This window comes from Typopeltis vanoorti, chromosome 4 (assembly GCF_054136105.1).
Source record: "Typopeltis vanoorti isolate ZY-2024b chromosome 4, IOZ_Tvanoo_1.0, whole genome shotgun sequence".
In the NCBI taxonomy this organism is placed as follows: Eukaryota; Metazoa; Arthropoda; class Arachnida; order Uropygi; family Thelyphonidae; genus Typopeltis; species Typopeltis vanoorti.
In genome coordinates this window covers 1,300,325-1,588,682 of record NC_143552.1, presented here as the reverse complement: position 1 = coordinate 1,588,682, position 288,358 = coordinate 1,300,325, and positions in this window count along the sequence as shown.

Genomic DNA, 288,358 nt, shown 5'->3' with positions numbered 1-288,358 from the left:
CCTAGGAGCTCAGTTCACATTATGGGTAAATACCAAGAATAGTGATCGGCGCTTGCTCCACCCTTACTATGAGTTGCCTCAGTTTGCACTACCAAATGGGTCAGGTGTTGCATTATCCAGGTATTTGCTTACGCTTGAACTTTATATATTTTCTATTCGGCTGAGAAACAATATGGGATGTAATATCCCTTAACTTAAATAAGTTGATGTCGCCGAATTGAAGCCTTTGGCTCTTCATATAATTAGTAATCTAAATATATAGTTTTAAATGGTCAGTACAGGTAATCCTCGTATAACGCGGTACTTATACAACGTGGTCTACAAATTGTAGTAACCTTTGTTCAACGCGGTACTTATACAACGCAGTTTTGACAAAAACACAGTATAGAAATTGTAGTAATCCTTTATCTTTTCATATATTTTTCACCGCACGACTTAAAAATCAAATTTTATCTTCGGTAAATTTGCGTCTGCCCGTATCGCGCAGGTAATAAGTAGCGAATTTATAATAGGAGAAACACCCTTTAGCACGCATGTACGTCAATTGTATACCGTATAAAGTGTTTATTGTTGAAAATTGTCTTCGTTTTTTTTTCTGTCAGGAAAGCGCATTAAAAATCATAAATGTGTTATCTCAAGCTGAGCACTTTATTTTCTGGTGAGTTACATACATAATTAATATGTAATCCTTTTTTATGTAAAAAAATTATTTTTATAGTAATGGCCACAAATTGCATTGAAAGGGAAGAAATAAATATTCAAAAGAAAATTCGTCTCAAAGAATAAAAATTAAAATCATGGATCGGTTGAAAAATGGAGAAAAACCAGGATTTGTTGTAAGGACTTTGAATTAAAAAGAATCAACAATCAAACACAATGAACATAAAATCCGAGAAAGTGTTTATTGCTGGGTCAACGGTAAGTGCAAATCTCGTTGCTCGTGTGCGCAATTTTCTAAGAGAAAAATGAAGAAATCTCTAATGACTTGGAAAGAAGATGCACTCAAAAGAAAATTCATTTGGATGGAAATCTTATTAAACAAAAAAAAAAAAAACTCTCAAAGTTTATAAACATTTATTATGTAGACCAGGTGTTTAATGCTGATGAATCCGAGTTATATTGGAAAAATATGCCAAAACGCACCTACATTTCGAAAAATGAAAGATCAGCTCCTGGATTCAAAGTTTCCAAAGACAGAATTACTCTCCTGTTTTGAGTAATGTATCAGGTGATTACATGACAAAACTAATGTTTATTAACCGATTCTGAAATCCTCGTGCTATGAAAGATTAAAACATGCTCTTATTTTTATTTTGCCTAAAACATTTATGCATTACGTGCAATGAAGCTTAATTACAATGTGTAATTTTTATAATTTTATACTATGTATTTGTGTCATAGTTTATGTTTTCATGTTTTCTTAACCTACATGAATTACCTGAATTAAATAACAATTTTTTTTGTTGGATATATCATTGTTGTTTATATAATTAAAAAAAAACGATTTCAGAACATAACCCTACTTTTTGTATGTGATCTGAGTCTCGCATAATGCGATTTATATAACCGGCATTTCTATGGAAATGCCGGTTATATAAATTCATCCGCGTTATACGAGGGTTACCTGTAATTCACTATTCTGATAATCAGATTTCAATCATACCCCTCACTTCCTGAATGATAACAAAAGCAATCGTGAATTTCAAGACCAGCATTCACCCCTGATTTCACGTAAACTGAATGAGAAAGCGGCTCAACTTTTGATGATAATTACAAGTCGCAAATGTTTCATAAGCGGAGGAATTTATTGAGTCATTACAACAGGCAGCCCACAAAGAAAATGGAAAAAGTGGTCCTTGTTGGACATCTTAACGACAGAGTAGGAAATGTATCCCACCAGGCATATAGGAGCATTTTGGGAAAATTTGGAGAAAAGGGCAAAGCTAATAATAATGGTAAGTATTTACAGAACTTCTGCTCAGGACAGATTTGTCGTTACTAACACCATGTTTCAGCATCAAGATGTGCACAAGTTCACATGGAGAGAAGACAAGAAATAGAAAAAGTATCGCTATGATGTCACTATCATTGACTAAGTCAATGTCATCATCATGCTGGTTCAGTATACAAGTCTACAGAGGATGTGAAATTAGAAGTGACCATTACCTAGTACAGTACTAAGCAGGATAAAAAGAGATATCACATTGAAAACAAAAGTATGTAAGAAAGTTTTAAAAAACAATTAAAGTAGAGCAGCTTTTACAGGTAAATTGTAGACCCGATAATACTTATAGACTGACAGGAAAAGAAAAAAAAAGGTAAATACAGGTTTTATTAATTAAGTTAAGGGATATTATATCCCATATTGTTTCTTAGCCGAATAAGAAACTCAAAGAGTTTCATGCCGAATATAGTAGAAACTAGATAAAGTTCGGCGATTCCAAGCGTACGCAAATACCTGGATAGAGCATCAACTGACCCTTGAAGGTAGTGAAAGCTGAGGCAACTCATATAAAGGGTGGAGCAAGCTCCGATCACTAATCTTGACCCTTTATTCTCCACCCTTCATATGAGTTGCTTCACTACCTTCAAGGGTCAGTTTCTGCTCTATCCAGGTATTTGCTTACGCTTGGAATCGCCGAACTTTATATAGTTTCTATATTCGGCATGAAACTCTTCGAGTTTCTTATTCGGCTAAGAAACAATATGGGATGTAATATCCCTTAACTTAAATAAGTTCATTTCGCCGAATAACGAAGAGCCTTTGGCTCTTCATTATAATTAGTACAGGTTTTATTAAATTCACCTAAATATTCACATGGTGTGAGGAAAACTGGTCGGTTAATTAACATTCCGTGTAAATCTTTCCTTTAAGTATTCCAAATTAAATTGTCCATACTTTGTTTTATTCTAATAACATTGTGGTTTTTATGTGTACACATTTTAATAAATGTGTTCTGTTTCACAGGAGAAAAATGAAAATTTTTAAATTTAAAAGAACCAAAATGATGGCCAACACTTAGCACGAAATAAAGAATGAAACGTTCCTTTTATTTTAGTGTTACACGGTGATCAGCATTCATTTTAGAAATTATGGACTTTACAACCGGGTTATAAATAACTATTTTAATATACCGACGTTTCGATCTTCATATAAGATCATCATCTGGAGCATATACAAATATACAGGACAAGCTGAGTTACATTACATACAGTAAGCTAGAGAAACAATGAATTGATCACAAATTATTCTACTGGCATGATCCCTAATTGAAAAAAAAATTATATATATATAACTACATCAAGCTAAAAATTCCATTTATGATAACAAGAATAAACATTCTTTCTTACAGATAGTTTTCGTTTCAGTAACAGTGATGTCCTATTTTTAGCATTACAAGTGTTATTTTGGATTTAGGATCCTGGATTCTCTACAGTCCTGTTTAGAGTTGCTCTTAGAGAATTCAGGTTCCGTTGGTCGAATATATTCCTTTCATACGTTTCGGATTTTTCGACCATCATTATTGTTCAGATTGGGATGGTTGGTAATAATCTCACGGGCTTCCTTAAATATGCGTTCATACCATGTTTTGGTGTGATGTAGACAACTAGTGCTTTTCCAGTCAATTCTATGTAAGGTGTTCAAGGGCATTATCAGAAAGGCGATCTTAACCATAATTTTTATACTTAATGTGTCATTTATGTTCTTTTTGTCTGATAGGAATTGTGCGTCCTGTTTCTCCTATATATGGTATGTTACAGGTGCAGTAAATACGATATACTCCGGCGGAGGGGGTGGGTCTTTGGATGAGTTGAGTAAGCTTTTTAATTTTGCAGGAGGTTTAAAGGTGGCTTTGAAGTTGTATTTTTGTAGTATTCTGTTTATTTTATCTGATGTCCCTTTAATGTAAGGAATGGTTATAGTTTTATTGCAGTCTGGTTTGTCTTTGTTTCTTATTGAGGTCTTGTAGAGAATTTTGTTAATAGTGTTTTGGTTGTATCCATTTTTTTGAAAAGTATTGCTGATAACCATGAATTCGTCTTTCAGTGCCTGTTCACTGGAGCAGATATTCAGAGTTTTTGTGTTGGGTGGTGGTAGGAGTCTATGTGTATACGTTGGCCAGTATGTGTCGGTTTCTGCTGAACCGCGAAGGAGAGATTGCCAGAAGGAAGACGTGTGACAAGTGTATCTAGAGAAATGGAAGTGTGTTCTGTTTTTCAATCTCAATTGTGAATTGTATGCGTTTGTGTTGCTTGTTTAGGTGGCTAAGGAATGTGTCTAGTGTCTGGCGGCCTTGGGACCAAATCGCGAAAACATCGTCAACGTATCTAAGGCAGACTTTGGTTTTAAAGGAGAGGAACCTAAAGCAAGTTGCTCAAAATGTTCCACATTAAAGTTAGCAAATGGGGGGGGGGATAATGGCGAACCCATGGCTGTGCCTTCTTTTTGTAGTTAGAAAGCGTTTTACCATACAAAATAACCAGAACACAATATATGTGCAAAGAGCGCCTTGATATCTGGAGGGAATTTGTTCTGTAAATTTGTTCTGTAAATATTTCAGGCTAGCCGAATATTCAGATGGATATTTTGCCTTGATGAAAGGTAAGATGACTTTCGTTACAATGACCAAGAGTTCCACTTCTAATCTATTTCTTGAGTTGGATTTGGCTAAATTCATGAGAGTAAAACCGCTTTCACAATTGACACTTGAACGCTTCAATGTTTCCAAATATCCATCAAAATTGCTATTTTGACATTGATGTACCTTTAAGACAAATTCAAGTAACTCTTCGAATTTCTTAATTGCACCAGCCTTACCGTTCTTCGACAACAAATTTAGAATCACAATCTTACATCCTTTTTAAAGAATTTATACGTTGTTGTTGTCAAGTTACACAAAACAGTATTCAAAATTGTCCATCCGTCGCACGAGTTTGTGGATTTTTGAGAATATTCAGACAATATTTGTTTGCTGTCTGAATATCGTTAGAAGTTGATAACTTATTCCCCGTGCAGAAGTCAATCAACATATTATTTCGCATTAGTTCATTTACTGCAAAGTGTATCGATAAATATTTCACTTCGTTTAGAATTTAAAATGCCGCTGCACCACACTCTACAACTTTGTGTATTTCTTCAAACCTTCCTTTATTTATAGATGGCTTGTGGAAAATCGTGTGTGCTGAGAGGAGGGCATCAATACTGAGCATTATTGCAACCTCTTTGAAAGCATCGGTTGCCATATTTTATCTGTAAATAAAAAAGGCAGCAGTAATGTCCGAAGGGTGGCTTGAAAACCATTTGAGATCCAGGTCAAAATTATATATATATATATATATATATTAAGAGTTACAAAGATATGTAACTTCAATGTTTAAGATTTACTCTATAACAGCAAGAAAGTATGAAAATAACTTGGAACAAATTAAACCATTGATTATAGGAATGTCTCAATGGTAGGTGACAGTTTTTGCCTTCAAAACCACTGGATCACGCAGATATTACATCTTATTATGGCGGATTTATTCCTTTTCATCGAGTAATTAGTTATAAATTTTAATATTCAAAATTCTATAATTTAAACTATTACAAATAATAATAATAATTTGTTTATTGTGTTATCTGTTAGCTTTTATCAATATAAGATGAAAATGTAAAAAGGACAAAAAGAATACGAAAAATGAAAATTTAAAAAAAATATAAGTTAAATTCCGCGAAAAGTAAGATAATGAAGAATAACGGATATTTAAAATATTTTCGTACCAAGTAATATTTAATGGCTAACTAAAACCATTTAATATCTCACCGGATAAGAAAAGAAATTAATTATTCACTTTAAATGAAAGTGAAATTAGCCCACGTGGATTAATGGCTAATACTCTTCTCTTACTGCAAGACAGCATTACCCGCAAGCAAGAAAAAACAGAGAAGGTAATTCTCTGAAAGGTGTTCGCATTTCAACCCCGAGACTGTTCATATAAATAAGACCTGATCAACTTTGCTTTTAAAATATGATAGCACAGAGTATCAGGTCTTATTTCCCAAGTTCAAAGAAGCAGCAAATTTAAATTAAAAAAGGCCACTGCCGGTCTGCTTCAAATTAATATATGTGTATTTACGTAACATATATATGTAGAAAGTATTTACCTTGGGTATAATAAATGTTAAAGATACCAAGCTATTTTAAACTTGGTTTTACTCCATTTCCCAAGTAAGCAAACAGACAAATAAGTCAAGTTTGCCCCTGCACATAATGCAAGTCTAGCTGACCCTGCAGGTAGTGCAAGACCAGGGTAACTCATGGTAAAAGTAGAATAAGCTCTGATCACTAATCTTAATATTTACCCATAATGCAAAGCACATCTCCTGGAGGAGATGTATGATGCTTTGTATTAAAGGCAAGGGGCCACTACCCAGACCGGTTTCGACCTTTATTGAGGTCTCATCAGTGGGAGCTAGGCTAGAAATACCGAGATTTTAGTAATACAGAGCTCATAAGTATTTTACCAGAACAAGTTACCATAAGGTGTTTTAACCTTATTATATATATATATATATATATATATATATATATATATATATATATATATATATATATATATATTTTTTTTTTTTTTTTTTTTTTTTTTTTTTTTTTTATTGAGACAAAGCAGATATCAAGTTTGAAGCCTTTCTTTGCAACTGTGTTCGTATGATGCAACAGCTGTTTAGTTTTAAATTAACACGCAGCACTCTGCTAGTAAATTCCCTTTGCTATTAGAATGTCTCATGAATTGCGTTTAAAATACTGAAAACTTTTCGGAGGAACATATCTTCAAATGCTTCTATGAAAAGTTCAATATTTTTTCAGGCTGTAGTTTTTTTTCCCCGCTTAAATTTGGAAAGAGATGTGATTAATAACATTTGTCTAATTTGTCTAATTGCAAGGCACCAGTAGTTCGAAAGAAAAGGAGGATAAATGGATTAACAGGACCTTTGTTAAGACTGACAAATAAAGTTCATGCTCTAGACTATATATAAACCTCAGTGTGGTTACTGATGAACATTTATAATTAGAGTACAATTTTGACACAGATGATGGAGTGTGGAATTCAACTGCAGTATGCTGATGTGGTGTGTGTATCGGTTGAGGTGTAGCCATTCAAAGAAGCGGACAGCACATTGCTTGCTCAAATTATGGATATTCAAATGATAGCAAATATGCTCACTTCTGATTTTCTAGGAGTGGAGAGTGACTCCATTACCGTCTGAGTATCTTATTAAGCTTCCGCCCTTCCTGTCACAAGAGATTGGCAATTTAAAAATAAAATTCGTCGCATTTCTTATAATATCTTTAATTCATTATTTTTCATTATTTAACCTGTCTGAACTGAAAAATTAATGGAATTTTTTTTCCCTTTTGATACAGAAACAGACTCCGTTTAATAAATACATTAAATCCAACGAGATTTTTAAACCCACAAACACAGATTGATCACATATTTGAACTGCTATTGGATAAAATATTTCAGAAACTTAATGTGTGTAGAGAGTTGCTTAATTTTAAATCGAACCCGAGAACGTATCAATGGTGTTTTATATGACGTTTTATAAAATTTGATTTTCCATATCAGCTTTGCTCAATTGTTTTATCGGAGGAACCTTTGAAATAATTTTCACAATTCAGAGGACTCCTACATAAAAATTATATCTCTATTTATATTATTATTATTATTTATACGATGTTTGCATAGGTTTTTTTATCTCGATCTCTTGCGGAATCCCAGATAAGTTATACTGAATGAGTCGTAATAATCATCCTCCTTTCCAAACAAAAGAAAATAATCATTTTCTTTCTTCAGAGAAAGTGCATTTTCTTTCTGGTATATCAATCTATCGTTATGGTCGTTCAGGGTGACCAAGGGAAGAGAATTCTGTCTGGTAAATAAAAGGGCTTGTATTTTTATTACGCTACACAATTTCTCTCGACTTGAAACTTTAGTCATGTTAACATCATATCGTTTTTCAAACAGCGTTTACTCAATGGAAAACTAATAGGCAAAAAATATAATTTTCTGAGGTTGGACCAGCCTTTTTTTTGTTTATGAATGTGCAATTTTTCACATCAAAAAAAAAAAAAAAAAAAACCGAGACAATTTAGATTTTTTTCGACTTTAAATCCATGGTTGTGTAATTTAATTAGGCTTAGTAATAATGGATTGAATTCATCTCGATTTTCTTTATATTCTAACTTTTGACAAAGAATACAAAAGAACTTTTCACTGAATTTTGAATTCTGTTTAAGAGTTTTTAATTTCCGTATTTTCCCCATTTTATTGTTCACTCTTATTCACACTATCATTCTTTTAATGGTGACTATTTAAAGGCCATATGTGCTTATCAGCTGTGTCTGACGTGTTTCTTTCACAAAATCTCTTGTGGTTTATTTATTCACTTCTAACTTTATTTCATTTTCAACAAAACCTGAGGAGAATTTTATTTTTTATCCTAATTACAATTCATTTTCAGCATTTATTTGTTCGCTAATTCTGCACTTTGCCATTCATATTTGCCGATCTCTTGTGTTGGATATTGCTGGTTGTAATTGTAGCTATACTTATTCTAATCTCCTAGCGTCAGTAAGCAAGTATTCATTTACTCATTCTTTCTGTAATCGGATTACGTGTATCAATCACTTCTGATATTTTTTTAAAAAAATAATTGGCAAAGATCCGCTTTAAGTGCATTTTGTTTGGAGTATTTTTGGATTCCTTATTCGTATAATAACTCCGTTTGTTGGACATATTTTCCTGAAATTTAGTTTAATTTAAATGTTTTGCTTTAGTTTTGCTACATAGTAATGTCTCTTCCTATTATCTTCAAGATAAAGCTTCCTTGATTATTTGCAATATGACGTCACTTCCTGCCTGCATCACTTATGAAACTCCTTTTGGAATTTTCAGAGACAAATAAATATTTCAAAGCAACCATCTAATTCTTGAAGGTGAAAAATAAACCTCGAAGTAAATCGTATCGAAGACGAAGAGCATTATGGGAGATTTTTCCCCACCTTTGGAGGAAGTTCTTAGAAACAGCGCCGTGATAAGCAACTCATTTAATACTCCCTTTTTCAAAACAACTATTTATTGTTGCTATCAATGGAAATCTAGCAGATGACTGCTTTTGGAGCTACAGCAGGCTGCAGTGGGAGGAGGAAAGTGGAGTGGAATTGAGATGTAGCAATCAAAAGCTCTGCCCAAGTAAGCGTAGAGCACATGGTACTACCAATATTCGTTGAAGAAAATACTGTTCGTCTTAGAGGTTCAAATTCTTGAAAGAACTTGAGCAAGTTTATATTTCATTTCGTGTGTGTATTCTTGGGAGAGATTTAGAGACGGGCTTACATACAGATGACCAGACCACCTGTGTCAGCAAATACATTTTTTCTGCCAATAAGTTGATGAGAAAAGATGCCAAAAGTGTCGAGAGTAAAGGATGTTGTCTATTCTAGAGTTCTTTTCCTTAGTGAATTACGGGGATCGGATTAAGTATTTCAATCTCTTCTGGCCTTTTTTTAATAATTGACAACGATCCGCTTTAAGCGAATTTGTAAGAGTTGTGTATTTCTTACTCGTATAATAACTCCGTTGGTTGCACACATTTTCACGAAATTTGGTTTAATTGAAATGTTTTGCTTTAATTTCAATTTAAATGATTTTTGCCAAAACAAACGAATCCCAATTAATGAACTTCATTTGTGGTGCACAATCGAAAGATGGGTCTGCTTTTGTTATATGAATCATTGCCAAAGAAATATGCCACTGCAATTCCGATTGGCCTAACTGATCAGTTCCACTACCAACAGTGCAATAGGATTTCAAGATTCTCTTGGATCAAACACTGCCATATTTGTTCAATATTTTGGCACATGTGTTCCTGTGAGTACTCCGAATAAGTCCTACTTCAACCTCTCTTTTCTTCCCCCCTAATTTTGTATTTAGTATATATACTCAAGGAAGCTTCAAAGGGGCAGGCCTTCATTTGACTCCCATAAATTGTCCAAATCGGAACAAAAAAAAAAAAAAAAGAAGTTTTCGAATTATCCTTTTCGAAACGGGAATTCCACAAAATGCCAATGATTTTTAGTTGTGGAGCCACTGAAAGTGGAAATTTTACACATCCCCTCCTCAAAACAATTCCGTTCCAAAGACTGGCCGAAGATTTTTTCTTGATGAATCTCCACTAAACATTTTGTAATGGATGCTCGATTTCAGTAGACTGTCGACGTGCGTTATGGCAATGTGACTGCGCATACTGCGTGTGTGTGTGTGTGTGTGTGTGTGTGTTGGGGGCGGTGTATATCATGAAAACACGGTTAAATAAAAGGCAGTATGTATATTGGAGTATTATCTGTGCTTATGCTTTAATTGATTCAACGTAAAAGTTGCAAAAATTATGCGCGCAGTGTAATTAAAATGTATATTATTTTAATAATATACAGAAACAGCTGATTTTCCTTAATTATTTTAAAATAAATTTTATTTTTTATTTAGAGTGCTTTATTTATAAAATATTTCCCAAATGGCCGATTTTAATTGTGCATAGCTTGAAATTCGATATAAAACTGGTCGTCTGACCTCCAATGGTAGTAATGAAAAGGTTAATTAGCACATTACAGAACTTACAAAGTTCTGTAATGTGTGCGCAGCAACCTGTAATGAATAATTTAAATTAATGAAGTTCTTTAATCGCTCAGTTTACTTTTTTTTTTTGCGATTATTGTCCACTAAACGGATAGTAAAAAATAATGAGAAAAGATATCACGTAATGCTTGCATAGCAATCATCTTCAAGAAGTATGCGTACCGACGTGCGTTTCAGTTTTCTGTGTATGACATTTTAGAAAAGATTCCAACCGTTCTATTCTTTCATTTTAGAAATTATGGACTTTACAACCGGGTTATAAATATCTATTTTAATATCCCGACATTTCAATCTTCATATTACGATCATCATTTGGAGCATGCACAAATATACAGGACAAGCTGAGTTACATTACATACAGTACGCTAGAGAAACAATGAATTGATCAAAAATTATTCTACTGGCAAGTGAAAAAAAAATTATATATATATATATATATATATATATATATATATATATATATATGTATACCTACATCAAGCTAAAAAATCCATTTATGATAACAAGAATAAACATTCTTTCTTAGAGATAGTTTTCTTTCAGTAACAATGATGTCCTATTTTTAGCATTAAAAGTGTTATTTTGGATTTAGGATCCTGGATTTTCTACAGTCCTGTTTAGAGTTGCGCTTAGAGAGGAAGGTTCCGTGGGTCGAATATATGCCTTAACATATGTTTGGGATTTTTAAACCATCATTATTATTCAGATTGGGGTGGTTGATAATGATCTCACAGGCTTCCTTAAATTTTCGTTCATACCATGTTTTCGTGTGATGTAGACAACTAGTGATTTTCCAGTCAATTCTATGTAAGGGCATGATCAGAAAGGCCATCTTCACCATAATTTATATATTTAAAGTGTCGTCGTATGTTCTTTTTATCTTATAGGAATTGTGCGGTATGTTACAGGTGCAGTAAATACGGTATACTCCAGTGTTGGCCAGCGGAGGGTGTGGGCCTTTGGATGAGTTGAGTAAGCTTTTTAATTTTGCAAGAGGTTTAGAGGTGACTTTGAGGTTGCATTTTTGTAGTATTCTGTTTATTTTATCTGATGTCCCTTTAATGTAAGGAAAGGTTATAGTTTTATTGCAGTCTGGGTTTTTTTTTGTTATTTTTTGATGTCTTGTAGAGGATTTTGTTAATAGTGTTTTGGTTGTATCCGTTTTCTTGAAACGTATTGCTAATAACCTTAAATTCGTCTTTCAGTGCCTGTTCACTGGAGCAGATCTTCAGAGCCCTGTTTTTTTAGAGTATTAATGACACCTAGTTTTTGTGTTGGGTGGTGGTAGGAGTCTATGTGTATACGTTGGCCAGTATGTGTCGGTTTTGGGTAAACCGTGAAGGAGAGACTGCCAGAAGGAAGACGTGTGACAAGTGTATCTAGAGAAATGGAAGTGTGTTCTGTTTTTCAATCTCAATTGTGAACTGTATGTGTTCGTGTTGTTTGTTTAGGTGGCTAGTGTCTGGCGGCCATAGGACCAAATCACGAAAACATCGTCAACGTATCTAAGCCAGACTTTGGTTTTAAAGGAGAGGAACCACACGCTAACCACTAGGCCAACCGGGCAGGCTAGTCTTATAAAGACTAGCCTGCCCGGTTGGCCGAGTGGTTAGCGTGTCCGTTTTCCAGACAAATGGTTGCGGGTTCGAATACCCCCGTGAGCATGGATGTTTGTGATTGTCCAAAAACTTTGTGTGGAATGGGAATCTGCGACACTTATTCTAGCAGATGTCATCATTGCCAAAACCACGTGAGGAACGGCCGTGACAATAAGGCGTCTACAGACGTCAAATGTGATTTTTTTTTTTAAACTAAACATCAGCAAAATAATAAAGAAAACTTTCTCAGTCCTAATATGTATTACATACACTGATTTGTTTGTATTTTTAAATTTATAAATAGTGTGCATTTTGCAAAATATTTGTGACTTTGTTGTTTATGTATATATGATAATTTATAATATTGTATAACATAGTAAAAAATGTTTTGATTTGAAATTGTGTTGTTTGCTTAAATTATAAATAACTAAAATACTAAAACCGGAAATTAAAGCGACTCGTTGATGTGTTGTCGTAGGGCTGAAAAATTCATGATATCCCTGCTCTTCATGCGATGATCACGTGTAAATCTTCCCAAGAGATTCTTACAAATTATGATGCGAAGGACGTCAAATGAAGCGAATTAAAAAAAAAAACAACTACGCGCTCTTTTGTAATCATTGTTGCTTAGAAAACTTCCTGCAAGTTATCAGCAACGTTTATCTTTTCTACATAAACACTTAAAAGATTCATTGTTTTAACAATTTAAATGTAGGTCGTGGTGACACGATTTGTTCTCTTATCTTCATTTTTTTCCCGGATAGTAGTACATTATAGTCCGCTTCAGATTCAGGTTATTTGTAGCTTCTAATAATTCGGGAGTATTATCAGAAGAGAAAATATGAAAAAAAGATACTTTGGTTTTATAGATAACCTCCTCCCTGCATTGGCATAAAACAGACTGCTAAATCGCAAACCATTTTATACGACATCGAAAAATAAAATTTATCAGAGTTCAAAGAAGCCAATAACAGGAAATTGAAGCCTACATATTAGGAAAAAAACGTAAATTGAATAAAATAACGTTTTTGTGAATTAAAGATTTTTCGTTAAAAATTGGGAATCGAGAAAATATTGGTCGAGGTGGTAATTTTAGAAACACTTTCTTCCTTGCTAAGATGACTTTTGTAAATCTCTTTTGGATGTTTGAGTTATTTAACAGAAGTGACGGTTAAATATTTTGGAACTACCAAATATATCGACCTGCACTGGACGGTTTCTTTCTTCTCGTTCTGTGGAATGAATAACCGCGATAACCAAGTATGGATGCTCTCCGCTAAAGCGTTTTTGTAGCATTGCGGGTGGCCCCGCTGAAGTGAGTGGCCGAGCTTACATAACTATAATATGCCTTTACCAGCAAGCTGATGTAATGATTGTGTGAAATAAATTTGTGAGCGCGTTCGTTTTATAACACACACACACACACACACACACACACACACACACACACACACACACACACTTCAACTCTCTAAGAAGGAAATTCTACTTAAAACTATTGCCTGCTCAGAAGGAATGTCTTAACAAGAAAAATCAAAGTTTACTCAATTATCAACAGTCATTACGGATTTCTTAACTAGTTGAAATATTATAGGCTTCGCGTTGGTATTTGCAACAATCGATCAAGAACGGCTCTGTTAGGGAATTAGGAGTATTCATTTACCGCAAATCAAACTATTTTGCAATTTTTTAGTTTCTGTATTCGGCTTTGAAATGATGTTGGATTTAATATCCACTTGATTCATATAATTTTGCATCGCCAAAGTGAAGCCTTTTGGCTTTTTATTTTAGTAAAATATTTTACGCACCTACCGAGAATTCGCTTACGGAAAATACATCTCTACACTCTCGTCTCTACACTTCGAGCTGCTTAATACTATTAGGGAGCCGAGAGAGTGAGTGAGTGATTGAGTGGCCGAGTGACGGATAGTGATTTTCTGAGTAGTAACTGGAGAGACAGTGATTAGATCGTTGAGTGAACAACGATTTGGATTAACTACTGTGTAATGAAACAGTGAGTCGTGGAACTGTGATGAAAACATCGAAGGTAAGTTACAACCAATTTTGTACTAGTAAAAACTACATTCAAGACAATGGAAAAACCCTTTAACTTCGATGAGATATACAGGGAATTCCTAAGGCTAGGAAAACTTCTTAATGACAACTGGCCAGGGAAGGTCAAACTACAGGAGTCATACCCCCCCCACACACACACGCCGTTTAACCTTTACTCTAAAGTAGAAGAACCCGAAGGCACTGATGACGAAGACGAGGAAGACATAACCGAGGGGAGGAACGCGTCCCTCCCCCCAGCCGAAGTTCCCAAGTAGGCGAATCCCTCGGAAGAACACACCAGTAAAAGGCGTAGGACTGCGGACACCCAAATGGAAGAAGACACATCTGCACAAGAATTCCAAGGGAAAAGATCCCCCAAATAATCCTCCGCGATAAATATAAATGAACCATTGTAGCACAGACCCCTCAGACAACACAACATAGATTACTCCTGCGCCAAAAACACGGACGAAGGGGTTAAGATCCAACCGACAACGGTCACAGATTACAGGCAAATCACCAAAATAATGCACAACACCAAGACTCAATATCACACCTTCGCCCTAAGCAGCGAAAGAAACCTCAAGGTGGTACTCCGAGGGCGTAGCTGACGGCATAACCATCGAGGAGATCACAACAAGGCCTAACCCCAATCAAAGTCAGTCGGATGTTCAGATTCGACAAACGACCGATGCCACTGGTGTTAGTTGAGGTTCACAACACTCAAAGAGAAATCTACGACATAACCGCGGTCTGCGGCCTTAATATAACAACGAAACAACCCAGGAAAAGGGCATCAGCAGGGCAATGCCACCGGTGCCAAAAGTTTGCTTGCCCAAAAACTATGCAAAGCTGAGCTCAGATGCCTGAAATGTTGAGAGAAACATCAAACCACAGCATACACAAAACCAAGAACCACACTAGCCAAATGTGCCAACTGTGGAGGGCCCCACCCAGCCAACTACAAAGGATGCAACCACAACCCCAGAAATCGCGGGGCTATAAGACCCACCCAACCTTCCCCACTGAGGACCTCTCAAAGCAACCTGGTTGACCATCCATCAAGCCAAAAAAACCCTAACCAAAAAAGTCAGGAAAGGGCTCAACACCCCACCAAGACCTATGCAGAAGCAGCTCACCCAAAGGACACAACACATAGCGACCAAACAGGCTCCAACATCACAGCAATACTGACTACCTCACTAGCCCCTATGCTACAGGAATTCAGCAGAACAAACCCAACGCCATCCTACACAAAGAGATTCTTGCTAGGAACCATTCCATACTGACAGCACTCAACAATGAAGAAAACCAAAGTAAAACCTAACTCTCTCCTGATTGCCGCCTGGAGTGCCAACGGCCTCACCAGCATGAGACTAGAACTTAAAGAATTTGCACTCAGACACAATTATGACATAATGCGGATCAACGAGACCCACTAACAACCCAAAAGTGAGAGGATGCACAATGTACCTAACGGACAGACTCAGCATCAGAGGGGGAGGCGCTGCCATCTATATCCAACCGTACCTCCACCACAATGCCATATCCAACACACAAACCACCAACCTGGAGATTACAGAATACAAGTCCACACAAACAACGTAGAAAGCCTCAAGATATATGCAGCCTACAACTCACCAAGCAACCCCTCTACTGACAGCAGACCTGGATGCTGTCCTTGGAACCACAGACCCCACCATCATAGCAGGAGACTTAAATGCCAAGCATACAGCCTGGTTCAGCACTACCAACAACAGAAGTGGCCGCATATTGCACAACTACACAACACTCAACTCAGTTGTGGTAGCAGGACCCACCGAGCACGCACACATTAAAGCCCTCACGGCAGATCAGATGTACTTGACACATCGCTATCCTTAGAAACATCAGTTACCAGTACCAGCTAGAGACGATCAATGAATTATCATCTGACCACAACTCAATCCTGCTCAAGCTTAGCACGCAAGACCAACTGGCCCCCCTACACTCCTTCATAGCATGGGAAAAGCCAGTCAAAATCCTACCAGAATACATTGGCTCCGCACCGATCATCCACAAAAAATAAGAAATAGACAAAGCAGTTAGCGGTCTAACAAACCAAATCAAAAATGCACTAGAAGCAGTCACCAAAACCACAGCCAATCACCCAAGCAGATGGCTCCCAGAAAGCATCATGGACCTAATCAGAACAAAGAACAAAGCCAGGAAAAGATACCACAACACAAGAGCCCCACAGGACAAGTAACCTCTGACAACTTGACTAACCAAGTCAGAAAAGCACTACAAACCCGCAGGAATCAGGACTGGGAAAACAAACTATCATCGCTCAACCCAGAAGATCACACAAATTTCTGAAGAGCTTGCGCACCGAACGCAATCCACTTCTCCCCCATCCAAGCGGCGCACGGAACTGCACACACTGATACAAAAAAAGCGGAAGCAATAGCAGACAACATAGAACAACAATGCAGTCCATCATATGACAACAAACATCGGCTGCATTTATAAAATCCACCAGCAGGTCAAGCGTACCCTACGGCTGACCACGGACAGGTCAGAATGCATCACCCCCACTACTCCAATGGAAATAACGAACATCATAAAACATCCAAACAACGAAAAAGCTCCAGGTCCAGATGGCATTACCAACAGAATCATCAAACTGCTTCCCCGAAAGGCTATTGTGCACCTGATTAACATAACTAATTCAATACTAAGAATACAGTACTTCCCCACTGCATGGAAAACAGCAGACATCATTCCAATAAAAAAGCCAGGAAACAACCCCCAACTCCCGTAAAGCTACCGTCGCATCAGCCTGTTATCCAACTTAGGAAAGATTGCTGAAAAAATCAATCATCCTCTCAAGACTACAAGAAAAAAGAGACAAACTAGGAATCAATATCACATGAACAATTCGGCTTCAGACGTGAACACAGCACAGCGCAACAAATACACCGACTAGTGGAGCACATGACACAGGGATACAACTGGAACCTACACACAGCTGCGGTATTCTTGGATGTGGCCAAGGCCTTTGACAAGGTATGGCATCATGGCCTTCTCTACAAACTCATACCAACAAACCTCATCTGACTAATAAAATCATACCTCACCGACAGAACCATGCAGATAAAAATAAATGGCACCATCTCAACTAGGCGCAAAATCCTGGCAGGGGTACCGCAGGAATCCCTGCTGGCTCCCCTACTTTTCACAATCTACGTAGCCGACATCCCACAGAACTCGAGGACTACCATCACAGCCCTACATGCAGATGACACAGCCATAATGAGAAGATCTCTCTGGCCACACCTGGCAATCAGTCATCTCCAGGACACCATCACAACGCTAGAAAAATGGTTCTCTGACTGGAGGATACAAGTAAACCCCCACAAAAGCTCAGCTGTACTATTCACCAGACGCAAAGCCTCCATCCAACCCACTTCTGGCTACTGAGCCAGAAGTGGATTGGAAAATACTGAATAATCAAGTGCCGTCACAAACGTAATGATTTAAAAGTACCTTCGACTTACTGAGACCACCCATCGTACCTCTAAAGTTAGCTACAGGAATTCACTTCAGTGTGCAGCCCATCCAGTTCACACGAATGTACCTTTGGTTCTTACAATGGACGAAACCGATTCATTTCTTCTCCACAAGGGTGAGCAATATGTGGCCGTAACAAACAGTTACTGTCCAGGAACGGCGTGATGACACCAGTCCAAAGGTTGAGGAGAGGGGTGCTGTGTGGTTTGTTTGCAGCAGCTCTGCCTTTGTAAATTAAGGCATGCAACTCTCTACACGGACGGTTCTAGGATTGACAAATGACCCTGCAGCATTTTACTGGTTGACTGTAAGCTCTGCTGCTGATGACGTTCAGGATGCCCGAACATTCCGAGATCTCGGTCAGTGAGTGTCGGCAGACCTTCTAGGGCGCTTCCCTGATGTGGTAGCACCATCAACGCGTTCTATCTACGAATGACATAGCAACGATGGATTTCGATATAACGAGACGGATAGAAATATCACGGACAGAAAGACCACCGATATGACACCCGACTACCATCCCACGTTGGAAGTCTCTCAATTGAACTGAATGTGGTATCTTGTCATCGAGTACAGTGCAAAGCATGCAGCACGTGCCACCTTTTATTACCAGACATATGCAGACACTCCCTGAATATTTGACTACGGTAGCTTCTGAAATTTGCATGGCACGTAAGGTGACGAAATACTTTTGTCAGCATAGTATATGCTGTACAAGTGCTATATACATATTTTTTTTTTATTTCCGAAGGTATAAAATCCCAACCGAACCATACTTTTTTTTTTTTTTTTTTGGCAATATTAGGTTAGCGTAATCAAATGTAAAATATATCAATTAAATTTTCTAGAAAATTTAATTGAAAAAGGAATTAAAATCGCTTGAAATATTGTTACTGAATATATAGTATTATAGAAATAATTATATGAATCCGTTATTCCAAAATCAAATTATTTTCACTAATAATTATTTCATAATTGTGATTAGTATGAATTTTTACGCCCATTGCTAATTTCTATCACATGCTAGAGGATGGTTTTTTCTTTGAAAGTTGTCAATGATAGTACATGGATATTGCGTACTCTAAGAAAATAGTTTGTCGGAGGGTATAATGCACTTTGTCTAGATTGCTATAAAACGAAATAGCGTGTAATTTTAACACTTATTTGATTCGACTAACAAAGTGAATTAAATTAATTTTTAAATCGTGCAAGTCGTTTCCATAAATGACAGACACGTATTTTGTTCCATACTGAACACGAAATATAAGAATTTGGATATAAGATTCCAATTTCATTAAAATGGTGTACAATATTTAAATCCCAAATATAATTAGAAAGAAATTTCTTACAAAATCCGTAATAAATTTATTATTAAGTACTAATTATTTCCAAAATTACATTTATTGAACCAAATTTTAAATTTTATAAAAGGGTTTAAGAACAACACTTTTATAAAATAAAAATCGAAATGCGTGATATATATATATATATATATATATATATATATATATTTCCAATAAACCTAAAAGCTATTGCGCCTTTTAGTCTAGCGGCTTCTTAACTTGTTTCTTACTGGCTATGTGTACATTGTATATACCAGGGGTGGGCAAACTGCGACTCCCAAAGCTACTCTGTGCGGCTCCTGAGATGATATTGGTTTTCATTGCCATTTTACTAAACTCTTATATTAATAATCTGTAGTATGTACCAATATTAGAATATTTTATTTCGTAAATGCTGTAAAGATAAGTAAAAAACAGATTTTTTGAAACCTTGACATTTTTAGCTTTTAAATGGTACCGGCCAAATGGGTTGTTAATTACTGGCTAATGTGGATTTTATTATCGTATATGGTTGGTAAAACGTGTTTGACATTTTATGGCCTGTGTCGCTCCCGCCAAAATTAGTTCCAAAAGTGACTACTATGATCGCTGCATTACTCACCGCCTCCGTTGCCTGGACTCTGCATCATCACTCTTCATGCAGTACACACAAGTTATCGCTTGTAGTAGTAGCGGAACATAACTAGGGAATTTTAGTGTAGATAAGTACTTTTCTGATTAATAAATAAGACTGATTTTAGTGAAAGTTATAAAACCCTTGTTTAAAATGGCTGAGCAACAGAAGAGTATAAAACGAAAATACGACCAACTGAAACAATACGAAAGATTGTTTCGGTAAACTTAGAAACACTTTATAATGATTCCGAGAATAGGTTTGATGAACTAAAAACGTTATAAAGTTTAAGGCATGTTTTGAATTTCTTGTGACTCCTTTTGTGATTGATGTCATCAACGATGGATGTCCTGTTGTTGCGCCTTTTACCACGGTGTTGCTTCAATAGAGACAGAGCTTATTGAGTTGCAGGAAGATGTGGGTTTGAAGCTAGTACATAAAAGCTCATCTGTAACTGACTTTTGGAAATAAACCCCAGAAGCAGTATCCCAATCTTCAAAAAACTAGCTTCTGGTTACTCTCTGTTTTTGGGACTTACTGCTGTGAATCCCTCTTCTCTGTAATAAAATTTGTCAAGTCAAAACATCGCTATCCTCACTAAAAACCACCTCAAACCTGTTCTAATGAGCTTCTTAGAAGAACTTCGACACCCTACCAGCGAGATTTTAAATTATTAACTGCAAAAATGAAGAATCAATCAAAGTCTTCAACGAGTAGAGATTAAACATATTATCCTTTGGTAAGTAGGACTACTATATAGTTGTATTTTTTATTATTTATAAATACAATTTTAAAATCATATTTTCTGTGGCTCTTGAACATTCAAAAATGTATTATATGCGGCTCTTATTACCGAAGAACTTGCCCTTCCCTGGTATATACAGTATATTTCTTTAATCTGTAATATATATAATTGCAATATAATAAAATCTTGTGTACAAAAATTTCATGCGAGATCCATTTGCTCATCCGAAGGGAATAAACACACTCAAAATGGACCTTACCTAATACTGAAGGAGTCTGATCCATGCTGGCGTTCCAGCGTGCTTTAAAGAACACTAAATAGCGCTAATGAACGAGACCATTTGACCTTTCTCTCTCTCTACTGATAACTTAATTACCCCCTCACATAATTACAGGTCGAGTGGAACCGTTAAAATGAAAAGTCCATCGCTCTTATAAGAGAATGTCAGCCGCAGATATCGAGATGACAAAGGACACTTCTGTTGAGAGCAGATGTTATTGAGAAGGACAGTTATGAAGAGTCAAGCAAGCCAGTAGAGGTAATAAAATAAAAACATCCTGCACGAAAGACATTTCTCTAAATGATGGAATAGAAATGCAACCACATCGCTACGATCAGTCATCGTACACTCAGGGAATCAGAATATAAGAAAGAAATCTGCAGAACATAATGTTTATATTTCCTATGCGATCCCAGTTATTTTCGCAACTGTAAGGATGAATAGTAACAAGCGTAAAATTACTGATACAACAGAATTGCTAACACGGAAAATCTGTTTTAAGAAACCGCTACCGGAATGAAAATATGATGTTTGTATTAGGAATGTAATTGACAATAAGTTAATGTTCTGTTCAATCGAATACTTTCATAAGCGATTGGCAGATTAAAAGAGTAACTCTCATATGTAAATTACTGTTTTAATCTGCTAATATTAGTTTTTTTTTTTTTTTAAATATCATACCGAAAATGTTTTCAACACACATTTTTAAGGCAGAAAGTTCTTTAGACTATGATAAACCATAGACTAGGCAAGAATTTTAAAAAAATCTCTAAGGCAACAACATAATATTTTTCTGTCTCTCAGCGGTTCAGGTTGCAGATTTTTTATACGACATCCACTTAGGAAAGTTTGTTAACCTACAGTACAAGAGTATCGTCGATGAAATAAATTTTGTGCATTATTGGATTTTTTTCTGGATTTATAATTACATTTTTTATGTTTTTAAATAGTCCCGAAACACTGCTTCAGGGAACAAACATTGAAATTTTCCAAGCCACTTCAGGCATCCATTAGCGGGGAAGCCACAAATTAGGCGATAAAAATTTTCTCCAGCCTAAATATGACAAACCACGTCGAGAACGAGATTCAAATCCATTCTAGTCACTCGGCCAACCACCAAGCAGCCAGCGAATGATTTCAAGTCTTCTGTAATCTAAAGTAGCACCCAAGTTTGTTGGCATTAATTCTACTATTTTTTCCCCTTTCGAGTCTGCTGTGTTGGTCATTTACTTTGAACAATAAAACTAAACATCAATCCAATTAAATGACCAGAAATTAAAAAGGAAATTGAGTATCCAGTTTACAAAAGGTATCCTAAACATATTTTTATTGCCATGACGAAGACCAAACTTCTGTACAACACGAAATCAAATATGTGACCCAGAGCGTCATCAAAAGGGAAATAACAGGAGAGTGCCTTTACTTTTCCTGGTACTGAGAGCGACGTTTATTGCAGTCGTATTTATATGGATCACTTTAACTAGTTAAAGTGTCATAAACATTAGGTTATCCGCAATTATGAAAGAAAAATAAAGTATTTATTTCTTTCTAAATCACACTCTGTAGTTTAATTAAAAGAAAGTGCACATCATAATCTAATAACAGCTTTCGTTTTGAAGACAAACGTGTTGGCGTTTTGTTTTGATGAAAAGATTTGCTAATAATAAAGTGAAAATGAACATTTCAATTGGAGGAAAAACATTTTTCTCTTAAATTTCACTTAAGGCTGATAGCTTTTTTGTTATTTGTTTTCATTCTTCAAAAACTTTCCTTAATTATTCTTGGAGAAAATTTCCATAATCTGTTTAAATTAAAGAGGAACAGAGTTTAATGAAAGCGAAATATCAAATGAAATTGTCTGATAATTCCCCCTCCCCCCATAATGATCACTCGTGATAATTTCCAAAAGATAATTTTTCACAGTTACGGTTAAACATTGGTCCAGGATGCCATAGAATAAAAAATAAATAAATCATAATATTACAAGTCGACAACAACTGTTTAGCTGTGTAAAACATTTCATGAAGAATGAAATTAAAGGACCACAGCCTCTTACAAATCCCTGATCTCAACCATGGAGGGTAAATCGTACATCAAAGACGAAAATAATGCAAATCTGTTTTTTTTTTTTTTTTTAGACTATATAGCGCCTATTGCATTTCTTGAAAGAAGAAAACGGTGTCGAAATAATAAATTATTCAAATTGTAAACTTAGTGCAATAATTCTGAAATTTCTTCCTGCATTTTGGATGCATTCGTTTTGTATAAGTTGAAAACACAAACTTAATATGAAGAGGCTTCAGGGTAAAACTTCTATTTGCCTTTCCTTGTATTCCGGTGTGCAGTGCCGCTGACTAACTAAATATTAAACCTCGATATCAAGATACTTTATTGCATTGCTGCTCAGCGACAATAAGATTCCTTAATTGGGACACACTGTCATGTTTAAAAATCAACATCATTTCAAGATGGAAAATTTAAATGTTTACTACTAAATATTCTCTGGAAATAGAAATATGTCAAAAACAAATTAGGAACTAAAATTCATTCCAGGTAACTGGCAAACAATCAGGGAGGAAAAATCAAAAGAAAAGCAGAGGAAAATATAAAAATGAACTGCTAATTTTTATAGAATGTCATTATATGCTATTTATGCACATGAAATTTATTTTAATTTTAGTACTGCATTCTGCCTCCCCGATTTTCCAAACAGTCTACTCAGAGGTGGAGCATTTCCGCTGGGTTTTTATGCATAGCTATTTAAAATAATTAAACACTATTTGATTATTTTAAATTAATAATAATTCGTACGTAAAATGTTATTATTTAAATCTGAACAAAACACAAAAGCGCGACTCATTTAAATTCGCGATTGCTCGGTAATAGATGAAATTTAGCGATCAATGTGATACCATCTTACTGCTTATTGGTGATTTAAAGTGGTTTAGACATGTTGCATATTTCGTTTGTAGAGTATATTATAAAAATGAAAAACAAAATAGACCAAAAATAGAAAAATCACTTGTTGTTGATGTTTAGTTTTATAAGAAACCTTTCTTAAGATGGGGCAATATAAAAATAATAAAAATTAAGAATTAATTTTAAGTTTCGTTCATTAAGCATTTTGGTTTCTAAAATACGACAGCCAAGAGGGAAAATTTCCAAAAAACGTTTTTGTTTATTGAAATTTTAATCCCACTCTAATATCGTTTTCAGGTTTCGCCATCTGTATTCTTCGGATTTGGTAACTGGCAGCAACTAGTATAAAAGGCACCGGAATGTTTGAAATTTTCCATAGCCCATTGTCTTTGAACAAAAGACTAAGGACACTTGAAACAACGAAGCAAAATACTGCATAATTTATTGCTTTTATAGCATTCGGTAAAACAAACAGGAGAAAAACAACAAACCAATGCAATTTTATTTTATATTTCAAGAATGGCACGTGAAATTGACAATGTCTTATTCCACAACCAACTGCTATAAGAAAAGCTAAATATCCAGAGAGGCTGTATAATTGGAAGCTATTTCTATCCCAGTTATAAACAACTGCCTGAACGAAAGGCCATTCGAGTAATACATTCTATTGTTCAAACAATAAATTATCCAATTACCACTATCGGTACAACTTGATGAGAAGTTCTCATCAAGTACTGTATATATATATAATAATAATAAAAGTGTCAAAGCAGAGTGTGTGTGTTGTATTACGTGTCGAGATGAACGAAAGATGAGTTGCAGATTGTATCGCAATGACGTACCGGTGACGCTACTCAGATCATACAAAAGAAGTGAAATTCAGAAATGCATTTGTCTCGATGAAGACAGTTCGCATTTCCACGAGGAGGAAGCATCAATGAAGTTAAAAGTTAAGTATATAATTGGGAAATTTAAAAACTACAAGTAAAGGTTATACTATATAAAAATGATAAAATACTTACTGTTTTTTCCATTTTATTCTTTAAAGGTTGAAACTGCTGTTCGGCTACTTCAGTATATTAAGGAAGGAACAGCATTTTAGGAACGTATTTCAAGACCGCTTCAATATCCAACGCAAAGGACAAATCTTCTGTAACAAAGGCACGGCTGCAGTGAAATAGGCCGAAGAACTCTCATATTTATATAAATGCATCCAGCAGCTGGGCATTATAGGCTATTAATTTCCTATAGCTCTGATGCATCGACATTCACATTCCGTCATCAGAAACCTGTAATATAGCACATCATCTCTCGAGTACTTCTAATATCCTCTATTTAAAACTATAGAAATGTTTATACATAATTTTTTAAAAAGTAAGTCCCACTCTTTTGAACTCGGCCACGAATAGAAAATACTTAAATCGTTAGCTTAATCGTTGGAGAACATACAAAGAATCAATATAAACATCTTTATTGCATATTGTAAAGCAAAATCCCTAAAGGTTATTAAATCAGTTAACTAGGATAGAAGCACGTAATGACACAACCTTGATACGTTGTGAATTAAAATTACTGTATTTCCATTTGAGATATTCGAGGCGAGAAGTCTTGTTGCCTTTCTGGAAAATGATGACCTTGCATGGTAAAATACCTTCCGACTTGTAGCGAAGAATTTGCAAAATTCAGAATGACTTTCATCAATTTTAAAACGGCAAAATACAGGTATATTGGAATGTTAGGATGCCTCCGCTTTCTGATTCGCCTGTTCATTACGTAAAATTGACCTTTCCGACGGCTACTGCCAACTCGCAATGAGAATATCAACATCGATGTTTAAATAAAACTACTCGTCTTTATTTGAAAAGTAAAAAATCCATCAATTTTTTCATTCTTTTAGGCTAAAATGGGTGAACAAAATCTAGTATTTGTCACTAAGACCAAATTAAAATCTTAATCGTTCTGATATTGTTTTATCAACGTTTCTTACATTTTACCATATTAGGCCGCTAGGAGAAATCCATTATAAGATCATTCCTAGATGCCGACGAGAGAAACTTTTCGAGTCTTTCTTTCTGCCAATTCTCTTCGAGTCAGTCGTCTTGCGGAGACATTGTCTACCCCCCCCCCCTCCCAGAAACCTCGGTTTTCAACCGTTCATTTCAGAACCACATCATAAAACTCCATGTTCAGATAACAATACGAATGTTACGGTTTGTGGTCACGAGACAACAGCAGCTGTGTGCTGTACTCTCCTTTGATATTCGTTTGATTTTGAATGTTGAAAATCATCAACATTCATGACCTTAGCTAATGGCAAAGGAAGAGCAGAGACAGCTCTCCATTTCTAAAAACAGTTAGGGCTCAAAGGCCTTTCTGCCTAATTCCTTTGCGAAGTAAAAAGCCGTTGGTTGATTTGTACAATAAATACAGAAAACATTTCACGCACTTTGGTGGTCGTTGTCATTGGAACATTGTTTGTGCAAAAGATTTTAGTTTATGTGCTTTTTTTTTTTTTTTTTTTTTTTTTAATTTCAGGCCTCGCTACATTTCACAATTTGTACCTGTTTCACTTGCACCATTCCTGATCAATACGATAGTTCAAGTAATGCAAAGAAAACTGGACAGGCGAAACCCATATTTCTTCAAAATTCCGCAAATATATTTGTCTTGGTGAATGATTTCAGTTTGATATCGAATGTGATTCTTGAAGACAAGAAATCCGTTATGAAATATACAATTTAAAATGAAATTATGAATACTGCAAAGATTATTATGCAATGTTCCCAACAGAAGTTCGATTTTGAGACAGAGTTTAGGAACTAATGCTTGATATGCTTCACAGAATGAATTCTTTTGGTTCTGAAAAACATGTCAGCCACCCACCTTAAACTAAATGGTTACACAAGAGCTCCTTAGTAGATATTGCCCGGAATATTTCTGTAAGTATAAAGTGGTACAAAAGTTTAAATTTTTTGTTATTTTCACATATATTTCGATTAATACAAGTAAATATTCCTAGAACAAACAAATATCCATTAGAATGGAATGGAATTCATAATTTACATACAAGTAGTATGCCATGCACTAGTGACAAGATCAAGATGAGATAAGGAATCATGACGTGATTGAAATGATGACATCATTGTGTGACGTCATGAGTTTGGAATTTCTCTATGGGATGTACTAGTGACAAGATCAAGATAAAGAATCGTGTCGTGGATGTTTGTTATCAGATAAGTGACGTCATTTGTTAGTTGTAAATAAGTGACGTCATTTGTTAGTTGTAAATAAGTGACGTTATTGTTTTGAATGGGATAGGAAGCTATATTAGTGGATAAGGATTCGTGGGACACTTTGAACAAGATAAAGATCAAGATAAGATAAGGAATCGTGACGTGAAATGTTTGTTATTATCAGATGTAGATAAGTGACGTCATTTGTTAGTTGTAAATAAGTGACGTTATTGTTTTGAATGGGATAGGAAGCTATATTAGTGGATAAGGATTCGTGGCGTGATTCGTGGGACACTTTGAACAAGATAAAGATCAAGATAAGATAAGCAGTCGTGACATGAAATGTTTGTTATTATCAGATGTAGATAAGTGACGTCATTTGCTAGTTGTAAATAAGTGACGTATTGTTAGTTGTAAATAAGTGACATTATTGTTTTAAATCGAAAGGAAAGATGTTAGTGGATAAGGATTCGTGGAGTGATTGGTGGAATATTATGAACAAATTGGGGGTAGGGTGATTGGGAAAGCGACCTTTGTGTCGTGGATGTGTGTTATGAGTTGTAGATAAGTAAATAGTTTGCATACATTATGGGTGATGGATAGTGATAAGATAAAGTTTGGAATTTCGCTGCGGGCCCCCCTTGTGTCAGGGACATCATGTGGTGTGTTGGGGTTCGCCCATAGCACTGTGGTGATTTTAGAGATAACGAATCGTAACGTTATGTTTGGAAATTTCTGGGGAACATATGTCTCTTTGATATCACATGGTGTTTTGGTTTGCCTATGGAATTGTGGGCGATGTTTTTGAGATATCTTGGAATTTCCCCAAGGTGACACACATCCGTCATTGTTGTCATGTTTTGTCTTTGGTTGTATATAGATGGCTGTACTAATTTTCCAACACAGTTAGGGTTATTTCTTTCCTGTTAAAAGACTGTAGGAATTCTTAGAGTATAGTAGAGTCTAATGGCGGCAGCGTTAAGGCTTTTCTGCATAATTTAATTATATGCTGGTGTCCGTCAAACATACACCTTTTTTATCCATAGCTCAGACATATTTTATTCTATATTCATATTTTATTCATAATTCATCCGAATATTTTGATTTGTCTAAAATTAAGATCTTAAAGTTCAATAAATAAATAAACAAATCGTGTGTGATTTCAAAAGTGATCTTACTTAAATATGCATAATACATCAACGACACTGTTTGTTCTTTTAAGTTGACACATTTATTTCACAGATATTACTTACATTTCTTTCCAGAATGGGACATCTTGGAAATATCGTGGTTTTCTGAATATTCCAAATTGCTGATTTTAAACATATATTCACAGCACAAAACACACAAACACAAGATCTGAAGTGCAGCTGACTCTTTATTCATTATAGGTTACTGGGGCATTTCGTTTTTCCTTCACTCATGGCTATGTTTGTTTTTTGAGGGAAAATAAAACTTTTTTTTCTCCAAAGTTATCAGTATCCATAGGAAGTGACATCACTAAAAGATATCCGCAAATTAGGAGCTCGTTCATCTCCATTAGGCTGAGCAGACATTTTCTGGAGGGCAGAGGGATGAGGGGGTTAGAATATGGGGTGGGGAAGCATTGCAGGGAAGCGTTTTTTCTTTTTTTTTTTTTTCGCTCTGTAATTATTAGTATCAGTTGGAGGTGGCATCACTAAAAGATATCCACAAATGAGGAGCTTGCTCATCTCCACTAGGCTGAGCAGACATCTTCTGGAGGAGAGAGGGATGAGGGGGGTTAAAGCATGGGGTGGGGGAGCATTGCAGGGAAGACCACTGGCACTCTCTCACTACCCTTTCACTTCCACCACCTAATGCTATTTTTTCCCATTCAATTGAACTTTAAGATCTTAATTTTAGACAAATCAAAATATTCGGATGAATTATGAATAAAATATGAATATAGAATTAAATATGTCTGAGCTATGGAAAAAAAATATGTGTTTGATGGACACCAGCATATAATCAAATTATGCAGAAAAGCCTAAACCCTGCTGCCACTAGAATACTCTAAGAATTCCCATAGTCTTCAGAATATGAATATGGAATAAAATATGTATGAGCTATGGGAAAAAAAGTGTGTTTGAGGGACACCAGCATATAATTAAATTATTCAGAAAATCCTAAACGCTGCAGCCACTAGCCTCTACTATACCCATAGTCTTTTAACAGGAAAGAAATACCCAAACTGTATTGAAAAATTAGTACAGCCATCTATAGACAACCAAAGACAAAACATGACAATGACGGATGTGTGTCACCCTGGGAAAATTCCAAGATATCTTATCTCAAAAACTCGCCCACAATTCTATAGGCAAACCAAAACACCATGTGATATCACAGAGAGACATATGTACCACAGAAATTTCCAAACATAACGTCACGATTCCTTATCTCCAAAAACATCCACAATGATTTAAGCGAACGCAACACACCACATGATGTTACGGACAGAAGGGGGGGGGCAGCGAACATCCAAACATTCTAAACTTTATCTTATCACTATCCATCACCCATAATGCCATATGCAAACCATTTACTTATCTACACCTCATAACAACACACATCCACGACATGGATGTCGCTTCCCCATTCACCCTATCCCTATTTTGTTCATAGTATCCCAGCAATCACGCCACGAATCCTTATACACTAATATCTTTCTTTTCCATTCAAAGTAATGTCACTTATTTACAACTAACAAATGACGTCACTTATCTACATCTGATAATAACAAACATTCATGTCACGATTCCTTATCTTAACTTGATCTTGTTCAAAATGTCCCACTAATCACACCACGAATCCTTATCCACTGATATATCTTTCTATTCCATTCAAAACAATAACGTGACTTATTTACAACTAACAAATGACATCACTTACCTGATAACAACAAACATGCATGACAAAATTCCTTATCTTATCTTGATCTTGTGCATCTCATAGAAAAATTCCGAACATTCCAAACTCATGACATCACACAATGACGTCATCTCAATCACATCACGATTCCTTATCTTATCTTGACCTTGTCACTAGTGCATCCCATACTACTCAAACAGTTATTCACATATGACATCAATGATCACTTCCATACCTCGTAGGGTTTTGTGAGTATCCCTTTCTACACAGATTTAGTAGGACAATCACAAGACATCCATGCTGATGACCTGATTCAAATCCTCAGCCTTTGGGATGGAGAGCCGATACGCTAACCAACCAGGTCGAGTGGTTAGCATATTTTTATATAGCAAAGTTAAAATAGATGAATGCATCTTTTCCAAAATTGTTCTACCCTCCCTATTAATGTGAACTACAGCTAGACAGAAACCTACAACACAATCACAGGAGTGTCCAAGGCAACGAAACATGGAGAGTGCAAGCGATTTATTTACATTTTTGATTGATACAAAAGCATAACTTGTTATGAGAACTGACAAGTGGTTAATTTTTGTTTAGCAAAGTAACCAATACTTTGCTAAACATAAATCCTTTTCCAAGAAACAATTAACTCAAGTTTGTAGCTCCCACCGCTGCATGGACGCGATGTTCAGAGACTTTGTTATCGGCACAGTCATAATGCTATTGATCATCCCATCTGCCACAGTGATATATATACACACACATCCGAGTCCTAAATCGTTTACAGTGGATATTGGGGGGAGGTAAGAGAAAGGATATATTTTGAAGAAGTGTTTGGGATGCTACGGAGCGATAAAAAAAAAGACACATTTCCAGGTGCTGTAGTTCATAAATTAGTGGTTACTTCACGAGAAGTTTACCCGGAGTTAGATTTTTTCTTAATCCTGCTTTTCATTATTCCGAATTCTAAAAGAAATTATATCCAAAATTTCATCTTAAATTTAGGAAAGTGAAATAAAAAAATTTACCATGATGAATTATTAGATGAAATCCATTTCAGCAATTTACATGTTTTATGTCGGTTATCGTTTTCGCGTGTTATTACGAACTCTAAAATTGGTGGGTATATTTTTCTCTATTAAAAAGCAAAAGAAAATGCATGAGAAAACTAACAGTGAAGAGAACGAATTATAAAAGAAATTAGAAAATAATATTTAGGGAAAAAATTACTGTGGGAACGAATTGCGAAAATAACGCTTTGAAGTAAAGAAAAGAAGGAAAAATAACTACAAAAAAATACAAAATACGGAACAAGTAAGTTGTGACAACATTAGAAATTCGATCTGATCTAATGAAACTGTTTGGTCGACAATCAAATGGAAATAATTTTGGAGAAATTCCCGAGGTGTTGAACATAGTTTGGGAGCAGTTTCCTCATTTCACCAAATATTTTAATTTTCTGAAATCTGGGCTTGAGAAGGCACGCGCAGATTGGTTGCGTCGTTCGTTGTCAATTGCATTCATATCTGGCATTCAAGGCAGATATCAGGAGAGCAGTGGAAAACAGTTGAAAAACCGCAAGATCCTCCTCCTCTCCCCTGTAGTTAATGCAATTATTAGCAAAACTAAAACCTGCTTTAGTTAAGTAACTGGCCAGGATCTTCACTTTTAAACTTACGCCCTGATTCGAATTTAACTTTGTATGTGAGACTGAAAATGTTTTAAGTGGAAGATGAATTTAATATCACGCCTAATGGGTTCCCGCTTTATTTATGAGAATCTGTAAAAAGGTTTCGTGTTTTATCACTAATATGGGGATACTGAATCATCCATCTTTTAGCTGACTCCTGATACTCCTGTAATCTACGTTTATTATCGCTTGCTAGAGGATTCTTTAATACTGTAATGACGACCTCATTTAAAAAATGATTAAAAATCATTTTTTAAATGATTTCGCTGTAATCATTTTGCAATGATTACAGCGAAACATTCTGCTGACCTTCTGTCACTGCTTTCAATTAGTACTAATTTTGTTTAGCTGTCTGAACGGAGTTCTCCTCCTTTCACCAGTCGCCAGCAACAATAGAGCCGAGTAGCATCTAATATAAGAAGACCAAGACAAATATTCAACAATACACCCTTAAAAGCCATTTAGAATCAATTAGATTTTTCGATGGTAATCAGTGATATATCATTTGCTAAATCATGTAATGAAGGTTTGACATAGTTTAGATTATCCCAGTCATTCTTTCCTCCTAGCCGCCTAATTGGAAATCAGTTGCCTAATCACGGGATTGATGTTGAAATCTGGAATCTCACTGATTCCATGCACACTCATGAATATTTAAATGATTGCATACGGTGTTAAATAAATGGATAATATTCAAATATTTTTTATTGGATTTTATGACTGAAGAATATTATGAACAGGCAGAGTTTGTGTAAGCTGGTATTCCTATGCAAACCCAAATTCTACCGGATTCGCACTAATTTTAAATTAGGTTTTATTTTTTAAATACATTTAAAAAATCTAAAGAAATAATTAACATTGTTTGTTAATTACTTTGTCATTTCTCCCTAAATATAAAATAATGTTTTTGTAAGTTCCCACAAAGACCCGAGCAGAGCAGATAGGATGTTCACTGACTTGGGTACTCTACTCCCAGAATGTAATCTGTTTTGTTTTTCGTACCAATAAACACAAAAGTAGAGAGAATATTATTTTTTGACCGTCGTTTATCGGGCATTTCTTAGCTGCATCTTTAAGTTGATTCTGAAGACTCTATGGAAACATTATCAATAAAACAATCAGTTTGAGATAGACAAAATCTTTAGTTTGTATTAAGAAAAATAAATAGAAATCTCGAATAAATATATCCAATCATTGATTTGATGTTGAAGCTTGGTTGTATTTATCTAAATACAATCACCTATCGGATTCGATTTGCCTTACTTATAATTACAAAGGCCCTTCTCTGCAAGAGTCCTGATATAATATGGTAGTTGAAATTGGTATAAATGCTTGTTCGTGTCATCTCGGTTTTGGTGTAAATCACATTCGCATATGAAAGAGAAATACATATCAAAATGTTGTTTCAGAACATTAAAAATTGTTTACCAACAACAATAATAAACTATCCGCATGTGCATAGGTCTGAAACGGCTGATGCCACTCTCAAAATGCATTTCATGACTGTATGGGATGATATCCGTACAATTCAAATTAACCCACATTTGTCTTTCTTTTTCATGTTACGGTCAAGGAACTTGACCTCTTTTAAATCTAATTGTAATAATGATGGATCGGTGCAATGTCTGTCAATGTATAACCTCCCCCGAATTTTCTTTTTCTGTTTTGTAGAACGAAAAGCGACAATTCTGTGAGCGAATTTCTGTTTTCCTAAGAGACCAATAACTCAGCATAAATCGAGAAAAAAAAAACAAAAAAAAACTTTACGTATTTGTCATCTGAGGTGGTATTCAAATCCAGTTCTTTCAAATGGAAGAGTGTTGCTGCTATAGAATATCTTTCAATAAACAAAACAAACTTCTAGTTCGGAACAAGATTTCATTCCGTTTGAATATTGTAAATTCAAATAGGCTATTAGTAATGTAGAAATTGCAGAGTTAATAAATCGACAGATCATTATTTTAATTAGACAGAATCTTACTGAAGATAAGTGCCATCATATGGAATGTGTGGAACGACAACGGCAGTGCCGCGGAAGCGAATTAATTCATGCGTTTTGAGATCAGATATCAAATGATATTTGTTCAAGCTATTTACTTAAAATTGTCAAGTGCTTTCAATGGTGTTACTTTTTCGAGTAACAAAAAATACGACTCAAAGCATAAAAATGGAATTTAAGAGTCATTATCATCCCTAGTTTATCCTGTTCATAGTTGAGCGAGTTAACATACGTGCAACTAAGGGTAAAAAAAGAGTTTAATTTAGGAGTGGGGCATATGCAGATATAAAATCCGGGGTTTCCAGAGTAGAACATGCCAGCATTTCTCGAAAAAGTCTAACGCATACAGTCGAAAACCGTAGTCCCGGTTTGAAACTTTATTGACGAAGTGAAACCGAGGTTGTTTGTCCAGTTAAGACTATAACACCCTTTATGACCTCGGAGGAGCTAGAGTCTGTCTCTGTAATTAGCCTTTTCTTGCAATTATTACAAAATTCCGGACTATCCAATACAGAAGAATCTTTTCTAGTTTTATTTGAACACACACGTATGCTTTATCTCCTTAGCGATGAGATTAATACCATGGCTTCATTTAAATTAAGCAACACAAGAAAATTTCATTTCGTGTTAATAATGAGTCTGTAGCTGAATTTTAATTATTTCTTATTTTGGCAAATCTCAAGATTATATTATGAAAGAATAGACCATTTATTCTTCTTCTTTAAAAGAAACCCTTTATAATCATTACAATGAAATGAGTAATAATAATCTGGTTTCTAGTTCTTACTTGCTGATTCTCATTGAGTTTTTTAAAAATACCGAATGTGTTGCTAAAATTGTTAAAGTAGGTCACACGACCAAACTTTCCTTGGGTATGCCGTGGCGGGATATGCCTTTGGTGTTCATTGAAAGTTGAAATTCACATGCAGTCAAAGAATCGTCCAACTTCGAGCAGCTATTTGGAAAATATATCGAATACATTATCGAAGTATATTAAATTGGAACGATTTAAATTTATCAAATTTATCGAATACATTATCGAAGTATATTAAATTGGAACGATTTAAATTTATCAAATTGCAATTTTCACAAATGGAATAAAGAGCATTAGCTTTTCTAGGACAGGCAGATCATCCTTTGAGATTCTCAAATCAAGTAGTACTCGAAAGTGTTCTTCACACCCTCGTTCTAAATGAAAATGACTTAATTTCTCCGCTGGCCTATACTGTATAGAACAGCACGCGTATTCATCGTCTGAATCATGAGATGGCAATGAACATGAAAACTATTTCAACAACGGGAAACATTTGTGACCATAAGTACGGCAACGAAACAAACGGCGAAGTTAAAAGGATTCGATAAGATTAAAAGGACAACCACTAATAGAGGCAAAGAGAACATGATGCAGTTAAATCAAAAACTACAGCAGCAGTTTGTGAGCAACACAATCAAACCTTCACATCGTGGAATCTAAAAATGGGAAGGATGGAAGCAGGCGAGAATAATGGCACCACTTGTAGTTATGTTGAACGTGCCTGTACTTAGGAAAGCTCTTGCTTTCCTACATCATACGAATGCGATGCACATCGGTAACTACAAGTGTCTGTGTACAGCGATGATGGAGTGACGATGGAATGATTATTGGTGGGAGTTTAATTGCAAACTCAACAGAAAGATGAAATAGTAGGGAAGATAGATATGCTTAAGTACGGGTCTTGTTTGCTTCTCTGAAATTTTTTAAATAAATATTCACAACATTTACTGAAATATGGACACGCTGCATGTATTATTTATGCTTACAGTAATGAGAGACGAAGTATATGAAGGGCGCCTGCAATATTAACTTCGGCAAACTTTGCTGAAGTTAATATTGTTTAATAACTAAATGATATAAAGTAAGTGATACTTTATATCCCTTACTGAATGAGTGAAATAGAACAGTGAATAACGTAACATCAAAAGGGTACTGTCATCTAACATAGTCAATATAGACAATATCCAATGAGGCATAGAAGCCTCCTTAAACATAAACGTAGAATAAAGCGAGTCATTTATCATTCGAAATCCTTCATCGAATCATTGCGAATCAAAGGGCGTTTCCCATTGTTATTTCCATTCAAATATTTTCATTTTTTATGTACGTTACCTGTTGTAACGTGTTTTATATTATTTACGTATTTCTCCTGATGACGCGAAATAAAAATTCTATTAGTAGAATAAACAGGAAGTTATCCCATTTGGTTCTTTCAAGTGAAGTAATATCGGCAGAAGAAAACACATTTCTAGTTTCTCTCTCTCTCTCTCTCCAAAGAAGCCTACGCAACGATAATGCGTGATAATTTTCATTAGAGTGTGTGCTTGTCATAAGTCAATTAAATAGTGTAATGAGTTAGGTGTGTACGGAGTAATTTCCGAAAGATATTTGCCAGTACACGCAACAATAAACGCATGTTCGGATAATGAAGAGTAACAGCTGATGGTGATAACAGGATGCACTGCACAGTGTGGATAACAGTTCGACACACCAATTTTGGATTGTAAAATTCTCAAAGGAACAAAATAATTTGAGAATTTGACAAGTTTGGAAGACAAATATAATATTGCTTTTATTCTATTTAAGTCCCTACGAATGAAGGAAGCTGCTTTATAATGGCAGTTATCTTGCTTTATTTCATTTAAACGGTAGAACAAAAAAAAAAAAAATGCAACTAATAAAAGTGTTCCAGTTCTCATTTTAGCTCTTTCGTAGGCTGTCCAAATAGCCAACAAGACTAGGGTGCAGTTTTGATCCTACTATGCAGGTTAAACATCCTTCCGCTCACGGCGAATACCGGAGATTGAATCTCACCAACAAAGCAGTCCAAATCAGCTGACAAAAGCAATCGTTTCTAGTCTCCATTTTTCTTCCGCTTAATCCCGTCTACATTTTTTTACTTTCTGGCATTCTAATTATATTAAGCTAAACTCTAAATCTCATTAATAAATGGGATATCGATGAATATCCCATTAATATCCCTGTTTAGTCATTTCTCGTATAAAAATTAACTTCAAGGGGAAAGAGTGAATTAAAACTAGATGAAGCAACGATATGTATTTAACACGTGACCACCGAAATATTTGAATTGGAAAGTTCGTTGGGTTGCTACCCCCTTAAATACTGCTGATGAGAGCTTAAGGTGCAGAAAATAAACAGCTGGCGAATATTTGATGTTACGCGGGTCTTGGAAAACGATGGGCCAAGTGCATAACTCCCCCACAATTCCCTCTAAATGAACGTGAACTGAAAACTGGAGGCTTACATTTTCCTCACTAGCAATTTCGTAGTTGGAAGCTGCTTTGATCCCTCGACTTCGAGAAGCAAGAACAAATTCACTGCAAGAAGTGTGATTCTAGCATAGGGCCGTGTCTTCAATCATCATCATAATAAGAAGAAGAAATAATAATGTAATTTCCTTTTTTTTTTCGAATTTTCCTTTTCCGACTTTAAGTATACGATTGCTTACTAATTTGTTTCCTACCTTGCGTTTATTCTGCAAACATTAACGTCTTTAAAATCAGACCCTTGGACACACCCTTAAACAGTGTTTCAGATTTGCTTTTTACTTTTGTTTAAACGTCTCAACCAATTTTCTTTTCATATTCTCTTACTCTCTCTTTCCAGCGTGCACTGAAATCGGCTTATCAATCAAAATCACTATCACTCGTAATTATAGTGTTCGGCTAATAAATACAGGTCACTACACACTTGGCAACATGCACGTCGCATTGTCATTTAGTAATTTGCTTTTTTTTGCTCGCGGCCATCGAGATTTTTAACTGCTTGAATTACATGCTGTCGTTTCAGCGAAATAGACAAAAACTCGAGTAAGATGAACGCTTCTGCTGATGCAATAAACGATAAAAACAAAATACATGGAATCACGTGAGCTATCATTTCAACAATTAAAACAAGCAGAGAATGTGCACGCTGTATTCGAAGGAATGCATTAGGATTAAAAATAATCACTTTAAAAGACCACAGTAGAAGCTTAAATCAGCAAACTGTGGATGAATATTAAAAAAAAAATAATAATAAATCACTTAAGTTAATTTACTGTGTCACTTTGATCACTTTTCTAATCCAAGAAAGCGATTGGTAAAAACAAAGATTTGCAAAATTAGGATTTAAAAATGCAGCGAGAGTTTGAAAATCCCTTATTACTTAATCTACTTAGGAATGCAACCATATCACGGCTTTCGGTAATGCGTTAGTTCCTAAATTGCATCTAGCGTTAAATAAGTTACTAACGTTTAGTGGGAACGTCCAAATAGTGATTAATTACCTGGTGTAGAGAGAGAGTTCACCAAGCCGCTAACCTCCTGGACTTTCACTTAGGAAAATATCATCCTCTCCCTACACTGGTTGAGAACTTCGCATTTATTGTAGGCAGAATCGACTAAGAAGCTAATTATTGGTTCAGATGCGTAACGAAGAAACTACACGCTAGGATTTCGTGAACAGTGTAACATGCATTTTCTCCAGCCCGTCCTTAAATTTGTAATATATATTCCAATTACGTTAGTGTTATGTAAATACGAGATAAGTAGAGCTGAAATCAGTTACGTGTTTATTCGAATAAGCGCGTAAAAACGATACAAAACTTGTATCGTTTGTATCAGCCCGCAAAGTAGATAATTTCGAAACCCAGTCCTCCTGGGTTTGAATACAATTGGGGAAATGGCGCAGAAGTTGGGAGAATGGGTGCTGCTAAAGGAAGCCACTCACACTTTCTTTGATTTCACGATGCTTCAAAGCATACTTGAAGCACCCACCAATCAGCCCGCAAAAATCAAATCACAGCAGGCTGTTGGTTTTGATAAATGCAATCAACATGCTCAAATGGAATTTTAAGCAAGACAACAATTCAAAGTTTATTTGAGTATATACTTTGTGAGTATATACCTATGTGCACTACTTTGTGAGTATATACTTATGTGCACTACTTTGTGAGTATATACTTATGTGCGCTGCTTGCGCGTTCAGCAATAAACATAGTCAAAGCAAAAACGATATTCGTACTCGTTATTATACCTGGGGACACCAACTTTCAACCAACCAAGTTTCAAAAAGCGAATTTAATATTTCATCGACACAGAAGAATTAAAAGAAAGAGGATCTCTTAAGTTAATTTTTCTCACTCTGGCAGAAAACTCGGTGGAATTCAAATTACTTTTAAAAAAAGATCTTGCGATGCCGTACCCACGGAAATCAAATGGTTTTTTCTTTGGGAATTAAGGGAAAGTAAAACATTAATCCTACTCTCATCGAAAGATCGCTTTAGATATTTGTAAATATTGTCTGGGTGAATAGCGAACTCAGAGCAGAAAAATAAAATCGCAAACCTCGAATTCATAATCAAATCAACGCGATAAACAAAAAAAAAAACCGCTTATAGAAGAATCAAATCCGAAGGTTACATTTGTACAGGCATGCAAATTAAAGTTGAAATTACAGTATTTATTCCTTCCTTTTAAGGGAGGGAAAAAAACTCGATGCAGTAGAACTGTGACTGTGAAGGATAAAACGGGAAACGATGAAAAGAACACACGAGCGCTGCGACAGCACCCACACTTTAAGACTATTTTACCTCCAAAGCTGTAAAATAATGTGGAGATTAATTTTCCCCGATATATTTTCACGTATGTTTGTAAGAACCTTGAAGATGGCGTCAACCTTTATCACAAGTGGCCATTCGATGGCGCATAAACCTTCGAATGGCCAAAAGTAAAATTTTCAGCAAAATGTGCTTCCGAGATCGGAAGCACATTTTGCTAACACTGGGCCTTAACGCGCTTTTCGCTGAACGATCAAAAATACGTTATTAAAAAATACAAAGCATGTTAAAGATTTCTTTTGTTTTACATTGGCCATCTCAAAAGTTTTTCGAAGCAGCAAATGCGTTTTCCACGATTTTCTCTTGCAGGTGGAGAAAATGTATTGGCTTGTTAAGGCATTCAACTGTATGTGACCTCCCCCAAAGGACCAGCGATGTATGAGAAATTCGTAGTCCCAAGAAACTAGGATGCTCTGCAAGTACGAACAATATTTGTGGAAGGACCTCCCGCTGCAAGCGATCCTTGACATTCATTCATCCACGTCTGCATTTCTCAATTTTCTCAAATTCATCCACGTCTGCATCACAAAAATTTGTGACAGAAATATTTGACGATAAATGCCGTTTGGGCATGATGTTCTACGACCACACAAATCTAGCGCACTCATTGCTCCTACATTGTGGATACGGACAGGCGACGGACTGTTTGAAATGCCGCAGCAGTCGATGCAATGCCGATGCCTGCAGAAAACTTATGAAAAACAAATCAACGATTCATTTCGTCAATACCGCTTAAAACTCACATCATTCAGAATATTACTTCATCAGTCAGAATAAAGAAATGCCAACAGTGCTCTGAATGTTTATTTACAAATTATTCGAACCTTCAATTTTTCTGTCAGATCTTTCCCCACATTAAACAGATAGTGAATGCGTTTCTTTTTTTTTTCCTTCAAAATATTCATATTATTTCGCATGCATCTGTTTTTATTTTTAGAATCAAGTCCTTTTTCAGAGTAAATTATTTATTATTTATTGAAGATGAGATTGCTTTTGACAAAATTACGTGTTTGTGCATAGCAACTGTACAACAGAACACAAGATGCTGTCGAATTACTAAAAACCTTTTTCTTTCCTTTTCTCAGATATCCTTTAAGTATCCCAAAACTAACGTACATGAAGTGATTGCATTATGATTAATAAAAGAACTGGAAACACTGAATATGCACTGAAAATAAAAACTTGAAAAAGAAATGCGTCGATGCTCATTAATATCTTTCTTCCAATGAAATATTCTTCGCAACTTAATTTTCGTATCCCCTTTTAAGCGTGAGTGCCTTACTAAGGGTAAAATAAATGCATCTGAACACATAAGTCAGCCAACGTTTCACAAGGAGATCTCGCTGGCAAAGGAAACGCATCCAGAAAGAAGTTCTAAAGCAAAGGAAAGAGTTTTGACAAACGGCAGACATATTTTATTCCTGGTTCATTTGCTTTAGAAGAGAAACCGTCACGGTGTCCTCTGGCCCTAGCGGTACACGTGAAGGTTAGGGCTAAATAAAGGGCACAGCACATGTCGCTCTAGGTATTCAACATCGTGCCTGAATTGGGTTACCCATGAACTATTGCCGTAAAGAATTAAGCATTAGTTTCAGAGTCTGAGGAAGCTGTGGATCAGCGAGTTCATTTTTACGCTATACAAGTCCGAATCTTCGTCTTAAAGGAAGTTTCACGTATATCTAGATCAACTTCATTTTTGGAGCAGTTTTGGAATAATGCTAGACCTATATTTGTTCTTTCCTCCTCTCCCCTCTGTTCCATTTCGTCTGGAGGACAAAATGACTTGGTATTCAGTTGGAATCGAGATTGTTAGCACTTCATCGAAGCCAGAATGTAACCTTTGATAAGAAAAAACATATTTCGTACGTTTTTCATAAGTTGACTAAAAATCCAGTATATTTTAACTGCATCGTACATGTGAACGCTACAATAACTCGCAACGAATAAGAGTCCTTAAGGTCTGTTTAAAATATTTTTCAATTTAACTAACAGTCTAGAAAAAATGAAACATACGGACATAGAATGAAACATACAGAACTTGATTCAATTGGCATCATATCTGCAATATATCGACACTCGTGTGACAAGTAAAAAGCAAGTTGCTTAAATCAACTTGCTTCACATTTGAGGATGGAATACGTTGCCTACCAACAGGCAGTCGGTATGCATTATTGAATGGATGACAAGAAATTCGGATATCAAAGTGTCAGTGTGTGGAAATTGCAGTTAGCTTTAGGCGAGATTATTTTCTCCTACTCTATAGAACTACTGCTGATATTTATAATATATATATATATATATATATATTTATAGGTAGAAGACTGGAATAGACCCTGAAACTCTACAACGGTTGAAACTCTACAAAGTTTTCTCAAACTTCAGATACCCGAGTACCCCTTCTAAAATTTTCATTATTACCAAGTACCCCTTTATCAAAATAATAAATAAATAAATAAAGTATTTTATTGCAGATGTCTATTTTATTTGAATTTATATGTTCATGTAAACAAAATATGATTTATTTTAATAGAACAAAATTTGGAATGGCTTCCTCATTTCCTGTCCATGAAAATCCACATTTCAAGTAATTCATATCATACTTACGAAGATTTTTAATCTTCTTCCTAGTTGGTTCTCTAGAGATATCAGACGACACACCCTTATCAATTTCATTTGATCCAGATACAACATCAACGTTTTCTTGTTGCTTACAGCTACTTGTACTGTATTTGCTATTTTGCTCTCTTTTGTGCCTTTTATAAATCCCGTCTTTAATCAATGATCCATATTTAAGAATTTGAAAGCTAAAAAAATTACTATATTTACTCGAATATAACTTGCGCTTTTTTTCCTAAAATTAAAGCTAAACATCGTGGTGCGGGATATATGCGGAGATGTTTGCAAACAAAAGTTTTCAGAGAAACACTGAAAATGGTGTGGCTTACCAAGAAACTCCTATTCGCCATCACTACTTTTGGCATCGAGAGCGGTTTCCTTGTGTGCATCGTCAAAGTCATCCACCCAAATAGCTTCTTTCCCATTGTTTCAAGCAAAAATTACCAGTAATTTACAAGACTTGAGATATGTAATGAACAATCCTTCACAAATGACTAATGAGAAATAAATGCAGAGCGCGAAACAGACAGCAATGATAGACCAGTAGAGACAGAGCAGCTATGAAGTAGTGCATATGATTGGTGCGGTAAACAAAAGATCGCGCAAACCAAAGACAAAGGCAAGCCAACAGTTGAAATGCTAATTTTCTTCAACCGAATTCCATAATATCTAAACACATTCACTATATATTTCTTAATTTTGAAACGTTCACGATGTGATGCATTAGTTAGTGCCGTTTTTATCCCAGTTGTCTCTAATTGCACTATTTGTTGAGAAATATATTACACAGACTGCAGTTGTCTTTACCTTATTCAGAGACAGAGACACAATAAAACTACTTGTTTTTCTTGCGTATTCAGGATAGTGACGCTGTTGGGGAGGGCGTGTTGTTTACCGCAGGGAGCGAGATAGAATCGCCAGGACTTGAACGTCGTGGCGATAGAAACTCGCGCAATTTGAGTAGGAGAGTTCATACATAATATATAATTTATTGAGAAATATATACGATTAAAGTAATTATTTTTTTCTTAATAATGATTCCATGCGTTAATGATGCATAGCCGAAAATTGCCACGTACCCCCTGAAGACCTTTCGTGTACCCCCGGGGGTTCGCGTACCACACTTTGAGAAACACTGCTCTACAAAATATGTAGAACATAATCTTCATTTAAAAGTTCAGGAACACACACACAAACTGTAAAAGCTGTACAGTTAATTGCTTAAATTCATTCACAGAACTCCATTCATTAATTCAGCGTGTTTTTTTTTTTAAATAAAATTGTCTAAACGAACAACTCTTATTAAATATGTTCAGTTTCCTTGTGTGCTTCGTTTATCGATGCACACGATTATGAAAATATTTGCAATTCTTTAATATTAACAAGAGTTAACATTCAACTAGAAAACACAATAACCGCTCCAGAATTTGACCTCAGCAGACGGAAATGTTGCTCACGCATGGCTATGAAATATCCTCATTTTGCTTCACGAAATGGTTTTTCTAAGTCGCTTTTCGTCAAGCTTTATGTGTAGTTTATTTAATCATCAAATTTAATTTTCGTTATATAATAGTTTAGTCGTAACTATATTTATGAAGTTTAACAAGTATAATAACAGCAGAAAGTTACTTCGCTTGGCTACGAAATGAATTCTACTTCGACAGAAAATTATATCCTTGTTGCATCCTGTAATACCACAAACATAAAAAAAAAAAAAAAAGTAGTAAATTAAAGATTGAATACTGTGCATGCTGAGTCAAATAACATCAAACGTAATCTTAAAATGCAGGTCTTTCCTTGTTATATTCCCATGATTAGTGGAGTATTTGACTAAATAAAATCATTACTGGACCTGAACCCAGCGCAAGCCAATTTAAATGACGTCGCTGTCAAAGGATGTGTTTATATGAAGCAGATCGGTATCTTTCCTACTCTGCCAAGTGAGGGACCTCTCAAAGGATGAAATTTGTTTCATCTTGTTAATCGACTATCGCCTTATTCCTTCGTTGCAATAAAAGGAAGAACGACGAACAACACTTCTCAGTTAGGAAAAAAAAAGAGAGAAAAATGCTCTGGTCAGTTGAGGAAAATGAAACTTTTCAGCATCTGCCAAAGGCAAAACAGTTCGTGATAGTTTTTATTCGCAAGATGCCCAATGTTTGCCTTCCATGTACCACAAGGTATTTCTTCTTTAGATATTGCACAGTTAGCCGTACCTAAATTACCTACTTTAGACGTTTATTATTAGCGGGTGCGGTGAGACCCATATTGACAGAAACCGGTCCAAGCATTGCTGTCAGGACCGACCTATTCGGAATTGCATTTTATATATTAAGTGTTTCATATAATGCAGATACTCATTTTATATACTGAATTCGTTAGCAGAACTCCTTCATTATCATATTGTAACAATTATGCAAATATTTCATATTTGCATAACTGTTACAACATGATATTGAAGGAGTTTGCTAAGAACTAAATCAATTTCGTTAAGATGTAAATGTTCTTTTTATATCTATTAGATGTTAATATTGAGTTTTGCTTTAAACGACTAATTATCTACTCCTTAAAGAAATATTTATAAACTTGTGAAGTATTTGAATGTCCTTACTCACCCCATTTCATTCTCATTTTATGTCTTGCATTTACAGTTTTACAAAAACTGAACAACTCTGTTGATATTAATGACTACAGGACTGCGAAAATTGACTGCAATGCGATGAAGGGCTATGGGGTTGTTCTGCATCATGTTATCACATCTTTCACATCTAGCTCTTCGCTCCGTTCTGCTGCGGAGTGATTTACACGGCACTCGTGTACATTTTTGACAGCAGTTCTTGCTGTCAAAGCAAGTTGTGAAGTTGTTTCTGTCTCCATCTCCATCATATTTCATACGAGTGCGAGCGTACGTATTGGGGGAGAGAAGACAACTTTTCTTCTCACACTTTGTCGTCCTTCCTTTGTAAATTTCAAGTTGGTTTATCCATTAGTCTCGGGTAGTTTAGAAAAAGCCAGAAAACGCAAGAAGTAACTTAGGGCATGCGTGTCAAGGAGCAAAATTTAAATATCTTCAGTCAGTTTGGAAAGTAATAACCAGAACAAATAAGAAGTAATTTCTTTAATTTTTAGGCAGGATAGCGATCATCTGATCACAAAAGCTACAGACGTTTGTGCTCAGAATATCATTTTAAGTCATTCTTATTTCATCCGTTCAACAGGGTTCGCTGTGAGAAGCATTCTTGAGCACTGCCCAGTGTTTGCGCATATAAGCTGCTGAGTTTTAAAATACGTTCACAAGCCTTTCTAGCACTCACCGGGGTGTGAGGGAGAGGGGGGAATTGCATGCGTATATTTAGAATGCATGCACAAATCTCTTTTCTCCACCAACTAAGATGAGATTTCTAAATCACTCCAGTCGGTCTCTACATTCCGCACACTTTACGGACTCCCTTTCTGAAATCAACAAATAACTCTACCGAGGACACGCAATGAGATGAAGCAAGAGCAGTTTTCATCTGCAAGAAAGGGACCTGCTGTACATCAGCCAACTTTAGCCTATTTTTCACTGGGATACATAAGAATCCCTGTGAAACAGAACAAAAAGTATAACTGAAGTGCATGGTTTAGAAAAGAGTAAGATATCATTAGGAAATGTAATGAATTGAAAAATAAATTATTCCGATAGGATAGGGAGTGCATGTACTCGACATTCTCAGATCAATGGGCTCTCTGAACCCGCTGATCTGGAAAGTAGGACATTGAATCCGTTCGTAACGAAGAAAAACAGGAATTACTTAAAAAGCAATTCTTATCTGAAAAGCTTGCGATAAGAGAGATTCCGAAAAACTGTCCCGAAATGAAAGAGTAACATGAATAACAAAAAAAAAAAATTTTAGATTTCTGAATAAAACGCGCAGGAGACAATGTCATCAAGCGGTGATGCCTCAAACTAGTTTTGCAGGTCAGTCACTGTAATTAAGTTGATTACAGGAGTTAATATTCTGTACACGCTAAGAAACTTCCAAGTCATCGAACTAACGTGACTTTCGGGTGAGTCCACCACTAACAATATCGACCCGGATAGCATACTTTGTGCAGCTTTTGTTCGAAGGATCCGTCTGATTTGAGAGATCACATCTTCTACTTTCCCCTGAGGGAAAAAACAAACCTCGTACAAGAGCGCTGAACTCGCCTTCTGTTGAGAACTTGATTTTTTTATCCTCTAGACATGATTTATGACTTTAAAGTATGATTTTCTAATAAGTATTGATGAAAATGGACATTTTCGTTTAATACTTTTTCGTTTCGATTATAATCACAGCACTTGAAAAACGTTTTCCACGTTTATATTCCGGCGTTCCTAATACGAATACAATTCCTTAACTCTGGTACAAGTTTTTTTTTTTTTTTTAATTATTGTTATCTAAATGCACTAATGTCGCATGCAAGTATTGTCCTACTTGCTTGCGATTATAAACTGCAGTTTCAAAGTTGTTTTCGGAATGTTTTTAAGGTGGCAAATGAATGAAGTTTAGTCGAGTGCAAGCCCATACCCACCCTACTTATTGGACAGGGGAGGTCCATTTAAAACGTTCCATGTTTCATTTCTAAAGTAGCATTCCGGATTGTTTAAGTAATTAATAGCAATATACTATTATTATGATTTCCATGTGGGAGAATGAAAAGAATACTCGGAAAAAAGGTGTTTTTAGGGCGCTAATCTCTTTAATGTCAACGACTACCTGAGCACGAATAGCGGGTATTCAATAGTTCCAAATAGTTTAAAATCTGAAATAAGCGAGAAAAAAAAAGGAGTTCTTAATGAAATTAAAATGTTACAATGAAAGTACATTCGTTTCCTGTTAAAGTGAATAAGGAAGGAGATCACGTGAGATCGAAATTTTATTAACATAAGGCGAAATTGAATCTCGTAACAGATATATTGGTGATTCAAATTAAAACGTGAATTCTTAGTTGTATTTGAGTTGTGTCTCAAGTGCAGCAGATAGCACTGACATGCAGTGCAGAGATAGACGGTCAACCCAAGTTCCCCTGAATTGAGGAGCATCTTCCACGATGCCTACACCACAAATCATGATGCAGCTTTTTTTTTTTTTTTTTTACAACATCAAACATTTTTATTTCTTGCTAGGCAGTCTAACAGGACAAACTTCTTTTTTTAAACCGAAGGTGATTCCCGCTCGTGTGATATTGATGTAGCTGTTGCAAAGGAAAACAACTGTTAAGTAACAGTGTGCTGGCGATTTTCTACTCTTTCAAGTGTCTGTAGTATATACACAAAATTCCTTAAATAAAAACATTCACCAAACATTAAAAATACACCCACGTGTAAAAATGACGATGGGAAGACTTCGTTGTTTAGATGACGTCGAAATACCTAAGTTTATGATGCCAATGAATCGTGTCTATAAATTTGCATGTTCTCTATGGTCAGCAGTTTATTTTGGGAAGATAACCTTTCCACCTCTTATGAGAAAGAAACTAAGACTGTTGAAGTTTTTTCCCCTCCCGTGTTCATGCTGGCAATAGCTGGGGACAGAAAAGAAAGAAATGCTGATGGTGAAAACTGATGGTGTGCTAGGCAAGTTGAAAAACAGTAGGCAGGCATTGATCGGATCGAGACTGATTTAAGGTATGCGTTTGCTTTGGAACATGTCTGGCGATAACGACACCTGAGGACATGACAAATATTTCGACAATACAATCAATGTCCTTTGCAGAATAAAAGTGCCTGCTACGTAAAACACTAGATAGTGAATCAACTATAATTTCTAATAATTAAATGGAAATTACTTTCAATCTAAAAATACGAAATTGTCAAGCCACAAAATCATGATTTTGAATACTTTAAATATTTTGCATAGCTGAAAAAATGAATTTTTGGTCTCGCTTAATATTAAAATACTAATCTGAAAACCTGTTGATACAAACATAGCTGCAAAGAGCACAAATCAACATATATACACACACACTATAGAATAAGGGTCCCCTTCCCCTAACAAATATTCAAACTAAGTCAGACAATTCAGGACAATAAAAACAGAATTAAACTTAAAACCATCATAAATTGGCGTGTGTGGCTGTAAAAAGCATTGAAATAATGGACTCCCCCCCCTCTAGAAACAACTGAAGTCGAATTTTATTTAGCAAAGACTCAGTGATGACTACGTACAGGTTGCTAAACACCCAAGAATAAAACCATCCAAATCCTACAAATTTTACTCTAGTCATTGCAGATTCCTCGACTAGTGAATCACCTCTTTGTGAGTTCCCCCTTTGCATGAAAGCAAATCCCTACAAGCAAGACTGACATCAAGTTGCGCAACACAGATAAAAAGCGCGAACATCACGAAAGGCACAAAAGAGCATTGCCAAAGGTTGGAGAAATACGAACAGCTTTTAACAAAGACCAGTGTTTGGAGACCCATTTTTTTATTAACAGCTGTGACAGTCGGAACGTAGCTAAACTTCCAGCTCAGGATAAATAATTCCACTTCTTTTTGCAGCATTATACGGGTTAAGAATGCTACGAACATCCCACAGTGCTATCGGGAATTGTAGTTATAATGCTCTGCTAATGTTCTCTTCTGAACACTCGCAGTTAATGGACATGAAAATTATTTTTCATGAAATTCGCCTGTGCTGCAAACGACTTGTTGCGATCAGCATACGAACTGAATTTGTAAAAGCGGTTAATGGATTCATTCTCTAATCCTTCTTTCTTTCTTTCTGCCGATGCTTTCGAATATCCAGAGTGAATAAGAACAAAATTGATAGAAATAACATGTTGCTGGCAGGGAATCTGATTTCGGTTCAAGAAAAATCAGACAGTTTCACACACATTTCAATTAATGTTTTAATGAAAAAAAAAGTAAAAGAAAAAACGTATTTGCAGTTGAGAGTTCGAAACTGGCACAGTTCCATATTTTGCCAGTTCGGCTTCATTGAACGTGGAACCGCGTGCATATTTTCATCTGCTTAAAATACTGCATTGTGGATTCGAAAAGGACTGCTGTTTGTTAGGTTTGCGATTGGATTTTAACGGAATTTTAACGTGCAATCGGTTTTATTAAAAGAATGAAAATAATAACATCCATAAAATGTTAAACCGTAGTCAATCTTCTGGCAAAAAATAAGTAAAATAAGATACAGTATTTGAAAATTCTCCGAAAAACTTACATTAGCGAAGTAATTCCAACTAATAATAATAAAATCAAGAAATATCTCATTTAATTGCTCAAGTAACACTCAAGTTTTTGGACATTAATAGAAATAAGTCAATCTTAGTTTGATTCTGCTGTTACTGTCAGGTTGGAGAGTAAAGCGCATTAGATTCAGCAGTAATTAAAAGCTCGATAAAAAAAGTGCCACATCTTTCTTTGCAATGCATTAGAAGATGGGCTGAGAAAACGGACGTCGTTTATCCTCGGTTTATCAAGACACCTGGATCGTCTTCCTTTGGATATTTCCCGTTCCCTTTAATCCAAAAAAAAAAGCATGCTTTTGTATCCTTCCCTATTCGCTTACGTGATCATGCATTCATGAATGCCAACAGCTGTTAAGTTTCTTCCTAATATATGCACTGTTGATATCATTCTGTCACTGATGTCATCAGTCCTTTCTCGTGATTTCCTGATTCTTCTCGGATATTCATCTCATATCTGCGATGTCCAGTCCTGATCAACTATTTCATTTTCAACTAGGCTATTAAATACATTTAGTTAAAACGAGTTTAAAACTGTTGTATACAACTAGTTCAATGATTTGGCTTTATGATGTACTTATCCCACGTAAATAATTTCTTATCACTCCCCACCATCTACTTTGCTATAATTTCCATATTTAATTTAATTTGCTCTCTTCACTGAGTTGCTGCTTAAATAGCTGAAATGTTTTATTTGTTCCATAAGTTTCAGGATGCAGCTGATGTTTTCAATATTACAGCGGCTAGAGGTCGCCAAAGTGGTCGATATAACATTGTTAGGGGTCAATTCGGGCTCAGGGGTCGATAGAAAAATATAAGACATCATTGTATGGGTAATATTTAATTCGGTTAACTTGGATTACCTCCATCCTGAATGACAACGAAATTAAGAGTGAATCGTGGGAACAGTGACATGAATAGGACCTGTAAGATGGAGCAAGGTCATGAAAATAGTTACGGAGGCCAATCAAGTAGGCCAAAATGACGTATTTACCAATAAACCAATGTCGGTGGTTCTCGCCCGGCAGGCGCGGCGGGAGCGAGATTGCAACACGTGCGCGGTTGCTTATTTACTTATACTTACACGTATTCGATCCCATTCCCATTTTTGCGCATCGACATACAAGTGAGCGTTATTGTTCTAAAATTCATGCATATTATAATTCAATCGTTATTCATTCACGAACTAAACTTCCCTATGTTGAAGAGTTGAGCAGGGCTAGTTTTGTACATCCTATAGAAATATGTCAGTAGGTATATTATTTAGATTTATTACTTTTGCTTACTGACTTCAATTTTAATTATTTTGTTACAACCCCAGTAACCACAATGGCAGCTTCAGATTCTAAAAAGAAATGCAGACAATATTCGTTAGAATATTTGAAACTTGGGCTTATTGCTTCATTAAGAAACGAAACGAGGCCTATGTGTCTTCTTTGTGAAAAACCTTTTATTAACGATGCAATGAAACCACCAAAAATGAAAGATCATCTTCAAAGACTCCATCTCGATAAGAAAGATAACGATCTTGACTTTTTTAAAGGACTGAAAGAGAAATACACACATCGACCAACTATTATTATTATTATTATTATTATTACGGGAAGCTCCAAGGAGTCCTTAGACTCATAGAGGGAGATCCAACATCATGTCAAGAACAATTATTCAACATTCACACAGAATCTATCATACTTCATCTTGAACTCATTCACGGTCATAGCACCCACAACAGATTCTGGCAGCTTATTCCACTCATATGCCACTCTCCAAGTAAAAAACCTAGCTCTAACAGCCTTGCTAACCACATCTTACCAAGCTTCCATGGATGGCCCCTAGTCATCCCACTATCAGTCCTATTCTCAAAAATATCTTCTGAATTAATTTTAAAGAAATCCTTCAGTAATTTGAATGTCTCAATCATATCACCCCTTTTCTGCCTATCAACCACTTTCTGCGGCCCACAAATCTTCAACCTGCTCTCATAAGGTTCATTCCATAGTCTCCTGCTATTATCTTGGTCACTCGTCTCTGGATCCTCTCCATCAAGAAGAAACCTAGGTGACCAAATCTGGGCACAGTAGTCGAGATGAGGTCTTATCAAGGCTCGGTACAGAGGAACAATAACCTGTTTGTCTCTGCTCGTTAAAGTGGTTTTCAGCAACCAAGTGATTTGATGAGCTGATTTTGCCACTTTTGCAATGTGTGTCCCCTAAACTTCAACTCCCTATCCACCAGCCCTCCCAAATCCCTGGCCTCGTCAATCTCCTGGAGTACAGTTCCACCAATGTGATATATTGCTGCTAATCTTTTCACCCCAAAATACAAAACCTTACATTTTTCCACATTAAATTGACATCCATTCACCTTAGCCCAGAACTCCAATCTACCCAAGTCATCCTGCAAGATTTTGACATCTTCTGCACTCACTATTGCTCTACCCAATTTTGCACCATCCGCAAACAGATGCACAGTTCCTCTCAGATCCTTTCTTATATCGTTAATGAACAAATTAAACAGTAGTGGTCCAAGAACAGAACCCTGCAGCACACTACTAGTCACAGGCAGTCTTTTGGACTCTAGTCCTGAATAAACCACTCTCTGATATCTCTCCATCAACCACCCTTCTATCCATCTCACCAACCCTATATCCATTCTCATATGCTGCAGTTTACTGATTAGAATTCCATGTGGTATCCTTTCAAACGCTTTAGCAAGGTCCAGTAGAATCACTATAAATCCATTACCCTTATCCAGTTCAGCCGTAATGTTATAGAACGTGAGCAAGTTACTGAGGCATGATCTACTCTTCACAAAACCATGCTGTCCCTCATACAGTATCCCATTTTCATCTATCTAATCTTGTATTTTCCTCTTGACTATTTTCTCCAAGACCTTGGCAACAATTCCTGATATGCTGATCGGCCGGTAATTTTCAGCAGCAGTCTTGGAACCTCCTTTATGCAGCGGAACTATTTTCCCCTCTTTCCACCTCCTTGGGACTAACCCAGACTCGAGATTGAAATTAAACAAAATTGTCAAAGGCACTGACAATTCTTTAGCCACTTCTCGTATGACACGAGCTGGTATATCATCCAATCCCGCAGATGAATTGACATTGAGGTTTTGTAATAGACTATTCACCACAATTCCCGTATAAGCTGTTGGTTCTTCAATTTCTGCAATGTTACCACCTGGATGATATACTCTTGCAAAGTGTTCACTCAGTAATTCTACTATATCAGCTGATTCGGTTACCTCTCTACCATCGGCATTCTTTAAAATCAATCTGCCGTATACATTTTTTCTTTTAATTGCAACATATCAAAAAAACTGTTTGTGTCTTTAGCCTGCATGGCTAATGTTCTCTCATAATCCGCTTTTGCTTTTCTTATCATACTTGTTACCCTTCTGGCCTGGGCTTTATACCGTTCATGTGCCTGCAGGTCACCTTTCTCCTTAAATTCCCTCCACAGTTGTTTCTTTTTTTGCAGCTCAAGCTTAATGGTGTTATTCATCCATTTAATCCCTGCTTGATTTATTAATAGGACTCTAGGTATAGAGTCAGCCATTGCCTCCTGCAAACACTTCTTAACCGCCTCCCGTGCACAATCAACATCCAGCCCTTGCAGTTTTACATGCCATGGCACTGAACCAATCAAACTCCTAAGCTTGTCATACTTACCAGCCCGATAATTCCACATGTACCCTGTCTTAATTGAAAATTCTACACCTTTAGCCACTTCCCAAGTCAAGACCCTATGATCACCCTCACCGATTGGTGGCAATGTGGTCATATTTGTTACAGCTAAATCTTCAGATGCAATTACTAGGTCAAGCACTCTCTGACCTTTAGTATTTTCCATTTACATGCTGTCGCAGATAGTTTTCCCTTAATAACCGCATAAAATCCAATTCCTTCCTTCCATGTGTCCTCTCCTTCTTCCAGTCAATGTTACCATAGTTGATATCTCCCATAATAATTACCCTCCTTCCACTCATTTCTCCTATTTGCTTATGCATACTATCTCCACCATCTATTCACCAACTATAAAATCATTTATGAAAGCACCTGCCGACGCTGACAATAAACAAGGATTACCAGCCTCCTACAATATTTCTTTTAATATAGCAAAAAAAAAAAGGAAAACCATATACAATTGCAGAGGACATTCTTATACCCACAATCAAAGAAGTAATTGTAACCATAATGAAAAAGATTCTGACCCCGTTATAAAATGCTTACCACTGAGTGCGAATACCGTGTAAAGACGTATTGGTGAAATGGCTGAAGATGTAGAAAAACCTGTAGCATCAGAACTCAAAAATAGTAAGTTCTCCATTCAACTTGATGAATCTACATTCGACAGTTCTATTCTTATGGCTTATGTAAGATATTATAGCAAAACCAAACATCAAATTATTGACGAATTTCTATTTGTAAAATATCTTGAAAGTGATGGAAAGGTGGCGACAATTTTTCAGCGATTGGAGGAATATTTAAATAAGTATGATATTTCATTTACTAATATAATAGCAGTAGCCACAAATGAATATCTGTGGCTACTGCTCGAACGGCTCAACATTATGCCGTTATCGAGGTTTCGCTGCCTTTCTGAAAGAAAGTTCAAAGTGTACGTACTATTCACTGTGTGTTGCACCGAAACCATTTGGTGGCAAAAACTCTCAGTGACGAACTGCGTGATACTCTAAGAGTGTGTATTAAATCTATTAATCAAATTAGAGCTCATCCTCTTAAATAGCGATTGTTTGCCAAACTTTGTGAAAAAAAATGAAGAAGTATCAAACCAATTACTCTTGCATACTGAAGTAAGATGGTTGTCTAGAGATGCAAGTCTACAAAGATTTGTAGAGTTGTTCGATTCAACCCTAGAGTTTCTTACAGATGTTAATTTGTTATTATTGAGTGATGAACTGAAGAGAAATAAGAATCATATTGTCTACTTGGCGGACTTATTTTCAAAATTTAATGACGTACAGACTCGTCTACAAGGTAAAGATGTCACAATTATTCAAGCTCGGACGATTCTTTTAGGCTTCCAAGCTAAATTAGCCTTATTTAAATCATCATTGTTACGAGAAGATTTTCAGTACTTTTCGAATCTATGGCAATTGGAAGTAAAAGATAAAGACTTAGAAATATACACAAAACATCTTCAAAATTTGAGCGATGATTTTAAATTGCGCTTTGCAGATTTTGAAAACATGCACATTCCAGATTGGGTTATCACGCCATTTTCTGCAGATATTGAAAATATCGAATGTAACTTACAAGATGAACATTGTTGAATTGTCAGTTGATCTCGAAGCTAAGACTCTTTTTAAAAATAGGACTTTAAGTTACTTTTGGACGAATATAAATGTTGTAGAAAAATATACAAAACTTTCTGAAGTAGTACTCCCCTTTTTGCTTGCATTTCCAAGCTCGTAGTTGGTTGAAGCTGGTTTCAGCCATGTTAATTCCATTTTAACAAAGCAAAGAAATAAGCTAGATATAGAATTCCGTGGTGATTTAGGGCTGAAACTTATTAATTGTGACCCACCACTTGTTCTTAACAAGTTTATTGCTAAACTTGTTAAGAGTCACGAAGCACACCCTTCACGTTGACAACTTTAGTAAATTGTATACTAAGTTAATAAAAGTCTCATTTTCATATATATAAGGAAGATTGTATTATTGTTATTTTGTTATCTAAATTAAATTTTATATATTATTTATCCTTCCTATCAAATATGCAATGTTAAGAAGGACGTCAAAAACAAAAACGTATCCCTTTGACGTTAAGCCAATATAATAATATATACTATATTATACATACAATAAACACTGTAACTAGAAAATAAACAATCTAAAAACTCACATTAGCGTCTTTTTGGCTTGTCCTATTATAATTACGTAATAGTAAAATAGAGGGGGTCGATAAAAAATCAGGAAACTCTTGAAGGGGTCGACGGTCAAAGAAGTTTGGCGACCCCTTGTTCTTAGCCGTATTCACAGTTAATCTTTCTGTTCGCTTAATTTTCGTGCGGCTGTTGCTGCTGTTATTCATTTCAGTTAAAGAATTGCAGCCTGGCACCGGACGGATTTGCTCTTGTATTATTTTCGCATAAATTTCGATATTCTTCGTAACGTGATCCACGCGAAAGAATAACATTGCAAGTGGTGTGCACCTTTGTCTTCCAAAACAAATAAGGAATCCGCATTGCTGCGTATATAATCTCATTTACACTAAATGAATCCAGCGTTTTTAACAGCTTTTTTTCTTGGCGCCTTGTCATATTCCTTTTTCGAGATCTACAACGCTTGTGAAAAAGCCTCGTTATACACCTCTGTCCAAAAAGAAACCGAACTTTTGATAGAAAATAAAACAAATGCCAATTATAATTATTCAAATAATTTATTTCAATCGATATACTCTTTCTCAGCTTCGATACAACGTTTGGGATGGCCAATCAATTCGTTAAATGAGTTTTTTTTTATATCGGTTTTTGGGATACTGTTGAAGGTCTTGGTTATTGCCGCTTGAAGGTTTTCAGTGGTGTCGTATCGCTTTCCTTTCATCGGCAAATGAAATCGAGGAAAAAGAAAGAAGTCAAAGGGTGCTAAATCAGGTGAATACGGCGTCCAACACCCAAGCTTAATTTTTGCTCTAAAACTGTCTCCCAATGTTCAAACGATGAGATGGTGCATTATCGTGCAAACGTGACCAGCTGCCTGCATCACGATGTTCATGCCGTACACGACTGATTCTCGCTAACAGTCGCTTCAAAACTTCGAGATAAAACTCACCATTGACCGTTTGGCCAGGCGGAAGGAATTCTTTGTGGATAATGCCCTTGAAATCGTAGAAACAAATCAGCATTGTCTTTACTTTTGACTTCTTCAAGCGACTTCTTTTCGGATGTCCCTCTTCTGCAGAATGCTCAGTGGTAGTCTCCACTAGGCATTCTGGCGCTTTGTTTCGGGCTCATACTCAAAACACCACGTTTCGTCATCAGTAACAATTGTTTCAAGGAAGTTTGAGTCCTTAGGAGCGGTTTTAATAAGGTCCTTGCAGTGTTCAATTCGATACATTTTTTGGTCGTCAGTCAACTTATGGGGAACAAATCGCGAATTCAATTAACGAAGGTCCAAACTCTTGGTCACAATGACCTCGGTCAGAAAAAGTTCGAAAAGAAGCTTTGAAGGAAAGAGAAAAAGACACCACAACGAAATATAAAGTATGTACTTAAAGATTAATCTTCAATTATTTTAATTAAAATTTTTTTCCAATACTTTTATTCCAAAAATATTTACGGAAAAACTTTAAATGCCATTATTTTACTAAATATAATGCGTTTTAAAGCTATTTTACTGTAATATTGAGATCCATTTTGTGAATAATCCTTACGTGATAGAGAAAAATGGAAGAGGTATTTGAAATCAGCGGTCAAAAATAAATCAGAAACAGTTAATAGTTTGCAGACAACGTTTCATGACTCGAATGTTGCAGGCCTGTGTTATTAGATTATGGTTTTAATAGATATGAAAAGTGCAGTTTATGAATATAGAATGATTTAGGCTCTTAAGAATATATTTTATGAAAATTATTCATGAAATGTAATTCACAACCTGCGTAAAGTTTATTTTCGGAACACCATTTTATAGAGAATGTCATTTAGAAAATAGTTGCAAAAAATGTAAGTCATTGAACATATTATGAGAATGATCTACACTAGCTCTGTTACAAGCAAGCCTAATATTATTCACAGTAGAACATGAGGATATGGGTGCCGAGGATATGATTCTTCATTCTTCCATTTACAGATTTTTTTTTTATTCCTTCCCTTGGATAAGCACACTTCGTTTCGGCCTAGTGTAAACTAGTGGAGATGGCTTATTAGTATAAACCGGAGTTTTTTCATCCTCATTACAGAAATTAATGTCTCTGAATGTTAATTTATATTTGCGTATATTGAGTTATCTTGCTTTTGTATTATGCATACTTTGAAGCCAGATTTGTGAATTCATTGGATATGATTAGGAATGTTTCTCGATGTCCGTATAAAATCTTCAATGCTAAAACGCACTAAATATTTAAATTAAATGCATTATGATGGATTATTAATATCACTCAAATTAAGCCTCAATCCATCTCTTTTGTGGGTAGGATTCGCACAAATAACATTCTTCCTTCTTTATAGTGCGAACTAATCCCATATTTTCAGAGTTTTGTTATGTTTTGAAAAAATTGCGTTTGCTAACACTAAGATCATATAAAACAAATGAAGAACTCACAATATGTAACGTGTAATGGTGCTTTTTGAAGGATGTAGATAATAGATAGTCATCAATAAGAGTCACGAGCCTGAAGTTATATTTTGTGAACGTCATTTTGTTCCTTCAATAGCATTCGTCTACTCAGAAGGGAAAAAAAAAAAAACACTCTCCGTCTACATTGGTAAATGAGAGGGATTTTACTTTAGTAGAAAGTATGACGAAAAAATCATTCAAATAATGTATTCTTACCTCAAAATGCCTAAGGATGCGTACGGTACTCTGCTAGATCTTATTAGTTATTGCCATCACTCCACCATAAAGACCAGAGTTCTGCAAAAAAATATATTAGCTGAATTGTTTATAGATGCAGAAATTACAGCATTGAATTTTCATGAAGTTTCAAATGAAGATAGCTAAAAAGTTTCAAAGCGTTCAAAAAGAGTTGCATAAATCAAAGAAACAAATAATTTTATTGTATCACCACCATACCAGTTACTTAGAGCGCACACGGAAACTCTTATTGTGATTTTCTCGAGTTCGTAGTTCTATTGATCCTTTCTGTCTTGTGTCACAACCACAAGCTTCACACGGACAGGTAAGATTTTCCAAGCACTGAAGTTGTGAAGAATACAGGGGAAAATTGGAACTGGAAAATGTTTGCTTAGAGATGCGCTTCAAGAAAGAAAAGAAAAAAAATGGAAATACTCCTACGCACTGAGAATTTCTTAGGTTCGATATATTTCGATCTAGGGCTAAATCCGAAATTGAGTCCAGTGATGAAAGAGTGATCTAAAGGCATGATGAAAATCAATCTGATTTACTGTGGCTACTAAATCACCATACCTGGCATTCATACCGAATAGGAAATTTGCGGTTTGTATAGTTAATAATTACTCAGAGGTGAAATAACCCTTTGCACAAAACAGAAAAACCAATTTCAGACATCCTGGACGCGATGCGTGTTTAGATTTTTGCCAGGAAAGACCTTAAATTTTATGGAGAGAGTAAAATAATATATTTTCTAAAGATTTTTAGTCTTGAAAACAGTTAAGTTGGAGAAAGGGAGTTTTGTTTACATTAAATGAGACAGGACTGCGATTTACAAGACTGGAAATCAGTTCATTACCGAAAAAGGAGTTTCCAAATCACTACAGACCCAAGCAGAATATCTGCGCGGTTTGAGCCTCAGTTGATTACTGACAAACCAATTAATTAAAGGCACAAGACAGCTGTGTAGAGCTATAAATGTCTGATATAGGTGGATTTTCTGAGTTGATAACCAGTTATAGAGTAGAAAGAAAAAAAATACCTCCATGTTAGTATGGCTAATCTATATATTGCAGAAAATCCTTCTTATAGCCCTTTACCCAAAGAAAAATGCGAACTTACATTACGTGGTGAAATTCAGAGTGGAATGTCAAATGATCATCCTTGATACAAACTTTAAAAAAAATCGAGTTCCTTTCTTACTGAAACTGTGATGAAATGATTATATATATTTATTTTTCTGAAGAATCGAATGACTAGAACTGAGATTTAAGTAAAAAGGTTTTAATATAAAAACACGACTAGTTTCGGCTTATAAAAGCCTTCATTAGACGACATTATGAAAGAAAAGATAAAACACTAAACACTGAAGGTTAAAAAAAAACTATGAACAACATAAAGAGTCTCTATACATAATTAACATGAAAACGTTGTAGTTGCATTTAAGGCTGTTCTTTCGTTTGTTGCATTGTTGGGAGAGTGCGTGCTTGCAGCATCACGTGAACGCCAGTACAGCTGAATGACTATCTGGGAGGATGTAGCTCAAGTTGTTATTCAGATGAACAGGATTGAAGATGATTTCTCTAGATTCCAGGAATTTTCTCTCTAGTTCATCATTGCAATGGAAGATGTTAGTAGATTTTTCCCAGCAGACTTTGTGACTTTGGTTATCATCATTAGGATTAGCCGAGAAAAGGATATGACTTGATAATGCACTGGCTCACTGTCTCTCGTAAGTAATGTCACTCATGTGTTCTTCCATACGCAATTCGACAGATTTGTCTGTCTACCCAAAATAAGAAATATCACACAATATTTTATATACACCAGGGTATTTGAGTTGATGATGACAAGGTTTTGGGTGGCTTATTAAGAAACGGATCTTTGGAAGTGGAGTGAACAAGGTTCTGATATTTGTATTTTCTTAGAACGTTTGCTAATTATGTGAAACTATATATGTGTGCGTGTGTATGTGTGTGTGTTAAAGATACCAAGCTATTTTAAACCTGGTTTTACTCCATTTCCCAAGTAAGCAAACAGACAAGTCAAATTTGCGCCTGCAAGTGTTGCAAGTCTAGCTGACCCTGCACGTAGTGCAAGACATATATATATATATATATATATATATATATGGTTTTGTCTATTTTTTTGGAATGAAAATGTGGAGTTTTCAAACGAAAAACCCATGTCCCTTCTGTATAAGGCTCCTTAGTGAAGGAAGGAAGAAAGAAAAACATCCTTGATATACGGCATTCAGATAGAACTTAACTCAGTTCTGACCAGTCTATCTATATCTATAGTCAGCTTTCATTTATCCCGCAGACTGTGAAGGGCACATTTTTGCTGAGCAATTCCTACTCACTTTCTTTGGTTGAAACAATGCGGTTTGTGCAACACCTAATCGTGAATGGTTTAGATTAAGCACAAACTTATGCTGGACATGAATAAAAATAATCGCTACTTTACTTTATTTATTATCAGCTCATGGCAAGTTTCTGCCCTCGTACGTAAACAGCATCGTTGATCACTACGTAATTGCACAACCGCCAGTTAAGCAGGGAGAGAAATGTCAGTCGATTTTGGCACTAACTGTTCAACAAAGTTGAACAGTTAGTGCCAAAATCGACCGCGTGGCAATTTCTTTTAGCTGACAGAAAAAGCATAAAGCAAAAGCAAACAGAATAGCATTTTGGGGGTTTTATTGATCTTCTCATTTTACATCGTTAAAGTAAATTAACTTGTGTCACTGTAAATAAGGTGATTTACTTTACTACAGTTTCAGCATCTTTGTGGTGACTAACTTTAATTTGCTACACAACAAAAATGGAGGCTTTCTTCGATCGAAAGCGACTTGTAAATATCTCCTTGCTTTTTATTATCTCGGAAATGAGATAAAGAACTGGATTTCAAAGCATCCAGTTTTTACGATAAGCAACACATTTATTCTGCATACGAATAGTATTGCGTCTTAGATATAAGAAACAGCGGCTGAAAATTACTTAGATGAAATGCTAAAAATCGACAGATTTCTTTCGGAATAAGTTGTGATTTCGCATTTAATTTTTATATCTTTTAATGGAACTTTAAATTGTCTGATCAATATATTTCAATGTTCTCTCTTTGAAAAATAATTAAAAGGGAATTCGGAATAAGAATACTGCATCATTTTATGTGGGAAAGTATTTATTCTCAAGGGCCGCTAGTGTACAAAATACTGTACTATAATAATTATTTTTGCTTACCAGCAATGTTGGAATACAAACTCTATATTGTGCATTTGTTTTCTCACAGTAGTCAGTAGCAGATATCTTTCTCAACACCCAAATAAAGCAATGCCTCTTTTTTTTTTTTTTTTTTGGTTAAGTTGCAGAATGTAGTGTTTGTGAAAAACGGTATGAGGTAGATTTTCAGAGGAAAGAACAGACAAGGTTTGAAGGTCAATAGCAGAGGGAAATTAACCGCAGTGGACTGGAAATTTAAGAAGAGGAAAGTGGAGAAGTGATGTAGCCAATTATACGGGAACATTGCTCATTAAAATAATAAAAAACGCATAAGCAACAGAAAATGTAGGAGAAAGCAAAGTCTGTGAGGTCATCATTTAACTGAATTACTCCATTCTGCTAGCATAAAGCATTTGATATTTTTGAGTCAGTTTGCTTACTCATCTGGAATGTTAACTGTGGCAGGGAAATACATGAATGGTGTGTTTAAATGTTTTAATCAAAATGGGAAAATATTAGAGATCTAAACCAGTGCTTCCAAAACTTCTGGATGTCAGGGCCTCCTTTGCAAAATTAAAATATTTCATGCCCCCCCCCCCTCGACAAAAAATCGTAATAGAGAGATATATTATTATATTATATATTATTATAATAGTTATTGTATTTATATTCAATACAAAACATACACAGCGAATATTGCAAAAATCAAATGCATATTTACATTGTTTGCCTCTTACCGTTTGGTTCTGAAGACGATGCAGGCTGTTCTGGTAAAATATGAAATACTGTCTTTTTTTTTTTTTTTTTTTGAGTCTGTTTCTGCTTCTTCTGATTGTTCGCGGGACTTTTTTAAATTTTTTATCAGTCACTTATACATCTTATACACAAATAATATCACCACTTACCGATACTGGCACACCACAGACTGATAACATGAAATTAGTGAATATTACCTGAATAAGGGAATCCCCGGACCAGGAACATTTTTCTCTTTTGTGACTTTTCTCCCTTTAAGGTAATTAAGCCTAACGCGAAACAGACAGCAAAGGCAGGTTATTAAAATGTGCATATGATTGGTGCGGTATTAACAAAAGATCGCGCAACCGAAAGATAAAAGCATAGCTGACAATTGAGTTGAAATGCTAACTCTCTTCAACCGAATTCCATATGTGAAACTGCCATAACATTCATTATATATATATTACTTAGTTTTAGCACTTTAACGAATTTTAACACGTTCGGTTGAATTTTATTGCTGCCTTGGGAAATCGAACTCACACACATCTAATTAATAACAATAGTTTTTAGTTAGATACTGTGTTTGCCCATGCAACATATGGTTTTCTTTCTGTCTATATATACAGCATAGTTTCTGTATGAAGGGACATGTGATTCATTAATTAGTGTGTTTTTATCCCAGTTGTCTCTAATTGCACTATTTGTTGAGAAATATATTACACAGACTGCTCATACCTTATTCACTAGCATAATAAAAGTACTTGTTTTTATTGCCTCTGCAGTATAGTGGCTGTTAGAGTGGGGTGTTGTTTATCACTGCAAGGGAGTTACTATCTCCCGACATGGATTTGTTTAAGCTTTTTTTCATGTGTGAAGTATATGCGAAACTTTTATTGGTGACAGAAAACTAGCTCGGATGACAGCGAAAATATAAAACGAGTTTTGATATGTATATAAAGTCAATATCAACAGTCCCTGATTACGAACGTGTGATGAAAGGGACAGGAAGATTTGGAGCTTCCCTGGAGGGCATTCGAAGTAAATACAATTAACCACTGCTTTGAAATGAAACATATGAATAAGCAATATTTACTGATATTCATTAAGCGCCGAAATACGAAGGAAGCAAAGTTTATGAACCAACACCAATGCGTGAATTTTTCCATTAAAATATAAAAAATAACAAAAAATAAATAATAAATAATAAAAGTTAAATACGTTTCTTTTAAAATAAAAAAAATCTACTTAGTCTTAAAACATTTTAAATTTGTTTTCATTATTTCACGGCCCCCTCAACAAAACCTATGGCCCCCAAGGGGGCCGCGGCCCAGTTTGGGAAGCGCTGATCTAAACAACTGCGAAGGAAATGAACCCCATCAAGCATTACACAACTTTTTGGGAAAATGTGGAAAAAAGAGCAAAGCTAATAATAATGGTAAGTATTTACTGAACTTTGCTCAGGACACGGACCAGCATTACTAACAACATGTTTCAACATATAGATGTGCAGAAGTTCACTTGGAGTGAAGACGCATGAAACGCCTCGTTGACTATGTAATTGCCAGTGAAATCTTCACGTTGGTTCAAGATACAACAATATAGAGGATTTCAAATTGTAATTGACGAGGTGTGATGTAGAATAAAAATGAATATGTCGTTGAAAAGAACAGTGGGTAAGAAAGTTAAAAAAACTAATTACATTGAGCCCTTTTAAAGGCAAACTGTGGAATCATCTGTACAAACATTGCGGAATTAAAAATCAAACGGATTCCAAAACAAGAACCAATCCTTGGAGTCTGAGTGGTTGAAGTTTGATTGATTTAACGAGGGAGGCATGTGGATAATTTTTCTGCAAGGATAAAGCTAGAAATGCACATGTTAAGGACGTAAAAAGTTTTGAAGTGACTAAAGTGCATACATAGTTCAGATGGCCTCATCAGAAGGTCGTATTACAGATGATTGAATTAGAGCTCTCTTATAGTTCCCATCTATAAAATGGGGAAGCTGAATGTAAGAATTACATGGAAATTTCTCTAAGTATTTCAGATAAGATTGATGCAAACATATCAAGCTAAATAACGGCTGTGAAGATCAAATTTTCACTTTACCAAAAATAGGTGAAAAAACCTGGGAATATCACATGAATATCTATTTACATTTTGTATATTTATAAAAGGTGACCATTAAAATCTTTTCAAAATACTGTGGAGTAAATCGAACATTGTACAGGGCAATACATAGTCTATATTTAAACTGCAAGTCAACAGTCAGAATTGAAGGAAATACAGGAAAAACGTTTGATGTAAAATCAAATGTAAGACAAAGATGCATATTACCTCCATTCCTATTCATCATCTGTATGGATCAAATTATGAAAGAAAGTAGCAGAAGGCCTGATATTAGAATTGGAGATATGAAACTTAGCTCTCTGCTTTACGCAGATGACGATGTAGTCTAAAAACACATCCAGAGCAAGTCCAACTTACTATCTAAATAATCAAAGTTATCTAACTACATTGAATAGCAGCTGCAACAAATGCTGCCAGAAAATCAGCAATAACCAGAAGACAGCTATGAAATAGGAAGAAACATTGAACACATCAACTGCATTCTGAACGGAGATCCTATAGAAGAAGTGGGCTAATTTTATGGATTATGAAAAAGAAATTGAAACTGCATCGAATGTATTATGTCTCTTAAGCCTGTGTTCCAATTTTTCGCTCGAGGAGGAAGAAAGCTCTCCAACTCTGTATAAAACTGGGCAATTTACTGTCAGTTTTGAAAAGAGGATTTCTCCGTTGTTATATAGTGGAAGCTCCGATCGACAATATGTTTTCATCTGCACATCATAAATTGCCGTTACAGTGACACTTTTAATATTAAATTTTCATTCGAATAAAAATAAATCTAAGCCACAACATTTTAGGACAAACAAAACTTTTTCTCAGCCTGTTTCCTAATCAAGTTAATTCTTCAAACAGGAAACTGAGGTCCTGTTTTTGGGAAACGCCATCACCGTCTACCAGCTAGCATATAAATGGATAATCCTATTTGATTTCCGAGCAGAAAGAGTTTAGATTTTTTTTAATAATCATTCAATGATGGATGTTATTCAAATTATTTCTTAACATATCACTCGGGTTATATAAGAAAGTCTTCTTTTATACTCTAAAGAAGGTAACCATTATTTTTATTTTTCTAGCTCTCTCCTCTCTACAAAGTGGACGAAACATTTCGATAGGCTTTTGAATTTCCTTTCATATGCAATATAAAGGTCTGTTAGGAAGAAGGGTCCCCATTAAAAGATATATTAATAAAGTAAAAACATTCAGTGCCATCTTGGAGAGAAATATATCGTCTCAGATAACTGAAGAAATGCGCACTTCTTTTAAAAACCAAATATCGTAAATATTTCCATTAACGTGAATTTACATAACCCTTGTCTATGTTGGCTAATTTTCTCTTCGTTGAAGCCGAGCGAACACACAACGCAGTATCCATCTGAATGCAACAGAGTACGTTCATAACTTTTAAAACATGCTCACTAGTCGAACCATTTTGTTGTTCAACGTATGATATCCTAAATAAAAAAAAAATAGTCGTCCGAGTCCTTACCGATAACATACCGTCATTAGAAATCTTTTCGTTGATAAACTCTAGACATTCGTTTCAATTTTGAAAGGTAAAATGTTTGATTTCGTAGCGCACACCGAAATAATATAAAAGAAAATCATATTTGTTAGGTGGAGTTTCTGGGAAAATTCCCATGCTACTCCTCTTAAACACTTATTATAATAACGGCTATTATAGCTGTTTTGGTTTAGGAGTGTCTCTTATTTTAAATACATTGGCTATTATTACTCAAAAAAGGGATATATATATATATATATATTTTAGGGAATTTTCGGTGAGTGTAGAAAGCAATTAAGGTAGAATAAAAGAGGTAGAAAAATTTTTGTGCATACCTTGTTTTGATTCCAGGATGTCTTCCAATTTCATGATCCTGCTTAAGACTGTTTATAAAAGGGGGGGAGGAAGGGAGCGGAACGTGGGGGTGTGTTTTGACGTGGGAAAATAAATTTGGAAACCAGGGTTATGTATTAATAATATATATATATATATATATATATTATTGTGTTTAGGGGCGCATTTTGTGGGGGGAAGGAGAGAAGGGAAAGGGTTTACTTATGTGGAAACTAGGGCAGGGGAGAGGGTTAACGAGGTGCGGACCGTTTCGGTCGACTGACCATCATCGGAACTTTTTCGGAATGAGCTATGTCAAGACTGTAAGTTGCAACTGCCAAATAAGGGCATTTGTTATCGCTAAATGGCCGGAGGCGTGGCTTAATTTGAAAGTTCTGGATCGTCCATCATTCGGAAATTAGATAGGGGCGGTGGACGTTGATTGAATTTTCATCGCATTTTATGGCGATAGTTTCAGATATTCTAAGCACTGTTTCGTTGTCTTGTTTGTCTATGGTTATGGCCTTGTCGATTTGGGGGATATGTTTCAGCTCAAGGGCGTGAGCTGCAATCTCAGTCTTCCCTGTACTCTGTGTTTTATATTTCTTTTCGATGTTGAGATGTTTTTTGTGTTCAGATATTCGGGAATGGGAATATTGCAATCCCTGAAGTGCTCTTGTAGTCTAGTCCACAAGGATCTAATGGTAGAGCCAGTGTAGGTGACGCCACAGTCTTTTTGACAAGGAAATTTGTAGACTTAATTTGTTGTGGTGTTCGAATATTTCTTTGTGTGAGGGAGATTTAGTGGGTTTTAGGAGAGTTGTTAATTTTCGGTTCGTGGTGAATACTATCTTATAGTCCGTGTTTTTGAAAATGCATTTGTAGGCTTTGTACGTGTTTTGGATGTACGGCAATTTGATGATCATACGTGTCGGGAAGACTGTTTTGGTTGTATTATTGATATGACGGGATTTTGCCGTACTTATTAGATGCGTGGGATAGTTGCGATTTTTGAAAACTTGTTAAATACTTTAATTCCGTCTTAAGATAATTGCTGTTGGTAGAGAATTTGTAGGCACTGATAAATTGTGATAGGATGAGTGATTTTTTAACGGAATATGGGTGGTAAGAATTGAAATGGAGGTAGTTTCTGATATGTGTGGGTTTGTAGAATATCTTAGTAGCTATCTTGTTATTGCTTCTGATTAATGTCAGGTTTAAAAAATTGATGGATTTCTTCTATTCAGTTTCCATGGTGAATTGTAGTCTGTTGCAGTAATCGTTGAGGAATGTTTTTAAGGCGGAGATGTGTGAGCGTTTACCAATGCATAGAATATCGTCTACGTATCTGCCATAAAAGGTGATGCCGGGGGGGGGGAAGGGTGGAGTTGAAGTGATTCAATGTGTGCCAGGAATAATTCAGCGCTATCTGTCCACGGCCCGTTGGGAGACCGAAAATTTGAACATATAAGGAGTTGTTGAACTTAAAGAAGGTGGCGGATATTGTGAGTTTGATCAAGCTAATGATGTCATTTGGTTAATTTTTGTGCGTGTGTGTAGGGTGTGGTCCTGTGTAAGCAGCGTGTGTACGATGTCTAATGTTCTGGGGACATCCACGTTGGTGTATAATGAAGTTGCATCTAGTGAGGTGAGGATGTCATCATGGGATGGAGTAGTGTTATTTATTTTCCAGAATAGGTCGTCCGTATTTTTGATCATACAGATAGGGGGTGCGTGTAGTGCGGGGGTTGTGTGTCTCATTGTGGTTTTATCTATTTTATTTTGACTTTTTAAGGTGTGTAGAGTGCTGTTGATTTGTTTTATGAGGTCGGGGGTAGGATCATTGTGGATTTTTTTGTATGTGTGTTGGTCGTTTAAGACGGCTGTTATTTTGTTGTGGTAATCGGTTTTGATGATAATGATTACAGTATCTCCTTTGTCAGCTTTTGTGATCATGATATCTGGGTTCTTTCTTAATATTGAAATTTCTGTCTCCCAATGGGCCAAAACATCAGTGGACAGCTAGCACTGAATTATTCCTGGCACACATTGAATCATTTCAACTCCCCCCCGCATCACCTTTTATGGCAGATACGTAGACGATATTCTATGTATTGGTAAACCCTCACATCTCCGCCTTACAAACATTCCTCAACGATTACTGCAACAGACTACAATTCACCATGGAAACTGAACAGAAGAAGTCCATCAATTTCTTAAACCTGACATTAATCAGAAGCAATAACAAGATAGCTACTAAGATATTCCACAAACCCACACATATCGGAAACTACCTCCATTTCGATTCATACCACCCATATTCCGTTAAAAAATCACTCATCCTATCACAATTTATCAGTGCTTACAAATTCTCAACCAACAGCAATTATCTTAACACGGAATTAAAGTATTTAACAAGGTTTTCAAAAATCGCAACTATCCCACACATCTAACAAGTTACGCGAACAGTACGGCAAAATCCCGTCATAACAATAATACAACCAAAACCCTACACGTATGATCATCAAATTGCCATACATCCAAAACATATACAAAGCCTACAAATACATTTTCAAAAACACGGACTATAAGATAGTATTCACCACGAACCGAAAATTAACAACTCTCCTAAAACCCACTAAATCTCTCACACAAAGAAATATTCGAACAACGTAGTCTACAAATTTCCTTGTCAAAAAGACTGTGGCGTCACCTACATTGGCTCTACAATTAAGTCCTTGTGGACTAGACTACAAGAGCACTTCAGGGATTGCAATATTCCCATTCCGGAATATCTGAACACAAAAAAACACAGAGTACAGGGAAGACAGAGATTGCAGCTCACGTCCTTGAACTGAAACATAACTCCCAAATGGACAAGGCCATAATCATAGACAAAGAAGACAACGAAACAATGCTAAGAATATCCGAAACTATTGCCATAAAATGCGATGAAAATTCAATCAACGTCCACCTCCCCTATCTAATTTCCGAATGTTGGACGATCCAGAACTTTCAAATTAAGCCACGCCTCCGGCCATTTAGCGATAACAAATGCCCTTATTTGGCAGATTCAACTTACAGTCTTGACATAGCTCATTCCGAAAAAGTTCCGATGATGGTCAGTCGACCGAAACGGTCCGCACCCCGTTAACCCTCTCCCCTGCCCTAGTTTCCACATAAGTAAACCCTTTCCCTTCTCTCCTTCCCCCCACAAAATGTGCCCTTAAACACAATAATATATATATATTTTTATGTATATATTATTAATACGTAACCCTGGTTTCCAAATTTATTTTCCCACGTCAAAACACACCCCCACGTTCCGCTCCCTTCCTCCCCCCCTTTTATAAACAGTCTTAAGCAGGATCATGAAATTGGAAGACATCCTGGAATCAAAACAAGGGATGTACAAAAATTTTTCCACCTCTTTTATTCTGCTATAATTGTCTTCTACACCCACCCATAATGCCCGAATATATATATATATACACCCCTTTTTTGAGTAATAATAGCCAATGTATTAAAATAAGGGACATTCCTAAACCAAAACAGGCTATAAAGCCGTTATTATAATAATCATATTTGTTCTTTTAATGGCTATTTGAGAGATGGTCTGTCATACTAGATTTTGGATTTACTAAGAATTACACCGCTAGAATTGTTTTTTCTTTGCATTTTGAGTTTGAGGGGAGATTAAGGATCCAAAAATGACAGAATTAACTGCCAGGCTGAATTAAGTTATCTATCAGAGGCAACTGATATGTCGCATCACGTGGCCAACCGAGCCACTTCACTGAGTGTTGTCCGAATTCAGACATTTCTCCCTCAAAGAACAGTGTGAAATAATTAGGGTTGCAAAACAGCATCACAGGATTTCTTTTGACATTTCAGCGCGAAAACAATTTGAATAATTCTCATTAACAAGTATGTAAATGCTCCAAAAGAATTATAAAAATAGTTGCAGTTTGCGATACTTTGTTGTAACGTGAATGTCATGAATCTGGATTTCATACGGCAGCTGATAGATTTGTAAGGAAGTAGAGCTACGCTCGTTTCCCAAATTTCAAAAACAATTCAGGCTAATAAAATTTGGAATAGCACAAAAATTTATTCATTCAAAATTGAAGTCCTTTCAATTGTATTGGCAAAATGTAACGCCCTGTTCAAATGATACCGTTTCACCCTCTTGAACTGAGAATTTGTGATGTAGTACGTAACGTCTTTACTAAAATTTACAAACTCTTTGGTTTTCTATGGACCCATTTTGGAAATATAGCGCAAAGTAAACAATATTTATGTTACAAATGACAGTCCACGATTTATCTCACAGAGATTTACGTTTAAAAGTTTAACAATGCAAAATTTCTGTTTCACAAATGGTTTCGCGATTATCCTCGATTGGTCATGTTTATTGGCCAATCAAGTTATCTTTGGGTGCCTAATGTATTAGACATAAAAATGCAATTAAAATCGACTCGTCACTGCATAGTTATATAATATAAAAGATAAGTAATAGGTGTATGAATTTTAAAAGCCATTCAATAATTTTTAGAAATATAATATTTGTCATTAGGAATATTATAAATGTACATTCTTTGTTTATTAATTGAGAATAATATTTCTGGGTTATTATAAAGATTGTTACATTAATCTAGAAAAATGCATTCATACAACTTTTAAGATGACAAATAAAAGGAATTCTAATATCATTATCATCAGTGCTTCCTAGTCCTTTGTAATATAAATTTCATAGTTCACTTAATGCCTTTCTGAGTACGCAACTGGATTCAAATCCTCTTCCTGATTTCATATTTGCTCAGAATGAAAGATTAGTATTTTCATCGGAGCCACCTTCACAGTTCCACTTGTGGCCGAAAACACCTTCCTGAGCAGTGCAACATCTCCTCGCTTTTACCTTCATTCTTATGAAGATAAAATCAGCTTTCTTTCTATTGCATCAGATGTGCCAAGCTAAGAGAAGGAATGTTCGGAAAGGAAAGAGAACGTTAAACATTAGATGAAATGGGGAACGGAATGTCAAATGCCTGCAGAGAGAGAGTGAGAGAAATCTCTTAGAACGCAACCTTTTTCTGTCTATTTTTCGCTGAAATCTTTATCTTTTTTATTTCTAATTTATCTAGAGTGAAATATTGGTGCAAACAATATTCAACTAGTGTAAAAACGTTTATGAAATGCAGTAGAAGGCTAAGTGCGTACCATATTGCATTTTTAAGATAGAAGGGAGGCGCTAAATTTATGAAAAAAACATTTGGGTTTTAATTGTTGTTCGGGAATTATACCGAAGGAACTGAAGGCAAACAGGCGAGTATGTGTATTGGGCTGCTAATTTCGTGTTTTCTGGTCGATTACACCTGTTCTGCAGGATAGACAACAGGAGTTCATAATGAAAACCCAGACAGCCCGCCACATCCGTATGAGACGGAGATTTTTTCCACCGTGTGGGACCCTTCTTTCGCTCAGTGTATAATTATGGTGTCTGTTTCTCTAGGCATTAAGGTGAATTTTTGAGTGTTGACTCAACTTAAGGAAGAAATGATAATTGGGGTCTTGACCTATTGGCTAAAAATGAAATAAAATTAATTATGATTGCAGACAAGCGATTAATCCTTTATTCATTGAAACGGTGCGTAGGCAAAAGACGAGAAGAACTGTTTCATTTTTGGCCAACACATTCAAATTAGAAAGAATGTAGCCAAGAATGCATTCTGCTGAGAAGTGTTTACAAATATAGCATCAGCTAATATCGGGTATTTCTTATTTCCGATGCAAATTGCACCCCTGACAATCGTAAAGTTGTTTGAGGGGAGATTATACCTTGTAATGACCTCATCACCTGCGGCTCGGGAAGAGTAAATGGTTGCTATTCACCATCGATTTGTCTACTGAGCACCCTGTATCCAATGATGTTAGCTCCGATGTTATTCGGGAACATTACTTGTATACAATTACGGGGACACAAGCTTTGTTGAGTCCATATCTCGTAAACACAGTAAGCAATTACAGTGCAAAATACCTGTTTATGGACACAAGTACAGGTCTAACTTTTTTTTTTTTTTTTCGTACCAGGTCTAATCAGTTCAAATAACATTCAACTCACTCCAGAAAATCAAAGGCGAAATAGATAAACGAGGCTTATAGTCAAAGCAGGCGGTGTAAATTATACTACAGAAAGATATTTTTAGTATGAACCATAGCAAAAACTGGAAGGAGAAAAATCCAATGTCCTGTTCATTATTCTAAAAGGGAAAAAAAAGACTCGCAACATCAAATATATACAGGTAACCCTCGTACTTATACAACGCGGTTTAGATATAACGCGGTCTACAAATTGTAGTAACCCTTGTTCAACGCGGTACTTATACAACGCGGTTTAGATATAAGACGGTCTACAAACTGTAGTAAGCCTTTATCTTTTCATACATTCTTCAACGCACGACTTTAAAAATCAAACTTTATCTTCGTCTGCCCGTATCGCGCATATAGTTATAAATAGCGAATTTATATTATGAGAAATATCCTTTAGCATTACTTACCGTATAAAGTGTTTATTGTTGAAAATTGTCTTCGTTTTCTGCCAGGAAAGCTTAAAAATCATAAATGTGTTAATCTCAAGCTGAGCACTTTATTTTTTGGTGATTTACATATAATATGTAATGCTTTATTATGTAAAAAAATTATTTTTATAGTAATGGCCACTTTATAGTATTTTTATAGTAATGGCACACGAAATTAGTGAATTAATTGATGGGGAAATAGATTTGAATGAGGAGGAACTGGTACAATTAATAGATGACGTCGAACCAAATGGAGGGAAAAGTTCTGCCGAATATTCTGATTGCGATGAATTCGTTAAAGAATTCAGTTTAAAGAAATTAGCAGAAGGATTGAACTTGGTAAGAAAGTTATTTTATGGATTTATTTATGCTTATGGCTACATGAAACTGGCAAGGATAGAGTACAATCACAATTTCCAGCAACGAATGATGCAAATCTTAACATACAAAAGTTCATTACATAAAAAGAACAACCAGCTTTCTAAGGATTTCCTTTTTTTTTTTTTTTTTTTAAATAAAGCAAAAGTAAATCAAGCCAGGGGCAATTATCGTCCTACTGTAACAGGTATGACAAGGCTGCATGTTCTCACAACACAAATGTAGCTGTATCCTAGGTTTAATTAGAGAGCAGTTGTGTCTTGTGTGAGAAAACTTCATCCATTAGAGGGGGCTCATTTCACATTACATCATCATCTTCTAACATGAGGAGGAGTTCTGTTGATACCATGACGAGGACTATGCGAGTGACTACGAGAATAACGTATTCGTGGTGAGAGGAGACCATGATCTTCTGTTTCCTCCATAACCACCGCCACACCAACTACAGGTCAAGGTCCAGGCTGGAAAGCCAATTCAAGCTGTCATCCGTCACTTTGTGGTTGTCCTGTAGGCCACCACCGTGAAATTGGCGCCTTGGGCAGTCGAACACAATATGAGTAATCGACTGAGCTACGGGAGAACAATCACAATAAAGGTGACCTGATAGCCCCCATTTATGTAGAAGGTAGCCACATCTGCCCTGACTAGTTCTGATCCTGTTTATTGATGACCAAATCTTCCTAGGAAGATCAAAACCAGGCCGCGGAGCACAGGAACTTCTACCAGGAAGCCGTTTGTTGGTAGATTGTTGGGTCAGTTTTCTCTCCATATGTCAGATATTGATGGCAGCGCAGCTGAAGAGAGAGAGTTCGTTCATGGACCAGAGAGGCTTTCAAAATTTGAGGCGTAGACTAAGTGGGTTTATGAGAGTCTGATGTAGGGGCAGGAGTGGTTTGCTCACTGCTTTATTAAATTCCTTAATCGAGACTTCTACGTATGTGTGGTGGAGCAATGTTAGATCAGGCACCCGGGAGAGAGGTGTGCGTCTCACTGTCCCACTAATTGTGCGCATGGTAGAGTTTAGCTGGGTGTCTAAAATATTACTGTGTTTACTTCTTTCCCAGACAGGGGCACAATATTCTGTCTGTACTAGCCCTCGCATTCTGCAGAGAATGCGAGGGCTAGTACAGACTACCTTAGGACTTCTGCACCACAACCCCAGGTTGTTCCACCAAGTCTTGAAATGATATTATTTCTGGTTTTAATTTTATTGGAGAGGATGGTGATGTGCCTTTTATAGGTTAGGCTTCTGTCCAGGCCCACTCCAAGGTATTTTGGGCGAGGCTCCTGTTCTACCATTTTTCCACAGAAAGAAAGATTGGGTTGTCGATTTGCCTCTTCATTCTACAGGTGGAATACTGAGGACACGGTTTTCGTTGGATTTGGCTTCAAGTACCACTGCTTAAAGTACTCTTCCAGGGTGTTCAGGTCTGTATTCAAGGTTGATTCTAGATTGGTAAAGGAGGTGGATTGATGTAAGATCGCTAGGTCATCGGCATACATATATTTGCTTGATCTGGTATGAGGCAGATCATACACGCAGATGTTAAAAAGTATAGGGGATAACACAGAGCCCTGAGGAAGAGCGTTGTGAAGGAATCTGGGCCTGCTCTTTTTTCCGCCAATATGGACCCGAATCTTTCTGTTGGAGAGAATAGAATCAAAAAGTTGGAAAGTTTTTTTACACTTTACAGTGTCACAAGCAGATGTTAGGTCAATGAAAGTGGCTACAGATTTAAGTTTCTTCTGGAAGCCTACTTCAATTTGAGTTGTCAGGGCCAGGACCTGGTCGAAGCCACTTCTTCCTGGCCTGAAGCCAGCTTGTTCAGTCGGGAGTGCTCTTTCGACGAGTAGTGAAATTCCTTTAAGGAGAATTCTTTCAAAGAGCTTAAAGGTGGTGCAAAGCAAGGAGATAAGTAGCAGCTTTTTCACATCATTTGAATCTTTCCCTGGTTTGGGCACGGCAATTAATTTGGCTTACCGCCACAGCTTTGGTAGTTTACCAGTCATGATTATTTCTGAGAAAAGGGCAGCCAGCCATGTTTGGCCATGTTGACCAAGATGTTTTAGGAACTCAGGGAGTATACCATCCACTCCTGCAGCTTTGCCATTCTTGGTAAGTTTTAAGACTTGTACCTCTTCCCGAGATACTGGGTGTACGAGTTCAGGAAACTCAGGTTCCATCCTCGGGATTTGTCTAGTGGAAGCTTGCACAGCAATTTTCCTGTTAGAGCTGGGATGAATCTTTCAGGTTTTCAATAAATGGTTAGCCATTTGATCAGGAGTTATCTCTGTTGTTTTGTGTGTTGTTGGCTCTGTTCCACCTAATTTTCTCAGTAGTGAACAGCTTCTCCGACTAGATGTGACGAAATCGAGTTCATTGATGGTTGAGATCAATCTTTCCTCTCTGTTTTTATCCAGGGTTAATATTAGCACCTTAGCAATAGTTGGATCTTCAGATTCCTCATATTTAGCTAGGAGTTCCTCACTTTCTCTACTCCAACATGGGATATATTGTTTTCTGTAGCCTCTAGGAATAGAGGCTTTTGATGCAGATTTGAGTAGTTTAACAAATCTAGGACAGCAATTAGGAGCGGGTAGAATTGCTCTAATGGTTTGCTCGATTTGTTTCTGAAATGCATTCCAGTTGGACCGGCGGATATTCCATCTAACGATTTGTGTTCCGCTGATGACTTGGATTGATGTTCCTATCTCTATTAATGTAGGACGATGTTGACTATTAGGGAATCTGTTAAGTATGGTTCTGGCTGATGGTAGAGGGTGGTCGTCAGAGTCTTTAGTGACTATGGACAGATCTGGGGTGTAGGTTCTGTTCTATCTGGCTGAGTAAAGAGTGCCGTCTTGCTTGACATCATAATTCAAATACAAGTTATGTGTATCCATCTAGTTAGCTAGATTATTACCATCCCGGTTGTTAGAGGAATAGCCCCACATGGTGTGATGGGAATTGAAGTCACCAACATAGATAGCAAGGTGAGGAGGAGGTCGGTCCATCTGATCAGGCCAGGATTGCGATAATATGGATATGGATTTTATGGATAATGAACTCTCAATGGAGCGCTCCGAAAAATTTACGAGACAATTGGATATTTGTTTAGCTGCGTATTATGAACTTAAAAAATTGCAGCATAGTGGTAAACAAGGTTTTATTACTGATTTCTTGATAACTAAATCAGCTTAAGTATGCAATGAGAATTATACAAATGATGTCCAAGAGATTTCAAGTGATGACGACGTCCGGCCACTCTTAAATAAAGACCATCTACGAAATGTTAGTCTTCAAGGGAATGATGACGATTAAAATATATACTTCATTTTAATTTGCCATTTACGCATTACATGCAATGAAGCTTAATTACAATGTGTAATTTTTATAATTTTATACTATGTATTTGTTTCATAGTTTATGTGTTTTCTTAACTTACATGAATTACCTGAATTAAATGAAAATATATTTTGTTGGATATGTCATTGTTTATATAATCTTAAAAAAAAAAAAAGAAAAACGATTCAGGAACCTAGCCCTACTTTTTCTATGTGATCTGAGTCTCCATAACGCGATTTACATTTCTGTGTACCTAACATCCGCGTTATACGAGGGTTACCAGTATTGCCATCGTCCTCAATGCATTGCAAAAGTTAAATAGTTTATATTTTACTCTTCCAACAAATAGCACTGCGAGAATAATTGCGTTATTGGACTGCTGCCAGTCCAATAACGCAGTATAAAAGTATTCCTAACAGGGAATAAAGCCTGTCCTGCAAATTATCACAAAATTTGTTTAATTCCACAAATCACGTAAGTTAGCTCGAGAAAAGTGAGTTTTTTAACTGTGTACTTAAAAAATTTGAATAAAATTATTTCAATGGCGGATTTTCCTAGCGCAAAACGAAAATTGCTGAGCGACTAAATTAAATGAAGTCTGCGAACCTTTAACATCGTCTACACGCTCACAATTCCACATCAACTAACACGATCGATTTAAGACGGCCGAATAGAATTTTCCTATAAACTTTCGTTTGAGCCGTGACTAACGGATAATTGCCTAACATCTTAGGCACGATGTTACGATCGCGATTCCAAAATAGACTGAAAGTTTACGAAGAAATTTTAGAGAAAAAAAGAAGTCAAAAATAACATATGCGGTGTCCACATACTTTGGCAGACTGGTGTATGTGTTTTTATACATCCAAAGTTTCTGCTAAATATTATGATACTCCGATGCTCGGCGTGAACTTTTATGACCTCTAATTTACCATCAAAGAATGCAATAAACTTCGAAAAAATATTATTGCATGGAGAAACGTTGCTCAGAGGCTTGGGGAAAATTAAGCTGATGTCTAGAAAAGAAAAGGAATGGAATAAATTGAGGCTGTTATTTTCCTGAAAGAGAAACTGAAGAAAATGAGCTAAAAGAATAATCTTTTCAGTTCTAAGTGGCGTCACTTCATGTTGAGTTGGTCGGTCGATGACGAGGTCATTTCGATCGCTGCCGACATCGACGCTCATGTAAATAAAATGTTGATGTAACAACATTTGGTGTCTAAAAATAGACGCAAGAAAAGAAAAAAAAAGACACAAAAATTAAACAACGAATTGTTTTTCTTTGGGAGTGCGACTCCATTTAAAGTGAAGACGGAATGATTTCGTGGTGGAGTCTGAATGAAGGCAATGAATACTTCGGAAAGCTTTTTTTTTTTTTTTTTTTTTTTTTTTTTGAGTGGGGGTGGGGGTTATGTACCACTTTGCTGAATTAGAGATTTTATTCCTAAAAAGACAAAACCCGTATTACTAATACTTTTTGTTCCTTTTGTAATTCTTAAAGTTCTGGAAAATAAATCTGGATATTTGGAAGACAGTCGATTAAAATACACATTGGTAAGTTAAGAGAAAACTTTCTTATCTTTGAGAGGGGCCTAAACAACAGTCAAGGAGGGCTAATTTAAGATTTTAGCCAATGAGTGCTATTGAAGAATTACTTGAATTCAGTAGAAAAGCTGCGCATAATAATAGAGAAAGACGAAATGTAATGAAAAGTAAATCAAACGAAAGTAAATGCTACGATTGAAAAATCGGAGAAAGGGAACGATCAGAGACATCCAACAAAGTTTTCCAAGATATCCACAGGACAAGAAATGAGTTTCACTTTCATTGGGGCAACTATAAGTGTGATTGTATTTAAGTGTGAGACCACCGAGCCGCATACTGGAGGTCTGAATTCACAAGCTTGAAAGTTCCATGTTTGGTCTCCACAGCGGGATTCCTAAACAATCCATGACCCACCCCATGGTACTAAAATATACCATATCCTATCCCAATGGCTTTAACAGGCCTTTAAGGCCCACAACCTTCCAAGCATGCTTGGATTTCGGTTACGAAATCCGAGGGTAAGATGGTCAGCCCTGTGCCTCTAAATATTCCTTACTGTAATCCGTGTGTGTTCACGGGGCCGGTTTGCCTGCTTGCGAGGGGAAAACCCCCAGATAAACTGGAGGAAAAAACTCTTCCGTCCAAGACGTCTAACTTGGCTATAGCTGAGGAAGATCCTTAACCTCCTCACGTCGTCGACGGGAATCGAACCTAGGACACTTCCTCCCCAGGCATATGGTTGAGAAGCCAAAGCCACTAGGCTAACCACGCAGACAAAATATACCATAGGTTTATTTACACACAAATATACCATTGGTTTATACCAAAGATCCAGATCCTCAATGAGGAGCAGTCCCTAGAGGTACTGAAACTCATAATAGGAAAGCTTGAATCTGACTGGCCGGGTTTTAAAAAACAGTACATTCACTCTAATGATCAGGATGGAGAGGAGAATTAGATATCTCAAGATGAACTCATTGCTGCTCTGTCACCAAAATCCCCCTGTCGAAACAACTCTGAGGGAGAGCATTCTAACAAAAGAAAAACTACAGAGGATCAGATGGATGAAGACACACCAACACTAGATGTCCCGATGAATTACCGAAAAGGTTCCACCTGTTATACTAAGGGACAAGGACAAATGGACCACCGTCATCAGCCCTTAGGGAACATGAAATCTCATATTCCTGGGCTAAAAATCAAGATGGAGTCAAAATCCAACCAGACTCAGTCACTGACTACAGACAATTGACAAAACTAATGGATGACAAAAGTTTTCCATATCACACTTTTGCTTTACCCAGTGAAAAGAATCTCAAAGTAGTACTTCGCATGGTAACCGAAGGTGTCACATCTGAAGAAATCACTACTGACCTTATGAGTCGGGGCCTAACTCCAGTAAAAGTGAGCAGGATGCTCAGGTCAGAAAAACGGCCAATGCCACTGGTGCTCGTAGAAATTGACAAGGCACAGAAAGAGATATATGAACTGACTGCGATCTGTGGCCTCAGAATTTCTACTGAGCCACTAAGCAAAAAGTCGTCAGGCTCCGAAGGCTTCAACCAGAATCTCCACACAGCTGCGGTCTTTATAGATGCTGCGAAGGCTTTGGATAAGGTGTGGCATCAGGGTCTTCTCTACAAGCTGATCACATTCAATATGCCTACTAATCTAGTTCAAATAACTCATTCATACCTCAAAGACAGATTCATGCAAGTCAAAATAAATGAAACTGTGTTAACCAGACGCAAGGTCTTGGGCGGGTGTGCCACAGGGCTCACTCCTGGCCCCTTTGCTGTTTTCTATCTATATAGCTGATATCCCTCAAAACCCAAGCTCAACAATCACTGCGTTATATGCAGACGATACTGCATTATTAGCAAGATCTCGCAGTCCCAAACTAGTCATCAAAAGACTCCAAAACAGTATCCACACACTAGAGAAATGGTTGATGGACTGGAGGATCCAAGCAAACCCACAGAAGAGTTCAGCTATACTGTTCACTAGAAAGAAGTCTCAGATAAAGGAAGATATACATTTACCAAGAGTTAAGATCCCATGGCAGAATAGTCAAATATCTCGGCGTAATTCTCGACAAAAAACTACAATTTACCAGTCATATAAAACACATAAGTTCAAAGACATCCAAAGTAATTGCGCAGCTCTACCCCATGATCAACAGAAAAAGTAAACTGGACACTTAGAACAAACTACTCATATACAAGATGGTAATACGCCCAGTCATAACTTATGCATCTCCTGCGTGGAGTCACACTTCGAAAACAAATATTCAGAATCTGCAAAGAATACAGAACAAATGTCTGAGAATGAGTTTAGATGCCCCATGGTTTATCAGAAACTCCCAGATTCACAGAGAAGTCAACATTCCCTATATCACATCCCTCCTTCATGACCTAGCAGAAAAGTTCTTCATCAAGACAATTAATTATCTGAACCCACTGATCAAGCAAGCTTCAGACTACAGTGAAGCAGATTTCTGCAAATACAAAAGACCCAAGTCAATTCTATGCTCAGCTAAACACAACTAATCTCACTGTCCTTTCAGGGCGAGCTTAAAGCTCAATAATTCTCCACTCAAAGAACTTTCCTTCTCAGACAAAGGGGAATATGAAAAGCATTTATGCTTCACCCATCAAGTCAGTATCGTTATGCGTTTTGCGGCGCTTTCGCAATATTATTTGCCACTTAGTAAATAAAGGAAGCTGAAGAAATCGTGTGGGATTACATATACTGGGAGCAAATAAAATCAAGGTGGCTGTTCGAGTGCCTTTCATTCCGAAAATGAAATTTCCGGAAAAATCGAGATTTCTCGAATAATTAAATTTCATTAAAATCCATTCCACGGTCGTTTCGCACTGACAAAAGGTGAGACATACAAATGACTGAACTACAATATTCTCTAGCGAATGTGCCAGAAACATCACGTTAAGGCCCGTAAAAGTTGGATTCTTTTCGAATTATTTATTTCGCTGCAAAAGCGGCTTTCGATGTATTCATCTGCACTAATGTATCATAATTCATATTATCGGGAGCCGAAGCACAACATAATTACTTACAGAATGGTATATGCACGAAAACACAAGAAAGATATTTAATTAACCAAATATTTCTTTAGATGAAGTCATCAGTTTAGATAAAGACACAATTGAAAGACTTAAAACTCATTTTGCAAGACCTCCTAGATTTTATGGCCTTCCAAAAATCCATAAGATTGACTATCCTCTTCGTCCAATACTAGATTGTATTGATTCTCCTACTTACCGTATAGCCAAATATCTAGCTAAATTATTGAAATCTTACATTTGGCAACTCTAATTCTTTTTTAAAAAAACTCCTCAGATTTCTTAGAAAAATTAAAAAATGTCTCATTACAACCTACAGATCTTATGGTTAGCTTTGATATAGAATCTTTATATACCAATGTACCTCTCAAGGTAACTTTAAAATTACTTGCTGAAATCTTTCCTCAAGACATTATAAAACTATTCGATTTCGTATGTCAAAACAAATTTTACAGCCAAGTAGAAGGAACGGCCATGGGAAGTCCTCTTTCTCCTGCTTTAGCCAACTTTTATTTAGAACATTTAGAAAAAGTCCTCTTCTCATCTATTTTTCTTCAACCATCTTTTGGGGTAAGATATATAGATGACATCTTTACTATTTGGCCTCATAGCAAAAACTCTTTACCTTCTTTTTTAAACAGTATTAATTCCTTGCATCATCGTATAAAGTTTACTATGGAAATAGAATAGAAGAAAACAATCAGTTATATATTTTAGACGTTCTCCTCATCCGGTCACCTTCAAATATTCTTACAACTACAGTATACAGGAAACCAACGTTCACAGGTCGTTATATTCTTAAAGAATCAACCCATCATCCATGTCAAAAAACAGGAATTATAAAATGCCTCATCAGAAGAGTTCTACTTTTGATTATCTACAGAAAGAACTTTCTACTATCCAACAACACATGAAACTCAAATGGGTTTTCTAAAAAAAGTACTCAACATCTTCTCAATTCTTATAATCCTCCACAAAACAACAAAGTTTCAATATGTCGAGTGCCTATTCCTTATATCTCCGGTATTTCAGAACCTATCGCAAGAATTTTAAAGAAATATGATTTAACAGCTACGTATTCACCTATTAACAAATTGTCTTCTCATTTTCCTTCTCCTAAAGACAAACGCTCAACTTTATCTCTCCCTGGAGTTTATCAAATTCCTTGCAACTGTGATCTTTCCTATTTTGGACAGACTGGACGTTCTCTTGAAAAAAGAATCAAAGAACATCAATCCTCCATTCTTCACAACAAACCTTGAAAAGTCTGGATTGGCTCAACATGGGGTTGAAACTGACCACAGCATCTTTTGGTCCAGGACTCGCCTCTTACATAGATCCCGTTATAGGTTCGAACGTTTGTTCAAGGAAAGCGTGGAGGCCTTGCTCCGTCCTAACCTGAATCGTAATGACTGTATATCTATATCAAAAATCTGGGAAAGTCTAATCAAGATTACTCATTAATTCCCCTCCCCAATCATGTCTCTACTTCAAAATATTCCGTTTTATACTTAATACTTAGTGATATAACATCACGCGGCGTGTTCCATTTTTAACGATCTATTGTTAATATTCTAGCTTGTATTTTTTAAAACTGTTCTTGTAATACCACTGAGGATGGTCTGCTATTTCCAGACCGAAATATTTGGTTAATTAAATATCTTTCTTGTGTTTACGTGAATATATGATTCAGTCTTATGTGACAAGTATCCTTAAAACAGCAAACATAATTACTTACAGATAAGACGTATCAATTAAAAAACGAATGGCTGTGGAAAAATACCCCACTGCTAATGTCATTCAGTGTAAATTGATGACGCTAACGAGTACATGCCCTGAGGACCAAAAACACTAAGACGATCAACTGTTCATCTTCTTGTAAATCTCAACTACGCGCTTGAATTTCAACAACTATCAACTTCCTTCCGCTTTATTCATCTCTTTAAAAATGGCAATTAGTAAATAGAGATCTCAATAAATAGAGGTCAATGGAACGGAATAATAATACTCTTAAACTTCACTGTACTTCACCCAGCACAATCAGACCTGTTAAATTGTAACTTTGGGTGTTTCAAGAAGCACATCTTCTGGAGTCGAACGACAACCACTAAGAATAGCTTAAGGATGTGCAGCGCTTAATTCCTTAAAGCTAAGGAATGCCTTCCAAGCGCTATTAGAGAAACTGAATTCCGCCGTTTTCAGTGTAACGATCTTATAGCTCCACCAATAGACGACGTTGTTATGACGTATTAGGAGTTATCACATAAGCCATTGAGTTAAACTAAATAAACTACGAATGAATCAAGTAAATATCACTGAGACAGCTTGAAGATGCATTACGTTTCAAAATGGAACAATTCAGTCCATCGATGACTTTTGTGTATAACTCAAACACTAAAAACACGCCGATGATTTCACAAATTCAATCTTTTATTGAACTGTCACAGAGCGCATGCGCAGGAAGTGATGAGGATGAGCGACTATTTTAATGAGAACAAATTAAAAAAATATTGAAACGAAAATTCCTTATTACTTCCCAAGAAGAGTCGATCGAGTGTGGAATGAATAAAAGATGGGCCTTCGTTCACAAAACTTGAAGGTATTATTGAGAAATACTAGCAGCTGTCGAACATCATTGAAATATTTTTTTAAAAAACTGGAAAACTCCGATCCAGATCACTCTTGATGATTAACTTCAGAAGAAAATGTATTAAAATCCTTGATGTATGCATAACCGCTGCAGCACCATACGTAGCAAAAATGCATTTTCATACATTACTTAAATTTTAATTTTAGATCATTACTTTTTTTTATGTTTAGTTGAAGACTAGTGACATTTTTCTGAATATGCTTTTAATTATTATTATATTATATAAATAATTCATCTCAGAAGTTTTCTTTATCAATTTATTTCCGATGTGTTAGAAGCCTCTCGAAATAACACTGTTGGTCTGCCTGTGAACGTCTTCATAGACGCTCACTCTCATCGCTTAAAACATACGAATGACGTGGGTATGACGACTGTCACATCACTCTCCACGATAAATTAATCTTTTTAATCCCACGTCTCTCTCTAAAAACAAACGAGATTTAGAAAATAATTCAATTAAATGGACTTTGTTGCGTGTGAAAATAAGTGTAATGTTTGCCGGATATTATTCGATGATTTATGAATGGAAAGAATGTTTAAATTAAATCCGCAACTTTCTATTAAATACAACCACACGTTGGGCTGAGATTAAGAAGGAAATGCGCTCGCAAAACGAAATGAGATTGGTTTCAGACCATTGCAAAGGGAGTGGGGTATGAATCTGTTATGCTCATCAGATAAACATCTGATGAGCATAACATTTTTGTCAATTAACTTGAATGCCGATTTTAGTTATCTGCATTGATGATATTTTCTTTCCCTTTTACATCCGTGAACAACATTGGCGAGCACATTAATTCATCTGAGTTTCGAAATCATCCTTTCAGTAAGAAAACTCATTCCAAATTAGATTACAAATGGCAAGTGATTTATAGTGCATTACATCAAACCCGCTCTAAGTTCAATTGTTGGGATAACAAATGACATCACAACACAATGCTAGCAGAAAAGCGCCTTTTTGTTTGCAATCATATTTTTTTTTTTTTTGTGTGTAGCTCAGTGGATGTGGCGTTTGACCACACGAAGGAAGACGTCTTGGTTTCGAATCTAGTCGGCGACCAGAAGAAATCGACTAACCTGGTTCCCGAGTTAGTCGATCTCTGCCACGGGAAAGCGGGTTTTTCCTCCCGGAATGTCGGGTTTTTCGTCCCGTAAACTCAAGAAAATCGACCGTAGAACCCACATTATTTCAGACATTAAATACGAGTGTTAGGGTTAGTGACCACGAGATGGCGGCACTTGTTGAGCAGTCTCTCTTCATTGTGTGCTGCTTAATTAGTGATAGCCTTGGGCCAGCTATCTCTGATTGGGTACCAGCGGAGATTGAACTGCCCACTCAGTCTCCAAAAGTTAGATAGCGCTAAACGGCCTCGCCTACTCCCTACATACGAGAATAAACAGGCGTTGGCTGATTTTTATTATTTTTTATTTTTTCATATTTTTTTGAACAGAGGATATCATCCTTATTAGGACAGGTTGTTTATAAATACATCATTTATTTAGATTTAAAATAGGATAAATTGTTTCTTTTTGATAGGTTATGTAAATATTTGTCAATATTTATATAACCTATCTTAAACTGCTGTTGTTAAACTGACTTCTTGGAAAGAAGTCAGTTTAACGATAATTCAATTTGTGCTTAATAAAATCACAGGGCGATGAAATTGTTTCTTCAACTATCTCGGCGGTTTGGGTTGAATTATTCATCCTGCATGCTAACAATCATTTGCAAAGTTAACTTATTATTATGAATTATGTTAGTTCATTACGTATCTGATCATTCTCCAAAGGCAATTCGATTTATGCCAATATTTCGCCTTGGGCGTTCTCATGCACGCCAACGTCAATCCACTGATACACAACGTGACGGTTCTTATGAACGATCACGTCGTGTTCTTGTCAAATAATGACTGCGCCCCCAGCACAGTCATTATTTGTCAGTTTAATGGATTGGTTGAACGTCTATTAGATCATCTTGGAAGCGGAAATAATGAATGCAGCAGCAAATAAAACTGCAATGAAATCACAGCTGCACAATCATAATGCGTCAAGCGAAATAAGGATAAAAAAAAAACTTCTAGAGAAATGTCCTCCAATGCCTTGTGATAACTTCTATGCCTTCTTATGCAAGACATCCACTGCGATAAGCAGAGATAAAATGGAAGAGTGGATATACTAAAAAACGTTGATGTAAATGAAACAAAAATTAATGCAATGGAGATCCGTTGTAAAAAACTAAACCTTACCGGGTAAAAACAAATAAAAGAAATTCTAATTCTGTTATTTCTCGGGTATCTACAGCGAAAGAACTGTCAGAGAGTGTTCGGAAAGTAATGTCCCCGTTATGATTGCACCACACATAAAAGAGATGCAAGTAAAATAATAAAAAAAAAGAAATAATTTAAGTTCTCCACTTTATTTCATCCACTATTTCTTTACATTTTCTCTCCCATTCTTTCTCTCTTTAGGTAAAGTGTTTCTCAAAGCAATCACAGTGAACATCTTAAGGTTGTTTTGAGATGATTTTCTTGCTTGTAATTTGAGTCTTTCGTTATAAATGTATAATCTCCAGATAAGTCTTCAATTTAGGAAATGTCCAATGAAACACCACAGCCGCACACTGTATAGAAGATGCCACACTTATCCCACTGATATTTTTCTCTTTCGGGTGGGGAACTATCGTTGGACAAAATGCAGTATTTAAATCTTAACTTAACCTTTACAAATCCATGCACAGATAAATAAGAAAGGGCATAAATCAGCAAAGTATTAGCGATTCACAGCAATTAAGTGTTGCGGAAGAATAATTAGAAAGTCAGCATAGAACACTGATAACTGGATCAGCTTCCTAAAGTCTAGGGTTTAATCTGAACTGTTTCGACCGATTCTATTGCAAATGCATCGGGTTTCATGTCGCTCATGTGGCACAAAACACTAATAACCTAGGCGTTGTTGAAAAAGTGCGGTATGTGGTCTTCACTTACGGTGTGAGACTGCGCTTTTTAAAGATATAAAACGGCAAAACAAAGTATGCTTACTCACGATGCTAAAATACGAGGGGGTCTGAAAAGTTCTCGGCCTAACAATGAAAAAACGAATTCATAATTTCAAAATTATTTTTATTTTTAAACATAATCTCCCTTATGTTGAAGATCTCCAGCGCCATTATCCCTTCCCTGTACTGGTTCTCAGTAAGGTCTGCAAAATACCCCTCTACAGCTGCATTCACATCTTGATTCAAAGAAAAACGCTGATCAGCGAAGAAGAGTTTTAGCTTTGGGAAGAGATAGAAGTCAGAGGGAGCCAAATCTGGGGAATAGGGCGGATGTTCCAACAATTCATAGTGCAAATCCCTTAATTTTCCCACTGCCAAAACACCTTTGTGGGCAGGTGCATTGTCCTGATGAAAGATGGTTTTTTTTTTCTTCTGCAAAGCGGATCTTTTCTCACGAATTTTTTCGTCTAGTCTGGTTAAAAGATCAGAATAATATTACCCAGTTATTGGTTTACCCTTTTCAAGATAATTAATAAACCAAATACCTTTAGCATCCCAAAACACCGATGCCATGACCTTGTCTTCTTTGGCTCTGAACAACCGGCTTGTGTTCACTATTTTGACTGATGTTTGGATTCTGGTGTGCAATGGTGAATCCAAGTCTCATCCATAGTAATAAATCGACGCACAAAATGAGTTTTATTCTTGTTAAGGCATTCAAAGCCCTGTTCAGAGATTTTCTGATCTGCTGTGAGCAAGAGCGGCACCCATCTTGCGCAAAGCTTTTTCATTTGCAATTCTTCATGCAAAATATATCCTACACATTCTTTTGAAATGCCAATAGTCTCAGCAATTTCATGCACTTTGCGTCGGTAGTCATCCAATACCATATCGTGCACTTGATCAATAATTTCGGTTGTTACACTTTTTGGATCCCTCTCGCGGATCAACTCGGCAGCCTATTTCTTAATTGTCGAAAACGAAGGAGAAGAGTGCCCATGAAGGTTTATGAACTTCGAATGAATTTCTTTTGGTGTTAAACCTTCTTTTACAAAGAATTTTATAACCGAACGATACTCAATTTTATCCATTTCAAGGGATACAGGACTTGCAATTTCACATGAATGCTTATGACAGATGTACCAACTTAGAAAAAAAATCGTGCTGGTAGTGTTGCCATCTATGGTCGAAGTCGAGAACCTTTCAGACCACTTCCGTACTATGGGCTAGCACACATTCATGCGATGTAATTAAAAATGTATTTAATCGGTATAATAAACAAAGTAACCTGGATGAAGAGGAGGATTGATTGACTTGCTACCGCAACTTACCAAAATCTATTTGTGAATTTTACGTCCATTTCTTGTTGATGCCCTGTTATATTCAGTAAACGTTTGTCTTGTGGGTGTAAGATTCCTGCACTGTCTTGCAATTTGATGTTTATATCAAACATTACATCCTGCAGCATGTTTTAGTATAAAAAGGTAAGGCTTTCCTATTAAGAAAAACTGCAAACGTAAACCTTACATTACTCTTTAATAAAATTTAATGTTAGTTTCTTTTTTCTGTTCATTTTATATAATACAATAGAAATTATACAATTTTACTCACAAAGGTAGGTTTCTCTTTTTACCACTTGTCATTGGAATTAACTATATGCCAGTGACTCCCATCATCGACGTAATTATTATTATTATTATTATTATTTGACACCTCCAAGGAGTCCAAAGACTCATCGAGGGAGGGCACCTGCTGTACTCAATCCACTCACTACGCCATCTACCGCCGACCATCACCACCACTAGTATTTCCACAGACAATCACAAACATGCCACAGCAGGATTCGAACCCGCAGCATTTTGGCTGGCGAGGGAATAAGGTAATCACTCAGGCAGCCAGACTGCGAAACAGGAGGTTTATTATAAGACAAATATCGGCAATAGACTTGATTCGGTTCTATCGATCAATTAAATACCGATATTTTGGGTAATTTTCACTTCGTAAAAGCGAAGCATACGAAAAGGTAAACTTCAAGTCATAAGGGCGTACCATCTGGAAAACAGGAGAAAGGCGGAAGGTTATTTAGCCGTCTGATATTACATCGTCATCGTAGTAAAATATTGCTAAAGGGGTCGTTTATCCTCGAAACCTTTTTTCCCTCCATTCTTTTCAAAGAAAGGAAAATTAAGTTTCACGGCTGTGATGCATCCCTGTTCAGAACATCACTGATGAATAGGATATTATACTCGTAGAATGCTAAGCGAATGAAATTTCAAACTAAGTAAAGGTTAATCCTAAAAATGTGAAATAAGTAAAATGTTTAACTGAGAAGTAATTGGAGAATTTGATTTAACTCAGCTTTCTTAATTGATGAAATGTTGAAATTATACGTTCTTTGTTTGTAGGGATATTTTTTCATTTACGTTCTTCTGGCACTCGATAATCATGCAATGGATCGTCGATGAGAAGATTTACACATTTGACACCGTAAAATAAAGCTCCCTTTTTTTGAAAACAAAGATTACTCGTGTATCTGATTTCAAGCTTTTTTTCGTTGTAGGGAAAGCATAGAAACACGAAAGGGTTGACTTTCGTATCCACCTTAAGCAAGTATGTTATTACAGACAAGTAGAAGCTAACACTAGACTGCCTTCTGTTGGATAAGAACATCCCGGTTTTAAATAGAAATGTTTAAACAAGAATAGACCTTTGTAACATTTTATGTTTAGATGGGTCTAAATGCCCTCGCTACTCCCTACAGGGCCAAAAAGGCATCGACGGATGTATAAGTTATGAACTGTCTTCCGAGTTCACCATCGGTTTCGATTATTAATCCATTCTCGTACTTCTGCAATGCGGCAGCGAATTCGTGAGTTCCGTTAGTGAGTGCTCGAAAATAATCACTGGGCAAAAGAAACTTTCCATTATCGGCAAAATATTGTAAGTAATCACCTTTACGAGATTGCTGCTGGAGATGTGTGCGGTCGCAAGTTGTCAGAAAGGTCAACGAATATCGCGTTCTTATTATTGCGGATAAAGAAATGTACATTCCGATATTGTAGTGCAACCAGATGCTCAACTACTTCCGCAATTATCTGGCATTTGTTCTACAGAAGGAAAACTAATAGCATATCAGCGATGATGCAGAAAAATCAAGGCAGAAAGTGTTATTGAAATAGTTATAACTATGCATTTCCCATTATTTCATAGGAAAAAAGTTAAGTAGTTCCCCCTTCTGGGTCTCATAGTTATGAGACACAGAATAAATAATTGTCGAGTTACTGATTATTTAGCAGGATAGAATAAATCTCTCTCTCGTCTCTTTAGGGAGATATTTTCTTTGTTATACGAATATAAAACTGAGGAATATAAAAACTAAATCCTCCATCTTAATCCCCACATGCTTCGCAACTGAAAAAAATGTGAACTTAGGGGGTCAGGAAGGATAGAATTAATCGTAAAGGATTAATTTTTAATTCTTTACATAATTTAGTAAAGCAGAAATGAGCCCATTAACTGAATCAATACCTCGACTTCTTTCCGACCGCAACACAAACATGAATAATTTTAAACTGACGAACGGAACAAAATTGCTTCAAACAGTAGCGAAGGATGAGCGGGGAGAGTCACAGTTGAACAAAAATAAATAATCGACTGATCGCTGATGAAGCCTATCGAACTTAAGTCCTGTACAAGACATTAGCCTATCGTCTAAATAACTGCGTGAGTTTTTTCCCGTAGATATGCATTTTTAAATATAGATTTGATACTTTTCAGATCAACTATTCCTGTGTTTTATCTTTCGGGTTTTTTCCTTTCTTGAAAATGTGATCAGAGATATAAATACCCCTGATCGATTTTAATTCATTTTTCTTAATGATCGGATTAACTTGAGTGTCATTTAATTGCAATACCTTAAAGTATCGTTCTTTATCGGGAGCCACTCACTCTACTTTGAATTCTCATCGTTTTCTAATAATCTTTGCGTAACTTTTCACAAGTAATGTTTTCCAACTTCTTCTTGCCACCAGAGCAGTTTCGATTGCATTAATTTTTTGATGGCATCTGAAGAAAACGAATCGAGCAGAAATGCGAAGGATCTTTGACTTCTGCTGGTAATATAAACATCTTCTTTATGGATCGATTGGTCGATTCTTCGTATTTCTTCCCTCGTGTTGGAGTTTTCCAGGGATCTGTGATTTCTCTCACACTCTTCGTGCTAAACTTTAATGACCTTTCCTCGGTAACCTCAAACCTATTCACAGCTTTTTTTTATTATTATTACGGTATACTTCTTTTTTATTTCATTGCAATAGTAAAAATGATTCAAGCTTCAAGATCGGCAGACTCTCATCTTCTCATCCAATAGGGGGGGGGGGGGAGGATAAGCCAGGATTTTCGACATGTCATAGGTTACTGTCTTATGTTTAAGAAAAAGCTGTGTCAGAATACGCTTCCTATAAACAATAGCTATGTTGAATTAAGATTCCGATCACTGTGTTCAACTCGTGTGTTGCGTTACAAAGAAGTGTTCAACTGGCGGACGAGTTAAGATTAACTCGTAGTGGAAAACAAACGATTTGCTGTAAAATGTCAAAAGCGAGAAAGAGAGGCGATATTTTTGGAGCAGTGAAATTCTGATGTGCCATTATCAAAATTGGTATCAAATTGAACACGAATTAAGGAGTGTCGGCCTCTGAAAACTTCAAAGGAAAACTAACATTTACATTTTCTTTCAATATTAGCATGCGAAGATGTTAAAAGGTCTCTAAAAAGTTAAAGGCATTTAAAGAAAACGGTTCCATTTAAAATCATCGAACTCTAATGAATCAGAATTATGCGGCGAATTTCATCCTGTAATAATTTGAGAATAACTATGAGACGCACTGATCCACATCTAAAATAACAACCCAATAGTCATCTGCATTCGCAAATAAATTAAATTCTCGAATTTCACTTGTGTTTCATCCGGACTGCTGATGAAACACAGTGAGGGAGGGGGGGGGATGAAAACGAACCGTTTAATCCTCCCAAGAAGATATGTATATGGTATGCATTTCTGGCCGTCCTGTAGTTGCCATCAAAATAACATTCTAGTGTATAGTGACATAAGTGTTTTGCTGTCAATATTTTGTGTTCCGACATTTGCGGTGTATATAAAGCCGGAATTGTCTCTTTGTTCCCAAAAGATCAGTTTTATCATTTTGTACTCTAATGATATTAATCTATTTAGTTCGTAGTGTGCACAACACGTGTACTTTGTTATAGCGTAAAAACATGGTTTTAGTGGGAAAACAGATGAAAACAACTGCAAGGCTTGTGTCGGCACGCATTCCTAGTGGATGCATTCAATCACTGAATTCAGCACATCAGTGCATTGATTTTTTAATCGCGATTTTTATTCTGTTAGAACAATTCCGAAAAATTCAACTAACAGTAATTTAGAGTGCATTAAAAATTAACCAGGGTGTTTAATGACGCTGCTTATTATACCCCGGTTGGATTGATCCGGAAAGCGAGAAGATACTTCACCTCTTCTGTGCTAGAACTTTATTCCACCTGCACTCAATTTTCAGAGGCCGACACTCCTTGTTTCTAGGAATTCAACTTTCAATTCTTTGGATATGAGTGCTTCCCTGTGTGCGTGAGAGAGAGAGAGAGAGAGAGAGAGAGAGAGAGAGAGAGAGAGAGAGAGAGAGAGAGGGGTTACCATGTTATTATTGGAGTTATGAGTGGAAAGGTTAATATAAATTCTACACAAAGCAGACATCCAGGTAATGTTTATTCATTCTCTCTCTCTCTCTCTCTCGACCCAACTGTTAGTATGAATTGGACACGAAACCAATCCCCACAGATATCGAGATAAAAGAAACAATACTTTTTATTTAAATGTTTAATATTTCCCCCTTTTAATTGCTTTCTCTGACTTCTGCACGACGACTTTCCATGCGAGTGGGAAAAGCAATTGGCTTACAAGAATCTTCCATCATACCGCAATGCATCGCAAGATCGCGACTGATGTGTACCTGTCAAAAATATCAACATCTTCCTCGTCGGTACTCACTGCATCCCGTACGTGAAAAACAAATCTAAACATTTTAGTTTGTTTGTTCTTCAGATTAAACATCAATCATTACAGTTAAGGGGCGGATCTACACTGCAACAAACAGTCTAGTAAACAATTCAAGAAGTTAATAACTTTTTTGAGGGAGTAGAAGTAATTTCATTTTGATACACTCACTGGAAAAACGCTGTTTGAGAAAAACTGTAAAAAATTAAAACAATTTTTAATTTTAAACAAGCGTGGAGGCCAGTTTAACAAATCACCGTAAAAAATTTGAAAACAATACTAAAACATTTACAATACATTTTATCCCTGAATGTTTAATAAAAAGGAAATTAATTGGCATTTATTTTTGATTGACCCTCGTAAAATGCCGAGTCAAACTTAAGCAGGCTCAGACTAATATCAGTGAAATTTAAATTTCCGAAATAAGCAATCCACGTTCAATCTGACAATTCTTTCGCCTGTGCGAATGCCTCGCGTGTTATCGAACTCGTTGCTCTCTTTCATAACAAAAACTATAAAACTGCACTACGATAGGCGCGCTACAGTGACAAATACTGTTCGTTAGTGCGTGTGTGAAAAGAATGACTGGCAACTTGTTGGTTATCTGCTGGGTAGAACCGCACCTCACTCAAAGCTGAGGGCAGAGTTTTTTTTTAAAGTGTGATTCAAATTCAAGATGACTGAAGGAGGAGACACTTCAGCAGAATATCATTCCGGAAAGATGCGACGCTCTCATCGCTAGCGAAGAGATTTGCGGCCTTATAACCGTTAAACCCTCGCTCTGACAAGACACGTGATATTAAATTTACAAAGTTTGTTGCTTAAAATCGCTCCTTCGGCGTATCCCACTGACGAAGCGAACTCCGCTCCCGCTTAACTAAACACAGTAGAAGCGCAGGTGTCAGAGGTCGCTGTTGTTGAAGTGAAGAGGAGGCAAATGAGGGCTTGGAGGAAGCAACAAAAGGATTTTAGAGGACGCGCTAAGAAAGTGAGATTGCTTTCTGACAAGATGAACACTAGTTTGGATGTCTTTTTCGGCAAACACATCATTTTGGTTCCTCTTGGCAGACTTTGGAGAAAGCAAATGTTTAAAGGAAAGTTGTAAGGGGGCGTTGAAAGCGAATGAATAGAAAGGGCTGGAAAGAAACGAACGAATCGAGAAAAAGGGGAAGCGAAGTGAAAGAGAAGAGTCCTCATTCCATTCAAGTGCTCTTATATTACTTCAAGAAGTTGTTAGTTCTTACCTAATATGATTCTGGAAGTAAAGACTACTCTCTAAGAACAAATCGCATCGCAGACGGAACCGGCGCTGGTGAACTTCTTATAGAGGATGACAGTTGAGTTTGTTAGGTGGTTACATTAGCCAAAGCAACGAAGACAATAATAGTTTTGTTCTGGGATCGGTTTGCTCCTTTTGAGGGATGAACACCGCCTCCTCTTCGCAAATGTGTTAAGAATGTTCGTATTGTCCTACAACTGGATTCTAACTCGGTGCGATACCAAAGGGTATTTTCCCTGCTAATGGCACAAAGGAGTGCCAACATCGGCCATCATAACCCATCTAACGAAACGACTCAAACCTTTAGATCAAGCAATTCTCTTGTGTTACATTCACGTGTGTTCCCTTGCCAAGTCGGGCGTGCGATATTTCGTTAGCTAATGTTAACCGAACTAGAAGAGACCAATAAGCTACACCCAAGTGTCATGCAATTACATTCATCTGGGTTGAAATCAAATACGGGAGATTAAGGATTAACATAAGTCTGCGCCGTTGATTACAAAACAGACACTAACTTCATATACACTGTTGCAAAAATTATGATTACCTCCAGTCTTTCACAAACATCAGTATACCGCGCATTTTCCTAAATACTACTCTTCCTGCTAGGGATTCCATTCAATGTTGATTAAAAAAAACCTCTCTATCCCTATACTCTCAAAGGGGGGAGGGGAGACATTTCCTATGAACCTGGATGTGTAGGCTTAGTCCACTGATATCTCAATCTTTCTTTCTAAAATGATTTTACGGAGTTTAGATCAAGATCTTGCTGATGAGTGTAATCTTTGCACTCTCTCATTTCCTCAAGCCCACGCGCTGATAAACCTCTTGCGGTATGACACGATGTGTCGTCGTGCTGATACCCAAATGAGTTGATTTCACAGAATCGCCACGGCAGAAGCAACAGAAAATTTAAACGAAAAGTTCGGTTTATTTCTCTCTGAACTAAGACAAGGATTTCTCCTGGAATTGCTGAAACTCCAGTGCTTTCGTAGCTTGGTCCGTATCGATGTTGTACATTGGTTAAAAGTCCTGGGTTCGACTCCGGTTTAGGACGAGAAGAACTTACCGGATCTTTTAACTGAAGGCATGTTAGCAGGTCTCATAAGGGGTAAGCTTTTTCATCCTGGAAAAACCATTCATGTTACAGACACTAATACACTCGCGTTATTGCCCAACTCTGAGTGATATTGTCGGCTTATAAGGACACCTCGCTGGAAGTTGAGAATTGTACACGACTGCAATCATTTACGGAGATCTTTCCCCACCTCTGTACTTTGTGTTATACGATTTATAGCATACCAACGGTTATAGAAATGCTGATTTATTCCCCTCCCCTTCCCATGAAACGGACAACCAATTCAAAACAGTGCAGTGAATTAAATTCTTGTAATCGTATTAAAGATTTGATAAGTTTTATTTTATCTCATTTGAGGAATGGATAACAGGCTGGAAAACTTTTAGCGCTTTTAATTATGCCAATAAATCTTCATTGAAGCCAACAAAAATGGCCACTGTCATTAAATACCAATAATTGAAACGATTACATGAATTATGCGATTATTTTGAAACTCATCTGCAGCACAGTAATCAAAGGAAAGGGACAGCATATTTTTGTCGCTAATCAAATAAGTTTTTAACCGTAAATATTCCTGGATTAAGAGATTACATAATTAAAACAAATGAAATTGAACTGTAATCTGTCAGAATTATCATACAGCTTTGCTTCTAAATTAAATAGGTAATCTTTTATGGAAAAGGATTAAATCAGTTTAATATTACTAATATGATGAGCTAAAGAACTAAAAGTTCAATAGCAGCCGTTAATTTTCCATTTAAAACTGAATATTTTCAATACTTCATTATGAACTATATCGAGGAAATCATTGTTACGTCATAATCATAAATATAATCGCATTTTTTTTTTTATTTCTTTTCTAAAATCACATTTCATTCCCATTTTTAATTTCCTTCCCATTCATCAGATGGCACCACACGTTTTATGCGTAGCTATAGAATTCTATTAATGAAATTAAGCATTTTGAAATTTTATAATTGAAAATTTCTTGCATTCGCCTTAGAATCTCTAAAAGAGGGAACTGTCGAGAAAACTTCAAAACATGTATTTAATATAATGGAAAAAATAATCACCGAGAAATAGTTTTTTCTGTAATGTCAGTTGACACTTTTTTAAAGAAGTAGTTCTTTCTAATGCAAGACACCGCAAACATTGTTAAAGAAAATGAACGCAACCTTCAAATCACTTATTGAAAAAAAGTAAATTTAAAATCACCGCGATACAACCGAAAGAGAAGTGGGTCGCGACAGAATTCTCAGACAGTAGGATTTAAAAAAAAAAAAAACATACAAACCCAAAAGAACGAAAGTAAAACATGAGAACGATGGAAGTCAGAACTTGCATTCAAGAAGTTTTTTTTTTTCCTGATCTCTTCTTTAATTAAAGAGCGCAATACTCGCTAGAAGAACACACACCGACGTAAGCCATGCAAAAACTGAATTGAAGTTAAAGCAAGAAGGGTTGTCCGTCGTATGCAAAGTGATCGAAGGGACTTAAGCACCCAAGTGCACAGATGGGGGTGTGTGTGCTGGGTTCGGACCATATTGTTCGAGGGATGTCCCCCCCCGCATTTGATTTAGAGAAGAAAATAATCCATCCGGCCATAATGGAAATGAATTAGAGATAAATAATAGAAGAAGCACGAATTGCGTTTTATTGTTCATTTCCTTTATTCTGAATAAAAGCATTTTTCCTTCGTACTTTTTTATACCTTTAATATCTCACCCAAGGGTGAGATATTAAAAGTATAAAAATATCTCACCCTTGGGTGAGATATTTTTATACTTTTAATATACCACCCTTGGGTGGTATATTAAAGTACATTTTTATACCTTTAATATATCACCCTTGGGTGAGAACTACATTGACGACCCTTGGGTCGTCAATGTAGTTCTCTTCTCATTCTCAGGATCACTCCATTTTTTACTTGTATGTAAAGAATGTTCATGGGTTCGGTTCCTGAAGCGAGCTTTTGGCGAATATGGCGATATTGTAAAGGTAATGAATAAATAGATTCCATAAACAATTCCTGCAGTCCGAATGGGTTAATGCAGGGTTTCTCAAAGCGGGCTTCGCCAAGTCCTAAAGCACCAACAACTGAAATTCTTGGGCTCCGCGAACCTTGTTTACAAAAATTCGCTTATTTATTTTAGGTTTTTAATTAGCGAATCAAATTCTCACTAGTGATAGGGTAAGGTGACATTTTTCACCTATGAAGCATCTAAAACTAAATATATAAACGGTCTAAAATGCAGAAAACGATGCGATGCTACACGTGACCTCCATCGTACCAGACTTTGGAAAACTTCTTTTTCATGTTCAATTGAAAAATTGAGTTGTGAGAACTCCGCAAAAAATTTTGTTTGCTTTAGGACTCCACTTTAGCAAGAAGTTTGGGAAAACTTGGGTTAAGATATTTTCTAACTACGCCACTTTAAATAATTATTTAATCCACCCCCAGTTTATTTTCCCTTAAACTAGAGGTTGGTAAAGAAAGACATAAAAATAGATCAACTACGTGTCTGTACAGGCAAAATGCTCAATTGAGGGGGGGGGGAAGAGTTGCTTATTATCTAGAAGAATTATTGATTAGGGTATCTGTAGCCCGAAGATAATCCCTTTACACTAAAGCAAACTGCGAAAAGGTTTTCAGAAGCTATCCAAGAAAGGTTTTCTTTTTAATCATGCAAGATCATGGTAGTATCATGGATTAAGGAGGATTTCATACGTCAGTTACATTTAAAGAAGATGAAGAACTCAACGGAATATAAATACCGAAAAAACTGGTGGCTCTGAAATGATGTGCTCAGAACAATGAAAATCGCATTTGCTATTTTTGTTCAAATTGATTTTTAATCTGATAACGGATGGTTATATTTGTTATCCAAAACAGCGCAATCTTTATTTATTGAAAAAAAAAAAAAAAAACTTAGCTGCATAAGTTTGCTACGTCGGCAGGTAGCTCTGATGCATCAAGATAAGGCAAAAATAAAAAAAGGAACAATTCTAATACTAAACAACTTTAGAATCTCACGAAATACATAGTTACTTAATGCATTCATTTGTTCCGTATGTTTTGGAACATTTACTCCCCCCCCCCCCCCCTCCTCTTTTCCTTCACTGACTCGTTTCTCATGAAGGGCAGGATCGCCATTAGGTTGCAGGCCAAAACGAATTCGCTCTTTTAACAATTAGGTCCCAAAACTCATATTTTCAAAGACAACGTTCGGTTGTCAAGCGACGTCGCAATATCTTATCTGCATATAGTAATTTGCTCTGGCAATAATAATAATAATAATATTAATTTTTATAACATTTTTATTATTTCTGAGATAAATTACATACATTATAGGAACACAATTATGCATAACAAATACTTTCTCGTACATTGTTTTTTTTAAATAATAATAACAATAACTGTTTACAACATATATTATTATAATATTCATAATGATGATTATTACTGATTTTCTTTGCAATTTTACACTCTATATATATACAATATCAATGGATATAATCACTCTATATTGCATACTTTTGTTACAGTTATTACATACATTACTTACATTTGTTTACGTGATACTTACATTACATACATTTGATTACATGTGATACATCTTGGATGAGAACTAATTTCTCCGCTTTCATCCTCGAAGCTTATATGTAAGCTTATTATTTTTTATAATAATAATAATCAAGAATTTCATCATAGGAAAGATAAGACACGGTTTTCAAAGTTTCCTAACACACGCATTGTATAAACAAACGCAAGAAAGAAAAAAGAAACGGCATTGAAGTTCATTTACAGTTTAAGTCGAAAATCATTAAATGGGTATTTGGCAACGTCGGCGACAAATTATTTACCGTAGCTAAGAACAAGCTCATCTTAAGGCTCACGCGCAGGATATTCGATCCAATGATGGTGGTTTTTATTAAGGAATGTATTTTGTCGACACCTTGCTCACTGCTCGTAATTTTTTCCTAGCAGTCATTTCTATTTGTTCTGCAATTACTGCTCCAATTCATAATTCCTTGAACGGAATGTTTTATAGGAGATCCTTCCACCTTTAGAAAACTTAAAGCAGAAAATAAGTAAACGAGGTTTGCTGAATAAAATTATTGCGTAGACAGCGTTTCTTTCAGAAAAAATTTGCACTTTGAGAAGCGAAGAAACAGTAATGGCGGCACTGATGAAGCCATCAGATTGATAATTGCAGTGTTGTTTGTTTTCTAACTTGATGCGATTAAATCGCCCAAAGATGGCAGATTATGAACGGAAGCCGGTCAATATATTGAATATCCGCTCTCCACTCCACAGGTCGTGGGTTCGATCCCACCGTGGGCGTGGATGTTTGTAAACTCCTGCTCTGAACGAGCCTGTATAGCTCCTTGACTTTATAAAGCTTGTTCTAAAATAAAGTTTAAGCAATCAGAAACAAGCTCACAACCATCTACAATTCCGAGGTGTGTACAAAATCACATGCGACTGCGGAAAACCATGCTATGGCCAAACGGAAAAGTCCATCCTCCTACGTCTCGAGGAACACCAAAGAGACATCGCTTACAAAAGAACTAGAGCAAGTGCACTCTCAAGCCATGTCCTGTTTTCGGTTAACACAAATAATGATGGCCACCAACATGAGATAAACTGGACAACACCTTCAAACCTGCACATATGCCACGACGAGGTAGAACGCCGCATAATCGAGTCTAAAGAGATTGCCATGGACCCTCTTCATATAAACAGTAACCTCAGCTATAATTTTCCTGACTCTTTTAGTTCTGCTGTCAGATATTGGCGCACTCGTGAAATCACACGCGCACAGGTTTCTAGCAATAGAACTTTAACACGGACTGTAGCTCCAGTTCAAAATAGCGGTAGTTTGTAGTCGATTTCATAATGTATGGTTTTATGTTTCTTTACAGTGTTTTTTATTGGCTTCCTATGTTCTATCACGCCTGAAGAAGTCGGCCACCCCGATGAAACATGTTGCGTATTTTAATAAATTGCATTATTTATTCTAATTCCCCCCGGGGCAGAGCTGACTACTAACGGGTGCGTCCCCAGGTGGCGGATCGGGGAACAGCCTTCAGATATGGAGGCTAGCTGCGATATAAGCAGAGCAATCTGGCGAATAAGCAGCTGTGGACCAACAGCGACTGAGCTATCAGGGCGTGGAGGAGCAGAAGTGGCAACTCTGTCTCACTTAAAACCTCACAAAGCCCAATGACAACTCGTTGACATGGCGAGTAGTGCCGCCATTAAATAAGCACCTGCTGGGGTCACTGCACCTGACATTGGGAAGCAGCATTGTCAGTACTGACACAAGGTTGAAGCCAAATGATGACGGAAAAGCTTGTGATCAGAGATTTGCAGATGGCAATATGATTATATTGTGTACGTCTGTAATACTGCGGAGCAGAAAGCAAATGGAGAAACTACTGCTCTACCTTATCTCCAGAACAACCACCATGGCGAGCAAACCCTTACAATTGGCCCCAAGTTCCCGGCGTCACTTAAATGGGACAGGGGTGCGAAGAATCTCCGGGCTCAAAATGGTGTCCACTTTTAAAATTGCAACTTGGAATGTCAGAACTCTGTATGAAGCTGGCAAATTAAGAAATGCCACAAGAGAAATGAAGAGGCTGGGCATCCGGATTTTGGGAATTTGCGAGACAAGATGGCCAGGATCTGGAAAGTGTCAACAAGATAATACGACAATGTATTACTCTGGGAATGATGAGAACAAACATCGACATGGTGTAGCTGTAATAGTAGATGAATAAATCAATAAATCAGTAATAAATTGGATTCCATTTTCTGAAAGGATAATGCTGTTACAACATAAGGGAAACCCCGTTAACATAAATATCATCCAAGTTTATGCACCCACATCTGACAAAAGTGAAGAAGATGTTGAAGAGTTTTATGAACACCTAAAAGAGTTAAAAACCTAACAAAGAAACATGATATAAACATAGTGATGGGTGACTTCAATGCAAAAGTGGGAAGAGGGGGTGATGGAGAAATTGTTGGCGAACATGGCTTAGGCACCAGAAACGACAGAGGAGATCGCCTAGTCCAGTTCTGTCAGGAAGAAGATCTAACAATAGCAAATACCTGGTTTAAACTTCCACCCAGAAGACTGTACACTTGGAAATCGCCTCAAGATAACCAACATAACATTGTCAGAAATCAACTTGATTATATACTGATAAATAAAAGATTCCACAGTAGTATAAAGAGTGCAAAGACTTATCCTGGAGCAGATATCTCATCAGACCACAATCCCATAGTTGCAGAAGTACGTCTTAGATTAAAATCAGCTAAAAAATCACAAAAGAAGAAAAAGAAAATTGATGTAGAAAAACTGAAAGACCCGAACATAAATAAAAGTGCCAAGACACAGCTTAACCTGCGATTACAACAGATTAACATAGAAGAAAATAAAAGTGTGGAATCTCTTTGGAATAGCTTAAAGAATGCCATCGTAACAACAAGTATTGAAGAAGTAGGTTATGTGAATAATATAAAACAACAGGAATGGATGACAGATGAGATTCTTTCTCTTATTGATACAAGAAGAATGTACAAAAACAAAGACATTGCCAGGTATACAGAAACATATAACATCATCAAGAAAAAAATAAAAGAAGCCAAGGAAAATTGGATGAAAAATTTATGTACTGAAATTGAACTGCTTCAGAAGAAACATGATAATTTCAATCTGTATAAGAAAATCAACGAAATTTCCGGAAAACTGAGGAAAAAGCAAATAGTGTCTCTAAGAGACGAAAATGGAAAAATAGTTCTAGAAGAAGAGAATAAAGCACAGATTTGGATAAAATATGTAACAGAACTTTTCAATGATACTAGACAGAAGCCTATAAATATAAAAGATAACATTCAAGGACCAGCAATCATGAAATGCGAAATAGAGAATGCTATACGAACAAGTAAAACAGGAAAAGCCAGTGGACCAGATGGTGTGCAAACAGAATTTTTAAACTTAATAGAACCAGATAACATCAAACTTCTTGAAAAACTATTTAATAAAATATATAGGGCTAGACGACAGCTACCGTTCAATTGGACAACATTACCACCAGTGATATTAACATCAAAAGAGGAGTGAGACAAGGATGTGTGCTCTCACCACTCCTGTTCAACATACATGCAGAGGTAATCTTTAAAAAAGCATTGGAAGAATGTTCAGAGGGAATCACAATGAATGGAAAGATTGTTAACAACCTTCGATACGCAGATGACACCGTGCTAATTGCAGATAATATTATGGATCTCCGAAAACCCATTGACAGAGTATACATAGAAAGCCAAAGAATGGGAATAAATATAAACATCAACAAGACAAAATACATGATCATCAGCAAACATCCAGCCTCAATGAAACTGACACTCAATGGGAAAAATATTGATCAAGTGTCAAGATATAAATATCTTGGTTGCTGGCTTAATGAACGGTGGGATCTTGAAATAGATATAAAGACAAGGAGTGAAGTTGCACGGCAGTCCTTCATGAAAATGAGAACACTATTCTTCAATAAAGACCTAAACATGGAAGTCAGATGCCGAATGCTGAAATGCCACGTGTGGTCTATTCTGCTCTATGGAGTTGAAACATGGACATTGAAGGCGACAACCATCAAGAAAATCGAAGCCTTTGAGATGTGGCTATACAGAAGAATGCTAAAGATATCATGGACAGAAAAAATTACCAATGAAGATGTCTTAAAATCCATTGGCAAAGCTAAACATCTTGTACAAATAATCAAGAAACGAAAAACATCATATCTTGGCCACATCATGAGAAACAGCAAATACCAACTTCTACAAACTATTTTGATAGGAAGAATTGGTGGCAAAGGAACTAGAGGAAGAAAAAGAATATCATGGTTTGACAACATCAAGACGTGGACAGGAAAGAGCAGTGCACAACTGCTCAGATTAGCACAAGAGCGCAGTTTGTTCGCCAAGATGGTCGCTGACCGTCGATAGAAGATAGCACAATAAGAAGAAGATTCTAATTCCCGGATCTCAGTCAGTATATGATAAACATGAATATATATATATATGTAGAAAGTATATATATATATATATATATATATATATATATATATATATATATATATATATATATATATATATGGATTAAAAAAAATCAGTGTCATTTAATACTTTTGAAAAAACTATCAAAATATCATTAAACAATAAGAATTTGAGAATATCCCGAGGTGCTAATTGTTACGTATCAGACCAACCTATTAATTAATATTTTTCTGAACTCAATCGTGATTGGTTGCGAGTCTTGTTACCAATGGGTATTTCAATAAGGCGCAAGTGCTAACGAGTGTCTACGGTTGATATTTATGGCCTCACCTTCTATTATCGATCTTGAAGATTAATCCCAGTAGGCTTTTAAGTTCATTTATGAAGGAACATCATAAATGAAAATTACCATCATTATTTTTCTATTAAAAATGATAGTGACGATGTAACGACTAAGTGGAATTAAATCTTTAAAATTAAATATCCCAGCGGAATTACGCGGCATTCAAACTCAGAAATATTGCGACAATTGTTTATTGGAAATATTCTTCAGCTTTGATGTCTAATCTTAAACCATGAACCGTTACAGGTGGTGTGCCGAGTTTAAATGGACTTACATAAGTCCATTGGAACTCGTCTCAGCGTTTGCCTACAGAGTAAATTTAGATTCTTCACAAATTATTTTACTCCGGTGGAATAGTCCTTTATTTTTTCCCTGAAATTACCGAGCTGAGGTCATAACAGGAAACAAACTAACGGAAACCGAAAGGCATAATGCTGCGTTCTTCTCGGATCTCCTCGTCTCAGCATCACCAATCTCGTTTTGTAGCGCTTCTCGAGCAACATTGCTCCTCAGTGAGCTTCCATGTTTTAAAGGCAGGGAAGGACTAGCCGTCAAAGCATAGTAGTACACTAAAATATCGTCTAAGAAAATGTTTGTTGCTATTTTTATGCAAGGTCAGATTTTATTACCCAAAGTATGCATTTTATTACCCAAAGTATGCATTTTATATGCACGTGTCATTAATGGATATACAGTTTCACTGAAAATAAAGGAGAAAGGGCTACTATAGCAAGCGTGGGAAAGAACTCTCTCAGTTCATAGATTCCAAGTGTTTAAGATTGCGTGTGTGAAATGTACAAATTTCAAAAAATAACTTATGACAATACAGCCGAATGATGAAATAGTAAAAAAAATATTCTAAAAGGAAATGCTATTCATTCTACAAGACTTCATTGGGTTCATTACACATACATGCACACTTCCTTGTGTTGTTATTTATTCCTGCACCTAAAAAACATTCAGCTGGGACCACGAGTATTATTTAAATGTATTTAAATCCCTTTAAAAGAACTCTCACTTTCTAAACTTTTAAAATCCCATATTACAATCACGTATCTTAGTCTTATAATTGAGACAAGAGATGTAATACAAATTAAGCTTTCTTTAATTAAAATAACTATACAGAGTTAATTATTTGCATACAATTCATAAAAAAGGAAATTTCCTCTGGGATTTGGCTTTCCATTGCAATAAGTTCACTCAGTTTCCATTTGAGAGCCATCTCACTACCTCCAAGTCAACATTCTTTCCCATAAAGCATTTCTTGTTGTTTCAGGACTTCCATGCCGGAAGAATTACCCTCATCCAGAGAGCTATCCGTCAAGAGAAAACACTTCGAGTGAAATGTTGGCTTTACAGTTCTCTAAACAAATCTTCTTACATGAATTCAGTTCCTTTGCTTTTCTAAATAATAGTTTTCTTTTTGTCTTCAGTATTCCGTAATAGGGAGAACCCCGCTTAGGAGAAAAGCACCCCTTGAAATAAAATATTCTGTCTTCACTTTCATCTGCTCACAGGAACAAACACTGAATCAAAACTAGCACGGTGGATTTGCTCTTTCCAAACTTTATTTTTTTAAATAAGCAATATTAGATGCTTTCTCCATTCATTTTTTTGGTGGGCGTACACTTATTGAAGGAATAAATGCAATCATATAAATCTTTAGGTTGCCTATAACTCTTTCTCCTCTTAAAAAAACGTAATCCTTCCCGTCTCCTCAGCAGCCGCATAAACAACTCGCTATTACTTTGCTGCCTCAAATGTCTGCGCATGCGTGCTCCAGCTTCAAACTGACGGAACTCAATTGACGCCCTCCTTCAACGGTAGGATAACACGTGTATAATAAACATTCTCCGGGCAAGAAAAGACTGTTATTATATATTATTATACAGTTTCACGCTATTACAGTAAAAATAATGATAGTTTTTTCGACGCGTGCTGATCGAAGTTCTTGAACTACAAAAAGTGCGAACTCCATGCGGTGTCGCCGCAGCCATTGGGAAACGTTGCCAAAGTTAGCAATATTTTATAACGAGCTGGGGTTATAAAACTGTTTTAATACGACTGCACTTCACAAATGATTTATTAACACCCTTTTTATATCCTTTGTGGAGACAAGTGAATTTAATTATATCGCTGAACGAAATAACTCGACAGTATTAATGGGGGGGGGGGAGTAATGAAGTGGGGAGTATCGTACATTTATAATCCCAAGTTCTTTACATTTTTTTAAAAATTAAGATTGCTTAAAACAAAATTCACCTAATTTATAAAAATAAAATAAAATGTGGGTATCTGAATTAAAATCATCAGATATTCCACACAAGACTGTGTGGATTATCTCTGACGGGCTATAATTGTAACTCGTTACTTAATCTATTTGCTTAACTACCCCCCACCCACCCCCCCACCCACCCACCAACACACACACCGTCCTGTAATAAACCATAAAATATTCTGTTTTACTGGGGTATTCTGGTCTCTGCTCTTCTTTTGGTTCACCAACCAGTGGCAGCTCTAATTTTTTCAGCTAGAAAAAAATGAAAAAAATAAAATAAAATAATAATCTTCTAATTTTTGTCTCAAATATAACAAACATTTAAAATGCAATTTAAGCATCTCCCATTTTGCTGCCTCGTTCTGACACCTTTTCTAGACATAAATTAGCTCAGTTTGCATAATTTCAAAGTTTTACAATACGTCGAAGTGTCCGATATTATCTAAATATCATTACCTTAAAAATTGGAGTACTTTTTATATATTTTAGATTTTGCGTAAACGTTTTATAAGGGTTTGTGCGTAATTTATTGCAGTACAAAAACTGATGCAATTAGAACAGTAACTAAGAAAATATTACTTCAGTGAAATGACGTGATCCACAGTACATTAATAAAACACCCACCCTCCTATGCAAAACATGAGCATTTATTAAGAGAATTTTTTTTTTAAAAGCCCTAAACCGAAACCAACTGTTTAATATCAGTTGCTATCAAACTAACGTTGGTAATAAATCCAACTTAATCACCGTCACAACCAAATACTCATAATGTCAAGCCATCACGCTGAAGACTCTACATTAGCTCTACATGAGGAAGATACCGTTTTTTGAACGGAGTCTTCTTTATGTAGCGCTAATGTAGAGCCTTCAGCATTAGTTCTACAAGAGGAAGGCATCGCTGCTGCAGCAATATTTATACAGCAACAGAAATGCAGGTTAAAATCCCTTTAAAATGTATTTCAGGACAGTATATGTTTGAGTTTCGACTGCACCAATCCCTACGACGCCAACTTCTTTCCATCTTTTCCACTTCTGAAATGCCACTTGAAAGCGTTGAAATCAATCCCCCAAATTCTATATAACCGGATTAATTTTTCATTCGCTCCTGTCCCGCCAGTATTTCGTGTCTGTACCCACGATAATCCCGGAACAGTTTGTAACTCTAAAATGTTCCCCGAGCTTTGGAATATTAATAAAAGCAAATATAGAGTGGTCACCAACGTTGAAAGGTCATATGCTTAGTTTGACCTTATTGCGCGAGATTGTCATCGACCAGTTAGATTGGACACAACTGTACTTCTGCTCAATCAACATTTTATACTCTTAAATATTCCTCTCGTCTTCAGTTAGCGGCAAATGAATTACTGCTGATTTTGCGACCCACTTTATTATTCGTTTTCTGCGATATTTTGAGGCCGGCTTTTCATCCAAATTATGTTCTTTAAGAATTGGGTATTCTGGAAATGATGAGTACTTTCGAGATCAGATCACGAAAATGAAATGTCATTATGGTTTCTGACTATGCAAAGATAAGCTTTCTCGTCGATTTCTAGCTGGATTAATGTAGATGATTTCTCTGAATAGCAACAAGCAATGAAATATTACTGGACGGCTATTAGCTGAGTTCGAGTAGAGCGCTGAAATTTTCTGTTTTTTTTTTCCCAGTTCAAAAGTGATTAATTTCCAACGAAATCGTGTACGTTCGTAACATATATTCTCTTACTTACGGTTTAATTGCACCTTCCGATGGAAAGCGACATTATATATAGTGAAAAGTGGACTCCGGACCCTTGGAAGTAATTGTGGAGGAATTGTGAGCATTGCGGGATTATTTTAGGATCGGGAGTTTCGTTCATTATTATTATTCAGGGAAGTTACATGACGAGGAAGAAAATTATTTTACAATAGACAAAGCGGAAGTTCATTGTCAGCAGGCGATTTTAGTTTGCATTGAGACAAATCGGAATAAAACATGGTGCCGTATTCTGTTACCTACTTTGAGGAAAACATAAAATACCCTTCTGAAAGCGCTTAAGAAAGCACTTTCAGAAGGATAAGCAAATGAATAACTGTTGAGTGGGAGCTGGAAACAGGAGAAATAGACTCGCGCAACACGGTGTTAATCTTTGGGCCGAAACATGCAAGTTTTATTCTTGATCCGAGTCATTAAGATCGTGCATCGCAACACTCGTCTTGGATGCGAGTGAAGTTAGAAATCAATCGTGTGTCGACTACACACACACACACACACTGAAACCGCAGTCCAAACGCCTGGGGATGATAAAAAAATCAGTATGTATAGCGGTTTAGTTATTTTAGATGATGGTATTTATTGTAAGCATAAAAGTAATTAGAGACAGTCCTACTTTATTTAGCAGTAGCATCCTCATATAGCGATATTTATTCACCCAGCTGTTGAACTCGGTGCCCTTTCGCGTTTGTGCATTGGCGATCGTCTTCGTTTTTGTTTAAAGTAAACAGTTTTAAATCTCTTCGGAACTTTGCCTCATTTTCTCTCTCTCCTAAGAATGTTTCGACGTAAACGAAGATCTCAAACACCAAATTTCAGTAAAATCCGTCCATTCAGAGTGATTGCTTTATGATCATGCGTACATAGGTACGGATGGTCATAAAGGCGATAGATATTTACGACACTTACTTAAAACTGACATTTTGTGAACTGGTTAGTTTCTTTTTCTTAGGTGCAGGAAATGTCAGCTATTACAATCTAAAACTAAACTCGGAAAGAAACGAACTCATGGTGCTCAATAGACTATTAAGATTCGAATATATAAGTAGTTGAATGAGTTTCACTTGCTGTCTACCTGCGCATCACCACCGAGAGCTCCAAATTACGTTCGAATGGAGATTTGGGATACTTTTGTCTTCTCTTATGTTCAAGGTAGGAGTTAACGTGGCAGGGATAGGATAATCCCTTTTAGCAATAGAAATATAAGGGTTCTGATATTTTCCAAGATTTAAAGTGGACTACTTTTTTGTGTCACAGCTTCAAGTAATTAAGATAAGGAAATTATATTATAAACCGAGGTGGCCAATTTAATTATGCGTGCAAAGTGCACTCATTACTTGCAGAATGATTTGAGTAGGCCGAAATTATGGGCATGGGAATGTGGGTATCAGTTCAATGTCAGAAAATATAAAGTCACCCACTTCGGAGTGATTAGATATCCAATGTCGCATTATATTGGTGGGATTATGCTAGAATAAACTGATGAGGCTGGGGATCATGCAGTGTTAGTAGATAGGAAGGTGAAGTTCAGGGTCCATGTGGCAAAAATAATAGCAATGCTGAAACGAACGTTCACATGTAAAGATAAAGCCTTGATAAAACCTCACTTGGACTATTGTGTGCAGGTGTGATCTCCGGTGTAATGCTCATATATTACAGAGAGAGCAAAGGAGAGTGTTAAAAATGATATTAGGATTCTGGAATACTGATTATGAAGACATTGAGAATTTGTAGACTGCAGACACTAGCAAAGGGGAGAAAGAGAAGTGATATGATTGAGACTTACAAACTTCTGTGAAGGGTCATACAGAATTTTAATTGATGGAATTTTTCAGTTTATGGAGGGTGGGAAAATAGCAAAAGGGCATCCTTGGAAGCTGAGAATGAAGGCCGCTAAAAAGGGAGTGAGTGCTAGATTTTTCTCTCAGAGGGTGGTGCGTGATTGGAATGGATTACCATTGGATGCTGTGAGTGCAAGCAGTGTGAATGAATTCAAGAATAAGTATGATAGCTGGTATGTGTACTAGGTGGCTTCCCTCGATGAGTCTGACTCCTTCGAGGTCTCTCTTAATAATAAGAATATACCGCCCCCCCGAAACAATTATTTAATCACTTCAGCATCCTTCCCGCATTAATCCTACTATCATGACTTCTGCGGCTCTATTGAAGCCAAGTCCCAGCCAAAAATTACTGTATTGCCCTTCTAGAACCGTAGACATAATGGAATCAAGCAACAGTTCAAGTCTTAATCCCTCTTAGTTTACTTACTCTACAGACCTTCCCGTCTCTGCTGGAATCTGTTCATTTTCAGATTTTCTTTCATGTTTATATGGATATTTATCTGTAACCAATAAATTTACCTCTTTGCAACCATTCTTATAAAAATCGTCGAAGTCTTAATCTTGCTTAAAAGCACCAAAACTTTACACCACGTAAGTTTCACCGGTTTGTTAAAATCTCCTCATTTCGGCCTGCGATGAGAGTAAACAGTTGATTTTAAAGACCACAATTTATCCTTCAAAAAACACCAGGAGTGTCTGGCTCTCGGAGATCTGTCTGCTAACCCTTCCGGTATATTTTTTATAACTCAACCACGGCACAGTGAGACAAATAACTTCCTGGTTATGTGCACGCGCTCCTTACATTACGAATTCAGATGGCCGTTTCTTTACAGGATTTTCTAGTCACCAAACACACCTACATTGCGAAGCACTTCCTTTTATTTTTGTCGAAAACATTCCACCAGATTTTCATTTATATTTCTAAGATTTAAAGGCGAATGCATCTTGTAGTCGCTGGCTATAAGACCGCACTATGCTTTTCAGCTGATTTTAGGTCACCCCTGGCTTGGAAAATCAAAACCTTGTGGACAAAAATTTCTTTCGGAAATGTTTCCAACTAAAGAAGTTCAAACATTCTTAAAACGCGACAAGGGTTTCAGATAATGATGTTAATGCTATTCAATTGAAGTTATTTAAAATGCGCAACTTTACGATGCCTACTTTGATTCATGGAAGAACTCAGTAGCCACCCGCCTCACCTTACGAAAATATTCATTAAATTACTTGAAAAAATCTGAATGACTGCATGAATACATCATCCCCCCCCCCCCTGAATTACTAAATATAAAATAATCATTCAACTGTCGAAGCTTCTAGCAATCAAGATGGTTTCTTTCGATAAGAGGAGGAAGAGATTACTATCACACGACGGGCATCTTCAATCGATTAGAACACGAGCTAATCGCTCATTGGAGTTTGTGCGATGAATTTATTTTTAGAGAACTATTCCTCTTATGAAAATATTTTACAGGCCATCCAGTTAACTGAGATTAATTTGGATTAGTTGGTCTATTAAATATTCTTTATGGTATAATAACAAAGTAGACAAAATTTCTGATTTGAAATGTTTCCCTTAAGATTATTTCAGAAGGTATCTTCCTAATGGTTTCTTTTTATTCTTCATATACGTATGCCTATTTAATTAGCTTATTTTTCCTACGACAATTTCAATTTTCTTTTCCTTCTATACCAACATGTCAAGTTCTCGACATTATGTTATCGCCCAACGAAGTCTCCTCATTCTGACTGTAAAGTGGGTTTTTTTCCCCTCCGACTTCAAAGCAAAATGAATGGTGGTGGTCTTATTTGTCCTTCCATGTTGTATACATTAGAATATTGACAGCAGTTTTTACCAGGGAGAAAAAACCCTAATGGTAATATAGAATTTTAAAGACACCAAGTACGTATGGACTGGCATTGCATACTATGGTGCTCCAGAAACGACCATAGCCATAAAAATGCGAATGTTGTAAAGTGAAATTCAGTGGTCATGATAAAAATTGAACGGAGATTCACTGTTGTCTTACGTAGTAGTTATTCACAGGTGACGTGATTTGACTCCGCGTTCCCCCCTCCGCACTCCCGTAATTCATTGGGTTTGGGGAGTGAAGTCATTTGCTAGAAGAAATGTTAAGATCGCAGATGCCCTTTCCACACACGTTAGCAGAACAATCACAGACATCTATGGAGGGTTCCGAATCCGCAGCCTTTAGGCTGTAACCACTCGGCCAACAAAGCAAAGCAGGCCTTACGTATTATACAAACTTTCTTATTATCGTTCGTTTATAACATTTCGATTTATTTCCTTTCTATTCTTCTGCTTTTTCCAAGAAACAGATGCACTGAAATCAACAACTAGATGATGCGACAAATTTTAATTAAAGATGGAAGATTATTCAGAAGTAAACCCATTTCACAAAATCCATTCTTTTATTGCTAAATTTTCTCAGCGAAGCTAAAAACGTCAAATATAGCTAAAGAAAGAAAGAAGAGAGAATGAGCTAAATCACAGAAAATGTCTCATATCCCAGCTGGTTTTGGCTGACTTGAAGGGTGCTTGACAGTTATGTGGCAGGGATCCCCACCAGCTCGTGCATCACTGTAGCAGACAGTAATCCTATTATAGAAACTTCCCGTCACGAACAAAATATCTCCGGAAAGAAGGGAGCGGCGATCTTCCCCAGCTGTGATTCAGACGGACGCACTTCACCGACTGTGCTTGAACAAGGTGAGTGATGCGGGAAGCTTAAACTGCTCTTGCTAGTCTTCACTTTTACTCTCAACCACTCACGACCCTGGAAGTTTGTAAATAAAGTTCCTGAAAGTTTCTTCATGCAACACGCATTTTCCAAACATCGCCACAGAAGCTATCAAAGGCATTAAACTGCCGTCTTATGAACTTAAACTTCTTAAGGATCTGGACGTCAAAATGATATCATCCTCCTAAGCATAAAAACTCGGCGCAATTTACCGTAGATCACGAAACATAGTTTCTACGTAAATTAGTAAATCTTCTAATAATATTAAAATGTTATGGTGCGCTTATTCACTCCCCACGTTGTCACCCAGATTTACTCACTCGAGTTCTTCCATTCGCTACACATTTATTAGACTGGCTGGTGATGTTCGTTCCAGTATGTTTGCATTGCGCATGCGCATTACAGATCTAAACTGTAAATCATTGGTGTGTATTTCCAAGTGACGCGTTTTAAACTAAAGCTATTGTTGCACAAAAGGAAACTGCTTCCAGAGACAATAAATAAATAAATAAATAACCCAGAAGATCCATTTCCATTTACTTCTTCCCAGCAGTTTCAAAATGCAAATTTACTTAAATATTACGAAAGCAACAGTGACCTCACAAGCACACCGCGAAAGAATATTCAAATATCGATTCGTTACTTTCTTGCTAATTATCGTCTCGCTCGATGTGATAAGTGGTGATTGAATTGAAGCTGTGGAACCTTCCCACGTGGGTTTGCTGTTTAGCATATCAGCGAGAAATGCTGATGTGCTCATTGATGAGAGTACGTCGACCAGAAGTGGCAAGAAAACAGCGGTCGACGCTGTATAGTGACTAATCAACCCTAGACACAGCAGCACCTCGGAGATGCGTGCCTGCGCTGTTCGTATGTCAGGGTAATTATTAGGAACGTTTGTGTGCACGTGCGTTCGTTCTCCGAAAGCAGTACGGGTATATATTTTCCGAGAAAACTCGAAGGCTTGCGTTGGACAAAGAGATGCAAACGAGGGTTAAAGTACAAGAAATAAATTTTAGAAAACGATCCGTTTTGGTTCCAGAAAGATGTCTTAAGTGATTATCACAAGGGTCTCTTATAAAACTTGGGATTTGTTATTTTGTTGCACCATTGCAGTTCTCACTAAGCATGCCCTCCTTCAATGATCCCCTTCGGCAGGAAAGAACTCTTGTAGTTCGTTATCAGCAAAATATATTTAAGTCCTTACTTTAGGCTTCTAGCATAGCTTAAGGGAATTAGCGAGAGAAGGGTAATTGATATTAGGTAATTATTACTAATTGATAGTTTAGTTAAACTGCAAGTATACTCACTACAACTAAAAAACCACCTAACTTTGACGACCATCAAAGAATGCCGACATTCAATCAACTTATAATTACCAAAATAACCACATGGTGTCAATTTTAAGAGGCTGTTTGATTACCAGAAAGTTAGGTTGATTAATATTATATTATTGCAAAAAAGTCATCTAACTGGATTTTAAGCCTGATACTTTGGTAGCACAGTGATGCTGTTCACATTGTATCTGCGAGTTCTTTTCCATAAGATAAATTATCGAAAATTTATCAAAGACGTCTCATCCCATAACACCCACCCACCCACACACACACAGAGAGAGAGAGAGAAATATACTTGCTACTTAGGTGCTGTTAGACAACACTGATGGATTACAGTCAAAGAAACTTACGGATATCTATTACTTCTTTTTCTATTAAACAAATTGCTTTTACATGTAAATATTTATGGCTATTTTGCCTATTTTCTTAAAGATATCCCTTGTATTACGTCACTGGCTTTTTTACTCCAATTTATTTAATACATTAATGGTATTTTTAAAGACGAATAATATGGAAGGAATACTTTTTTTACATATCTTTGTAGGATGCTCGAGATTATCTTTTTTTTTTTTGGAGCAGCATCAGAGCATAAAAATAATATAACTGAAGTTTAGATCTAAAGTTTAAACTATGGATGATGGACTATAACCATTTAGGGCTGCCACTTGGATAAATACATGAGGACTTTTTTTTTTCCAAAAGAAGGGGGCGAAAAAATATAGAGATGAAGATATGTGGGAACTAAAAATGCGGAAATTAAAGTATGCGAATTAGATACCGAAATATGCATATAGTAATTTAATAATAGCCTTGTATCAAGGTTGAACTAAAAAAATATTTTTCAGAAAAAGGAGAAAGATAAAATATAATAAAGATTAAAAGTGGGAGATACGGGGTGTGAGCCGTTTCGACTATGTGTCGTCTTCAAAGCTCGTGTCTACAGTGGAGGCTACGTCATGTCGACTTAGTGTTTTTGCGTAGCGTTTTACTTTACGAGTTTTGCTTCGGGTTTTATAGCTTTTATCTGTTTTTCAGAAATGAAAACAGTTTTTCCCATAGAAAAAAGATATACTACGTTCAAATAAGTATTGGGACTTCTCTATTTCAAACAAATCTTAATTGCCCCCAATCAATAGCATGGGGATCCTCTTTTGTTACTAAAAACTTCTTTCTACCTTTCGATGCATGCTCTCCAAGAGTGCGATATTTCAAACAAATATTTCACTATTGGTGACAGTGATCATGCGGTACTCATTTGTGAAGTAGCAAAGTTTATGACAGTTCTATTCAGAAAAGGTCACTTGTGAACTAAAAAGCAGGAAAAATTATATGACCAACTGGAGAGTATCCTGAGTTCAGTGGATGGATTGAATCTCGACAGCGCATAGAAAGAATTTAAAAATTCTTAAATCATGCAATATCAGAAGGTTCAAATAATAAAGAGGGCAGGATTCAAATGGATGTGTAATCTTAACAAACAAGAGATTCTTAAACGGATGATGTGGAAAGAATACCTTGTGCATAAGGATGATGTCCGTTATGAACATTATAAGCAACAGGCCAAAAGAGTCATAACTATTATGACTCTTTTGGTCATAAATATTTTACGAAAAGCAAGTCCGATTCTGAAAAGAAACTAGTCCTGCAAGCTAAAGAAAACCCAAAAGAATTCTATCCTTATACTGGAAGTAAAAAAAAACAAAGAATGAATATTAAAGACTAGCTGCTGAATTCACATGGTATGAGGGTGACAGATCCAGAAAAGGTTGTTCAACTAATGAGTACCCAGTTTGCTAAAAGCAATCATCCTGGTGTACGCAACATTCAGTACCTTGCTACGTCTTCACTGGATGAAGAAACTTAGGTGTACGAGGAAGAGGTATTAGAACTATTGCACAAACTGAATAAGAATTCATCAATAGGAACTGATGGGATATCAGCCCGGGTGCTAAACGAGTGTTCAGCTGAACTTGCTATTCCCTTGACCAGGCTATATAATTTGAGGGAAGATTACGTAGGAGTGGATAGAATGTAATCCGTTGCACAAGGGTGGTTCAAAGACCGATGTATCCAACTACCGACCAATCAGTATCTCAGGAGTGGCGGTGACGATTGTGGAAAAGTTGGTTACGGCTTACAATCGGAAATGGGTTGAGAGAGAATCTTTACTTTGCAATGAGCAACATAGATTTACTAACGGAAGTTCATGTTTCAGCAAATTGCTCACATTCTATAACAACGTTACTGTTGAACTAGACAAGGGGAAAGAAGGATCCACCAAGGCACTTTTGGATTTTGCAAAGACTTTTGACAGAATACAGCATGACAGACTGCTGCATAAATTGGAGAATGTGGGTTTGAATTATAGAATATTAGCGTGGATAAGAGGACGGCAGACTGACAGATATCAAAAGGTCGTGTGTTGGGGGGGGGAGGTGAATCTGCAGGATTCAATGTGACCTGTGGTGTACAAAAGGATCAGTACATTCAGTTCAATCTCTACATTAATGGCATTGGGGAGGATTTGACAGGCGACATACAGCTGTTTGTGGATGATGCAAAGATGGGTAGGATAATCAGGAATGCAGATGATATGCAGTACTTGCAGAATGATATGTATAGGCTGGAATGCACTTTGGTGATTATTCCAGAAGAAACTGATCAGAGTAGGGTTCTTGGAGTGTTGATATATAGGAAGCTGGAGTTCAAGGACCATGTAGCAAAGATCGCAAATACAATTCAAAAGATAATTGCAATGCTGGAACGAAGTTTGACATGTAAAGATAAGGATGCCATTTTACCCCTTTATAAGGCCTTGGGAAGATCTTGTTTGGACTATTGTTCACGTCTGGTTTCCATTGTGATTCTGATACAGTGGAGAGAGTGCCAAGGTGAGTATTGAAACTGATATCCGTTTGTGGAATACTGATTATGAAGATAGACTGAGAATTTGTAGACTGCAGACATTAGCAAACAGGCGAAAGAGGGGTGATATGATTGAGCTTACAAATTTATGGAAGGGTCATACAGGATTTCAACTGACGGAATTTTTTAATTTATTGATAGTGGTGAAATGACAAGAATACATCCTTGTAAGCTGAGAATGAATACCTCCAAGAAAGGGGGGTGGTGAGGGCTAGATTTTTCTCTTATAGAATAGTGCTTGATTGGAATAGATTGCCATTGGATGTTTTGTGTGCAAGTATCGCGAATAAATTCAAGAACAAGCTGATCCATATAGAATGTTGCCTCGATGAGTCCCTGACTTCCTGCAGGTCTCTATTAATTATAATAACAGCCTCGGCACTGTGATATGGGGCGTTGTCAGTTTTGAATGAGAGGGTGCCCAGAAAATTCACCGAAAAACATTTATGAAGAAAGATTACGAATATGTCGACTGATACAGACAATTTACTGAACGACAACTTATAGAATTAAACGAATAAACCATAAATCGAAAGGTAGTTCATCGAGCATCAGTTAAATTTTTTCTCAGTAATTGTGACGATTCTTCAAATTCAAAAGAAACTAAATTCAGAGTTAGATGAGCCCGTTTCACAACACTGTCGAATAATCAATTGCAAATTTTATTTGCACATTCTCTATCCTTAAAAGATCGAGGGGAGGGGGGGGGAGTTCTCTCTCGTTCATTCTGCTTTAAAGATGGTATAAAAGCTACGTAAAAGCACTTTGGATTACAATCAAGAATTTTATTCAAACAACTTTCATTCTTCCCAAAACCTCCTCCAAATTATCTCCATGGGTGTTCATAACCTCTGAAAATTTCATTTGCCCATCCCCGAGCCAGCAATAGTTATTAGTAATTCGAATATAAAGAAAACGCATCCTCAACCTGCCACGAGGAGTTCCAAGTCTCGTGGGTGGCAACTCGTAGAGCTTAAGCCAAGCATCGGTTATGAAGTCGTTCCAGATTTGATACAATTCATTAGCCTGTTTGTAGCATTTGACACGCATGACTGAATAATGTAAAAGCATTCTTATATAGCTTTCATGATATGAATATAAGCAGAACAGCATTACGACATTGCAAAAACATTTTATATTCTTAAGATGAATTAAATCAGGTGGGAAGAAAATATGAAAAACAGAACTTTACCCATGTTCTCTATAAAAAAATGTAGAACGCTGTAAGTTCTAGATTACAATAACTCAAGTTGTCAATCTCTTTTTTTTTTCTTTCAATTACTTGAAATCAGCAACGTCATTTTCTTCGGTTTTCCATGAGGTTTTCAGAATGCTGAACTCCTGAAATTAAATTGTAATCTACAGATAAATTCTACAAATAAATAAAACTATACAAAAATTCTGCTTTCCTGCAAGGAAGGGCTTACTAGTACCTCTTGTAATTTTTAAGGGGTCCGAGAAGAAGTGATAATTAAGATTAGATTATACATTTATAAAGTTACTCAAATGTTGAGCCAATTTTGATAATTAAAAATAGTGTTAACTCTTTTGGAGGCCCGCATTAAATGATGTTCTACTATAATGGAGGATGCAATTATGAAATAATTGCATCCGTTTCTAGCAATAAACAGGAAGCTTTCTCTTCCTTCATTATTTCCGAAACAGGTTTACGTACGCTCTGGTTTGGCAATCAGCTGTCTGACCTATTCTAACGTACAAGACTGGCATGCAGCGCTAAGATTCTTTCCAAAATAGGAAACACGTATATTAACTGAACAGTATCGCATTTAATTCCGAGAGTTTCGCTTCGTCTCATTAATAGCACAAATTATTACTGGTGAGGCTTCCTAAATCAAATTACTGCACGGAATTTTTCTGTTCGTACAGCGAATTATTTCGAGATAGAGACTGCAACTAATTTGAATCATTCGTTTGCTACATGAAGGAGTGGAATTGAGACGTGGAATCGCAAACACTGAGATATTTTACCCTAAAATTATCTCACTATCACATCTGATCAAGCGATCTTTGGAAGCCTTAAGAAAAGCGTTGTAATCCGTGTAGCGAATTCAAATTAATTTTTATTACACTTAACAGCTGATTAGATTCTTGTTAAGAGGACGGATCCCATCGTTGTAATCGTAACAGGATTCTATTATGTTAATGACCCAAATGGGGGGACAGGACCGTCTTAACACGCCTAAGACGAAAGTGGATCGTTCATATTTTAAGATTACGAAGGAACGAACTTTGTAATTTTTTTCCTACTTTGCTTCTTTCCAGTACTGATTTCCACGGAATAATTTATTTCTAAGCAACAATGCAACGGATAATAAATTATAAGAAAAAGAATTCATTTTAGGGGAAAATGTAATCCTATTATGACATCTCGAAATAAAGAAAGTTTTGATTCTCATTTTTTTTCTGGAATTTCGTTTTATTCCATGCAATGAATGACCTCCTACATCACAGATGGCGAACCTATGGCACGCGTGCCAAAGGTGGCACTCCCGAGAATTTTGCTGGCACGTCAACGATTTACAGGTGATATCCTTTCATACGCTTATAAATTATTCAACTTTTTTAATTATTACAATACGTATTAGAAGTTAAATTTTGTTTTACACCAGAGAGCAACTATGATGATTGATGAGGTATTAACAAAAGGTCGCGCGACCCAAAGGCAGCCTACAATTGTTGATTTGAAATACTAATTCTCTTCAACCGAATTCCATAACATGCGAAACTGTCGTCACAACATTCACTATATATTTCTTGGTTTTAACACATTCACGACGGCGTGACGTTTATCGTTCTGACGGAACTTCTCATTACAGCAGGGCTCAACTCACAAAATGTTTCAAGCCTTGGTTGAATTTTATTGCTGCTTGTTTGCGTTTGAGCTGGCACAGGAACTCACACATGCATTATGTGGTGTATATCAATTCGTGGTAGAATTTTATTCAAGTTAGCCTTTGTGATCAGTCATAATGACTTCGAGAATTTCAAATGCAATAAAACAAAGACTGATTCATGTAATTGAAAAATTGGACAAGAGTTTTTAGTTAGATACTGTGTTTCCGGTGCAACATATGGTTTTGCTTGAGTTTATACAGTGTAGTTTATGTGAGAGGGGACATGTGATTCATTAGGTTGCGCTGTTTTTATTCCAGCTGTCTGTAATTGCACCGTTTGTTCAGAAATATATTACACAGACTGCGAAATCCTCTGTAGCTTAAGCAGGGATACAATAAACTACTTGTTTTTCTTGCATCTCCAGTATAATGGCTGTTGGGGTGGGCGTGTTGTTTAATTATCTCCTCGGCGTGAACATGTTTAAATATTTTTCGTGTGCGAGGCATATGCAACACGTTTTAATGACTTTTTCGTAAAGTAAAATCAGGGGTACCCGTTATACGCGATGGCGAGTTATTTTCGAGTAAATATGGTAAGCGTAATGTGTGTTTTATGTAATAAATTACTAGTAAACAGTTCTTCGGCTCCAGCTAAACTTGGTAGGCACTCCGAAACGAAACACACTAATTACAAAGGAAAAGATATACATTTTTTTAAGAGGCGACGTGACTCGCTATAAAAATCTAAACTTCAAATGGCTACAATTGCTACAACTGAAAATGCAACAGAGGCGTCTTGTCGCGTGAGTTACCACATTACACATCATGGTGAAGCTCATAGAATTGGTGAGACGCTCATTAAGCCTTGTGTGAAAGATATTGTATCATGCATGCATGTTAAACGAGCAGGTTGCTAAAAAAAATATATGCAGTACAATTATCAAATGATAGTTTCACACCGCATCAAAGATCTTTCTGCTGACATAGAAAAAGAGCTAATTCTTCGACTTAGACTTTGTAGTGAATATTCCTTGCAAACAGATGAATCTACAGATGTGGCAGGACTCGCTGTATTACTAGTGTTTGTTCGTTACATATTTGATAAAAGTATTGAAGAAGATTTACTCATGTGCTAACATCTACAAGAAAACACTACCGGAGAAATATATTCAGCTGTATTAATAATTATATTACATAACAGGAAATCGGTTGGGAGAAGTGTATTGATATTTGTACAGATGGTGTTCAAGCAATGGTAGGAAAGATGAAGGGAATTGTAAAACGTATCCTGCAAGTAGCTACAAGAGCCACCAAAAGTCATTGTGTTTTGCATAGACAAGTGCTACCTACATATTAAAAAACTATTTTGGATGAAGCCGTTAAAATGATCAACTATGTAAAATCTCGACCACTTCAATCCAGATTATTTAAAATTTTGTTCGATGAAATGGGTAGTGCACATAACGCACTTTTATTACATACTGAAGTGAGATGGCTATCCAGAGGAAAAGCATTATTGAGGCTTTTTGAACTTCGTAGTGAGTTAATGGTCTTCTTGATGTCACATAATTTAGGACAGTATTTTATTGAATTATTAAGAAATTCTTCATGGTGTAAGTCTTGCGTATCTGGCAGATATTTTTACAAAGTGCAATGAAATTAACTTATCATTACAAGAAAAGAATACTACAATTTTTAATACAAGAGATAATATTGCATCTTTTGATAGGAAGTTGCAATTCTGGATTTCTACAGTTGAACAGAATAATTTTGATTGTTTTCCTGCCTTGCATTCTAAAGTAAATGAAGAAGTATCTAACGTAATTTTAGAACACTTGCATGATTTGCAATCAACCCTTTTGCAATATTTTCCAAAATCCAGTGAGGATAATTCCTGGGTTCTGAATCCATTTACAGTGACAGCTAAGCCAGCAGGCTTCAGCGCAAGTGACTATGAAAATCTAATTGACTTAATTAGTGACTCTGATTTAAAACAAAAATACAAGGAACTGTCAACAAATGATTTCTGGAAAAATTTAACAGAAGAGTACCCCAGCATGTCAAAACGAGCTATTCTTGTTTTACTTTCTTTTACAACGACATATTTATGCGAGGCAGGATTTTCATATTATACTGCAACCAAATCAAAGTCCAGGAACAGATTCGATGCTACACCAAATATGAGAATTCAACTTTCTAATATTGTGCCTGATATCAAACTAATTTGTAATTCAAAGACCCAAAAACATCAGAGTCATTAAGAACTTAATTTGCAATATATATTTGTATTACTATTTTTGTGTTTTGTTTTTACTAATTAATATTTGAAAATAAATGATTGTTTTTTCTTAACGCTTAGATTTAACCTACAAAATTTAACCTACAAAACCAGCACACAGGAGAAAAAGTCTGCATTCGCTCGTAAGTACTTATAATAATATTATAAATTTTCGGTGATCAGAATGGGATATGTCAATGAAAATCAGCACAAATTAATTTAATGATGGGTTAATTGATGTTTAATTAATTAGCAGTCATTAATAATTAATCAGCAATCATTAATTAACACTAAAATAAGCTAAATTACCAATTATTTATTAATTAATAAATTACAAAATAACCAAGGTGTTCCGTGAACATTTCAGGATTTGTGAAGTGTTCCTTCGTAGAAAAAGTTTGAGAAACCCTGGTTTAGGGTGTTATAAATATTATAAATAAAATAAAATATTATTTATAAAATTATAAATAAATAAATTTATAATATATAAATTTAATTTTATATTAAAATTATCTATTAATTTAACCCTATTAAAAACTGCCCGGCAGTTTTTAATAGGGGAAAAATCGATCGGTAAATTTTTGGCACCCGCACATAAAAAGGTTCGCCACCACTGTCCTACATGATGCGTCACAGCTTTTTTTTTTTTTTTCGCACTAACACCTTTAAACTACTATTTCAAGTTTCATTTTTAACAGGAGTAAGCTAAAGTGATATTATATGACGAGGATTATCTCAGATTCCTACGCGCATGCGTTTTATCCCTGTAATATTTATGATAAATCCGCGCTAGATTGTTCGGTAGAACGTACAGCATGACGGTTCGCCTACGAGTTACACTCCCTCATCATCTTAGAAGACGGTGAGCTTAATCGTGGTCGTATTGTCTTAATTAAGTCTTAACAACACTTAATCGTGGTCAAGTGACAATACGACCACCTTAACAACACTTGCGACAGTCGACGTTTCACTACTACTTACGCACCCTTGATGGGTTTCTGTTCTTTCGCCCTTCATGAATTCTATGCTAACCAGGCTGTCGAATGGATCTACATTATACGCAATGAGTAGTGGTGTCTTTATGAACGCACTAAGACTGAAGAGCAAAATTTAAAACTTTATAAGGTTCAAAACAGCCCCAAGGATTGGAATTACAATACATTCGCCAAGAGAGTTTCATGCCGAATGTATTGTATAAAAAACTATAAAAGTATCGGCGAATACTAGTGAGCTAATGCACTTAGTCCTAGGACGTAGTACAAACACGCGCAACTGGTTGCAAAGGTGGATAAAGTTCTGATCGCTATTCTTGGTATTTTCCATAATGTAAAAACACATTTCCTAGGAAATGTATGCTGTTATTACATTATGGTGGGAGGTCACAACCCAGACCGGTTTCAGCCTTTTTTGAGGCTTCATCAGTGAGTAGCTTTGCAATGAGTTGCCCGTGTTTGTACTACGTTCTAGGACTACTTGCATTAGCTCACGCTAGTATTCGCCGATACTTTTATATTTTTTTATACTATGCATTCGGCATGAAACTCTCTGATTCCAATCCTTGAGTTTCTTATTCGGTTTTAAAACAATGTGGGATCTAATATCCCCCTTAATTTAATTAATGTTTATATCGCCGAAATGAAGACTGTTGGCTCTTTATCTTTATATATTAAAAAGAGCATTCAAATTCAAAGATAACGAATAGAAGAGACCATAGATAAGTTTACAAGAAATGCTCAGAAACAAACTCGTTCTTTAGATAGTGTAAATTGTTTCCGAAAACTCATTAAAGTTGAAATGAGAAAAGTCAGTCTGCTTGGGCTTCTCTTTCACTAACCTCATTTTTCAAAGGAATATAAAAGTGTCTCGTTAACACTAAAATAAATAAAATTAAATAAGGTAAGCTTGAGATACCAAGATGAAATAAAGCACACTGTCCCCTAACACAAAAATATCTACAAAGATAACTGTACAACAAAACACCTTCGCCTGAAGGCATCTTTATAAAATCATCGGCTATTTATGGCTTCTTACCTCAAATATTGGCGGCAACCAACGAATTCTCGCCACCTTCATAAAGGCATGTCTTTCTACAAACACCGCAGTTCAGTTCCTAAGAGGTCTACGTATACCTAGGACAACGAAAGCTCTAAACGGCTGTCTAGTGAGGATAGTCAAAACACCACGAGCGCTGATGAATGAAAAACAAAAGATGTTATGAAATTGTATACTTTAATGTAAGGGCAAATCACTTTGCGTTTTAACAGTACAAAAGAACAAACACACTATTATCTGAAACTATGTAAACGTCAACAACCAATTGCCACAATCATAACAGTTAGTATAAATAGTTGGCTAATCTTTATGATGAAGTTGTTCAAACTGATAAAAGGATTACGTTCAGTTCACTATTTTCATAACTCTCGAAGGGGCGAATAGGTTTTGCTTTATAGAAAAGAAAATGATCAAGAACCGAGTTATAAGGACTTGCAATGACCTACCAAAACTCGCAGTGAACTGCCAGAAGAACTCTCTTCTGGAACTTCGTTGCAAAAGCAGAAGAAAGATTACGGGAATGGCAGCTTAGGTAGAAAATTGAATGCAGATAAATGTTCTAATAGTTCAGAAAGGCCAGCAGTTGCTTATGTCTATGGAGATTATCATCACATTAAAAGCTGCTTTCACAGTGACAATCTTTTCTCTAAACCGAAAATACGATTAATTTAGTCATTCACCCCTGCACGTACTCCATCGCCTGGGCGTTTGGCAAAACAGATGATAGCAACGCTCTCTTCACGTACTCTTTTGTCCGCAATTGTTTTATACGCTATTCCCTGTCACCTTCTTTTAAAACACACTATGTATATCTAATAAGAAATTTAAAAAAAAATCTTGAAATAAACGCATTTCCAACTTGTAAAAAAAAAAAAAAATTATGAACAGAGAATTACGTATATACTGTACTTTTTTTTCTCTAAGAATTGTATTACATTTTAGAGCAATTTATCAATGCTTTATGAACCAACACCCGGACACGTTTCAGAGTTGTCTGCATTTAAACACGGAAATGCTTAGCTACCACTAGCTAAGCATTTCCGTGGCAATTACTTACCACAGCAATTACTGAATCACATTTTCGACGATGCTCTCTGATTGAAATAATCTGCGTTCGCATCCCATCCCATCCAGATTACGAAGGACTATTGTAAGTGTTTCATCTGAAGGTGTTACCAGTTTCCCCATGGAGGAAGGGGGGGAGAGGTTTCTTGAAGGGGAAATCAACTTCTTTTGAGACATGTGTTCCTGTTTGCAGAAATGAAATCTCCGAATTTCTTTTAAGAAAGTCGAAGTTTACATCCATCAAAAGTTGCAAACCCGATATAAGATTGTCCTCTGAGAAGAAATCAATTACACAAGTGAATCCAGGATCGTAACACACCGTCTTTCGTAAGCCTACTTACAGCCGATCAGGTATCGAAATCTTTTTTTCTTTATTTTGATAGACTGCTTGGTTAGAATATGGTCCCCTGGATTGCTGACATCCAAATGAAATATTGTCAGCAGGCCCAGAACAGAGCTGTGAAGCAGAGTTTGGTAAAATAATCTGACATCATCGCAGGAAAACAGATAGCCTGCATTTCAGTTTTTCAACGATAAAGATGAGTTTTCCCTTCATGCATTCATCTTCATACCTCCAAGCCTTTATACTCATAAAGTGAATTTAAACAGTCAAAAAATATTTCTGAAGTTGTTCTTTATGTTGGTTGAGCTTTTTTTCCCCCTACGTCAGTGTGTTATGTTTGCTAAGAGCAGCCACCACCAAAATGCATTTCAGAAAGAAAACTGAAACCAAACTTTGCCTGCTTTGTTCATTCGAACATTCCAAATGCTCGCTATCGTGTGGTGACAAAAGGCACGGAGTTTTTTTTTTAATTCGAAGTGATGTAATGTTTTACTTCTCTACTGGAGTAGAAATAATCAATGATTAAGTGACGGGAAAACAAAGTTTCTTTTTCAGTAACTGCAGAATAGGATCTGGCTGTGGAACTTGATTTATTAATTGGAAATGTTTTTCTCTTAAAAGTAGGACACGCAGAAAATCCAACAAAAATAAGGAACTAATAATTTCCTAATGAATATGGTTTTAGTTTATAAAAATAAGGTGGTTTAGATATTTTTCTAGCAATGTAAAAATACTCCATTACTAAAATATCATTTATTTACTTATTTTATTTATTTATTTATTTACTTGTTGCGGTTGAAATTCTCTTGAGGGGTATTGCGGTTCCCTTACTCAGATTACTGCTGAAAACAGCAACTCATTCGCTTACTTTTTAAAACATTTTCAAAAATTTTCTGTTATTGTATGTATACAAAAAATTTATGAAAATGTTTTAAAAGCTAAGCGAATGAGTTCCTGTTAAAAGGAAATAAACGACAAAATAAGCAATAGTTTTTTTTTTCTTTCCAAATTTCCAATCTTGGTCTAAAAAAATCGTTTCTTTCCTTCCCTGATAAGAGTGGGCGTTTCCCTATCTGGAAATGGTGAATCTTTCACGTTCACCTTTCCTCGGAGGTGAGTGCGTTCCTCTGGTGTCGAGTAGTTAAGAAGAAATCTCTAACGAGTAATTATTTGGGGGAAACGATCTGTGTATTGTAGAAGTTAGAAACCGAATCTCTTCTGGAGTAAAAGCTTTATTTTCCTGCCAACGTCATGATGGGGGAAAATACCAAGAAAGTCTTCCTCTAGTCGATGACTGGAATCGAACCCAAAATGTTCTTCGTCTAAGTCTAGAGCCACGAGTGGTAACGCTCGAGGATATTCGAGCACATACCTTTTTATGATCATCCTAGATGATAAAATATCTTTGGGATCCGAATATAGCCTCCAGTCATCCCCTCCCATTACACAGGAATGGGGATGAGCATAGCTGCAGAGGGGAATATCTGATAAACAAATTCTTTTTATGTACGAGTAGGGAGGTCACGCATGTGCAGTCTGTTCTCTTCAGATATAAACTCCCCTAAGCAATTATGTATAGCCAAGGTTTCATTTACAAAACAAATTAAATGTTATTTATCTTTGGTGGTTTCTTAATCGCTAACTTAATCCTGTTACAAATATATTACTTTTATTGCGTTTCAACGAACCCCCTGAGGAAGCAAATTTCTTTGTCTCTACGATGTTTTTCTCATCACCGAAAGATGTTTCCTGATTAGTAAGCCGCTATTTTTTTTCTTTCCATTGCCGGTAAGAATCGAAATGAGACAAAGGATTTAAAATGGGATGGACTCCAATTAACATCACGATAAAACGGAATTATTCACTTAGTGAAGAACGTAACTCAGTCGAAGAAAGGCGATATCCATTTAAACTAATTCGCTCAATTAGGATAATTAAACGAAGCGGTTTCATGCCTTCAATCTCAACAATGAAGAATTCTTCCAGCAAATTAAAGGATGAAAGGAACAACTTCAATACTACCCGTTCATCTGATTAAATTTAATTCTACTTTGTTTCGTCGGAATATTTAATGCTGATTTCTGTGGTAATTGCAAGCAACTCGTTCTTGGTAATTCTCTTACTGAAAAGGACGAACTTTTTTTTTTTCATTTCAAAAATAATTGAAGTTGCACTTTTCTCTGTACTTTCTTCTTTCAAATAAACATATTACAAAAAAAAAAAAAGAAATAAACATGTTACAAAGAATTTGCGCAAATCCTCCATTTAAATGCAAAATCTGAACAATAAAGAAATTATTACAGACACAAGGGCAGCATTCAATTCCTGTATTTTCTTCGCTTTCTGTTGTTAAAAAAATAATTTCATTTATAAATAAATCAATTCTAATCTCAGAATTCGAAAACAAATGTAATTTTTTTTTTTCAGGAAATCTTATTACAATACATACTCAGAAGATTGTGTTCTGTAATATATTAAGAGCCTCCGTTGCTCAGTCGGTATAGACCAAGGGTGTTCAACCCGTCGATCGACCGGGGAGAGATTTTTGGTAGATTTCTTGTGTATTCCTCCTTACTTACAAATTTAATTAAAAGTGAAAACATAATATTTTATTTATCATTATTTTGTATTATTTTTAATTCGCTTTAAGTGTATTGCTGTTGTTTATTTATTTTTCGTTAAAATTGTCACGGCAGTAATTTTCTGATAAGTCCGGGTAAATGAATTAATTTGGATCAGTGGAAGTCAAACAGCGAATCGAGTGAATACGATTATAAGCAAAGTGTAAAAACTCGATTGTAGCTTAAATATTCCAAAGCACTTTACATCGATTTTTTTACTTTGGTTAAGTCCCATGTGAATATTGTGAAAAAATAAGCTTTGTTTGTCTCGGTATAGTTTGTATTAGATGTTTTTGTGAAAAACTCTTTTGAAGCTAACTGTATATACTGCTTTAATAAGAATATGTTAGAGTGTTAAAAACAAAGGCAATGTTTATATCGCCGAAGCTGTACATGGCGGCATTAGAAAGATTGTTATTGAAGTCAGTCAGAAAGAGTTCAAACAACTTTCCGATGGCCGGCAACTTACAATCAAAAGAAAGTGGAGGAGAATAAAAGGCGTGCCGAACTTGAAACTTAAGATGAAAGACTCATACCGATTCTTTGAGGGTTGCCAAACTTCATGCGAGGTCTCAGAGGAGGCCTAATAAAAAGGGACTGAAGCAAGTAGAAGGGGTCCTGGTTCCAGAATTGCTGTCAGAGAGGAGGCCTCCCGGTCCAAAGTCACCGTCGGAGAGAGACCGCCCGGATCCACGCTGCTTGAGAGAGGAGTTTCCCGCTTCCAGAAAGAAGCTTCTCGGTTCGGGACGTCGCCAGAGAGAGACCATCTCTAGGCCGCAGACAAGGTTTCAAATTGCTGAAACGAAGAGTTCCAATTGCCGGAGAAAAGTTTCCAGGCCAGGTTAATGTCAGACATTCACTATTACGTTGGGTTTTCATTACAATTTGATGAATCAAACGACTTCATTGATATTAATCAGTTAATGGTATTTATTCGCATGGTATTTCAAGATTATTCAAGTAAAGAACTTTTGAAAATTATACCATTATTGGGAAGGACTAGGGGAGAAGACATTTTTTCGGAATTTGATGAGTTTGTGAAACAAAACAAACTTCCGCTTTTTAAACTTGTGTCTATTGCTACTGATGGCGCTCCTGCAATGATGGGTAATAATCAAGCTTCATTTTATTATGTAAAAACGATGACAAATATCCAGTTTTTTTTAACGTATCACTGTATTATATACCAACAAGTACTGTGTAGTAAAAAGATTAAACACAAAAGATGTTTTGGATATTACATTTAAAATTGTAAATTCTGTTCGAGGAAAAGCCCTGCAACGGCGGTTATTTAAATTACAGGCAGATGATGATGATAGGGAACTTCTGTTGTACAACAATGTTCGCTGGCTCAGCAGAAGTCACTTTTTAGAAAGATTTCTTGTGTTAATTAACGATATAAAATTTTTCTTGACGAAAACGGAGATATTTATCCACAATTGAGTGATAAAAGATGGTTGTTATACTTATCATTTTTAGCAGATTTCTGTACGAAATTAAGCAATTTAAATTTAGAGTTACAAGGTAGAGATAAAAATTTAATTGAGATGTTAAGTTCAATAAAAACTTTCCAACAATACTTTCTTTTATTAAACAAAAATATAAATGACCACGAATTTAGGCATCTCCCATGTTTATTAAACTTTTTTTTTTTTAACAAAATCAAGAAATGCTTGGATATTATTTAAAAGAATTTATTCGTGAAATAGAATTAGTTGAGGAAAAATTAATTCAAGATTTAAAGATTTTAATATAAAACTGAAATGATTGTATTTTTTATCAATAATCCATTTCAAGAAAACTTGAACATCACAGAAATTTAAAATAAAATTAGTGGGCTGATTATAAACCAAGCTGAAGTAGAACTTGAGATAATCAACATTCAGAATAGTTTACATTTAAAATCAATAAACAATGAAGTCATTTGGAAGTCTGCACATGAAAAATTCCCAATATTAACTGATATTGCACGAAAAATTCTGTCGTGTTTCGGATCGACGTACTTGTCAGAATCCGCTTTTTCAAATATGACCTCATAAAAGATCAATAATCATCTGGATGATTGTCTGTGATTGGCTACCTCTTCATATCAATTTGATATGAAGTTGATAGGTCCAAACAATACCGAATTTCGCATTAACTTTTTTTTTTTAATCAACCGGCATTTCCTGTAACTTGTGAGTTTGTAATCAATCTGTTGTTTTTTTCTAACTTTGGTTTTTTAAAATAGAGAAATAAATATTTTATTTCAATATATTTGGGTTTTTTTGTTGTATTAAAATAATTAAAGTGATAAATAAATTTTTAAATACACAAAAAAGTTTTTAGTTGTGTATTTTTTTTTTTTTTTTTAGTTGTTTATTTGTGCGTAATGAGATATCAGGTTGGGGGAACGTGATCTATATAAGAGAGTAGATCGACGAATAACTTTTTATAGAAAAGTAGCTCGCGTAGTAAAAAAGGTTGAACTGGTATAGACGAAGTCCTTTGGTCAGAAAGACCTCGGTTCGATTCCAGTCCGTACGTGAGGAACCTTTATCTGGTCTCTTTCGACGAAAGGTGAGTCAGCCGGTCTCATACGGAGGAAGTGGTTTTCTTCACTGCACACTCGGGTTTTTCGTCCCATAGAACAGGAAAATCGGCAACACGGTCAGGAATACCTAAGACCAAGCCATAGGCCTGATTCGTCAGCTCTTCCGGTCCCGATCCCGGATAAAAATTAGGGGAAATTGAGATGGTGCCGTAATTCCCTATAAAAAGGGCCTCACGGCCGTTGTATCATCATCGTACGCTAATAAATAATCCGTAGGATATCGATTTCGAATGCCTACACAGTAAACATTCTAAGCGTAAATTAAGATAGGATAAGAATATATTAAATAAAAAAAAGTTTGCCAACTCCAACTGAGAGGTTAACTTATCCTCACCGTGAGAACAAAAAACCTTAAGAATTGTTTCTTCTGCACTAAAAAATAAAGGGCATAGCACTTTGTTGAAAAAAGTTTTTAACTTGGTTTTTCGAAAAAGCTTTTCACCAGGTGAAAAGCTTCAACAATTATCTCCCTCTAATCCAGAGTATTTTAATAATAAGGTGTGACACCTTTTGACAACCCGATATAGGAAAATATGACTTTTGCATTACTTCAACCTTGGTATCTGACCTCCGAGTCTAGCTCCCACTGATGAGACCTCAATGAAGATCGAAACCGGTCAGGGTAGTGACCTTTCCCATAATGCATAGCATTATACATGTCTGTCCACAAGGAGATGTGGCTTTGCATTATGGGATACTAAGGCAAGTGATGTGAAGTCATACCGCCTTTACCACCAGTTGCCTAAGTCCTGAAAGATATTTCAGGCGCAAACTTGTTTGCTTACACTTGGACAAAGGATTAAACGAAATTTATAATTGCTTGGTATCTTTAATTTGGGATACAACGTTTTTAAGAAATGTTCCCCCCCCCCTAACCGGTCAAATAATATCTTTACAATCGAAAGGTGCGTAAATCTTAAAATCTTATTCCATTTGAATGGCTCGAAGGTAATGTTGACAAAGATTATGATTGATCTTTACACCGAGCAGGATAATGCATGCATGCTAGCAGGACCGTCGCCAGATCAGATCGCGCCCTCAGGCAAAAAATTAAATATCGCCCCTGATGGATTATGAGACAAAAATATAAGAAAATCTCCAATTTCTATTTTGTTGTTATTACAAGAGAAACATTAATGCGAAACGATTACATAATAATATTAATTAAATGTTTGCTCTACGGGAATATCGCACAATAAAACTGTTCATAAGCTCTTCTAAATTTCAATTATAAGCTATGTCCGCCTCTATCGATATAGTTGCTACATCAAGCAATCTTTTTTGGGTCATTGCTGTTCGCAATTTTTAATCAGTTTAAGCTTGGAAAAACTTTTTTCCGCACTTGCTACGCTAACAGGAATTTTTACAGTAGCGACGGCGCCTACCGCAATATAGCTGAACGAGTGCCCATATTAAGCCGCACCGTGAGGCAGGCTGCCTCTATGCTAGATAGCAACATCATAAGAAGTAAGTCATTAAACGTGTTATTTTACTATTTATCTTTCGCACGATTTGCGCAACTGCGGCAGAAATATTCTCAATCTAACTGTTTTTATTCATATAAAAGAATCTTCTTCTTCGCGTTATTCCTGCTTCCTATGCAGGGTCCGCGTGTTACTTAGATGCGACTACTTGTTAGTACTACTCCCAACCGACCCGTCGCCTGGTCTGCCTCTGGGGAGGGGGGTATATTTTTGACTGTAGAGGCGTATGTTCACGGGGCTGGTTTGACTGTTTGCGGGATGAAAAACGCCAGATAAACTGGCGGAAAAAACCTACTGACCGCGCCCAAGACCGGCTAACTTGGCTATGCCTGAGGAAGATCCTCAAATTCTTCACGTCTACAACGGGAATCGAACCTGGGACACTCCTTCCCCAGATATATGGTTGCGAAGCGCAAAGCCACTAGGCTAACCGCGCGGTATTCATATAAAAGAATAAAGAATTTAAATGATTATCTCTAGAACAGGATTTCCGCTGTATATTATACTTGGGGCGATGTTAGGTGTACCGGGGATTACGTAACTAATGTTCAATGGATTTTCGGGGATGCAGTTATATATATGAAAGCGATATCAAAACGATATCAGAGAAACCTCTGTGGCATCAAATCAGCTTTAAACATCTAGTTTGAGTTTTTACGACACACTCCCAAGGACACTGCAAACTCCGTAATGCTAAATGAAATATCCGACTACGTTAGAATCCTCAAAAATTTTGGGATTCCCTGTGATCTCCATTACAAACACGAATCCTGGAGGCTGCTTCAGCTGACGGGTACTCAAATGCTGTTGACCAGCTTAGAATGATAAGCATTTAATGGCCTCTACATTCAGATGGCTGGAAAAAAAAAAAAAAAAAAAAGATGCCATCCTGATACGAGTTTAACTTTGAAGGATTTCCCATTTCGTACTTAAATGTACAATTCGGCAATCTGTTCAATATGTGCCAAGAGTTATTTCATTATATTTTGCTTCAAATTAAAAACCAATAATGAAATCAAATGAAAAGAGGGAAGCTTTCCGATTTCTTTATAAGCTTTATAAGTAGTTTTTGCAATTTTTTTATAGTTTAAAATAGATGAAGGGAACAGTAAACGAACCATTTGTTAACAACCTGGTCAAACCTAGAATGCAAATAAGCGTTTTGTTACTCTCCGCTATAATTTATTTACTGATAATTTTCTTCCACTCCTAATCATCTGTTTACCCAGTAGAAACACTACGAAAGTATTCAACACGTAGTTCCCTTCAAAAAGGAGCCCCTGCTGTAATTCAATTACAGCAGGCCATTCACACTTTTACAGATTTCGATCTGAAATATTGTTTATTGGAGCCAAAAATGAAAGTGGACCGGAGAGATATTTCCTAGTGTCGGAAGAGGGTAAGAATACCGAACACAAAAGATATCAACTCCGACTATAACACTGAGAGCTCTTTCCAAAGGATGTAAACCAACACAACACGCTACTAACGTGTACATTAAAGCTGTAAGGCCACCCACTGATAATTATTAACGTATTCTGTTCCCTTTTATGACTTCCGGAAGAAACGTAATAACTTCAGTCGACTGATGAAGGTATACAGAAGCAACCAATTATCGTCTCTCTTTTATTACTGGGGAGGGATCGCTGTTTTGTGTCATTTCCAGCGTTGTAATACTGACGTATTAAAATAAATGAGTGGCGCCGCAAGTTATCGATCTGCTCCTAATTTGCACAATCGATCCAAATTAGGGTCATTAAAAATAAAAATAGCAAAATCTTAAAAAGTTTCTGTATAAAGGGAAAACTACAAGTTAATATAAAAAATATAAAAAAATAATAATAAAAAAAAAACACGAACCCTAATGCGTAATTGGTCGAGTTGAGCAATCATTCGTTTATATGATAAAACAAGTAAATTTCTTACGTTGGGAAAAGAAAACGAAAAAAGGAAACCGCCATTTATGAATCGCAAAGCACAGTTCTATAAAAGAGAGAGAGTTGTCGCTATTGAATTCAGTCTCATAAAACGCACAGATCGGGAGGGGGGGGGTTAATATTGTCTTAGCTACCTAAGTTTTTTGTTAATTATTGCAAGCAGTCCTACGCAGCACACAAAAATAAATAAATATAAAACTAATTCTGAAAATATATTAAAAATAAACTAACTGTGAAAATAACATTAATAACAATCAACAATATTAAAAAATGGTTTCACTTCCACCATTAAATGTTACATCTAAAACGATTTAATTAACAGATCCCCAATACTAGATTTCATCAAGCCAGACGAACGAATTATCTTGCTAAAAGAATATTAAATGTAACCAAAAAATCGTTTTCACTCATCAGCTTCGTAATGGCTTTGCAACGAACACTATGCTTATTCATCTATGCTTATCACGCTGAAGCTTATTCATCCTACAAAGTAGTCACCGCAACAAGCTCTCGGTTGATTACACACGATGAGGGCCGAAAATATTTAAAAGTGAAGTTCTGATTATCGAAATGTGAATTTGGTTTAGCACTTCTATCATCTATGTAATATCCTTAATTAGTGAATTCTATCGCTTGGGTAAAAATTCGATCAGGGTGTCACACGTTACGTGTTTTTATTACTTCTCGACTCGCTGTTAAGTTTATGTACTCTGCACAATTTTGTTATTGCCATTTTTTCTGCAAATGGCCGATGTAAACAAACCTGGGATGATTTCACTAAAATCCTTCCCTCCTTCAAGGTTACCGGGATAAGTATCAAACATTAATGGCGTGATTAGGTATCCAATATCGTATTATATTGGTGGGATTATGCTAGAAGAAACTAATGAGGCTAAAGATATTGGAGTGTTAGTAGATAGAAAGTGGAAGTTCAGGGGGCCATGTGGCAAACATTGCAAATACAACTCAAAATATAATTACAATGCTGAAAAGAACGTTCACATGTAAAGATAAGATGTTATTTTGCCTCTTTACAAGGCCTTGATAAGACCTCACTTGGACTATTGTGCGCAGGTCTGGTCTCCTGGTTTCCGTTGTGATTCTGATATATTGGAGAGAGTACAAGGGAGAGTGTTAAAAATAATATCAGGATTGTGGAATTACGATCATGAAGACAGATTGAGAATTTCTAGACTGCAGACACTAGCAAACAGGAGAAAGAGGGGTGACATGATCGAGACTTACACACTTCTGAAAGGGTCATATAGGATTTCAATTGATGGAATTTTTCAATTTATGGAGGATGGGGAAAGGACATCCTTGTGAGATAAGAATGAATGCCGCTAAGAAAGGAGGGGGTGAGTGAGTGGTTGATTTTTTCTAATAGGGTGGTGCGTGATCGAAATGGATTGCAATTGGATGTTGTGAGTACAGTGAATGAATTCAAAAATAAGTATGATAACTGGTGTGTGTGTGTGTGTGTGTGTGTGTGTGTGTGTGTGTGTGTGTGTGTGTAGTATGTGACCTCTCTCAATGTGTCTCCCTGACAGCCTGGAGGTCTTTCTTAATAATAATAATAATAATAATAAAGACGCTTAACGACTTTTGCGAAATGAAACTAAAAAAATGTTTTGTTCGATTTCTGCTTGTCATTTAGATTAATTATCTTTCACTTGATCTGCATGACGCATGTTATGACAAGCGTCATGCAGATCAAGTGTTTGTGTAAAATGCCATTTTAAGTAAAATACTGGGGAATATTTAATGACTAGATTACAATTAAAGTAAAAACATGAGGTTCATCTGCATTCATTTAAACACAAAACACGCTTTTCGTTTACTAAATAATTCCATTTTCATTACCTATCTGATTCCCGTGTAGCAATTTTAAACGCAATTTACTGTCTTAACCGTTGCCTACCACTTTAACTTTAAATTGAAATATCCTTCAGAAGCCATTTGTTTAAGCAGTTTCGTTAATCTGCATTTTCTTCCTGCCATAACTGTGCTTAAAAAAATGGGAGATTGTTGACCTAAAAGAAGATTCATGCGCAGTTCTCAGTCTCTGGCCATACAGCTAAATAAGTATTAGTAGCATGTCAGATTAATAAGTGGAGCATAGTATATAATTTGTCCACATGTTCATCGCATGAATCGTAAATACCATTTCTGTTCATCACAGACTGATACTTACTAAAAGCAACTTGCTTACTGCTGCTTATTACTAAATCGGTCGTGTCACAGCCTTTCTAAATCACAGATGGGGTTGACTCTTTCCCAGTGGAACTTCCATTCTCTCGAATTAACAATCACAAGACACACCCCTTTTTGCAAGAAGTGAAACCCTTCCACATTTATCATTTGAAATCTTTATGAAAATTTGCTGAGCGATTCTAATAGTTGTTGCATTCTACTTGCGATTTCTTCACGCGAGTTTAAAAAGGCATCGAAAGGTATAAGTTGCAAAAACTGCACTTTCACTGAATGGAATTAAATAAAATTTTAGTTTAAAATTTTTTAAATCTCATTAAAGTCAAATTTTAATTTGACTTTAATGAGAATGTATTTTCCGATTGAAACGAAACACCAGATGGATTGCCAAATTTCCTTAAGGATCTCAGATAACGACTTGTAAATTTCATCAAGGGAATCTAAGAAAAACATGCTTATGGAAAGACAAAAAATCTAATAGGTCCACCAAAATTTTCAAAGCACATAAAAATTGAAATACAACAATAGAACATTTTTTCCAAAGAGAAAACATTGGGGGAAGGTAATGACTATAACTACATTATTTGACTATTAACATACGAGCTTTTAACTGAAAATGAAGGAGTCCGTCTAACAACTTTCAACGCTTCTTTTTGAATAAAGCATAAGACACATCGGTAATTTCGTGCAAGTAAATATTTCATGTTTCGTCAGTTCTTATTCTATAGACAGAATTCCCGATTAAAGAAGGTGTTGAATCAGTTGAGTTTTCTTAACCTATAATCCTAGGGAAAACTTTTACAAAAAAGAGAGATTACATCTGGTCATCCCTGTTCTTTTATCCGCCGGTTGGTTTCCAGTTTAAATGGAGTGCAAATACTGATCTTTCAAACAAAGCTGTTCTACCAAATGCCACTCTTCCACCTGGAAACAATGGGATTCCGAACAGATTTCTGATGGTTCCGTTAAACTCGAACACCAAATTTTCTTCTTTTAGACGGAATTTAATCTGCAGAGTATTACCACAGGATCACATCTTCATTGTTATGCAAAAGTCGTTCAAGAAGTTAATCAGACGCGAATTTATTCAGTAGAAAACAATATTGAATTGGGGACTTGCCGCACTAGTAATTAGCACTGGTACCGAAGGTCACGAGGCCTACTTCGATAAGGTTTACGAAAGAGATTACTGTAGCAAAGTTAAATATGAGTTAATTACTTCTTATTTATACACTTATAAAAATTATAAAAACAAGGGCAACAAAAATGTCGATGAGTAACCGTTAAATTTTACTGCTGTAAATCATTATTCTATCTGTCTGTCTGTCTTAGGTTTTATTTTTCTTAAAAAATATGGAAGCGATCTAGAGAATTGCAAAAAGGTTTCTCTGCTTATTTGACATCTCCCATGAAGTTTCAACGATATCAGGTTTCTATTGCGCTGTAATTGTTACTTCATAATAGTCATAGTCTCAGAAGACGAGTCTCATTAGATCGCAGCTGCTCTTCTAACACTCAGACCAGTACCAATACCTGAATGGTTCGGCGTGGGAAGCAGCGGACGCATAGTGTCAATGGCTGCCTTGATGCTTCCGTTCTAATGGCCTCATCGCCAGAGCGATCGCGCCGTAACAGTATACGAAAGCAATTCCAGCTAGGGAGTCCTTTCAAAGGGCGAGGCACGAACGGTGCAGTGGCTAGTCGAGATTCTGACTTTCAGTTCAGTCATCATCCCGCATTAAGAACCTAAAGCTGTTCAGGTCTTAATGTGTTGTGGTACATGAACCTAGAGGCGTTCAGTACATGCATTAGCCACACTCGCTATTACTTATTTTTAATTCTACAGACCTGAATTATTAAGATTATTGCTAGATTTTTGTAGCCTTGCTAACGCCACAGGGCCAGCCATGGATTCCACAGTCGAACTTTGCACGTTCATCTGATATTCGCGAGTTTAGCCTGAATCCTACTAATCTACCTACACTAAACCTACCTGAAAATCTCCCCCAGTTTTACCCCCACTTCTGTGCCTACACGAGAGTTTCCGCACAAACACGTCCCACGAGGCTATTTACGTAACTAGTCATCGATAGAGTCGCTGGGGAGTCCCGTCAAGGTTACCACCACCTTTGTTCAAAAGAACACATCACCCTCAGAGAGTCAGACAAGAAGATTCCCAGAAATTTATTTTCTGGAACACGGTGTTAGGGTTTAAATGGAGTACACCACCTCCTCGCGACTCGAATGATGTCATCGCTAGAGAGCCATTTCCCTGGCTCTCTAAGCGATGCGTAGGTGCGCCGGTGGGTTGGCATCTTCCCACGTTTCTAAGAGTAGCACTCTGCATTCTTTTTACGGGTTCCTCAGTGAGACAAGCCGGACCTGAAAAGGTGGGGCTTGTCTCATTAGTAGTCTCATCGTGGAATGCATCAGCTGCGCGGCGTGCTGGATGGCCCGTCTGGCGCGACCATTTCGGCTGTCAGCTAACAGCAGACTCAGAACTGGCACGGACCAGGGAAATCCGACTGTCTGATTATAACAAAGTAATCTGACGGACTTGGAGGGTGTTGTCGCCAGTGTTCTGAATGTTTAAGTGAAAGAATATCAGTCAAGGTCGCTCCAGACGGCCATCTGGCACGCAGCACAGCTGAGGCATTCCAGGAGGAGGCTCTGTCACTGTCCCTGCTCAACCGGTCCATCACTGGAGAGTTTCGCCCAGTCCTGGTGCAGTGCCATATCCGCTGCGGACCGCCAGTTCGATAGGTCTGGTCCTCAGAGCCAATCCTTGTCCAGAGGTTACGGATCCGTCTTGCAGACTTCCCTTACCTACATTTCTCTGTCGACTAAAAATCAATCAATCAATTCATTTGATTGTTCACCTTGGAGACCTGATGCGGATAATGGTACGGTCCGGCCCGGCACGAACATCACACCCTCCCCACTCGGATTTCCAAGGCAGACAGGAGCACTCTGGTTACCGCAGGAGGTGCCGTGCTTTACTCGATCTCCAAACGAACCGATTCCAGGAAGCCAAACCCTTACGAAGAAACGACAACCATCGCTTTGGGACTCCCATTGAATTCTCCGAGTTCGGTTCCGTTACCGCACTTGGTCCCAGAGGGACTGATTTCCGTGTCCGAGAATATTAACCTGATTTCCGTTCGGTCTAACGGCAGGACCAGCTCATTTTTCTCGTAACGTCCCGCTTCGGAACGGATTTGATCTATTCCTTAGGACCGATGACCCATGTACAACTGCTGTTCACATAGAACCCTTCTCCACCTCAGTCCTCAAGGTTCTCACTTGAGTAATTGCTACCACCACCACCAATATTTGAACAAACGGCGGCTCCAGGCAGGCTTACGCCAGGCAACTTCCAGGCACGCCGCTGCGACACTCCTACTCACTGCCGCAGTCAGGCTTACCTGGGGAAGCGGTCGGGTATGGGCTCGACGCTGGAGCGCCATCCATTTTTAGAGCTAATTGCTTCAGCAGGTGAGTTGTTACACACTCCTTAGGGGATTTCGACTTCCACAGCCACTGTCCTGCTGTCAATAGCAACTAACACATTTCATGAGGTCTCATGAGCGTCTCGCATCGGGCGCCGTGACTCGGGTTTGGTTCATCCCACAGCACCAGTTTTGCTTACAGAAGTGCCCATTGGGCACCCTCATCCTTTAATCCAAGCTTCGAGTCAGGCAAGCCGAACTTCTCATTCATTTAAAGTTTGAGAATAGGTTGAGGTCGTTTTGGCCTGAAGGCCTCTAATCATTCGCTTTACATAAAATACGTGATCAGGGGATTCACTCACAAGGTCAGAATATTGCTCAGGAGAAGGTACATGAGGCAGATAATGAGGTCAGTCTGAGATCTACTGAATATGCTACGCTACCGAAGAAGCATTTTATGAAACTGCATGAAAACATCAGATAAAAATCTTCATGTGGCCATATATCGGATCCGATCTAGACATGCAAGTTGAACTGACGAAGATTATTTTGTGTCGAACCTTCTTCCAGTTGGGGAGAGCGCACATGAGGTGAGATTACCTGAATGTTGCCCATATGAGGACTTCAATGAGAAAGGTATAAGGCTCAAAATAATGAGCTCAGGAGATCGCCAGCAGCAATGTGGTATGAGGAACTAGATAGACAGGATATGAATGCTGCTTGGCTCTACTCAACAACTATCTGGTGGAGGCAAATTGGAAAGCATTCAATACGCCAAGAAATTAAATAGAGCAAGTGTGAAATGGATTGATGAAGATTTACGGTATGCAATCTGGAAGAAGCACAAGACGAGGGGTAGCAACCATTTGCATGAGTACAAAGAGCAGGTAAGGAAGGCGACTCTCTTAAGGGTAGGTAAAGTGCAATACGAGCAACGGTTAATGAGGTTAAAAATCAGGGAGATTTTTGATACCGGCCACAGTAGAAGAAAGAATGACTATGGAAGGATGACTGACTGGTAAAATGGAGGAATGATAATCCCTGCAGAGGATATAGTTGAGGTATTTAATGATTATGATCTTGTGATTATATCACGCAGAACTTTAATACAGTGGGAAGGGAGAGCAGTTAGCAAGTGAGCAGGAGACATACGAGGAATTGAATAGAACTGGATGTCAATAAATAATTGATAATTTCACCCCGTGTTTTGAAGGAAGGTTCTGAAGTTTACAACAGATTTTACATACCTTTTTAACTTTGCACTGAGTCACACTAGTGGAAAGAAGGCAAAATTGTTCAGCTTCATAAGGGAAGTGATAAAACTAAGGCTTTGATTATAGGTCAGACTCTGTCTGCAGTTGTGATGAAAGTGCTGAGAGGTAAGTTAGGACCAAGATTTATAATTTTGCTTAATTCATTGATAATAGCAAAATATACTTTGGGATGATTCAGATTTTAAAGGCTTTTAATAAATTGTAACATGATAAAATGGTAATTAAATCGGAACGAATGGGAATAGAGACTGGTTGTCTCATAGGTATCAGCAAGTTGTCTATGGAGGAGCGATATCCCAGAGGAGGAAAGTCACTAGTGGCGTGCCCCAAAAGTCTGTTTTAGGACCATTACTGTTCAAATTGTATGAGAGAGGTCTGGAGGGTGAAATGCAGCTGTTTGCAGATGATGCAAAGATGGGGAGAACTATTAGGAGTAGAGCGGATTCTGAGGGTTTGCAAGAGGACTTGAATGCATTGGCTGATGGGGAAAGTGGGGGATGTCAGTTCAATGTTGCGAAGTATAAGCTTTTGAAATTTGGAAAGAAAAAATGGGACGCAGAGTACACAATTGCTGGAAATGCATTGCAGACCGCAGATTAGTGCATTGGAATAGAGACTGGTTGTCTCATAGGTATCAGCAAGTGGTTGTGGATAATGACCAAAATTCGGGGACACATTGCTAACATTATGAGAGCAGCACCACGGATTATGAGAATGATGCGGAGGGCACTGACCTGTAGAAGTGAGGATTTTATGGTTCCATTGTATAAGGCATTGATCAAGCCACACATGGATTAATGTGGACAGATTTTGTCACCTAGTTTTCAAAAGATGAAAATGTATTGAAAAGGATACACATACACACAGAGATTGTCTAAGATGATTTCTAGTCTCTAAAATGTTGCGTATGAAGACAGAATGAGAAAAAGGCAATTTTCAGAAAGTCGTGGTTAGGAGGCGGAGGGGTGATACGATTGAGACAAGTAAGTTGTTAAAGTACTATTACTAGATTAACGTGGAGGATGTAGGTTTTGCGTAGAATGGATAGAACACCAGAGGTCATTCCTGGAAGCTGGGTAAGGAGGGTGTGAACAAGGAGCAGTTTTTTGCGTGAGACTGCCTGATAGTCACTTTGTCTGGATTATTATTTCATTTTAAACATTTTAATTAGTCTAACAAAATGAGCTGCGTTCCTTCCGCAGAATTAAGTAATTTTCATAAAGGAAACCTATTTTGCATTTATATGCATATTGGCCACCAAACATACTGGATATTTAATTCCGTTTTACTTAAAATGGTGAATATTGATTAACTAGTAATAATCAAATATTGTAAGAAATATTACAATAAATGTTGTACATTTCATATTAAACATTACATAAATTGATTATTAAATATTTTTTAAATTGCTAGATTTAGTAATAAAATTCTAAATTGGCTAACGAGTTTTAGAGGTACACTTTTTAATTAAATATATATAATAAGCATTTAATAAAAGTTATTCTATAATTTGAAAAATTCCGTGGTTTGAGCTTCGAGGCTTGTTCTACTCTATCGCTTCTTCATTATACATATATTATATAAACCCAAAAATTTCGTATCGTATAGAGAGTAATAAATTTTTAATTTCATATGAAGAATCAAAAGTCCTATTTATAAACTCGCTCATACGTAATGCGACAAAAGCTGTTCTCTATTTTTTGTCAGATTTTTGTAAAACAAATTGCAACCAAGAAACTATTTCATCTTTCCTCTCACGTGATTGTTGCAAGTGAGTGGGAAGCTTTAGAGGACACTTCTGTTGAGGGCAAGAATGGTTTGGATAATGACATGCCATTCGATGTTATTGATCAAACAATGCAGTGGAACAAATTTATAATTCACTTCGTACTGAACAGACATCAGTCTCAACAGGAGAAGAGGAACACAACCACATCGCTACCGTCAATTAGCAGATACTCAGGGAATCATCCGCATATCATAAAGAAATCCCCAACATCGATACGTTTATATTTCCTATGCGATCAATCAGTTATTTTCACGATAACAGCAATGAATAAACTGCGATAAAATTTACTTCGTAGACTTTATTCGTGTTAAAAAATCAGTTTAGTCAATAGAATTTGCAGACTGAAAGAAAAAATTACCCAACAAAAGAACTGAGGTGTACAATTAAATGTTTATTTATTTTCGTTATATAAATAATGGACGGAATAATTAATCGATCTATGCGATTGATATTTTCATTATTTAAGCAACGGATTGATCTCGTGTTGGTAATCAAATAATTAGTTTGTTGGCTTCAATTCTTTGAACTTTGAACTTAATTGGTTGATGGACTGAGTCCTTGACTCTTTATCCCTTCATCTGGATTTTAGATTGTGGGTGATGAGATTATTGTGGGTAATTTGCCCACTCATTGTGAGCATTGAGGCTGTATCAGCTTTCTCTTGCGATGGAGGATTTCGGTTTTTTATGTTTAAACGATCTGAGGGCTTGTAGTCCGCTGCCTGTCGAACTAGCTGCTTTGGGTGATTATCCGTGATTGTGAAGAATTTCTCCCCAATGCCTCTCATGTAGGTCTTAATAACAGAAGCCAATCTGAAAGATTGGCTTCTTAACTAGATGTTTCTAATGAACCATGGGGAATTTATTCTGTATTATCTGAAGTCTGTTGATGTTGCTTTTAGTCGTGTGACCCCACGTTGGAGAGGCGTAAGTTAGTTGCGGTCTGATTACCGATTTGTAAAGGAGGATTTTGTTGCTTATGCTTAGGAAGCTGTTCCTATTCAAAAGTGGATATAACTGTGCATGGTCTGACTTGACTTAGTGGCGACATTATCCCTATATGACTTGAAGTTTAGACGTCTATCAAGATGAACTCCCAGACATTTGGTAGAATTATGCCAAGGGATGATTTTACCAAACATTTGTATGCATGTATTCGGTTCTGCTTTACGTCTGGTGGAAAATACTGCAGAGCTTTTGTTTGAGTTAATTGCGATACGCCATTTGGTATACCAATCCTCCAATTCATTGACTGCTCTCTGCAGCTTGATTGTGGCCAGGTGTGGACGGAGGGATCTGGCTATAATGATTGTGTCATCGGCATATAGAGAGGTGATAGCTGTGGAGAGTTGGGGGAGATCTGCCATGTATATGGAGAAAAGTAGGGGAGATAGCAGAGAGCCTTGAGGGACTCCCTCCGTGATTTTCCTCTCTGTGGATCTGATACCGTTGAGTTTTATTTTAAATTTTCTGTTATTTAGATATGATTTGATAATTAGAACTAGTGGTAATGGAATACCAACTTCGTGTAGTTTAAAAATTAGTCCGTGATGCCCCATTCTATCAAATGCCTGAGTGATGTCCAGGAAAACTGCGCTAGAGTGTTGGTGGTTTTCATACCTTGGATTATATGTTCGATAGCTCTGTAAATTTGTAGCGTTGTGGAGTGATATTTCCTAAAGCAGAATTGTTCATCTTGAATGACATGGTTGATATCTGTTGCCTCTTGAACCCATGTGAGAATAGCACGTTCGACTATCTTACCTATTCATGAAAGAAGGCTGCCTGGTCTGTAATTTTCAGGAAACTGTGTTTTTTCCAGGTTTCCAATTTATAAATGTGGCGGTGTTTTCCGTTAAATCTTGTATGGTGCCCACTTGTAATATGATGGGGTTATGATCAGAACTTAAGTCGTTGATTGCTTGTATCTGATAGCTGTGCGCTATGTTTTTTAATACAGCTATATCTAGTACATCAGGACGTCCGGTTGCTCCATAATGTGTGGGTTCAGTGGGTTCTATTACTGTTATATTTCTTGAAGTGGTGTAAGAGTTGAGTATTCTTCAGTTAATATTTGAGTTTCTGCTGTTCCAGACTTTGCTGCCAAACATTCATCAAACTGAATGTTTGGCAATAAAATCTCCGGCTATAATCACTGCTCTGCCTGTATTTAGTATCACATCTAAATCAGATTCAAGGAGTTTTTTTTATTTGGGTGGGTTGTAGGCTGCATATATCGTAATGCTGCTTGTGTTTTCCATATGTATTTCTATTCCTGTAGTTTCCATGTGTTCTGTTTGGGATGCGGCTATTGAATTATATTTTATGTTTCTTTTCACAAAGATGGCAATGCCTACACCTCTTGCAAAGCATCTGTCTGTACGGTAAGTGCTATAACCGTTGATTCTGATTTTGTCACTTGGACGAAGATGCGATTCATTTATGAGGATGATATCTGCTTGGGTTTCTGCTGAAAACTCCAGAAGCTCCTGTAATTTGTTAGATAAACCATTTGTAACGATTCGGTTTTTCTTTTAGACTTATCCATTAAGAATTTCCATAAGGGGTGATTGTGTGTGCCTTGATGATATCCTTGGCTTCTTGAGTTGGGTTGGTTTGTCGGAGTTCAGCAAGCATTTCACCTAAGTGGCTTGTTATGTTCAGTAGGATAGGTTTGTTGGTTTGCTGTGATTGATTTGGTTTTGGGTCTTTTTGTAAGGTTGATCTTGTAACTTCAGGCATTCATTTGATGGATGTTTGCAGCCACATTTCACGCAACGAAATTCGGCCTTGCAGCACCGTTGTGCGTACCCAATCTTCTGACATCTATGACACTTTTGTAGTTGATTTATGTTTCAATGCCTCAACTTTTGGCTTCAATTCAGTTTTTTTTTCCTTTCGAGGTTGCGCTAATAGAAATTCACTTCGAACACTAAAAGTAGATGCAATTAAATGGATTCGCTAATTAAAAAATAGTTCGGCATCCAGTTTACAAAATAAATCCTGAAGAAATAAAAAAAGCGCTTTTTCTATCTCAATAATGAACATCGAAACTCATATAGAATCTGCAAAATGAAACAACACACTGCTTTATACGTCAGTGCTTGTACGCAGCTTATTATTTGTATCTTAATTAAATAGTTACCTTCTCATAAATTTAAGGATATCTGCAATTATGAACAAAAGTAAAACAGTGGATTAATTTAATCCAAAGAAAGCACCGTCTTAGATTCGAATGACAGACTTCATTTTGTAAACATGCAGACCACTTTTATTTTAATGATAAAACTTGCTAATAACGAAGTGGAAATGCACATCAGAGTTGCAGAAAAATACGCTTAAAACGTTTTTTCTTAGCCAATCGTAAATTTCACTTAAGCTGTGACATGATCTCTGTTTCTCTCAATCTATTTTCATTCTTAAAACTTTCCTTTATTCTTGCAGAAAATTCAATTATTTTAAATCAGAGGAGAAAAAAGAATCAGAAGCTTTCGTGAAATTTCTATTTTTTGTTATATATACAGTGTGAGGTCCGCGCGGTTAGCCGAGTGGCTTTGCGCTTCGCAACCATATACCTGGGGAAGGAGTGTCCTAGGTTCGATTCCCGTCGACGACGTGAGGATTTCAAGGATCTTCCTCAGCCATAGCCAAGTTAGCCGGTCTTGGGCGTGGACAGCAGGGTTTTTCATCCCGCAAACCGGCCCTGTGAACACACCGGCTACAGTCATAGGATATAATACAGCAATGGAGGCAACGGGAAACCACCTTGCTCATAATCACTTCCCTAGTATGATAGCATATAGCTACCCCCACCAGCCGTATGGCTGAAGGAATAGAATACACAGTGAGAATTCGCGTTAAATATCAACAAAGAAAGTTAATTTTAGCGGCTATGCATCACAATTCACGAAAAACGACACAATATGGATTACAACCCTGTAACGCGCAATACTCTCATGCACAAGCAAATTTAAAATACACCACAATCTTATCTTAACCCTGAAGAGCAAGCAAATTGCATCTTGATAACAAACAAATCAATGCAAATAACATCAGTTATTTCTAGATTTATATAAAAATCAGGATTCATTTTCGTGAATTCGATTATCGTTGTGGAAAGTATATATCCAATGAATGATTAAAATCTTAGGCTTCTTGTAATCTTGTAATAATTCCTAGCAACAGTTGCGGATGTTTTTGGATGCATTCGTTTTTTATAAGAAAAAATATGCAAGAAGTTTAAAGGATTCAGAGTAAAATTTATGTTAATGGAGAATTAAAATAAAAAAAAAAGGGAAAGTTTTCGAAATAATTTAAAATACTAAATATTCCATTGAAGTACAGCGAGATAAAATTAGCGAGCGATGCTCGTCGAACGAAAGTTTTCTACTTAAAGACGGACACGCGTCAACCGCAATATTTAAATCAACGTATTTTATCGAGATGGCAAACTAATACATTACCTATTCCTTGGAAATATATCAGAAAATAAAAGTCAGTCCCAATAACTCCCAAAAGATTAAGAAAAAAATCAAATAAACTCATCCGATATTATATTTTTTATAATATCGGCACATTCATGTGATTTGAATTCATTTTAATTTTACTACTGCAGTTTGCCTTCTCCGATTGCCCCAACGCCACTCAAGATTGCAACAGTTTCACGTGAATGTTTATGCACAAAGCCACACTATTTCAGTTTATTTAAGGGTTTGTTTTTTTGAAATAAAGTAGAAGGAAAACTGGAAAGTTGAAACATGTTTTAAAAAGAGAAATTCTACTTTTATTTTAATATAATTTTGTTGCGTTTTAATAACTCTTCTTCCAATTTGGTAATCCTCGTCGCTTTTAACTAAGAAGGTATGAAAGTGAAACAAGTGACGTTTATAGAACGTCTATAAACTGACTCAATCCTTTTGCGTTTTTAAATTATTTCTTTTCTTAGTAACACTTCATGGTCGCTTACTTTCCTCCGATCCTCATAATGATGTATTTTTCCTCCTCCGCCACTCGTCGTAACTGCACTGCGAGAATGTTATTTAGTTACTGACATTATTACTCTCAACAGTATTATTAGAAAGAGAGAAAAAGGTAAAATGCTTAGAACAGCAAACACCGAGTTATTCGAAGTTTTCTACTGTATCGTTTTTGATGAAAAGATTAAGGCTGCTTGTGACAGCGAAACAAAACCCTCAATATTTGAAACCTTTTGCTTCACTCTGTTAAAAAAGAAATTAAACATACTGAAGGGAAAAGAAACAGAAGAAGAAAGCAATTCTAGTTCATCTTTCTAGAATACCAAGAGAAATCACGGCAGTTGCTGCAGATGGAGTTCGTTACGAACAGGTATGTCCCATTCCACGACCAATTGCTAGCGGATGAAATAAATATGAAGAGTTCACATTTTGAAGCTATTTCTATCCCGTTATAAACGAAGGTTGGAGGGAGGCCACTAGAACAAGACGAGAAAATATCCGATTACTAGCGTCGGTAGAATTTGCTGATGGGGCTTTTATATCAAGCGAAAAAAAAATGAAAGTGTTCAAAACAACACGTTCCTATTGTTCTATGACATGGCGAGACGAACAAAGACGAGCTGCAATATCTTGGCTGCAGGAAGCCACTCAGAATAAAAGAAATGGAATCCCAAATTTCATACAATCGACGACAATAGTTCACATTTTTACAAGCTTGAATCAATGAAGCTGTGGGAAAGTAGTATTTCTTTTAAAAAAGAAATACTACTTTAAAAAAAAGTGGAATATTGAGGAAGCCTTGAAAATATTTCAAGGTCTCTTCAATATTCCGCTGTGCGAGTAGACTTCGTTTCGCTATGATCTGTAACGAAAGAAAAAAAATGCAGTGAAACAATTGAAGAAGCCTCTTACATTTATCTAAATGAATCCGGGTGCTGGACATTATCGGGTATTCATTTTGGAAAGACCCACGCTGTTTCCTCATGAGGTCCTTAAAAGAGATGTTCTGTACGTATTCCTGTGATATTCATAAACTGATTACTGTAACACGAACTAATCGCATAGCTGCGAAACATCTCCGTTAGCACAGTTTCAATCAGAAAGCAACACAGACATACTCCATCTGCGAAGCGCTAATAATACCCTCTGTTTTAAATTAAGGAAATAGATGTTAATATATATTTTTGTATAAGCCAAACTTTTTTGAACTTCACCCTGAATACAAACATATTTCTAAAGAACTTAAATCATCATCTTAGCAGTAGAATACGTGTTTCTAAACGAAACACTATAAACGTCTTTCTTGCATGTTGTAACACGAATCGTAAATTGGCCAATTTTAAAGCGTTGAAACCTGTGAGGATGAGAGTTAATGATGCAAACGCATGACAGTAACCTTGACACATTGGGAATTAAAGTTATATTCAACAATTATAAACGATAGACTTTGCTTAGTTACTGTTTAGTTATGTGAAATGTTTATCCATAACTGATATTTTTGTTTGAATATTAGGAAAAAATGTGAAAAAAATTGTATAAAATTATCTCAATTTCTTTTACGTCTTGATCAAACTCGAAAGTGGTATTGCTAAAGGATATTTGATTCTCTGCTCGATTGCTTCACTCGTAACGGATGATGGAAAACTCTTCACACCCTCAGTTTGTGTCATGTTGGTGCAGCTATTACGAAGGTTTGTAAAAGGGGAGTTACCAAACTAATGACAGAAAAATTCCTTTCATCAATTGTATGGCATTGCACTAATCAAAGATCAGAACTATCATTCTATACTCTGCAATATCTAAATCTTTACTTATCGATGAGGGCATCGATATATTTAAAGCATTTTTTGACAAACCTTCTCGCATGTGCAGCTTGCTAGAAAATGTCAACGTATTGAAAGTGTATGCTAACTTGCTTCATACTGAACTGTTAAAAACAAAGAATTGTAAGCACCAAATCACAACTACAAGCTTTATATTGCAAATAGATCTAAATGTGGAATATTTTCAGTTATTAGAATTGAGTTTGGACTAGCAGGAATGCGATGTACATCTGAACAGTAACACATAAAAACTGAAGTTGCTGTACAACTTTTCCCAGCCAGAAAAACTGTTCTCGGACAATATTACAAAAATCCATCCGGTTGAAACTTTACGATTAAGGAGTTTTACTTGATGGGAAATCATTCCCACGAAGTAAAACAGAAATTATTCTCCAGTCGATTCTAAAACTTTCTACAAAACTTAGAAGCGTTCAACAGAGAACAGGCTGTTCCATAGTAAAAATGCCTCAAGATATTAACTCTAAATGGCATTTGGTCAGAAATAAATGCGACAATTAGGCTTCAGTTAAATGTTAGTTCTTGGATTTCGGAAATACCTAATTGATAAGTCTGTTTCAAAATAAATTAAAATAAAATAATAAAAAACGCTGCAATGAGTATGATACCAATCCTTCACAAGACCCTGTTATCTCGCAGAGTATTATATTCTTATCCACCCATTCTTGAATTATCCTTTTGACAAAATTTTCCATTCCAGTTCTTTTACTGGCTCCTGAAATACCGATTGCTCTCTAATTTGCTACTGCAGTCTTAGAACCTTCCTTGTGCAAATGAATTATTCTTCCCCTCTTTCACTCCCTTGGAACTCTACAAGAAACCGAGATATAAATTGAAGATCCCAGTCAGAGGCATTGCCAGTTCCCTTGCATATTCTCACAAAACCCTAGCTAATATCCCATCTAATCCTACAGCTGTATTTACATTTAGATTTTGCAATATCCTAAGAACCTCCAATTCACCCACTTCTGTTTCCACAAGTCACAGCATTAATCGCATTCGGATGATATACACTTGAAAAAGTCACCCCGTAACTCAACTATTATGAAATTATCTGCTTCGGTCACCTCTTCACCATAAGAACTCATTAGGGTTAAAGGAAATCCCAAAAAGCTGTTTAGGATTTCCTTTGGCCTGCTCGGCGTTTCTTTTCCTAATTTTATTTTGCCTTCCTTGCTAATCAACTTTCTTCGCTGACTTGTACTCTTCTTGAGCTTGCTGGTCGCCTTTCTCTTTATATATCCTCCACAACAATTTCTTTTGTTGCAGCTCATGCTTAATAACTCATTCAGCTAACTCCTACGTGATTTACCTTAGGTATGCAATTTAATATTGCTTCCTTTAGATTTCCCTTAACTATGCCCCATGCACTAACATTCTTCGCTTGCAGGATTGTATGATTTGAAACAGCGTCAAAATTCCTCCTTGTAATAATTACCTGCCTTATAGTTCACATTACCACTTCTTGAGATAATATTCCTCATGTTTTACAATCTCCCAAGTCAAGACCGCATGGTCACTTTCCCCAATCGGAGGCAATGCGTCCACCTTAGTTACGGATAGCTCTTCTCATCCTATGACAAGGTTCAATACTCACGCACCCAAAGACCTCTCCGTCATACGCTGCCTAAAGTTACTATCTCTCAGTAAGTATATAAATTCCACTTTCTCCTGCCATGTGATCTTTCTTCCTTCCGGTCTATATCTCCATAGTCGAAGTCTCCCATAATAATCACTCGACCTGTACTCATTCTACTAATTTGCTAATGCATGTGTTCCAGATCATCCCTAAACCCTCTAATTTTTGTATTATTGACATTGATCTCACATCTGACTGCTTCAAATGAACAGCCACCCTCCCGATAATCTCCTTTTTTTTTTGCTGTAGTTCATCCGCAGGACCCCCTCCCCCATCCTATCTTCAATACTAAACCCTTCACATCGAATTCCTGTAACTCTATCATCTGCTTTTAGCCAAGTCTTACTAATTCTTATAAATCTTGGCAAGGTTGCGCTAACCAATGCGAAAAACTCCTCCCTCTTCCTCTTGATAATTCTGACAATATATAGAAACTGAATCATCTCTTTGGGCCCCATCCACCTTACTTCCTGAAATGTAAATGCCCTATTCAATATGTCTGCATGAGGGACGAGATTCTGCACTTGTTGGTCCTTCTCAAACTCACTCGCCTGCATCCACCCTAATTGCTTAAGTTTTCCTTAAATCGCGCTTCAACCTGCTCGCTGAACAAATTTAGTAATTTAGAAAATAGTAAATTAAAATTAAAACAAAACCTGAGACTATGATTAAATGATAAAACACACTTACTGCTTTTTTCCATTTTATCCTTAATGGTTAAAACTAGTGTTCTGCTACAGTAAAGGAGGAATGTCATATTATAGGAACATATTTCTAGCCGCTCGATATCCCAATGATAGAAGTCTTCGTCTAATTATGATCTGTAACGAAAGAAAGATTGCAATGAAACAACTGAAGAAGCTCTTATATTCATTTAAATGCATCCACCAGATGGACATTATTGGATGCTTCTCCATAAATATTCTTATAACAGATGTCTTGACCGTATTCCTCAGATATCATAAAAAAAAATCAGCTAACACCTTTTTTATTCCCGTATACGGGAGTAGGCGAGGCCATTTAGCCCTATCTAACTTTTGGAGACTGAGTGGGCAGTTCAATCTCCACCGGTACCAATCAGAGACAGATGGCCCAAGGCTATCACTAATTAAGCAGTACACAGTGAAGAGAGACGGCTCAAATGTGCCGCCATATCGTGATCCCTAACCCTAACACAATATATTTAATGTCTGAAATAATGTGGGTTCTACGGTCGATTTTCTTGAGTTTACGGGACGAAAAACCCGCTTGGCCATGCCAGAGATCGACTAACTCGGGAACCGGTCGAAAAAAGGCTTAGAAAAATTTCCTCTAGTCGCCGACAGACTCGAAACTAAGTCTTCCTTCGTGCGGCTAAGCGCCGTGGTATGCAAACGCCACGTCCACTGAGCTACACAGGCTCAGAGATTAAGGTGATTAATATAATATACAGTATATCGTATATCTTCTAAACATGTACGTTAAGATAATTTATGTCAGAAATTGAACTATATTACATAAATATCTGATCTGGCAAGCACTTTAATATCTTCTATTTAAAACAATAAAAATAAATATTTATATATTTTGAAACAAGTCCCAAACTTGAGCACTTGGCCATGACTAGAAAATATACTTCGAAAATATTAGTCATCTTATCATTTGGAGGAGTGTTTCTAGACATACTAAAGGAACGCTACAAACGTTTTCCTTTCATGTTTGAAACGCTAAACCGTAAATGCCACTAAAGCAGTGAAACACGTGAGGATGAATCTTATGCTACAAGAGCGTAATGTCTAACCTTGATACACCAGGAATTAAAGTTGAACGCGGTCAATTGTTAATCGAACGATATGTACTCTGCTTGTTTTTTTTTCTTTACAGTTATTACGATTTTATACATTATTGTTAAGTTTGTTGGAGAATTTTGAGTAAATTAACAATATTTACACATGATGGTTAATTTTGTTTGGAGATTCAGGGGAAAAAATGTTGCTCTGCAGAAATATTTCTAAACTTCGAGTGGTCAAAATGCATTCCAAACTTTATCGAACACATTTGCACAGTGATAATTGCCATCAACTTTGAAGACTGAAATGCGAGAATATTTGCACGGTACGATGCCGCCACTTTCGAATTCACCTGTTCAAGACCCTTTCCGACTGCTTTTCTCAACTCTCAATGCATGTGAAAATATAAAAGTTGAAGTTTTGATTGTCTGGACTAATTGTCGAAAAATGTTTATTATTTTGCCAAATTGCTACACATATTCCCACACATTTATATTCTGATTTCACGAATATTTCACGATCTTCGTTAATGTTTAGATTCAAAAATATCCCACTTTATAGAATATAAAAAGGAAAAAAGTACTGTTGGATAGAAGATCAAAGGAAAACTGCGAATTGAGTTACAAAAATAAATTTTTCATTGGTTATCTTATTTGTGGAGTGTTGATTTTTGGTTTTGTCTAAGATGTCGAAATAAGGGCAAACCAACTGGAAATACTCGGGAATAATTTTTCTTCGTAGGATAACATACGGATTAAAGTGAAAGGAATTCAGGTATCGAACTTTTTAGCTGGATTTGTATTAGCCAACACTGTGGTGAGCTCTTCGTTTACTCGCTGCAAACGAAGTTGAATTGGAAGGCCAAGCGATGTCGGCATTAATTTTATAATACTGATGTTCTAGATGGAAGAAAAACCTGACTTAGTACCAATCAGATGCTAAAATTAAAAACACCTTTGACTAACGTAGATTTTAAAAAAATCGAAATTACAAATGATTCTTTGACTTTTAGGCAATCCGTTTAATATTTCATTCTTCAATGGACTAAAAAGTAGTGTCTTTGCCAAAATTTTTAACCTTCCTAAGTTAAAAATCTTCAATAATTCTGGATGTTTTTTTAATTTTTTTAAATTTCTGCACTTTATCATTGTTCTAAAGGAAAGAAGAAAATGTAAAAAATATTTCTTCCCTCTTTCTTAATATATTATTATGTATGGGTTTATTAATGTCTTTATACCTTGACTGCATAATAATAATAAAGACTATTATAGGTTCATTGGTGGTCGTTGACTAGAGCTTCGTTAATTTTTCCCCATTTATATTACAAAATTACGAAAAATAGTCATAAATGCATTACATCTCATTAATTTAATTTTTTTTTTTCCCGAAATGGTAAATTTCTAAAACAATAACATCCTATGTATAACCGAAGAGCATGAGCCCATCCGGGTTATTAGAAGTAAAACAATTACACAGAACATAAAAGAACGTGAAATAAGAACAATGCAGTTCAATAATTAACCAATAGATTGGTTATTACAGAATATTTTGTATTGGCTAATTTGTATTTTCTATTCTGTATTGGCCAATACAAAAATTTTGTATTAGATAATTTATCCTTTTCTCCGATTATTCTAAACAAATTTTCAATATTCTTGTAAAAAATTTAGTTACTGCCTAATCAGATTTCTGTGTGTTCATGCTGTTTCGTATTAAGAGCCTTAAGGGGTTGAAGATTTTTGGAGCCAAATAGATAGAGTGTTTGTGTATTATTTCTTTTTGCGCTTTACTGATAAAAAATTTAAACCCGCTTTTCTACAGAAGCATATTTTCTAATACTTACACACTCGTTATCAGTCTTTAGGAAAAGTAGCAGCCTGTAAATATATAGTTGTCGAGGGGGAAGGATATTTATTGCGGTATATTTAGGGTATCCGCTCTCCAACCAAGAGGCTGCGGGTTCGAATCTCGTGTAAGCATGGATGTTTGTGATTGTCCTCTCCTAATAAGGGGAGAGGCCTTCACCCTGCAGTGGGTAGAAAAATAGGCTGTTATTTTATTTTTTTTAAATTTAGCGTTCACTATAGTGTCTCTATATTTAAAGTTGGTCAAAGTGTGTATTAATTTATTTTGTAAAGCGATTTATGGTGTCAGTGTGGTGCGACATGTTCCTCCTCAGCTTAGTATACGTACTGTATAACAGTTTGTATCCAGGCGAAATATAATGTTCTTAACATTATCAGAGTTAAGAATCTCCTTAAGAAGAAAACGCAAGATAGCATAAATTTTACTTTGTTGCACACTTCTGTAATATGTGGTTTCCAGCTAAGTTTTTGTCCATTTTTAATCCTAGGTGGTTGGTTATAGTATCCGCATTTTCTATCTTCATACAGTTATAATTTTGGTTACTTTTACAGTTCCAGTAATGTAGGAATATATGGATGGAAAAACTGGTTTTACTATAAGATCTATTTTTAAGTTTAAAAATTATAAATTTTCTTTTTCCAGATTGAGAGCAAGTTTGTTCACGTGAATCCAATTTGTCGCTATTTGCAAATCTGTGTTCACCAAATTTTGCATTTCATTCACAGAATTGCCAGCGAATATCAATGCGATATCATCTCCAAAGGTGTTTCCTTCACTGGATAACTGTAGGTCACAGAATTCGTTGATGTAAATTATAAATAGTACTGGCCCCAAGCACCCGCTATGCCTACCGTACGAACTAAAGATAGCGGCAATAAAGGCCAACGACGAAAGAGCACCTTGACTCTCGTCAGCGTAGCGCCGTCGATCATCGACAAACCCAATGACAATATGAAGTGGCTTAGCTGTAAAACCGAAGTTACTGATAAAAAAAAATATATTGTGCGATTTCTGTTGCCACTGGCTACACGCTTCCTGCACAAAATAGATGAATCGGCGCACAAGCTTTTTATCGACCTCAACCAGCCAGTTTTTCTGTTCGCTGTGCATCGCTTCCGTAAAGCAGCTTCTAAACTTAGGCAAACGAATCGAAAACCCCGAACAACACCTTACTATGATCCAAACCTTCTCTTCCAAATTCTGAACTCTGTCTTCGATAGTGGGAGGCAGTGGTTCCGATCCAGTTCACACGATGGACTAAAACTACAGCACTTTATTTAAACAAACGTTCGAATTCATGGCGACAGCAATGGAGTAAACCGTTTCAGAAATAGAAATTTTAATTAATAACAGTGTTTTCTCGCGATCTCATGTATAACATCACTTAGCTCTTACTGTTAAAAATTAATTCATGCTTCGAGTTCTACTTTGCATTCTGCTTTTTATTGTTAATGATGATGACCTGCGATTTTCAGGTCGAAATATATGGTTTTTGAATAAAGACTATTCACTCTTTTGATTATGTTACGTTAATTTATATGCAAGTTATGTTTTAAATATGGCTAAACACAATTCACAAAATGAGCTGTAAATAAACGTTTCTCAAGAAAGCATGCTTATTTTCAGTAGAGAAGCGACTGACTCCAGACCTACTTGGCTCTGCGGAAAAATCAAAACGAGAGAGAGAGAGAGAGAGAGAGAGAGAGAGAGAGAGAGAGAGAGAGAGAGAGAACCATCTGCAAATAAAAAATACTTTTGCAATAAAATGAAAATTAAATCATTGGAGAGTGGAGAAAGGGAAAAGAGAAGGAAACGCGACAGCAGCTACCAAATAAAAGGAAAAAAAATAAAACATAGAACGGAAAAAAAGGACCAAGCGTGTTTTATAGGTGGACTCAGGGGTGGTAGCCCACTCTTGATACCTTTGCAACTGTTCCAACTGGATATCAATGACCCTTCCGACGTCTCAACAGTCATGGATATCCAGCTGATTATCGTGATGAACACGATAATCAGAAGTGAATTGAACATCGAATTCTAAAAAAAAAAAAAAAGAAAGAAAAAGAAGTCCATTACAAATATTCGACAAAGATCTATCAAAGTCAGTTTGCTTCAGTAAGCTTTTTTCCATTTCGGTAGTGATCATGTCGATGACATTTGCTTGAGCACATATCAGAATTCTGCATAACTGCAACTATGCCTCATTTTTACCACATTAAATCCTATTTGGAAGTACTGTTTCATTAACAAAATACTACTGCTTAAAATGTGGAAATTTTATGATTATTCAAACCTAGACTGTTGATTGTTTTGGACTAACTAAGGCTATGAGATCCCATCTATCATTCTATGAATTGGGTGTGTTCTTCTAACTGGTTTCCGGAAGGATAAACATTGTAAACAAATCTGGAATATCACTAATTCCATGCATGCTCATGAATATTAATATGGCTCGAGTAGTTCACCTACTAGCGAAAATCGAAATTTATGTGTTGTTATATAAGTGAGTAAACTATTTTTCGTTCATTTTTTATGACTTTGAATTTTATGACCACGCATGTGCTAAGTTGACAATCCCAAGGAAAGACGAGATTCACATGATTCTTGAGTGAGCTTTTTTTTTTCTTTTTAAAATAGCTAATGTAATTATTTACTTGTTTTTCCTTGCTAAATAAAAAAGGTCATGTCTGAAAGTCGCTACCACGATTATGCAAACACTCACCCAAATGAGATGTCTTTAACCTCAGAAAGTATTTTCTTTTACGTTCCCAAATAACACAAAATAGATTATTTTAACTGTCGTTCACTGACCAGGCATTTCTTTGGCTTTCTTCAGAAACTATACGCAGTTTGGTACTTTACGGATTCTGATGTCGCTAAAGAAAACACAATGATCGATAAAAACAGCGAGTTTAAGATGAAAACATATTCCGGCGATGTACAAAGAAAGTTCGAATAAAATATATCGAACCATCACTTACATCTACAAACCTGGGTGAATGCAACTATCAGATTTGTTGTCTGCCTTTGTGTGGACAGGTGAATCAATGCGCATGTTGATGTCACATCGAATTTGAATTAAATTAGACCTTTGCATAGTGAAAAAGTTAGTCAAACATTTCAAAGCGATTAAAAAAATGTTTAAAAACAACAAACTATTCATATACTTCATTAGCCAAATTCGGCTAGTCACGTGTCACTCGCGAAGCGCATTTTATGATTATCTGGCTTCGTTAGCATGTTTGTTTTTTAACTCGGTATTAACTAAATTATTATTTATCCAATTCAAATCAGTCCACAGCATCTGCCTTTTACATGTTACAATCAACTAACGTGGTCAAAAGCTGTCCGTGAGCACTCTGACTAATTTCCTTTTTTATAGGACGAAAAACGGGAGTTCCCTGAGAACATCTCTTACGTTTCTCTGAAAGACCGAGTAACTCTCCTTAAGTTGAAAAATCCTAGTTTCCCCTTACTAGACAGGATGCGAAACCAGTTCTCCTGAATAAAGGAAGCTGTTCCATAACTCAACTTGTTAGTACGAGCAATATTAATTTGTACTTAGTATTTATGCTATGGAAGAAGGACACGAACGCTGTCCTACAGATGTAATATCTGGACTTACTGCATACGAAATTGTCTTAGAAGGAACATTAAAACTCTCAAATACAAGAATGACATCTTTAACAACAAAAACAAAAAAAAAAGACTCGCATTAAGAACTTATTTGTAATTGTCAGATAAACAGTGAAAGCCGAGTGTTGCATCTCGGTACAAAGAACTTCCGGCACTCTGAAGCAGCAGCTCTGCATCACGTGAGAAGAGTACCTTAAGTGACCAAACACGCATCTTCTGTTTTAAGTTCTCAATATAATTTTGTTAACAGACAAAATTTAATTACAAAACTTAAAGTAAGTATACGCATGCTTTACACTCCTACAACATTTGGCAAATTTCACGCATGAATTAAATTGCAACTTAAAACTAGACTTCGGCGGTTGCATGCAAGGCGCTTAAAGTTTCTTCTTCGTAGATTAAGTCCAGCGAAACTGCACTGTAGAGGGAGATCGGCAGCTCTGATTACCGTGTACTTCACAAATACAAAATTGTATTTTGTTAAACGAAAGGTGAAAGAAATACCACTGGACCAAATTCATTCATTTTCTTTAAAATATCGGCAGTTCTTATTCCTTGTCTGATTGGCATAGGATTGCATTTTCTTTAAGTGTTAGTCTGTTTGGCAAGGAAAAATTCTGAAATGCTTATTCTTATTTGGAACAGAAAGCAAGCTTATAACAGACGACCACTATTACCAGCTTCGATATAAATCGGTGAGAATTCAAGAAAATCCCACTTCAAATTCAAAAAGGGAAGGGGGGGGGGTTCCTGATCCAAACGGGTCGGTAGTTTTCATAATGCCCATTCGGATACTTTGAAACCGCGCAAGCAGTACTGCTAAACAGAATTGAAACAGTGCGATGTCTTAGTCAAAGGTTTCCTTAGTATAACGATTATTATAAAAGAAATAGCCTCTAGAATTTAGGGGCCAGTAGACCCGAAATATCGCAATTACATCTGCAATTCGGAACTTTTTAATCATTATCAAGATTTAAATAGGATTTTAAGTATTTAAAAAATTACATTTTCATTAGAATTAAATAAAAGATGTTACTGCTTATAAAATAAAATGTTATTAAACAAATCAAAAGCAGTCAAAATATGTTTGAAACCAACGAAAGTTTTAACGGTTATCAAGGGAATCATAAAAATATAAACGTTTTCGCAAACACTAAATACAGAACTGCTTTTCTAAAGATGTTTTCTCTTTTCATTGTGTTGGACAAACAAACGTAGTTCTGAAAAATAAATTTATTATCCTTAGAGAATTTTATCTTTAAATCTTTTGAATGCCGCAATAGTCTGGGCATCAAAACAAGAACGACTAATTCTATAGTGTCGTTCCTTGTCCCCTTATTTTCTTCTTCTATCAGTTCATTTCATTAGCAAAACAAGTCCTCTTTATTTGTGGGGGAAGTGTAGGCAGACCTCACCTCACATGTAACTTTCACTCTTGAAAAACAAACACTCACTTGAAATTTTGGACGACGACATAGCAAACACGATCTGCTAAGTGGGGAAAAATCTTACTTCCGTCTCTTAGTTTTATCTAACTTATTTTTATAGTTTTATCTTTTATCCCTTGAACGTTTTTAAGGAGCCATCACTTCGAGTGGGACTTGGATAAAACTTCACTGACAGTAAAACACAGATCTGCTTTATTTCTCACAAAAAAAGAACCTTGTTCTTCCCTTCACAATAATCACATCTCTATTCAAGATGAGATTCACCTTGCTGAAAATGATTCTGTCGAGTCACTTTCATGATATAATTTATTAGAATATGATATTGGTTCTTATTGGAGTTTCCGCTATATCACCAACTTTAAAATCCTTTTTAATAGTTATGTTCCCAACAAGGACTATGATTTCAAAAATGATTCTTCTGGAAAGAGACAGTCGAGATTTGATTGGTTAGAGGAATACTCACCATGGTTGCGTTATTCAAAACTACAAAAAGGTGCGTTTTGCAAATATTGCGTTTTGTTTGTACCAAAAGTACACCGGGGTTGTCAAGGCGCATTTATAAAAACTCCATTTATAAAATATAAAGATTTTAACCAAGCCTTCGAAAATCACATGTCATCTCAATGGCACAAAGAAGTTGCTATTGACGCAAAGAATTTCATAACCATCCACAAACATCCAGAAAAAGCTGTAATTTGTCAAATTGATAAATCATGACAAAAAAAAAACTATAGAGTCCAACAGAATTAAATTATTTTCTGTCTTATCAGCCACTGTATTTTGTGCCCACATGATTTGCCGTTAAAGGGAAAAAGGAGTGATTCTAGAAATTTACAGGATTTATTTCAATTTCGGATCGAAGTGGGAGACTTAATTTTAAAAGCTCATATGATGAAAGCAAATATCCGGCATACTTTTGTACGAACTGAATATCAACTAACAGAACTTTGTGCAATGGAAATACGAGAAAGCATTGTATATGCTGCAAATAAATCTGTTTGATTTTCAATTTTAGGTGACGAAACTGCAGATATTGCTGGGATAGAGCAGCTTTCACTTGGTGTTAGGTTTGCTGACGAAAATAAAAATATAAGGGAAGAGTTTTTAGGATTTACAAAACTCTATGATATGGATGCGAAAAGTATCAGATCTGCTATTTTAAATAAATGTACTGTAGTTTGGACATGAACAAATTAATTGAACAAGGATACGATGGCTGCGCAAGATTAGGCAGGAAACGGAGCTAATGTTCAAGCCCAGATAAAAAATAATTATCCCAAAGCCACTTACGTACATTTTGTTCTCACATATTAAGCGTAGTTGTGAATGATTTAAACATGTACCAGAAGATCTCCGGACAATAGGAATTATAAAATCTAAGGTAAATGTTTTTTGAGAAAGTCCAAAGCGAAGAGTCACCGTGCCAACAATTCCTTTACTTTCGTTTTGGACTTTCTCAAAAAAAAAAAAAATAATAATAATAATAATAAATAAAATAAAAAAATACTCTGGATTTCATAATTCCTATTGTCTAGAGAATGTCGGTGTTTTCAAAGATTTTTCAACTCATTTTCAATAAATTATGAGAAATGTCTATGAACTGGACAGGCTCAACACCTCAAGAAGCGCATCGCTTACTAACATCATGTAGTACTTCAATGTTTATTATTTATTTAAATATAATCTCAAAATATTCTGTAGTTTTTATGAATATATTTTTATTTTCAATTATTATGTGTCAATAGGAAAGAGACAGCAATAGCAATATTGCTATTACAGTATTGCAAATGCAGTACTCTATTCTATAATATACTTGTGAAAAAAAATTAAATAATTAAATAAAAATCTATTGATCTAATTATTTGTCTCCAAGCTTTGCTTCCTAGAAAATTTTCTGCGGACGCCTATGTGTACGGGGATTCTGTGAACCTCGAAATCCGCAGCCCTGGGAAGTGTTCTGATAAATAGGCTTTAGAACCAAGTGATGTGTAACAAGTTGCTCCGTCCTATAGTGTAAGACCTCTAAATGGAATGTTTTTTTTTTTGTACCACACATCCTATGCAAATCGCTATTCAAGGTCAGAGTTACACCCTCTTCAACGAAGTAGGAGCCCAATTATGCCACGACACCGGTAACCCAACACCGTCAGGTGACCTTTTTCGCTGTAAAGAGGTTTCTCTTGTAAACATTCAGGTCTCGAGGAAGTAAGAAACCTCTGGGTTGGTCTGCTCCAATGTCGTGAAGATCCGTCCTTCCTTCATAACGTCTGATACTCGGACGAAGCGCATTTACATGTAAGAGGTCATGCAAATAATGAGATGGGACATGACAGACGAAAAGGCATCCAGCTCCTTAAGGATTCTCTGTAGTGACCGCCTCAGTATCCCGAGTTTTACCGCAATTACACATTCATTGCCTTTCGGGGACTAACGGCGAACCAACTGTTCACAAACATGTCGTAGGTTTGGTCCATTTGCTCTACCAACTCTGCATGAAGGAAAATGACTCAACAATAAACTTTTCTTCCAAAGTCAACACCATTGCTACAGCTAAAGGCGTAGACTACACGTGCTCTTCTATTAATAGGCATGCTGTCTAACGGCATATCTCATAACATGTGTATTGAAGAGTGTGTCGAAATCCAGCGCTTTTTCTTTCTTTTTTTTTTTTTGCATCATATCGTACTTTCCCTTAGCAAAAAGATTAGGTAAAATCCCACAATGGAAAATATTCTAACTTTTGTTTCCTATTATGCGCGTAAAAGGTTTTAATAATGATACAGTGATTTACTACTAAATAGAGGGAGTTTCCTGATCACACTGATCATATTTATCGACACTCAGACATGAGATCTTACGACAAAAACTTCAGTACTCCCAAATCCTATCTGCACACACTTCCAAACTCACCGTATACGGTAACCCATGAAAACTGTTGCCCTCCCATCGTAATAACATCTCGTTCTATGAAACGGTTTCAACTCCCACGAAAGAAACTATTCAGCTGAGCGATCTTTTCAAAGGGGAAAAGACGATCGCCATTGCTCGTGCTTATGTTTTCTTTCAGCTTAAAGGTCAGAATATACCGTGTTCTTCGTTTCTATTCATAGGACTTCCCGCCTGAGGGTGACCTCCGATTGATCGAATCGTATGCAGTTATCCTCCCTGCTTCGGAAAGTATAACATCAAAGTAAAGTCACTGCCATGCTTGCCCCCCCCCCCATAAATTTTAAAACCTCTAAATTCTAAAAGCACCAGCGAAGCCTTCTTTAGAATTCAATGGATAATTTAAGACTGAAGAACGCAAAGAAAAATTGGTTCGAATAGAATTTTAAGATCACCTCAGAAGAAAATTGAATGTTCACTTTAGCAAAATTCCCAACTGATTTCTTCTTGCTGAAAACATCTCAATATATTTTAACCACTGGGAGGCGGAATCCGACACTGACGCTCGTATGTCCTAATTCGGTTTCAGAGACAGAAAGGAACTTCAAATGTGAAACAAAATCAGGTCTTATTTCAGCACACTGGAAACTCCTACAGCATATTTCAAAAATCATAAATTTCTACTGCCCATTCTTCTAATTTTTACACCTTTCATAAACTGTTTAATTGCTATTAAGCAAGAAAGATTACGAAGTACTTTTAAACAGGGCAACGGTAAATTCAAATAGGCTATAAGTGATATGAAAGCGAACACAGCGTCAGCGTTAATAAATCGACAGACCAAAAATTTAATTAGAAAAAAAAAAAAAACATACCGAACTACAATAGTAGTTCGGTATGTTTTTTTTTTTAATTTTATTTTAAAACGACTTAAATTGATTCCATCAGCATGGAATCAATTTAAGTCGTGAGCTTTGCATTTTCCCTTTCTCTCTCCACATTGGACATATGATAAGGACGAGAAACAACAGCACACACTTAATAAAAATGAGAACTTTAATTTAAATTTAGAAGCTTCTTAAGTCAAATGGTATTTGCTTAATCCACTCACTAAGTAATTAAACAAATGCCAAGTGCTTTTTTTTTTCAAGTAAAAAATATGATTTAAAGTATAAAAATACATCCTAACATTCATTATTACTGCTAAATATCCAGTTTATAGTTGGTAATTTAATATAGATCCAAGACGCGGAATGTTCGTCTTGTAACGGTATTCATGCATATATAAAAACCGGAGTTTCTCAGGAAAAACGCTCCGACTCTGTCGAAAAAGACCAATGAAACTCCACTGAAAATTATTCTGACTATTTACCGCTTCGCTGAATGAAGTTTAACGTGTTTCTCCAGTGAAGGCCCGCTGAAGTAACGAAGAAAAGAAACATTCTGGTTCTGTACTACAGCTATTCATAATTGCAAATTATCCAAGATATCGAATATTTGCCGTTTTTTTTTTTTTTTTTTTTTTTTTGTTTTTTTTTTACACACACGCCCCTTTAAAGTTCTGTCCCACCTCATTGTAGATGAGATTAATAGTTCGGCTTCTTTCGAAGTAGTACAAAAATATTTCATTTTATAAGTAGCTTACTTTTAATTATTTCATGTTTCGGCAGATCTCAGAATAAAGAAATGAAATCCGAGCCATCCAAGTCGATAAAACCTTTCACCTATTTGAAAGAAACTCTTCGTAATCAGTAGAATTAAATAACTACTGCTGCTAGTCGGGATTTTAGTTATTTCTTACCGATTCTTAATGGGTTACTTTAAAAGGCCCTCCTAATACTAAACTCCTAATGAGAAATTGTTAAAGTGCGTCACAGATGCCATATGGCAGAAGGCTCTTTTCATAATACTGGAGCTTGCGGGTTGGTGTTCATTGAAGGATGAAATTAACATGTTTCTAAGAAGTGTTCAACTCAACGGCTATTTGGAAAATATACCTAAAACGTCTCTCTTCATCTTTTTCATTAACTCGATCCAATTTAATGCTTAGATAAATTTATCAAAATAGCAATCTCCATCTATGGAAGAAACCGCATTCGTCTTTCTGATGGGTGACATCATCCTGTGCGTTTCTGAAATTAAGTCATTCTAGAAAGGGTTCTCAGCAACTCTCGTTGTGAAAGGTGGCGGCTTAATTACTCCTTGCAGCATACACAAATTGTACCTCGCACTTAATCAGATGGCGAACATGAAAACCGTCTCAAACTAGCGGCATATCTTATGACACTAAATATAAAAACGCAAGAAACGCGGGGATTAAAACGATACGACGAGATTGAATAAACGAACATTGATATTGGCGAAGAGAACAGGAGGGAATTGAATCACAGCTTCCGCAACCTTAATGGGCAACACTACTAAAAATTAAGCAGAAACTGGAGAGAGCGAGTGACCTTCACAGCAATTTGATGCGATGCACCGCACTGGTGCATCACAGCAACGCGGATTTTGCTTGCTTCAGAGTAATGAGAACCATGACACTGAACTGACACAATTTCAAGAACCAGTAACTCACTCACGAAAGAATGAAAATCTGAATTACATCAGTACCGTGAGCGGCCTGAGGAATTTTTTCAGGATTTCTCAGGATTATTATTATCATTATTTTGTAATTTATTCATTTCACGTAGTTTAAAGACCCCGCTTTATACACTAAACATGGACCCTTTTTTTAACCTAATAAACGTCTCCTAATAAACGGGGCAGAGGTCTCAGACAGGGGATGAAATTCATCGCCTGCCTAAAGACAATCACAAATATCGATGCCTAACATCCGTCTGTTAGAGCGCGGATGCTCCGATTGATTCAATATAGCAGCATTTCCCAAACATTTCCTACGACGGAACACTTCACAAATCCTGAAATTTTAATCAACATCTTGGTTAGAGTCGAGTATCAGCGATCTCATATTCAATGTAAAGCTAAGCGCACACTATCGCCGAAGCAGGCTGTATCGCATCACAAAAATGCGACAGGGCACACTACAGGCGTGCCGGGCGCACCGCATTGACCTCGCTTGTGACCGCACGCTTCCTAGAATAAATATCTCCGTACTTCGCTCGCCCTCGGAGGTGTCGACAACCGCGGGCGGCTGGGTCAATTATGCTATTGTGCCAGCACAATCTATTTTATAGATTGTGTATTATAGATTGCGCAATCCACATGCAGAGTGAGGAGCTTCTGAATTTCAAACATATTTGAATTTGTCGCAGCATATAAAACCATTCCAGGCTCATATTAATTTTGACAATTTTTCACATGATAAAGTGAACACTTGTTCACTTTCTGCGGAACATAGTTTGGGAAACCCTGCAATATGGTATCATAACCAACAATGGTGATGTGAAAGAATATGACCAGAAATAATAGTGTGCAAATTATCTGGCATAACGAAGAATAAGCATGATGCGGACATTATGTGGTGCGACCCGATAACGGACTTATTTTTCATGGGCAGACGCAATAAGATCGAACGATTTTGCCCTGTTGCGCTGTATTGTAAACGTCATAATCTGAAGCACCGCAAAATAAAACTAATACGCCTTAGAACAAGAGTTCGCTCAATGTGTTTTCATAGAAGCTGAGTGTTCAGAATAAGTGGAGATGATTGCATTCAATCGAGTGGCATTTGTGGAAGTATTTTCTCTGATAATTCGACGACAGTTTCTCCGAAATTCGGATTTATAACTTGTGCTCTACTTCTTATTCAGCAAGCCACACGTCCTCGCAGAGATTCAATTATTACTTCATCTCACGAGGGATTAATGAGTGCTCAGAAACGAAGAGAAGAGGGACATCGCTGCACGTGGGTGTTAACACGCCAAAGCCATTTGTTGCCTTTAGAAAGGGACGGGAAAATGTTAAGGGAAAAGCGAACCCAAAAATGTAAATTTTTTGTCGTCATTTTATGTAATTGTTTCATTGCAGTGATGCTTCCATCCAACCGCGCTTTACTAAAGAAACTTCGAGTAGCGATCGAATATCTCAAAGATGTTTCCTAGGGAAATGTTTAAAAAAATTCGTGAACTCTGGCATGAATGAAAACTGAAGGGAGAACCGACCAACGATATTTCTACTGCAGAACGTTATTATGAAGAAGTCATGTTAAAAGCCGTAAATGTGCGCTATCACAAAGAGCAAGTTATAATATTTATCGGTATCTTGATACTCGCTAAAATGCTTGTTCAAGTGTGCTTATTCGTGCGTCTATAAAAATAATCGCATTTTCAACAGCCGTGAATTTCCCAACTGCTATTTTTATTTTAATTCAGTGCACAGGAAAGATGTTGCTGCGTGTCCAACGAGTACAAATAGGATGTCTTAAACTTTGGCGTATCCAGTAAAGTTGTGTTCTGTTTCATACCAATATTTCGTACGTAACCACAGGATTACTCTTGCACGTATAATTAGAGCATTCAGAAAGATAAACGAAGTAGGAGCTGTGTAGGTTTTGCTTGCGTCATCGGTTGATGGTATTGAGAAGAATTGCATCAAAATGATATTTTCTAGATCTGGTTTTTTTTTTTTTTTTTTTTTTTTTTTTGTGTGTGTGTGAGACAGCTGTGTTTGTGTGTGAGCTGTTCAAATACCGTGGTGAGTCAAGTGGGTGTGAAGCAATTTCAGTAAATTTCTTAAAGTAATTTTAGAGCATCCCCTATGAGAGCAATGAATGTTGCAGGAATGAAGGGAGCTGCATAAAGCCGATGATGATAATGGGTTGAGCCGCATTGCATTAAACCGTCGGAGTTTCAGACCGAAATCCCAAATTTGGATTGCAACCTTAACGCAATAACGAATGGTCTGGATGAGAGGGACGAGTAGTAACAAGAATATGTCATACAACCATTTATCTTCTCCTGCTTGGTCAGTATGAATGAAGAAACTCCACTTTGTTAATGATGGTTTTCTTGGTCTGAGCTTCCATTCGAATCGATTGAATTGAAAATCGGATAACTTCCACCCCCGTTCTGTGCATACAATTTATTTTAAATGGCTCTCCTGTTTAATGCTTACGTTTAGAAATATGTTCTTGCACCACATTGTTCGAGTGTGCTCTTATGTTCATTATTTCTTTTTACTCTTTTTGATTTTCAGGTTCTTGATGCGTTACCAATATCGAGGGATTTGACGTTGATGGAGGATCTTAACAATTTCATTTGAAATACACTCAAAGAAGCTTTTTTTCAGTGATCTTTCACTGATGGATGTTCACTCATTGATCTTTGTATTGCATTTGAGTTTTGCAGGCTTACAATACAGAAAAAGGCTTGCGTATTTTTGCAAATACTTGGAAAGTTTACATTTTGCATAATCAAGGTAAGTGGAAAAATTATCCACACGGATTGAATGCATAAACGATAAACAACTCAGGAATCTGTGGTTTATTCTACTTGCAAATTTTGCACCACACACGCACACACCTGTCAATCATTTATGCCACTTAATAGCGGCAGAAACAATGTGCAAGTGGCAGAACACACATAAATCTGTTTTCAGGATACACAAAAGTATCTTTGCCAATCTTTGTTGAATAGTCCTTAAATTATTCCACTGTGGCCTTTGGGATTTTTTTTATATTAGAGAGAGAGAGTAAAACGCATGAGTATACAAGGGTAAAGAAGCATCGTGTTGAAGCTCGCTGCCTGTGCAGACTGCCTTTAAAGTTGAATCGTACGCTCTTACGGTGATATGTTTCTTTCTCCCCCCCCCCCCTCCCTAAAACTGCGTCTTTATTGTCAGTTACGCATCTAACTGCCCATACGCTTTCAACCTAGCGACGTTTATTTTCGGCATTATTTGAATGTTACTGTAAGTAGATATCTACGATATTGCTTCTGTAAACTGTTTTGATCCTTAAAATGCGGAGGAAAGGAACCCAGGAAGAAAGGGTAAGGATTTCAGATAAATTGGAAATTGCAGGGAGTGGATAAAAGGTCCCTGAAATACTATAAAGTTAGCAAGTGTGATTTAAGGGCAACATCGCAAAATGGCAACTGACAGTGAAAACGCGCTGAACAAGACTGATTCAAATCACTTAAGTCTATGCGTTGTATAATCAGACTTACCGTCACGTTAATAGCTGTCGTTCGAAAGAACCCACTCGGAAACAAAACACTTCGGTGTAAAAATATCGTCGCTAAAAACAGATGCTAATTTGACTTTTCCTCTGCTTAGGGAACAATATCCGTCCTTGCTTTCTTCGATAGCAAATATTCTGGCAGGTAATGAGCAGGCAAAGTGGCGAGCTCGTGCACCAGTTTGAACGAATTTACAGCCCCATCTTAAATGAACTTTCTATCGATTTAATTCTTGCGATAGCGGAGACCCTTTTTGGTTCTTGCTTCTCCTCATGAAGCCGAGTGTCAGAAGTTACCAACTTACTTACCTCTCTGCATCTGTAGGGTGGATGTTTTCTTCTTATGTACGTGATAAATCTTAATCAGTCCGCTTCCTTCTGATAATTAGTGAGGTCGTATTTTCTTAATTACACAATAAATATCACAAACTGGTTTCTCAATATATTTAATATATTGTAAAAGCTCCTCAAGAGGTTTTATGTGATGTTGACTTCATACGGGCATTAAATCACTAGTCCAAAGGAGCTTACCACTTCCATCTACACTCATTCAAATAAGAAAAAAGCCAAAGAAAGAAAAGGCTTTGATTGAAATAATTCCATGCAGGATATTCTGTGAGAAGGTATTGCAAAAATGTCATCATAAAAGGACTTCGATGTGCTAGTGGAGAAAGACTGGATTAACCACAAGGTAAAAAATAAAAGAATATCTTCAAAATTCTTTCATCCCCGTTCTATCAATTTTAGGTTTATCTAGAAGAAATCATCTCACATATCTTAAGATTTCTTTTACCGATGCCAAAGAGTACAGTTAGTTCTTTAACTGAAATTATTTCTTAGAAGGGCGAAACTTGCGCTGTATTAGGTGACCGGACAAATTTCAAGATGATTTCTCTCTTCAAAATGTGCATTATTGAAGAACATAATTCAATTAGGAACTTAAGAATAATGATCTGAGACTCAGAAAAAAGACGCTCCTAGTAACAACATTCCTCTATGCGAGAAGAATGACTTACGCTAGGACTGTCCAAACTTAGGTAATCCGAGGGCCGCATCACAATATGTATCTAGTAATTTGGTGAACAGCAGCGACACAACGTCGATAGCTGAACAAACGAACAACACTAATTGTTGTTCGTTTGTTCTAATCGCGCGATCGAGTTCCCCGTGAGCTCCCAGAGCATGCGCGTTGGAACAAATCAGTGTAAGAACGCTTCTTTGACACATCTAATATTTGAAAAACACGTGGGTATATAGTGATGTAAAAACACCAAAACATCGAGATTATCGATTAGTGATAGAATTAAAATATCTAATACGCATTCGATTCAAATTGGTATTTTATTTTTTCGCTCGTGAAAATCAAAACCCACAGGGAGGCACAAAATCGCACCGCAGGCAGTGCTTTGGACAGCCCTAACTTACGCAATTCCTTATCGCATAAATTGAGGTTTTTGGCTTACCCCCTTAGTCATTTGGCGGTATTTATAAACTTACAATTAGGAACCGTTTGCTCCAATTTCGCCACTAAAATTGCTACTATTGAAACCAAAAGGCAAATGACAAATTTGGTTTAAATCACAGCGAAATACTAAAGCTCATTTAAAATATATCCAAACAGTCGGAATATTTTATGCGGCTGATGAACCTTGTTTATTTGCTGGTTTGATGCCAATGTTCAGACATTCCTTTCTTCTGAGATTTAGAAATTATTTGGCATAATTCTTATAAAAGGAGCTGAAGAATTTATACCGGATTTGTATCTGCTTTTCTTGCGGTAGTTACAAGAAAATTAAGTCAGACCTTCCGTGGCAAAATTACACGAAGAACTTCCTTCACCACGGTTTATTTTCTTTAAGGTTCGAAAGAAACTTTTGAAAATATAACTGCGTAAAACGAACTAATTCAGAACCAAATATAATCAGAACACTTATGAAGAATTGAGAATTCGCATGCATTTCAGATAAGACTTGCTTATGCGTTGGTAATTTTTAAAAATTTATGTTTGCCTTATCGAAATAATGAAGAAATCTGTTCCGGAGTTGGCCATTTTGATTAGAAAGATCTGAAATAATTCTCCCATTTGCGAAGGGTCTTTTGCATTGGGTGTAAAGAAATAAAACAGATGTTGGCAAACTTTTAATGATTTATTAATTACATAAAATTGGAATTACTTTAAAATACGGTCCGCCGTAAATCTTAAATGAAATGCTGCAGTTACAAGTTTTAGCAGAAAGTATTGGTTAATAGAGGATGACACACGAATGGATTTCGGTAAGAACGGTCAAGCAGGTCATTTCTCCTGGATGCTACAACCAGGTTATGAACGAGAGATTGCTCGAGAGTAAATACTATAAAGAAACCCCTCCCCATTAAAGAAATTAATAGAAGGGGTGGCTAATGGTATAGGCTATTTGCTCAAAGTCAGACCACCGTAATACAGCTGTGATGTCGTCCATGTCTTATAAATACAAAAACATTCTCTGACGATCGTTTCAAGCTACGGAAGTGCACCTTAATTATTTGGGAAAGTACACTTTCCTTCGAAACCGACAATTGTTTGATTCACAGTACCCGCAAAGAAACATTGTATACAAAGCACAAAACGATAGCAAAAGTGGATTTCAATAAGCAATAAAATACGAAAGTAAATGCCGATCGAATAGTGAAAATGACTTAATTTAGCAGGACTTCTTCCCTAAAGAGATAGCCTTCATTAACTGCTTAACAATCTGGGTTGGTATGATGGCTTTAGAGATACACCATATTTCAGCATGTTTGATAACTTGAAGATTGTTTCTGGTAACGTAAGTCTGATGAAGTTTTTTTTATCGTCGTGCTTGAATCAGTGGATACAACAAGCATGTTATAGTTAAAATTTACTTTCGACCAGACTCGCGCTAAAATGTGGGACGCTTCATTCTTAAAAGTGCCGTCTGCACACTCGCGTGAAATCGCTCGTTCCTATGCAGCATTAGCTGCTGTGGACCCGTCAAAGTAGAATTCGTTTTAGTCAGGTAAAGAAACCAAATTTTCGTTCTAATAAAAATAAGTATTTGCAGTTTATTTTCGTATTATCCCAACTGGTATTAGTATGGTCTTCTGCTGATTATTATTTCAACTTCCGCTCACATTAGCGGCGGCCTTTCAGCAAACGGCTTCCTCTATGATAATCTTTATTATGCTCTTGGCATTTTTTTTTTTTTTTTTTTTGGTACGAAATTACAATCCACATGAACACTCCAAAAATAATTTTGCGATTTAGTTCGATTAGGAATTTCACTGTCACTTAGTGAACAGAGTATCTACCTGCTGCAAGAAACTAAACTACTTCATCACGAGCAGCATGCTTATACTCCTCAGTCGCATTCTCTTAAATAATAGAAAACCTCGTGAAATGACGAAGACGTTGGAGCTTTCAAGTTACTCCAAAGCTAATCAGAAATTCAAGCTGACAATGAAATTACGACGGAAAGGTCATTACGCTAATTTTATATTAACTTAATAACCTCCGCATGCATGTTTTCAAATATGCCTTCTGCTTAGATTATTGAAAAATTTAGCAAAGCTTTTTTACGCATTTTAAGGTTAAATGCAGTGTTAATTCTTCAAAAACATTATGATGAAAAATACACTTTACTCCTACGTAACTAATTAGCTGAAGTTGTTTGTTGACGTTGATCTGTTATTGATTTAGAAGTTTCTCAATATACGGGATTGCTAGCTGAGTGATGAAGCCGTTCTCCAAAGGAGAAGGAATGCTGGTTGAAATTCCGTAGTGAAATGGAATTTAAAACCAAAAAGTTGAAAACAAAGAATTATGTTACAAAAATAAATAACGTAATACTTGAAACACATGCCAACGATGCGCACAGATGAGTCAACTATCAATGGAAAACCCAGATAGAAACGAAATTTATTTTGTCTGCTATGTAACAATAGAAACGAGCCATTTCCTGGAAACTATTCTTGCTCCAAATGTACAGAGACTTTTATAAAAACAATACATTTCCAAAGTGAATAGGGCCGAGGAGACAAACATATTCGAGTGGTTTTTAAATTCACTTTACAAAAGTTCCATTCATTCACCTCACGTGCATTTTTCATCAAGCCAAAGGCATATCCTCTAAGAGGACGCAATAATTCGGACGCTTTGATCATAGCGATGAATGTGATTTCCCAGTTTGAATACACCTTAACTTACTTCCTTTCTTTCCTTCCCTGCTTTTATTTCACGAATATTGTTAACTTCAAAATGAGTCCTTTGGACACACCCACAAACAGGTATTGCAGATTTTCTTTTACTCTCCCTCTCGAGCAGGCATCGAAGTCCGCTTTCTGAGACAAGATCATTATTCTGGTGATCGTACGGTATGCGGCCGATAAATCTGGGGTCACTACACTCGACGATATTTAGATCACGCTATTGGAGAAATTATTTCCAATAGCAAGTGTTTCGCTCGTAGCAATGGAAATTTTAATTGCTTGAATTACACTCTGTCATTTCAATAATTAAAAAAAAAACATTTGAGCCAGAATGACGCTTCTGCCAATGTAACACAAAAGTAAAAGACGTGGAAGCACTGCCTTGCCTTTTCAGTAATCAGGGCCAAACAAGGAAATTTGACATGCGTATTCGGAGGAAATCAGCGCTAGGAATAACATTAAAAGATCTCAGTAGAAGCTTGACAGAGCAAATTATGAATGGAAATAAAAAAAAAAAAGAATTAATTTAAAAGTACATTAAAAGTTAATTAGCATTGCAACCTTGATTACTTTTCTAATCCGGTCGCCAGAGATGAAAACGATTGGTAAGAACAAACATTTGCCAAAACCACAGTTTTGAGAATTAAAACACGCCTAATAATACAGCTAATGAACTAATTACAAACAAATGCAACCACATCACGTTGGGTAATTAACCCCTGTGCCGCATTAGTTCTTAAATCGCATCTGGTATTAAATCAATTCATGTGCGATAGGTGAAAGGGGATGTCCAAAAGCGGATTAACTTGGCTGATAGATAGCCAACTCATTTACTTGGCATTTAACTTAATAAAGCGTTCACCAGTCCGCGCGGTTAGCCTAGTGGCTTTGCGCTTCGCAACCATATGCCTGGGGAAGGAGTCCTGGGTTCGATTCCCGTCGACGACGTGAGGAGCTTAAAGATTTTCCTCAGCCATGGTCAAGTTAGCCGGTCTTGGGCGCGGACAGCAGGGTTTTTTCCGCCAGTTTATCTGGGGTTTTTCCTCCCGCAAGCAGGCAAACCGGACCCGTGAACACATAGGCTACAGTCATAAAAAATACGGCAAGGAAGGCAATGGGAAACCACCTTGCGTCATTATCTCCCTAGTAATCAGCTGCAATCCTCTCTAAGAGAGGAAGCCACAGGATCAGATCAAAGCATTCACCCCCACCATTACATTGGTTGGGACTTCACCTTCATGCGTTCCTTCTTGATAGCATCGATTAAGAAGCTCATTATTGCATCCAGATCTGTAACGAAACAACTCGGAATTTGTAAAGTTTCTCCCTTCAAAAATGTATCCCTAAATCACACCACATTAGTGCTATATAACACTAACGTTTGAGGCACCCACAAATCAGTCCCTAAAAATCTAATTCTTGATATACACAAACATAACGCGAAACACAGACAAATCCGCAAGGAGGCATTCTTCAAGGTGGTAGTAACGCGTGTCGTCAGATATTCGCAAGTCATTTCGTGACCTTTCTGTCTTCAATACGCGATCCGAGATGATAGCTTCATAATTCCTTAAATAACCGATGGAGCACTCACCTTACATCAAACCATCAGCACTACCTCCTGATAGACAGCGCTGTGGTTTGACTTCTGTACAGATTTCGGAATAGTTGTTTGAGACTACCGATTATAACATTAATGCACATAAAAATTATATTTCCAAAGTCAATGTCGGGAAGAAGAAAAAAATAATGATCTCGTTGTGAAGTGTCCCCGCCAGGTGTTTAACCATTCCACAATTCTGCTTACGGAAGCGAAGTCGGCTTGCAAAATATAAATGTCTACGCCGTGAAATTTTCAATACCTTCGTCACTGTGGTGTTTGGACTAATCCATAGTTTCATAGGAACATGTGCGGGGTTGATCAACTTCTTGGACCCACAGGGTCAATGTTTACATACTGCTTTATTGGTAGACTACAAAAGCAAAATACGTTGCTACAAAAGTAACAAATATAACTTCTATATTTATTGATTGAATATAAATGAAATGAGCGCAAATAAAAGCAAATAAATTTTTAAATAGAATAAATAAAAACAAATCATTTTAAACGATTGCAATAACATTATTTTTATCGAATTTTAAAGTGAAAGACTAGTTTATTATTAAAGTTTATTGAAACTGGTAAAACAAGCTTAAGAATTGTGCACTTTGTTTACAATATAAAAGTTTATTTTGAAACCATAAATAGTTATGTACATCCTAATCGCACGACAGAACTTTTTTTAATATCCTTCCTATGCAGGAGTGTTTATATGAATCCCACCACGAAACGTATAAAATCGGACAATTACTATCGTGGATGCTTAAGAATTATGTAGGCGATAAAGATTAGTTAATCCACCTATTCCCTGCTCTGAAACCAATCATACCTAGCCACTTGGCTCCTGCGTGAAATTTCGGTTTTCTGAAATGTGAAAGGTCAGGAAAGTTATAAAAGGGATGTTGTTTCTTAAAGTTTACTGCAATTCGTAAAACAAGCTTCATCCTAAGGAGAGATTTGATCCCACAGCCTGTGGCTAAGATAGTGACCACTACAGTATCCACTCAGGCAACCGAAATGATAAACCGGTCATAAAACCTATAATAAGGTTATTTTAAGGTTATATCCTATAATAAAGTTATTACCCCCACTGTATGGGGGTAAAACACTCAAGGAGTGAGGGAAACCTGCTTATTGTTCTGATGAGAAGTTCATTCGATAAATTTCAAAATGGCTTCTTTAGTTGCTTGACCATCACAGCTGATTATCTTTTTGCACGAATAAACGAAAGCGGAGGAATGGCATGGTCATTTCTGTACAACAGTGTTCATAAAAATGCTTAAGATATAAAATAATCGTGGAACCAGAGGCTCCGCGATCATTTTATCAGTTGAGAGAATTAAAGAGATGGATTAGGTCCTTTCTTAGCCACATTGCCTTTTATCTGGAGCGAGCGTATGAAGCATTTCGGAGAGATTTTTGATGATCCTCTTGAAACGTGCGAAAAGTGATGGACTCTGGTCTGATCCAGTGCCAGCCCCATCTCGCCTCCAAAACAGCTTTTTAAGGTAGGAAAGGGATGGATGCGATTTACTTGTTCCATGAAATGCCTACAGGAAATTTCACCCATAAGAAAACTGAGCCTGGCTGGAGGTCAGGGTGTCATCCGTGGTGAAGGAAGCCATTTCTCTTAGCAGTAAAGAAAACTGGTTTGCTAGCAAAAGAAGATCGCCAAGTCACCCTCATCCCATGCGAGGATGGAAAGATCGTCGTCATTTAAGCTGAATTTTATGGCAGATTTTGAAAGTGGGATCGTTCACGTGCTACAAGTTTTGTCCAATGAAAAGGAATGGAGGGTGCTGTGATCAACAAAATTACGACTAAGGTTTGAGAGGGATCATTAACCTAAAGGCGGAAGAATGCGAATTAATGTAAATCTCTGAGTTACTTCTGCACTAGCGAAGAAGACAGAAAGCCACCTCTCCCCATAACACCCACTTCTAAAGAGGAAACTGGGCTACCTCAAAATATCAAGTGGAAGTGAGATAAGATGGCGGCTTGCTAAGTAGGCCTCTATAACGGATTCGATCAGTGATCTGGAAATTTCAAGCGTGACCCCATGATCTTAGATGCTGATGTTTTGGAATTACAGCCGAAGCAACTGCGACTATGATAATGTGTTTTGTATAAATAATTGCGTGTTTTCTAATGGCAGATTATCTGTTTTGCGGAGGGAAAATCCTACCAACGTATCAGAACTGCTAACTCGCCTGCAAATACTCACGCGAAATTTTGAAATAAGAACGACTTACTCCGATTCCCATCATTTTTCTTCTTTAACCTCGAAAATAGGTCCCAATAACCGGTCACTAATTGATAGAGAAGTTATTCCTTGTCAATCATGAGAGAAAAAAAAGAGGATTTTCATTGCGATTAGTGAATTGAACAAGTGAATTGAAACGTTTCATTGGAAATATTTTAAAAAATATTAAATGAATATAAATAAAATTAAACGCTTTATATTCGCTAGCGTTGCACTAAAATACCAAAAAAAAAGGGGGGGGGGCACGCTCATTAAAATGGCAATTGCTGAGCCTTGGCACTCCCCTTGACGAACGCTACGATTTCCACCCAGGAAGAGAAGTTTAAGTGTTTGTGCTTTGGTTTGATCTTCACAGAAGAATTGGACTATCTTAACTTAAAAAAAAAAAAAAAAAAGGCCAGCAATATCACAGAGTAACCAAGAAGAGCTCGATTTGTCCGCTGCAATATATTGTACCTGCATTGAATTTTCCATTATTTCCATTTCCGAGCAGAGTTTTGAAAAATCTTATTCAAACTTACTCGAATTTCGCTGTCCTGAGAAATTTTCGGGCATTCAAAAATTTAAAACCGGTCCGTTTAACCTTCAAGTCGATATTTAATCGACGTTAACGTTTAGAAGAAAAACGAACAGCAGATTTCCGTCAAATGTGCGATTGTTTGGCCTCCTTGAACGAGTTCCAGACACCCTGGAGGTCTCTCTTAATAAAATAATAGTAATAATAATATTGAGAATGTGTGACATTCCGAAATAAAATCTACTAATTCGATAAAGTTGACTCGTTTGGATTTTCCGTACGTGATATGTATTTATTCACGCATAAAACATCGCAGCCACGCGCTTTCTCTTCGCTATTTAAAAGCCGATTATATAGCGGATGGTTCGACAAGAAATACACGTGGCGAATTATAAGATGGGAATGACGCAGTTTTGATGGAAATCACACTGTTTCTGACAGAAGTTCATTCTAAATAAACGGGCGGAAGGTCATCGGGGCACAGTAAAAACACGCTTCAGTTCAGCACATTCATTTGCCTGCGAATCAGTGGCGTGCACTCACTTCATCGCGTGCTGTCGCCGTTTTACAAATGTCTGTTATGACGATCTCATCACAGAAGTGCACCGAAACTGAACACTAACATTCGGACTGGAGGAACACCGCAGCATTCCCCACGACTACTGTGGCTTCCTGCGTTCTAGTCTGTCTGTGGACGGGATCGCTAAACTGATTCTCATTGCGGAATCCGATTCTCATCAGATTCTCTCGGAGGGAGGCGGAATTACGAAGAATTGCCCAAAATACGAGTTGCTTCAATTTGATGTCGTTTCTCAGCAAAATGAAACTGTGCTTGGATTTTTTATTTCTTCTAAGAATAACTCATTTAATTATTAACAATGCATGTGGATTACTTCACCAGTTCTAATTGTCTTAGATGATCCTATTCAGAACGTGTTATCTTCAAATTGATAATATTTAATATTAGTGTGATAATTAATGACGTTAACCAAAACAGTTATATAATCTCCTTGCAAGCAAGGAAATTATTGAAATAATTTCCTTGCTTGCAAATTTCATAGATTTCATTAAATTTTTTGCACCAAATCTTAAATTATTGCTCTTTCTATAAAACACAATAAAGGCCTTAACGACCTTTGTTCGGTCCACCTGTAACAGAAAAAAGTGCCAGCTGTACTTTGTAATTACTATAATATCTCGACCTAATAATATTGGTCATTTATATCTTGCTTGGAAACATTTATAAGAAGCGTTTGCTCATGGACTGATGATGATTTGGATGATGAGATTTTGTAAAATTAGAAAACTGTAGTAAATGACGCCTACTTCGGAAGTGTTTACTGATTGCAGAGTCGATAAATATAACGCAGGTAAATATCTCAAATACTTACGACATAATTAAATCTTCGATCTCGTATACAACCTAAATAAACAATTCCTTTGACAAAAATAGCGAAGTGATCCTTATTAGTAATTTAGTGGATTTAATGCGATCTATTGAATTTGGTTTGCTGTTTGAGATAGCGGAAAATTATAAATTCAGAATAAAAATAAATACCGACTATTATTACGAATTGCTTGTTTTGTTTTTCCTATAACGAATGCCTGCGTATTATTAAAGAGATTTTGGTGAATTTGAATTAGTACGTGTGGCGTGTGTTATATTTGCACACACACCGTTGCAGCAGTTGCCATTAATAGAAGATACTGAATTATATACTGAATACACACTAAAATAACATAATTTGAGTACATAACATGTTGAGTGCCAGAATGCCATTAACACTGAGAAGTAATATTCAGTGTGGTGCAAGAGAACTTCTGCAATTGAATCGAATCTTCGATTCTTTCGGAAGTGGTAAAAGTTTCACCTTTCGGCCAATATTTTACTCTTCAATTTACAGCCAATTCCTCCATACCAACTTTGGCCAAAATAGCCCTGATATCATTACCAGACTTGGCTTAATCGGCAAGCATCTTATACCAATAACGTATTTTACGTGTGCATAAACAATATATATTTACCGATTATCTTTCTGAACATGGAATGGCAAACTATCACTACAGTGATAAGTTTTAAAGACATCCACTAAGAGTTAGACCAGTTTATAAGAATCTAACATCAAAATAAGAAACAATGAATAAATGTTTTATTAGTACGCCAGTATTAAAGTACCGCGATTTTGCTCTATTTATCCTTAAGAATATTGAAACTCCACAAATCCTTTTTTTTTCTTGTCAAGAAACCATTCTTCAAATCAGTTAATCGGCCACAAAGCCAGAATATGATTTTCTTGTCCAAATGGGTTCGTCCGAAAGCAAATGTTTTCTCTTCAGGAAAAGCATCTTGTCCTCCGTTGTCTACAGTGAAAATCTTATATAATTCCTCTGCGTCCTAGAAACCAGGTCGAACCCAGGGCTTTTCTTCAACCGAAAGACATCACGATGGCCTCAGGAATGTAGTCTGACTCGCGCCCAAGTCGAACATAACATGCATCTAATAATCAAACAACTACGATTAATAGGAATTACCTTTTTTTCCTTGAAGGAGTTCATCATAAGAAGGAAAACTTGATCATTAGGAATTTTCTTTTATCTCCCACTTCGCGTGCTGATCAATTCTTACACCTTTTCACGACCCATCATTTAAATTGAAACAACCAACTGAAGCTGTTGGTATTAATTCTGCCTGTTGATGACTGCTGTGAAAAATCGGTGATTAGCATAGCGAACAACTATTTAGTCCGTTACAGTATTCCGTAGCATGGATTAGCTGGTAATGCAGTTTCGATCTAGCAATGGGATGGAATGGATTAAAAACCAAAGTTAGATAAATTATGAAACATCCACGTGATTAAAGTCATATATATACTCTATTTATTTAATACGTTTTGGCTTTATTCAAATTTATTCACTTTAAACTGAAAAATCTTCGGTAAATGACTTGTCAGTTGAGCTGTTTGAAAGAAGTTTTGATGTGTTTGGTCGATATGAAACTACTAATCAAAATATTTTTTATGGAGATAAAAAGTAAACTTACATCCGAAAATAGATATCTTACAGCTAATTATACTTTTTGCTGATCAACATGATTATTAAATTCAGCCTTACCTAATTTGGATGTTGAGGTAACGTCATCGCTTTTTCTTCATAGAAAAGGGGGAAATCCTGTGATTATAACTTTAATTTTACTTGTAAATTACGCCCATTCTTTCAGCTCGAAACTTGTAGTAGTGTTCAACACGTTCATTCCAGACTTTTTTAGAACGGATAGCTACGGAATGATGTCATGTTAAACTACCACAAAATCTGCCAAAAGTAACCCGCTATGAAAACGGGTATTCAGCGACAGCACCGATAAAAACCCTGCCGTTTACTTAATTTTACGTTCTGATAAAGGGGAGATGGGAACAATTCAATCAGAACCTCTGTCTTAGTAGCGGCACGAACAGCGTATTCCAACAAACTGAAGAGTGCACACAGCGTTTCCGCACACGTGTTCTACTATAGGATGGCGCTGATTTCCACACATTCACGCATGCACACAAATAGACCGACCGTCGAAATCTCTTTTAGCGATGCGCGCGCGCACGCTTCGGCTATATTCTAAGTTTCTCGCTTGTTGTGACGAAGCAGAGCGAACGTGGCCGTAAGTTCAGACAGGTGGAAGCTTTCTTTCCAATAAGAGATTTTCCATTTAAGTTCTGGTCGATGTCGGATATCTTCTTCTCTCTTCATATACCCAAACATACCGGCGGATGTTTGGATGGCGAGAATACATGGAATAAAAACGAGCTATCCGTTTAACTGAAACTTAATTATATAACATGCAGTTTGGTATCGTTGTCTGCAAAATGTCTTGCTTTGCGGATTTTAATGAGGGGTGGGGTGTAGTCAATGTTACAAATCTCGAGAAGAGTCATCAATTTTGAGAAAGCTCAGTAACTTTGGTAGCTTGCATAAATGGATGCAGATGCAATTAACTCTGGAAATTGCAAGGAACAGGTTTGATTCTTGTACAACAAAACACAGATCAAGAGTATCAAACAGTTCGGTCATAAGTTAGGAAATGTTCTTCAAAAAATTTTAAACTTTTCGAGAACCCATAAGTCAGAATTACTTTAAAGTAATTCTGAGTAATTCTTAATTTTTCTCTATCAATGCCTCGGAGATGCTTTACCATAGCTTGATCGACGCTATAGATTTTAAAGTAATATTTCTATGTTTTCTGGATATAAAACTTAGGTGTGTTTCCACTTTGGCCCATTTTCAAAAATCACTAAAGCAATTAAAACTGCGATTTTCCATATCGGGTAAAGTTCGAAGTTTATCAGATAAGGAAATTGATGATAAATGAGATGTCTTAAATGAGAATTTATTTTGGAAAGGTTTACTGGAAAAAAAAAAGTAATACTGTTGAGTTTATCGCAAATCTAATAAAAAATATGCGGGAAAAAAGCTACTTTGAGTCTTTCGCAGGCATTCATTTACTATGCATACGACTTCATCAGCAGGTGGAATTACATCGAACATCCTCATATTAGTACTCTGAACACCGCTAGCAAGTGAGCTGGTGGAGCTTAACGTCGCACACGCTTAGCATTTCTTCCCTTCACGAAGGCGTTTTAGATCCCTGTTTCCTATTAAGGGGTAGTTCAGTTGTTCTGAAAAGCCGTACTAACGCTATTCATCAAGTTTTTTTCAAGGTATGATCAATTAGTCGAATACAAATCACAAAACATTTTAAAATAAATAGTAGAGCATGTCTTGTTCTCTATATTTGCTTCCTTCTTACAATTACTTTAATTTCAGCACTACTTTTTCTAGTATTTTATTTCCATAACATTTATTTGATGTCTCCTAAACTTCATCGCTTTACTTTACTTCATTATTTATTGCCTTCAGAAGCACGTTTCCATCTTTAAAATAACATCTCTGCTTATATAATTTATATTATTTTTCCTCTTCTATTATTATATTCCTCTTAAAATACGCCTATTATTATTTTTTATTTTTTGTGATTCATTGCTGAACTCCTATTATTTCCAAAGAAGATGAATGACAAATAGCGTTTTTTCTTCTTTTTTTTTTCGTTCCAAATTTAGCAAACAAGCAAAGCGTTGTTGTTGTTATGCACCATCCAGTCGTTTTCGACTGGATGGTGCGCTTATTCTCGACCATAAGACGTTACTTCCATTACGTCTGCAATGAGTTTCCAGAGCGTATGGCTTAAGAGTAGCACAGGTAAAATTATTTACATATCTGGAACGGCCTTTGAATAGTTATCGAGAGAAAGAGGGCAAAAGGCAAACCAACCGTGATCGGACCACACCACATTTCAAAAGGGAATAAAATCTCTCCCTCTCAAGCAAGTGATTCTCTGTGAATTCTCAGATTCACTGGGAACAATTTTTGATCGATATTATGCGATAAACTGAAGACGAAACTTGAAGGTTCAGCTAATAGTGTCAGAAGGTAGTAGTATGTAAGAACGGCCGCCCGCCTCCATACTATAATTCGAAGGATACTGCAGTTGCTGTTTGTTCGTAGTATGATCGGAGACTGTCTTCTAACACCATCTCTTTCTTCATCATCTGGGACACTCAGTAATATTTTAAACCTATCATTTTGCTATCCATCAAGAAATAACAGATAAGATAAAATTATTTTATTTTCTTAAACAAAAAATACCCGTTCCTCAATTCCTATGATATTAATTAATATTTTGTTTTACCTCCTTCAACTTACTCGCAAACTTTTTTAAAATGCTTCCGCACGGATGTTGTTTCTTAATAAGGTTAACTTTACAAAGATAAGACGCTTGGTCATGAGAGTATTTAAAAATAAGTCGCAATGTGCGAAGCTTGGGAAGCCATAACCAATGCTTGGCTTCCTCTTCACTGTTTTCATTCTGTTGGCTTAAAAACGCATTTTCTGTAAAAAGGCTATAAACTCTACCAGACATTCTCCGAGTTTTATTAGTAGACTTCGCCAGGAAAACAACAGGGGCGATCGATTCACTCTAGCCATTAAGACAGCACTCGAAAAAGAAAGAAAAACATTTTTAATTTCAACGCCTTCTTGACCGAATAACTGGTTTTCCTCAACTGATATACTGCACAACTCTCCAAAAAGATTTAGCTCCAATTATCTCGATGTTACGGAAATATTGTAACGCTCACACTATAAAGCTTAAAAAACGATCGAGCAAAACTTTGTTTTGAAAAACAGGACACTTATAACAAGGTAGACAGTTTTAAAGGAGAAAGCACGTGAGAAAAAAAAAGATTCTTTTGTGCAAAGATGGTCCCTTCGTACTGTATGTGCCCTTAAACACATGATTTGTTCTTTATTGCAATAATCGGAAATATCGACAGTTACTTAATTTATTTTTATCCTCGGCACTTTTCTAAAGATAATTGACGTGACTAGTTGGTTGAATGCATGGCATTTTTACAACAGTCCAGGGTTGTTTAGGAGCTGTCATCATATTTCAGCATTTCACTAGCGTAAACATTTCCTTTTTTTTTTAAAGGTAAGTTAGATTATTAGGAAGTTTAAAAACTGCGGCAGGGAATCAGAGTTAGCATTATATGTCTCAAAAACATAGCAAAGATCCTTTTGAGATTTTTTCTAAAAAAACATTTAAATGATAAAGATTTCTTAAGCAGGAGTTGAGTGGAAATAGATTATATGTTATGAAGGATCATCTTACGAAAGCAATTAAGTAAGAAATATCGAAGTTTCAACTAATGTAAGTTTTGCTGCTCAGAAGAGAAGCAAAAGGTTAGTAATCATTAGGTTTTTAATAGGAGTTACATGCATGAGAGGCCGCCGCAAAACTAAATAACTACTATTATCGAGAGTAGACTAAGGGTTGAACTCCAGAGACCAAACAGTATTTTTAAGCCTCCATTAAGGAATATTACAAAATAGGAACAAAACCAGAGAAGCATTCCTGAAAGTGAAAGAATTTAATGGAAAAGCAAAACGTGCACAGTCTAATAACATCAAGGATAAGGAAAAGATAAATGGAAGATGGGTGGAGGATGATGATAATGGTAACATGGTAGATGATTCACGACACCTTAAGTTAAACGTAACAACAGATACCACTCTACCCATAAGGAATGAGGTAGAACGCATAATTAAGAATCTTCCTAATAATAAGTCCCCTGGGTGTGATAATATCCCGGCTGAGCTGCTTGAAAGCTTTGACTGGCAATAATAACTATTTAGCGGAATCCATACAATTACCTCAAGTTTTTACAACATCTATCTGCATACCAATTCTAAAGAAAATAATGCACAAAATTGCGAGGATTACAGAACTGTGAGATTAATATCCCATGCATCTAAAATTATTTTAACCATTGTTAACAAACAATTGAAAGAGCCTTAATCAGTGAATTGAGTGAACGACAAAAACGCTTCAGAAGAGGAATGGGACCCATTAATGCTATCCTGGAACTAAAAATACTAATAGAAAGATCACTTGAAAGAAATAGGAATATTTGCATATGCTTCATAGACTTTCATAAGCTTTTGACCGGGTAAAACATAATAAAATATTCACTATATTAGATAAAATAGACATAGAAGATCATGAACTTAAGATTATAAAAATGATTTACACCAAACAGAAAATGCAGCGGTTTAACGATGAGACTTCTGTAGTGAAAATAGAAAGATGAGTTAGACAAGGTCGTATCCTTTCACCAAATCTATTTAATATCTATGGAGAGACTGGTGAAAAAGATTGAAAAACAAAAAATAGGAATTAGTATCAATGGTATAAAATACAACAAGCTTAGATATACTGATGATACCATTTTAATAGCAGAAAACAGAAACAAATTAATCAAATTACTGCAGCTACTAATTGAAGAAGGTAAAGAATTTGCATTAGATATAAATGAAAAAAAAGAAAAAATTTATGAAAAATCTCAAAAGAAAGCAGATCCGAGCTAGAAATATTCAATAAACAATATGAAAATTGAACATACAACAGAATACAAATATTTAGGCACCTACTTTAATGCAGATGGAAAGCAAGATAAAGAAATAAAAATAAGAACAGCCATAGCTAAAGATGCCTTCTGGAAAAATGAAGATCTGCTCCGAAGTTCTGTGGTATCGAGACAAAGAAAAGAATGATAAGAACATTAGTGTGGCCAGTTTCCACATATGGAAGTGAGACCTAGGTATTCAAGAAGAGAGTAAGACAACAGATAATGGACTTTGAAATGCGGTACTATAGGAGAGCTCTGAAAATCCCATGGACAGAACATGTGACAAATACATATGTCCTACAGAGAATGCAAACACAGAGATCTTTATTACAGGAAATGATCCAGAGAAAGATGCGATTGGCAGGACATGTACTGAGAGGTTCAGCAGTACAGAGGATACTAACAGTTTTAGAAGGAAAAATTATGGGAAAAGGATCAAGAGCCGAAAAACGAAGGACATGGTTTGAAGATATAAGATCATGGACAGGATCACATGACTATGCAGAAACAAAAAGGAAAGCCACCAACAGAGAGAACTGGAAGGAAATGGTGCTACACAATCTCACTGAGTAAGTTGTATGAAGAAGAAGGAGGAGGAATATGGTCAGTCACAAACGCCGCATTGAAAATAGGTTTTCATCAATATGTTGGTTTTCGCTGGTAATACTCAAATGGAATATACGCCAGGTAAGATCCAAATGTTGGCAGTGGCTCAACATTCAGATAATTTACTTTCAGGAAAGTAAATTATCTTAATGTATTTATGGTGTGTTTCGCCCCACTGCAGGTTTCAGTGTAAGTTGCAAAGTTTTTGCACCACTTAAATATTCTAAATTTTCAGAGACAAAATCAACCACCAAATGGCTCTCTCGCTGTAGACTGAAAAATGATACAGCACAGTAAAACATTTCGGAATTACGGCCGAAGGAACTGAGACTATTATTCCATATAATATCTAATGCGTATAATGTCTGTTAAACTCGAGCTTTGACAAAGAAAAATCCTTCCACTTTCGTTTGAGACAGACTACCTACCTTCAGCCGAAAAGTCCCTATATAGATTCTTCGGCTCAGTGAAATAAAAACAATTTTTTACTTCACGGCTATACAGTACTTGAGTAGATGAAAGACGAACGGCTACAGAACGACTCACATCAAATGGATGAAACGAATCTGAAATTATCCGGCTTTGGGTAATTAGTTCATAATCTTAATCTGAGTTACTGTTGGCAGCTGCACTTAAACTGAGTCTCCTCTTTATGTGCGCATTACTTTCGGGCAAAACATCGAGGGGATTTCGCGTTTCTGTTCAGCAACTTATCGCGAATGAATTTAAAATTTTGAAATTATGACGGAATTGAAATATAAGTTCCCGGCTCGAAATATTTTCTTTCGTCTTGGGGTCTGTTTTTGAAAAGTTACGGAATGAACGTCAAAAGATTTCGGACGAAAATAATCTGGGGAAGAGAAACTTTTTTCCAAGTCTGTTTTTGATTATTAAAGTGACACAGAATAGAATTGTATAACTTCGTGTTTTAAAATAATCTAAATATCATATTTGTAATCGGTGAATGTTTTACAAAGCAATGGAACGTTATTCCCACAAAATACGTCATATTACTTCAGTGGGCCTTCCTTCAATTTGGATACGTCTTTTCTTAGATTTCATTTATACATTTGTGCTGTTTCATTAAAGAATTGCTTTTCTTATGTCTTGCTGTGCCGATGAATCTTGCATCGATTTCTCTGGTACTTCGGTCAGGTCGATACACCCACTATATGACGTCACTTATCACAAGAGCGTGTTCACGTTTAGCCTGAAGCTTACTCTAAGTCCTGCTTTAATTACAGGACTGAAAGATACAATCGCTGAGTGTCAGTATTATGAAGCATTGGTTATTGGGAACCTGATTAGAATGGCATTTGGATGAGAAGCGGAATATTAACGAAAAATTAGTTTGGGAAACTGGTTTCATTGTCAAAAAAGTTGTTTACAGAAAACTTTTTTTTTTGGTGAGAAAGATTATCAAATCCTGTTTCAATTCAATAATGTAATTAGTTTTGAAAGCTGTGAATATAAATAAAGGCTCTTGCAGTGGAAGTGCAGGCTTTCTTTGAATGAAATCAGTAACGCCATCTATACGATGATCGATGGTTATAATAAAAGGCCGAGTTGTTTATTTCCTCGAGGTATGAAACATCCCAGAATTAAGCCAGCGGACTTAGTTCAGTCCCACTGAGTTAGCTTTGATTCCCCCCTGGCCAAGTGACATGACCAGAGTATCCCTCAAGAGATAAAATCCGCAGAACCATCTTAATGGACTATCGGCTAGTTGCCTTACAGGATATACCGAACAGTAAACATTCCCAGGAAACTAACAAATGCTCTGATAAACAGAAGAAAAACGAAACGTTTCAAGTGTGATCTAATGGTAGAACGCTTCGTGATAGTTTCTATCTGCCTGATGTCCAATTTTCGTCTGTTTCACAAAGGTAAAAAAATAAAATAAATTTTCAATTATTTCTTAGTTGGTTCTCTTACTTATCACTAAATTACTTACCCCCGAACGTTTTAAAGAGTAAAGGTGTGGCCCATACTCACGTTCAGGCATCACTGACCTGCTCATGTCGTTGAAGACAAAACAATTTGTTGATAAAATGAATACGCAACAGAATTTGATAGAGTAGGGTTGCGTATCTCTATCGGATCCTACCAGGAATTAAAACAATTTTGTTACACAGTTTTGTTGTTCTCGTAACTATTAGATGCTTATACAGCAATTCCTCGATTAGTGCGCCTAATGCGTACTTCAAAACAGGCACATTAATCGAAAATACACTAATCGACTACAATAACCTATGGAAAAAATTATAATTCATTCGTCAAATTTCTTTTTTTACCCTTGATTTTTTTTATAAAAAATCAAGGGTGTTCCGGACTGGTAGGCCGGTTCTCCTTGAATTCTGATGACTCGAATTTTGAAGACTCGACACTCAGGGTAGCCCCTGAGTGTCGAAGACTCGACATACAAATGTGACATGAAAAGGCTTATCATTTTATGTATATAGGGTATTTATCAGGGCCTATTTAAAGGAAAACTATATACCTGAAAGACAATAAAACATTCAAAATATAAATCTATTATTCTGGTGGGCATTCTGTTTCTTTTTTTTCCATACAACTGTCTCTTCTGAACATTTTCCTGCTTATCTCTCTTCAAAAGGGCCAGTCTCTAAGCATTGCTACTTAAAAGTTTCGGTTGCCTGAAAAATATTTTCAATTTGTTTCTGTGAAATCTCTTTGGGCTTGTCAGTGATTAAATTTTCTTCGTATTCTTCAGGATCTTCCCGCTGTGCATGTAAATTTAGCAGGTCAGAATCACTCAGTTTCTCAGAATGAGATTTAATTAACTTAGATTCATTTGAAAAGCCTCTAAAATCATTTGCACAATTGGCTTCCAAATGGATCGCATATCGCTAGCAGTAATTTCATTCGCCTTTGCGACTTTAAAACTAGGCTAAGATTTCTCTGATTTAGCCAGAAAAATCTTGGAAGGCATTGGCTTCCAAAAAAAAAAGGCCAGTTTCATCGATATTAAATATTTGTTGGTCACAATAGCCCCCTTCTTATACAATTTTCTTCAAATCTCTGGATAATTTGCTGCCACCTCCTTATTGCAGCTTCGCCTGTGATTAGAACATTACGTAGACTATTTCTCAAACCACTCAATACCAACGTGGAATTCTTTACCATCATTGATAGCTCTTTCTTTCAAGGTTGCAAAGAACTTAATGCTTTTGATTTAATAAGGTCAGTTCTTGGCAGGATCCGTTTTTGGTTACAATCTTTGATCCGTGTACAAAAAAGTCTCTAATTCAATCATTCTAATACTTTGTATTCAGCAGCTTTGCTTAAAATTGCTCTTATAGTTGATTCGCCCATTTTTGTGTTCTTGTCTTATCTTTGCTCTGAACTCACCTTGTTCACTTTCTTTATTATTTCAAGTTTTTCTTCCGATGAGATTACTTTTCGAATCGTTTTCACACTTTCACTTTTTTGCTCACTAATTCTTTTACTCATGATGAAAGGTTGGGAAAATACTTTAAAATAAAAATAAAATGCAAGGAAAATAATTGCAAAGGAGGTACGAGATATGATCAGGAAAATGCTATGTAATTAGCAGACGACATAAATTTTAACGGTAAAAATTTGGAACATAGCATACATAGCTTACATGGAAGTAGTGTAGTATTCCATTAAAAATAAACTTTATAAAATGTTTTAAATCAATAACTAAATTATTTCATCCTGGTGAGTGATTTTTTAAAATAGTTAGCCATAAAAAATGTATAGATAGAAAATTTTTAAACATTTATTTTTAAGATGTATATAGGCGCACTAATCGAATTTTAAAGGAGCACTAATCGAATTTGGGTTTCGAAAAAAAAATGACGCACTAATCGGGGGCGCATTAATCGAGGGATTACTATTGTTAAGAGTTATATTGTATACCTTTATTACGGGGATCTCCTTCCTTTTTTTTTTTAATTGCAAAATTTTTCAAGAATTCCGAAGTCCTTCACTCAATTATATTTTATTAGAAACTTGGCAACACTCAATGCTATTACCTCTTGCTATTGACGACCATGGGCCGGCCAACAATTCGCTGCAAGAAGTTGAACGATTCTAGGGTTGTTCTGCACCATGCTATCGCCTTGTCACTTCCGGCTATAAACTCCGTTCAGTGGACGGTGATTTATGGCGTATCCGAATTGAGTACTTGAGAGAGAGCGAACTGCAAGCTGTTCCTGCCTCCACCAATATAGTATTTCATATCAGTAAGAGGGTACACGTCTTGGAGAAGAAAAGACAAGTTTTCTTGTCTCACTTTCTTGTCCACTATAAATTTCCATTTTTTATCCATCAATCTCGAGTACTTTAGACAAAGCCATAAACACAAAAACGAGCTTAGTGTTGACATTGGAAGTTTTTTTTTCAACTTTCAAAGCGCGAAATTGAGTATCTTGAGACGAACCGAAAAGTAATGATCACAGCTAACAAGAATTTATTTTTGTTAGGCGAGCACCGCTCATTTTAAAACTTAAAGATGCAAAAGCTTCATAGTGTTATGAATAACATTTAAATTGTTCTTGTTTCATCCTCTTAACCTCTTAATGTTCATTGCTAAAATAATGTCATGAAGAGCGCAAAGTAAAATATAGAAAAAATGCTCTGAGGCATCCATCGAGGATATAAATTGCAGTATTTTTAACTATGTTTAAAAGTCATCCGTCATAAAGGCGGAAAGGATCACACGCCTTTTCTTCGTACAGAAGATGAGCTTTCTAAACCAGTCCAATCGGCTTGCATTCATCGGCCAAAAACCATTTGTGACATTTCGATTTGATTTCTAGCTGGGAAATGAGAAAAGAATACTTGAAAAGATGGGCACGAATTGGTTACTAAACTTATCGTATTCTCTGGATTTTTCTCAAGTATGTGAATTAGCTAAGGTCACCTCTTTATTGGGAAACGACTACTTCAATGCGATATAACAACTAGTGAATTATTATTTCAATTCGGTAGTGTAAGGGGGAAATAGTTAACTTAGATTTCAAACTTTTATGCTTCGTGATTACAGAGGAAGAAAATAAGGCTATGAAGTTAGTGTATATCTGTTAAGTGCGCATGTTCTCATGCTGGGCTGAGTTATTTGCTGAAAGAATATACCCTGCCACCCTAAACACAAAATATTGGATCAACTATAATTTGGAATAATTAAGCCCGCAGATACAAATACGCAGCAAAAGGCACAACATAGCACTCGCACCACAGAGTAAGGGTTCTCCCCCAACAAATATACAAACCGGGGAACACAAAATTATACTTTCAACAATAAGTTGACGTGTCTACGTTATAAAATGCAACTAAATTGACTGAGCTCTGGAAACGATTAACTACATTCCGCTATTAATTAACAGTGGCTCACAGACGACTACGTGCAGAATTATAAACATTCTTGACTTTTGCGCCAATTCGTAGCGATTCGTAGACTACATCTTTGTCAGTTCATTCCAGATATGGAAGTAACCCCTTAAAGTAGTGAAAATCCGACATCATTGGCACAAGAGAAATTTTTATTAAAGCAAATATTACGCAACAGATAGAACATTCCAAGGAATGGAAGAAATACCAAAAGAGCTTTTAAACTTTTGGACTCACTTTGTTAGAAGACACTTTTTTTTTTTCTCACAGCTGTGAAAGAGCTCCCATCTCAAGACAAATTATTTCACTTGCGGTTGTATCGTTATTACAATACCATATTACAGCACTCTGAAAATCTTGGTGTGCTACTGGGACTGTAGTTGAAATGCTCGCTAATATTCTCTGCTTTTCTGAACAGTCACATTTAATGGAGAAATTGTTGGACAAATTTCACAGGTGCTACGAACATCTTTTGCATTTAGCAAGAACCCAAATCTGTACAGTGATTTCCCACTTTAGACCCTAATCTTTCTCTTTGCTGATGATTTCAAATATCAAGGGAACAAAATGAACAGAAATAGCATGCTGTTTTCTATATCTTATAGAAAATACCAAAAAAATATTTGCAATTGGCAATTTTCTACTAAAACAGGGCAAGTTTTTGTTTGCTTAAAATGTTACGTTGTGTATTTGAAAAGGAATTTTATTTGTTAGATCCTTGATTAACACAGCGTTTATTCTACAATAGTTTAATCTGTGGTAGTTTTTATTAATAATCAAGACCTAATTGAACGATATTAATCTGTGCGATTAAATAGATTAACTCTAAAATATTACATAATACCGAAATCGCTAAGCAAAAACAAATATTAGTAAAATGAAAAAAGAATTACATCTAATAACACAAACACAAGAAATATCTGAAGACCTTTAACGGCCCTTAACTAATGTTAAGAATAAAACTCAACTGAAATCTAGTTATGTTCTTGTGAGTTATGGCCATGTTAGATCGTTGAGTAACGTGAGAAAGTACGGAGAAAGGTAAACCCAAACGATACTTCTCTCCCTTCAGTACATTAGCCAACGGATGTGAAAACAACTATTCGTTAAAGCTTAATCCACTGATAGCAGGGGATAAATGCGTTGAGTGCAGTGAAGAACCCACAAACTTTCCCGTGTTTCATCACATGTACAAAACATTTGTAATCACCACCTGAACCTACTCTTAGTGCCTTCCCCCAAAATAAAGTTGTAGATATTTCATTTGGGTTGCAGAATTTCCTTTTTACTTTAATCACTGTGAAATGCATTTCCTTCTTAACGCTCTAAAAAGAAAATCTAGAAGTGCGAATTAAACGATTTGTCTTTAGTACTTAAAGCAACGCTAGCCATCTATCACACCATGTTTCACTGAGTAGTGAAACATGGGCGACGACCTGTGAACACCGCACTCGAATTCAGATGACGGAAATGCATTACACAAGAATATCCTAAAAAAAAGAGACCAGATGGCAGTCGTTCTTCAGAAGGGAAATAATCTACGACTCCCACAAAGTATTTTAAGGAGTGACTTAAGGTTTGGAAATTGTACATTGCTACAATTAGCCAAGCGTCTGATATCTCAGTTTTATTTTCGATAATGAAAATTCTTAATTCAGATATCTATCAATACCGTTTTTCTAATTGTTTTATATCTGAAAAGAACACGAAAATACGAAACTATTTACTAAACGGATTAATTTCTTACTGAAAAGTGGCAACTGGTACACAAACGCACGTATTTTAAAGAAGTCTTTGAAATAGATATCCAACAGTGGAAAGCATTCTTCATACAAAACAGCGAAGGTTGGTTTTATAGCATCATTTTTCCAATGAATTGTCTCGGTCGAGCCAGTTATTATCGTTACATTGCATAAAACAGTCCCTACCTCCAAAAAGTAGCGAATTGCTTTGGTCTTTCCATTTAAAATGGAAATATTTCACATCTAGCTGATGTGTAATGAACGATGGCAAAGTAAGAAACAAGAAAGTTATTTCTTGTTACTTTATTCGGGGGGGGGGGACTCGTAAAGCTCTGCTTGTATCCGCTAACCAGCAATAAGTCACGATTGTTCAAGACATACTCCTACGAATTTTTGTCACGGTTCCTGGAAAGTCTCATGGAACGAATTAAATCGTCATAAAAATAAGTTAACAGTTGTTGATGTACTTAAATGACTTTTTGACACAGTATTTTTTTTTGGGGGGGGGGGGGATTTTTTTGTGTGTAATGCGTTTTAAAATTTTGCTTTTTCAATGGCCGTAAAGCCATTTGAAGAAACGCGTGAAGAAAAATCATGTTATGCGCAATCGTACTGTTGGAAGCAGAGCTGTGTGCGCAACAGTTGCGTTGTCATTGCAATTAATTATAAACGGTAACCAGAAATGCGATGGAAACATGAACTCAAGATCAGTAATCATGAGAGTTACGGGTAAGTAAATTATGACGTGGGCTGTATTTTAAAAGTTCCATGTGGCTACTTCTTGTAAAAGACTACTTCTCGAGAAAAATAAAGAAGGTATGCACATTTAAGAGAAAACAAAGAACATCAAGCGTTCTTCGTTTGTAGTAGAAAATAAGCGCTAGCAGTTATCTTGATCTCATCCAATCCTGAAGGAAATGACTGTACCCTAATGACATACCGCGGGGGTATAAAAGTACCTTCAGAAACCCGAGCCGCTACTGCAGCATGAAAACTTGCGATGATTTCGCGTTGTCATAGAAACTGGGTGAAACTTTGTTTAAAGTTCTGGTCTTTCTTTTTTGACCTGATCGAGAGGCTGTTAGTTTTTAGTACTAAGTGGTTATCAAAGACAAAATGGAAGAGGTAAGAGATCTCCTTAAGGTTTGCGAGGTATTTGAAATGGCTCGAAACAAAACCCAACGTTTTTTTTAATCTTCAAGTGCAGAAATAAAAATCGAAATTATTTTGATAAAGAAGCAGCCCATCACATATGAAAAACATCTCATAATTTCCCATAATTTGTTGGATGTATTTTTTTTTTTTTTGTTGTTGTCTGTCTCTCTATCTCTCTCTGTCTCATTTTGTAGTGCTTATAGCCGTCACCTCACAGGTAGCTTGGGCAGATGAAGCGTGAAAAGCGAAAGATGATAACAATTGTTGCCTCTTCAACTTCTAGAGGTCATCCGCTGTGCAGCTTCCTGATTCAGAGACAAAATTAACACAACATTATCGCTATGGACAAGACTGAAGATGCGAATATACCAAATCAATAACGCTGCTCATCGGTTATTTATAGAAGAAAAGTTTACGTTTTGTTCCCTTTTCATTGTTATGTCTTCCATGTCTATATGAAATTCGACATTGTTTGAGGGTAGTCGGAGTATGAATACTGCAGAATTCGAACGATTGTCTCTGTTCGACATAAGAAAAGAGAAATATCTCGTGATAAACAAGAAAAACTGTCTTTGTTCTTTGACAGCACTAGTGTTTGTTTCCTTCGGGCCAGTTTTGTTAACAAGTTGCTATGGTATGCGTATTTAGCGACATTTTCCATTCTAGATTTTTGCTATTCATATGATTTGAAAGTGAGTTCTTAATTAAGACTCGTATGTCACTGTCAAATGTATGCATTATTCCTTTAAAATCCCTTCAAATTATTTTCACAAGAAAAATAAGCAGTGTACTCTGATGGCTGTAACAAAAGAACCCTATTTTTCTAAAGAATCATAGAAAAAGATCTAAGGAGGACAAACTCTATTGTAAAAGAACCCTAAACTAATAAATCGCATGCACATTTCCAAAGAGCCTTATATTTCTTAACACGGGAGAAGAACCTTACATTACAATAGAAAAGTAAGAGATGGAATTCATGTACAAATGATAATTAACGGTATGAGAAAGGGTGTGAAAACTTGTTAGTCTATTGAAGAAAAAGAGCTAGGTTGGAAAACAATTTGATGACAGGCTTCTTACGTTGCGAGGTTTCGATGTCAGGCATAAATTTCAAGGAAGTATGGATTTATATAAGGGGGAGGATATACACTTAAATGCATTTTATATCAGGAGCCTAGAAAAATTATTTAAGCTATTCGACCTAAAATAAAGTCAGGGAAACTAGATCATGAGGAGAGGAACGGTGAGAATCTATGAGCAAAGACAACCAAGTCATTAAATTGTGTTAATGATACACATGTGATTAATCATGGAATTATTATAATGAAAGGATAATTTTTTCGTTCGGTTTGGGCTTGTGAGCACGGATGTCTGCATAATTGAGGCATTACATATGAACAGAAATCTGTAAGATGTCCAACTGAATATACAGCCTACATATGTGTGTGTGTGTGTGTGTGTGTAAAACGACTGGATGTAACATATGCGTATACATGTGTCAGGAATATTTTTCCTATATTTTCCTGTAGGCACTAAAGGAAAGCTTTGTTGCTTGATGAATACGATGTAGCCTCATATTATAGGTATTAGTAAGAACTGACTCTCAGAGGAAGATATACTAACTGGAATCGACTGTGAAGGGTCCAGAATTTTTAGGAAGGCAGGAAAGGAGAAGAGGTATTTGCTGTTAATGATATAGGACGATTTGAGCCAAGTCAGGATAGAAACCTATTAATTCAATAGTAATAACACTTTTCCATGTATCAGTGAGTTTGAAGCTATCTGGAGTAAGGCGGGTTCTAACAAGATCGAATACATCGTGAGGTTGCTAAAGGTCTGGTGAATTAGTTGCTTGTGGCGACGAAATACACTGCCGAATAAACCTAATGGGGACTTAATGATTAATCATCAGGGGTGACTAATTATTCGAACAGTTATCGTGTATCAACGAAATCGCATAGAATTATAAAGAAGTTATTGAGCTGTTGTGAGACAAGTTCCTCAACCATAAACGGTATGTGAAGGAAGGAAATCGAGAACAAAGAGTGTTACATTTCATTATAGTGTCAAATGGGGGATTAGATAAAGGCGTGACGGTTCTTCATCCCCCCAGGTTGGTTATAGTGATCATTCAGTACTGACCAGGAAAGGGGGATGTGCATGGGTGCTCAATTTAGATTGTTACATATTCTGAACTACAAAGCAGCAAATTATGTCGAACTAAGGATAATACCAGTTTCGGTCCCATAGTATGTTACGTGTTAACACTTATAAAACGCATCAAGCATTAAAAACAAATAATGCGAGATTGGGACAGTAGTAGGGTGGCCTTTAGTGACAAGATCGAGATGAGATAAGATAAGGATTCGTAACGTCGTTGTGTGATGAGATCATTGACGTCATTATGATGGAGGCGTGGCGTGACGTCATGAGATTGGAATGTTTGGAATTTTTCTGAGGAACATATGTGTGGGTGACATGGCGTTTGTTTGTTTTGTTCGCGTACGGAATTGTGGGTGTAGTTGGAGATAAGGATTCGTGCTGTGATTGGTGGGACACTTTAAACAAAATAGGGGTAGGATGAATAGGGGAAGTGACATCGGTGTCCTGGATGTGGTTTGTTATCAGATGTAAGGGTATTCTTAGTTTAGACTCGAGATGGCGGCAGCGTTTAGACCTTTCTGAATAATTAATTATTTAATAATTAAACAATTTAATAATATAATTGATTAAATAATTAATCAATTATATACATAACTCCTCCAAATATTTTGATTTGTCTATAATTTAAGATCTTAAAGAATCAATAAATAAATATGGGAATTTTCAGTTTAGAGTCAAGAGAGATGATACCACCATTTAGACCTTTACTGAATAATTAATATAGGCTATAATTGTTGACCCCCCCACACACACACAGGTGATGGATAGTGATAAGATAAATTTGGAATGTTTGGAATTTTCACTGGGGTCCTCTTTTTATCAAGTATATCACGTGGTGTGTTGGGTTCACGTCATGCATTGTGGGTAATATTTAGAGATAAGCAATCATGTCATTATGTGTTTGGAAATTTCTGGGGAACATATCTCTCTGTGATATCACATGGTGTTATGGTTTACTTATGGAATTGTGGGCGATGTTTTTGAGATAAGATATCTTGGAAATTTCCCAGGGTGACACACATCCGTCATTGTCGTCATGTTTTGTCTTTGGTTGTCTATAGATGGCTGTATTAATTTTCCAATACATTTTGGGGTATTTCATTCCTGGGTGAGAATTCTTAGAGTACAGTCGTGATGGTGGCGGTGATTAGGCTTTTCTGAATAATTTAATTATATGCTGGTGTCCCTCAAACACACACACACACACATTAGACATGAAAAGTCGTAATGTATCCATGTTGATACTCTAATATGTACCCTATGATTCTTATGAAAAAAAAATTATTCAGTATTAGAATTACGCTTACCAAAACATAAGAGCAGTGATTATTGAAATTACAATTATCAATTGTTATGTTTATGTTAAAAAAATTAACTTACATTTCTTTCCAGAATGGAAACATCTTGGCACTATCTAGGTTTTCTGAATATTCCACATTGTTGATTTTTAACATATATTCACAGCACAGAACACAAACACAAGTCTGAAAATGCAGTTGACTTTTTCATTATAGGTTACTGGGGCTAATATATATTCACAGCACAAAAACACACAAAACATAGAAGTTGAAAGATATTTCTGTAAATATTTCTGTAAATAACCTGAAAATATACTTGACACATCGTTTAGATTACAAATCATTTGGATCTGTTCGTTTTCTTGGAGATGATTCCTTAAATTCCTGTCTTAGTTTTTGGTTCTCTTTTCACACTATGGAACTATAGTTACTCATTTTGTATACAACTAATCACATCCTGTATTAGATGACGTTCAAAATGTATAATTTCCGACGTTTTTTTCCCGCACTTCTGGAGCTTCTCTGATTACCGACATCGTGGAAGAAAAGTAAACTCAGTGCTTGCCTTTCTCTTAGTCTCATTTATTTCCGGTCTTAGTCAGTAGTTTAGTCTGTTTGTATTAATCACATCCTGTAATATATGGGTTGCGGTATTGTTCAAAAGGTATCATTTTCCCAGGGTTGGAAGTTTCTCAAACACATACATATGACTAATTGATTAGCATTCACATGATTGTGATGACACATATCCTAAGCTTATTCATTGCTGATTAAGGATTTTATACTCTTATTGTTTTCAAGTAGATGGCTTGTTTGTTTGTTTACATTTTGGATAGCTAGGAAACTGGAATTTATTTCAAATGAATATTAGCTCTGTAATATATACTTTGTTAATTTCTATGTTACCTTTTATTTGACTGTAATATCATTAATAAATTGTATTTACCGAATCTAACATACAGAAATTAAATAAAGTGAAAAAGACAGTATTTTTTTTTATTCTTCTGATTTATCATTCGAGATGATATTCATAGTGTATGATTTCCCACTGGTGCTTACGTATAATTCACGTGATTTTTCTCCATGTGACATTTCAAAACAAGCTGAACTATGGTTTTTGCATAGTTCAACTATGTAAAACTCATTTCCATTAGTCCCAATTGATTGTTGTCCTTGCAGCCTGATATTTATTTCACACTAGGAATATTTTTATATATATTTTAACACAATTATTATATTAGACATTCTTTCCAATACAAATAAATAATTATTTACTCTTATTTCAAATGAAAATTAGCTCAGAAAGAAAGAAAGAAAAAAATGTTTACCCTCAAATAAATATTTATGATCACAGCAAGCAAGAAATTCATCAGCGTTTTCAAATTTTTGAAATTCATGCAAATATTGTTTTCATTATTTGGTATCATCTAAATGAAGAACGGGTCTGGCTATTAAGTTTGTTAATGTTTTTTTTATTTTCTCTTCGAATGATGAGTATTATTTGATATATGCATGTTGATTCACTTGATTGTATCTGCACACTACAATACCTTTTACTACAGCAATCTTTTTAAGAGTTTTAGTAACGTGTTGGTTTAAAATATCTACTGTCTCTCTGTAAAATTAACAAATTCTAACAGTATTGTGACTTTTCAGGTGAAATCTTCTCCACTAAAATTCTGGCTATTAATTTAATTCCCAATTATTCCTTTTGCTTCCAAGAATTGACAGATTTATCTTGAAATATTTGGGGACTTGCATGAACAAATAAGACTTTTAATTCACTCAGTCAAAAAAAGTCTCTGGTTAGTTTTTGGCATGAAATTTCACAAGGAAAAAATGTTATAGTCTTACTTAAATTTGTATAACACATCAATGACACCCGATTTGTTCATTTAAATTTACACATTTTATTTGAGTGAAATATTATTTATAAATTGTATTTACTTAATCTCACATATAGAAAATAAAATAAAGTGAAAAATACAATCTATTTTTTTTCTTCCTTAATGTTCTTATTGTAAATTGGCATTGTTGTTCAATGGTTCTTTCCATGCTTGTGGAATTGCCATCATGTGGTTTTTGACAATGTCACTCTCATCTGAAAGTTAATTTTCATTTTCGATCATTGGGAATTTACTACTGTAGTAAAATTAAGGGTTGCATATTTATTTTTTTTAAAACCAATACATATACTTCTGAGAATTATTAAAAGCAGAGAATCTTTCGTTATGTTTCCAAAACATTTAAAAGTACACATTATGTTTTCACGTTTTGGACATGGAATTTCATTTAAATCAAGAACCGGCCTTCCTATTAACCTCGTTAATGTTTTTGATTTTTCTCTTCCTTTGGCGAGTAATATTTGATATTTGCATGTTGATTGTATCATCCAATTTCTTAGTTTGTCCAAAGATAGTGAACCAATTTCCCACTTCAGCTGATGGTTATATTTATTAACCAAGAATTATTTTTTAAACTCTTTCAGGTAATTCTTTCCAACTACAAGGTGATTTTGTCAATGCATATCTTACAATAATTCCATCAGAAATAAAAAAATGTTTAGGAAATAAGTTTGAAGTCTTATTCAAAAGAAATGGTACATCAATTATAGCAATGATAACAGAAAATTCGCATTTTTCACCCACTGTACATTTTGCATACTCCTTTTCCTTCATTCTTCTTCTTCTTACATTACTTCATTTTGCACCACAAATAAATAGTTATTTATTATAATAATTATTATTATTTCACGATTATTAGCTCTGATCTTATATTTTATGTTAACTTTCTGTTACAAAATTCTGAACAATTAGAACTTTTCACAAAGAAAATTTCAAAGAATTTTGTGGCTCACCCATTATTTTTAGATTACCAAACACAAAACACCACAACACAATTCAACAGCTTCAGTGGATGAACGATTACCTGAAATCGAAAGTCACTCCACCCTAAGATTTTTTCTTATAGTACTGTTTACCCTTACTATGCCCTTTTTTAAGGAATTACCTGTTCCTTAAAAAATGAACCTTTTTTGCAGATGACTCAACGACATCTTTTTGCATGCTGTTGGATATACTCTTCGTGTGTTTTTATCTTACTTTGTATTAAGGAAAGGTAAAATATGTATTTGTGTTAACTAGAGAGTAAAAACATTTTTTCTATACTAAACTTTAAGAGTTTAAGTCATGTTTTTTGGGTTAATTATCTGCTCTTTCTCTCTCTCTCTCTCTCTCTCTCTCTGTAAAACAACCAAATTCTAGCAGTTCGGATTTTCGATTATGTGATTGAATTGTTTTCAGATAAATCAAACATTATCAATAGGTAGCATTAGACAATTTCTAAAATAATCAATTACATGGATATCAGTTTTCACACTCCCCCCCCCCCATTCCTGGCATTAATTTCACAGTAGCGATTTTTTTAAATAATTAAACAGAATTGCATTGAGGTATAAATTGTGGATTTAAATATCAAGTTCTAATGAGAATACTGAGTAAAACATTCACTGTGGAAACACACAGCAACAAAAGCACACATCTTTGTTCATTTAAGTTTACAAATGCATATTTTATTTTGCTGAAATACTATTTACAAGTATATTCACAGAGAAAAATTTGAAACATGTAATTACCTAAAAATATTTCACAATATTTAGTTTACACTCTTAATATTTTCCAAAGAGTTGAATGAATAAAATTTTTGTTACTCACTGTTTCTTGGTTACATTACATGAAAATAGCTGGTCATGCAAAAGTTTTTAAAACGGATACCATGGTAAGCACAGCTCCGTACATTTGATATTGTGTCAGTCCAAAGTTATCAGTATCAGTTGGAAGTGACATCACTAAAAGATATCTGAAAATGGGGAGCTCGCTCATCTCCAATAGGCTGAGCAGTACTGCAACTCATATATTACAGGATGTGAATAATACAATCAGACTAAACTACAGACTAAGACCGGAAATAAATGAGATTAACAGAAAAGTAAGCACTGAGGTTACTTTTCTTCCACGATGTCGGTAATCAGAGAAACTCCAGAAGCATGGGGAAAAAACGTGGGGGGAAAATAGCATTAGGTGGTGGAAGTGAAAAGGTAGTCAAGAGTGTGACAGCGGTCTTCCCTGCAATGCTCCCCCACCAAACCTCCCCCTAACCCCATCATCTCCATATTCTCTCCTTCTCCTCCAGAAGATGTCTGCTCAGGCTAGTGAACATGAGTGAGCTCATCATCTGCAGATATCTTTTAGTGATGTAACCTCCAACTGATACTGGTTACTTTGGAGGAAAAAAAACGCGTTTTTTTTCTTTCACCTGTGAGTATAATGAAGAATATTTTTCGCCATGCCATTTCTAAAGCGATGTTTTTAACGGAATCTTAGTTGAGGGCTAAGGCATGTCATCATTTAAACACCACATTCTTCCAATTAGTAGCATGTAGGAGGCCTAGCAATGGGTTTGTCACTGTCTTTGCTTTAGCGTAGAGTTGAGGAAAGCTATGAATTATGTGGTACTTTTAGCTTTGTGGATGGTGCATTCATTAATGAATTCATTATTCATTAATTTCCTTAAGGAGATTAAGGAGTTTCCATGTTTTAGGATGTAACAAAGCATCCTAAAAGATGTTTTGTAACGTCACGGACAATCCACCAAAAATGTTGCATCATACGGGCCTAATGGTCCGTTGAGGCTGATTCGCATTTCCTCTCCTTGCCAATTTAGTCCATTCACATTCATTTACTAAAGAAAACAGCTCGAGTAGATGGAACATTACAGTTTGCCTGTCCCCCGAAGTCAGGTGGAACTGTGCGTGTGTGTGTACGTGCGCACGTGCATTCCAAAAATGTTTGTTTTGAAATGTTCAACAGATAGTCCCAAAGTCGAATGTTTGTGATGTCCATAGCTGACAGAAAAGAATAAAGCAAAAGCAAACAATATCCGTTTAGGGGGTTTATTGTTTATCTCACTTCACATCACTAGAATTAATTTAACTTGCGTAAACGAATTCATTTATTTTACTAGTGTCTGCATTTTTGTCGTGACTAACTTTAATCGCTACACAGGAACAAAGCGGAGGCAAAATTCCTTAAATGCAAACCTTTTTGATGTTATCTTGGAAATGAAATAAAGTTCCGACGATCGAATATTAAGAAGCAAAATGAATACCTGGACTTCAAATCATCCTATTTATTGGATAAAGAATACATTTATTCTGTTTAAAAATATCACTGCGTTTTAGATTTAAGACGACCATGTTAAACAGCTACAATCCACAGATTTTATTTTAATAGTTGCTATTTTACGACATCTTTAGAAAAAACGACCCGAATTCTTTCGACGTTTTATTGCATAATGGAACTTTAAATCATATGCTGGATGTATTTAAATGCTCTTCCTTAGTAAAAGATTCAAGGCAGACAAAGAATTGTATTCTTTTAAGAGAGAAAGCGTTAGCCTCATGGAATTGAGGTTTTTATTAAGGCCATTGTACACAGGGGAATATTTTTTTTGCTTCCACAAGCAGTACACTTACTGTCGGAATTCAAATTCGATATTGTCCACTTGTTTTTCAGTGCAGTCAACTGCAAGTGTTTTCCCCGATAACCAGCACCGTCAAATAAATGTGGTAATTTTTCTTAGGAGAAAAGAAATCAGATACTTTGGCTCAACATTCTTAATACAAAAACGAATGATACATTCTGACATGTCTAATATTGAGTGTTTTAATATCCAATATATTTAGAAATCCGATAGTAAAGAAAGAGATCGCAGAGCAACCCAATAGGTAGAAGTGAGTGATTTTCCACAGAAAAGTTTAGGAATACCGGTTCTACTTGGTTAGTTTTGCTACATGTCGTATAGGAGCCTGAAATCTGAAATGGAAATACCAGAGAATGAAATACACGTTCATAGAGTGTCTCGTGTTTATTTATGTAAGCCTAACAAGAAGTCTGCAAAATCACTACCAATTTAATGTCAGTGTAGGCAGTGCATAAAAAAAGCAAACTTATTTTTTAAATCTCTTAAGCGGTAGAATAGCATTGCGGCAAACAACGCGAGAAATGCTGCGGGACGTTGGTGGAGTGTAAGATGAGAAGTTGGTTCTGTAGACTTGAAGATGAGCAGTAAAAGAATATTAACTGCAACTGAGTGAAATTTTATCAGTAATGGAAACATACTCCACGAAAGTAACTACAGAAAAGGTATAAGGAACAGAATGTCCAGAAGTAACTAAAATGAGTCCGAAGTCATCAGTTTTCCTAAGTGGGAAATGGAAAGCATTAAAAATTAAAAATGTTTACGAAATTTAGTGACATTAAGGACTTAGTGCTGGTTCAAACCGAGCCTATGGCGATAGCGCCAACCAACATGAAATATTCAAGGATTTAAATTTAATATGGGGAATTTCTTTTAGGTATAGCAATGGACTTTCAGGGTTTTGGTTAGAATAATTCCGTACTTTTCTTAATCAGCGTGTTTGTTATAACTGAACTTTGTCCGGACAGTTCATCGCTGACAATTCATTGAGGAGAAAAATTCATCGCTGGAAATTTAATCGCGGGAAAATTAATCGCACGAAAATTCATCGCGAATATATGTGAAAAAATTTAAAAAAAAACGTCTAAAGCTATTCATATTCTTTCTTACTACAGGTTCTGTAGATGGAATATTAATTGTTACAGAACTGGAACAGGATGGTGAGGGAGAAAGAGCACCATATTTAAGAATATTTAGGGAGAATAGTTATATCCAACTAACTGCTGATCAGTTAGAAATAACTCGATTATTACAACAATCAGCAGTTGTAATAATCAAGACTTATTTTTAGCGGGTAAAAGAACACCGTAAAGGATGTTATACATGAAAAGATAACACGAAATCTATTAGTGAAAATTAAAATTATTGGAACTTTTTATTATTACTAGGTGCACAACGTTAAAGCAAGCATTGTGCACCTAGAAGGCATGAATGTCGTGATGTTCGGTTTTTAATTTATTCCTTCAAAATTGCACTATTAGTCACTTCGAAGGAGCAATTATTAGTGTTGTTATTTAAAACAACTTAAAAATGTATCTTCAAGAGGAACTGGAATCAGTACAATCAGGCATCTCTCTATCAATATTTGAAAACGACTGTTTTGATGATCATGAAAAGGAACACTTTTTATTTCATGTTATTCAAAATTGAGCAGCATGGGAAAAAAATATGAAAAATAAGGTGAATGCACAGCCACAAAGTTTTCAAAATAACAAAATTAAATGGGCAACTCCTCTTAAGTAATCACGAGTTTAACGATTTTCATAATCATTAACGATGAGCGTTCAGGTGGCATGTGCATTCAGCGAACCAGTTAGTTCGTTGAACGGCCGATGCCACCCTTCGCATGAGTTGTCTTTGGTAACCCTTCCAGATTAGCATGGTAAATTCCCTAAGGCATGGAGAAAGCGAGGTGGACAACGAAGTGATCGATGATCAGCTTGGCCAATCCAGGTGTCTTCTACGTAGTGCAGAACAGACTGAGCTTCAGCAGGATAGTCATTATTTTCACATAACACTTCAAAAGCACGTACAACATTTGTAGATGGCACAAAAGCAATTGACGATATCATGCGCATTTTTATTGCAAATTCGGAATCAGTTTCGTATCGTTGTTGAAGACTATTTGCTTGAATGTTGCGAAATATACACGGAATGCATTTATTGAAGCCACTTCAAAATCTGTAATGATTAAATTTGGCGACAAATTTGGTTCCAAAATTTTTAACGTGTTTATAACTCTTCGGTATGTATTTCATTTCTTCGAGGCATCAATGCATAAACAGCAGGAATCACGTTATCGTTTATAATGCGATGAATTGTGTACAGCTGCTCAAAAAGAGGTGTAGTAGTTTTAAAAGTGCCATCTGCATACCATGTTGTCGATTGCGACAATAACTGTAGATTTAGTTTAGTAGGAAATATCAGCAATCTGTTGTGGCCATCGTTGCTGTCATGCTAAAGGAACTCTTCATTTGCATAGGTGATTTTATACATAGGATTTTATGCATATTCAGTTACTTAACTAATTTGGATTTGGTGGTACCTGTCCTGCTTGATTTCGGGTTCTTCGAATAGACTTCTTTACAGAGGCATTGCTCGATGATGGCAGGAGATATTTTTGTGTATACTTCCGTGATAATTCGATGAATTCCATCGCTAGTTGTACGGGCTCGATCTTTAATCTCATTAAGTAACTTCTCTGCTTCAACCCATGACATGTTACTAATATGATTATGTTGGTTAATTCATTTGATAACGTTGTCGCCAGCTGTATGAATACGCGCATGGCAATGCGTTTTTTGAAACTGATCAGATTTCCAAAAAATCTTGTCTTCATTTTCTTTGTCTTTTATAAATAAATGACCATTACCACTCAATTTACGCTGCATAAATTGGAGAAAATGGGTTACAACATTAGCATGGATAAGAGGATGGCTGACTGAGAGATATCAAAAAGTGGTATACGGGGGATCTGAGTCTGCAAGGCTTAAAGCAGCCCTGGTAGGGTTAAGTTTCCTCGCTTGCAATAACTCATCAGATGAAGGCTCCGACTCTTATAGGCCGGAACTAGGAAACTCGTCGAGTGTGAATCCAGATGTCTGTTTCTTGTTTGAAAGTGATCCTACCACCCGTACCAGCGGCGTCCTCAGGAAGAAAGTTAAAACAAAGCTCTGCAAAGACTGTCATCAACCCATTTATTCAAGTTTTCATCATGTTTGTTCTGGCGATCAAGGAGTTCCCAATCTCAGACACTTCATATGTCAGGTCTGCGATCGTGCATTCTCTACCGCAGTTGGCCTTGGCGTGTACCACACCGCGAAACATCCAGCCGAAGTCAACGCTGCAATAAGAACAGAGCGCGTCAAAGCACGTTGGACTGCCGAAGAAGAAAAGCTCCTCGCCACTCATGAAATCGAGTTGACTGCTCGAGGGATAAAGAACATCAATGAGGCTTTATTTAAGGTGTTCCCATTAAAATCCTTGGATGCCATCAAGTGTCATAGACGGAAAGCCAGTTACAAAGCCTTACTTCAGGAATTGGCAGCCCATCCGCCCAGGAAGGAACAGATAATATCTCCGTATCTCCTGTGCCTGCCTGTCCATCTTCCACCCTACCATCCTGCATTTGAAGAAGAGGCTTTGATTCTCAGACTAACATCATCTCTAGATTATCCTCCTCTTCCAGAATATAACCATTAAATTCATAAATATCTCATCCAGACTCACCTTCTGGGAATGGATATCACAGATCAGTTAAATGACTACCTCCACGCTGATTTATCTGAACACTTCATGCCTCGTCAACATCAGCCTACGTCTCATTCTACGATGACTTTATCAAATAGGAAGCAGAGGAAGAGGGCCTATGCAGGCCTTCTATAAAAAGAATAGAGGGCAATGTGCCAAAACCATCCTTGACGGTGCTCCCCCCCCACCTCTAGCAGACTTACATGATTTTGTCAAATTCTGGAGTACAGTCTTTTCTGCTCCACCTCCACACTTCCCTGATTATGATGACCAACCTACGATATTGAGGTCCATTCCTTACCTTCAAATATACCAGCCTGTCTCAATCCAGGAGATTAAAGCAGCTCTTCCATCCAATTTCTCTGCCTCCGGACCCGATGGCTTTCCTGCGTCTAGGCTTCGGAAGTGCCGTTGAAGATTCTTCAAGACTTAGTGGACATTCTCCTTTCCAGTAAAGTAATACCACCATACTTACGTGCTTCAAGAACAATCTTCATTCCGAACAAAGAAACTTCAAGCTGTGCATCAGACTTTAGACCTATTACTATCTCCCCTGTGTTACTTAGACTATCATAAAATATTAGTTAAACGATTTCAGCAACATATACAGCATGATTATAGACAGAGGGCTTTTGTCTCTTCGGATGGCTGTGCCGAGAATATATGTCTTCTTTCTTCTGTTCTCTCTGATTCCCGATACCACCTTAAGCCTCTATATATGGCGTCGCTGGACCTCCAAAAGGACTTTGATAGCGTCTCCCTTCCTGCTGTCCTTCGAGCGCTGTCTATTGCTGGATATCCAGAACCTATTATTTCCTATGTTATGGAGCTATACTTGGGTAGCTCCATCATTATCACTAAGGGTCCCGTGCAACTTCTATTCCCGTAGTGCGGGGTGTTCGCCAGGGTGATCCTCTATCTCATCTTTTCTTTAATTGCGTCATAGATGAGTTTCTTCATTCTCTTCATAGCCATATAGGCTACTCTCTAGGCGCTTCTTCCTTTACTGCTATGGCCTTTGCGGACGATCTTATTCTTGTAGCCTTTACTAAGATAGGCTTACAGGAACTCCTTGACCGGGCAGTTGACTTCTTCTCTATTCGAGGCCTTTCTATTAATGTAGAGATGTCCTGCTCTTTAGCTCTTGTCCCCTCTTGTCGTGACAAGAAGCTTAAGGTCGAGACTATAGTTTTCCCTGCACGGGAGGCCGTTGCATGCTTTGACCATCCTGGAAGAGTGGAGATACCGCGGGATCATGTTCACCCCAAAGGAAAGGTCTTCTGTCCCTTCTATCCAAGAATCTGGGATCGCTTCTTTGAGGAAAGCTCCTCTCAAGCCCCAGAAAAAACTGTTCCTCCTTTCCTGCTATCTCCTACCTCGCTTTTATCACAAGTTGGTGCTTGGTGGAACATATATCTCGGCTGTCCCAAATGGACAGGAATATCCGTTCATCCGTTCAGCCATGGGATCGTGGCTCCGACTGCCGCTTGACACTCCTACTGCATATTTCCCTGCGAGGGTGAAGGATAGTCGGCTTGGGGTTTCCATCACTTAGATGGCCGATCCGACGCCTGCGCCTATCAAGAATCGCGCAGTTAGAACTACCTTCTTCCCCCATCTGCAGAGAGGCTTTCTATAGCCCATTAATACAAGAAGACTTTAGGCGGGCTAAAGGCTGGTCCCATTATCAAGGTACTTTAATCGATTCAGCACCCGCAGAACACAAGAGATGGGCATCTCTGTTGCACTGTTCTGTAGATGGTGCTCCTTTAAAATAGTCATATCTGGTGCCATCCCAACATGATTGGGTAGGGAATCGCACCAGACTCCTCCCTGGGTTCGAGTATATTGACCATTCTGAACAACCGCTTTAAGAACAAAGGTTGGGAGACTGCGGTGGAACCACATTATAGGACCTCCGCGGGTTTGCGTAAGACAGACTTAGTGATTAAAAGAGGTGGTGACATTTGGGTAGCTGATGCCCAGGTACTTTAATCGATTCAGCACCCGCAGAACACAGGAGATGGGCATCTCTGTTGCACTGTTCTGTAGATGGAGTTGTTGTAATGCATTTCGAATTAGCTGGACAATAAGTGGGTTCATTTTACGGATTATGGGGAGAAAATTGAGGTATTCCTTATTTCCATCGCAAACCGTACGTACCCTTGACGATCGTAAAGCTATTTGAGCCTTGTAACGATCTCACTATTCTTCTCCAAGCCACATGTAAGCTGGCGATATTTGCTATCGATGTGTCCATTTAAGCGCACTGAACCAAATGCTGTCAGCATTGGTGTATTTCGGGAACATTACACGTATAATTACCAAGGCACAGTCACTCGCGACTCGATATCTCCTGGCCACAGTATGTAATCTACAATGGAATGACCTTTTATGGACACGAGTGCACGCTTATTCATAGCAGGCCTGACCAATTCAAATAACATTCAACTCAAGAGTGATAAATTCAAATACAATGTCAAACCGGTTTCCGAAATTATACTACAGAAAGCCATCAATTTTAATTGGTTAATTGTGGCAATTCAAATAGAAAAACTCCAACATTCTTCTGTTAGTTATAAAAAAACGCAAGTTTAACGCATCTTATGAATAATAATTTATACTACTCTACTAAATACTACATTAGATGAATACTCACTAAAATTAATTAGCTCGCATTAGATCTTTATTTCCAACTATAAAACTTCCAAGAGCGATTTTCAAATACAAGTAATAAAACTTTGCTTAATTTCATTAATCGCTATAATAATTAAGTCTATTATCTTGAACTTCTGCTGTACTTCTCTCTTATTCTATTGCATGATAAAAATAATTGCATGATAAAAATAAGCTTTTAAACTTTTGCTTTTTCTTCTCGTTTGTGAGATTTTAGTTAATGTAATCTCCCTTGAAGTTTGCAAACTTCTACCCATCCTTTTGTAACTCTTTCGGTCTAAATAATTAATGTGAAAATTTGGGAGACATTCCTCCGAATTTAGTAAAACTGCTGTCTTCTAAGTCAATTACGCTCTGCTCGAAGAGGGAGGCAGTAAATTAAAGGTTTAAATTTTCTTGTTGCGAAGAGGAATAAAACGATTTAAGTAGTTAGGCTAACTTAAAATTTTAGCCTGTCAGAACTATCTCAAAATTTAAAACCAAAATCTGTCTGCCCAATAGAAAAAGGTCAGATGTGACGAAAAACATTATAAGTTGTACGTACGTTAATAATCCTCTCTACTAGCGATTATTACATAGCAAAATATAATTATGAGTTTCTGGAGAATAAACTACCTTCACTATGTCTCGAATGCAAACAACATGGCCAAACTGAACTATTAATTATTGAAACAATTTCCAATACAATATTTTGAAGACAAAAGAAGAAAAAACTATTTTGGAATAATCAGATAACGACATGAAATTGCTTATCAGCGTGTGTGTGTGTGTAACACTTAAATAAGGGTGAAATAAAAGCCACACTTCAGCGACAAATTGTTTTCTTTCGCTGCTTCTCCGAGGGTATATCCTAGAACCAGTGAACAGCATTTATACGCAATAGGAGATGTTTTCATACCATATAGTGAGTGGGCTGTGATGTTCAGAACTGTCTTTAGGAGATAGATGAATTTCAGTGTGAGAACACATCCCCGCTTATTGGAGGGCCTGATGAGGCTTCAAAATGTTCTGTTTGCTCTGAACAGCAGCAGGGCTCTACATTGAATAATCCTTGACCTACCGAAGGTATTAAAATGCACGATAGGATTACATTTTCTTTGAGAGACTTATAGAAATGTAACAAGAATCACAATTTAGCTTGAAATGTAGTCTACAATGCTCAGACGAAGCGAACACTGCTTGGAAGGCCAAGCAGTGTTCGCTTGGCCTTCCAAGCAAAAACAGCACGGCATTTGTTGATAAATACAACATAAACATTTATACACTCTCTCAGAAAAATATTTTCTTGATATCAATGTATAGCAACTTGACTTTTTGCATAGTAGAGTGTGTGTGTGTGTATTCTCAAGAAAGGGTATTTTTTTCTCAAACAAATCACTCATGGAATTAGTTATCAATAGATTATGAAGAATGCAAAAGTCATAACAAATGTTTAATGAAGATAAATTAAAAAAATAAATAAATTCATATTTTGTATGAAATATCATAAGCTTCCGCTTCTAATTTCTTAAAACCTTGAACTAAAAGCGTATTTAGTTCGTATATTTTGGCCTCAGATAATTCTGAATACATCGGAAAAATAAATGCATCCTTTGTAGGATGTTGCTGGTTGTCTTCTTATTCAGTGGCATCCGACGATATACATTTTTCTGCTGTTATGACTGAAAGGAAAGGGGGTTGGAAAATTGGTGATAGAGAGATGTGGGAGAAATTTCGGTGAGGCAGGAGGTGTGTGATTTTTAACGCGTTTTTTTTTTTTTTTTTCCAAGAGTAGACAGAGAATTCTTTGGAAGGGTGGTGAAAGATAGAAATTTTTGGGAAGGATATGATGGGATAACCCCTGAACTTTTACCATCATATCCTTCCCTAAAAATTTCTATCTTTCACCTCACTCCCAAAGAATTCTCTACCCGCCCTTGAAAAGAAAAAAAAAAAAAAGGTTAAAATTCACACACCTCCTTCCTCACCGAAAATTCTCCCACATCTCTCTATCCCCAGTTTTCCAACCCCCCTTCCTTTCAGTCATAACAGCAGATAAATATTTATCGCCATACGCCATCAGTAATTCCCTAAAAATTGAGTTAAAAGCCAATGACATTATAAAAAAAGGGATACTCCTTAACAAAAATAACCATACAAATAATATTTACTTACAGGAGTAACATGGAATTTTTACAGAATACCTATAATAAATGCATCCACCTAAATATCATTATGCAAGTTTTTCCAGGAATTGCAATCAGCACTTTTCCATGCTGAAGTATTTTGTTCGGCTTGAGATTTCATAAGCAGGATGTTTCCATGCGAATTATCATTCGAGTAGTTGCTGCTGCCCAGCATTTTACTGCTCAGCAGCACAGACAAGCGGTTTAAACGAACAAAGAGAAGACGAATAATTGATCGTTAATGCATTATCTTGTGTAGACAAACCATTCACATGTGGATAATGCGCCTAGATAGCTTGTCTTTTCCCTTCAGTAACAAAAAGGGGAAGTTCCGTTTTTACTGCTAAGTATTGTAAAATTTCTCAATTTCCAAACAGCTCTCAGCATATTTCTCAAGCAAGAACGTTGACGTATCCGAACGTAATTTGTAAAATGTGTACAAGATTCTGGCAAAGTAAACTCCGGAAGGATACTTAAAGTTCCAAAAATGACCAGGATAAATACACGGATCCCTCGTACGTCAGACGCGAAAAACTGTCGAATCTCAACGCTAATACGAACTTTATTCAATGTCTCAAGTGACGGAACACAGTTAGTATCAACTTTGAGTGAATGATGCTCATAAACTAGCTGATGAGAAGCTTCATTAGAGAAACTGAGAAATAAAAGTGATGCATGGGAATTGAAGCGGAGTTTATGGGATTTTGTATGTTACTAAATAAACGACGCGAAACTCAAGAAATTGTCAGATTTACTGGGAGCAATAGAGACTGAAAGGGTGCATGGTGGCCACGGAGTGGGAATGATGAACCAGGAAGGAGAGAGGGTTGTGGACTTTGCAGTAGCGTTTGATCTGGCAATTGTGAACTCGTTTTTCTACAAGAGGGAAGAACATTTGATAACATTTAGGAGTGGTAACAACAGTTCACAAATTGACTACATTTTGACTAGAAGAAAACATCTTAAGGTTGTGACAAATTGTAAAGAAATTCCAACAGATCAAGTGGCACAGCAACACTGACTGCTGTGCGGAGACTTTAAAATAAGATCGAAGATAAGAACCTCTGGATGCCATGGGATGAAGACAATTAAGTGGTTTCGCTTAAAAGAAGAGAGTGTGAGGAATCGTTTTAGGGAGAGGGTGTTAGAGAGGATTTCGGATGGACTGGAAAGTGTATACAAGATTGGTGGAAACATAATTCAAAAGTAATCCCGAGCTGTGCAATCGAGGTGCTTGGTGAGACATCTGGAAAGATTAGAGAGCAGAAGGAGGGTTGGTGGTGGAATAATAATGTACAAGTGGCAGTGACAGCTAAGAGGAAGGCAAAGCAGAAGTGGGATGAGTCAAGAGTGGAAGAGGACAGAGAGGTGTACAGAGAGAGAAAGCAAGAAGCCAAGAGATTTGTGCCACAGGCAAAGGCCACGGCATATCAAGATCTGTATGATCAATTAGAAACAAAGGAAGGACAAAGAAAAATTTACCAACTAGCGAAATGCAGAAATAAAGCAGCAAAGGACATCTTACATGTGAGGCAGATCAAAGACGCTGAAGGAAGAGTATTATGGAGGGACGTGGACATAGGAAACAGATGGAGAATATACTTTGAGGGACTTTTGAATGAGGAAAATGCAAGGACTCACAGAAAAGATGGGCAGCCTTCTGAGGGGATGGTGCAGAACATCAGTAGAGTGGAAGTGACGAAGGCCATGAAGAGGATGAGGAATGGAAAATCAGTGGGCCCTGACAGGATTCCAGTGGAGGCATGGAAGGCACTGGGGGAAGAGGGAATTGACCTGCTGTGGGACCTGTTCATGAAAGTTTGCCAACAGGAAAATATACCTGAGGAATTGAGGGAGAGTACACTTGTTCCCATCTACAAGGGTAAAGGAGATGCACAAGACTGTAAAAATTACAGAGGAATAAAGTTGATGTCCCACACAATGAAAATCCTAGAAAGGGTTCTCGATGGAAGATTGAGGAAGAAGGTGGAGATTGCAAAGGAACAATTTGGCTTCACGCCTGGTAGATCAACAACAGATGCTATCTTTGGGTTGCAGCAGATGATGGAAAAGTTTCGAGAGAAACAACGGGAGCTATATCTGGCATTTATTGATCTGGAGAAAGCATACGATAGAGTGCCAAGGCAAGAAGTCTGGAGATGTCTGAGCGAGAAGAAGGTTCCGGAGAAATATATCAGGTTGATGCAGGAGATGTACAGAAATGTGAAGACAAGTGTTCGGAACTGTCTGGGACAGACAAAGTTTTCAAATAACAGTTGGCTTGCATCAAGGGTCAGCATTAAGTCCATTTCTGTTTAACATTGTGATGGAGGTGCTGACGGAGGAGGTGAGAGAAGATGCGCCTTGGACAATGTTGTATGCAGATGACATCTTGCTGTGTGCAGATTTAAGAGAAGAAGCGGGAACTAAACTGGAAAGATGGAGAAAAGTACTGGAAGAGAGAGGTATGAGACTGAACAGAAGTAAGACAGAGTATATGTGTTGCACAGTGGGCGGCGGCCAGGAGACAGATCTGGAGCTGGAAGGAAATGTCATCAGGAAGGCGAGAGACTTTAGATACATAGGTTCAACAGTGGAAGGAGATGGAGGAGCTGAGAAGGAAGTGGGATGCAGGATACAAGCAGGTTGGAGGAACTGGAGGGAGATGGCTGGAGTGTTATGCGATAAGAGGGTGCCGATCAATCTGAAAGGCAAAATTTATAGGACAGTAGTGAGGCCAGCTATGACATATGCTATAGAAACTGTGGCCCTGAGGAAAAATAACATTAGCAGGATGGAAGTAGCAGAGATGAGAATGCTCAGGTGGATGTGCGGTGTGACCAAAAAGGATCGTCTGAGAAATGACTATGTGAGGGGAACAGTGAAAGTTACGAACTTAGGAGCGAAGATACAGAAGGCAAGGTTGAGATGGTTTGGTCATGTGATGAGGAGGGAGGACGAATATGTGGGAAGAAGGGTCATGAAGATGGATGTGGAAGGAAGGAGGAAGCGTGGGCGGCCAAAGAAGAGATGGAGAGAGCTGGTAGAAGAGGACTTGAAGATGAAGAACTTGGATGTGGTGACAGCCCAAGACAGGAAGGTGTGGAGGAGACTCATCATCAACAGTGATCCCACTTAAGTGGGAGAAGCTGCAGAAGAAGAATGGGAGCAATAGAGGTCACCAGCGGAAAAGAACAATTCCACTGCGTCCGTGTTATAATCGAAATTAAATGAAAAATATATTTGAACTTCATATAAACAGGTGGTTAATATCCTTTATATTAACAAAATAGCTTAAATTGTTCGAGATTTTTATTAAACTGTTAATTATTAAATCATCAAACTTGATTCATGCATTCTCGCACGAATTAAAAAGGGCAGACAGAAAAATGACCGAACTACACCTTTGAATACCACATAACAGCCTGTGAATTTTGAGGACATTTTTCGATCTGTTTAGATCACTGGTGAATTCGCTGACAAACCCGTATCGATATCCTTCTAGAATAAATATAAAATGAATAAAAATAAAACACGATGAGTATTTTTCAGACACATTACATCAATTAATAACTGCAGAAAAATACCGCACTGCCGATGTCCATTCATTCTCAATCGACGCTGCTGACTTCTTTTCCTGAGCGTGGAAAACACTAAAACAACCAACTTTCATAAACCTCAAATCTAACTTGAATTTCAATAACGACCCACTTTTTTTTGCGCTCTCCACAAACAACAATTGGGCAACGGAGATCTTAATAAACAGAAACCAATGGAACGGGGTAAGAAACATTCTCCTAAGCCTTCCCATGCAGCGGGTGATATCAGTTCTCTGAAATATCTTTTTGAATGCTTCAAGAAACACAAACTGAGGAGAAGGTGAACGACAAAAAGTAAAGAATTATCTTACGGATATGCACATGATTCAGATAATGGAAAAGCTATTTTAAATACAACTTCATCGTGCTTTTACTGGTCATCCTATAGCATTAGTGTTTCAATTGCATGACTGAAGTTTAATAAAAGACAGACCAGAAGTTGACCTTAATTAGGTCACCTCAGTAGTAGTGCAGCCACTTCTGACCAGATCAAGATCAAGATAAGATAAGGAATCGTGACGTGATTGGTTGATGACGTCATTGTGTGCATGGCTTCATGGGTCTGGAATGTTTGGAATTTCCGTGTGGGCAACTGTGTCACTGGCTTCAGCTCTTGTGTTTTGGTTCGCGTATGGGATTATGGGTGATGGTAGAGATAAGGATTCGTGTTGTGATTGGTGGTGCACTAGTGACCAGATCAAGATCAAGATAAGATAAGGAATCGTATCGTGGGTGTGTGTTGTTTTCAGAAGTAGATAAGTGACGTCATTTGTTATTTGTAAATAAATGTCGTCATTTGTTATTTGTAAATAAGTGACGTTGTTGTTTTGAATGGAAAAGGGAGATATATTAGAGATAAGGATTCGTGTTGTGATTGGTGGTGCACTAGTGACAAGATGAAGATCAAGATAAGATAAGGAATCGTGACGTGAATGTTTGTTGTTATGAGATGTAGATAAGTGACGTCATTTGTTAGTTGTAAATAAGTGACGTTATTGCTTTGAATGGAAAGGGAGATATATTAGTGTATAAGTAATCGTGTCGTGATTGGTGCTCACTTCTGACAAGATAAGAATCGTGACGTTATGTCTTTGTGTGGTATTTTGGTTTGGCTATGGAATTGTAGGCTATGTTTTGAGATAAGATATCTTTGAATTTTCCCAGGGTGACACACATCCGTCATTGTCGTCTGTGGGAATTCTTAGAGAAAGTCGTGATGGCTCACGTGTTTCGATCTTTTCTGAATAATTAATTATATACTTAAAGTACCTGTCCTTAAACACACACACATACACATTAGACATAAAAAATCGCTAATGTGTCCATGTTGATACTCTAATATATAACCTATGATTATTCTTATGGAAAAAAAAAACTATTCAGTATTAGAATTACGCTTACCAAACAACATGCGATCAGTTATGTTTAAGTTAAAAAAGTACTTACAGCTTTCCAGATGACTCTTCGAAATTCGATTATTCCAAAATAGTTCAATTTTATATCCACAACACAACACAAACACAAAAACCACAAAGAATGAAATTTCTGTAAATACTGTAACCTGAACTAGTTACTTCGTCCTTTAGATTACGGAGCGTAGATGGTGAGGTTTCGTCATTGCAATATCCCCCAGCGAGCGCTTTTCTTCAAAGGGGATGACATGAGTCACATCCGTAAATTGGGATATTGTTCAAAGGCCAGCATTTCCTCAAGTTTGGATATTTCTCAAATATTTACATATGACTAAGGGATTAGTATCCACATGTTTGAATGAAAATTATTCATTCTTCGTTACCGTCGGCATTCATTGGTGTAGTAAATTAATGCTTACATTTAATGTTAATTTAGATTGCTGTTAGAGTATGGAATTCAGACAAGTGAAATTATTATTATTTTTTTTTTCAAATTGATTGGTTATTTTCTGTATTTTACTTTTAAAAGTCATATTCTAACAGAATAACTGAGTAGAATTAATAAATATATAAAGTATATGTGAATTTATTTTCCAACACTGAATATTTCTCATTAAGTCTTTTACAGTAGGTTTTCTGAATATTCCAATTGTTGATTAACATGTATTCACAGAACACAAACACAAATCTGAAAAGAACATTTCACTTTTTCGCGTTTTTTCCTAAAAAGTTATCATAAAAAACCAGTTTTTTAAATTTTTTTTTTCCCAAAAAAGTTATCAGTATCAATTGGAGGTGACATCACTAAAAGATATCCGCAAACGATGAGCTCACTCATCTCCACTAGACTGAGCAGACATCTTCTGGAGGAGAGGGGATGGTGAGAGACTAGGGTGATGGTGTTAGGTTGGGGGAGCATTGCAGGGAAGACATCTGTCACCCTCTGTGATATCACAGTATGAGAGACATATGTTCCCCAGAAATATCCAAACACATAACGACATTGTTGTCATGTTTTGTTTGGCTATGGAATTGTGGGTGATGTTTTTGAGATAAGATATCTTGGAATTTTCCCAGGGTGACACATCCGTCATTGTCGTAATGGTTTATTCAACACCATGTAGAAACATGTCCGTGAATCATCTGCACAAAAGTTTCATTTTGGAAGGAACGGTCAGGGTTAAGGGTCAGGTAAACAGTACTATAAGGAAAAATAAACGAGTCAAGTGTCTTTGCAGTTATGACAATTCGTTCATCCTGTGAAGTTATCGTATTGTGTTGTGGTGATTGGTATCCAGGAAAGTAATGTAAAGTAAAATAATGGGTGAGCCACAAAAGTCATTGAAATTTTCTTTCTTCAGGAAAATAGCACGAGACAAAACTCTTCACCTAGCTCTAAAAGGATGGAAACCGATTATTATTTTAGAAGACACGTACATTATGATGTATTTATCCCGGACCACTTGGGAAAAATTACGCAGGAAGTGGTCTGATATCCTCGGCTACTTGCAAAGAAGAGTTGACTATGAAATGGACCTCGGTGATTGTTATATTCTGAAATGCCAAGATGGGGAACTAATACTTGATGATACAGGAGCTGATGGAAGTAAGGTTTTTTCTATTAGTTGTGAAGAAGCTGAGAGATTTTCAACAAAAATGTACGATATTGATAATCATTTACTATTTTTGGAAACTGAATTACCATCTGTCCGTTTAATGGGAAAAATTATCGCTCAACATATAAATTCATCAATGGTAAAATTAGACTTTCAAGATTTTATCCAATTCGATAAAGATTCTTTATTTTGGGACATTTATGAACATTTTACAAAAACAGTTTGTGTATATTTGCTGACAAAAGAATACACAGAATGTTTAGCGAGGCATGGTGTCATTTCCAGACTGACACAATATCAAACGTATGGAAGTGTGGTTACCATGGTATCTGATTTAAAAATTCTTTTGTATGACCAGCTATTTTGATGTAATGTAACCAAGAAACAGTGAGTAACAAAAATTTTATTCATTGAACTCTTTGGAAAATGTTAAGAGTCTAAACTAAATATTGTGAAATATTTTTAGGTAATTGCATGTTTCGAATTTTTCTCAGTGAATATACTTGTAAATAGTATTTCAACAAAATAAAATGTGCATTTGTAAACTTAAATGAACAAAGATGTGTGTTTTTGTTGTTGTGTTTTTCCACAGTGAATTTTTACTCAGTTATTCTGATTAGATCTTGATATTTAAATCCACAACTTTATATCTTAATGCAATTCTGTTTAATTATTAAAAAAAAATCACAACTGTGAAATTAATGCCAGGACAGGAAAAAAAAAAGTGTTGAAAACGAAAATCCATGTATTGATTATTTTAGAAATTGTCTAATGCTATCTATTGACATTATTTGAGTTATCTGAAAACAAATCGTTCACATAATCGAAAATCCGAACTGTTAGAATTTGGTTATTTTACAGAGAGAGAAAGAGAGAAGCATCTAATTAAACCAACAAAACGTGACTTTAACACTTCTTTAAAGTTTGGCATAGAGAAAATGTTTGTACTCTACAGATAACACATATACAAATTTTACCTTTCCCTACACAAAATAAGATAAAACACACCAACAGTATATCCAACAGCATGTGAAAACATGTCGTTGAGTCATCTGCGCAAAGGTTCATTTTTGAAGGAACGGTCAGGGTAGAGGATGGTAAGTGTAAACAGTACTATAAGAAAATACCAGAGAGTCGAGTGAGTTTGGACTTAAGGTAATCGTTCATCCACTGCAGCTGCTGTTTTGTGATTTGTGTTTGGTAATGCAAAAATAATGGGTGAGCCACAAATTCATTGAAAGTTTCTTTGTGAAAAGTTCTAATTGTTTAGAATTTTGTAAACGAAAGTTACCATAAAGTATACGATCAGAGCTAATAATCAGTGAAATAATAATAAATAACTATTTATTTGTGGTGCCATATGAAGTAATCGAAGAAGAAGAATGAAGGAAAACGATTATGAAAAATCGACAGTGGGTGAAAAATACGAATTTTCAGTTATCATTGGGATAATTGATGTACAACTTTTGTTGAATAAGAGTTCAAATTTATTTCCTAAAGAAATTTGTATTTCTGATGGATTTAGTGTAAGATATGCAGTGACAAAATCACCTTGTAGTTGGAAAGAATTACCTGAAAGAGTTAAAAAACAGAATTCTTGGTTAATAAAATATAACCATCAGCTGAAGTGGGAAATTGGTTCACTAGCTTTGGACAAACTAAGAGATTGGATGATAGAATCAACATGCAAATATCATATATTACTTGCCAAAGGAAGAGAAAAATCAAAAACATTAACGAAGTTAATAGGGAGGCCTGTTCTTGATTTAAATGAAATTGGATGCCCAAAACGTGAAAATATAATGTGTACTTTTAAATGCTTTTGGAAACATAACGAAAGATTCTGTGCTTTTAATAATTCTCTGAAGTATATGTATTGGATTCGAAAATATAAATATGCAACCCTTAATTTTACTACTACAGTAATAAATTCCCAACAAACAAACACCAAATGAAAATTAACTTTCAGATGAGAATCACATTGTCAAAACCATACGATGGCAATTCCACAACCATGGAAAAAGCTTTGATGTATTTTTCAATTTATTTATTTTCTGTATTGTTAGATTCAGTGAATACAATTTGTAAATAATATTTCGTTCAATAAAATGTGTAAATTAAATGAACAAATTGGGTGTCGTAGATGTGTTATACAAATTTAAGAAGGAAGATAACATTTTTTTTTTTTTTTTTTTTTTTCCCTTGTGAAATTTCATGCCACAAAGTAACCAGAGAATTTTTTTTTTTTGATTCATTGAATTAAAAGTCTTATTTGTTCGTTATCTACAAACAAGGTTAATGAATGAAAACTAACAGTGTGGGAAAATAATTCATAAATAAATTCTACTTACAGAAATAGGTTAAGAGAACAAGGAATCGAAGGTAAAATTAATAGTTATATTGGTAATTTCCCAGCGGAAACCAAAAGTTCGAAACAAAACACACGATTTCTCACCTACGTACAACAAAAGGCGACCGGATAAGGCTTAATGAGAAATATACAGTGTTGGAAAATAAATTCTCATATACTTTATATATTTATTAATTCTGCTCAGTTATTCTGTTAGAATATGACCTGTAAAAGTAAAATACAGAAAATAACCAATCAATTTGAAAAAAAAAAAATAAATAAAAATTTCACTTGTCTGAATTCCATACTCTAACAGCAATCGGAATTCGAAAGCGGAAATAACACTTACCCTAAACAAAACGGTGCATAGACTTTCCCACTAAGCTTGGGGAACTTTAAGAAAAAACTTAATGAGAAATATTCAGTGTTGGAAAATAAATTCACATATACTTTATATATTTATTAATTCTACTCAGTTATTCTGTTAGAATATGACTTTTAAAAGTAAAATACAGAAAATAACCAATCAATTTGAAAAAAAAAAAAAATAATAATTTCACTTGTCTGAATTCCATACTCTAACAGCAATCGGAATTCGAAACCGGAAATAACACTTACCCTAAACAAAACAGCGCATAGAGCTTCCTACCGAGGATGGACACCCGTGGGAAAGATTAATACAGAGAACCAAACGGATACTAAAGTAAATTAAGTAGTGCACTAGCTTTTCTGGTTATTTACAGAAATATCTATCATCTCCTATGTTTTGTGTGTTTTGTGGCGTGAATATATGTTAGCCACAGTAAGCTATAATGAAAAAGTGAAATGTTCTTTTCAGATTTGTGTTTGTGTTCTGTGAATACATGTTAATCAACAATTGGAATATTCAGAAAACCTACTGTAAAAGACTTAATGAGAAATATTCAGTGTCGGAAAATAAATTCACATATACTTTATATATTTATTAATTCTACTCAGTTATTCTGTTAGAATATGACTTTTAAAAGTAAAATACAGAAAATAACCAATCAATTTGAAAAAAAAAAAATAATAATTTCACTTGTCTGAATTCCATACTCTAACAGCAATCTAAATTAACATTAAATGTAAGCATTAATTTACTACACCAATGAATGCCGACGGTAACGAAGAATGAATAATTTTCATTCAAACATGTGGATACTAATCCCTTAGTCATATGTAAATATTTGAGAAATATCCAAACTTGAGGAAATGCTGGCCTTTGAACAATATCCCAATTTACGGATGTGACTCATGTCATCCCCTTTGAAGAAAAGCGCTCGCTGGGGGATATTGCAATGACGAAACCTCACCATCTACGCTCCGTAATCTAAAGGACGAAGTAACTAGTTCAGGTTACAGTATTTACAGAAATTTCATTCTTTGTGGTTTTTGTGTTTGTGTTGTGTTGTGGATATAAAATTGAACTATTTTGGAATAATCGAATTTCGAAGAGTCATCTGGAAAGCTGTAAGTACTTTTTTAACTTAAACATAACTGATCGCATGTTGTTTGGTAAGCGTAATTCTAATACTGAATAGTTTTTTTTTTTCCATAAGAATAATCATAGGTTATATATTAGAGTATCAACATGGACACATTAGCGATTTTTTATGTCTAATGTGTATGTGTGTGTGTTTAAGGACAGGTACTTTAAGTATATAATTAATTATTCAGAAAAGATCGAAACACGTGAGCCATCACGACTTTCTCTAAGAATTCCCACAGACGACAATGACGGATGTGTGTCACCCTGGGAAAATTCAAAGATATCTTATCTCAAAACATAGCCCACAATTCCATAGCCAAACCAAAATACCACACAAAGACATAACGTCACGATTCTTATCTTGTCAGAAGTGAGCACCAATCACGACACGATTACTTATACACTAATATATCTCCCTTTCCATTCAAAACAATAACGTCACTTATTTACAACTAACAAATGACGTCACTTATCTACATCTCATAACAACAAACATTCACGTCACGATTCCTTATCTTATCTTGATCTTCATCTTGTCACTAGTGCACCACCAATCACAACACGAATCCTTATCTCTAATATATCTCCCTTTTCCATTCAAAACAACAACGTCACTTATTTACAAATAACAAATGACGTCACTTATCTACTTCTGAAAACAACACACACCCACGATACGATTCCTTATCTTATCTTGATCTTGATCTGGTCATTAGTGCACCACAAATCACAACACGAATTCTTATCTCTACCATCACCCATAATCCCATTCGCGAACCAAAACACAAGAGCTGAAGCCAGTGACACAGTTGCCCACACGGAAATTCCAAACATTCCAGACCCATGAAGCCATGCACACAATGACGTCATCAACCAATCACGTCACGATTCCTTATCTTATCTTGATCTTGATCTGGTCAGAAGTGGCCGCACTACTCACCTCGCCTTCAATAACAGCGCGATATATCATACAAAATGGTTGGCCATTTCACAGCTTACGAAACTGATCAGATGACTGGAAATCAAATAACTGGCGAGTCCATACTTAACATCCCTGCAATCTATCTGTGGAAACACTATGGTCGTCATGACAAAATGATATTACATTCTGTTTGCTGCGTTTTAACCATTTCAGTTACACACGACATTCTTCTTGCATCTCATTTCTGCCGTTATTTCTGGTGTAGCGAAATTATTAAGATCAGGCGAAGCAATTAAATCTATAAAGTGAGCTCATCTTCAACTGTCTGGTAATGGCGAGTCCTCTTTAGGAAGTTCAGCTTCGGGGGATGAAATCTTCAAGAGGGGAGGAACCTGGCGATCACTTGACGAGGCTAATAACGCCACGTAATAGCTCCTTTCTTTTTTCCCCAAATGAAACACAGACTCGCTCATAACCAGACGTTTCTTCGTTTGATTCATATCTCCTATTAATTGACAACTTTAATATATTAGCAGTAATAATGACAGATCAGCAGGAAACATGTGAATTAATGCTTGCGATAAAACAATAATTCTTTAAGTCATTGCTGTGGTTGGAAAAACTGGAACGAAAACGAGATGCGCGCGATTCGAAAGCATGCATCACAGTACTAGAAATCAGTGAAATCCTTATGTCGGTTTTCTTTTATAAACAGAACGACAGGGTACAAACCATCCAGAAATCGTGGAAACGATGTACCCGGCTTAAAATGGTCTTAATCTCTAGTAGGCATAAGAATCATTACGCTGATTATTTTCTGTTGATGAAAGGAGAGGAAAGTATCCTCTGACGTGCAATGCCCTCCCTTGTAGCGATAATGGATGGATTAAAACACGCGTACTGACCAAAAATTCATGTGATCAGCACATCCTCTGCAAAAACAGTGCAATATGGTAGCAGATGACAACGAGTTTACTATAATTACAGTTTGCTATACTTTAGGCTACACATTTTTGTGACAATACCGAAACGGAAATTTTTTATTTTTATTTATTTATTTTTTTTATTGCAAACTTAATAACTGCCGTAGCGCAAGTGGAAGGACAGCGAAACATTGCGCCCTTCGATTAGAAAAGACCTGGGTACGATTCTCGCCGTGGCGAGGGGAATCTTATATGGGCTTTTTCAGTTGAAGGTGAGTTAACCGAACTTATACGGTGGTAGCAGGGTTTTTTCTCCCTGAAACTCGGGTTTTTCATCCTGCGTATAGACAAATCGGCCTTCAGGATACACGCAATTTACGACAAAAAACACTGTTGTTGGCGAAGATGGACGATAGATGGCGGTGATGGTAGTAGTGTCGTATTTGTAGAATTTCCAAGTAGCGGAGAGGACGAGATGTATTTAGCGAAGTAGAGTAGTGCGCCTTCCCACGATATGTTCTTGGACTCCCTGGAGGTGTCACGTAATAATAATAATAATAAAATTGATTAACTCACAGAATAGATTTTCTGGTTGAACAAAGAATGTAACCTTTAGATTCACCTATCGGAATGATTTTTATATTTTTGAAATAAAACACAAGGTTAACTTAGAATATAGCTGAAAGAACTCATTTTGACGAGTGGAGAAAAAGCGTAGTTCTAAAGATTAAGATAAGGTATGTCGGGTAAATTACAAAGAAATCTCTCTCGGCAAGGACGCATCAATCATCTTCAAGTAATCATCGAAGCGTAGAGTATCAAGTTCCAGAGTCTGGAAATGAGAGCACTGAAAAATCTAACAAGCTGAAATATTTGTCGTAGGCACATGGGAATAAAAAAGATATCAAAATTATCTTTAAGAAGATAATATTCCTTAAGTGAATTACTCACAGCCACTATTCAATAATCTTAATAATGGAGGTTTTCTTTTAAAAAGAGTTCTGATCTTGTAGGGTGGTGAAGAGAGGGAGTGATGGATAGCTCTTGTTTTTAGAAACGAACCGTACAAATAAAGAAAATGAATTCTCGATATCAACAGAAAAGTAATTAGGGAAGCTGTAGTGTTCTTTTCATAATTCACTTGAGAAAATACGATTCTAAAAAGCATGATCGAGTTAATGAATCATTTCTGCATAGTCGGACAGCAGCGGACTCCACTGGAGTTTTACAACGGTCTAAATTCGAATTACTCATTTCAGTTTTACTTGACTTCACTTTTATTTTCTTACAGCGACGCCATTTTTAGCAAATTATATTCCTTATGTTAAATCCACAGTTTACACTGAAATAAAGAAAACCAATTATATTCTATAAGGACTAAACGCTCTCCTTCAGAGGAAAGGTTATTGAAGTTCATATAATATTTAGGGCACGTTTTTTTCTGCTCTCGTGACATAAATTTGAAGACAGAGATCGCACGAGCGTATACGAGTGAAGCTTCAACAAAACGAACATTTCTATGTTTATTAAAATATCAGCATACTACTAGCAAGGGACGAACTAACACTTACATCCGTATTAAAATTATAAAAAAAAACTTTGGATGAGTTTTCGTCGTCTGCTCAATTGATTGCAAACCAGTCAACGGGTTGTCTGCACTAAGTATCTTCGGATCCCTCCCCTTCCCCCCACTATGGCAGATGAAAGCAGTAGATAAATGATAGTTTTCAGATTTGATAAAGCTTTTATTCTGAACATTGCCATTCTAAAATGAATTATTAAGAAAACTTCTAACAAGTTTCCAAGGATTACAAACTAAAATTTAAAAAAAATTCTTTGCGGAAAATAAAACTTCTACTTAAATACAAACGGGGAGAAAAGAATGTCTTGTGCTTTTTATATTCTTTACAACGATGCTGAGGTCGAAGGAGAACTACTCATGCTAAAGAAATAAACAGATTCTTAGTCTTAGTACTGAGAATTTGGATGAGTCAGCGTAAGAAAACCAAAACCTCCTCTTCAGTGTTCTGGCAAAATCTCCAAGTTTCTGAAAGGTAAATGCGGGTGCTCCTCCCATCGAAACAAAGACGCTATTTCTAGCGAAGCACGAGTGCTTCAACTGTCTGCGTTCTCTTCAAGGTGTGTTCTCCCGAGCATGCAGAATAACTTCTGCTGCGCTGCTCTAATTTCTTTCCAGACATTTCCTTCCCTTCCACAATTCCACGATTACTAAGAAAAATATCCCGTCAAAAGAAAACAAAGAAGTTTTCTCGATTATATTTCAAATCAAGATTTCCTTCTCTTCCAAAACAAAAATCTTCACAAAACTCCTTACATGAAAAACGAATTCCTTCTCCCTCTCCCCTTTTCTTCTAAACTGACCTTCTAAACATAAAAAGTCCATTTGTTGGCCATTACTTCATTTCCGCACGTTGTCACAAGACATTCTCTCTCTCTGTCGCAGTGATTACGTCGGTCAACTTCGGTAGGAAAGCAAAAAGTGGAGGAAGACGCAGGAAGCATTCGCCGACTTATCCTGAATGAAGATCATCAACTTTACAGGTAAGAACATATCAGTTCCTTCAGAAATAAAGATTATTATTTTTCATCCGGTAATTGTAATAATCACTCGATCCTATTATGTGTGCTATTATAAGAGCGCGCATGCGTAACATGATCTCGAGGCTGCCAATTTTAACTGGAAAAAGCTGACGCGATCTTACAGTTGATGGTATCGCAACAACTTTATGAATGGTTTAGTTTGCTATGCAGGTAATTTAAGCAAACAGAAACGAAGAACTTCAAAATAAGATACGAATAACTCTATTATATCAGTTAAGTACGATAATTATTGCGATAAATCACTTTTATGATGAATGGTTTTCTAATTTTAGGATTCTATGACAGCAACGAATGAATATCTAAAATTTCCACAGATTACATAAGGGCGTTTAAAGATTAGTTGTTAGTAATAACTTAAGTTCCCATATCAGAACAGGTCGAGACCAAAGAAATAGTCCAATATTTGGAGATCCATGATAATAGCCAACCTCTTGGATGGGGATGATACTTGGCAGCGTGCGATATCGGAACGTGTTTAATATGTAAGTGAAATATCGTTGGAATCTCTGAATGTTTGATATGAGATCGGCTACTAAATACTATAATAAGGATCATGAAAACGTTTATGTTAGTTTAGATAATTAGATGTCATTAGATAATCAGAAAATTTAAGTAGGCAAAAAAAAAAAATGCTAACAGCTTTTTGTTTCTGTATATTACAGAACTTGAACGCAAAATTTTTAAAATTTGTTTTTTCCTTATTCAAAGGAGCTCAGGTCTGTGATATCATAAGAGGACCTAAAACATCAATTCATAATATAATGCTTTACTACGCATTAGTGAAATATTCACTGTTCTTGCATTTGTATGAAATTATTATATTCTGAAGTCTATTGGTGACTATTTTTCCTTAGAATGAGAGAACTTAATGCGTAAGAAAATAATGTGAAACTCGTCCCCGCCTGCATTTACTGGAGCGCTGTCCTTCATTAGCAACCCTGTCCTTTCTAATAAAGAAAAGGAGTGAAATTACTAAACCCACTAAATAACAGTTGAAATGTAAACTTTGAAATAGTCTTTTATATAACGAATTGAATCACTTTGCAATTTTATACTAAAAATAAACTTTTCACTGTACTTGTTTGCTATATCAACGTTTTTCAAATATCGAAGTAATCGGTTAATAAATTCGCTGTTTAAGTGTCCTGTCGGTTAGCAGTGGCGGGGCCCAATGAGCTAAGACTTAATTTATATCTGAAAAGTTTCTATCTAATCCTTAAAACGAAAAATTATGTTAAAAGAAACCCAACAAACTGAAATATTTCAGATATTTGGTGAGAGGTTAGTTTCCTGAAGATGGTGAGTAGGATGATAATTAAAGCAGAATTCACGTTTTCCTTTCAAAAATCGGCCAGCGTTGACAGCTGTTATCGCTCATGTATGCTGTCGCTGCATTGTTAAGAACGGTGTTATTTTTATTATGATGGATGGATGAATGCGACGGGTGTTCAAAAAAAGACCGAACTTTTTAAATAGCGCGTAATCGGCACAGAGCGCGAGGTGCGTCTACTGAGCGTTGCGGCAGGTTGACAACAAACTGCTGTTTGACCCGTTCTGTTATGAGTATTATTCGTCGAATTGCATCTGCTGAAGTGAGCATGTGCACAAAGATGTTCTTCGGATATTAGGGAGAAAGTGATATTAAGAGCTTGATGAACAACGTGTGTGTGAAATTTTCTGCAAACTTGGTAAACAATTTACAGAGACATTTCAATTGCTTAACCAAGCATGCGGGGAGGACTGTATGAACCGAACGCAATGCTATGAGTGGCTTAAGCGTTTTAAAAAGGCAGAACGTCGGTCGGTGAAGATCCTCGGCCTGGACGACGACCATGTCGAGAGAGTTCGTGCTATTATTCGTGGGAATCGTTGTTTAACTATCCGAGAAGTTGCTGACGAAGTGGGTATTAGCATAGGATCATGCCATCAAACTTTGACTAAAAAACTTCAGATGCGTCGCGTCAGTGCAAAATTCGTTGCCGAGTTTGTTGACTGAAGATCAGAAAGAGAACCGTCTTGAAATCAGTCAGGAACTGCTTGCCAATGCAAATGGCAATGAAAACTTTCTTAAGAACATCATTACAGGAGATGAGACGTGGTTTATGGCTATGATGTTGAAACCAAGATGCAATTGTCGCGGTGGGCGGGGAAAGGATCTCCTCGACCAGAAAAAGCACGGATAACTAGTCGGTCAATGTCAAGGTGATGATTTTTTTTTTTGATCGGAAAGGCATTGTCCGTTATGAATTTGTATCACATGGTCAGATGGTTAACAAAGAGACCAGGAAGATTTAGCGCGCGCGCTTGAGGGATGCTGCGCGCAGGAAGAGGCCTGGATTGTGGGTAAACTAGACTGGGATGGCGTTCCTCATCCGCAGTTACATGGCAAAACATCAGACATCCGTAGTGTCCCATCACCCTATGCTCTGGAGTTAGCCCCAGCAGACTTTTTCCTGTTTCCCAAACTTAAAACCACTTGGAAAGGACGTCGTTTCCAAACAACCGTAGAGGAGATTCAGGAAAATGCGATAAGAGAACTGCGCACATCACAGAACGTGCGTTCCGTGAAGCATCCCAACAATGGAAGAAACGTTGGGAATTAAGAATTTCTTTGTCGAGGAAAGAAAATACAAATGGCTACACCAAAAGGCCGGGCTGACCGAGTGGTGAGAGATGTTTGTGATTGCCTTTAGGTGGGTGTGGAATGTTATCCCTCGGTGGGAGATCACTCCCCGCTTATCAGAGGCCTGAAAAAGTTCCATAAATAAAAATTTATATATTTAAAGGATGATCTTAGTGAATGCGGTTTCATAGATTTTTTTCTAAATATCATGTAACGGATACAGGGAAGGGAAACCCCCCTCCCCCTTCTTAATTGCGTTAGCCCAACTTAAAGAGCAAGTGACACCAGAAATGCGCGATAATTTGAATTTCATGTTTTACAAACATCGAATCTTCGCTTCTGTCTTTCCTGAATGATAAATTACTCTGTCACTGATTTGGTTAATGGTTTGTATGCATCAAGGAGACGGTTTAAGCCGACCGTTGATCGTAGCTGGTACCGCATGTGTCGTTTGCACTCTGACAAGCGAGTCACACCGATCTCTCCGGGATAATCGCGGCGAATGCGTTTGACTGTTTCTCCACTCCTCGCCTACGCCATTAGCAGGTCATAAAAGAGACAATTCGGCTTGTGAGCGCATTACCAGTTCCGGTGTCATTTCGACGAAAGGTTATGAAGCGTGAGTTTAACCAAATTAATTGTATGTTTAAAGTATCGACAGCATAAAAATGGAAGAGTTGCCCTCAAAGTGTGCAACTCCTGACTAATTCCACACATAAACAAGTATGAAAGTTTATGCATCCATTATATTATTGCCTAATTTCCCTCACGTTATGGACAGGAATATCGTTTAATGCAGTTGGGTGCAAGTTTTTGCTAATTTTATTGGCACTCTTCTCTTCGTTCTATTTTGCACTTCTAGATGTTTAAGAAATAATTTTCTGTATGCCATTCGTGTTTAGATGTTCCTTCATGAAATGAGACTCCCCAGTTTGGTTAAGTAAATAATAATAATAATAATAATAATAATAATAATAATTAAAGATATGATGTTTGTAGTATTTAAATGTACTTCCAATGGAAATACATTTCACTGGAATTTCAATTTAATTCAGTGAAGCCAAACGTGAAGGTATTTTAATGTCTTGAGTATGTATTAAATACAATCCTCGTTTCCTTGGAAAGAAAAAAAAACTTTTCGCATAAGATGTCAGTGGTAAAGTAAGCGTCTCCTAAGAAGTGCTGAACTATTTATTAATTTTCATTGCTTCTCATCGTCGCCCAAAGAAAATATCTGCTAAAATGATAGTAATGAATTTCACTCTATATTGTAACGTATATATTAGTAGAACATTCACTTGTACACGTTGATGCATTTCTAAAGTGAATATAAACTGAATAACATAACATTTACGATAGTACTTAGTGCTGTAAATTTTATAGCACCATAAAATTCAACTGCAGCAGGTAATCCTAATATTCAAATTTAAAATAACCTGCTCACTAAGTTAGAGTGTAATACGTGACGATAGATAAGACAACCCCGATTGTGTATAACTAAACTACCTTTTGGGAAGACGTTTTAAACTGATATGCAACTTTAGTTTATTAAATGCACAACTTTCAATTTTAAATTTCTAAATTTGTCCAGTTTCATCGAAATTCATCTTAGTTTCAGAGACGAAAGAAGAGAAGTAATGGACAGGCACGAAGCATTTGCCTGCGAATGATCTTTCCCACGAGAAAATTTCTTAAAAATCACTGTTGCTATTAATAGCGATGCGGGCTCACAATCAGCAATCGACTTCAATAAAATAACACGATGCTGTTGGGAACGTATTTGTTCACAGCGAAAGATAAGAAATTTGTCAAATCTTAAAGAAAAAGAAATATCGTTTGTTCAGAAGAAGTGTACAGAACAGACAAGGCACGTCTCTCTCTATATTGGTCGGCTTGAAGAAGCTGAGAGGATTGCACATGCTATGAACAAAAGATAAAGTATATAATAACTTGACATTTTGTTCATTTTAACCAGTAACTATCCGATTAGCATGTCTCGGTTTAACTAAATGAGGGAGGGGGCGACACGCACGCAAAAGGATGAGAAATGGGGATAAAAAGTGAAAAATGTACTTATAATTGAAATCAGGAATTAAAGCGAGAAAAATTGCATAAAACGTTTACGTCAAGATATTATTGTAAATTTGGTTGTTAACTAATGAACAGCCCGTCTTGGCTATTTATGGACCCATTGTTCCTTAGAAAAAATGTTATAATTAATCGCACAATAATAAATATATTTTCAGGAGCAGCAGAATCAATATAAAATGAACCAGGAAAAATGGGTCACTATCATTTATCTTTGTCTCAGTTTCTATTGATAGTAAGGGGCCATTGAAGAGTCTTGAGTGAGGTCGCATTAATTTTATGGATATAAAGCCACTTTAATCCTGGCATTTAATATCTATAAGCAAGTTGCTTGTAAAAGAAAAAAAAAGTGGTCTTTAGATGCTGATGATTTTTATACTAGTTATTTGTGTTCAACCTAATTTTTGGCACTTTCCCGAATTACCTCCATCAAGAAAATCCTGATCTCATAATTATGTCTCACTTGGAATTTAACAGTCGCTTTGGGAGTACTTTTCTGAAGTCTTTGCAGAGTTACTTAATTTACTGTAATATTAAAAGAATAAACACGGAGCTCTTACTTTCGCATCTTAAAATTTAATTAAACAAATAAAATATTTCCTTGTGAATAATATTGCGAGTTATCTTCAGATGTTGTAGCAAACAGCGAGTTCCCTGATTTATTCACTTTAATATTTCTTTTTCATAAATTGGCAATTTCAGATGCCATAGCCGATTAGTTTCCAGTGTCTCATAAGATTTGTTAATCTTATTTTAATTAAATAAAAGGCGTGTGAGGGAGCAATGACTTAATTTTAGTAGAAGATGTTTTCAATATAACCTTCGTGAGAAAACTTTCTTCCAGAATAAGTATTAAGTTCAGTGCACGCTCAGTCTAGTCTAACATATAACAGAAAATTTCAAACATTTCAAGGTCCTTTTTTTATTATATATATACGTTTAAAAGATATGAATTAAGTTTCTTGAGAGCAACAGAGCAAACTTACTCTACTTTGAATCCAATTATTAAAGCACAAAAACCGTCATGGAACAAGAGCTGGTTGGAAAGAAAGCTAGGAATTTTCTCGAAAACTAAGTATTTACATTCAGAATATCTGATTGGGCATTCCATCACAATTTTATAAGTAGAAATCAAATAATCGTGAGTATGTGGAAGATGATTATTCTAAAATTGCTAATAACAGTTCAATTCTTCATAATTAGGTCCGCATTTTTGCGAATATTTTTGTAAAGGTTTTGCAATTTACTTTTATTAATAGCTAGCTTAGTGACATTCGATAAAATATATTTTTACGTTTGCATTAGCTAACAAAATTAAAACGGATAGCAAAGGTTTCTTTGAAAGCTCAATCTAGTATTACTTTTAATGGATGTATTTTTCTTGGACAATGGATGCACTCGGTGCCGAAATCCCAGACGACATGAGTCTAACTATTTTCTATGCACAAAGTCGATTTCGGCTTGTCTTTATTTGAGTTACTAATTATTTAAAAGGAGAGAGTAATTCAATCCCTCCCACTTCCCTTCAGTGGGATATTGCTTTGTTGACAGAGCACATTTCACAATCAGCGAAACATTCATACCCACGGAACAACAGTCCCCATTCGAGAAGAATTTACAATTAAAACATCAATTAAGAAATCTAATTTCTCTGCAATTAATAGGAGAATATCGTTGCGAATTTAGAAGCATACTAAAAGATCTTATCAATCTTCGAGGATCATTTTATTAGAATACCGGAATAAAAAGTACCAATGTTTTTGTGTGTTTATACACCTACATGCTTCCCGAATTTCTTTTCTTATCATGGATTTCAAGCCATCGCTATTCTTCCAATTGTTTTTCCCCAATTATTTTATATCCGTATAGCATTTTGGCAGTCTACTATTGTCCATAACATTTAGATGTTCTAACTATATTTGTTTACATTTATTTATATAGTGGTTAATTGGTTTCGAATTCTGGGATTGTAAAATTCCATTTGTTTTATGGTCCCACTTGGTATATCGCGCTGTTTATTTCGATGTTTGAATCCAGTTTTCATTCTTCTCTTTTATGGTCCATTTTTCATTTCTATATAATAAAGTCGGTTTACGCAAGACGATTTTCAGTTCTGGTGTTTTTTTTATACAAGGAATGGCTTAAAATGCATTCTCTATTATGCCATTTAAAATATCTAATTTTTGTTAATGCGATCCATCTTTTTTATTTCACATAAGTAGCATCCCAGGTATTTCAAAGTATTTACTTGCCCTAATATTTTATTATCTATCGATAATTTATTTACTTCTTATTGGGTTTTCTCCTCTGGAAGCCATTATTCTCCTCTTTACATTTGATATTCTCATATTATATTGTCCTTCATCTCTGTAGATCACCTTCTAATGTACCTAATACAATGGTCATCTGCAAATAGTATATCTTCATTTGTCTGGTTATTTGTATGCCAAATGAGTTATACTCTTTCCAGATTGTTACAATTTTATTTACATATACTGTATATTAAAACGTAGAGGCGACAGGGAACATACTTCCTACTCCTATTGATATGTATTTCCATTCTGATATTTGTTCTAATTTGATTGCTATTTTATTTCCTGTGAATGTTCAACAGACTGCAATAGTCGGTTTATTTAAATCGGTTAATATTTTAAATAACATTTGTCTGGTAATTTATAGTTATTACTGTCACGTGTGTTTCTTTTTGAAATTCTCTTCGCTTTTCAATTAACAATTAATATTTAGAGTGAAAATTAATCCATGCAAGATCGGACTTTTGGAACCCATTTTGTTCTCCAAGTAGTTTCCCAGCACAATGCTGTTTAGTTTTTCTTTTAATATTCCTGCCTATATTTTGTGAATTTAGAAAACAAACTCCATTATAGTTATTGCTGTCATTTATTTCCTTTTTTAATATAAACTGGGATATGCAGTACATTTTCCCCCCTAGAGTTTGGAGTATTTACAAAACTCAGACCATGTTAAAGAATTTCAGTCTTTCATTCAATTTTTCACCTGCATTCTTGTATAGCTCCATGTTTATGTTGTCTTATTCTGGTGGTATTCTATTTTTCATCTTATTTTTTTAGTTCTGACATCATAATATTTTCTGTTTTTGAAATTTTTTGTTATATTTCAAAACATTATTTGTTATATAAAATTTTCCTCCGTTAATATCAATCACCACCCACAGATTTTGAAAATAAGTTACCCATTTTTCTAAATCTGCTGTTTGTATTTTTACTTTTTTTCCCTTTGTTCACGTATTTTATTGTAAGTTTTTGGTTGTGGCTATGATATATCATGTTCTAATTCTGTTACAAAATTGCTAATCTCTCTCTCTCTCTCTCTCTGTTCTTTACCTTACTTCTCTTTTTACAATTGCACTTTTTAGGATTTTAGAATTGACACATTTCTGTAACACTTTTGTTTTTATTATTGTTTTTTCTATGTCTTTGTCCTAGTTTTCTTCTTTTCCTGTTCTATTTACTCGTTATTCTTAAGTTTTCTATTTCTGCTTATATCAGGATTTATTTCAGATTTTCCCATTCCTCTTTTATGCCATTTGATTCACGTCTGTTTGTTTTAAATCAGTGCATTTCTGATCGAGTTGCGTTAAATGAAAAAATCTTGTATTTTTCATTTAACGGATCGCTCTCGATCGCCTTGCGTGTCCTTTCCAGCCAATAAGGTATTAGAGGTGAATTTCGGGAATGCGTACTCAAGATCCAAGGATTTGTCCACGCTAACATCCGAAGTAATATATCTTACTTCCGTAATTGGTCCTTTGTGTATGAATAATGTATTAGTGTGTGGGATTTTAATTGTATTGAGTTATTTAGTACCTCTTGAGTTTTTATTTTAGAGTTAATATATTGAATTTCTTTTTGAGTATTTTAAATGATTATCGAAGTTCGATTTAAGATGTGAATATATTTTCTGATTAGAAACGCATTAAATTTCCAACTATTAAAAATTCACTACTGAGTAGCGGTTTTGATAAGTTAGTTATTACCTGTAACCCCTAAAATATCACTTAACTATTCAAGCATTTGCATTACCTCTGTGTAAGATTCTACGGAGAGAGGACATACTACAAATGTGATATAATACTGGAAAAAAACATTTTATTGACTTTTGCGAAAAGCTAAAGAACAGCTCGCAAAAAAAAAAATAAATGAATGACTGACTATAATTATTATTGCTCGTCATCAAACAAACAGGCGTTGAAGAAAACAATTGTGCTGATTAATTGAATGTAATCGAAAAGTTTTCTTGCACATTTATCACCCTCCCGCGCATTCTTCCCTGATAAGAAATAGTGACAAAGTGCACATTGGCCGTTCACAAATGTACCTTTCTTAACCCGAAGACTGCATTTCGCATCAAAGGACGAGGCGTTCGCCAGTAACAACAACAGCAACAAAAATAAATAAAGCAAAGGTCTTCATACTCAACGGATATTTCTTAGATTCAAGCCCCGTCCTAAAAGATGGAGCAAATTATATCCACCCAGTAGAAACGGATTTGATTTTACTATTATTATGTGACACCTCCAGGGAGTCCAAAGACTCATCGAGGGGATTTTACGTTATGCTTTTGAGACTCTCAGCTTACCCAAGTGTAAACGAGATATTTCCGAACTGACGTCAGCTGGTACTAACGCTGTTAGTACAAGACACCTTTGCCGATTTGCAAATAAAATATTCACATTTTATTTCAGCGAATTAGATCCATATAGCTTAAATGTTATATCAATGCAAAATCAATGATATAAATGTAGCACTGATTCCTCACTATGATAAAAAATTGACCAAGTATTCCATAGGAATTTTTTCTCATAATGAAACCAACCTTATAAATTTGATATTTATCGCATTGCTAATCATCTGATGAATGTAAGTTACTTAGCAAAATTCCTGCATTTCTTTAGCTTTCTGCAAAACAATGAAGTCCTATCGAACAAGTAGGAAATAAGACAAGAACAATAAATAATTTTATATAACTACATTAATTAAACAAATAAACAATTTCGTTTAAATTTGATTTCGTTATACGATCTCGAGAAACTTGGCATTTCACTGTCGGTTTAAGTCTTATCATTTAGTGAATGTTAACGCACGAAAGCATAAAAATGCCAAACATTAAAGCTGTTAGTGAAATCTTATGTTGGGTACAGCAAATTCTCACCTAACACTTATTTCTTTTAAGCAACAATCAAAACAGTTCAATCTCTCTCTCTCTCTCTCTCTCTCTCTGTGTGTGTGTGTGTTCCCAACTCGGAGTCTGCCTTTACGGTGCGATTTTAAAACAGTAATGAAAATGCAAGTTCATTTCATCGACAGTTTTATAAATATTTCATATATTTATCATAAAGACATAATAAACCAAGTTTATAGTCTCACAGATGAAGAGATTAAGTAACAATTGGCAAAAGAAAACGATTAAGTAGCACTTGAAAAGTAAAAAAAAAGCATTTGTATTTACAATCGAGTTCTGAAATCTCTATTAAGCAATACTGCTGATGACAGCTCAACTCAACGGCGTGGATTTTTTTTTTTTTCCTATTGGTGTTTTAGTGAACTACGTTTAGTGATTTTCTCAATGGCATTAAACAACGCAAACTCGTTTGCGAACAATTCCTACAAAATTATTTTAACCGATTTACCACAGGAAAGGAGAATCCCATTACGAAAAACTCATTTGGGGTTTTGAATCGGTCATTCCCACATCTCTCGCTGTTCTGTCTCGCCAGTTGCGCAGACTGTTGTGTTTTCTTGTAGAAAAGAAATCTAAGGTTTTGAAAAAAAAAAGAAAGTGAAAGAGACTGGGCATACTTTAAAAGGAATGCATTTTGCTGAAGAAAAACTTTCTGGAAATCGATGTAACGATTATCATAACTGTTGTTGAATACAAAAATAAAATAAAATAATTGATTTCCGTCACGGTGAGATTCATAAACTACCTCTTCAACCGATTTCATGAAAACGCGAACGTGTGTCTATTTGTAAAGCGAACCGAATTAAAACATTTTTCTTCCAAACTGATAGCGGAATCCAATGATTCCGCTTTAAAGATAATAATATCAGGAAAATTAAACGAATACTAGAAAATCGGGAAAACAGGGGTTCGCGCTCGACGTGCAATATGGAATCGTCTACTCTGGTAAAGAAGATTATTATAGAAGCTAACGAGTTTACTTCCACGTGGTAGGTAATCCCCCCTTTAAAAAAAAAAAAAAAAAGAGAAATAGTTTATTAAAAAATTTGCTTGAATGTGAACATTCCTTACGCAGTTTTGACGATTCAATTGTAATGGAGAGTGTTTTAATCTGTGGTTTAAGAAAGTAGGTACTCCGTTAGACACAGTTTTTATGAAATGTATGTAAACAATTCTGTCTGGATATTATTTTATTTTAAAAGAAATTTCATGGTGAGTGCACCAAATATGAAGATCAGTGCAATAAAGAAATCCATGGAACCTGAAACCATACATAGCTGTCATTAAGTTTCTCACGTTAACCTCAAAGTCTACGTCAGAAAATATGCGGAAATAAGCATCCACTTTTATAATTAACTTTTTTATGGCAGCTTTTTTTTTAAATTCTTTCAGAAGCCAAGAAATCCCCTATGAATTTGTGTGTGTGTGTGTGTGTGTGTGTGTGTGTGTGTGTGTGTGTGTGTGTGTGTGTGTGTGTGTGAAATGAGGCGGATCTCGATAAGAAATAAATGTGTGAAGCAACATGCCTCGTAAAGTTGAGACAATTCTTATTATTAATGTTTTAGTTTTCTTTAAAGAAATTCTCTTTAGTTTTCTTTAAACAGGCACACCCGTAGATGGCACTGTTGTGCCATAGATTTGCATCAACTCGCGAGAGAGGCTGATATACATAAAACATATGCAATCAACTGATAAGAAAATACGACTGCCTCAGACAGGTTACACGTTAGCAGTGTAAAACACTTTCCTCGTGGACATTTTCTATCATTGACATCTTCGGACTCAAAGGAAAGTTCAGAAAGTAGCTCGATTAAAAAAAAAAAAATGACAACCATAGTTTCTCTTTTATGGACTTTAGTTGTTTCCACGAACAGTTTTTGCGATTTAAAACCTGAATGATGCGATAACATTATTTTTTTTTAATTTCCTCTTAACCACAGTGATTCGACATATCTATTGGAGTAGAGAGTTTTGACTTTTAGGTGGGCCAAACTTTTATCCAATGATTTCTGGAAGGCTGTTTTCGGAAGCTTTAGAATGCGGGATAAATTATCTACATTGCCCTTTTCATAAAGTATACAGAATAGATATATGGTTAGGTTTAGGGGGAGGGTGATTTTTTTGTTTGTTTTTATTAAGGACTTTCGCATAAAAATTAGAAATTCCGAAAAGAAGAAAACTCCGTGATTATCGTTACTATGACATACTCATTGTTCAAGAGCATAAAACTCTTCCAATAGAAGATTCTAATACTGATATTTTATCTCAATAAGATTTATCTAAGTCTTATATGACATCCGCTTGTCAGATTAAGAAATAAAACAGGCGTTATAAAAATATAGCAGGCAAACGAAACCCGTTTCTTGTTATTGTGAAGCATCTGAACAGAAAAAGAAAAGCGAGAAGAAGACTTGGTTGTAAACCCAATGGGTTTCCTGAACTTTGTTGTCGTCGTCAAATAGATTTTGATTTTCGATCGCAGTTTGATGAAAAGTTGAAATTTATAAAATCAAAACCATTTAACGAAATGTAGCGCTGAAACCATTAGAAACTAAACAGGCAAAGGAAATGCAATATTCAAACGTTTGCATTAATTCTCCAGCGCCCAAAATCTTCAGTCTGATAACAGTAGAGAAGTTTCTCACTAAACGGAAAATTGGCAAGACACGAAGCCACTTTCAAAACTGCACTGGACAAACTCATAGTGCGGAAACGGCAACTCAGAATATCGAATGTATATAGCAAGATGGATGCTGCAAGTAATTATTCAATTACTGAGTTATTCAATTTATGGGGGAGGGGATTATACCACTGTGGTATTAAATTCATAGCGAGTCGTTTTAATACTGTGGTATTAAAACGACTCGCTATGAAGCGCCTCGTTCATTAATTGATATGATTGATATAATTGATACGAAGCGCCTCGTTCATTAATATTTGGGAGTAAAAAAGATTAACATTTAAATAAATCTTTCAAAAGCACTTAACCCCTTAACATACAAAGATGTCTGTGACACGTCTTTTGTTTATTGCACCAAAACTGATTTTGAATTTTGGTTTCACATATAAATACAACCGAATATAAACGCTAGACAATCTTGTGCCTTTTTCCTTTCAGCCGAGTATCGGCTATTTCATTTGCGTTTGCACAAATTCATCATTATTTTTCAAATAATGATGAATTTGATCCAGCAAATCACTCTCTCCCAAAAGATTGGCAGAAAAACGACCGCTTTCTGATTTTTAATTGGTACGTTAAGGGGTTAATATGAAAAGTTTTTCTGATAAAGAAAATCCCAAACAGAAACGGAAATTTTCACAGCTGCAGTTGGCACAAATGCAAATTAAAATGTCGAAATTAATACTGGTCGAAGTTCTAAGAAAACAGAATTTGCGGCATGTTTCAACTAATGGGCAAGCAAAACTCTTCTTACGATACATAATCTGGAGCTTTTAAAGGTTCCGTAGTTCCTAATAAAGTTCCAGAACTAGACAGGAAAAGGAAACTCATATTAGCTATTATTTTGGAAAAAAGCTGAGGATGGTTTCAAAATTGGGCACCAGGAATGAAAGTATAAACAAATTCGAATGGCGCCTCTTCCCCGTATTTCTGGCGCACACGAAGGTGCTCTTTAGGATCACGAGGAAGCAATTGAATACACGAGATGAGTGCATCCTTAACCGTCTGAGAATGCCTCGCGTTGTCAGTCGGTTTGTACCGAGGGATGAAACGCCAAGGTTGTAGATTAGGCAACCTCGCTACCGCCTTAAGCGGCTGATAATTCTGTTGAAATTGAAAGATTTCGTACAAAGGTGAGTTTTCTGGCGGGATTGAAGCCTCGGTCTTCGAGCTAAATGTCGCGTTATGTCAAATGAACTACCAGTCGCCAGTGCCTCAGAAGTTTCTTCTTTTCATATATATCTACTATTTCTTAACACATTTAATATATTGACCATAATAATGATATTTATGTAGATAAAATGATTATGACATTTGCAATAAATAGAAATACCTTCTGCAAGTAAAAAAAAAAAAAAGACAGTACCCTCTGAGCCCAAAAAGAAGACGTTCGGTACGCTATTGACGTCTTTTGAATGCTCGCATTACACTATCAGGAAATCGGTAGAACCGAAAACAGAATGAGAGAGTAATAAATCACGACGAAGTAACGGAAACGATGCAACTCCCTTAGAAATGCTCTTAATGTACATTACGTGTAAGAATCATTACTCTGATCAATTTAGCTGTTGATGACAGGAGAAGAAAAGTACCCTTTGATGCAAAATGTCCACCCTCGTAGCGATAATGGATGGAGAAAATCACGAGCACTCATGAAATATAGAATTTTTCTTTCCAAATGAAACTTTTAATTAAATACAAATGTTGAACAAGAATAGATCTTTATAAGATTGCATATTCTTTCCAAACGATGCCGAGATATAAGGGAAAATGCAACACTATCTGAAACTAAGAAAAGGAACTGACAGATTACTCTTAGCACTCAGAATTTCAATGAGTAAGAAAACCGAATCGTTTCTCTGCGTAGTCTGCTGGTAAAATGTCCAAGTTTAAAAAAGGCAAATGCGAGTGCTCCTCTACTGGACAAACATGCGTTCACTCTCTCTAATAAAACCGAAGTGCTCGATCTGCACTCTCGGCCTTAGAATTACACCGCAGCGCTTCGAAGCATGTCTTAAACACACTGCACAACAGAACGAACTCCGCTACGCATGCTGCAAACACAAGATTCTTTCCATTATACATTTACAGGATAATTGAGAAATATCTCCTCGAAAGAATAAAAAAAAATTACACTCTTGTATTCGCTTAAGCGACATTTGGTTTCATAATTAATGACCTTTTCAAAAGAAGCGATAAAGTTTTGATCTGCAATTAATCAGAGGAAAAGATTTCAAAATGGACATTCTTTACTTTTCTCAAGACGAAAATTTTCACAAAATTCCTCAACACCGTCCACTGTAAGTGAGCATTTCCGCAGTCTGCCAAACGATGTTCTCTCTCTCAGCAATGACGTCAGTCAACTCGGTATTAGAGTAAATGTGGAGCAAAATCTAACTGGCTTGTTCTCCTTTATGGTACTTTACAGGAAAGAATACATCAGTTCGCTAAAAAGTGACTTAGTCCGCTCGGTAGCCTAGTGGTTATGCGCTTTGCAACCATATGCCTGGGAAAGGAGTGTCCTGAGTTCGATTCCCATCGTCGACGTGAGTAACTTAAGGATCTTTCTCAGACATAGCCAAGTTAGCTGGGCGTGGACTGCATGTTTTTTCTCCCGAGTTTATCTGGGGTTTTTCCTCCTGCAAACAGGCAAACCAGCTCGGTGAATACATGCTGATACAGCCATAGAATATACCGGGAAGCATAGGGCTAGCCACCTTATCCTCGCGACGAGTACGGTTTAAAAGAGCTTAGGATAGCTCCGTAAAAGGCCACTAGGCCTAATACCTGAAGTGAAGAAGAAGAAAAAATGGCTTATAAGAACATGTGTAATAGGATCCTCTGGTTGTCAAAAATCTAAAATGCACTTATAGTTAACGGTATTATTTGCTATTTAGATAATTGTTTCTGAATTCTTTAAAATTAACTAAGAACTTAAAGTTGCTATTACCTCTGTTTTAGTATAACAATCAAGATAAAAGCATTCTTATAAAAACTGTCCACTGTTAAAGATTTTAGCACAGCAACTAGTGATGCATGAATATTTCACTCCTTGGTCTAATGTTAATAAGAAAGATATTAACGGGAATCTATGGAGATCCTTAATAATATCCAGTCTCCTGTATGGTGACGATACCCGATAGCATAAGATAGATTTGGTTTTCAAGTATTGTACACATCAAATGTAAGCGAAATATGTAGGACTCATTTAATGTGTGATATGAGATTGACTGTATGCAGTAATCAACATCAGAACTCAAACGTTTCCCTACATCATAAACAAATCTCTCCATTAAATAGAAAACTAAAGTAGAAAAAGGTTAAATGTAACGTACATTATAACTACTTAATAATTATGTATCTAGCAAAACTTTAATGAAGAAAATTCAAATTTCTTCTAAAGAACAGCTTAACTCTACCAACAGATTAGAGCACCACATCGCATTATTGCGTAAAAATTATAATAACAAAAAAAGGAGTATTACTCCAATCTCAGAAAATGATCACAAAACCCAACTTTAACCAAAAAAATGACAATTTTATATACATTATATAATTACTATATGACGCTATATTTAAAATATTTCAATTTCAAAATTTTCATTTCTTTCTCATTTACAGCACGGCAACTCAACTCTTTATTTTTATTAAAACATTGCAGCTGACGAACGACGGCATTTGAACGCTCATTATAGGAAGCTTCGATTTGTCAACATGAAGTTATGGAAACAGGATATTACAAATGGATTATTATTTTATAGACAAATAATTGCATCGCAAACGTAATCTTTAAAAACTGAACATGGATTACAGCATTCGGTATCGGAGTTGCTCAGAGTATAACACCATTTTAGATAAGATCCATGCCCATGAGCCATACCGTGTGTTTGCCTTTTATTAGTTATAAGGATCACCCTGCCGCAACAGATGCTGCGAGCTTTAGGTTATCAAAGATCAGGCAGAAACCTTAAGAAAACAAAAATACTGTTTTTGAATACTCTGTAGCAATTTCAAATTGCGTTTTATTTTAGGTACATGAGTTAGAGTGGTGGAAGAGAGTTAAACCAAGGCAACGGTGATGCCAAAAATTGTATAATCTCATAACTTATTTGGTCCATTTGGAAACATTTGAAATCATTTTGGCTATGAAATTGTGATCGAGTTATGTTTACTGTTATAATTAAAATAAGTGTTCTAATTACTGTAGTTAATACAACAATCTTTATTTCATGTAAATAATATTAATACATTAAGTTGTAGGCTGTCTTGCAGTAGCTCGAAGAGTAAGTTCATCTTGCAATAAACCAGAAACTTCCATAGCTTGAATTGTGGTGTCTCTACCGAGCAAGTCATTGCTTTGCAAAGTATCCGAATGAAGATGGAATGGCGTATTCTTCACCAGGTAATCTCCAGTGAAGGCATTTCGTTTAGAAAGTCATCGGTTTCCTATGGTTGGTGTATCCTATGCAGTGCAGAAGCAAATTCGTGATTTTTGTTAGTGGGTGTTTGGAAATACTAAGCCAGGGCAACTTTAATTAGCTGTAAATTATTGAATATCATCGACTTTACGAGTTCTTTGATAAGTCTGATCGCCAATTGAACTGTGGTGGGTCGCTACTTTCCGAAAAGTTCAAATGACATGTTCCTTCCGTACCACAGGCAAACAAATACATTTTCCGACATTGCAGTGCATAAAAAATATTCACCTGCCTCCAGAATTTTTCCACCTATTTCACTGATGAAACAATAAAGTAAGGGAAATAAATTATTACTAAAAATAAACGCATTTGTAAGTATAAGACACAGAAGGAATGAAGGGAAGAGATCTTGCACCTTTATTCCTGTATTACAAAACGAGATTTCATGAAGCTCTAACAGAGTTTAACGGGTTCAACTTTTAAAGAGCTTTTGATTGCTAGATCAGAGTTTTCAAATATTCGAAATCCACGGTAATCTGTTAGCCAATTGGCTATTTAAGCATCCCATCAGTTTAAAGTGGCGGGGGTGTCCGCAATGAAATTTATAATATGCTAAGCGAAACCAACTGATTTCCCAGGTCAAAATTTGGCGAGAAGGTAATTTTCTGTATATGACGAATTTAGACAGGATACATGCATTCGAATACGGGGAGGGGGGGGGGGAGTTCTGATCAACACCTAGAGCAAGAATGATATTAAAGCAACTGATATAACCACAAGAAAGAACATAATTCAAAACCCTTTAAATTCCATGTTTCATCAAATTGTAATAATTCGTTCTTTTTCTTTTAGGATATATAAGAAAACGTGTCAGAGGTTTTGAAGAAATTCAAAGACACAGAGGTAGGGACCGACATCAGGTTTATCGTGATGCAATAAAAGTCCGCAGCTGATTCACCACCCTCTATGTGAAACTTGTAATCCTCACCAAATACCTTAAAATAGGTGAAACTGTTACAGCAGCAGCTCATTCAACAGCTCAGGAGGAAATGGACTACTGAAGGAAAAACGCAGCGGGAAACTGAGCAGAGACGTGTTCCTTTTGCAGGATAATTCACCTACTCACGAAACCCAACAGGCAATATACAACTTGGGCTTTCAATGCCTGCTTCACCCACCCTATTCGCCAGACCTGATCTCTTGAAAGCACTAATAAAAGCTCTTCGCGTGCAAGACGGAATTCGAACCAGGTCTTCCATAATGGCATATTCCATACCGACCTGAGCTAAGTAAGCTCTAAGAAGAATCCGTTACCAATACCATTTACTAAGCCTACTCAAGTAAAAAATAATTTTAATAATGGAACTCAGCATGCTGATCCTTTTTAAAATATTATCCTATGACTTGTCCCTCAGACAGTTCCTAGACTTCGCACATAATCAAATATACATTATTCGAAACTCATAATGATTGCATTACTTTCCCGATATACAGAGAAGCAGCATTTAAGTGGCTACCGTTAACCATTCAAGTATTTAAGGGATGAACCTACTGAATGCAGTATTTTTTAGGTATGTTTTTAAAAATATATTCATGTAATAGACACGAGGAAGGGAACCACTCTTTAATTACATTAACAACTGAGCCTACTTTGGACTAGTAGGAAGTTAATAATCCAAGTGACGTCAGAAATGCGCGATGAGTTGAGATTCGCATGTCTTATAAATGAATTCCTCTGATACTTGATTTAGTTAATGGTTTGTATGCATCAGTGGGAAATTACAGGCTGTTCGTTAAGCAGGCATTGTAAGCTCATTGCAGTGATAAATAAATACATACTGTTACGTTGCGAAATAATCTCTGTAATCCAAGAATGGGAAAAGTTTTACTATCATCCAAATACGGAAGAAGCGATTCCAAGTTTGTCCTTTGTAATTTTCCCGTTTTTATATAATTTTCTTAAAAAATTTAGAGAACAAAATATGTCACGACAGTGTACAAAATATGTCAGTAAATTAAATCGCGTGATTTACTGGATTAAGATAAAGTTGCATGGAATCCAGTCGTAACTTGCAGATAGACTTTCAAGTGATTTGATTTGTCGTTCAGTGTTAACAATTCAGTAGAACTCAAGTTAATAATGAGAAATGTACTTACTGTACATAAATTAAAAATGAAATTTAAAAAAATGTTCAGAAAAATATGAACATCGGCCTACATAAATAAAAATAGCTCATGCGTCTACGTAATTAAACACTACCTGTTGTGCTCATGAGGATAAAAAAACTATACAGTAATTCAAATCGAGAATTAAAGGGAGGAGAAATATTAAAATAAAATGAGCAAGGAAAAAATCTGAAGAAAATGCTTTGTAGGAAACGAAAATTTTTATTTGTCGCAATATGCAGAGAATCTTTAGTGGGTTGTAAGGAAATGTCCTGAGTGCGACAGTCTGTTTTCCAGTTAATCGAAATTAAGAATTAATGCATGCAATTATTGCATGGGTGTAGAATAAGATTTTAATAAGCACTGAAAATTTTGGGATCGGTATAAAACTATTTAGATTCTGGCATTTATGTAACTCAGTTTTTTTCGATGATTATCTCAAAAAAACATGGTCTTTAATATCAAGTAAGTTTATGCCCATTACCTATTTGAATTAACGGTTAAGGTTTTTTTTACACACTTTTGAATTCCCTCCAGAAAGACAGCTGATGTCTCCTTTCCCGTACATTTCCCAGTCTCACTTGAAAGTTTAAGAATTGGTTTGTAAGTACTTTTGTGAAGTTACTGCAGAAGTCTACTGCATATTTAACATTTCAATTCTCTTTCTCTTGGGCATATTCTCATTTCAAATGTCAGGGTGGACTTCTTCTCAGTTGAATCTGTTTCACATAAGATTTGTTAGGATTATTTTAATTATACAGAACATGTGCGAGTCACTTCACGTTAGTGGAACTTTTTTCTTAATGTAACCTTCTTGAGAACTGCTTTCCGTACAATGTGGATTCTGTGAACAGTGTATGTCTGAGATATATTATTATTATTATTATTATTATTTGTCACATCCAGGGAGTCCAAAGACTCATCGAGGGAGGGCATCTCCACCACTCACAAACTACCAACTGACCGCAACTACACGAACGCCATCTACCGCCGACCATCCCACTGGTATTTCCACAGACAATCACAAACATTCATGCCCAAGCGGGATTCGAGCCCGCAGCCTCTTGACTGGAGAGCGGACACGCTGACCACTCGGCCAGCCAGGCTGGCCGAATAGTCGCGTTAAATACTTAGCATTCTATGAAAATGATCGTGCGAAAATGACAATTTGTTTCTTCGTAATTGTTAGTGCCGTTTTTCTAGTATTTTGCCGAAAGTAAGAGGCACGCAACACAGGTCAAATGTTTTGCTGTTATTAATGGCTAGCTTAGCGACATTGTGGCAAAATGTACTTTCACCATGGAATTGATTAAAAAAATCGAAATGGTTAGCATAAAATGCCTAAGAGCTCAATCTAGTATCACTTTAAATGGGAATACTTTTCTTGCTTATTACAGCGTGTTCGAAGTGTTAACTGGGACATCTCTTTGCTCAACACAATCGTTTCTGCCGTGTATTTAGCATTTAATGATTACTGAATTGGATTGAGTAACACTTGTCTATTTAGTGTTCTATTTAGTGCGAGTGTTCTTTACTAATATACCCCCCCCCCTTTTGTGTTCGCCGATATACAGTATGTACTTCTTTTTTCTGATACTCACTGAACACCCACTCAAAATAATATGAAACAACTCCCAAAACCTCGGTTCTGAATTTTCTTGCGTCTGATATCCAGATATTTTATGAACTTTGAAGAATACTAAAGAATGATAATAATTCTGAGGCATTAATTTTTATTAGAACTCAGAAAAAAAATAATAATAAACGCATACTTCCATCTGTTGCAAAGTCAAGTGCGGTCACGTTATATAGCACATCAACATTCTTCATACCAAGAATGTTGACATACCGAATCATGATTTATAGAATAAATAAGCAGTGAAGGCTACAAATCCTAACCGCTATCATACACTTCCTAATTATAAATCGGTGATACATTAAAATAAATAACTTAAATGATACTTTACAGCCACGCACTTATTGCTTAGTTAAGGAAGAGCAAATTGCTGGGTAGAAACGTTCAGTCATTAACTAAAGCTGAATTAGCGAATAACATCAGAGGTCTGATAATGCTATTGCAAACTCATAGATTTAAAGGCGTATTCTACGTCTGAAACGAAACAAACGAACTCAATAAATATGGATCCAGAAACTTCGCATTTCGGAGACAGACCCTGTACGAAAGCTGATAATCATCAGTGCAGATATTGAAGACAGAATACCAAGAAATAAGCATAAATCCCTTGATAACCGGAAAAGAAAGTGCAAGATGAACGTTTTTCAAAGCAGGTGTTCAAACAACCTCCTACTTTAGCCACGCAGCTACTGGGACAACTCATCATTGACTCATCATATGCACTGAATTTCGAGGCCGATTAAAAGGCATGCATGTTCAGTTTCTTGTAGGGAATTGTTCTTCACAGATCATTACTTCCATTAGCACATTCATAATAAAAGCAAATATCAGTCAATTCAATAAATTGGAACTCAGGTTCCATTACAAACCACTGAGACAGTAACCGCCAGATGCTCTAGGCCAGTGTTTCCCAACTTGTGGTCCGCAGGCAGACAAATTAATTAATTATATATTTTTAATTATCCAAACAAATTAAAATTGAATAAGTAAGTAAAACATTATTGAAATCAAATGGAGGCTTAAAAAAATAACAAATAGCCTCAGAATGTTCAAAGGCGAAAGCAATAAAAATATATTGTTGTTCACTTAACCCCTCTTTTATTACTCGTCATTCTGGCACTACAATAATTTGTAGAAGCAGATTGACCAATAACACGAGGGGTGAAGTGAACAACAGTTCACTTCACCCCTGTAGTTTTATTGCTTCTTCCTTCCCTTGCTGTTTTGTCAGAATGGAAGTGAACATGTGTTATCCACATTTCAACTAATCGCTTGTTGTTTATTGATTTTTATTACTGAAGGTTTTCCTCCTTCAACCAATGCTCAGAATACCTTCAGAAGTGCTATATGATACTTGGATAAAGTGTGTCTTGAGTTAATCGCAGTATTTATATATTTCCCGGAAACGTTTTTTAATAATGAAAAAGTGGATTAGAACTAGACTTTGAATAGAAGAGCAAATGGAACAGGTGATGCTAACCTTAATTGTGATACACGTGTTGTAACGGCGAGTAAATGTGATACTATTACAGTAGAAGAAACAAGCAGTTCAAAGAAAAAATACAGTAGGAAATATAACAGTTCATATAGAAAGTTTTTTAACTTGGGTATATTATGTATTCAAGATACCAAGTAATTTTATGTAAACTTGGTTTGCGCCTGCAAGTAGTGCAAGTCCATTGGACTTACACTACTTGCAGGTGCAAACTTGTCTTTCTTGTCTGTTTGCTTACTTGAGAAATAGGATTAAAAACCAAGTTTATATAAAATTACTTGGTGTCTTGAATACATAACAGTTCATATTTGGAATTCGGGTTTACTTGGTGTGGAGATGAAATTTAACAGAAACCTCAATGTGTTTTGGGTTATGAAATGTAAAACGAGTGCATGAAACCTACGAAACTCCGACATTTAGAAACTAAACATTCTGATGTGAAAAATAAGCTAATTGAAAAAAAAAAAGCCAATTTCAGCGATGCTTATCGGCATTAAATCATGGGAAAGATGTAGTTTCGGCCATGGGTTCGATTAATAGCAAGGCACTGGAAGCATCCCTCGCGGTTAGCCTAGTGGCTATGCGTTTCGCAACCATATGCCTGGGGAAGGAGTGTCCTGGGTTCGATTCCCGTCGAAGACGTGAGGATTTCAAGGATCTTCCTCAGCCATAGCCAAGTTAGCCGGTCTTGGGTGTGGACAGCAGGGATTTTTCCCCAGTTTATCTGGGGTTTTTCATCCCGCAAGCAGGCAAACCGGCCCCGTGAACACACGGATCTACAGCCATATATACTTAACCCCCCAACAGGGGGCTCAACTCGCCCCAATATGGACGGGGGAGAAAAGGGAGGAAACTCCATATGAATAAATAAATAAAAACTGGAAGCATCTATCTCTTAAGTTTGCGCATAGCGAAAGCAAGGAAACCTCATTCTGTTAGGGAAAATTTATTACTTCCAGCAATAAAAGATGTGGTACAAACTATATTTGGCAACAAGATACTAAAAGATGTCGATTTGACTCCTCTTTCAATGACACTGTAGGTCGCAGAATTAATGATATGGCAGGTGACGTAGGATCTCAGTTAATCGAAAGGGTTAAGAAGAACTCTTATTATGCATTAGAAATAGACGAGACTGCTGATGTTACAAATGATGCGCAGTTAATATGCTACGTAAGATATGCACACAATAACAACATTTACGACGATATTCTGTTTTGTAGAACTTTGTCATCCCGAACAACTGGAGAAGAAATATTTCGCACTCAAAATAATTACATAATATACAAATGGATCCAGTGAGAAAAATGCATGGGCTTTTGTTCGGATGAAGCTCGCGCCGTTACAGGCAGGCATAGTTGGGGGGTTGTTTCTATGGTCAAGGAAGTGACTCAGGATATGAATCGGATATATTGTTTCATACATAGGGAAAGGTTGGCCTCCAGAGGAATGCCACCAGAATTTAAAACTGTGCTATACAATACTGTAAAGCTAGTTAATTTTATTAAGGCTCGACCGCTAAATAGCAAGTTATTTTCAGTATCAGTATTCTGTGAAGAAATGGACAGTGAATATACGAGTATACAACTTTTGCTTCATTCTGAAATTCGCTGGATTTCTAGAGGCAAAGTACTAACAAGCTTATTTCCATTAAGTCACGAAGTTTTATTATCTGTAAATGAAAGTAATTCTAATTTTGCAACACTCCTTGTTGACAAAGCATGGTTATCGACACTATCCTATCTTTCAGAGATTTTTTTTTTGGAAATGAAATGAACTACAAATCTCTCCCTTCAGGGAAATTCTCTAACTGTTCTTGATGCCTACGACAAAATAATAAAATCATTCAGAAAAAAAAATTGGTGTTGTGCATTAGTTATGTAAAATACAGATACTTTGCATATGTTCCAACATTGGAAACTTTTTTTAGTGGAGAATGATCTTTTTGTTGATTCTGAGTTTCTGGAAAGGGAAATTCTGACCACCTCAAAACTCTGAAATAGAATTTTGAAACATATTTTCCGAATAACGTTTATAATAAATATCTGGATTCGAGATCTATTTCAGGCTAATAGTCACGAGAACGACCTTTCGTTATCGAAAAAAAAATCAGTTAATTGAGCTTTCAAGTGACAGTGGGCTTGAAATGCAATTACGTGATCTTCATTTGGCTCGATTCTGGATCTCGCCTTCAGTAAGAAGAAGTGAATTTCCCGAATTATCTGAAGCAGCACTGAAAATCGATATGCAGTTTTCTATAACCCATCTTTGTGAGAAAGGATTTTCATCGCTCCTTCAAATAAAAACAAAATAGAGAAATCGTCTTAGCGCTTACCGACCTTCGACTGAAGTTGACCAACATTGAGCCAGATATCCAGCAATTCTGCAAAAGCCGAAAAGCTGAACCATCGCATTAAAAGTAAGTAGTAACATAATTATATTGTATTATTTATTTGGACTGCAGTTTCCGATTATTCTCGTTACTGGTTTTGGAATTAATCCATTTCAAAAATCGGACAAAATCGGGGATGAAACGACAGTTACGCAAAGTGACGTCAAGTTGAGGCTCAGCTCTGCTGGCGAGGAGGATAGCTGCCCGCGTCCCGTTTTATGAAGTTACGTATCTCGTACGGTCGCTTACGAGAATATGCGGCCGAGCACACGGAATCCGTTGCATGCGGACAACAACATCCGTACGGTCATGGATTATACAGAAACACACATCACAACGTAACGAATACAAGCAGCACACAGGACGGATATAAATAAAACCACCACACGATTAATGAATCTGCCAGATTTACGATGACCACTGTTGTACCTGTGGATAAAACAGGGTGGATATAATTAAAACGACCATCCTAACACGATTAGTACAAATCACACGCGTGCGTTATGTACGCCATACAGTCGCTGGCGGGAAAATGCGCCAGACCACGTTGGATGGCACTTTGCGACTGACATCGTGGGTTGGACTGTTTATAGAAAAGGGATGTTCTGAGTGAAATTTTTGGGTATATGCAGGGGATGGTTTGGACGGGAAAAGGGATGTCATCCATGATGGAATCCATGGACGTCAAGTTCGAATTCAGTATTATGATGAATGGAGTAAGATAAGAACAATGTTTTTTCTTTGTCTCACAACGCACTTAGCGAATGGAACAGTTTACATGTCGCAGGTCTAATCAGAGAGTGCGTGAAGATAAAAGTTGTGGACTAGCTTCATGTGTATGGATAGATGAATGGGAAAAACATAAAATATAAAAGTTGCTGTGGGTACATGAATGGGGATTGATGATAAACATCATTGTGGGCAGATGAATGAAGATTTCAGCGGGTGGCTTTGACATTTCCCATTCATTTGCCCGTGGTACGAACGGCGCTAAAAATATTGTTGTGGGGGTGAGCTTAATGAGGTGAGCAGGCAGATGAATTGGATTAACATATAAAATATAAAAGGTGTTTTGGACAGATGAATGGGGTTTTCAGCGGGACGGGGCTATTATACCCTTTCATTTGCCCACAGCAAATCGGAAACTGATACCTTTATTTGTTTAATAAAAATTAAAGCTTTGTTCGGTGATGATACACTTTTAATCGTTTACTTCCAAATTATGTTTCCATATATATATTTGCAAATGTTTATGTATATGTAAATATAATATGCAAATGTTGTATGTAAAATGTATATACTGGAAATCCCCACATACATTTAAAAAATAATTAAATAACTTAGTGGTCCGTAGAATTGTTTTAGTCATTTTACTGGTCCTTGGGCTTAGAAAGGTTGAGAAACGCTGATCGAAATTATCCTCAAAACATACGAAAACGTTGTGTGACTACTTGTATTAGAAACCATAACTCATTTTAGGAATGTTAGTCAAGTGAGAAATACTTATTATCCAACTAGTTTCACCGATACTATCATTTGTTCACAGACATTTCTCAATGCTATGATTTGTTCACAGACATCTCTAATAACCTTGGCGTAGATACCTGGCAATTTAGATAATATGATTTACAAATAGTATGCTAAAACCTTCAGTTACAGCAAAAAGACGCAAATTGATAAATTCAACCTGCTATATGATAATCGCATTAACTCTAAACCGTCTCTACCAGATAACCAATTCTAGTGAACCTATCTAAACACATTTTAACAAAACCTGAGATCTCAATTCTCCAAAAAGGTTCCAGTTTCGCCTTAAAACCTACTCCTACTCCTAAAATAGATTTCATCTGCAGCTTAGAAAAAGCCATCTCATTGCTACCACACCCGATAACTAATGACCTACGATTAAAAAGCAGCATAATCCTCTCCGCTCCGTCAAGATCTCCTAACACCAACTCTAACCAAATGGAAAGAAGAACACTATTAAAGAATAATAAAGACATCATCATACTTAAAGCGGACAAAGGCAATAGCACTGTTATATTAAATACAAAAGATTATGAAGAGAAAATTAACACTCTATTATCAGACACATCTGTCTATGATGTTCTCAGTACAGATCGTACGCCCAAAAAAAACCATGATGACACCAACGAACTATTACGTGGAATGACTAACTGGCCTATAGATTTAATAAGAAAGCTAAAGTCCATGCACCGATTGACCCCAAGATTGTATGGCGTTCCTAAAATACATAAAGAAGGTACACCATTACGTCCAATAGTTGATGGAATCTATTCTCCAACTTACCAACTGTCTAAATATCTAGCCAAAATTTTACAACACATTCACAACTCGGATAATTATATATCAAAATCTCACAACATTTTATGAGAAATTAAAAACATCCCTATCTCTGAAGATGATATACTAGCTAGCCGTGACGTCACATCTCTGTTTACAAACATTCCAGTTGTGGAAGTCAACAACATCTTAGACAACTTGTTCCCAAAAAACATCACTACGTTGTTCAATCATTGTTTAACTTCAAACTATTTCGTTTGGCAAAAAAACGTCTACAAACAACTTACCGGATTAGCCATGAATAGTCCTCTCTCTCCGTCTTGTGCTGATTTATTCATGGAAGACCTAGAAGATAAAATCTTATCGCAAATTACCCCAAAACCTACAACTTGGTACAGATATGTCGATGACATCTTTATTATTTGGAATCATAAGAAAGAAGAACTAATAGATTATCTCAAAAAAATCAATCGTTTCCACCATACTATCAAATTCACATTAGAAATTGAAAAAGATGAAAAACTTGCATTCCTAGTCATCTTAATAAAGAAACAAACCAATAACAGTATCAACTTACGAATACTGGACTTTACCTCCATTTCAACTCGTCACATCATATATCCCAGAAACTTAGCATTATCCATATGCTTAAGAAAAGAGCTATGCAGTACACCGCAGACCAAGATCACTTACAAGAAGAATTAACTACAATATCCAGAGAGCTATCCTTAAATGGTTATCCTAAAAGACTCATCAACAAGATTCTCTTTTCGGATATACAACAAAGACAACATGATGACACCCAATACATCAGCACTGTAACTATTCCATTTGTCACACCATTTCCAAAAAATTAGCTAACCTTCTAAAACCATACAACATTAGAGTAACATTCAAGCCAGTCAACACTATTCGGAAATTTTTAAGATCACAAAAAGACCCTCATCCTTTCTGCAAGTACTCTGGAGTATACAATATACCTTGTTCCTGTGGTGTTAGTTACATTGGTCAGACCTCTAGAAGCTTCGAAACGAGACAGAAGGAGCACATAGGCTATGCTAGAAACAACAGACAAGACATTTCAGGCCTTTCTTCCCACTTCGCCACTACCATCTTATTGAGTGGGATAAGAGTCGTGTGCCCTATATAGAAGAGAACTACCATTCCAGAACCTTCAAGGAAGCTGCTATAGTTGCCCGTTCAACAGGAAATAAGAATCAAGGTCTAATCCTACCGGAGATGTGGAAAACTTTAATTAGATCACTAAACAGTAAAGAAATGAACTTTCACGCCAATTGCATTGTCTCTCAACGAATAAATCACGTACCCGCGACACCCGCATTGTCTCGCACAGTACTAATTTTGTATGAATTAGAACTGTCAGTGAAAACCTAGTCTGTTACCTTCGCATCGCTTACCAATTGTATCCCTGAAGATGCCGATAGCAAAAATCGGTGAAACTAGTCGGATAATAAATATTACTCACTTGACTAACATTCCTAAAATGAGTTATAGTTTCTAATAAGAAAACGTTTTGTTATTTTTCGAATTTTAAAACGGAATTAGAAAATATCTCGTTCCGATTTGAAAATGGCGTTTAGCATGCAAAGTTTTAATTTACCAACAAAAAAAAAAGTTACAATCTGATGTTAAGGTATTTGGGTTTCTGTTAGTCCGATATCCAATATTCAAAATTAATCGAATCGCAGTGAAACTAATGTCCCCAATTACATCTGAATCAGTCAATCTAATTGGACAGTTTTATGCATGAATCAAAAAAAAAAAAAAATCTAGGGACAAGATCCTTATTTCTGTATATATTTGGAATATCAGCTAACTAAATTACAGATCCTACATAATTTACGTTAATGAATTTTAATATCGAAATAATATATTCACAGAACATTTGAAAACGTTTTTTTTTTTTTTTTTTACTTTGCTTAACTTTCATTATCTTTTAGTTCCCAATAGTTCTTCATACCACCAGAAACGTTCAATTGCATTTTATTTTTCTTTTATTTAAATTAAGGGGGATATTAGATCCCAGATTGTTTTAAACCCGAATAAGAAACTCAAAGATTGGAATCAGAGAGTTTCATGCCGAATATAGTATAATAAACTATAAAAGTATCGGCGAATGGGATTTAATATCCCCTTAATTTAAATAATGTTTATGTCGCCGAAATGAAGCCGACTGGCTCTTTATATTTAAGTAACTTAATGGGTGCACCTTTCTGACAACTCGTATCGCAGAGTATACAAGTTCTTTTCGCTTTACCCTTTGGTATTAATTTAGTGTAGCTACTCACTGATGAAGCCTCAAAAAAGGTTGAAACCAGTCTGGGTGGTGACCTCCCACCATAATGTAATAACAGCATACATTTCCTAGGAAATGTGTTTTTACATTATGGAAAATACCAAGAATAGCGATCAGAACTTTTCCCCACCTTTGCTGCGAGTTGCCCGAGTTTGTACTACGTACTTGGATTAGTTCACGCTTGTAGTCGCCGATACTTTTATAGTTTACTATATTCGGCATGAAACTCTCTGATTCCAATCTTTGAGTTTCTTATTCGGTTTTAAAACAATGTGGGATTTAATATCCCCTTAATTTAATTAATGTTTATATCGCCGAAATGAAGCCTGTTGGCTCTTTATATTTAAGTAAGTTATTGTTTCTTTTTCTTCAAACGCAAGCAGAAATGAAAGAAGGAAGATTTTTCCGAATGATGTCAAAGGAATAAAGAACACAGGTCAAGAACAAATAAAAAGTTGTTGCTTTACTTCCACGTTGAGGGAAAATGAATTAGAAAAAAGATTTGCAGGTCCGAAACTTATCACCATCCAGCATAATGCATTACTAAGCTGAAGAGTGGTCTTTGATTGAAAAATCTTCCATCCTACCCGAGAGTTCAGATTTAGAGTTTCAAAAGCAGATAAATTCCACCTTGGAACTAAATATTTACGAAAATTCTTAAATATTGTAATTTATAGCTGCTTTATTTCAGCCCCCATTTCACTAGGGACGCTCAAAAGAATTTTTTTTTAATAAATAAATTTCGATGCCTATCTACAGAGTGAATTTCCTCCCGCTCTCCATATTGAATTCAGCTGGAAGAAATACCAGATGACAACGAAAAATAGTACAATAACAGAAGCAGACTGCACGATTTCGGTTGTAATCACGGCGGGACAGAGTTCAATGCGAATGAGACATTCGTATCCATACAAGTCCGCTTTCAACAGCGAGTATCTCTTGATCCGTTCGTCACGTAACCACGTCGTCGCCGGAGGAGTGACCTCCAACGTAGCATGATTTATTGAAAAGGGCAAAACGCAGGGCGAATGGTCTGAAGTGTACGTGACGAGCAAAACTTTGAATCGTAAATGCTTCGGAAGGAGAAATCGAAGGAAGAGCAAAGAATTCGAGTAGGTTACGGATTAAGTTTTTATTGAGCTTTCAGGTGTTATCATCTCAGAAAGTAAGAAGTTCATGGTTGTAAGATCAATGCTTTAAACTAAGGAGGAAGCGACCTTGCAGATACAAGAATATATGGCGTTACTTTTAATAAACTCTGACGGTAAGAGGAGGGCCAACTCACTGATGTGTGTGTGTGTGCGGCACGTGTTTTGGGAGGGAAGGGGGAGGAAGAGAGTGTGGCGCGTTCGTTGCCCACAGGTATCTACCCGGTCGAGTGCGGGGAGAGGAAGTATCCATGAGGGAGGGGAGAGCTAGGTGGGGGAAGTGAGTTGAGGGTGGTGGTGGAAGTGGGGGTTGGATAAGAAATGCATGTGTTCATTGTCCCTTGGGTGTTTCCTTAGGTCGTGTTTGGGAAACAGGAAAGTTTTCTGAATCTCTTAGTCTCCAGGGAGGTCCCTAGCGGGTGCATCTATATTTGTGGGATGGTGTGTACATTTTTATGCGTATATTTTGTGTGGTGGGGAGATTTATTGGGTTGCAGTTTTCTAGTTAAAATTACTTATTTTGATGCTCAGTTTCATTGATGTTTTGCGAAAACAAATATCATTCTTGGGTTTTGCAGTTGATGGTTTAGTTATTGCAGATTGTCACTGATTTCTTTAGGATTAAAAGAATTTTCTGTATGTAGGATTGAGTATTGGTGAAGCTGTAATTGAATTATAAGTTATTTATTCATTCATATTCAGATGCACTAGTTTGCGGTTTCTTGACGATTTAATCATTACCGATCTTAAACAAGACTAAACGTACACACGTAACCACAGTGATAAGATTTTTAATAAGTAAATATTTCGTCCTAAGTATCATAGGACATCGTCAGTGCAGCTAATTCAAACAATACTAGAAATTCCATACAGTTAGGGCGCATGCTTACAATGGAATCCCTATATGCGTGCAGTAGCGTGTCATAGAATTAAATTAAAATATATCTGGAGAAAAAAAAAGATTACATTAAAATGAGATAATATATATAAATTATTTTACGCAATTTAGGATGAAAATTTCCCACACTTTAGGTTCAAATTAGGTCTGTGACGTAGGAAATAGGAAACACCGAACACATAACTCTCTCATCGCACCACTCCTCCCTTCTCCTTTCCCTGTCGATACATATTCACTCCACCTAATACGACAGGCTGGTAGCCGGGGAAACGAACACAGCACCATCTCTTTTACCTCCCCCTTGCTGAACACATGACTAAACACACATCAACTGGCACTCCTCATACCCACAGGGAGGAGGTGACTAAAATGGTTTAAAGTAACACTGTATCTTCTGATACACCTATAGGTTACTCTTATGTCACCGACTAGAGTACACCATTATTGCGTACTCTAGTTTTTGGTCATCTTTACTAGTATATTTCGGATAAACAGTATAATCGGATAAACTTTACTAGTATATTTCGAACAAATCGATAAACTGCACAAAGTGAACAAGTATTGGAATAAATAACATGCTATCACTTCTCTCTATTTAAAAGTGTTAATTTCTCTGAAGTTTGAGATATGCTTTGAGTGATCTTTCCTAAGCAGCAATGGACTCCAAGAGTAACTGATTTATTCATTCGACATTTGAGTTGTTTTTAATCAACTCAAAAGACTTTCTTAGAAAATCTGATTTGCTAAAATTTGAAAAATTACTTAAGAGGAACAGAATCTTTCTTGTACTTTATAACCTGGCTTCCGAAATTCATAACTATTTAGTAATTTTATTATAATTTCAAATTATGGCATGATAAATGCATAACTTAGGTGGTAGATGATAGATGACTTTCATCTCCTGGTGAAACAACGCATTAAATATCACAGGCCCGAAGTGGTTGCTATGATTTTCATCCGTCAGTGAATTCTTTTGTGAAAGAGTTTCTAACCCTTCCCCTTCTTAACATTCAATATAAGGAGTTACTACCTACTCCATTCCAAGGTACAGCAATAAAGCTGTTTCACAGGCTGCCGCTAGATAACACACCGCCCCAATCTTTGTGATAACTAGCGACAAGGGTTCTTGATCAAACGAGAAATCCTGCAGACATGGACTCTGCTCGCAAATAGTGTTTTTCATTGATCTCTTTACCAGTTTCCAGTGGAGGGAGGATGACCTAGTGAATTGTGACGCTATCAAAAAACTGATGTCTCAATTCGTAAGGAAAATAATCACCTTGGAACTTCTTCTTGAGCTTAGTAATATATCCAATTAAAATTCCAGACATTGTATTCGGTTGTGTGTGTGTGATCTGGATTCTGTGACCAAGCTGGTAGGAAAGTTACGATTGTTGAAAACAAAACGCGACGAATTTACTGTAAAATTTAAATTCTTTCGAAGCGAGAAAGAAGCGATATTTTAGCGCTCTGAAATTCGAATTTGTAATTATTCGACTTATCAAAATAAGATAGCAATTAATTGGAAATTAATTAAGATATTTACATAATAGTTTTCTTAAAAACATACGAACATGTAACAAAAGATGTAAAAATGGTACGAGAGATCTATATATAGAAGATAACCCTTTTTCATTAAATTCTCACTTAAACGTCAACTTAGAATTCTGCATCAATTCAATTTCATCCTGTTTTAGTTTACAAATGACGATTAGCTGAAATACCGAGTACACGTCTAAAATAATTGAGGCTTTCGAATGCCTTCGGTACGTTTAATTCGCCAATTTCCTTTTTGTGTCATCTGCACTGCTGACCCAACACGAGATCTTTAAAGCAATGAACACGATCCGTTTAATCCAAAGATGAACTTCACAGCCGTCTATAATTAGGATAAGAGACCCCTATTGGAAATTGATGTCTACCAGAGAAGACATATGCTGAGATCGCTACATGGTTTCTAATCGCAATTTTGATAGGAAACATTTTTAAAAATTGATATCATAATTTGAAACGCCACTCAGACGAAACAAAAGTGTTTACTAACAACGCACAGATTCCAGCGGAATTGATAAGACAGTTGAAATGATGCCTCATTTGCGATATGTTAAGACTATTCTAACTGTTTCAAATATTCACAGCGCGACAGAATTTTCCCCCTGTTTCCTTAATTTTTAGTCATCTGTATGTGTTCCTACTTCACTTCAAATTCACTGTCACAAATATTAGAAGGACATCCACTGTTTTGCAAACCCAAGACACGCTTTACCGAACTTCATAAAGCCACTTTTCTCTGTAGATGTTTCATCAAATGTTGTTGATGATGATAAGACATTTGTCTCTTTCCGTCCCTCCCTTCCCAAAGTATCAGTTCCGTGTTGGGTTTCATCCTCGATTATTCTGAATCCCTAAAGAGATTCACAGAATTCAGCTCGAGAAGCTGTGCTATTTGGTCTTGTGTTTGCACTGATTTCCTCAACTCCATATGTTGAGAGATCCCCCCCCTCCTTTCAGAGAGATTCGATGCAACATTCTGCTAATGCAATCGAGTTGCTTTCACATAATTGCACAGCATCGGTGATGCGAAACAGTACAAAATTTAATAATTTAATAATACGAAACAGTTCAGTGGTTTGGTTTTCTGTGAATACAAAGAGGAGGAGTTCTAAAATCCCCTACGCTTTAACTCTGGCGGTATCTACTATATTCTTTGGTGCAAAAACGTGGGTTCGAATACGGTCCAGGGCTCGAAGAACCTTCATTGGGACTTCTCAACTGAAGGTGGATGTAGCTACGTCAGTGGCAGGTTCTTTTCTTCGGAAACCGACCAGAAGAATGCACTTAATTAGCAGAGAATAATACACTAGACAGCACACTGATGTGTGGCAGCTTATAATATTTCGCCGGAAGTATTTTACTAATACTCCAGAATTATACACAATAAGTTAGGGAGAAACAATCCTTGACTTTATACTTTATGTTACGACATTTGGCAATGGAATCATTTTTCGAATGCTGATACAAATAGTGTATCAACGATTTCCCATCAACTGCAAAGCTCTCCCCCCCCCTCCTCCAAACCCATCATAACGAAACGGCCAACCCATGAATGCAACATTCCCTTTTCATATTTTCTAATAACTTCCAACTGAAAATATTAACGAGGTTTAACTGAGAAGCATCTTCCACAATGGAGTAAACTATCACAATCGTCTTAAATATTTAGTAACTTCTTAACCCTTTATTTCTTTTGTGACAGCTTGGAAACTAATTTTTTGTAACTTTTCATTATAATAAGATGCCCTATAATGATAAATTTAAAGAAAAGAAATGGTCAGTGCAAATTAACCATCTGGTTAATTTCTTCTAAACAAAAGAAACATGACGTACATGTTTCGTTACTAATTAAATTCGAGAAGCATTTTAACCGTAAAGTTCGCCGGATTAAGACTTACGAGAAAAATAAAACTAACCTATTCTCAAATGAATAACAAGCTATGTAGATATTCGAAATACTAACCCATGTGATTTGCCGTTTAAAACGGAATATTTTTTGCAATTCTTTTTGAAGGCATTCAGAAGAAATTATAAAAAAAGTTCATAATCGCATTCTATGGCGTTTTTAATTTCCTTGCCATCCATGAGATGGGAGAGTTATGCACTGTCACTTGAACAGAAATTTGGATTTTTATAATTAGAGAAATTTTTTGAATTATGCTGATACGAAAAAAACCCCCTTTACATGCCTTTTTTATGCTGTAAAAAGGTATTGCTGTATACGAAAAGCAATTATTTTTTAACCGATATCCAATTAACTATTTCAGAATTCTTTGAATTCTTTCTAAATGAAGACAAAAATAACTGCAATTCTTTGAATATTAAAGCAAATGACCCCGAACTGAATTTACCAGAGCTTTATTTCAGATCGCATTATCAAACACGGGGTCATCTTACGTGATGACTACCATTTATTGTGTTAAAAATTGGCATTTCTATATAATAAAATTATGTATAAATCTAAAAAAGCACACAAACCTTGTTAAAGAAAGAAGGTAAAAGATGAGAACTATCGAAGTCCAATGTTGTAATTCAGGATTCTTTTCTCATCAATGTTATTATTATTAAAGACCGCAGTGCCTTCTAAGAACACGAATACAAGTCATGCAAAAAGGAACTAAGACTGAACTAATGTTGGCCGTCTCTTGTCAGTGAACTAAGAAAGCGACACTTGAGTGGAACACGCAAGTGGACAGAAAAGGGTATGCTGCATTTTGGCCATTGTTCGGAGAAACTGAACAATGCAAAAGAAAATTAAGACAGAAGTATGACGCCTTCTTTTACAGTTTGTTTCCTTTATTCTCAATAAAAACATTTCTTCGTGCTTCGTTTTTCCTACACTTAGGGTTTAGTACTGGCTTTTCCTACACTTATAGTATGCATGCCTTTCCAATGTAAAAAGACAGAACGGGTGTCATCGATTGAGAGATTGTGGTAATTACGACAAATTGTGAATAGGTAATAAGCGCGTGGGTAATAAACTTTATTTTTCTAACGTCAGTGTTTATTACACTGTATATATAAGAATGCAGAAACATACAGAAATAGAAATAGTTTGTGATTAAAGCAGGAATTGAGACTAACAGAATAAACTTCACTGGAATTTATTTAATATCAACACTAATCACTTTCAACCTTCCTTACAAAGATTATTTGACAGAACTATGAAATCTGCAAAACTGTATTAGGACATCCAATATTAGTTGCATACGCGGGCTAAAGGTTACATAATCCAGAACATCCTCAAGAGCCCGAACATTGCACTTTTTTCCAAGAAACCGAGCAATGAAATTCGTCTCCCGCCTAGTGATATTCATATATTAATGCTCACGACGAGGATCAAAACTGACAACCAACTGGCTAGAGAGTGAATATTCTGTCCGTCGGCCAAACAAAACTACAAGAAATAATCTTACAGCAAAGCGAAAACAGACGTACTAAAAAATGCATATAACAAAATGTTCGGTTGGACAATTGCAAAATAAGAAACAGTTAGTAGACACGCTCGAACATATTTTATGGCAGAGTATCAGTTCCTAGCTGACGAATCAAACGGACAGGATTATGATTTAAACGCAGATGTTACCAGTGTGACATCATCCAAACGCAAAGCTGATCACCTAGCATATTTCTTCTCTTCCATCTCTTACGTTGATGATCAAGGCAAAGTATCTAACATTATTACGAACGGTATAATGCGTGCAAAATGCTCTAGTCTTTTTTAGAAAGACAATCCTCAGTAGCTTGTATATCAACAAGTCTTCGTTGCCGATGATGTTCCCGACTGTGTGTAGAACATGTCTTCCTGAATACCCCTCCCATGTTTTGTACAGCCCTTCGTACTATTTTGTCATCTACCCTTTGGATGGTAGCAAACCTCTATTTAAGTAATCCCAGGGAAAGGAGATAAGTCAATCATTCAATTCTCGTCCAATGGTGCTCATCTCAGATTTATCAAAAAAAGAAAAAAAAAAGGAAGTAATCAAAATCAAAACATCAACTCCTTCAAGATGTAGAAGACAATCAGTGATGTGACAGTTCACTTCACTGCTCTTTTTTCATTGGACAAACCCCGGAGTGCCTCTGTACCCCCAAACTACAAGATCGTTCGAATTCAGTACTGTTTCAGTAGACTGATGACACGTTTGTCAACCTCAATGCGCAAAAAGACAATCTTACCTTATTTCACTCAATTAAGCCCGTAGGCCACATTTCCTCCCGTTTGATAATAACAAGTTTTCCACTCAAGATCGCACATCTCCTTGGACCGACAACGTTAGCCTCTTCTGGGATAAGAGAATGAATGATAACGTTATGGTGTAAAAATATCGCTATGTTGATTGGTTAAAACGATATTCTACTGTAAGAAGAATAAAATAGCAGTGTTCATAATTTTACAATATATTAGATGACTCGCGAGGCGCTAATCTTAACAGTTCGTCCTCATGGGTCAAGTCATCGGTGGAAAAATCCCATCATCCAGCGGCATGAAGAATCGGCAGATGTCCACACCTTTGTACGCCGTTGGATTTAAAATACTCGAAGACGATTTTTATTATGTTATACTGAGTGCAGTGAAATAATCAAACGGACAAAGAATCTTCATCGCATCCCAAATAAACGCATCCAGTCCGCCATTGTAGAAAAACCTTCTTTGCTGTTCGTGATACCTGGCTGTCGTGACGTCACTTAGCAGCTGCAATTGAATGAGCACAGTGGATTGCTCGCTGAGATAGGAAACGGACAGCTGAGAGACACGAGAGAGAGAGATAAAAAAATGGAACCGATAGAAATATATATTTGTGGATTCGGTATTTCTTCAAGCTCATATCGAGAGGTTTATATAACTTCCCTTTTGTCATTTTTTGGGGCGGTGGGGGGGTTAGATGGAAATCTGTGGATCGTTCCCTTTAGCTGTTGTCTGCTTCAGGGATAACCGTACACCTGGATTTTATGAAGTGAACTGTTGATGTTTCGGGTACTCGTTTCAGGTGTAACTGGATATGCTTGAAGTACGTTGAAGACACAGGTATCAGTTGCCATCATTTTTTCCTGTGTGATTGTCGGAAAGAACATTTATTGCTGCTGTTTTTCTCAGCGAACTTAAAGATTAATCGGAAACGTGTCTCTTGATTTTCCAGAGCAAGATTTACCGAATTTTCTGTTATATATATTTGAGTCTCTGTCCCAAATATGCCTTGGCAGATATCTTGTATTTAATGCCAGACGCCTACGCAATTATATCCAGAAACGAAAAGTGCTGCGAAGAAATCGAATAGTTGAGAGAAAAACATCGGGCTGATTTAGCATTGCGAACGCGATCGAATAAAAAAAAAAAAAAACATTAACAAATAAAAAAGCGAACTTCGCTTTTCCTTTAGTGATGTAGTGTCAGCTGTCCTACTTCGGATTACTAAGCAGCAACCTTCTTCCTTGCGGCTTACCGTAATTGAAAAGCACGCGTTCGGGAACGGCAAAATCCCGTCCGTCTAGGGACTCTCGTACGTTCTTGAGTTCTTACAAAATATTGAACTAATAAGTGAGATTGGAGTAGAAAAGATTTTTGAGGAATGCTTAAAATTTCTTGAAAGCAAAACCTACGAAGAAAACTCTACTAGCAAATGGAAATGTCTCGGATGTTCTTCTTCATGCGTCGTGTTGAATGTTTGTAGATGGCGTTGCTTCACTTGCTCGGCAAACAGAATTTAACGTTGGTTTTTTTCCTTTTAATCACTCGCAGGTTATTAATTGGACAACATCCTGTTTGCGAATTATAATTAAACATCGGTTTTTATATAACAAATTAGAGTACCTGTGATTCATTGACTAGCGAAATTCTAATAAAATTCCTTTTTCAGAGAAAATTCCCGCATGAAGTGAAGATTTTAACCGCGCATGAACAAACTCATTTTTGCATGCGACATTACAAGTTAGGGTTTCGGACCACAAGGTGCTTTCCGCTCCGATGCCTTTAAAACCATCGGTAGCGACGAGATCTCTCGTTGTTGGCAGATGGTGTCAGTGTGTGTGTGTGTGTGTGTGTGTGTGTGTGTGTGTGTGTGTTTGGGGGATCTGCATACCATTTTCCAAAGAATAGTTACAGTTAAGAGTTTCGTTTATTCCACTTCCGAAATGAAAAGCATTTGGGGATTCGTGATAAATTAAAAAAAGTTGGTTTATAACTGAAAATGAGTGGTGAAAATTGTCTAATTTAGAACGTTTTTATGCGTTCCAACTTGGCCATACTGCCAAAAAGAATGGCTAGAGTACTGTAAAGACATCAATAGAAGTTTACTGTTTCAAAAGTGTTTCAAGTGTTACGATGTCTCTCCGAAAGAGTAGCATCTCTCTTTAAATGCGATGAGAACCTTAGCGCAGCATCCCAAGATGCTGGGATGCTCTGTCACTCGAAACGGCTTGAAATTCGATTTGTTGAAAGATTTTTTTTTCTCCAAGAATCAAGGCAGGCTTAAAAGAGGAAACGTTTACTTCGGAGGGCATACGATGTGAGAAACCGAATAATTTATTTTTACTTCAGATATATATCAAATATATATATAGTCCCATATTTCACATATACTCCCTGTGTGAATGCCCAGAGTTTTGTGTCAGGGTAAACAGCACAAAGTCTGAACCTTTCACAGTATCCGTTGGCCTCCGCCAAGGGTATGTTCTGTCACCCCTCCTTTTCATAATATTTATGAACTGGATTGATAGGCACAGCCGAGGCAGTGAGTGTGTCAGAATTGGAAGATGTAGCATTGGACGTCTGCTTTTTGCAGATGACCTAGTTCTGCTTAGGTCTTCCACAGATGACCTCCAGCGACCCTGGATAGGTTTGTAGCTGTTTGTGCAGACGTCAGAATGAATATCAGTGTGGTCAAAACTGAAACATTTGCGGTCTCAAGACAACCATCCCAGTGCACTCTGCATGTGAGTGGAGTCCCAATGAGGCAGGTGGAGAAGTTTAAATACCTTGGGTCCATATTCACGAAAGGAGGAAAATGGGACGTAGAGCTAGATACTCGAATTGGCTTAGCAAGCTCAATATTGCGGGAGCTTGGCCATTCGGTAGTATTGAAGCGGGAGTTAAGACAGAATGCAAAGCTGGCTGTCTTCAATACAGTCTATGTCCCCATCCTCACCTATGGTCATGAGAGTTGGGTAATAACCGAAAGAATGCGGACACGAATCCAAGCGGCTGAAATGAGGTTCCTTCGAGGGGTTGCCGGGCTGACAAGACTCGACAGAGTCAGAAGCTCCGCAATTCGGGAAACCGTCAATACTCAACCGCTGCTTCTCCGTGTTGAGAGATCACAGTTACGTTGGTACGGGCACCTGGTCAGAATGCCACAAGAGAGGCTCCCTCGGTAGGCCCTCTTTACCAAACCAGAGGGTGGAAGGCCAAGGACTAACTGGATCGATTATATCCAAAACTTTGGGTGGACACGTTTGGGAATCTCACCAGAACACCTGAGCTTGGTGGCAGAGGATCGTGACCATTGGAAGTTCCTCTTGCAGTTGTTGCCCCCACAACACCCAATTAGGAAAGGTGGGCCTTGAAGATATGTATATATATCAAAAAACATGATCTCGAAGAAAAGTGCAGCACCATCTCTTGATACTATGCAATATATCAACGAAGTATGATATATTGCAACGGTAATTAATTTAATATTTGGATTACCAATTCCTGTAATTTCCAACTTCAACTTCAAACAATCATTCCATCCCAACTTTATTTTTTTATTAAAAAATTTTTTTTTTTAGCTACACGTTGGTTAAGGAAGCAGATTGACACTGCTTCCAAGTCACGCTGTCAGCAGTGAGTCTATACAACGACACTCTTCGAGAATCTTTTATTTCGGTACAAGGAGAAACAAAAGTTTATTATCTAGAAAAATTATTGATTGCGGCATGCCTACCCTGCAGATAATCCCTTCACAACTTAAAGTAACTGTTCTTGACAAGCTATCCAAGAAAGGTTTAATCTTTTTAATCGTTCAAAAACATTGTGGTGCAGATTAAAGACGATTTCATAGGTTACAGAAACTTTTAATGGCTCCAGAAGATGAGGATTACTAAACCTCAATGCAATGCGATATTAAAAAAATAAATACATAAATAATTTACTGAAAACCCGCTAGTTTTTTTTTAATGTTCGTGTGACTAGTTGAGCAATTCAGACACTCTCGCTATTCTCGTAGCCAGGTAATGAAGTTTTAAAACGATGTTTCAAATTTACAGAAGAAGAAGAAAGAGAAAAACAGTTACTGAAAGTTTAACATCGGTTTTCTCTTTCTGGTAGTAATTAAAGAGAAATGCGTTGGAATTCTAGCGGCGCAATCTCCCTCTCTCTCTCTCTTACACGGATAGAAAAAAAATCTTAGTTATGCAAGTGTTGTCTTCGCGGTTGCTGCTGATGCATCCAGACTAGACAAAAAAAAATAAAGAATTGGAACCTTTTTTCTTAAACGCAGATAAGCAATCCTACAAAATAATCAGTTACTCAATGTATGCATATGTTTTGTTCTGCGATTAGTTACTTTTAATTTTCTTTATGACTTATTTCTTATGAAGTTGTCTCCGTTGTTGGAAGTCAAAAATAATTCGCTGCTATTTTAATTACTTACCAAACCTCTTCTTGTATATGAATATCAATCTTAGATTCGAAGTTACATCACAATATTCTAACTTCATGTCTTTGATCACAGCAGACAAAGAAAACTGCTCTGCTGACGTAACGATAATCACAACAATACCAAACTAAAGTGTTGGTGCTGCTTTTTCATATATCGTTTGCTGTTTATTTGTTTGACTCAGATCGAATGGTTATTAACATCGTTAAAACTCTAGATCTAACAGACATTAGATCTTAAAGACTACATTGCGTTCTTGGTTTTAGAATGCAAAAACGACGAAAGAATAATCGTGCATAATAGTTCACGTTCTACCTTTAAAGTTGAAGAAATTTATAATTCTGAATGAATGTGATTTATAGCAATTCACACAAATCTTAAGTGGCTCTTGCAATATACAAAAAAAAATATCATGTTGTGAAAGCCACTTCTTAAAGATATCAAGAGGGTTACTCCTTTTCTAAAGCTAAAGAGAGAAAAGGGGGGAAAAAAAGAAATGCATCGAAGTTGGAAGTCAAACGGGTATTTGGCAACGTCAGCAGATGGCGTGTTTGCTGAGAACAAGCTCGTCTTAAGGTTCTCACTGCGAGCATTCGATCCGATGATGGTGTTTGAGTTAACGAGTGCATTTTATCATCGTCCGGGATTTACGGCTCACTACCAGCATGTTTTCCGAGCAACGTTATTTCTTTCGGGAACTGATCTGGGATTACTGCTCTCTCTCTCTCTCTCTCGTGATATATCTTTTCGGCGATCATTCCATTAGTAAAATGGAAAGAGAAAAGCAATGTACCGGTTTTGTTTAATAAAAATATTTATTATGGATTTCATTCCTTTCTTTCCAAAAAATTTCCTGTGAGATGAAAAGATTAATGCTGACGTTGACAAATTCATTAGACCGGTTATTGTACGAGGTGATTTTTTTTCAAAAAAATTAATTCACTGAAATCGACCAAAGAAGATAAAGCAGGAAATAGAAATATACCTACCTAATAATCAATAGTATATGTGAATTTCAGAAATTCCTTCAATCTCCCCTCCAACTGACTTAGATTTTCTATCAGTGTTTAAATTGAGCATAAACGAGCCAATAAATAAAATATCGATTGTTAACATGAAACAATGAGATTTCGGCACTTAACAATTAGACGCTAATTGTGAGAAAGCAAACATCAAAGTGATCTTGTTTGGAAAACAATTGTCTTTGGTTTCTGCAAGCTTTGCATTCAAGATGTGTTAGAAGTAATTTGAAAGGAGCGAGCGATTAAAATTATCTAATGCTGACATGTCGAGCTTAGCCTATCACAGGCCACACTAATCACGGATCTGAAGATTAATTCCAGTATGCTTTTATGAAGCGACACCAAAATAAAATCATCGTCGTTATCTCTTCATTTGTCAGTGATGTTGGCAAAGCAACGACTAACTGACCTTTCTAAGAAGAAAAAATCACTCGAGGAAGAATTACACAGCAGCCAAACTCGGGAAAATTTTGGTTCGCTCTTTTAGTGAGAGAGATTCTTTATCTGTGATGGCTAACCGTAAAACGTGACTGCGATGGTGGGACTCCCAGTGAAGATTTGATTAGCTGAAGGACAAATTGGAAAGGTCGGCGTAGTGAGCGGCTATGTTTGTCCTATTTTAATAAAGGGGATGTGCACAAACCAAAAATATCTGGACGACATAAAGAAAACAAAATCCTTTTTACCGTTTAAGTTCATCGCTCAGTTTACCGAAAGGAAAGAATGATTTAAGTGTAAACGTTTCGATGGGAAAAAAAGAAAATTAGATTAGATATAAAATGGAAGTTTATTAGAATCAGGGCGACACCAAGAAAGTAGGTTCCGAAACGAGAACCTATTTTAAGTTTAGGTTTACTAAGCTTAGTATGAAATGGAATAACGTCTTAGACGGATAAATAAAAACCATTTCTTGCTTTGTCAGTGGTAAGATCGACTGAACGACTTTGCCAGAAAGTGGTGAACAAGAAAGATTCCTCGATGACAGACTTTCAGCTCAAGTTTGAGTAATTCGACTACTTTTGCCAATTATCTCACTTGAGAAATTAAGGGGCTCTTTTCACTCGTAACGAGGCTCCTGCAGTTCAATTTAAGTCATTTCGCATCGTCTAATTGTGCGTTAGGAGTCTGAAGGAGATTCCTCTTCAGTTTTGCATTGACAAGGAAATAAAAGGCCTTAGTTTTACTTGAGTTTTGCGACTCGCATTTGATTGTGATTTTTTTTTTTTTTAATTTCGTAATAACTTCGGCAACATCAGAGGCTCGGAGTGTGGGTGATGAGAAGCTAAAGGTTAAACGCAGATTCCTCTCTCAAATCCTTTCCTAAGATGGAATCCTTCATCGGTTTTTCAAGTTGCCTGTTTAGACAATTGGCATTTTTCTGATCATTAAAATACTTTTGATTTTAGGCCAATTTATTCGAATAATTTTTGCGGGATTAATTTTAAACTGAATGTTTAAGCTCATAATGCTGCTGCGCCTCTGTCCGCTTCATCTCCGCAACACAATTTCTGTTTTGTATCGCTACTCGAGCATCATCAGTCTTCCAAAAAAGTTGGCGAAGAAACAATAAAATACGAGATATCCACATTTAAAATATTGTTCAAATACATTTATGCTGTCTTTTTTATATCTCTTAATTTTAATACTTTGAAGTATATATTTCATATGCATGTCTGTAAACATAGAAATACAGTTTCCCTGCAATTAGGTGAGATAAAACTTCGATAACTAAGACAAACGAGAATCATTCTAATTAGTTAGTCAACATATCAACCTCTCCCATCTCTCTTCCTTGGTAAATTCCAATATTTTACAATTTTCTGGAGGATTCTGGGTTCTGCACCCTTCTCGTACCCGCAGCATGGATAATTCAAACAAAGAAACAAAAAAATATAAATAAAATATATCTTAAAGTGAGATTCTAGCTTTCAGTTTCAAATGTAATGTAAACATTCCATCTGATGTTTTGAAGTATTTCCAAAATTCTATTTCTGAAGGGTTCTTTTGAATCTGTTACCGTTTGTGTTTATAAAATTTCAACATTCGCCAATAAACTAAAATGAGCTAATTTATAGAAAAAAAATACCTTAAAGCAGGACCTTAAGAGTCATTTTATATAAACTCATTTATAAGGATACGTTCGAAATTTATTGCAGTAAAAGACACTGATGTCATTACACCAAAAAACCGAAATAGAACTTGAGAACAATCACGTGAATCTCGAACTTTAAAATGTTTGAAACTGATCCCTCAATTAAGATGAGTGTTTGTTATATTTGCTATATTTATTCGCTCAATTTTAAGATTGCAAACCGAATTCGAAATGAGGCTTGTAATATGTGCTACTTTCGCTGAGATGTTTTGAACAAAGAGATATTCTTCCAGAAATAAAGACTCGCGCATCGCCCACTCACTGGCACGTTAATACAGCGGCAGCAGAAATGCAGGTTTAAATCTTGATTTTCCACAATGCCCACTTCTTTCCATGTTTTCCAATTGAGAAGCCCCACACAAAAGCCACCCCTGTTCAAACAATCTCCCCAAAATTCTGACTCCGTTCATTTTTCATTCCGTCATTGTTTCCCGGATGATTCGTTACGATTCGTAATTTTGAGATGTTTCCCTCAGCGACACTTCGGAAAGTTAGTAAACGCAACTGTTTTGAGAGGTCACCAAGATCGTGACGTCTTTCGCCATCACCCTTGTGGATGCATTCGGAGAATGCAGCGGCGACATTTTTTTATCGCCACTCTTACACCGGAATGTTGCGCTCTTAACAGAAAGCAACGATCGCATTTATTCTTGTGTGCGCCTTTTCTACCAAGTAAGTAGTGCTTCAGTAAGCAGATTTGACGTTTTTTTTTTTAAGAAGTAATTTGAAAAAACAAAACAAAACTCCTGTATTCTCGTTATGTCTGTTCCTTTACTCGACATTTTAACGCGGTGCTGGAAAGCGTGATTAAATATTTCAACTGTAAATTGCGCATAAACAAAGAGCGGCACGTGGCATCACTTTTCACTGCTTCGGACGATAAACGTCTGCTTACTGTTGCCATGGGTACACGACATTCATTAGATTTGTTTTGAACATTGTTTTAATGCCAGCGGAAAAAATTACGCTGGCATTAAAACAATGTTCTGTTTTCAGACCACAATACGTACTTCGGAAATATTCGAGTAGCTTTTAATCTTTCGACTGTTTCGGAATATCACTAAACGAGCCAATTTCCCACTGCTCGGTTAAAGACACTGCGAATTAACAGTTAGCAAATGAGCTGTATAATATATTTCCCCTAACCCTACAAAAGAAAAAAAAAACGTTTTACACCATAAGCAATAAAGATGTTTTTATCTTCGATATTTATCGTTTATGGAAATACGTCATCTTCAAGATCAGCAAAATGATTGATCGGTTTACTAACAGAATTTCAGAAGGGGGAAAAAATCCAGAAATATCTTCCACTAAATTCTTATCATGCTTCATTAAGATACGCGCGTACATCTTAGAAAACCTTAAGGTAACATCCATCAGAGGTAATCGCTTCTTTGATTATGAACGTTGAATGATCCCAACACTGCTGTGGAACGTTTCTTCTCGTTAACATCTCGCATCTTCAAGCTTACGAGATGGGGGGGGGGGGGGGGGCGAAAGTGACAGCTTGGATTTTCAGAGATAAACTTCGTTTCGGGCGGAATTTCTGCCTCGAATGCATCATTTTGTCAACACCGCTCGTTCTGTTTTTTTTTTTTTTTTTGCAATTTCCGTTTGTTTCACGAAGAGTTATTTTACAGATGTTTTTACCCCCCCCCTCATTCCCTGAGGAAAACGTGAAGTTCGTATGGTATAGAAAGTGCTGAAGGAATAAAAAAAATAATTAAGGAGACTGCATTGCACTTATTTCTGTCTTTTCTTCGGTTCCCTTTTAAAAAATAAAGACCGCATTGTCTTCATTTTTATATTTGCAGTTCGGTGTGATTACTTGAAACATGTTATCTAAGATATAAGATGGCGTCTTAATTGGTTCATTCCTTAAGGAAGGAAAAGCGATGATTAATCAGCAGGTTAAACGAATGAAGCAACTTCGGAGCTCAGTTTTTCTGAAAGCATCGATTGCTAAATTCGAAGTTAGATTAGTTAAAAAGTTTGATTATTACTGCTAAGTGAGGTTATTAAAAAACGTTTCTTCTAAAAATTGAAAAAAAACTTTCATGACTGACTTGAATCAAACTCACTTAACAAGGGAAGAAAAACAGGAACGTGATTTTTAAACTTTTTGAACTTAAAGTGATCGCAGTCTAAGACGGATGCTCTGGATCTGTTCAAGTATTTTAAATGTGCGCCTCCTTTACACTTGAATTTATGCGAAATTAATAATTGCAGTAGGAGAGTACGCTGGAAGAAAAGTGCATCGATATTATATTAGCAAGCAGTGTTCGGGTGATCTTAATGATAAAATTAGATTGGTTTATCTTGTGATAAGAATGCAAGTTTCCAGGCAGGCTTAAGCAAAGCTTCTTAACATAACATCCTTACGGAAGTTCAACTTCGTTAATTCATTTACAGCTTAAACAAAATCTTATTGAAAGATCGGATTAGGATGCTGTTTACGAGCGTTAAATATGCTCAGATTGAACGTAATGCAATCGCACAATTGTGTGTTAAAAGTCGCATTTATGCTGCCATCTGTCTGCAATAGAAGTAATTATGTAATTTTGAGTGCGGGAGATTTTTAAGATCCAGGTTAAATCCAGAATTTGACCATTGGTAAGAAATTAGTATCACAGGAATGTCCGTTTATTTACTTAGAAGGGGAGTTCATTGAGAGGAGGTGATTTTTTATTTGCATTAAGACAAATAGGAATACAAATAAATTGTGCCGCATTCCGCCTGACACATAAGTGAATAAAATAAATTCACGTTCTCTTTGAAATAAGTCCTTTGGTTTCTACTAAAGAAAGCCTTAACGTCAAGAAAGAAAGAATGAGCAATCTCAAACTGCTTGCTCAACCAACCCCCATTTACCACATGAAACCATCAGAAAATAAGGGAAAGATCGAAATCGCCCCCCGGGGAAAAAGTAACCTTAGAGGTGAATCGCCTGCCTTTCGAGATGTGCGAAGGTGGATTCCAGCCCGTGTCAGGTGAGACCGCGAAGGGAAAACATCACGCTCGCCGCTTTCTAAAGGGTAGGAGAATCAAAGACAGTTGAGTGTGATGTGCCATCTGAAGAAATTCGGCGAAGGAGACTTGCTCAACAATGCGTTAATCTTCCGGCCGTAGCATCTAACGCAAGTTTCATTCGTGATCCGAGTCATTACGATGGTCGATTTATCTTTTTTATGTCATTGATAGCAATCGCCTAGGTCGCGCGTGGATTCAGCCGGCACAGAATTAATTTCTACCATCGCCCACACACACACTACAAACTCAAACTATGATTGGAGAGGATGGACGAGAGAAGAGGCATTTGTGCCGGAGGAGGCATGACAAATCGCCACATACAGGTCTATTAAAAGATCATTTTAGACGAGGCGATGCATCGCGAGTATCCGAACTATTAGAGTCAGCCATAAAAAGACAATCGATCTTTTGTTAATAGCAAATTGTGTAATATTATCCAGAAACTGAACCTAGAATCGTTTTGCTCCTGCACATTGCTTGAAATAAGTAATTTTGCATCTTTATGAGCTATTTTGCCATTCAAAACTGCTTAAGTATGTTCTAGAATCTCACATTTCAGAAAAATCCGTCCAGTCAGGGAGGAGTTGGTACCTGCGTACGGATTAATAAATTCTGTAGGTAAATACACAAATTTATGACACCTGCTTTAAACTGACATTTTATGAGTCGGCTAGTTTATTCTTTATAAAACACGTGGGAGAAATTTCTGCCTTGAAGCCTAATAACTGAATGGGCCTGACTTATGGACACAATTAAAGGCATAATTCCTGCCACGCTATAAAGGTTCCTGTATGTAAGTAGTTATTATGAATGAATGCTTTTCAGTTGCTGTCCGCCTAATCTTTATCAGGGGTGGTCAGTTAGGTATGAATTAAGACTTAAGAGACTTTTTACCCCACTTTTTTTTTTTAATAAAGCCCAAAGTATATCTTTCTGGTAGTGGGCTATGATATTCGCATAAGTTTAAATTAGGTCATATTTCTTGTGCCATAGATCCGATAATTAAGATAAGGACCCATAAATAATAGTAAAAAAGGAAAATGCATTTATTAAGAGGTAGCTAGCTAATTTCGTGAATAAAAACTTTTCCAAACACTTTAAAAGATTATTTGGAAACCACCGGCCCTACACAAATCTCCGAGAGTTGAAAGTTCCATAACATAAAAAAGTAGGTCACGACTCAGACCAATAGGAAACAACCAAAGATAGAACACCACACACACACACACAAAATACACCAAAGACAGAAACATTAAGCCGGCATGACATAGGCTCCACTTTCCCCACGAGCTACGAAGACAACACTGTGTCGAAACGGCTCACACCCCGTTACTCCCACCCATGATCTTATCCCATCATATCCTTTCCCTTCCCCCTAAAAAACCGGGTTTTACAAGAAGCTCACTTTGCACTCCCTTGCCTCACCAATAATTCTCACACATCTCCCTACCCCCCCCCCCTTTCAATCATACTCCCTTCCTTTACCAGCAGATGAACGTATATCGACACACGCTGGGATGCCGAGGAATAAGAAGACGGCCAGCAACATCCTACAAAGGTATGCTCGAATTATTCCTTCTGTGTATCCTTCACATATCTGTCTATAAAGCATCAGCAATCCCCTAAAATTTGAGTAAAAGCCAATGACATTATAAAAGGGCACTCCTAAACAAAAATAGGCTAAATAGTCATAAAATAGTATTTGGAAATAGATTAATACGAGTTGGGAACAAAGTCACAATATTTCTTCCATTTAAGTATGGTGTGTGTATACCCAAATGATGCAATGCATTATTCACTTGAGTAGCATTCGGACAATATTAGCTCTGCTATTAAGACGACTATCGTTATTAATTTTGTGGCTCCATTGAGGTAAATTATCCGCCCTATTAGCTCGACAGTTATTGCTATGCGAGAATCGTCGAACTAATAGAATCCAGCAATAGTTAGTAGAAATTCGTTCTCCTTTACTTACCCTATGGGAACTCCTCTAGTATCTTCTCTGTTGGTGTCTCTCTATAGTTTCCAAAAAATATTTTTTATCTGGATATTTACTTGTAAGTCTCACACTATTGTTCATTTACATCAAACAGTATCCAGCATAATTATCGGCATGATTTCTGTTCTGTAAAACCAGTTCCTATTACATAAAAAGACACAATAGCTCTTTTCTTAAATGCAAAACATCTGAAGTGATGGTTCTAATAAGATGAGCAAAAAATTAGGAGTCCTCCGGACTCAAACGTGCTAAATGTTTTACCACACATTTTATTATATGTTCAGTTCCTGTTTTAGTCGCTTGCGATGAGAGTTAACAGTTTGTTTAGGACTCAAGTTATCCTTCAAGAAACCCCGAGGGGTGTCTGGAAATCTCGCAATTTGCCAAGAAGAGAGATCGTATATTTTTATTACCCAACGAGGGCACATGTACAGCATGGTGACACAAAGAACTTCCTTAGTTGTGTGCACGCTGGGATTATATATTACAACTTCAGATGACTTCCCTTTGGGATTTTGTAGTCACCTGAAACAGCTTTCATTCCTGATCACTGTCGTAAGAAGGAGAAATTTGAACTGGAGACGAGGAAATAAGAGGGAAATGTAAGTTTCCTAAGAATTTCCTGCGCAGCAACGAAAATTAAGCGTTCCATATAAACCATTTCCTCTTTTCCTTTTATAGGAAAAGGGAAAACATTCGCGTCTTTTCCATTTATTTTCGTAACAGTTAAAAAAGATGCATCTTCTAATCATTGCTTCTAAGACATCACCGTGACATACAACTGGTTTTAGAATATTTAAGACTTGAAAAATAAAAACGCAGACAAAAATATCCTTCAGCTGGAAACATCCTCAGCGACAAAATATCAAATAATATTTTATCCCATCCAGTTTAAAATATTTAAAACAATTTGCAGTTTCACAATGCAGTACATACTTTGCCTCAATGATTCATAAGTACTAAACAAGTCTGCTCATTGAAATTTTCTCCTCCCCACCCCCTTATTAAAATGCTCAGTAGATTACAATTACTGTTTTAAAATGCTTCAGCGCTACATGATGTTTTCCCTTAGCAAAATGGGAAAAAATATTCAATTGTGCAAAACAACTCATTGCGATCCAGGTGATTATTTGATGGAGGGGGGGGGGGAGTTAGAATCACCAATTCCAGTACCCTCGGTTAATCTGGAACTGTCTTATGGCATACCGCAGTTAATCAGAGCATGAGGGTCTCGCTCAGTTTGATTCGGAAGTATCCATTGTCTCTACAATTGTAACTGCCACCAGCATTTAACAATTTGGATCGGTTGGTGATATGAAAATAATGCACGGTACTTAAGTCAAAATGGAAAATTTCTACGTTTGCATTAAAAGATTATTTACATTAGTTCGTTTTTTATTCTTCATATCCGCACATCTGTTTAATTTTAGTTTTGCCAAATTACGAGTAAATCTCATACTTTCTTTTATACTCCAGGTAGTAAAGATCATTTTGCGTAATGATATACTGATCTCTCTCTCTCTCTCTCTCTCTCTCTCTCAGGTTAAAAACCAATTCCATTTTTTATTTCATTATGATCTTCATAACAGTATTCAGCAGAATGTTCGCCTGTTCCTTCGTACTTGTCAAAGTCCATAAGAATCTTAAAATAAGATAAAGAGACGGTGAACAAAGGGAGAATGAAACTATTACAAATAGCAGGATCGATTCGTCTCTTATAGATTTCGTGTTACAACAGGAGAAGAAAGTAAATCTATAAATCTGTTGAACGCTAAAGATGTTGAGTAGAAGTTGGATTACTTACAGGAAGATAAGGAAAGTGACATCGTACGGGTTGAAATGATAATCATGACATTTAATGACTTCGATAAAATTTGCTATTGTACAGATTTCTTTGAGAGCCAACGTAAATAATGGAATAGCAAGGACATTCGTTTGAAAGAACTGCATTAAATCCAAGGCTGCAAAGAACATTAAAAAAAAAGTACTTTTCAGCTAAAGGTTGCCGCCAATCTCACGAACAGCGGCAGCTAAGCGTCTGAAAAATCGCTTGTATCCGTCTGGCCAGCTTTTCAGGGGGGAAAAATTCTGGGGACTTCGTATGAGACCGAGTAATTCAACTTTAGCTGAAACGTCCTAATAAAAGTTTCTTCACTTCAGGAGATCGAACCCGGGTCTTTTCCAATCAGAGGACATCATCGGCACCGACTAAGCTACGTAGGACAGGAAGTTTTCCTCCAAGAGAAGTTGTTTCTCTTAATCCGCAAAACAAACCAGCCTATGACCCACTTTGTGTAAAGAGAGCGGTTTATCCTCTCATGGCACAAAGTAATAAGAAGCTAATGTATTTGAACTCGACATTCCTGCCAGCTTAAGGAAATGTTTGACGCTGCATCCTTCTCCACAATATTAATTTTGCATTGTTCCAAGTGGGCTCAAATATGTGGATTAACCAGTTATGTGCTGCTGCTAGTTTATCTTCATCAGTAAAGAAGAATTAATTCAAAGAATAAGAAGAATTATCCGCTTCAAATGGTTGTCAGTAGGCGATAAATAATTCTTCCAATTTTATTACCGTGCAAACTCATGCATAGAACCACATTTACTGCTGCGAAGTTTTCTTGCAAATCTCACCGAAAATTATCCTATTTTGGATTGAAATTCACGCTAATAGAACAACAAGAAAAAGACGGTGATCTTATGTTTCCTTTCTTAGTTTTAAAAAGCTACTTTCCAGTATTCTAATGTTTACATATCCCTAACGACGCAAGCTTAACGGGCGGTTTTACGTCATCCGCTGAAAAAAAAAAAAAAAAGTGTAACGTACCAAATGCACGTTCAGTTCTTGTCCCAGGAATGCAAGCAGGCATTCCTGTAAACGTAACATTGATACTTAATGCGTCATTTCACCATCTGGGAATCGCTCATTAAAGGAGGGTGCTCTTTTACGAATATCAACTGCTGTAACTGTCTTAAGGCATACATTTAAATACGGAAATTATCTGCTAAGATAAAGAAAGGGGATGATTCATCTTTGGCCTGGACTAATGGTTTTTATCAAGAAGAAACGACCCCCCTGGTGGACTTCAAGAAACTTTCGATGATACTCAGTGTGTGGGAATGGACTGCATTTTAATGGACCACACGAATGATCCGACAGACGTAAAAAGGCGAACTGTTGTAAAGCGAATCGAGCCATCATTGCAACTGTAACGTGCACAATTTATTCCCTTTCGATAGGTAAACACTTCGGTAGTAACTTTTCTATTATTATCAACTTTGTCTATTTTTTTCAATAAATAGTCGAATTTAAATCAAAATTGTGATCATGCGACAATTTTAATAAAGAGGGATGTAAGGAAAACTATTTACCAAAGTATGCTGTTTTGTTTGCTAAGATTTCTCAACGGATTTTAAAATTTTTCGGCCCAAAAAATATGCAAATGTGGCTACAGAAAGTAAACTAAATCGCAACAAATGTGCTTCCATCCCAGCTGGTTGTTGCTTCTGTCGAACTGCACTTGACAGATCAATTGAAGGGAACCCGACCAGCTCGTACATCACTACAGCAAACAGTAATGCAATTCGAACCGACTGTCGTGCGGAGAAAATCTCTCTGGATAGAAGCGCACTCCGAAATTCCCCAGCTGGGATTTAAAGTAGGTGAGGGATGCCTGAAGTTTAAACTGTCTTGCTACACCCTCTTCTTCGTGATATTCATGTTTACTATAAACCTCTCGAAATTCTTGAACTTTGTGCATGAAGTTTCTGAAAAATGTTACCTTCTGTCTCCAACCACTCTTCTGCTTTTTCAAATATCTTGCCAGAAGCCATAAAAACTTTAAACAACCGCGTTGTGAACTTTACTGTTTAAGACCTCGACGTCAAAAGTATATCCTCCCTCCATGAATAAAATCTCGGAGCGTTTTACCGTTAAAAGATTTTCTTCACTTAAAAGGTATAAATATTTTCATAATATTAAAATAATGTTCTTAAGTATTTAAAACTTGGTCACCCAAATTTATGCACTTCATGCACAAAGTAATTTGCATTCTTCCCTGTTGTATTCGCAACGCATTCATTGAACTGGCGGCATTGCCTTATTAATGAATTTTCTAGGCTGTATTGTGTTCTGTATATTTTCTATTGCGCACATAATCATAGGATTATGTGCGCAATGCCAGAGCTCAGCTGTGTATATATTTAAATGTTTTTTAAACTAAAGCTGCTGTTGTTAAACTGGAAAATAAATTGTTGTCGAGGCGGTAAACAATGTAGAAGATCGCTTTCCATTTATTCATTCCTCACGTGTTCTAAAATGCAGTTTATTTCATTGTTTCAAAAGCAACAATGGCCTCTCATGCAGTCGATGAGACGAATACTGCAATATTGATTCGCTTCTTTCAAACTATTATCGTTTGCCTGAATGTCTTCAACAAGGGGAAAGATTATTTTGAAATTATGGAACCTTTCCACATGGGTTTGCTGGCACGTCTGGGAGAATCGCTGATGTTGTTACTAATAAGAGTTCGCCCATCACAAGTGGCGAGTAACCAACCTCGACACTGCAGCAGTTCCTCGGTGATGCTTGCCTATTCACTCTTATGTGACGCTGGTTATTAGAAGTGTGCATGTACGTGCGTTTTTCCTGTTCCTTCCGCTTGCGCTGGAAGAAGACAGTACAGGGAGTAATTCACTAGTCATATTTTCCGAAGAAAGCAAGCATATGGTCGGCTAATACCGTTAACCCAGCGCTGGTGAGGTGGGAAAATGTAACAACAGTCATAATGTGGGGTCCCACAGATCCACCCAAATAATTTATCCTCCGCCAAGTAAAAGGCGCTCTCTGTGTGGATTCTTCCTCTGAAGATTCTTCCTCACAGTCTTGTTCTGTATCACTCATGGTTACTGACTAATTCCAAATCAATTTCACTACCATCATCTCCGCTAAATGGCTCCTCGTCTGTCAAAGCGTCGTCTATAAGTTGACGTCACCTCTCTTCTTCCTGCTCGTAGCTCATCTGGTAAAAAAAAAAAAAAAAAAAAAAAAAAAAAAAAAAAAAAAAAAAAAAAAATATTTTCTCAAAATACCCTCTAAATACTTACGTAAGCGTATTTGCTTATAGTTGGTATGTAAAAATATAGAAGACACAGCAGTAACGATAATATTTTATAGAATATACATGAAAACAACTTACGTTTCGGAAGTAAATATAGTCACACTTTTGGTAAGGTGGGATCTGGTGGACCCCAGCATATTTTACACCTCTGCACGCTAAACTTGCTTGCGCGCAACAATCTGTTGTCTGACTTTATTGCGTCGAGTAGCGAGTTACGGGAGGGGAAGCTCTACCGAGGCATGACTCACTGACACGCGTTGTTAAAAAGTTGATTACTGTATGAGTCAATTTAAAATCTTTGGGGTCTGTGACACCCCACCTTACTAACGCCGGGTTAAAAGAAGACTAAAAAAAAAATAGAAAAGAAAAGTCACGCTGAGAAATAAGATTTGACAAACGATCTGCTTTGGTTTCAGAATAAGACCCCCCCCCCCATACGTGCCTTAATATGCAACTATTGCAAGTGTCGAAAATTCATAAGGCTTAGGAATCTGCTCCATAATTAAAGATATCAAGAAGGTCTTCCCTCAAATGATCCCCATGGACAGGAAAGAGCTCTTCTGGTTCAACATCAGCAAAATAATTTTGATATTTCCTCCCTTTTTTTAGCTAATTATTTTCTTTCAGGCTAATAGAGCTTAAGAGGATTATCTGGAGAAAGGTAGCTGATTGCATAATTAGGAATCAATATTTTTACCTAATTAACTCGCCATTGTACTCGCTACAAACAAAAACGCCCAACTTCGACGATCATAAAAGAACGCTGACGGTCACCATAATCTCGCAAAAAAGGAGCAAGCGGTGTACGATTTTTCTTTCCATATTTAAGAACGCATGCGTGCCTTAAGCGGGTACTTGCGAACAGAAATTTAGGTCGCTCGATATTGCATTGATGCGGAGAAATCATCTAAGGACACGATCTTAATTACTGTGTGAGTGACGCGGTTTAGGGCGCATCTTGGTGTTCTTCCCATGAAACGCAAATTGGAAGGCATTGATGATGGAGTGTTATCTCTGACGGTGCTTTTGTTCTCCAATCCAGTTTGACGTTTTCTTGAGATAAATTCTCCCTTTGATACAGGCTGGCACATTTTCAGTAGAAATCTTTTATTCCTGGCATTTTGGATGGGACTCGAACCCACAAGTCACTGCAAGGTTATTGCTCTCTATTACTTGTTGCTGTCCATCGCTGGTTTGTGTTTGATAGAAATAAAAGCTGAATTTTTTTCGTAGGTAATATAAATTGGGTATATTTGTTCTGTAAAACTGCGCGGGTCAAGGAATCATTGCGTTATCCAGAAGCGTTGTATATGCCAAGCGTTTATCGTTCTAGCACTAACAGAATCCATACCAGAAGGAAATCCAGGTCATTGCATTTCTACCAAAACAAACTTCATGGTTGGGTTGATACAAATCCGGAATGTTATGTTCCCGAGACTTTCTTCATCCATATTTGTCCACCTGAGTGAGCGGAAAAGGATAAAGCATGATTCTGTTTCACTACTCACCAATGGACTTCCAGCGCTCTACAAACCACTGCCATTCTCATTACATCATCGAAAGTCTGGCCTTTTTTGTGTGCGTGTTCAGTAATGCTGTTTGGATTAATACGCCACTGTCTTTCGCAGAAGTAGTAGGACACCGCTACTAATCTGATTTCCCTGAAAATCCTTTCAGAGTTAATCATCCATCGGACGGCGACATTCTTTCGAAGACCCCGCTTTGATCCATTTTTGTAGCATCGCATTTTGAGTGGTTGCGTACCGTTCATTTGCAGGGACGCAGTCTTTCACTAATGCGAGAAACAGATGAGTCGTTGTATGAAAAATCACCTCTTTTGACCCTGTGCGTCGTTCATTCACTGGTACGTACGATTGGCGATATACAAATGCGCAGTCGAGTCTATTAAGTGCATATCTGCTCGCTTATTATAGTAAACGTGGGACAGATGTGATAACAAAAATACACATAAGGTAACAGTGCTAAAAAAAACTTAAAAGGTATTCCGCATTTATTTCCGTGTGTGTGTGTGTGTGTTACCTTCTAAGATTTGATAAACTCCGTCTTAATTAGAAAGAGAGAGTAGCACATTTGCTTCGTTAACTCCATGGAAACGAGGTCTTTCCCATAGGAACATCCTTCTTCAATGCAGTCAGGATGAAGACCTTCAGATGGGAAAGAGTGGGCGCCTCGAATCCCCTCACGATATAAGGCCCAAATTTAAGAATTTTTACAACTGGAAATAAGTTTGGTCTCATACAGTGGGAGGACAATTATCGGCAGGAAAACTGGCCTATGAACACACAGTGAGAGACAGAAGAAAATTCAGTGCATCAGCGACTTGAGTGACCAGCAGGGCCAACTATTTATATTAGACTAATCATCTATTTCCTCTCTATCATCAAGCACTTGTTTAGTGTTGATATTTAAATAAATACACACACATTACGCAAATAGTTTAGTAGTGATTTAGTACTTTTGCACATGTGGTACTCCTTGGTAAATTTATTTCATTATTACTAATTAACTTTGTATCATAAAACTTATTAATCACTGCCAGGACAGAAAACGAGAAGCCTAAAGCGCTTTCGCCTCGATGCTTTTCAAAGAAAATGCACGCAAATTTAGGATCAGCAAAGAAGGTCACATTTTCTCTTTGGGCTTGAATGCCTATACATTCAAATACTACCTGAAAATATTAAATCATTCTTAAAAGACCTTAAAATTATAATCTTTACTATTGGAGTCATCAAATGACATGAGTTATCAAATCTCAATACGCCTTACGAGACGTCTTGCCTTCTAAAAGTTACATTTCCTTTATTTTCTTGTACTTGAAGCAAGTCCATTTATGATAAGGGTCAGAAGATATTTCGCAGGCCTGGCTAACCTAATATGAATAACCTTTAATTTTATTTTTGGAAAATCATAAAACAATACGATTTTAATGTCAAAGTTATACAAGTATTTAGCAAGTCTTAACTACTGTCTTGCTTTGTTGTTGTTTTTTTTCACTAATCCCGAACTATTTCAAAATTTCGCATTTCCAACAGATTCGTTGCTAAAAGACAAGCAATCTCTTCCTACCGATTCTAGAAAGACTGAATTTTTAACCCATAAAGTTAAATATATTTTCTATATAAAAGGAATTTAGATGGTGTTCCAACATATTATTTTGATAAAAAAAATAAAATAAAAGTTGTCTGCTAAGATGCACAGCATATTATGTTCTTCGCTTTACATACATCTTAACACATTACTGTCTAATAAATTGCAAAGGCTGAATTTTACAGTACATTTAATAACCATTTTCAAGAAACAGCTGCGTGAGTACTTATTTTATTATTATTATTAAACTGTGGCGTTATGTATATTTCCAAGCCATTTCTGATTAGATCGATATCCATCTCATGAACTAAAAGGAAATGCTATGCTGACTTTGCCATTGAACTAGGTAGACATTTAATAAATATCAGGATGAACGCAAGAGGTATATAAAGTTATTTTTAAACCAAACTTCCTACTACATTATATATTTTTTTTTGCTCTTTTTGAATCATCTAGACTTAATTTTTTTCCCTTTAAATTTTGAAAATGTCGGTTGGGATCAAATTAAACCATGCATGTGTAGAATCTGTCTTCTAGAGATCTTGAGGCAATACAATATTTCACTAAAAATTTATTTATTCAGCATTAAATTGACGTTCACAAGGTTATGTGTTCCTAATCATGTGAAGCAACTCTCTATGATGGTAGCACTTGAATGTTAGTTACTTATAGGCAAATATGGGTTTTGAAATTCTGTAGATGTAGATATCTTCTCAGCAAGCTCAAACAATTCAAAACTACACTCACACTCCGTAAACTGGTTTGGATTGCGTCATTCAATATTAACCTAGACAACGGACGTTGTTTGAATTCGACTAAATGCATAACCACCGGTATCAACGTTTCTTCTGATAGCTTGATCATTTGCGATGTCCTGAATATTTATTTGGTGATCAGAGTAAATATTTCAGCAGGCATCATAATACTCTCGAATACAACATCAATTTCATATCATCTGTGAATCTAATGCAAATCGTCAAATGGGAGTCATCCTGAATAAATAGGGAATATTTTTTTTTTTTTTAGTTTTTCGTCGAGACAAGAATCTTGCATTTGAACCAAAAGAGTAAAAACTCTTTCAAATTATTGGCTACGATAACATCCATATATCAGTGGATAAATCGAGCACTAAAAAGAGATGAGGGCTTTCCATCAATATTTCAAATATTTCATCACTTATGAGATTCTTATAAGATGGCCAGTCACTTGAAGTAAATGACATTGGATTACAGTGCAGAATATAATTGTGAGAAGCATTATCTGTTCATTAATTATTTTCTCTGGACTGTCTATTTGTCGTTCAGAATAAAAAAGAAAGTTTTCAGAAATGAAAACTATCATCTCCGTCTATGAGGGTGTGTTTGTAATTTGTGCAGATGGACAAAGTGCTCATTTAGTGTCCAGCGTTTGCTGCAAAGTGCATCAGGAAAGAAAAAAAAATGAGCATCCAATCATTAGCAGATCCATTAGCGGGAAATAACAATAATAGATATGAATTGTTATTTTCGTTTTGTCCTTTATTTCAAACATCAGGTGTCATTCTTTCTGACTTTTACATTGCACAACAGCAAAAAAAAAAGAATCTACCTTCTGTTTTCGTGTTTAATAAAAATTTCCACTCCGAGCAATTTTGCAAACAAATCTTCAAGAAGATAATTCTCGTTACTCGAGTTGCTGGGTGAGGGCGAAAATGTCATCATGAGACTCATAAGAATGCGAAACTTCGGGCATGTTTACTAAACCTATTCACATACGGTACTCAATCACTGTTTAATATTATTTTTATTTTATTTCTTTTTAAATTTTTTTTGTCAACGGCATCATCCGATACTTTTATTAGACAGTCCTACTGCTTAGAAAGCAGTCTGCATTTTTTGTAACTTCACATTAAATAGCGAGAGCTCCCTTTTCAGAAACAAAAAGCTACGACACTTCATAGGAAATTAGCTTTTTTGTGTGGAAAGCGAGACAGCAAAGCTGATTTATGCGATGTAGGAAACCATCCAATACTTTTGAGTACGTTTTCAGGCGCAGATATAAAGAAAGCATTTTGACTAAGACAAAAAATATCTTCAAGATGCATCGTTTGTTAAAAAAATGTATTTTCAAAAATGTTATTTATTCATTGGTGTTAGGAACAAGGTAAAAATTAGTTGTATTTTTATTATCGCATAAATCTTGTTAAATAATTATCTTCAAGCGAACACTACAAGCTGTGTTCTTAGGAGTGCAGTAACTGGAAACACTTATCGCATAATGATATTTAAAAAAAAATGTAATATTTCCACAAAACTCACAAGTTCTGTTCTCAGATTAATTAGCAGGTCAATGTACTTACATCAAACGAATGTAGTGCCCAAAGGAATCTGTTCAGACTGCAGAACAAAATTAACACGCTGACAGAAATTAAGAATATCGATTAATAAATGATAAAGAGAAAAGCTTGGCTAATACTCAAGAGAACCTGGAATGTTAACTGTTACGATGAATTTACAAGCTTTTACATTCTTATGCTCTTACATTTTAAGTAAACACTACAGTCATATTAACCTTTCATCGTTTTGTCAGAAGTTCCATAAGTAACACTATAAAGAATATACAGGGGGAGGGAAGTGCAATGATCTAAAAAGTAGTCCTTTAGATCAGTTTATTTGACCTTCGAAATCTTTTTAATGTTTGAATGACAAAACACGGTCTACTAAATAATATTTCACTGACAGGAACATCCTCATTTTCAAAGTAAGATGACAATGCCTCGCTAACGCAATAAGACAACTATGTTAAACATGCTAAGCACGAGATAAGAACACGAAATAAATTAAGTGCTGCCGCTACATATCTGCAACTAAAAAAAAACAAATAATTCAAACTTAATACTTTATCTGGAAGGCATCGTATGAAATTATAATCCATTTTCGCCTTCTTACCTCTGATATACACGGAAAACAACGTATTTCCACAGACTTCATAAAGGAATATCCTTCTACCAGCACTGAAGTTCAATCGCTAAGAGATACACATCAATTTCACGAACAAAACCGCTCTACGGCTGTTACTCAAATAAGCTGTTGCTGACATAAAAAAATCTGATTTTTCAGCTGCATACTTTAACGAAAGAGGGCGCTGAATACAATAGTACTTACGTATAACTAATTTAAGGATAGCAGTTGATGGATAACCTAATATTTCCTCTGATTAGCAACAAGAATTTGACTAATGCCCAGTCTCGAGAGAAAGCCGAAAAACTGTGCGATTTTGAACCTGCTTAAATAGCTGTCGTGCAGCATCATTTCCCTTTTCCAGATTTCTTAACACATTCATCAACTAAACACAAAAGTTCTCTTCCTTATAGTTTACTTCCATCTGTATAATGCTTAATTTCAGTAATTTAAGAAATTTGATTGCAACATTACAACGAAAGTTTTTTTTTTTTCAATTCTGCAATTTTTTCTCTAATTGTTACGATTTAAAATAATAACAGTTGGTGTTTTAGAGTGCAGCAAAGCTGCTACTAGTTCATAATCTAAAAAAAGGGGTTATGATTATTTCCCTTAACAAATGCGCAGTGTATCTACTTAAAGTAGTTATAGTAGAAGGGGAAGAAATTCTAATGTGAGTAGAATTCATGTGTGGCGTGATGGAAGGGTGCAATATTTGTTTGTTCGGATGATTTGGTTGCATAATAGAAGGAATAAATACCTTTCGTATAAAATGTTTTCATCAGGTAATTGATTAGTAGACAGCGGATGTTACAAGATTTAAATACTTTACTAGAAATAAAGTGATTTTTATCACTTTTGAAACTAGTAGCCCATTGTCACCACGTTTCAAATTAATTATATTTGGAAAAGAAATGGAAACGAATTCAAAAGGAACATATGATAAAAGTTGCTGAAGGTGTGCGAAATGCTTCATAAGCTGATATACTCGTATTTCCTTGCATCCATAAATACATTCAGCCTTTTTATTTATTTATTTATTTATTATTTTTTTCTTTTGTAAAGACAAGACATAAGGAACTTTATATGCTCCTATAAAACAGGCTTTTTCGGTAATACTTTTTCGGAATTTCTTACGGTAATAGTTTTATTTTTAACCGATTTTAAAAGCAAACACGAGCTATAACAGCTTGTTATATATTTAAAAAAAAAACGTAAGGCTAAAGATAACTGAACAACAAAAGCTCGGTTTATAGCACCTTCTCTCTTAACCAGGATATTTAAATTTATCAGGGTTACAAAATAACCCATTTAAAAATGCAAATATATATAAAATGAATAAAAAAATATATAGGTTTACGGCATTTAGTCGATT